Raw genomic sequence first — 288,358 nt, 5'->3', positions numbered from 1 at the left:
GGGACCTATCTATGAAGCAGGTTACCCCCTTAGTGCTGAAGAGAAAATTCCAGATTGACCAGTCACATCCTGGGAGAGGTTGAAACTGCAATTAAGTCTTGGTTTATGACATGGGGCTTAGAACAAGTGACTTCATTTTGGATCTGTTATTTCTTTTTCACACTTGATCTTAGCCAAAAGGCCGAGAAATGATCTGTTATTTCTTTAAAAAAAATATATTTATTGATTATGCTATTACAGTTGTCCCATTCCCCCCCGACTCACTTCACTCCATCCTGTCCACCCCCTCCCTCCCACATTCCCCCCCTATAGTTCATGTCCATGGGTCATACTTATAAGTTCTTTGGCTTCTACATTTCCTACTCTATTCTTATCCTCCCCCTGTCTATTTTCCACCTATCATCTATGCTACTTATTCTCTGTACCTTTCCCCCCCTCTCACCCTCCCCTATTGACAACCCTCCATGTGATCTCCATCTCTATGGTTCTGTTCCTGTTCTAGTTGTTTGCCTAGTTTGCTCTTGTTTTTGTTTTAGGTGTGGACGTTAATAACTGCGAGTTTGCTGTCATTTTTACTGTTCCTATTTTTTATCTTCTTTTTCTTAGGTAAGTCCCTTTAACATTTCATACAATAAGGGCTTGGTGATGATGAACTTCTTTAACTTGACCTTATCTGAGAAGCACTTTATCTTCCCTTCCATTCTAAATGATAGCTTTGCTGGATACAGTAATCTTCAATGTAGGTCCTTGCGTTTAATCTTGGGTAATGTAATTATGATGTGCCTTGGTGTGTTCCTCCTTGGGTCCAGCTTCTTTGGCACTCTCTGAGCTTCCTGGACTTCCTGGAAGTCTATTTCCTTTGCCAGACTGGGGAAGTTCTCTTTCATTATTTTTTTCAAATAAGTTTTCATTTTGTTGCTCTTCCTCTTCTCCTTCTGGTACCCCTATAATTCGGATGTTGGAACATTTCAAGATGTCCTGGAGGTTCCTAAGCCTCTCCTCATTTTTCCGAATTCTTGTTTCTTCGTTCTTTTCTGGTTGGATGTTTCTTTCTTCCTTCTGGTCCACCCCATTAATTTGAGTCCCAGTTTCCTTCACATCACTGTTGGTTTCCTGTACATTTTCCTTTGTCTCTCTTAGCATAGCCTTCATTTTTTCATCTAGTTTTCAACCAAATTCAACCAATTCTGTGAGCATCCTTATTACCAGCGTTTCGAACTGTGCATCTGATAGGTTGGCTATCTCTTCCTCGCTTAGTTGTATTTTTTCTGGAGCTTTGAAGTGTTCTGTTTTTGTTTTTTTTTTTTTTGGTCTCAGCAGGCCTGTTCTGTAAAGGGGTGGAGCTTTAGGTGTTCCCTGGTGCGGGTAATGCTGACCGCTGAGCTGTGGCGCTGTATGTGCGGGAGGGGACGAGAGGGAGCAATGGCGCCTGCTCCACTCTCTGCTGGGTTGCAGTCACTCCCTCTGCTACCCACAATCAAATTGGGCCCCTCTGGTGCTGGTTCCCGAGTGGGTGGGCTTGTGCACACTCTAGGCCCCTGTGGGTCTCTCCAACGACCTCTCCTGTGAGGCTGGGAGTTTCTCCTGCTGCCGCCCCAACCCCCATGATTGTTTTCAGTCAGAGGTTTGAGGCTTTATTTCCTGGCTCTCGAGCCCTGGGTTGCATGGTCTGCTTCCCTCCCCGCCGTTCGTCCTGGTTTATCTATGCGCGAATGTGGGGTCACGGGGTGCCACCTGCTGCACTGCCTGCCCCGTTCTCTGCCACTCTGAGTCCGGCCCTCTCAGTTTATCTATGTGCGAATGTAGGGCCACAGGGTCTGCTAGTAGTCAGACTGCCTGCCCTGTTTGTCCCACACTCCGCCAATCTTGGTCCGCTGGTCCTGCCACGGCAACGCAAGTCCTCTCTGCCCTTCCTACCGGTCTGGATGAATATTTTTTATCTCCTTGGTGTCGGACTTCCTTGCTGTTCGATTTTCTGTCAGTTCTGTTTGTGCGAGGAGGCGCAGTGTGTCTACCTACACCTCCATCTTGGTTCTCCTGTTATTTCTTTTTTAACAGTCCATTTTTCAGGACCACAGACCAATTGTTTTGGGAAATGTTCTTAAGCTTAGGTCTGTCCATTTCCTTATGTTTAAGTTGTCCCTTTTTTTCAAGAATATGATCCTGCCAATTACTCTTCATCTTCAGACCTAGTGCAAAGTTCACAGCATCTCTCATCCCGCAGGGAGGAACTACTGAACCCAGTTTTTATTCTTACATCAAGGCCCAAGAATTAAATAACCTACTCAAGGTCGCACACTTAATGACAGAGCCAAAATGATATCTGGGTACCCTTAGTGCAGCTCAGAATCTTTTTCATTGTACCTGGTAAAATAAGTGACAGTGACAAACACGTTTTTATTCAGTCTTTTCCCTGGGACTTCACAGGCCTTCCTAACCCAGCCCTTTGCTGTGTTAATTGGAGTGAAGGTAGAAAGTCAACCAGAAGATGCTAGAGGCTAGAGAGGCTAAATTGATTTTTAAAAGGGAACAGTTAGAGCTACTTTCAGAAGAAAAATCTCCTGGTGATGGTGTGTAGGAGAGAGAGAGAAAAGAAGGAAGACGGAGGTGAATGAGACAAAAAGCTACCAGGGGCTGAAGAGTTTGAGGTTGAGAGAAGAAATGTTGGGTGGGCACCTGCCTGTGGTGTAAGACTTGTGTAAAAGGATTTTTTAGATAGTTTGTAGTGGCCTGTGGGCTTAGAACAGATACCCCACTCTTTCCTCTCCTCCTACATTTGCATCTTTAAGAGGTTCAAAAACAGCAACAACCACAACAACAACAACTAAGATTTTAGAGAGGACCATATTTGATTTGAATCTAACTCTGTGTTCAGACTGGTACTGAGATGTTCCAGTTATATTCTGGTCACATGGAAATGGAGGTATAGTTCATTTGGATCACTATAAGGGCTATTTTTGTGCAAGAAACACAGGTGAAACAGGTTGTTCTGACAGGATTCCCTAAGGACTTCATCAGACCCAGGTCATCAGGGTTGTTGAGTTGGAGAAGACCACACTTTATTTACTTTATTTCCTTCCTATTATTTCACAAGTACAAGTTTTATGTCCCCCAACATGCTGGGCATTCTAAGGCAAATCCTTGGGCAAGAGCCAGCAGCTGCTCTACCACATACTGTCTGTTGAAGTGTCACTTTTTAGGCCTCAGCCTCTCTATTTATAAAATTGGACCATAGATACCAACTTAGACAGGATGGGTCTGTTAATGAATCGGGGTATTTCTTGTGAAAGCACTTGACAGGCTGCAGAGCATGGCATGTGGGTAACAAGCATCTTTGGTGAATTTTCATGTTCCACTCTCACTTAGAATGACATCAAGGTTGATTGAGCACTACAGGGCTGAGGGATGAACCACTAACCTCTCAGCCCAGGTATCTCAAGTTCAAAACATGCTCTCGGCTTTCCCTGTCCTGGTTTCCCTTTGTCACTGTGGAGACCAGTGCCCCCAACTTTCCTGAGACTTCAGAGAGTCCACACAAGGATGCTGGGTCCTGTGCAGGGAAGCTACTTACTGGAGCAAAAGGGAAGGCCTTGCAGAAGTCCCTTGTCCCCAAATTTACCCCTGCAAGCTGCCGCTAGATAGCTCCTCACTCTTTGTTGGAATATGGAACCACTTTCGAGAATTGACCATTAACCATTCTACTCTGGTAGAATACTTCCTCAGAGCAAACTAATCACTTCAGTCCCTAGCTTGTAGCCTTAGAGCAGAGTATAACATGGTCCTTTGCTGTCCCTCGTGTCAGAGCCTATCTGTGCAGCTAGGGCTGCATCCTCCTCTCTTCCTGCCATCCCATCTCCTGTCTCACTCTGCTTCTAGTACATCCTTTGCCCTGCTTCCTGTTTACTCTTTTTAGATCACATCAGTCCCTGCTCAAAATCTTTCCATGGCTCCCCATTGCCTGATGAATTAAATTCTCAGCTCTGCTTTCAAGTTCCTCCATCTTTGGGGTTAGCCATAACTTTTTCAATCAGATCCTTAACCATTCTTCTCCCTGTATCCTGCCTCTCACTATTCTCTGCTATACCTTGGACTTTCTCACTCCTGGTCCTTTTCCCAAGCTGTTTCTCCTACCCAGAATGTCTTCTTCACTCATCTCTACTCATCCTTCAAAACTCATCTTAAATATCACCTCATTCAGAAGATGCCACCCCCTCCTTCTACCCCCCAACCAGACAGTCTCTTCTGCAGCTTGTTCTTGGCATTGACCACAACTCATCTTTTCATTTTCTAGAAAATGTCAGTGGGTGCCACAGCGAGTGCACAACAGCTCGCAAGAGCTGATTTTGTGCATCTCTTCCCAACTCCAGATTCACTAAAATCATGTTGGCAGTTTGTAATCCACCATGGTGGGAGTATTTATGCCAGGAAGATCAGCAAACACAACAAATCTGGGCCCTCACCTCCTCAGAAAGGTGGCTTACCAGCACATTCCTTTCAGTAGACTGTGAACTGCATGAGGGAAGGGATAGATTTTCTGAAAGTTCATTTATGTTTCTGGGAACAGCTCCTGCCACACATTGCACTTATTAGGAACTTCAATTTTGTTGAGTGGATTGACTTATGTGATGCAAAGATCTACTCAATGGGACATGGGGTGGGTAAGGTAGCGGGGTCAGTAGAGGGAAGAGAGAATTAGAGTAGTACTGACTATTAAGGTTTCCAAAATAACCTTGTTAGAGTTCAAGACGAATTACCCAGCCTATCCCTGCCTGAACTTCTAACTCACAAAATCATAAGAGATAATATAATGGTGTTATTTGGGGTCACTGAACTTTGGAGTCACTTATTATGCAGCAGTACTTCATCACTATATTTTAGACACAGTGCTGGGTGTCTTACTTGTTTTATCACAGTGAATGTTCACATTGCCTCCATAAATTAAGCCCTGTTATCATCTCATTTTTACAGATGAGGCAACTGAGGCATAGAGGGGTTGAGAAAATGTCCCAAGGCCACACCAGTACTGCCCTAGCCTTGGACTCTATAGTTTAGAGGGCTCTACTCTGGTACTTCTCTGGCTGAGTTCCTCCCCACAGGGTGAGGAGTCTGGACTATGGGACATGCCTACTCAGAACCTGGGAGACCCTCCCTAACAAAGTTCCATGTACCTGGGACCCTGGGTTTCCTGCCCAAATGGCAGACAGCCTTCTCCTAGGACCTGTGTGGGTCTCCTCCCTGGGTACATCCCCCAAAGTTGACTTAACTAGAGCATGCAGATGCAGAAGTGGCCAAGGGACAGCTCTTTGTGGAAGTGGAAGTGTAACTTAGATTTTAGGCTGGATGACTGTTGTGTGTGCGCAAAAGGCCTTTGCAGTATCAGAGGGATTTGTTGGAGGCAGAAAGGGGCCCGGCCTTGGTCTGGTTCAGGTTTCCCTGCATTGCCACATTCTGGAGTGGAACACTGTAAAGCCCTAGAATTCAGAATTCAAACTTAGCTTTCCAGGTCTTATGAAAGTTTATAGTCAAGGTAAGAGCATGAAACATATTCTATTGAACAGCTCATTTGCTTGATTTACAACATTTAGATATTTAAACAAGTGGTATGTGGCCCTCCATTTGGCTCCATGACTCAAGCCTGCAAATGTGAGCCAGGGTCAAGTCCCAGGCTGGCTGAAGCAGGACCACCACATGGCATCCCTCAGAGCATCTTGCCCACAGAAGAGTGGAGGTGGGGGGTGAGATGTGCTAAAAGGAGAAGCAAACCATTTGTACTTTTAGGAATGTTGCAAACAGTGTTGGATCATCTCAAACTCATTCCCAGTTTGGACTAATGCAAGTGGCTGCAGAGCCAGGCAGATTTCTAAGAACCTGGATTTAGGGAATCCAGTTGCATGAGAGGCAGCTGATGGGACTTTCTAGGAGAGAAAGGAAGTGCCTTTAGGGCCTGACATGACTCCCTAACAATGATGGATCTGAGTCTAGTGGCTGGCTCAGTGCTGAAGACCGAGAGAGGAGCCTGCCCTGTCTGTGGGCTCATTCCTGACCTTTTCCAACCTGAGAACCATATCCCACTCCACCAGCTGAAGCTTCAATACCACACTTAGAGGGTCTGTTTGTGTCTTTGCTGACTGACCAGGGGCCTGAATGTCCAGGCTGGGGCACAGGCTAGTGTGGTGGGTATTGCTAGGTGTTTGTCAGGCCAAAGGAAAAATTCAAGATATTTGGTTATTATTTAAAGAAAGAATCGAAGACAGAAACTCTGGTGGTGGAAAATTCTTTTCAAAATCATTTTTGGGGGAGCGTGGTTTGAATTTGTAGCCCCCAGTTTTTCCATCCTTCTTGAGGAGTCACGTGGCAGTGAGTCTTGTCTTTGCAGAAGACTGTTGCCTGTTTCTGGCAGAGACAATGCTTCCTGAGATTGACTCAAGATCATTTTTTCCTCTCTTAATAGGAAATTCTGAGTGCATGAGGTAAACCTTATCTGGGAGAGAAGGAATGTGTGGAGTGGAGTTGCTAGGGTTTTGTCTCCTCAAGGGAGGTTTGGGGAGGAGACTACTGAGGACCTCCTCAAAGAGTGGAGAATGGGGCATCCCCAGGAGTTAATTCTTGATTTTCTGGTCATTGTGAGTGCCTAATCTAACATGGGGACTGGGGCCCCTCCTAATTCAGAGGGGGGTGCTTAGGCCTGAATGAGCATGTGGAAGACAAGTTCCATCCCAACTGAGCTGTAGAGACCCTAATTTGTCCTGGGAGGGCAGAGACTAGATTGGATGATGGGGAGACCTGGCTGTTGGCAGCATCAAAGAGCAGCTAGAGAGAATCTCCTGCTTTCTGTTTCTCAGCCTTGGAGAGAAGCTTCTTTTGGACTCAGACCAACAAAGGCAGGGCCAGGCATCTGGGGAAAAGCCGCCAGTGAGGAAGCCCTGTTTCTTGCAGGGGAGCTGGGGTATCTTTTGCAGACGGTGCTTGGCTTTCACTTGAGTTGGGTGGGACAACAGAGCAAGACCTTGATCCCACTGTGATTGTGCAGGAACTCTGTGGGATTTGCCACTCTTTTTCTTAGAGGATATTTGAGCCTACTCAGGGAATGTGGCCTGGGAATTCCAGCCTTGACGTATTAGGGGACTGGGCTGTGCATGTGTGTACACAGAGGCTGCTTAGGAGTAGGAGATATGTTCCCAGCTGACTTTCCATGAGCCAAGAGGAAGTCAAGTGTCTTGGAGGAGGCTAGGGATGAGGGTTTGTAATATAGAAGTGTCCGCCTCACCATAGTTGAGGAAGCTGGCTTAGGTTTGAGATGCCTAGATTTATGCTTTTCCTGTAGCATTTGTTACCTTCAAAAGCACCCTCCCTTTCTGCTCTCTTCGCTTTTCAACCAACATTTATGGAGAGTATATTTGTGTCCTGGGACTGGTGTAACAAATTGCCACAACATGGGTGGTTTACAACAATAGAAATGTATTGTCTCACAGTTCTAGAGGCCAGAAGTCCAAAATCAAGGTAAATAAGGCTATGCTCTCTCCAAAGGTTATAGGGGAGAGTTTTTCCTTGCCTCTGCCAGATTCTGGTGGCTCGAGTCCTTCCTTAGCTTTTGACTGTGTAGATAAATTTTCTGTCTCTGTCTTTGTATGAATTCTTCTCTTCTCATTCACAGTTCTCTCCTCTTTGTATCTCTTATAAGGACACTGTCACTGGATTAAGGGCCCACTTGGGAAATACATGTTCATCTCATCCTGACATCTGCAAGGACTTTTTTTCTAAATAAGATCACAGTCATATGTTCCAGGGATTAGGACATGAATATATCTTTTTGGAAACCACCATTCACCCAATACAGAGGGTCTCTGTAAACTAGGCCCTAGGCTAGGTCCTCAGATGGTAGAGTGAAGAGAACACTCAATTGTGAGTCAAGACTCCTGGGTCCCAGTCCTGACTGCAAAGGAGGCCTCCTTAGGCTCTAGTGTACCCATCTGCAGAATGGCTGGGCAAACTAGAGAGCTCTTCCTTCTAGCAATATATTCCCAATTCAGACTCTGTCAGTCCTTCAGTGTCTGTGTAGAAGGGTTTTGTGTTTTCACAAATATAAACACACATATATACATGTATATTTTTATTGTGGTAAATTATACATAACACAAAATTTATCATTTTACCCACTTTTAGGTGGCATTAAGTATGTTCACATGTTGTGAGACCATCAAAGATGAAACAGGAAGGTTCATTCCCTGGCCCCTGGGTGTCATTCATAAGTAAATTTTCTTATAGTAGATGCCTTCACCACACAGCCCATCCTTTGTACTTCTTTATGGAGCTGTGAGTAGCAGGATCCCAAAAGGGGAGGCAGACAGGGCTGCAAAGAGGTGTGAACCCAGAGAAATAACCCAGTGATGTCAAAGAGAGTGACCACCCCAGCTCACCCTACTGCAGGCTGTACCCTGTCTTGTTGCCATGTTATCCACTTTCTGCAGACCCAGCTTCTATTTTTCCCTCTAGAAGATCTTCCTCGAAGTCACTTGGGAACTTGCTAGACATGAAAAATTTCAGTCTCCATTCCATAGCCACTGGACCAAGAACTGGCAGTGGTGGTGGGGGTGGGGATGACAGAGCTCAGCATCTGTGTCTTAACAAGCTTTCCAGGCAATTTGGATCCACACTACAGTGTGAGAACCACTGCTTTGGATTTTCTGGGAAATCCTGCTTTGAAAGAACTTACTACCCCCTACAAAACTACAAATTTTATTACTAGAAGCTCCATGAATAAATAAAACAAGAAAGCTGACAGATTCAGTAAGATCCTGTTGGTTAAAAATTGCAAATGGGCTGCTCAAGGGCATATCTTATTTTTGAATTTGTTTGGCCTGCACATATTTTTAAAAATATAGCCAGCATTTTTATTGTCAGCATTAAAAAATAGAAAGTTTTACATACAAATCCATATTTCAATATTTCCTGGAAAAAACTGGTGTGTTTGGGATTCCTGATATACCATGTTCCCATGTGACAGTGAACTGGGCAAAGTATGGGTCACCCTGTTCCACTGAGGCCTGGGCTCCCCAGTTAGCCACAGTCTCTGCAACTCCTCAGGAAGAGGAGATGAGCTCCACCTGATGAGTCCCCTCACTTATGTCACTGCATCTGCCACTGCAGGGATTTTGAGTTTTCAAATCCTGTATGTGAACTGCAGTCCACTGTGATGGCTGATATTATATATTAACTCGAATAAGCCATGGTACCAAGGTATTTGGTCAAACATTAGTCTAGATGTTGTTATGAAGATCATTTTTAGATGAGATTAACATTTAAATCAGTAGACTTAAGTAAAGAGATTACTCTCCAGAAAGTGGGTGGGCTTCAACCAATCAGTTGAAGGCCTTAAAAGAGAAAAAGATGTATTCCCTTGAGGAAGAGGTAATTCTGCCTACAGTCTAGCTTTGAACTCAGCCTCTAATATCAACACCATCAACTCTTCCGTGGGTCTCCAAGACTACTCTCCTATCCTGTGGATTTTGGACTTGTTGGTCTTCACAATTGCACGAACCAATTATTTAATAGAGGTTTCTCTCTCTCTCCATTGTACATGTTCAGCTTTTCTAGAGTATCCTGAGTAGTACACACATCCTCTGAGTGCTGTTATTTGTTGATGACCCAGGACCACTCAGGGTCCAAGAGGCACAGAAATTCTTCTGCTTGCTGGCAGCCCTTGGGAATGCCTTCTTATTCAAACTATGCACTCAGAGATGGAGGCTGCAAAGCTAATGAGCAGTGTTATAATATTAATAATAATCAATAAATAATGGTAATCAATAAAAATTAGCAATGATATTATTAACAATAACAATATTTGTTCAGTGTTTATTATATATCAGACACTATGCTAAAGGCTTTCTTCTAATTAACTCTTATTTAATCTTTGGAACAGCCATATCGTACAGTTGCTATCACATTACATCCATTTTACTGATTTAACAGTCACAGCTGAGGAAGTAATTGCTCAAGGTTAGCTAACTCATGAGTGGTAAGAAAAAAATTTGACCTGGAGTCAGACTTCACTGCTCATGATTATACTCATTATACTGTACTGCCATGCCAGAGAATAGACTTCACCCTGAGTTTCCTAAATGACAGTGTGCAATAGAATCTCCTGGGGTAAAGAAATCTGAGACCAAAGAATCTGAAAAACTTGATATCCAGAAAAAAAATACCAGGTGCCACAGAGTATATGTTATATAATTCCGTTTACAATGGATAAACCTGGTAGACACTAAGTTAGCCAGGTGATCAAGGTAAGCATCATGATATCATTAACCCTTTGATATGATGAGGATGCAGCATCATTCTAATGCAATTCTTGCCAAAAATGCATACCCTCACTCCAGTTATGCAAAAACATTGAACAAAGCCAAACTGAGTGTCATTCTACAAAACAACTGACCATGTCCCCTTCAGAAGTGTTGAGGTCTTTAGAAACAAGGACAGACTGAGGAAATATCCCAAGCCAGAGAAGACTAAGAAGAAATAACCACTGAATACAATGTGGAATCATGAATAGAATTCTGCAAGAGCAAAAGGACATTACTACAAAAATTGGTGAAATTTGAATAAGCTCTGCAATTTAGTTAACAAATATTAACTTAGATTCACCAGTGCTAATTTTCTGTTCTTGATAATTGTGCTGTGGTTGTGTGAAATAGTACATAAGGGGCAGTGAGATGAAGAATGTAAGGGAACTCTCTGTATTATTACTTTTGCAACTTTTCCCTAAGTCTAAAATTGGTTCAAAAATTAAAAGTTAAAAACCCAAATAGCCAAATAAGTTGTTGATGCCATTGACCCAGCTGCCTCCCACAAGCCACACTGGAAGGAGTGATATAGGCCATCTGGAAAAGTCCACCAGGAATCAGACATAAGACTTCAGTTCTGCAAAAGAAGAAACCCCTGGCTCACTGATTCAAGAACAATTGGTTGTGAATGCTTTTCCAGAAGCACCTAAATGTAGCCAAGGAAGACATTGTTAATTTCTCACTTTCCTGTCAAATGATATCTGCTCCTTGAGCTTGCATGTGCCAGGCACTGTGGACTTTCTGTGAGTTGCCAGCCTGGTGTACCCTGGGGTGAACACATTGGGTGGTGGGTGCTCTGACTGAGCCCAGGGAGGATGTCAACCCTCTGGGCAGGGCCAGAAGTCATCAAGGGGGAATCTATTTGTGGAGAGGAGACAAGGCCACACAAACTGCTGACTCCTCCTGCACAGGGATGAAAGGCAAGATGTGGCCCTTCTCCCTTCCTACGACTCCATTCCCCCTGACCTGGGACCACATTGTCTTGTGTCCTGTACCTGACCCTTCCATTTTTCCTGTGAGCTATGTGCTAATCAAGGCTCTTGAGGTGTCTCTCCTGATGAGATCTGGGCTTTGGTTGGCAGAACCTCTGCAAGAAATCTTGGCCCCTGTGGGTGAGGGTGTTTATTTTATTTTTTAAAAATTTAATCTTCATTGTATTTTTTCCATTACCATTTAGTCCCCCTATAATTCCCTTCATCACCACACTGCTGTCCATGTCCATGAGTCCTTTTTCCTTTTTGCTCAATCCTTCCACCCCCTAACCACACCCCCCACACCTGAAGCTGTGATCCTGCTCTCTCCCTATGAGTCTGTCCCCATTTTCCTTGTTAGTTCAGTTTGTTCATTAGATTCCACATATGAGTGAAATCATATGGTATTTGTCTTTCTCTGACTGGCTTATTTCATATAGCATAATATTCTCCAGGTCCATCCATACTGTCGCTAAGGGTAAAATTTTCTTCTTTTTTATGGCTTAGTAGTATTCTGTTGTGTAAATGTCCAATAGTTGTTTTATCCACTCATCTATTGATGGACACTTGGGCTGCTTCCATGTCTTGGTGATTATAAATAGTGCTACAATGAACATAGGGGTGCTTATGTTCTTTCAAATTGGTGTTTTAGGTCCCTCCAGATATATTTCCAGAAGTGTGATAGCTGGGTCTAAAGGCAGATCTATTTTTAATTTTCTGAGGTAACTCCATACTGCTTTCCACAGTGGCTGCACCAATCTGCATTCCCACCAACAAAAGAAAAGGGTTTCCCTTTCTCCACATCCTTACCAGCACATGTTATTTTTTGATTTATTGATGAGAACTATTCTGAAAGGTGTGGGATGGTACCTCATTGTGGTTTTAATTTACATTTCTCTGATGATTAGTGATGTTGAGCATCTTTTCATATGTCTATTGGCCTTCTGTATATCCTCTTTGGAGAAATGTCTATTCATGTCCTTTGCCCATTTTTAAATTGGGTTGTTTGTTTGGTATTGAGTTTTGTAAGTTCTTTATAAATTTTGGATATTAATCCCTTATCAGATGTGTCGGTAAATATGTTCTCCCATTCTGTGAGTTGTCTTTTTATTTTGTTGATGATTTCCTTTACTGTGCTAAACTTTTTTAGTTTGATGTAGTCTTATCTATTTATTTTTTCTTTTGTTTTCCTTGTCTGGGGAAATATATCCAAAAAAATATTTATATGTGAAACATCTGAGACTTTGCTGCCTATGTTTACTCCTATGATTTCTATGGTTTGGAATCTAATATTTAAATCTTTGACCCATTTTGATATTCCTGTATGTGGTGTACAAAGGAGGTCTAGTTTCATTTTTCTGTGTCTATCTGTCCAGTTTCCCCAACACCATTTATTGAATGAAATATCTTTAGCCCATTATATATGCTTGCCTTGTCTGTCAAATATTAATTGACTATAAAGGTGTGGTTTTATTTCTGGCCTCTCTATTCTGTTCCATTGATATAAGTGTTGTTTTTTATGCAAGTACCATGCTGTTTTGATTACTATGACCTTATACTATAGTTTGATATTAGGTAGTGGGATTCCTCCAACTTTCTTCTTTTTAAAAAAATTTTTATTGTTACTCAATTACAGTTGTCTGCATTTTCTCCACTTCCCTCCACCCCCACCAGCCAAACCCACCTCCCTCCCCCACCTCCACCCTTCCCCTTGGATTTGTCCATGTGTCCTTTATAGTAGCTCCTGTAAACCCTCTCCCCACTATCTCCTCTCCACTCCCCTGGGGCTATTGATAGATTGTTCTTAATTTCAATGTTTCTGGTTATATTTTCTTTGCTTTTTTCTTTTGTTGATTATGTTCCAGTTAAAGGTGAGATCATATGGTATTTGTCCCTCACCACCTGGCTTATTTCACTTAGCATAATGCTCTCCAGTGCCACCCATGCTGTTGCAAAGGGTATAAGCTCCTTCATTCTCTCTGCTGGATAGAATTCCATTGTGGAAATGTACCCTAGTTTTTGGATCCACTCATTTGCTGATGGGCACTTAGATGGCTTCCAGTACTTGGTTATTGTAAATTGTGCTGCTATGAACATTGGGGTGCATAGGTTCTTTTGGATTGGTGTTTCAGGGTTCTTAGGGTATAATCCCAGCAGCGGAATTGCTGGTTCAAAAGGCAGTTCCATTTTTAGTGTTCTGAGGAAATTCCACACTGTTTTCCACAGTGGCCATACCACTCTGCATTCCCACCAACAATGTACTAGGGTTCCCTTTTCTCTGCATCCTCTCCAACATTTGTTTGTTGATTTGTTTATGTTGGCCACTCTGACTGGTGTGAGATGATACCTTATGTGGTTTTAATTTGCATCTCTCTGATGGGTAGTGAGGCTGAGCATCTTTTCATATGCCTCTAGGACATCTGTATGTCTTCCTTGAAAAAGTGTCTGTTCAAGTCCTTTGCCCATTTTTTTAATTGGGTTGTTTGTCTTCCTGGAGTGGAGTCATGTGAGTTCTTCATATTTTTTGGAGATCAGACCCTTGTCTGAGGTATCATTGGCAACTATGTTTTCCCATACTGTTGGTTCTCTTTTTATTTTAATGCTGTTTTCTTTAGCTATGCTTTTTATTTTGATGAGGTCCCATTTATTTATTCTTTTCTTTATGTCCCTTGCTTTAGGGGACGTGTCTGTGAGGATGCTGCTGCGTGGAATGTCTGAGATTTTCCTGCCAATGTTTTCCTCTAGGACTTTTACGGTGTTATGACTTATATTTAAGTCTTTTATCAACCTTGAGTTTATTTTTGTGTATGGTGTAAGTTGGTGATTGAGTTTCATTTTTTTTGCAATTAGCTGCCCAGATCTCCCAAAACCATTTGTTGAAGAGGCTATATTTGCTCCATTTTATGCTCCTGCCTCCTTTGTCAAATATTAATTGACCGTAAAGACTTGGATTTATTTTTGGGCTCTCTGTTCTGTTCCATTGGTCTATGTTCCTATTTTTATGCCAGTACCAGGCTGTTTTGATTGCAGTGGCCTTGTAATACAGTTTGATATTAGGTATTGTGATCCCTCCTGCTTTGTTCTTCTTTCTCAAAATTGCTGCAGCTATTCGGTGTCATTTATGGTTCCATATAAATTTCTGAAATATTTGTTCTCTATCTGTGAAATATGTCATGGGTACTTTAATAGGGATTGCATTGAATCTATAAATCACTTTGGGTAGTATGGCCATTTTGATGATGTGAATTTTTCCAATCCATGAACATGGTACATGCTTCCATTTGTTTGTGTCTTCCTTAATTTCTTTCTTCAGTGTTGTGTAGTGTTCTGAGTACAGGTCTTTTACCTCCTTGGTTAGGTTTATTCCTAGGTACTTTATTTTTTTGTTGCTATCTCAAATGGGATTTTTTTCCTGATTTCTGTTTCTGCAGTTTCGTTGTTGGTGTACAGAAATGCCTTTGATTTCCGAGTATTGACTTTGTATCCAGCTGTTTTGCCAAATTCATTTATTAGGTCGAGTAGTTTTTTGGTGGAGTCTATAGGAATTTCCATGTACACTATCATGTCATCTGCAAACAGTAACAGTTACATTTCCTCCTTTCCAATTTGGATGCCTTTTATTGCTTTTTCTTGTCTGATTGCTGTGGCTAGGACTTCCAATACTATGTTGAATAGGAGTGGTGAGAGAGGGCATCCTTGTCTTGTTCCAGATCTTACAGGGAAAGCTGTAAGTTTTTGTGCATTGAGTATGATGTTGGCTATAGGTCTCTCATATATGGCCTTTATTATGTTGAGGAATGCTCCCTCTATTCCCACTTTGCTGAGTGTTTTTATCATAAATGGGTGCTGTACCTTATCAAATGCTTTTTCCACATCTATTGATTTGATCATGTGGTTTTTATCTTTGTTTTTGTTTATGTTGTGTACTATGTCTATTGATTTGCGAATATTGTACCATCCTTGCATTCCAGGGATGAAACCCACTTGATCATGGTGTATGATCTTTTTACTGTATTGCTGGATGCAGTTTGCCAATATTTACTTCAGGATTTTAGCATCTATGTTCATCAGCGATATTGGCCTGAAATTTTCTTTCTTTGTTATGCCTTTATCTGTTTTGGGGATTAGGATGATGTTGGCTTCATAAAAAGAGTTTGGGAGTCTTCTATCTTTTTGAATTTTTTGAAATAATCTGTGGACGATGGGGGTTAGCTCTCCCTTAAATGCTCTGTAGAATTCTCTTGTGAAACTGTCTAGTCCAGGATTTTTGTGTGTCGGAAGCTTTTTGATTACTGTTTCAATTTCATCAGGTGTTATTGGTCTGTTCAGGCTTTCTGCTTCTTCTTCATTGAGTTTTGGAAGGTTATATTTTTCTAGAAATTTGTCCATTTCATCTAGGTTTTCATTTCTTCTTGGCATATCATTCTTTGTAGTAATTTCTTACAATCCTTTGTATTTTGGTGGCATCAATTGTAGTCTCTCTGCTTTCATTTCTGATTGTGTTTATTTGGGTCCTCTCTCTGTCTTTTTTTCTTGATGAGCCTGCTTAAGGACTTGTCGATTTTGTTTATCTTTTCAAAGAAGCAGCTCCTGGATTCATTGATCCTTAGAATTGTGCTTTTAGTCTCTATGTCATTTAATTCTGCTCTGATAATGGTTATGTCCTTCCTTGTCCTTGCTCTGGGTTGTCTTTGTTGTTGTTCCTTGAGTTCTTGTAGGTGTAGGATTAGGATGTTTATTTGAAATGTTTCTATTCTTTTAGGTAGGCCTGTGTCACTATGATCTTCCCTCTCAGGACTGACTTTGCTGTGTCCCATAAGTTTTGGGTTGTTGTGAGTTCATTTTCATTTGTTTCCAGAAACTTTTTGATTTCTCCCCTAATCCTGTTCTTCACCCATTCATTGTTTAATAACATGCTATTCAATCTCCATGAGTTTGAGTGTTTTTGAATTTTTTTCCTTGAGGTTTGTTTCTAGTTTCAGTCCCTTATGGTCAGAGAAAATGCTTGATATGATTTCAATTTTCTTGAACTTGTTGAGACTTGTTTTGTGTCCTATCATGTGGTCTATCTTTGAAAATGTTCCATGTGCCTTTGAAAAGAATGTGCATTTTGCTTCTTTGGGATGAAAGGCTTTATATATATATCAGTCCATTTCATCTAGGGCATCGTTCAATGCCACAGTATCTTTGTTGATATTTTGTTTGGAAGATCTGTCCATTATTGACAGTGGGGTGTTAAAGTCCCCTACTATAATTGTGTTGCTGTCAATATCTTTCTTGAAGTCCTCCAAGATTTTCCTTTTGTGTTGGGTGCTCGTATGTTGTGTACATTATGTTTCCAATGTTTATATCTTCTGGGTGGATACTTCCTTTGAGTATTATGAAGTGACCTCCTGGGTCTCTTGTTATGGCCCTTTTTTTGAAGTCTATTTTGTCTGATATGAGTATTGCTACCCCTGCTTTTTTTTCCTGTCTGTTTGCTTGAAATATTTTTTTCCAACCCTTCACTTTAAGTCTGTGTAGGTCTTTTGTCCTGATGTGGGTCTCTTATAGGCAGCATATGTGTGGGTCATCGCTTTCTTATCCATTCAGCTATTCTATGTCTTTTGATTGGAGCATTTAATCCATTTACACTTAAGGTTATTATTGATAGGTACTTACTTATTGCCAGTTTTTTGTACCTGTGTTCCTCTCTCTCTCTCTCTTTCTCCTTCCTTTCCTTAAAGCAGTCCATTTAGCATGTCTTGCAGAGCTGGTTTGGTGGTGGTATATTCTTTTAGACTTCTTTTGTCTGGGAAACTCCTTATTTGGCCTTCTATGTTGATTGAGAGCTGTGCTGGGTAAAGTAGTCTTGGTTGCAGGCCTTTTGTTCTCATTACTTGGAATATTTTTTGCCATTCTCTTCTGGCTTGGAGCATTTCCATTGAGAAGTCAGTTACTAACCTTATTGGGGCTCCTTTGTATGTTACTTCCTGTTTCTCCCTTGCTGCCTTTAAGATTCTTTCTTTGTCTTGGAATTTTGCCATTTAATTATGATGTTTCTTGCAGTGGGCCTCTTTGGGTTCCTCTTGATTGGGACTCTCTGTGTATCCTGGATTTGTGTGACTTTTTTCTCATCAAATTAGGGAAATTTTCCATCATTACTTTTCAAACAGGTTTTCTATCCCTTGGTCTTCCTCTTCTCCTTCTGGTATCCCTATTATACAGATATTATTTCATTTCATGTTGTCCTGCATTTCCCTTAATCCCTCTTCTCTTTCTGAGCCTCTTTTCCTTTTCTTGCTCATTCTGGGTGTTTTTATCTACCTTGTCCTCCAGCTTGCTGATCCGATCTTCTGCTTCATCGAGCCTGCTTTTGATTCCTTCTACTGTGTTCTTCAGTTCAGAAATTGTATTCTTCATTTCCTCTTGGCCCTTGTTGATAGTTTCTATTTCCTTTTTCATGTTGATATAGTTTGCAGTGAGTTCATTGTAGTTTCCCTGTAGTTTTTGGTAATTCTGTGTGAGCTCATTAAGCTTCCTCATAACCAATTCCTTGAAGTCAGTATCTGATAGTTGACTTGCCTCTTTTTCAGTTAGCATTCTTTCTGAGACTTCCTCATTTCCTTTCATTTGGGGATTGTTTTTGTGTCTTCCCATTGTTTGTGAGACTCTTCCTGTTAGCCACTGCTTCTTAAATTGCTCTGTTCTGACCCCCTGGGTTTATGGTGTAAACATCTGTGGGAGAATACCTGTTAGATTCAGTGCTACAGTCTCCTTGATCTCCCAATCTTACGGATCTTGGGCTGTGGTTTATGTTGGCTCTGTGTATGTCTTTGGTTTTTGGGTCTTTTCGTGTCTCTCTTTGGTGGGTCCTTCTCACCAGCTGGTTATCTGAGGGTCAATCTGTCCCCTACCTCTTGTTTTCTGTTGTGCAGGTGTGGGCAGGTTGTGTTGCAGCTGGTTCTTCCATGTGTACAAGGTTTTGAGGCCCTTCTCTTGCTCTTGTTCAGTTGTTTGTTCTGAGTAATTTCCTCACTATTTATGTGTATTGTCAGATAGGTCCTGGGTTGAGGTAGTGTGAATTTCACTCTCTCCTTCACCTTTTTCTCTTCTTATCTGTTGGTGTTTCCTTTGTTTGTGGGTTCACTCATTCAGGAGGTATCCTGGTGTTCCTGGCTTCTACCCACTCTTTTTTATGGTAAGCCTCTTCTGGGCTTGGGTGTGCGCATAGACGCTTCCTTGATTCGCACTCTCCCTGGTACCTGTGGTCTCAGTTCCCTCTGTGATGAGGTGCGGACACTCCCAGGTCGATATGCACAGTTCCCTGGATTGCACACACTCCCCAGTCACTGGGCAAACTCCCTGGTTGGTGCCTGTGGTTTCAGCTCCCTCTGAGATGAGGTGCGGACACTCCCCAGTAGATGTGCTCAGTCCCCAGTCTCTGGGCACACTCCCTGGTCGCTGGGCACACTCCCCTAGTTGGTGCCTGTGGTCTGAGCTCTCTCTGAGATGAGTTGCGGACACTCTCTGGTGGGTGCCCACAGACTCTGGTGGGTGCGCACACTCCCCAGTCCATACACACACTCTCGGGATGGGAGGGTGGCTGGTTGGAGAACAGACAGAAGCTGTTGCTGCAGGGGTATTCCTCAAAGTGCCCCCGAGGGTCTTTTTCTTTTTGAGAAAATCCTCCTGCTCAATCCTGCTGCTCCCTCCTTACAAGGAAGGGCCTGTCCTCTCACCCAGCCCACCTCTCCAGCTAGACTGGAGACTGTCTGGGTCAGGGCCCCACATGGCCCAACTCTCAACTTTCCCCAGCCAGAGCCCACAGTCTCCATGGGTTTAGCACTTCGTCCTTATTCCCCTCCCTGAGACTTCAAGCAACCAGGTCTCTTTTGGTGCTGCTCAAGGTTTGTTTGGCAGGGGAGGAAGCCATTAACTCGGCTCTCTCCCAGGAGTCCTGCGGCAGGCCCTGCGGGCACAGGGCTGGGGCCGTAGTTGCCCTGGTCCCCGCGCTGGTCCCAGGGACCTTTTTGTCCTGAAGCAATCCCTTCATCTTCTGTTTTTTCAGTGTCCTCTGTACTTTTTGGTCTCCTAAATTCATTAACGCTGGGGTGCTTTTGGCTCTTTGCTTTGTTCCTGAGTAGATTGGGTAGGTGTTTCCCCCATGTGCAGAGGGAAGTTGACTCTGCTCCCACCTATCTTGCCGCCATCTCTAACCTCCTTGTTCTTCTTTCTCAGGATCTCTGTTGCTATGTGGAGCCTTTTGTGGTTCCATATAAATTTGTGAAATTTGTTCTAGTTCTGTGAAATATGTCATTAGAATGTTGATAGGAATTACATTGAATCTATAGATTGTTTCGGGTTGTATGGACATTTTAATGTTGTTAATTCTTCCTATCCATGGATGTGGTATGTGCTTCCACTTATTTGTATCTTCTTCAATATCTTTCTTCAATGTGTGTTCTGAGTTCAGAATTTTCTGCATATAGGTCTTTCACATCCTTGGTTAGGTTTATTCTCAGGTATTTTATTCTTTTTGTAACAATTGTGAATGGAATTATTTTCTTAATTTCCCTTTGTTAGTTCATTATTAGCATGTAAAAATGAAACTGATTTCCAGATATTAATTTTGTATCCTGCTACTTTGCTGAACTCATGTATTGGTTCTGGTAGTTTCTTGGTGGAATCTTTGGTGTCTCTATGTATGGTATTATGTCATTTGCAAATAATGACAGTTTTACTCTTCCTTTTCATGTTGGATGCCGTTTATTTCTTCTTCTTTTCTGATTGCTTTGGCTAGGAGTTCCAGTACTACATGGAGTAAGAGAGGTGAAAGTGGACATCCCTGTCTTGTTCCTGTTCTTAAGGGGAACGCTTATAGTTTTTGCCCATTGATTATGATACTAGCAGTGGGTGGGTCATATATGGCCTTTATCATGTTTAGGTATGTTCTCTCTAATCCCACTTCGCTAAGAGTTTTTATCATAAATGGGTGCAGGATTTTATCAAATGCTTTTTCTGCATCCATTGATTCAATCATGTGGTTTTTATCCTTCATTTTGCTTATGTGTTGTGTCATGTTTTTTGACTTGCAGATATTGCAGCAACCTTGCATCCCGAGAAAAATCCCACTTAATCATGGTGTATAATCTTTTTGATGTATTGCTGTATTTGGTTTGCTAATGTTTTCTTTAGAATCTTCAGGGAGAAACATGTGTCCCTTTCTCACTTCTTTCAGTGCCTCCACCCCCAACTGTTATTTGAATGAAACATGGTCAGATTCCATGACATGATTATTATTCTTAATGTCTAGAACTATGTATTTGCATCTTAGGGATCCCCCTGAGCCACAGGGATCCTGAATGATCAACTCTAGATACCATAGACAATCAGAGAGGTGCCTTCACTGCAAAATCACTCAGATCTTTATGGGTTCTGAATGATAACCCCCTTCCCTATCTTAACTTGATTTCTCAGTTGATCTTAGAACTTTCTTGTGCTGCTCTGGAATCATTTGGGGATTTAGTCTCTTTCTTAGGTTGGATTCTTCCAGGAGCAGATTCTCAAACAATCATTCCTGAGGATAAATACTTAGGACACAATCTCAGAAAATGCTGGTAGGGATGTGGGAAAGGACACAGAGATGGGAATGTGGCAGCAGAGGAGATGAGGCTGATCAGGTGACCACTGAGGGCAGCTGTGACTCAGGCATGAGGAGGTCCCTGGGACAGAGGCTCAGAGTTATTACTTCTGTTGAACACTATTTTTACACTCTTGATGGTCATACTTTTGTGTGGGTGAAGTGGGCTCTGAAAACCAGAGCTGTTGTTCAGGCAAAGAGATGATGGCATCTAGGGTCAGCTGGATCTCCCAGAAGTGGCAAAGCGTGAGGATGCTAATAGCTGCTCATGTCCTGAGGGAGGAACAAACCATAGCTGACGTCAGACTTACAAATGAAGATTCCAAAAAGCCCTCAGATGAAGGCTGGGGAAACAGAGGTGGATCCATCCTGCAAAAATAGGTCTCCCAGCTATCCACATGAGCCAAGTGTATCTCTGGTACCACTGAAAACCTGGGGCTGGCCCCAAGAGAACATGGAGCCTTAGGCTGGATCTGTGGGGTCCTGAGTCCATCATGGCCACAATAAAGCTGTCCTGGGGTAACTCGAGTGATCTTTAGTTCTTAAAGGTGCCATTTCTCTTTCCATTTTGTGAATAGCACCAAGACATTTTATTTTAATTTTATTTTTTAATTTTTAATATATTTTATTGATTATGCTATTACAGTTGTCCCATTTTTCCTTCCCTTTATTCCCCTCCACCCTGTATCCCCTCTCTCACCATCAGGCAACAAGCCGTTTTAAGCCAGAATTCCCTAATATATTTGTTTTTAAAAAAAACCAAAACAAACAAGAGAATTTTGGCCAAAATGGAGGCATAAGTAGATACACTTTGCCTCCTTGCACAACCAAAAGAAGCACAACAAAAAATTTAAAAACAAAAAACAACCAGAATTGCCAGAAAATCAAACTGTATGGAAGTCCGACAACCACGGAGTTAAGGAAGAAATATTCATCCAGACCAGTAGGAGGTGTGGAGACAGGAAGCTGGGACAGAGAGTATGCATGGCAAGGGGGTGGCTGGTGGAGCAGGTGGTCCCATATTTGAGCAACTGGGGAGCAAGACAGACCACACAACCCAGGGTTCCAGTGCAGGAAAATAAAGCCTCAAGACCTCTGGCTGAAAAAACCTGTGGGGGTTGCAGCAGTGGGAGAAACTCCCAGACTCACAGGAGAGTTCATTGGAGGGACCCACAGGGTCCTAGAATGTACACAAGCCCACCCACCCAGGAATCAGTGCCAGAAGAGTCCAATTTGCCTGTGGGTAGTGGAGGAAGTGACTGAAAGCTGGCTGAAAGCTGAGCAAGAGGCATTGTTCCCTCTTGGACCCCTCCCCCATATACAGCATCACAACACAACAATGTGGGGTGCCCTGCCCTGGCAAATACCTAAGGCTCTGCCCCTTACCTTGAAACAGGTGTGCCGAGACAAAAAAAATATGGCCCAAATGAATGAGCAGATCAAAGCTCCAGAAAAAAATACAACTAAGTGATGAAGAGATAGCCAGCCTATCAGATGCGGAGTTCAAAACACTGGTAATCAGGATGCTCACAGAAATGGTTGAGTATGGTCACAAAATAGAGGAAGAAATAAAGGCTATGAAAAATGAAATAAAGGGAACCAACAGCGAAGGGAAGGAAACCGGGACTCAAATCAATGATGATGAGCAGAAGGAAGAAATAAACATTCAACCACATCAGAATAAAGAAACAAGAAGTTAAAAAACGAGGAGAGGCTTAGGAACCTCCGGGACAACTTTAAACGTTCCAACATCCAAATCATAGTGGTGCCAGAAGGAGAATAGGAAGAACAAGAAACTGATAACTTATTTGAACAAATAATAAAGGAGAACTTCCTGAAACTGGCAAAGGAAATACACCTCCAGGTAGCCCAGGAACCTCAGAGAGTCCCAAAGAACTTGGACCCAAGGAAGCACACACCAAGGCACATCATAATTACATTATCCAAGCTTAAAGATGAGGAGAGAATCTTCAAAGCAGCAAGAGAAAAGGAGACAGTTACCTGCAAAGGAGTTCCCATAAGACAATCAGCTGATTTCTCAAAAGAAACCTTGCAGATGAGAAGAGGCTGGAAAGAAGTATTGAAGTCACGAAAGGCAAGGACCTACAACCAAGATTACTGTATCCAGCAAAACTATCATTTAGAATGGAAGGGCAAATAAAGTGTTTCCCAGATAAGGTCAAGTTAAAGGAGTTCATCACCACCAAGCCCTTATCATAGGAAATGTTAAAGGGACTTATGTAAGAAGAAGAAGATAAAAAATATGAACAGTAAAATGACAACAAACTCAAAACTATCAACAACGAAATCTAAAAAAATAAAAACAAAAATGAACTAAGCAAACAGGAACAGATTCACAGAAATAGAGACCACATAGAAAGTTATGAGCAGGGAATGGGAGGGGGAGAATGGGGGAAAAGGTACAGGGAATAAAAAGCATAAATAGCAGGTACAAAATAGGTAGGGGGAGGTTAAGAATAGTGTGAGAAATGGAGAAGCCAAATAATTTATATGTGTGACCCATCAACATGAATGAAGTGGGGGTGTGGAATGCTGGTGAGAAGGGGAGGCGGGGTGGAGGGGAATAAAGGAGAGAGAAAAATGGGACAACTGTAATAACATAATCAGTAAAATATACTTTAAAAAAGCCCCAAGAGGTACCATTTCTTTATCAGCTATTTTTTGAGAGCAGTCAACCAGGGAACAGAAACCTCTTTCAAGTTTGGGTCTGATGCTTTCAGGGTCACCAGATCTCCCCATAGTTGTCTGCTTTCTCATAGGCACACATTCCAATATGTCAGACACTGGCTTTAAAAAGATCTTTTGTTTTTCAGTAGGGAAGGTGTTACTACAGAAATGAGAGGACACTTTTACAAATGGTCACTAGAATTTTTCACTGTCCATGACTGTCCTCTGGCATCCTGCTGAACAACTAGAACAATACTGCTTAATAGAAACTTCTGGAATGATGATAAGGTTGTGTCTGTTCTGTCACTATGGCAGCCACATGTTGCTACTGCACACTTGACATGTGGTTAGTGTGACTGGGAAACTAAACTTTTAATTTCATTTAAATCTAATTAAATTTAAGTAAGTACATGTAGGTACATGTGACTGCCAAATTGGACCGAGCAGATCTTGAGCAAAGGAAATCTGAACTTCGGCAGTCTTCCTGGTGCCTCTGGAATGGAGCTGAGTTTGAAGTATAGGTAGATGCAAAGGTATGGACTCACATGGGCTTCTCTTCAACTCATGTTCTCCAGGAATCTGACTGGCAAAGGTTAACATGTCATGTTCATGCCATGCACTTTGCCTGTTATCGCGATCTTGACCTCGATCCTCAGAGCAGGCCTGAAGAGCTAAAATCTCAGGGATGCCTCTGTCAAGAGCATTCACGCCTGCAGCCTTCCTTGCTCTCAGTGATACCTTGTCCGGGGGTAGAGGACGGGGTGGGGGTGCTATTTACAGCCATTTTCCTGAGGAGAAAACTGAGGCTTATAGAAATACAGTGCTCTATCTGAGCTGCACAGCAAAAAAGTGGCTAAGTCAGAATTCAAACTCAGGGCCATGATCCCTGGGCACTCGGGGTATTTTTTTCCCTAGGTGGTGTTGCCCTGAATTTTCTCCCACACTCTTTCTCGAAGTTCCTGAGTGACTGTGACATTCACTGGGGAGAGTCCAGCAGATGTACCAAAGTTGAGTCTATCCACATAGAAAGCTCTCTGCGCACTCAGGGCTCATGGTAATGGCCTCATGACTGAAGGCAGCACCTCCAGTCCTGGCCCACCCCACCTCCACCTATAAGGCTCATGTTAAAAATAACAAACAATTACAAGAACCAAGACTCTGCAGCCGAAGGGACAATATATTGGGTAAGCGTTTTATTTTCTTCTTTTTCTTTCCTGATTCTCTAGCAGTGGATTAAATATTAAAAACAAAACAAAACAAAAAACTTCCTGACTGAAGGCTTGGGAGACACTGGGAAGGGTTGTCCAAAGGAAAAATTATTCCCCTGAGAATGTTTTTAAAGTTGCTTCTTAGTGGGGAAAAAAATGTAAAAAATTCTCAGTTATAAAATTTACACATGTTCCTTATATAAAACTTAGAAAAAAGACAGATACAAAGGAAAAAAATGCATTGTCACTCTACTTAAAAAATCTTCACTAACCATTTGTATTCTTTTTCAGTTCTTTGTTCCCCATGCATGATTTGTTTTGTTTGTTTTAGTTATGACTACAAATTTTAGGGGGATTATAGACTACGGGGACTGGATTCAGGTTCTTCCTGCAGTCAAAAGAATAGTTTAAATCATTGTTTTCAAACCTGGGTCAAAAGATCAGTTTTTAAGCTTTCCAACCTGTCACTGGTCTTCCCACGAGACAAGGATGCAGCATGTCCTCACCTGCTACTTGATGAGCAGTTTGCCATCACCCCACCCAGACTTGGTCGAGGCCACTGTACACATGCTTGCATGCCACAGCAATGTCTAAGTGCTCTGTAAGTTTCTAAACATCTACTCTCAACATCTACTCTTATTTCTTCACAGTAGGTCTGGTCTGGAGCAGGGGTCTGAAAACTATGGCCCTTCGGCCAAGGCTAGCCACCACTTCATTTGAGATAAGGATGATTTTTGTTCTCTAAATGGTTAGGGGGAAAATTAAAAAAAAAAAGAATAGTATTTCGTGACATAAAAATTCTATGAAATTCAAACTCATGGTCTACAAGCACAGTAACCCCTCTTATCTGAGATTTTGCTTTTCGAGGTTTCAGTTACCTATGGTCAACCACAGTCCAAAACAACTGTAAAACTGTTAAGTTTTACTGAAATACAGCCACACTCATTCATTAACACATCATCTATGGTTGCTCTTGCCTTACAATGAAGCAGGATTGAGTAGTTAGGTAGAGACATGTTGGCTGTGAAGCCTAAAATATTTACAATCTGGCTTTTCACAGAAAAGTTTTGTAAACCCGTCTCTAGATCAATGTGTGGTTCCCAAGTTTGCTGCTTCTCAGAATCATGGGGAAACTTTAAAACATATAGCTTGCCAGGCTTTCCTCAGCCCTATGGAATCAGAGTCTCCAGGGTGGGGTCTCCCACCCTCACTCCTGCCCTCAGTGGTTCTTATGGTCAGTGGCCCTGGAAACACTGGCCTGGTGGGCCCCAGGAGATGTACTTCTCAGAGCCCACAGGCTGAGTCCCTAGGACAAGTCCTGCTGCTCTGCTCAGACTGCCTCTGGGACAAAACCTCTTGTGTCCTGAGCAGTTCCAGATGTGCTCTGCAGCTACATTCCTGGAGGTCTAGCCTTCCCTGGACATGCAGCTGAGGTTCACAAGCTGTGGCTGGGTCTTGGCCCAGAGCCACTCCTGCCACAGCTCAGGCCTCCTCCCACCCACAGGCTTCCCTGACGTCACCCTAGCTGGAGGCTCCTCTGCCTCTCTCCAGCCTGGGGTGTCTAGAATTCTTGAACTGCCTCTGGGTCAGCTGGAAAGGAGTATGGTGGCTCTTCATCCAATGCACTGGGTGGCCCAGCTCACTTCATCTGAGCCCTGCACAGCTCCTACCCTCTGGTTTATGTTTCTGGCACTGAGTCCTGAGCCAAGTGCATACACGGCCTGAGCCAGTTATATGGGAGAGTCGAGAGGAGTGAGCTGGAAGGGAGCAAGACCATGAAGCAGACCTTTCCCTGATTTCCTCATGACCCCACCTTTATATTTCCGACTCGTTTCCTGTTGCCCCTCAGCTCCCTGGCCTATTAGCATTAGCTTTGCTCTCTCACTCTTTGTTCTTGCCCTCACCTCCTCTTTCCTTCTTTTCCCCTTGTTACCCTGATTTTTTCTTACTCCTTGGTACCCCTCCCCTCTTGAGTTTTCTAATCAGACCTACTGCTTCTAGACACAGCCGAGCCACCTGCCTCAGAGAGCCAGCGCTTCCTCCAGAATGAGATGAGGCTGGATCAGCTGCTTTGCTGACAGTGGCTCAGGCCTTCAGTTTGACATGTACGCAGAGTTTATTCCAGGAAAATGTATTCAGGCTCTGCCCTCAGAGAACTCACCATTTATGGGAAAGTTGGACAAGCCACAGATAATTTTCAAACTGTCCTAAAGGATGACCTGGGATCAGGACAGGGGGCTGGGTAGGGCAGCGCCTAGCAAGACACTGAGCTGGTTGTGGGTAGTTGGAGAGTGTCTGAGGGGATGTTACTAGCTTCACACCGTGGGAGTGGAGCTGAATTAGTTTCATGGTGGATTATGTTCCCAGGGGAAAAAAAGGGCATGAGCATATGGAAGCCCCTGAACATACCCGTCACTAAAACTCATGGAAGTGTCATAAGTGAGGGAGGGTTGTGATCAGATTTATACTTCAGAAAATTCACCCTCATCTAGAGAAAGTGGACCTGAGGGGCCAGTTTAAGGGCTAGAAGGCCACTGGGAAGCCAACTCTAATACAGAAGGATGAGGCCTCAATGAGGGCAGAGGTGGAGGGGTTGGAGAGGATGGGAGGGCACTAAGGAAGATTTAGGCTTGGGGACTGGATGTGAGGCATGAGGGACAGGCAGGGGTGAGGTTTCTAGAATGGCTATGTGAATGGATGGCGTACTGGATCTGTGATGATGCTCATCAGAAACAACCACACAACCTCAGTGGTTTACATTAACAATTATTTTATTTTATTTGCACGAGACTCTAGGTTGGCTGCAGTTGGTTATCTTGAGTGAGCTTGGCTGAGCTTGGCTGAGCCAGGCTTCTAGTTGGGTTGAGGATGCTCCATTTGAGTTCAATCTGGAGCCTGAGCCAAAGGGCAGTAACTCTGTGGTACAGGCTCCTGTCACAGATGGTCACAGGAGTGCAACCACACAACATCTCTAGTAGTATCACATCAAATGCCAAGGTAAACTCAAAACCACTGGAGATAACAGGAGATAAGACTTCTGGGGACTGATGGCTGGGGATGATCTTCCCTGGAACAACTAGCTAGGTCTCCTATTCTCCCTGGGCCAACAAAGGTCACTCTTGTGATATATTTCTCAAGTTCTTAAAAGAATTTCAGAAAACAAATGTGGGGTAACCAGCAATGGATACAATTGATGTTTGCAAAAGTCTGTCCCCATCCAACAAATATCCACTATACATCTACTCTATGACAGAGTTGCCATTCCCTTCTGTGGGGTACACTCACCTGCTGAAATCGAGGCCTTACTTTAAAGCTGCTGTTCCCTAGAATGGGAAATAGGCTTTTGGTGTCTTAATGGCTAGCTGTACTACAAATTCAGAATAATCGATTACATAAATTTTATGAATTTGAAACTGCAGTTGTCTGTAATAGAGGCCTGAAAAATAGTGACTTAAATGTCCAAGTGTTTATTCTCTCAATAAGATGTGTAGAGGTAGGCGATCCAGGGTATAGAAACCGCTCTTGTTACATCTTTCTGTTCCACTATCTGCAGTAAGTAGCTTTTACTCTCATAGTGTTCTCCTGGTTCAATATGGCCACTGGAGCTCCAGCCTTCACATGATTTGCAAGCTGGAAGAAGGAGGAAAAGTAAAAGGAGTATTTTTCTGAGTTGGGACAGGTGCCTTTGAAGCAGGTTTTTGGAAGCCCCACCAACACTAAGATTTATATCTCACTTAGTCACATGTCCACATCTTGCTATAAGAGAGACTGGAAAATGTGAGTTTAGGCAGATACATTCCTTCCCTGAGTAAAATTGGGGTTCTGCTATCGAGCCAGAGAGGGAGGATAGAGACTGAGTGGCAAACAACATTTTCTACCACATCTTCCAATTTTTTCCCCCAAACAGTATTGTATAGGAGAAAAAAGTCCTGGTTTGGATTCACAGCCCCTAGGCTCAGTCCCTCTACTTACTAGCTATGCCATCTGGGCAAAGTCACATAAGCTCTCTGAGCCTTTGGGTCCCCTTTGTACAAAATAGACTGTTGATCATATTTGCTTTCCAGCATTATCAAAAGGGACCAAGTGGGACCAGGAACTCTATAAATTATAACACACTATACAAAAATTAATAATATTTGTAGTAAGTTGAAGATAGAGCAAATGCCTCTTTAACTAAAAGGGATCACCTAATGGCTAGCTTTTCCTTAGACAGAAGTGATTCCCATTTGTTTTCATTGATGTTCCTCCCTCCCTCCTAGACAGTCATGGTTTTCACAGGGTTTAGCTGTGGTGGGAGAAGGGCAGGACTCAGAGTGTGGGTGGAGCTGGGGCCCTGTTGATACAGATCCGTATTCTAATGATTTGGGGACCATGTACCTTAGGAGAGTGTCTGTCTGTGATGGCTCCCCTTGAGGGATTCTTGTCTATTCCAGCTGTGTTGTTGCCCTGACACCCACTTCATGTGCTCTCTCTTCATGGCTTGGGCTTCTAGCTGCATGGCAGCTGGGTTCTGAGTGGGAATGCCCCAAGAGCAAATGTTTCAAGAGGAAGAAAGCAGAAATTGCCACTTTTCTTACAACTAGGCTGGAAGTTGTATGCCTCATTTCTGCTCAGGGTTCCGGGAGTGGGAGAACAATCCCCTCCCCCACTCTCCATGGGGAAATTGCGTGCATTGAAAGAAGGGTGGGAATTGATAGCAGTATTTTAGAGACTAACTACTACAGCTATCTTGACTGTATGTTGACAGCATTCAGGTGACTTCACACTGATACTTATGTACATCCTGAGAGACTGCCTGATTGGTAGTCTGCTGTGTGGGTGCCAAGATATTTTAATGCTCCTGAGGTGATTCTAATGTGTAGCCAAGCTTGAGAACCATTGGCTTAACACAACGCTGATTAAAAAAAAAAAACTCCAAAAAATGCAGGAAGGGAAAGAACCTGAGACTTGGGTCATGAGGTCTGGGAGGTTCCTACTCAGATGTTTGTAAGGCTCTGTGCTCCTCACTGCTCCAGTTGGTTTGGTTCCCATGGGACTTCCTGCATGTAGTTAGCACAAATGGTGGGGGACTAGAAGAACAGCATGGAAACCAAGGTGCAAAGAGTTATTAGTAAGTGTGCGTGGGGCCAGTAGAGTTTATAAAACTACCTGGAAGTCTCCTTGATCTCAGACTTTTGATCTGAAATCAGTAGTTTGGTCAACTTCTTCTGTTACCTTCTCCAGGAATTATTGTGTCCAAACATGATGCAAATTCTAACAAAAGTATCAGAAATTCTACTTTTAGAGTATTTTTGGTCAACCAGACTACCAATAGTTAATATATCTTTTTCCCCAATGGGCAAAATATGGTTTTGAACAACTTTATTTGAGGATAGAGGGGCAGGAAGTATGCTCATGAATATTCATGTTTCTGCCTACTGGCCTCATACATTAAAAAATATTATTTGCTCCTAAGGCTAATGAACTCTTAAATTTCTTTGTTGACAAAGAGGTTTTATTTTTCTGGATAATTTATTTTGGTGTCTGTGTGTTTTCTGGAAGGGATCTTTCCTTTAAGACCCTGGGAACATTTCAAGAGCAGAGTGGAGTTTTAAATTAATACCCCACATAGAATGGTGCACCAATAGGATGAGAAGTTTGCTGTGAGCCCAGATCCCAGAAGACTGATATCTAATCGGAATCATATAATCAACATGCCCGTGAAATACATGAAAGTATGCAAGGAAAGACCAAGTGGAAACATGAATGTGGACAATACATAATTGGAATCTGAGACTTTCAGTCACTGAAGGGACCTTATGAGACATCTTGTCTAATGACCTGTGAGACATTAGCACCCCCATTATGCTACTGCTGAAGCAATGCAGAAGAAGGGATTGTTTTCTTTCTTTCTCTCCTTTGTTCAGTTCTGGCTTACATAGGCCTTCTTTATATCCATCCACACATTCTCTCCACAACTTCCACCCTCCTCTGTAAACCACTCATTTACTCTTGCTCCATTCCTGTCCTGTGTGCTCTGTTCCATTTCAAAGGGGCTGGAACCCTCCGAGTGGCATTTCCCAGGCTCTCTTGCCAGTAGGCTTCTGCTTAGAGTCAGCCAGCTGGAGGTACAGAAGAGATACTGGAAAGCAGCAGAAGAGGAATCTAATCTTGTCCTTTTTGTTTCAGACAGTCCCTCCAGTGGAGGCAGAATGAATGCAGGTCCCTGCTCAGGCAGCTCTGGGTGTTCAGCAACTGGTGGCTCTGGATTATTCTATGTTCCCTGTTGCTCTTCCAGCCCCAAAGGTGATCATGGCTTCCTGCAATTATTAATCTTTGGGTATCCTTACCTTTCCCTGTTTGTACCTCCATCCCTTCCAATATCTTTGTAACAAGTTCCCTATATTAAAGTCTTCCTCTTTAAAATGCCTAAGGATGTTTCTGTTTCCCTGGCTGGAATTGACTGAGACTGTAGTAGTGGGATTACTGGAGTTGTATGAAGGTTTATGTCTCTTCCAGGTGACAATAAATGTCTTAGCTTGGCTATATTGTTCTCTTTCAGTTTTGTCTTTATCATGCCCTCCAGCAAGTGCCCCTTCTCCCATCATGTGGATCCAGGCTGTCTCCATGCTGGCCCTTCTCCTCTGAGGACACTTTATTTGGCTAATACTTATTCAAGAGATGTCACAGCAGTGCCAATGCCCAGCTATAGTCATCCCAGGACAAGGAGAATAGGACATTTGCCCCCCTCCATTTCAACACCATTCTTCACGTGATCCTGCTGGAGAATGTCAGCCACTCTACATTACTGACACATGGATCTTCCCCTTATGTCTTTGTCACTGTGTTCTTGATAAACTTTGTTTGTTTACAAAAGTATTTATTGATTATGCTATTACAGTTGTCCCTTTTCCACCCCTTCACTCCACTCCATCCTGCCCACCCCCTCCCTCCCACATTCCCCCCCTATAGTTCATGTCCATGGGTCATACTTATAAGTTCTTTGGCTTCTACATTTCCTACACTATTCTTACCCTGCCCCTGTCTATCTTCTACCTACCATTTATGCTACTTATTCTCTGTACCTTTCCCCCTCTCTCCCCCTTCCACTCCCCTATTGATAACCCTCCATGTGATCTCCATTTCTGTGATTTTGTTCCTGTTCTAGTTGTTTGCTTAGTTTGCTTTTGCTTTTGTTTTAGGTGTGGTTGTTAATAACTGTGAGTTTGCTGTCATTTTTACTGTTCATATTTTTAATCTTCTTTTTCTTAGATAAATCCCTTTAACATTTCCTGTAATAAGGGCTTGGTGATGATGAACTCCTTTAACTTGACCTATCTGAGAAGCACTTTATCTGCCTTTCTAAATGATAGCTTTGCTGGATAGAGTAATCTTGGATGTAGGTCCTTGCCTTTCATGACTTGGAATACTTCTTGCCAGTCCCTTCTTGCCTGTAAGGTCTCTTTTGAGAAGTCAGCTGACAGTCTTATGGGAACTCCTTTGTAGGTAACTGTGTCCTTTTCTCTTGCTGCTTCTAAGATTCTCTCCTTCTATTTAATCTTGGGTAATATAATTATGATGTGCTTTGGTGTGTTCCTCCTTGTGTCCAGTTTCTTTGTACCTCAGCCTCTCTGAGCTTCCTGGACTTCCTGGAAGTCTATTTCCTTTGCCAGACTGGGGAAGTTCTCCTTCATTATGTTTTTCAAATAAGTTTTCATTTTGTTGCTCTTCCTCTTCTCCTTCTGGTACCCCTATAATTCAGATGTTGGAACATTTAAAGATGTCCTGAAGGTTCCTAAGCCTCTCCTCATTTTTTTGAATTCTTGTTTCTTCCTTCTTTTCTTCCTTCTTTTCTTCCTTGGATGTTTCTTTCTTCCTTCTGGTCCACACCATTGATGTGAGTCCCAGTTCCTTCCCATGACTATTGGTTCCCTATACATTTTCCTTTGTTTCTCTTAGCATAGCCTTCATTTATTCATCTAATTTGGGACCAAATTCAACCAAATCTGTGAGCTTCCTGATTACCAGCGTATTGAACTGTGCATCTGATAGGTTGGCTATCTCTTCATTGCTTAGTTGTATTTTTTCTGGAGCTTTGATCTGTTCTTTCATTGGGGCCATTTTTTTGTCTTGGGGCACCTGTTACATAAAGGGGGGAGCCTTAGGTGTTCACTGGGGCGGGGTAGCACTGGTGGCTGCGCTGTGATGCTGTACGTGGGGTGATGTGCTGAGAGGGAGCAATGGCGCTTGCTCCACTCTCTGCCGGGTTTCAGTCACTCCCTTCGCTACCCACAATCAAATTGGGCCCCTCTGGTGCTGACTCCCGTGGGTGTGCTTGTGCATGCTCTAGGCCCCTGTGGGTCTCTCCAATGAACTCTCCTGTGAGGCTGGGAGTTTCTTCTGCTGCCGCCTCAACCCCCACGGGTGTTTTCAATCAGAGGTTTGAGGCTTTATTTCCCTGTGCTGGAGCCCTGGTTTGCATGGTCTGCTTTGCTCCCCCACCGTTCCTCTCGGTTTATCTATGTGCGAATGTCGGGCCGAAGGGTCTGCCAGTCACCACCTTGTCGGGTCTGCTGGCTGCAGCCTGGCCTGCCCCGTTCCACAATCCACCACCTCACTGGGTCTGCCAGCCACCTCCTTGCCATGAGTCCTCTCCGCCACAGCTGCCCGTCTCTGACCCTTGTACCGGTCTGGATGAATGTTTCTTCCTTATCCTTGGTCATCGGACTTCCATATAGTTCGATTTTCTGTCAGTTCTGGTTGTTTTTTGTTTTTAAATTGTCGTTGTCCTTCTTTTGGTTGTGCGACGAGGCACAGTGTGTCTACCTACGCCTCCATCTTAGCCAGAAGTTCTAACCTTTGTTTTTCAATCTAATACTTGTGTGGGTGTTTTTGTTTTCATAGTTTTTGTTTTGTTTTGTTTTGTTTTGTTATAGCTAGAACCTATAGGGAACTCCAGCCAAATTTCAACTGTCTGAACTTGAAGACTTTTTCCACAAACCAAAGAAGGCTGCTCTGACTATGAGTAGCAGATCATAAGTGTCAGAAAATTCATATGCCCCAAGAGTCACCCTCAACCAATGATTGAGGGGGAGTTGGTATATAAGTACCTGGCCAATGGATTGTCACATTAACTCCCACTAAACCTCATCTTGATCTATTCAGTTCATTGTTCTGTAAAGTTCATTGAAACTTCTAATCTTGTTCTCCAGCACATTTTCTAGATATTTGTCCCAGTCTTCTGTCTTCTGCAAATTTGTCAAGCTTGACTTTTACCTTATTGTCTCAGACATTAGCTCAAAGTTATTGAATAGACCTTGGTGTTCCATAATTTTCCCACTCAACAATCATTGCTTATCTCATCAATCTTACTAATAAAACCCTGATTTGGGTAGGTAGGTAGGTGGCAGTGAACCCAACTTTAGGATGTATAACTGTTCTGCTTCCCTTTGTCAAATGCTGCTTCAACTTCCCCTGGGGCAGCTGGAGACAAGGAGTTGGGCACGTGACCCAGGTCTGAGCATGGGGAAGTCTACAGAGCAATTTATGGAGGTTTCCTCCCAATAAAGGGACAAGCTGTCTCACTTTGGGGTTCCCCTAGCGTTTCCTGAGACAAGAATTGGAGAGAAAGTAAGTTTGGGAGAATATACTCCCAGGAAACACTGGAAGGCAAGTGGGAAGCAAAATGGGAGGGAAGGTATCTAACGAAGAATGCATTATAGAGCAGGTACTACTGTGGGTGACTAGAGCTTAATCGAGCAGGGAAATTCTTGGAAAAGGTGTAAATTTTCTGCTTTGGAGTTATCCCTAGGAGGAACCAGGGACCTAGAGTATTTATATAAAACTCTCACTCAATCATTGGTCGGGGATTGCTCTTGGGGGATATAAATCTTTTTGGCACTTGTGATCTCATACTCATATCAAATCAGAACAACCTTCTGTGGTTTTTGAAAAAAGTCTTCGGGTAAACGCAGAGTTGGCTGGAGTTCACTAAAGTGGAGGGATACTGGAGGAGTTCCAATTACATCAGCTGTCATGTCCCTCTTTCACTGTGTTTCCTAACTATATATATTTTGTTGTGATGTTTGGAGCTGCAACAGCCATCTTGTGACCATAAAGTGATAAGTGGGTGACTAACAGACACACTGATGTTAGAGCTAAGAGATGATGGAAAAATCCATGGTCTTTCCTGATGTCAGTGGACTGCTATACCACAACTATTATATCCATAGCATTCTTATTTTATGAAATAATTAAGTGTCTTTATTTCTTAAGCCACTGTCACTTGAGTGTTCTGTTATTTGTGGTCAATTAAATTCTACTCAAAATAGCTTTATGGAATGAGTGAATGAGAAGTTCAATGGCAGAGTTGGCCTAATGACTCACCAGAAACCATGCTCTTGCAAATCCTTGAATCCTTGACTCAGGGTTGGCTTTGGAGGGGGCACAAAGTAAAACATACTTCAAACAAAACTTCTAAATAGATGTTTGTTAACAAATAGATGGATGGGTGACTGAATGGATACATGAATGGATATAAAGTTCAATCTTCCATTAAGTATTGATGAAATTCCTATCCTTTCTTTTGTGATCTGATTACACATTAGAAAGTCACTTAACAGTAATTGACTTCATAGGTCCTCTGTCTGCAGTTCTGCAACTGTTCATAAGTTGCTATGAACAGCTAATGAAAATATTGACCAATTTATTAAATAGTTGTAGCTATTTTTGTTTCTGCTAGCTGCTGCCATGCTAGAAATTAAGTGACATTGTTTTCCACTAGTGTCCATCAGTAGAGAGCTGGTGCAGGGGGCAAAAGGAGCAAGAACAGCTTTGCTTTTGTCAGGAAAAAAATGCCTTCCAGGTAGGCACAACTGAAAATGTCTCCCACTTGTCAGGACCTTTGGGTACAAGTGGCAGAAACTCAATCCAAATGAAGCAAAAAGGAAGTATGTTGGTTCTAGTAACCACAAGGTCCTAAGGCAACCTGGCTTCGGTTATAGCTAGATTCAATGGTTCTGATCATGTGGGTGTTCTCTCTCACCTCTCTCCTTCACACCCACAACTCAGCCTGCTTTTATTTTCTTTTATTCTGCACACAAGTTCTATTCACAGGGAAGATGAAGTCCCAGGCATCTACAACATTAGATGTGCCCTTCTCGTTCCAATCTTGGTTTATATGCCTCTTTTACCATCTCTCCCAGGATCCCATATCAACCTCAGGGAGGACTTTGCATGGACTTGTCTCAGCCAATCACAGTGTCCAGGAGAATAAAATATTCTGATTGGCTAACCTGGGTCACATGCCCACTGCAATGGCATGAGGGGGATGGGGATGGGTGTCATGATTTTTGGTCCCACCAGGACCATGCAGGAAAACATGCTGGAGAAAACAATTATGGCTTCTATGGGCCACTTCTGTGCTCCTCATTTATGGTGCTAGCTTGTATAGTGTACGATCAGATGCCTCCTGTGGCTCCTGGCAGGGGTCACAGATATTTTCATGCCACCCTAAGTAAGAATGTGTCTCAGTTTGGGCTGCTCCTGAGACAAACACGTGGTTATAGGGACTTTATTTGAGAAATGATCTCGGTATACTCACTGGGAAAAGTGAGTGAGACAAGGAAGAGAAGAAAACCAATAAAAGAAGAAAATAGGGGTCAAGCACCCTAGGGGAACTTCTGAAAGACTGCATAAAGTTTTATTACACCAAACAATTCCTCAGGATATATACAGAGGGGTGAGGACACTAGTGTCCTTTCCACTATTTTCCATCCTTCCTCATTGCTTAGGGGCTGCCCCTGGGAGTGGTCTCTCCTCAGCTCTTCTGGCCTGTGCACACTGGGGTGGGAACAGGGGGAAAGGGATAGAGAACACCCTCAGGCAGAGAGCCACAGTTTTTCAAGGGAGGAAGCCCTTGGCATGGCCTGGAACTGTCCATCAAAGCTAAGAGTGACGTCCAGAGTAGGCCCAGGGGATATGGGCTTCTGCTGCAACCTGTTACTTCTTGACCATTGCAATGCTCCATGAGGTTACTATTACTTCATTTACCAGCCAAGCACACCGAGGCCCAAACAATTTTGAAGCTCTAATTCAGGCGTGCTCTAACAGTGGGCATTCTGATTTTTTAAAAAATAAAATGATCTAGTTTACAAAGTTCAGGGTTTTAAAAGTTTCTTCAAAAAGTTTGACCTGCATTCTGTTTTCAGAGTTTGTTATTACAGTTGCTTTTAATTGGCATTAATAAAGACCCTGGCAGGTATTACCTGATAGTCACAATTGTTTCAAATCTTCAGAAATAGGCATATGGGTGAGAAATACCAGAGTCTGATGCTTCAGCATGTTTATGTGGGCTTGAGATCAGCTTTAGCCCTACAGGGCCCATGAGATAGTGGTCCATGGCCCTTGTGAAGCATTTCCTGCTGATTAGGGAAACTAGAGCTTATTGCTGGGGCCGCTCCACACCCCACCATGGTGAAGGGTCTGGCAGGCAGTACTCCCTAGGAGGGAGCCTCCTAATTTTTTAGACATGACCAATACGATATGGTTTCCTAGATGTAAAAATCCCCAAAGCACCAATTCTTACAAATCAAGGAGTAGCTGGGCCCTGGGCTCTGTCACTTTGCTCTTCAGGGGTTAGGTTAGGAAACATGGTACAAAGAGTCCTTGGGGAATTCTTTGGTTAGATGTGGTGATGAGGCAATAAGATATATGTAACTTTCCTTTTTGTCGCAGAGTAAAATGAAGGAGCATGTTAACAAGCAACTCCCTGGGCATATAGCTGTGTGACTCTGGGAAAATCAACCTCTCTGAGATCTAGCTATTCATATATAAAATAAGGGAGTTTGGCTAATCAAGTGGTTAGCATTAGATTCTGGTGCTGCCACTGCCCCTTCCTTGCCCAAGGCATAGCGTGCTATTCAATTATGGCATTTTCTCTCAGAGTAAAGGGTTGGCCTCAGAATCCTTCTCAACATAGAGAACCAGGGAGACACTACTGAGTAACCAGAGTTGGCAGGTGGGTTGAAACTTATTTGCCATCCCTGGACTGGATGATCGCTAAGGTTCCTGGTGATTTTAACTTGTTGGACTCTGAACATGTAAACCAGGTATTAGAAAACTATGCTCACAGTCCAAATCCTGCCCTATGTGTGCTGTGGGAAAAGTTTTACTAGAGCACAAGCAGGCCCACTTGTGTGTTTCTGTGGCTGCTTTTGTGCTACAACAGCAAAGATGAGTATTTGTGATAAAGACTGTATGTCTTACACAGCCTCCAATATTTTCTATCAGGTCCTGTGTAGAAAAGGCTGTCCACCTTCTGATTTAAACCTCTATCTTTCCCTTCAATCTTTCTTTTCAGGTCATGAGTGAAACTCCTTTTTCCCTCAAGGCTCCATGTAGCTAAGCCATTCCAAGTGCCTGTGGGCTTTTGGCATCCCCAAGTCAGAAGGACAGGAGGAGAGAAGCCAGTGGGAAGATTCAGTGAATAGAACCCTTTTGGTGGTGGGATGGAGAGAAGACAGGTGGGAACTGGGGTTAGCAAAAGAAGAGATAAAGGTGTGTCCAGACAAGAGAGGCAGAAACCTCCCCTTTGTGTTGTAACTGAAGGACCACCCTGGTTAGCTTGGCCTGGCATCCAGCTTGAGCCAATTTGTGAAGCTTGGTGTTCTGAGAACCTTGGTGTGGCTGGCTGCCCACTGGCTTCCAGGAGGAGTTTGGTATGAAAAGTGAAGGCTTGGGTCCTTGCATTGTTTCCTGAAGGAAACCACTGATTTTTCCTGGTCTGTGGACAATCACTGCTGCCCACCTGGACTTGGGCAGGAGTTTTAAATAGCACCCTTGATGGCTGTCCAAGGATGGGCACTGGGTGATGCTCCTAGAACCGTGTAGCATAGGCTACCGTATCTATGTTCAGTATGGGGGTGCCAAATCCTTTGCCCCACCAATGACTGCTGCAATGAGTCTTGTGTGATTCTGGTAGCCATAACAAACTCTAGTCTCTTCTCGTCTCTCTCCTGGGTCTCTTGGGATTCCTTCTCCAACCACTTTGTACTTTGTTGCAAGTAGTTCATACCTGTGGCCTTCGGGGACCTGCTCTTGGGCACTGAGCTGTCCACTCACACAGAGAACCTGAAGTGCCTGGGAGTCCCAGTCTCCCTGCAGGGCAGCCCACAGCCAGTGACTAGAGCAGAGGAAAAGGCCTAGCTCCTTTGCCTCCTCCAGGTGTAATTCTTGCTCCAGTGCTCTGTGGGGTTAGGCTGAGGCTGGGACTCTGTCAAGCTTGTGCACATATAGGACAGGCCAACACCAAGCCCTGACTAATTTGGCAAGAGAACACACAATGAACTGCTTTTAGATTCAGATAGTTTATTACTTACATAGACAGCGAAAAGAAGAGTAAGCCAACGGTGCCAATTCCTTGTTTCACACTACAGAGAGCACAGCACCAGCACCAGAGACCAGATGACCCAGTGCAGTGGGGGATCCCTGTTGCTTAGGAGACAGTTTTAGGCTGCAGCTCTAGGGGGATGGAGCAGGAAGTCCCATCCCTCATCAGACCTCTGGAGGTGACTGGAAACTGCCTCAGGACAACCCCCCCCCGGGGAGATACAGAGGTGAGTGAGGGACCTCCCAGACCTCCTCATGGGCCTCCCACCCTCTCCTGCTCTCAGAGGATCAAGACATTCTACCAGTGCTCAGTGTGTTAGATTCCTGTTGTTGCTGTAACAAATTATGAACTTGGCAGCCTGCACAATACAAATTTGCTATCTTACAGGCCTGGAGGCCAGAGGTCTGCAATAGGTTTCTCTGGGCTAAAATCAAGGTGCTGCCAGGCTGCACTCCTTCCCAAGACTCTAGGGGAGGATCACTCTCCTTGTCTTTTTCAGCTTCTAGAGGCTTCCTGTGTTCCTTGGCTCAAGGCCCTCGCCAGCAATCACATCATACTGAGAGACCTCTGCTTCCATCATCACATCTCTCTTCCTCTTCTGTTGATCCTGTGATTACGTTGGGCCCACCCAGATAATCCAGGATAATCTCCCCATTTCAAGATCCTTAACTTAATCCCATATGCAAAATCCTTCTTGCCATATAAGGTAGCATAATAACAGGTTCCATGGATTAGGACAAAGACATCTTTGGGGGACGTTGTTCTGTCCCCAAAGTTCAGATTAGCTGTGGTACAAATCTTTGCTTGCATGGCCTGCTTGGCTACCTGGGAGATCACTAGGTGGCACGATGGCTGTTCCCACTCAGACTTCAGCTGAAATCTACCCTCACCTGGTTGCCTCCCCTTCCAGATTCTGCTCCTCTCATGCCCTGACTAGTTCTCCTGGAGAATGTTCCTTAATAAGTCACTCGTTCTAAATCTTTGCCTTAGGGGACACTACCCTGAGACAGTGGGTCTCTCCATGGGTAGAAAAGAGTACTCAGGATGATAATGGAATTGCTTCCTTTTTGCTGCTTATATAAAGTTATAGAGTAGGGGATGCAGCTCCTTAGCTAATTATGAAGAAAGCTAGCTAAAATTCCTGAGGGTCTCTGTAAGTGTGACCCTAAGAGGGAGAAGTTTGGGTGGGAGCATCCTAGATGCCATGCAACCTCGGAAATGTTCAGCAAGGCCTTGGAGGAGCCATGGATCCAAAGCAGCCCCTGAGATAGCCTTGTGTCCCCAGGAACTGTCTGCCATAGCATCTCCATGTGCTCAGTCATGGGCTGGGGCAGCCTGTGGGAGACACAGGCTCTGTGCAACATATGGCGATGACTTCAAAACTCAGCAGCTGGGGCCCTCTGTCAGTTTTGTCCCCTTGTACTTGAGGTCTCATGTCCTCCACAGAAGGGAACATCCAACTGGATATGGAATTTGAACTTTATTCCAGGTACATTGGAGAAACTCTTTGAAGGATTTAAGCAAGGAGAGTGACATGGCCTGGTTGATGGTTTTTTTTTCTTTTAATTTTTATTGTTATTCAATTACAGTTGTATGCCTTTTCAGCTTTTTAAATATGTTTTATTGATTATGTTATTACAGTTGTCCCATTGTGTCCTCCCCTTTATTCTCCCCTGCCCTGCACCCCTTCTCCACCCCCTTAGTTCATGTCCTTGGGTCATACATATAAGTTCTTTGACTTCTCCATTTCCTGTACTATTCTTAACCTCCCCCTGCCTATTTTGTACCTACCATTTATGCTTCTTATTCCCTGTACCTTTCCTCCCATTTTCCTCCATCCCTCTCCCTGCGGATAACCCACCCTGTGATCTTCATTTTTGTGATTCTGTTCTTGTTCAGTTGTTTGCTTAGTATGTTTTTTCTTTAGGTTCAGTTGCTGGTTCAGTTGTTGTGAGTTTGTTGTCATTTTACTGTTCGTATTTTTCATCTTCTTTTTCTTAGATAAGTCCCTTTAACAATTCATATAATATAATAAGGGCTGGGTGATGATGCCATATAATAAGGGCTGGGTAATGATGAGTTCCTTTAACTCTATCTTGTCTGGAGCACCTTTCTGCCATTCCATTCTAAAGAAAATTTTCAAAAGATTTTATTTATTTATTTTTAGACAGAGAGGAAGGGAGGGAGAAAGAGAGGGGAGAAACATCAATGTGTGGAAGCACTTTATCTGCCCTTCCATTCTAAATGATAGCTTTGCTGGATAGAGTAATCTTGGATGTAGGTCCTTGCCTTTCATGACTTCAATACTTCTTTCTAGCCTCTTCTTGTCTACAAGCTTTCTTTTGAGAAATCAGCTGATTGTCTTATGGGAACTCCTTTGCAGGTAACTGTCTCCTTTTCTGTTGCTGCTTTTAAGATTCTCTCCTCATTTTAAATTTTGGATAATGTAATTATGATGTGCCTTGGTGTGTGCTTCCTTGGGTCCAAGTTCTTTGGGACTCTCTGGGCTTCCTGGAAGTCTATGTCCTTTGCCGGTTTCAGGAAGTTCTCCTTCATTATTTGTTCAAATAAGTTATCAGTTTCTTGTTCTTCCTCTTCTCCTTCTGGTACCCCTATGATTAGGATGTTGGAATGTTTAAAATTGTCCCAGAAGTTTCTAAGCCTCTCCTCATTTTTTTGAATTCTTGTTTCTTCATTCCATTCTAGCTGAATGTTTATTTCTTCCTTCTCCAAATTGTTGATTTGAGTCCTGGTTTCCTTCCCTTCACTGTTAGTTCCCTGTACATTTTCCTTTATTTCATTTTGCATAGCATGCACATCATCCTCTATTTTGCGACCACACTCAACCATTCCTTTTTAAAAAAAATTTTAAATTACTTTATTGTTGTTTAATTACAGTTGTCTGCATTTTCTCCCCACCACTCCCCCCTGCCCCAACCAACCCCACCTGCCTACCTAGCTTCCACCCTCCCCCGTGGTTTTGTCTCTGTGTCCTTTATAGCAGTCCCTGAAAATCCTTCTCTCCACTATCCCTTCCCGTCTCCCCTCTGGCTATTGTTAGATTGTTCTTAATTTCAATGTCTCTGGTTATATTTTCTTTGCTTTTTTTTTCTGTTGATTATGTTCCAATTAAAGGTGAGATCATATGGGATTTGTCCCTCACCACCTGGCTTATTTCACTTAGCAAAATGCTCTCCAGTGCCATCCATGGTGTCGCAAACAGTATAAGCTCCCTCTTTCTGTCTGCTGCATAGAATTCCATTGTGGAAATCTACCATAGTTTTTGGATCCACTCATTTGCTGATGAGCACTTAGGTTGCTTCCAGTACTTGGCTATTGTAAATTGTGCTGCTATGAACATTGGGGGTGCATAGGTTCTTTTGGATTGGTGTTTCAGTGCTCTTAGGGTATAATTCCAGCAGCGGAATTGCCGGGTCAAAAGGCAGTTCCATTTTTAGTGTTCTGAGGAAATTCCACACTGTTTTCCACAGTGGCCATACCACTCTGCATTCCCACCAACAATGTACTAGGGTTCCCTTTTCTCTGCATCCTTTCCAACATTTGTTTGTTGATTTGTTTATGTTGGCCACTCTGACTGGTGTGAGATGGTACCTCATTGTGGTTTCAATTTGCATTGCTCTGATGGCTAGTGATGCTGAGCATCTTTTCATATGTCTCTGGGGCATCTGTATGTCTTTTTTGGAGGATTGTCTGTTCAAGTCCTTTGCCCATTTTTTAATTGGGTTGTTTGTCTTCCTGGAGTGGAGTCTTGTGAGTTCTTTATATATTTTGGAGATCAGACCCTTGTCTGAGGTATCATTGGCAAGTATGTTTTCCCATACTGTTGGTTCTTTTTTTTATTTTAATGCTGTTTTCTTTAGCTATGCTTTTTATTTTGATAAGGTCCCATTTGTTTATTCTTTCCTTTATGTCCCTTGCTTTAGGGGACATGTCTGTGAGGATGTTGCTGTGTGGAATGTCTGAGATTTTCCTGCCAATGTTTTCCTCTAAAACTTTTATGGTGTTACGACTTATATTTAAGTCTTTTATCCACCTTGAATTTATTTTTGTGTATGGCGTAAGTTGGTGATCGAGTTTCATTGTTTTTGCATTTAGCTGCCCAGATCTCCCAACACCATTTGTTGAAGAGGCTGTTTTTGCTGCATTTTATGCTCCTGCCTCCTTTGTCAAATATTAATTGACTGTAGATACTTGGGTTTATTTCTGGGCTCTCTGTTCTGTTCCATTGGTCTATGTGACTGTTTTTATGCCAGTACCAGGCTGTTTTGATTACAGTGGCCTTGTAATACAGTTTGATATCAGGTATTGTGATCCCTCCTGCTTTGGTCTTCTTTCTCAAAATTGCTGCAGTTATTCAGGGTTGTTTATGGTTCCATATGAATTTTGAAATCTTTTTTCTATATCTGTGAAATATGTCATGGGCACTGTAATAAGGATTGCATTGAATCTATACATCGCTTTGGGTAGTATGGCCATTTTGATGATGTTAATTCTTCCAATCCATGAACACGGTACATGCTTCCATTTGTTTGTGTCTTCCTTAATTTCTTTCTTCAGTGTTGTGTAGTGTTCTGAGTACAGGTCTTTTACCTCCCTGGTTAGGTTTATTCCTAGGTACTTTATTTTTCTTGTTGCTATATTAAATGGGATTTTTTTTTCCCTGAATTCTGTTTCTGATATTTCATTATCGGTATACAAAAATGCTTTTGATATCTGAGTATTGACTTTGTATCCAGCTGTTTTGCCAAATTCATTTATTAGGTCGAGTAGTTTTTTGGTGGAGTCTATAGGATTTTCCATGTACACTATCATGTCATGTGCAAACAATGACAGTTTTACTTCCTCCTTCCCAATTTGGATGCCTTTTATTTCCTTTTCTTGTCTGGTTGCTGTGGCTAGGACTTCCAATACTATGTTGAATAGGAGTGGTGAGAGAGGGCATCCTTGTCTTGTTCCTGATCTTAGTGGGAAAGCTCTAAGTTTTTGTCTATTGAGTATGATGTTGGCTGTAGGTCTCTCATATATGGCCTTTTTATGTTGGAGAACGCTCCCTGCCTTCTCACTTTGTTGAGGGTTTTTATAATAAATGGGTGCTGTACCTTATCAAATGCTTTTTCTGCATCTACTGATATGATCATGTGGTTTTTTCCTGGCTTTTGTATGTGGTGTATTATATTTATTGATTTATGAATATTGTACCATTCTTGCATCCTTGGGATGAATCCCACTTGGTCATGGTGTGTGATCTTTTTACTGTATTGCTGGATGTGGTTTGCCAATATTTTGTTGAGAATTTTAGTGTCTATGTTCATCAGCGATATTCGTCTGAAGTTTTCTTTCTTTGTTGTGTCTTTATCTGGTTTTGGGATTAAGATGATGCTGGTTTCATAAAAAGAATTTGGGAGTCTTCCATCTTCTTGAATTTTTTCAAATAATCTGTGGAGGATTGGGGTTAGCTCTCTCTTAAATATGCTGTAGAATTCTCTTGTGAAACCATCTAGTCCAGGGCTTTTGTGTGTCAGAAGCTTTTTGATTACTGTTTCAATTTCATCAGGTGTTATTGGTCTGTTCAGGCTTTCTGCTTCTTCTTCATTGAGTTTTGGAAGGTTATATTTTTGTAGAAATTTGTCCATTTCACCTAACTTTTCACATTTCTTGGCATATAGTTCTTTGTAGTAATTTCTTACAATCCTTTTTCCCCTGTGGTATCAGTTGTAATGTCTCCTCTTTGATTTCTGATTGCGTTTATTTGGGTCCTCTCTCTTTTTTTCTTGATCAGCCTGCTTAAAGACTTGTCATTTTGTTTATCTTTTCAGAGAATCAGCTCCTGCATTCATTGATCCTTAGATTTGGCTTTTAGTCTCTATGTCATTTAGTTCTGCTCTGATCTTGGTTATTTCCTTCCTTCTACTTGCTGTGGGTTGTCTTTGTTGTTGTTTCTTGAGTTCTTATAGGCATAGGGTTAGGTTGTTTATTTGAAATATTTCCATGTTTTTTAGGTAGGCCTGGGAACTTCCCTCTCAGGGCTACCTTCACTGTGATCCGTAAGTTTTGGATTGTTGTGAGTTCATTTTCATTAGTTCCCAGAAACTTTTTGAATTCTTCCCTAATTTCTTTTTTGACCCATTCATTGTTTAATAGCATGCTATGCAATCTCCATGAGTTTGAGTGTTTTTGAATTTTTTTCCTTGAGGTTGGTTTCTAGTTTCAATCCCTTGTAGTTGGAGAAAATGCCTGATATGATTTCAATTTTCTTGAATTTGTTGAGACTTGTTTTGTGTCCTATCATGTGGTCTATCTTTGAAAATGTTCCATGTGCATTTGAAAAGAATATGTATTTAGCTTCTCAGGGATGAAAGGTTCTATATATATCAGTTAAGTCCATTTCATCTAGGGCATTGTCCAATGCCACAGTATTTTTGTTGATATTTTGTTTGGAAGATCTGTCCATTTTTGACAGTGGCATGTTAAAATCCCCTACTATAATTGTGTTGCTGTCAATACCTTCCTTGAAGTCCTCCAAGATTTTCTTTATGTATTTGGATGCTCCTATGTTGGGAGCATGTATATTTACAATGTTTATGTCTTCTTGATGGATTCTTCCCTTGAGTATTATGAAGTGACCTTCTGGTACTTTTTTATGGCTCTTTTTTTGAAGTCTATTTTTTCCGTTATGAGTATTTTTACCTTGGCTTTTTTTTTTCCTGTCTATTTGCTTGAGATATTTGTTTCCAGCACTTTACTTTCAGGTTGTGTAGGTCTTTTGTTCTGACGTGGGTCTCTTGTAGGCAGCATATGTGTGGGTCATGTTTTCTTATCCATTCAACTATTCTATGTCTTTTGATTGGGGCATTTAATCCATTTATGTTTAAGGTTATTATATATAAGTACTTATTCATTGCCATTTTTTCATACCTGTGTTCCTCTCTCTTTTGCTGTTTTTTTTTTTTTTTTCCCCTGTTCTTGAAGCAAACCCTTTAGCATCTATTGCAGAGCTAGTTTGGAAGAGTTATATTCTTTGAGGCTTCTTTTGTCTGGGAAGTTCCTTATTTGGCCTTCCATTTTAATTGAGAGCCTTGCTGGATAAATTAGTCTTGGTTGCAGGCCTCTGGTTCTCATTTGTCTGCAAATATTTTAAATATCAATTTCTTGTCAGTTTTAGACATTGCAAATATTTTTTCTTGTTTTTTTTTTTCTGCCTATGAACTTTGTTGAACAAAGTCCTTAGTTTTGATAAAACTAAATTAACCCATATTTTGCCGAATAGTTTGTATGTTTAAAAGTTATCTTGGGCTATAAAGGTGTTCCCCTACAGTGTCTTTTAACCTGAGAAGTTTCTCAGTTTAGTCCTTTAATCTACGTGGAGTTTACCTTTGTGTGAGGTGCTAGATGGGGATTCAATTTCAATTTTCTTCATCTACCGAGCCATTTTCCTAGCACCATTTACTGATCACCCTGTCCTTTTCCCAGTGATTGTGATGACATAATCATTTCCCAAGAATGGATTCTGTGCTATTAGTCTTACCTCCACCACCTAGATTATAAACTCTGTAAACTCAGAGGTGCCCTCTCCTTCCTCCTTTCTTCCTCCCTCTCTTCCTCCTCCTTCCTGTAGCCTAGTGCCCTGGAAGGAGTGGCTGCTCATCTACTGGTTAGTTGAAGGCTCTGAGCTTTACTTCTTTATCATAAGCCCTATCTTTCCTGGAAAACACAAAGAATTTCATGCTCACTGAGCTTTGTGAAACAGGGAGGGGAGGGAGGATGTGCGAGATTCTAGAGTGGGTGATTTTCAGAGGGCAGCATTCCACCTGCCAGGGTGGCATCTCTGGGAGAGAGGTGGCAGCTCCCACCATCTGAGGGTCCTGCTTTCTTGAGACAGGGTCCTAATTTCTTGAAACAGAAATTAGCAAACAACCTTCACATTGGGTTTTAACTGATTTCATGTGATCACCACTGGTAGGCTTTTTATGGGGAAGCAGAAAGGAGCTATACCTTCTTAAGGTCCTACTATGTGCTCAGTGCCAGAAAAACACTTGTCCCTGCCTTTAAGAAGTTTCTTGGAGGAGGAAGAAACATAACAGAAAGAGTTAATTCAAGTAATTAGTATAGTGATAGAGACAAGCTAAGGACATTGGATGGAAAAGGGATAGGCAAAAGGGTGGTGTCAGTGAGGAGCATGGTGGATTCAGAAGCCTGCAAGGGGTGGGGCAGAGTAAAAAGAAATCTGGAAACATGTGGAGATCTGTGGTTACTGATGGGAGGAGCACCTCAGCAGTGAGCTGTCATGGAGGCCAAGTCTTGGAGACATGGTGGTGACCCCTGAGTCAGCCCTTGGTCGACCACTGACCACTTCCTGTGCATGCCAGTGGCCCCTCACTTCAAGCTCCCACCATGGCTCTCTTTTTTTCTGCCTCAGGGAATTCATGCCCCTGAGAAGTGACCCTCCACCACTTGGGGCCAAGAGTTTAGCTAAATGCTCTTGCCTTTCATCCTTTGCCAAGGCAATTCCAAGGTGTATTCTGCAAGTTCCTCAGAGGACCTAGGAGGGATCAAGCCCCAGGTGCCCTCAGGTGTAGCTCAATAACACATATTATCCTTGTTTCTGTTCTCTGCATTTCACTCCTGCCTCTTGAGACCACCTTCCAAATAAATGACCTGCACCCCAATCTTTGTCTTGGGTTCTGCTTTGGGTGAGTACAAAGTAAAACAAGAGAGTAGCGAGTTATTTTTTAAATTTTTCAAATTGATTTTTCGAGAGAAAAGAAGGGAGAGTGAGAAACATCAATTTGTTTTTCCACTTATTTATGTATTCACTGGTTGATTCTTGTATGTATCCTGATCAGGAATCAAACCCACAACCTTAGTGTATCAGGTTGACCCTCTAACTGGCTAGGGCCGAGAGTAGCAAGTTTTACGTAAAAGTGGTCAAAGGATAGTTCCCAATGGGACTAAGTGGGTGGTGAGATAGGTTCTGAAGAGTGGCCATTGGATATCACGGGGAATAGGCCACTGACATCCTTGCTGGATGTGGTAGGGTCAGCAGTCCTGGAGAGCTGAGGAGTGAATGCAGAGCAGGAGGAAGAGACAGCAAGCACTACTTGAGAAGTTTAGCTGAGAGAACAGATGGTTCTTCAAAATTCAGCCGTACCTTTTCCTATTTCTCACTCCAATTCCCATTGCACTCTGCCTCTTCCCCTCCACAGAGTTAGTTCCCTCTTATCTCCTTTGGGGAATGGCATTGTTTTGTAAATTTAAAAAAAAAATTTTTTTCATGATGAATATCTAGCACCCAAGGGTCTGACATTCATGGAGACAAGGCGTCTGCCTCTTTCTCAGTGGTGTGGAACCACAGCCCATGTACCCAGCTCTGTGTTTGGAACTATTATTGTCTGCTTTTTGAGGCTGCCTTAGACATCCATCCAGCCATCCCCAACAGTGAGGTAAGTGGCAGCTGATGGTGGAAAAAGAGGCACAGACAAAACATTACCATTTGTCCAAGGTCAGCCAGGAAGTCTGAGGCAGCCTGAAGTTTGGGACACATAAAACAGATCCCCTAGACCCAGCCCCAGTGTGAGGAGCTAAGCCCACACACTTCCAGAAGAGGAAGGAAAGGAAATTCTTGTTCCTTTCTGTCTGCAGGGAAATAACCCACAGATGCTGACAGCATGTGTGGGGCCACCTGCAAGAACCAGGTGGCTGCTCTGTTATGAGAAGGTGGGGAAATGTCTGATGACCAAGCCTGGGCACCATTGTCAAGAGCATAACCTGACCTGCTTCTGTTCTGAGCCAAGGGCAGGCACGCACTTATGGGCTAAGGAGGATGGTTTATTCCTCTCCAATGCTCAAGTCCAAGTCCAAATCCAAGTCAGGGAAGGCCTTGGGTTTGGAGGGAAAAGAGGAAAGGGAGGGAGAGACAGATGGAGAGGGGGAGGCCTTCATACCTGGAGGGATGAATAATGCCAACCTTGACCACAGGGCTGCACTTAGCCAAGGAGAAGAGGGTTTCTCTGTCTGTGTATTTAAAGTTACAATATTAATAACATGGATTCTAATATTTTGAAAATAAAATATTATATTTTTGAGTGTGTGAGAAAATGAAGCACAGATACATTAAGATATAGAATATAAAATTGTGAATTTAAAAATGACAATAGAAGATTTTAAGGAAAATTTTCCTAAAATGATGAGATTCCAGGCCTGTGGTGTTATGTGTAAGCTCTCCTCTGCCACTAGGAGACTTTAGCAGAAGAGTTTGAGAAGTACCCATCTAGTCCAGTGGTGTGCTGGTAAATGTTTAACAACAAGCTTTCAAACCTCATCTCCCCCCACACCCTCAGAAACCAACGGTGCTGATTTGTAGTGTTTGTCACCTTCCTTGGTGTAAATACTCCCTTGATGGCCAATTTCAACCCACCAATGTGACATCATGCATGGGGTGGGGAAGAGATGAGCAGAATCTACCCTCACAAGCTGTTATGAGCTGGCTCTGCATACCCCTGAATCTAGTCCAATCTCCTCATTTTATAGCAAGAAGGACAGAGGCCCAGAAAGGGAAAATGACAGTCTCAAGGTCACATGGGGAATTAGTGGCACATTGGACTCCTCATCAAATGTCATATCCTATATTCCATGCTATCATTTATTATTTGTTTTATTTGCCCTGCTCTAGAATAAGCAAGGCTTTCTCTAACCTGAGTTTTCTTTTCTACTTTTAAAATTGTGTGTGTGTGCCTTTTTTAGAAGTTTCAGTTGGCCATTTCCTCTGTCAATAATACCCCTCCATACCAAATCCAGTCCCTGTCTATCACCCAGCCCAGTTCATTTTCTTGATGGCATTCAGTGCCTAAAATCATCTCATTGCTATCTCCTCCCTAAAGAGTATTCTCTGTGTGACCAGAAACTGCACCATTTTCACTGTTATGACAGCTCCTACAATGAGCCTAGAATCTATGCCAGATACCACTTTGGCACCTGGCTGTCAGAGAGGAGCTGGGTGCAGCTGCTCTAGAAAGTGGTTCATTTAGAGTTTCTTATGGTGGCTGTGTCTGGAGGCTTGGATCCACACTGTTTTATTTAGGAACAAGGGAGAACAGAAAGGTGGAAGATTTGCGATGCAGGGAGCACAGGTTGGCTTGTGGAGGTGCCTTGGGCTGGCTACCTGGTGTTCCAATGATCTATTACTGCATAGCAAATCACTCTCAAACCAATTAGTTTAAAACACAGCCTTTTATTATTTATTTTTTACATTATCTCTTACTGTTCTGGAAAACACAATTTGCCACAGTTAGCCTCTTGAGTTTCAGCTTCTCCAAAGAATTATTGTGAGTGTAATTAGATGAAAATTTGAATTCTAAAATATGAGCTAAAACAGCTAACTGATTGCCTAATGTGCCAAGGACCTCAGTGAGTGGTCATCCCCCTTTCTTACCCTCAGACTCAGAGACTGTTCTTTTACTTTATTTTTTAGTTGTTCATGAAGACCTTAGAATGAAAGATTTCTTGGGCAGTGACTGCCAAGCTGTATTATTGAGGTATAATTTATATACAGTAAAAGTCACACTTTAGTGTACAGGTCCATGAATTCTGACAAATGCATATAGTCATCTAACCACCACCGTGATCAGGATATGGAAGATTCCCATGAGCCCAAAACCCTCGGTACCCTTCACAGTCAATGCTTCCGTCCCCAGCTCCTGACAACTACTGACCTGTTTTCTGTTCCCTTCAGTTTATCTTTTCTAAGAATCAAATGTAACCTTTCTTTTCTAGGAATCAAATGTAACCTTTCAAGTCTGGCTCCTTTCATTCAGCATAATGTATTTGAGATCCATCAATGTTGCTACAAGTCTCAGTCACCACTTCATTCCTTTGTAATGCTGAATGGTTGTCTGGCAACTAGCTGTACGGCCTGTTGTTTATCTTAGCTTGTTTTTCAGATAAGAAATTCTTTAGATGAAATCCAATGTGGGAACTCATAATACAGAACAAATGAGATCTGAGATCTTCTGGTGTGATCATGCGTGGTGGGGCAAGGAATCCAGGGGGTTCCTTGGAACACAGTTCGAAGATTCCTGGTCTAGACTCTTGTGACTGAACTTCTCTGCCTTATGCCCTCTCTCAAGCTGTGAAATCTCTGTGGGGTTTATTTTCCTGGAAGTTGTTTTCCATCATTCCAATGAGATGGACCTCAGCGAGTGAGGGATTGTGTAGGAGGACAGAAACTTAGAGGCCAGTCTGTCTTGATCTAGGCACACGACCTTAGGCAGGTTCTGATCTGCTCCAGATCTCTATTTCTCCATCAGCAAAATGGGGATTAAATTAAAATAGACCCATGTGGGGAACTCTGGCAGGGAATGGAGAGAGGCTGAGGGTGCTCTAGACCCGAAGCCTCCCATGCTTCCATTCCCTTTCCTCTGTTCTCCGCCAACAAGAAGGCCCCTACAGAGCCACCATCCCATTAAGCAATGCTGAGCTGACAGGAAGACATAAGTGAACAGCAAGAAGCATGGAGAGTGTGGGTGTGGGATGGGACAAGAGTCTGTTTTTGCCTTCTCTGCCTAGAAAAGGAACTGCCCCTTGGCCCTGCCCTCTTCTGGCCAGGACAACTGGAGCCCCAGGAATCAAAATTCTTTCATGTGGCCAACACCCCATCATGCTAATGATGCCGTGGGGATGCCAGGGTAGTGTTGCCCTGCTCCCAGTACTCACTGCTGGGTTTCTGTCCCTTGCCTTGGCCAGAGAAGCATGGTTAAACACCATGTCAGTGTCCCAGAAAAGTGATGGTGTTCTTACTGGAATAAATAATTAATAGTGACACAGTAAAATTTAATATCTAGGAGTATAATTTTCTCAAAAGCCCAGGGACTATCAGATTCACACCCTGTTCTGAGAGAAGGGGCATTTAACTTGATTTCAGACTTTTCTTCTTGGGATATCTTCCAAAAATACTCCAAACACCATGCTGGACATATATGGGACTAGGGACACCTTAAACAAATAATGTTTACCTACTTTAACTCCACTGCTGCCAGGAACACACTTGTCATTGTACTTCCAGGTCATTCAGGTAAGTAAAATGGTCCCCCTCTCTCCCTGGCTCCCATCACTATGCTGGCTCTAGACTCAAGAATGGCAGCCTGGATAACTCCATTCAATGGTGGGTGAGTCTTTCACTTGTCTACCCTGGGCTCACAGAATCAGTTGGGACCATTGCTGCCTTGGACTGTCTTTGATGGGTGAACATCTTACTTCCTCATGTACCATGCTTGGTTCTCACCCAGGAAGCCTGGCTTGAGGTAGCCCCAGGGCCTCTGCAATAAGAGAGTTTTCCAGTGTGGCTGAGATGTCTACCTGTGTAAAAGAACCCCAGGTGTAACGGTGGGGCTCTTCTTCAGGAAGGGCCTTGCAGTCCAGGTTCATGAAAAAGCTTGAATGAAACATCCAAAATGAGCCACAGAAGCAGCAATTCCCATCATGTCAGGAACCCACCTGGAAAGCTGCTTCATTTCCCATTGTGTCTTAGGTCTTTATGCTACCATTTTGCAGTGGCTGTTCCCTCTGCCCTGGCCACTCTTCCCCCAGATATTAGCAGGGTTCATGCCCTCAGCTCCTTCACATCTTTGCTGAAACCTCACCTTCCCATGAGGCTGCCCTTGACCCTTGATTTATACCACAATCTGACCCCCCAACTCCTACACTCCTTACCCTGTTCTCCTTCCTTCCAGTTCACTTCCCTGTGAACTCTTTCTAATATTGCATAATTTACTTGTTCATATGTTTATTATTTAATGTCTGCTTTCCCTGAAATAATGTAAGCTCCACAAGGCAGGGATTTTCGTTTTGTTACTTAATTCTATCTCAAGTGCCTAGAATAGTATCCGGTAAATTGTAGATGCTCAGTAAATAGTGTTGGATGAACAAATAAAGGGAGCACTGAGGTCTGAAGACAGGTGTCTGAAGTCTTTGTCTGTTGCTAAGCAGCTCTGTCAATTTTGCCCATACTATTGACCTCTCTGAGCCTCAGTTTTCTCATTTGGAAAATGAAAATAATACTGTGCCAACTTCACAAGACTTTAGTAAAAACATTAAAATAAATAAAAAGAAAAAAAAGGATGTATTGGTTTCCTAGGGTTGCTGTTCCAAAGTACCACAAACTGGAAGGCTTGAAAAAACCAGAAGTTTATTGTCTCTTAGTTCTGGAGACCAAAAATCCAAAATCAAGGTGTCAGCAGCCATGCTCTCTTAGAGGGATTCTTCCTTACCTCTTCTCTCTTCTGAAGTTTGCCAGCAATTCTTGGCATTTCTTTGCTTGCAGACACATCATCCTATCTCCACCCCCATTGTCACAGGGCTGTCTTTTCACTGTGTATGTCCATCTCCTCTTCTTAGAAGGACATCAATCACATTGGATTAGGGGCCCACCCTACTCCATTATGACCTCATCTTCATTGTATCTACAACAACATTATTGCCAAATAAGGTTACCTTCTGAGGTACTGGGAGTTAGATTTCCAACTTATCTGTTTGGGAGACAAAATTTAACTCAAAACAAGGTGCAATTAATTTTAATAATGTGTTTTATTTAACCCAATATATAAATATATAATCAATATAAAACATTATTAATGAAATAAAATAAAAATACTTTATTTTTTCCATCTAAGTCTTGAAATTAATGTGTGCTGTATGCTGACAATGCATGTCAATTGGACTAGCTGCATTTCCAATGCTTGGTCATCACGGTTGTCTAGCGGCTACCATACTGGACCGTGCCAGTGTGGATGGAATTAACATAGACATGAAATAAGTACAAGCCCATGTCCATTTAACAGCAGCCCCAGGAGCAAACTCAGAATAGAGGTTTCATACCTTAGACTCTAGGCACCCTTATATTGCTCTCAACAGCAGTTTTTCTACACGCCACCCCCCTCACCAGGCATTCTTCTTGTGTCCAGAGCAGTGTAAATATCTTGCCAATTAGATGTGATCTGAAGTTAGTATTTAAAAAACATAATTGGAAGCACAATGAAGGAGGGGCAGACATATGACTCACTGAGCAGGGGTGAGCACAGACCCTTGGGCATCCTTGGGCCTAGTTCAGCCCAAATCCAGTTGGCCCATTGGTGGGGACAGCATGCTGAGCTCACATTAGAGTGGTTGCTGTCCAGACTCCCAGCTTCCCTTCCTGGCTCTCACCGATCCACACATAGTGCTCACATCTCATCTTCATCAACCTTACATACCCACCTCATTCTCCTCTTGAAACCAGGGAGCCATCTTTAATTTGGAATCCCAGATGATCAAGTTCAAGACTACCAAGAGACCTTTAGCACCACAGCAAATCAAGGCTGTAGCTCTCAGTCAGTGAGAGGCATGGATCCTCCTGCAGGAGCCCTCAGAGTGTGCATTCAGAGTCCACTTTATCCCTTAGATAGGTCTGCCAAGTAAAACAGAGTTTTGGGTTCTGTCCAGCCTCCACTGCATTGCTCTATGTTTGATTGTAGAACTCCTGGGCCTTCCTGGGCTGGGACAGGATATGGCAAATGAGCTTCTGCCACATTTCTTAAGCTTGAGCATTAAGCCCTCTTTGAAATCCAGAACACGGGGGAGAACCCAGCTGCCCTTGAGGCATCCAGCACAGTTCTGTAGAAGGCTTCTCATGTCCAACCTTAATTTCTGCTTTTACCACTCTTACTGCATCCCCATGGCCTCATATTTTCCTTTACCCCTGGAACCCTGGCTGCTTCTTTGTTTGACAGTCACAGCCCTCCTGCTTCTGAGTCCTCCCTGGCCCCCTATCCTCTCTGACACTCACTCCATGTATGTGGTCTGTGGACATCCAGGCAGGGGCCCAGGGCCCGAAGGCCCAAATTTAGCTTTGTGCAGTGTTGAATGCCATATGTATAAGAGAAGTCCTGTTATTGGAGCCAGAAACAAGGATTCAAAGGTAAGTCGTTGATTGTGATGTGACCCCAGGAGATGTTGGTAAGGGCTGGGGGAGTGGAACAGAGCAGGGAAGGAGCGAGTGCAAGTGTGTTACAGAGCAGGTTACTGCTATGGGAGGCCCTGTAGTGCTCACTCCTCAGGACGACAACCCTGGAGGGAGAAAGAGGGTGTTTGTGGACCAATTCGCATCGGCTAAGGTAAGCTGTGGTGGGGTTAACTCCCTTGGCCCTTCCAGCCCAGCCTACTCACTGGCAGAGCAACCTTCTGATGCTTCGGAAAAAGTGTTTGTGTAAAGAGAGGCAGACACTGGCAGGTGGAATTGGTAACACCCAAAGAATATGGCATCCATACCTGCTAAGACAGGTCTAAACATCCATCCACTCATCACATGTTGTTGGCCATCTACTGTGTTAGACTAAGGGATAGAGGCTGGGAATAAATGCCAAACAAGTGAAGGGAAAGAGGAATGATTCATGGGGGATCAGGGAAGGTAGGATGGGTGTTGGGGTCAAGGGGGAGGGTGTGGACCTTCCAGCTGCAGTTACCAGCTGGTCTGCAGGGCTGAGACCATGAGTGTGGAGATGGGCTGGATGGCCATGTAGGGTAGCTGTACCAGGGATCAGTCCCACATCCCACCTCCACCTCAGCGCCATCAGTTGATCTACACAGAGGGGCCTCCTCCATTTGGGGGACTTTAGCCTCTTTGAGGGACTCAAGAACTTTAAGTCTCAATCATGTTGGGAGTCTTTTTCACCTCCTTCAACATTTTTTTTTTTAAGTCAGGATTCTAAGATGGTTGACTTAGCTTTGTCCTTCCAGAAGAAAATCTAAGAACCAAAACTGGGAGAGGAGAGAATAAGAGAGGGGGAGAGTGGATACGACAGTTAGAGAAGGAAAGACACAGAGGGGTGGGGCAGTGCGTTTTCACAGTGTCCTTCCTCTCAAGACCCTCCCCAGCTGTTCTTTCCCTCACTTACTTCCTGTCTTATTTGGCCATAGGGGAACAGGAGGGGAGGGAGGCCAGGTGAGGGGGTGGGGAGTGATCATATCTGGAAGGGCCCTATAAACCATATTCAAGAGGACAAAGGCAAGGCTTTGAAGAAAGTCAACTACAGGAGTGACCTGCCCAGCTTTGTGGTTTTGAAAAATAACCCATTACCCCTGCATGTCATCTCCCTCTCCCCCACAGAATCCAGTTGAGGTCCCTAAGTAGGTCATGGGTAGTCTCTCTGATGGCTGTTTAAATAGTGATTTATACATGGGGTGGGTGTAAGAGGGACAGTGTGGGGAGCCCAATAGGGCCTGGAGGTGACAGTGGCATGAACTGAGATGGTGCTTAGGGTGGAGAGAAAAGGACCCCTTGCTTTTTGAAGGCTTTTAGGGAATCCTTAATATGACAGGAACCACAGGCAGGTCTGGGCTACCTCTTCTTTCTCAGACTTATTGTTATGTTTTTACTTTTCATTTTGTCATTAACTTCTTTATTGGCATATAACTTATGGACTGTAAAGTGAAGGAATTGTAAGCAGGAGCTTGCTGGATGTGCACACAGCTGTATGAGACTTGAGGAATTTCCAGCTCTCAGAGTCATCCTTCACACTCCCTTCAAGTCAGTCTCCCCTCCTAATTAGCCATCATTTTGACCTCCATCAGAAGTTAGTTTTGCTTCTTGGTTAGTTTTGCCTATCACAGAAATGGAATCATGTAGTATGTGCTTTCTCCACTCCACATTACATCTCTGAAGTTCATCCATGATGCTGTGTGTTACTGGTAGTTTATTTTCTTACTGTGTTGTGTTTCATTGTATGAAGACACATTATTCATATCACCTGCTGCTGATGGTAGCTGGGTAGGCTCCAGTTTGGGGCTGTTGTGAACAGTGCTGCTGTGAATGTTCTTGCACATGCCTTAGCTGCTCATATGCAGCATAAGCACGCCTTTCTGTTGGGCACACCCCCAGGAGGAGAGTTTCCAGGCTGCATTTTTAGAAGTCCTCTTTCACCTTTCCCCATCCTTCGGCAAAGAAAAGGTTTGAGTAGCAGTGAGAGGTGGGACTTGTTTAAACTGAATGTACTCCCACAGATGGACAGGAACCCTGATATCAGGGTACTTGTCTGTCCACTGAGTACAGGTGCTTCCCAGTTGAACAAAGTGAGGCAGAGGCTTTCTTACCTTGGTGAATACCCTGAAACCTACTACACCCATTTCCTCCCAGTGTGTCATTTTGCAGGATGAATGATATGATGACCCCACACTGAGAAAGTCTGTGTAGAGGAATATTTATGATAAAGCATTCTAGGAAATATTTATTTTCATTTTGGTCCTGAGCCTGCTTTCCTTCAAATCTGAGCCTGAGGCAGAGGTTGAGCAGCAAGGATCTCTCTTAGGACTGCTGGGGTGAGCATGGCAGTATTCATCCACTCTTGCTTTTGGCTCCATCCAACTCTCAGCATTGGGTTGACTTTCCAATTTTGTCTAAATCAGAGAAGGATGGAACCAGGCCTCTGGGGAGTTCCCAGGAGCTCCACGGCACACAAACTTCTTCACAAATGAGGGAGTGGTTTCTCTCTTCTGCAGCCCCTTGGGGCCTTTGCACCCGTGGGTCCCTCTGACTTTCCCCCCAGACATCTCAGAATCCACTTTCTTACCCTCTCAGGGCTTGACCTTCTCAGGGATAACTTTCCTGAACATTTTAAAATTGCCACCTCCTACCTCCTGTCCATATCCAGCTAATTTCCCTCTACTTACCACACTGCTCTGTAGCATACCTAATTTGCCCATTGTTTCTCCTTGTCCTCACTAGCTAGAATGCAAGCCCAATGAAAGCAGGGATTTTTATCTGTCTTGTTCTGCTGAATCCCCTGAGCCTAGGACACTGCCTGGCACAACGTAGGTACGTGGCAAATAGGTCCTGAATCAATGGAGGAGTGTCTGCTGTGCTCTTGTTAGAACTCTTTTTTCTAGTTTTGTTGTTTCTGCCTAGATGTTGCCAAGTTGGCAAGGCCTATCTAATTTAGAGAGCTGGGGGCTACACATTGGACCACACTGGCATTATTCAAGGAGACCTCTCAGTTCTTTGCTCTGAGCCAGGCACTGGAAGGGAGCTGACATAAGATTCTGAAACCCATCATGACTGCACACCATGGTTAGTGGATTCAGACTAGAAAACAGCTCCTTTTGGTTTTTATTTATGTTGCATTAAAAATATGTGTGCATGTGTGTGTATTATACAAAGTGAATTTTCTCACCTTGAACCCCTATGTTCCACTTTTCCCCATAGGCAACCCCTGATGGCCGTTTTTTGTTTGTACTTCCAGAGATGTTTCATGCATTTGTAGGCACACTATGCACACTCTTCAGCATGCTATTCTTTTACTTAACAATAAGCTTTGGAGGTTCTTCCAGCCCAGAGCATAAAGCTCTCCCTCTAGAAAGGCCACTGAGTGTTCCATTAGGTGAAGCTAGTATAATGGAGTTAACCCTCTCATACCCATGGGCACCAAGGTCAGGTCCAGTTTTTGCCCTATTACTAGCAATGTCATCATGTGTGTACTTTGTGCTGAGAGAGAGTCGTTAGGAGTTAGGAAGTGTAATCCACCCATGTGGCTTCAGAATTTATTTGACAAATATCTATTGGTACACATCTTAAGTGCCAGACATGTTGTTTAAGTCTGTGAAGCTCTTGCCCTTGGAGCCAGGCAAACAATAAATCTCAACAATCTGCCATTTTTTGTTTTCTTCCCAGTAGAAATTCCTCATGGCTTCTCAGGTAGGGTGTGGGATGGGTGGGAAAAGTCAGAAAGAGGTTTCTCTTTGAACCACACACTGCACACTGCGACTGGGATTTACATGGAGATACTCCACCACATGCCAAGAGACTCACAAATATGCATCTGGGCATCTTGAGGGTTGTGAGTTTGTTGCAATATATTTAGAATGAGCCCTTTAGTGGTGCTCCAGGCCAGAGAGTAAATAGCTGCTTGCAAGGGCATTTAAAGCCAGCATAGAAAGAGGCTGTAATTGTAGAGCTCAGGAAATGCTGTACTTGGGAGCTTTTCTGAAATGACATGCTATTTGACCCAATATTTTGCCCAAATGCAGAGACCTCTTTGATCTCTGTGGCTAGCCTCCCTTGCACAATGACTGGTTCACAGCGGGGCTCTGGAAGAACTTGCCCAGCTGGCAGAGAGGCTGATAACTGGGAAGACTGCATTGGGCTGAGTTGGTGGAACTTGTCCAGGGTTCAATTCTCCCAGGAGCAGATAAGGCTCGAATGCCACTAGATGATTTAGGAGCACATAGAGGGGAGTGGGGAAGAGAGATAGGGATGGGAAGGAAGCTCAGGCAGAGTGTAAACTGGCAGTTAATAGAGCCCTGGGAGCCTGAACCGAACATGCTGTAGAATCACCCACCTGAGGGCAAGGAAAGAGGAGTATTTATTCCACCATCATGGATCTGTTACAGATCACTGCCAATGCTGTTCAGGAACAGCTGTAGGGTTCAATTGCCCACCACCAGGAAGTGTGTCTCCCAGTGCAAGAGTTTGGTGTAAAAAGAAAGGGGTGGTTTATTTAAAGGCTATACAGATTCAAAATAATGGAGGATTTCTGCCGTTAAGTCCCACTCCCTTTAAAACACTTCAAAACACATATCCTACCCCTCTTTGCCAAACCAGACGGGTTTCAGAATATACCAGTCAAAAGTACCATATTTCAGAAAAGCAGAAGTCTGTGGCTCCGCATTCCTGGTCGCAGTTCAGCTCCAAGCATCTCCCACGAATCTGTGCTGGGTTAGGCAGGTCCTCTTCACGCAGCTCCATCAGCTATGCTGTCATCTTCTCCAGGCAAGTTTCCCAGCAGGTCTCCTCTTTCTTACTCCAGCTTTTACTCCAACCCATGTGGCATCTCCTTACATGCTAGACCTCATGGCAGACAAGGGCCCTTTCTCCACAGCCTTTCAAACTGTCTGACTGCTTCCTCCCTCTCTTTTAGTCTGCCCTTATTTTAAATGCTCGGCCCAGAACTTCCTATGTGACTTCATATCTGGCCCCTCCTATGATGTGCCACTTTTGCCAGTTACCCTGTATCTATTACCTTCTTTTGGCTCCAATCTTTAGTCAGGGCAAGCATTTTCAGTGACACAGGAGCATTCAGCTCCTGGCTCTCACGCAGGCTCTGTATAAGCTCCCCTGGCTCTGTCACCAGTCCTTGAATTCTCTTGAAGTCACATAAACCTTTGCCCTGGGTGGCAACACAGCTTTTAACTTGCCATTGTTGTACAAAGTATTTTAAAAGCCATATTGTCCACTTCCCTCTTCCTCCAATCCAGGTTTGTGGCGGGGGGTTCTTCCTATTTTCAGGGACCCCTTCTCTGTGCCCCATTACAGATCCACCACTGGTTGAAGGCTCCTTGGGAGGGAGGGAGTTGGTGTTGAGCTCCCTGCTTGCCATGAATGACTGCATGAAGCCCAGGAAAGAAGCTGCTGTGTTGGCCCCAAGGAATTTTTTATGCAAACCCCCCTGATTGAGAAGTGTTAGCAAATGATCCCCACATTTTCTAAATGTTATGAGGCAAACAACACAAGTTTAACTCTTGGGATGCAGTTTGTGGACCTCCAGGTGCTACCACTGCTGGAAGGAGGACAAGACCCCCCTGCCCCATCCCCCCTCCAAGAGGCAGCCTCCTACCTGTCCTGGCTGGGAGACCTCCCAATCCATGAGGCCTAGAGAGCCACAGAGCCCTGAGAAGCCATTGGCTTTCCCCATGGTTCTTAAGATGAATTGCAGTTATCCATCTGCTTGTCTCTGTCCCCACTTTAAAAATTTTAACGAGTTTATCTGAACTGGAACCAAGGTTTATATGCTTATAATTTATGGGACTTGGAACAAAATTGGAGCATTTTTTGAAGAGTTCAAATATCCTTTGTACAGGCCTCTGATTAAGAGTAATAACAAGAATGAGTTTGCTAGCAGCAGGGGCTGAAGTTGTTTACAGATTTTGATTTAGGTCCATCAACAGCCCCCTCCGCCACCCAAATGCCTCACTGCCCCAAGTCCACCCTGGCGGAACAATGCCCGAAGCTGACACCAATTAAAAATTCCTCTAAGTCAGAGAAGACTGACAATTTAGATCTCCTCAATTACTCGCACCTCATTGTAAATGAGTTTTTCAGATGAAAACGGTGTTTCTTTTTACTGAAATCTTTATAGGCAAAATGACATTATGTTTGGAATTTGTTTCCAAGTAACACAAGAAATGAAGAATGGATCCATGTAGCTGCAACAAGATTGGTCATGAATTGATAATAATTGAAGCTGGATCATGATGGTTACATACTACCTTTGTATATGTTTAATACTTCCTATAATCAAATTTTGGGATAAAACTTTAAAAATTACTATGTTTTCAGTGAGTAGATTAAATGTGAACATTCATAGAATAAGCAAAACCTGTACGATGTACTGAAGGTATACAAAGCCTCAGAAGAGATTTTGTAGATGGAATCAGCTAACAACTCTCCCTGAGCATTTCACTCTAAAGCCTAAAGTAACTTTAAGTTTGATTTTGGAAGTGTCTCTAAATTCTAGAAGAGAATTTAAATTTCTTTATTGAATTGTAAGCAAGTGTTGGTGAAACTTTGCCTCAAGAAAAATCTGATGTGGTTCTAGAATCACATGGGAAGTACAAGGCACTCTCAGGCGTGGGGTCCTGGAGCTAGCTCACATCAGCTTATAAGGGCAGTAGACCTGATCTTTATGTGCTTCATGTCTGGCTTCTTTTGTTCAAGATGATGTTGCTATGCATCCTTGTAGATTCTTTATTCCTATCACTGTAGAATGTTCCATTGGATGGCATTTATTCATTTATCCATTTATTTACTTATTATAATTATTGTTGATTAATCTTTATTCAATTTATTTATCCATTTTACCATTTATGGACATTTTGGGTAATTTTCAGCTTGGAGTGACTGTGACTGATGCTGAGTGTCTCTCGCTTTTCCCTTATGCAGACATCTGGGAGGGAGATGAAGATCTATGGGGTGAATGTGTGTGGCAGGTCAACTGCCATTAATTCATAGAACATGGTTTGTTTCTTGTAGAGGAGGGGCAGCATATGGTTTTCTAAGGATATTTTACAGGCTTCCTGACTTGTTTGGGAAACATTTTCATTTTCATTTTAAAAGAAGCTGCTGCATTCCTCCACATCATGACCTCCAAAGAAACTTCCAGAGCCTGAATCTTCTGGGACCATATTTTTTCTTTCTCCCAACCCAGCTCAGGGGCAGGACCTGTCCCAAGGCTGGAGGGATGGAGGTGTGATCATTTTGATGGGGAAGAAAAAGAGGAAGGGTGAGTTGGGAGAGGAGGGTAGGGGAAGGACAAAAAGAGACTGAAGACAGAGACACCATCAGTTGCAAAGCAAAAATGAATGAAACCTGGAGGCTGTGAAGTGAAATAAAATAGATCTGGGGAAAAATCTATAGCTTCAAATAGGTGACAATTCTGTTTTAACATCAAATTGTTGTGAGATGTAGCTTCAAGTTGAAAGGCTCATAAGACTCAACTCAAAATGCCTCCAGGAAAATAAGATAAGTGAGTCACTGGGCCAACTTCAGAAGCAGCAGAAGTCTTGCAGGAGGAAGAAGGCCTCCTGGGGACCACTGGGACCTTCTACCACCTGCCCACTGCCATGTGCTGAAGAAAGCATTGGAGGTCTTCCAGTACCTCTTCCCCATGGGGCCTAAGGGAAGAGACTGTAGAGTTGTTCTCCGTATGCAGCAGTGAGACCTTCCTCCTTTTCTCTTTGCACCAGTCTCACTCAGGTCTGAGGATATTTCTAGATGACAGGCTCTTCAGAAGGGTAAAGACCATGAGAGAAGGGCCAGGCAATAGCTGGGATGAGGGTAAAGCAATGGGGTTCTTGCCTTAGGTACAATATTTAAGGAGGCATTGAAAGACTCAGTAATTACTCAAGATAAATACTGTTTTACTGTGGTATTTAAAAAATCAAAAACAGTGCAAAATTTTCCCTGGCTGGTGTGGCTCAGTGGATTGTGTGCCAGGCTGCGAACCAAAAACTTGCCAGTTCAGTTCCCAGTCAGGGCACATGCCTGGGTTGTGGGCCAGGTCCCCAGTTGGAGGTGTGTGAGAGCCAACTACACACTGATGTTTCTTACTACTCTTTCTTGCTCCCTTCCCCTCCCTCTAAAAATAAATAAATAAATAAATAAATAAATAAAAATATTTAAAAAACAAAAATCTATGATGAACAAATATCAAAATTTTAAATGGAACCCTGACTAGGGTGGCTCAGTGGGTTGGACATCTTTCTGCAAAACAAAAGGTCGCCAGTTCAATTCCTGGTTAGGGTACATGCCTGGGTTGAGGGCCTGGTCCCTAGTGGGGGCCATGGAAGATGCAACTGATAATGTTTCTCCCTCTCTCTCCTTCCCTTCCCCTTTTTATAAAAATAAATAAATAAAATCTTTAATTTTTTTTTTATGCCAGGATCCAATCCTGTGCTTGTCTGACCTTGCTTTATTCACCTCCCAGTCCTAGTTCCAATAAAACCTAGTTTATAAAAGTAGGCAGTTTGCCTGCAGAACATAGCTTGCCAATTTGGTTTTTAAAGACTGAGTGAAGTTGCTCATCTTTTTTTCATGAGTCTATTAGCTTGCTGAGACTCTGGGAGTGACAAGAGACAGGCTTCAGGTGTTGTGGACACTGAGATCAGCAGACAGGAAACAGAGGATAATGAGATACTCATGTGTGGATGGCTGACTGCATCGCCAGGAGGAGGGGTGGCAAGGTGGCTAACATTCCACCAAAATGTATGTTTTTCCTTATATTAGTATAAACTTGTGGTTGGGAAGAAGTTGTCCAGCCAGGAACTATATTTCCCATCACTCCTTGCAACCCGCTAGAGTCAGGTGACCAGTTTCTACCAATGGGAATGTGTATTGAAGCAATATGCTTAAGAAATGGGTGTGTCTTCCCATTCTATCTTTGTCCATCTTCTGGGCAGAATGCAGAGGACTCTGAGACAGAGAAAGAAAGAGCCACAAATGGAATGAGAATTCAGATCCCTGAATTAACATGTGGAAGGTAAACTCAACTTTAAACAAACAGATTGGACTTTTAAGTGAGCCAGAAACAAACTTGTATTGTGCAACTTACTATGCTGTAATGGCTTATTTATTATAGCAACTAGCACTATCTTAACTCATAGGGGAAGTCATCAAGAGTTAGAGTGACTCTAGGAAGGAGGTCACAGAGGAGGCCAACCTGAATAGTCTCTCAAGCTTCAGTAGGATTTTGGCAAGAGTTGAGCAGAACTTCCAGGTTGGGAGAGTGAGAAGAACAAAAAAAGCATGAGCTTTGGGTACCTTCCACCTGTCTCATTAGACCCTTCAAAGTCAGCAGTAAATTTGGAGGGGACATCTGTGGTTGGATCTGCAAGGCTGCCCACTTTGAGGAACTCTTTCTCCCCTACTGCCAATTATGGTGGCCTACTCCTGATGACCACTGAGTTGATCGTTGCCCTCCCCCAGGACTTTAAAACCTACAACTAAAGATTAGGCTCTGTCTCTAGTTGCTATGGATGTGAGGCCCCAGGGCCGGGGGTAACCAGGTTCCCTGCATTGTGGAAATTTCAGTCTGTGGTTAGAGAGATTAAAGCTGCTAGACAGAGAGAGACAGGGATGAGAGGCAGAGAGAGAGAGAGTAGTGCAGAGTTGGATTATGGATTCAGCTGCATGAGATCCAGGCTTACTCCTACCTATACCATACTAATTTGTGATATCTCAGAAATGACTCCAACAAATGCCTGTTCTGGGTTGGTCTACCTGGGTTTTTGTCATGTACACACCAAGTATTCCAATGAAACACAATCCACTAAACCCATATATTTATGGAGCACTACTATGTATAATACAGCATGGTCAGCTTTTTGTGGCTTTGAGAGGGGCTGTAGGGAGGATGCCTGAAGAATATGGAATTAAATCCTGACAACTGTGTCAGAAGCCTTTACTCAGATCCAAAAAGGAGGAATGAGGTGGAAAGAGAGAGAAGGAATCCATCTACAGCTCTCTGTTCAAGGACACCACAAATTTGGTCTGTTCCCAACTCTCTTCCCAACATCCTCACTGATATGATTAAGACCCATGATCATCTCTTGAACCCCAGAGTAACAATGGCCTGACTTTGGGATCCTCAGCTGGTAGAATATGGAGTGCCTGAAAATGTGGAGCCTTGCAGGGAATGCAGACTTTAGAACTGCAATTGTTGCTTTGCTTTCCAAAAGTCAAAGCTCAGAAGTGAATAGAAATTTAACCAAAAAGGATATACAGATGGCAAATAAGTACATGAAAAGATACTCAAAATCTTTAGTCATTAGGGAAATGCAAATTAAAATGATGAGCTATCGTTATACACCTATCAGAATGGCAAAAATAAAAAGTAGTGATAAAACCAAATGTTGGTGAGGATTCAGAAAAACTGAATCATTCCCTCATGGCTAGTGAAATGTAAAATGGTACAACCACTCTGGGAAAGAGTTTGGCAGTTTCTTTAAAAAGCTAAACATGCAACTACCAGACAATCCAACAATTGCACTCCTAGAAAAATGCATTTGTCCCAGAGAAATGAAGACTTATGTCCATACAAAAACATGTATGCAAACATTTTTGTATAAAACTATGCAGTTTTATTGTAATAGTCAAAAGCTAGAATCAGCTCAGATGTCCTTCAACAGGTGAATGGTTAAAAAAGAAACTATGGCACACCCATGCCACAGAATAAAGGAATGAACTATTGATAGATGCAACTTGGATGACTCTTCAGGAAATTATGCTAATCAAAAACAAAACAAAAAAGTCCCCAAAAGACTATATGCTATATGATTCCATTTAGATAATCTTTTATAAAAATCCTTACCTGAGGTTATGTTTTTATTTATCTCAGAAAGAGAGAGAGAGAGAGATGAGAGAGAAATCAGTGTGAGAGAGAAACATTAATTGGTTGCCTCCTTTATGGACCCTGACTGGAGATCGATTCTTCAACCTAGGTCGGTGCTCTGACCAGAATCAAACCTGAAACCTTTTAGTGCATGGAACAACATTCCAACCAATGAGCAACCCAGGCAGGACTATATAATCTTTTTGAAATGACAAAGTTTTAGATGGACAACAGATCAGTGGTGACCAGGAATTAAGGAAGCGATGAAGGTGGGAGGGAAGTCGGTGTGACTATACAAGGACAGTGAGTGACCCTTATGGTGATGGAAATGTTCCATACCTTGACCATATCAATATCAATATCCTTATTGTAATATTGTACCATAATTTTGCAAGATGTTACCATTGGGAGAAGCTGAGAAAAGGGTCAAGTGTTATCTTGCTATTATTTCTTACAAATGAATATAATTCTATAATAATTTAAAAAATAAAAGTTTTTTTCTAATTTTATTGTTTTCAAGTACAGTTCTCTGCCTTTTCCCCCACCCCAGCCTAACCCCCAGCCCTCCCCACCTCCCTCCCTAAAAAATAAAAGTTTAATTAAAAAAAAAACTGACTAGACACTTAAGGTGGTGGTGAGATAGGTGGAAGCAGAGTCCACTTCCCCCTGCACACAGGTGAAACACCTAGCCGATCTACTGAGGAACAAAGCAAAGAGCCAATAGCACCCCAGCGTTTATGAAGCTAGGAGACCAAAAAGTATAGAGGACACTGAAAAAAGAGAAGGTAAGGGGATTGCTTCAGGACAAAAAGGTCCCTGGGACCAGCGCGGGGACCAGGGCAACTGCAGCCCCAGCCCCGTGCTGCAGGGCCTGCCGCAGGACTCCTGGGGGAGAGCCGAGTTAATGGCTCCCTCCCCTGCCAAACAAACCTTGAGCAGCGCCGAAAGAGACCTGGTTGCTTGAAGTCTCAGGGAGGGGAATAAGGACGAAGTGGTAAACCCACAGAGACTGTGGGCTCTGGCTGGGGAAAGTTGAGAGTTGGGCCATGTGGGGCCCTGACCCGGACAGTCTCCAGTCTAGCTGGAGAGGTGGGCTGGGTGAGAGGACAGGCCCTTCCTTGTAAGGAGGGAGCAGCAGGATTGAGCAGGAGGATTTTCTCAAAAAGAAAAAGACCCTCGGGGGCACTTTGGGGAATTCCCCTGCAGCTCCAGTCTTCTCTCCACCTGGCTGCCCAGCGCTCCCTTGGGGGTGTGGGGGGCATCAGCCCACATCCTAAGCAGCACTGGGAGAGTGCAACTCAGAGGGACCTGAGACCACAGGCACCAAGGAGAGTGCAAATCATGGAAGGCTCTGTGCACGCACCTATATCTGGGAGGAGGGTGAGTGCCTGAACCTGTGGATCCCAGGGCCTCTGGAGAGCTGGGCCAAGGCTGCCTGTGTGCTGGTCAGAACCGAGATGAGATGGGCTAGCCCACCTGAGTTGGCTGCAGCCAAAAAAACCAGTAAAACTGGCTTGGCCAGTTTGAAGCCAGCAGGCTTGTTTTTCTTTTTGTTTTTAAAGTAATTCTTTATTATTATTATTTTATTATTTTTTCTCTTTTAACGCCTTCTTCTCTTCTTTCCTGCTTTCTTGTTCTACTCCTTCTTTCTCTTCCTTTATATCTCTTCTTCTTCCGTCTCTTTTTTTTAAAATCCCTGCAAGTGAGACAATAAAACCTGGAACTGTGAAAAGACCAGAGTTGGACCCAAAGAGGGGGCATCCCAACAGCTGAGACAGTGAAACAAATTTCACTTTGCTACTCCAGAGAACTTGCAAGTTATTCTATACATTTGTATTATTATTTTTTCATCATTCTTACATCACTCATTTTATTATTAATTTTGTATCTCTTCTTTCTGTTTAGTCTTCTTGTCTTGATTGGTCAATTTTCACTGTTTGACTGGTTTCCCCTTGATCTCTCTTTCATAGTGTATTATTAATTAACTGTCTTTCACTTCACTTGTGTTCCATTAGCACACTACTCTAGGAACTATACTCCCTATTCTAGTTATCCAGATGACATAGATTCTGTCATACGATTGTTGCACCATTACAATGGTAAATAATACCTGTTCCATACATCTGTAAATACTACACAGAACCCCTCCCAGATCTCAGACCACTTCATTGTTTCCTGAACTTTATTACTGGTGTGGTTAACTCTATGCTCTCACACATTACACCTATTTTCTACCCTTACTCTCACTTTACCTCATAATCTGACCTCCCACAAGCTAACACCTCTCTAGATCCAACTCACAATCCCCCCTCTATACACACAACAAGAGTCTTATCTTCTTCCCACCCTTTCTCAAAAGTGGCTAGGTGGGTGAATTATCATGGTTAACACTATACATGTCCAAAGGATGTCCTATATCTTCTCTAAGGGCTGGTACTTTAAATATCATATAATACATTCCTGCTGTCTTAAACCATTTCACCTTCCCCCTTCAACATATCACAAAAAACAGTAAGTAGAGCTGTGAACACCACGATACCTCCTGGAGGAGGAAACCCACCAACAAAGGAACCACCAACAGATAAGAACAAAAGAAGGTGAAGGAGGGAGTGGAAGTCACACTAACTCAACCCAGGACCTATCTGGAAATACAAGTAAATAGTGAGGAAATTGCTCAGAACAAACAACTGAACAAGAGCAAGAGAAGGGCCTCAAAACCTTGTACACACGGAAGAACCAGCTCCAACACAACATGCCCACAACCGCACAACAGAAAACAAGAGGTGGGGGACAGACTGACCCTCAGATAACCAGCTGGTGGGAAGGACCCACCAAAGAAAGACCCAACAATAACCAAAAACCAAAGACATACACAGAGCCAACATAAACCACAGCCCAAGATCCGTAAGATCGGGAGATCAAGGAAACTGTAGCACTGAATCTAACAGGTATTCTCCCACAGATGTTTACACCATAAACCCAGGGGGTCAGAACAGAGCAATTTAAGAAGCAGTGGCTAACAGGAAGAGTCTCACAAACAATGGGAAGACACAGAAACAATCCCCAAATGAAAGGAAAAGAGGAAGTCTCAGAAAGAATGCTAACTGAAAAACAGGCAAGTCAACTATCAGATACTGAGTTCAAGGAATTGGTTATGAGGAAGCTTAAGGAGCTCACACAGAATTACCAAAAACTACAGGGAAACTACAATGAACTCACTGAAAACTACATCAACATGAAAAAGGAAATAGAAACTATCAAAAAGGGCCAAGAGGAAATGAAGAATACAATTTTTGAACTGAAGAACACAGGAGAAGGAATCAAAAGCAGGCTCGATGAAGCAGAGGATCGGATCAGCAAGCTGGAGGACAAGGTAGAAAAAAACACCCAGAATGAGCAAGAAAAGGAAAAGAGGCTCAGAAAGAGAAGAGGGATTAAGGGAAATGCAGGACAACATAATACGAAATAATATCTGTATAATAGGGATACCAGAAGGAGAAGAGGAAGACCAAGGGATAGAAAACCTGTTTGAAAAAGTAATGATGGAAAATTTCCCTAATTTGATGAGCAAAAAGTCACACAAATCCCAGATACACAGAGAGTCCCAATCAAGAGGAACCCAAAGAGGCCCACTGCAAGACACATCATAATTAAAATGGCAAATTTCCAAGACAAAGAAAGAATCTTAAAGGCAGCAAGGGAGAAACAGGAAGTAACATACAAGGGAGCCCTGATAAAGTTAGCAACTGACTTCTCAATGGAAACGCTCCAAGCCAGAAGAGAATGGCAAAAAATATTCTAAGTAATGAGAACCAGAGGCCTGCAACCAAGGCTACTTTATCCATCAGGGCTCTCAATCAAGACAGAAGGCCAAATAAAGAGCTTCCCAGACAAAAGAAGTCTAAAAGAATACACTTCCACCAAACCAGCTCTGCAAGAGATGCTAAAGGGACTGCTGTAAGGAAAGGAAGGAAAAGAGAAAGAGACAGGAACACAGATATGAAAAAATGTCAATGAATAAGTACCTATCAATAATAACCTTAAGTGTAAATGGATTAAATGCTCCAATCAAAAGACATAGAATAGCTGAATGGATAAGAAAACATGACCCACACATATGCTGCCTACAAGAGACCCACATCAGGACAAAAGACCTTCAGAGACTTAAAGTGAAGGGTTGGAAAAAAATATTTCAAGCAAACAGACAGGAAAAAAAAAGCAGGGGTAGCAATACTCATATCAGACAAAATAGACTTCAAGAAAAGGGCCATAACAAGAGACCCAGGAGGTCACTTCATAATACTCAAAGGAAGTATCCACCCAGAAGATATAAACATTGGAAACATAATGTACACAACATACGAGCACCCAACACAAAAGGAAAATCTTGGAGGACTTCAAGAAAGATATTGACAGCAACACAATTATAGTAGGGGACTTTAACACCCCACTGTCAATAATGGACAGATCTTCCAAACAAAATATCAACAAAGATACTGTGGCATTGAACGATGCCCTAGATGAAATGAACTTAACTGATATATATATAGAGCCTTTCATCCCAAAGAAGCAAAATGCACATTCTTTTCAAAGGCACATGGAACATTTTCAAAGATAGACCACATGATAGGACACAAAACAAGTCTCAACAAGTTCAAGAAAATTGAAATCATATCAAGCATTTTCTCTGACCATAAGGGACTGAAACTAGAAACAAACCTCAAGGAAAAAAATTCAAAAACACTCAAACTCATGGAGATTGAATAGCATGTTATTAAACAATGAATGGGTGAAGAACAGGATTAGGGGAGAAATCAAAAAGTTTCTGGAAACAAATGAAAATGAACTCACAACAACCCAAAACTTATGGGACACAGCAAAGTCAGTCCTGAGAGGGAAGATCATAGTGACACAGGCCTACCTAAAAGAATAGAAACATTTCGAATAAACATCCTAACCCTACACCTGCAAGAACTCAAGGAACAACAACAAAGACAACCCAGAGCAAGGACAAGGAAGGACATAACCATTATCAAAGCAGAATTAAATGACATAGAGACTAAAAGCACAATTCTAAGGATCAATGAATCCAGGAGCTGCTTCTTTGAAAAGATAAACAAAATCGACAAGTCCTTAAGCAGGCTCATCAAGAAAAAAAGACAGAGAGAGGACCCAAATAAACACAATCAGAAATGAAAGCAGAGAGACTACAATTGATGCCACCAAAATACAAAGGATTGTAAGAAATTACTACAAAGAACGATATGCCAAGAAGAAATGAAAACCTAGATGAAATGGACAAATTTCTAGAAAAATATAACCTTCCAAAACTCAATGAAGAAGAAGGAGAAAGCCTGAACAGACCAATAACACCTGATGAAATTGAAACAGTAATCAAAAAGCTTCCGACACACAAAAATCCTGGACTAGACAGTTTCACAAGAGAATTCTACAGAGCATTTAAGGGAGAGCTAACCCCCATCGTCCACAGATTATTTCAAAAAATTCAAAAAGATAGAAGACTCCCAAACTCTTTTTATGAAGCCAACATCATCCTAATCCCCAAAACAGATAAAGGCATAACAAAGAAAGAAAATTTCAGGCCAATATCGCTGATGAACATAGATGCTAAAATCCTGAAGTAAATATTGGCAAACTGCATCCAGCAATACAGTAAAAAGATCATACACCATGATCAAGTGGGTTTCATCCCTGGAATGCAAGGATCGTACAATATTCGCAAATCAATAAACATAATACATCACATAAACAACGGGAAAGACAAAAACCACATGATCATATCAGTAGATGCAGGAAAGGCATTTGATAAGGTACAGCACCCATTTATGATAAAAACACTCAGCAAGTGGGAATAGAGGGAGCACTCTTCAACATAAAAAGGCCATATATGAGAGACCATAGCCAACATCATACTCAATGGACAAAAACTTAGAGCTTTCCCACTAAGATCAGGAAAAAATCAAGGATGCCCTCTCTCACCACTTCTATTCAACATAGTATTGGAAGTCCTAGCCACAGCAACCAGACAAGAAAAGGAAATAAAAAGCATCCAAATTGGAAAAGAAGAAGTAAAACTGTCATTGTTTGCAGATGACATGATAGTGTACATGGAAAATCCTATAGACTCCACCAAAAAACTACTTGACTTAATAAATGAATTTGGCAAAACAGCTGGATACAAACTCAATACTCAGAAATCAAAGGCATTCCTGTATACCAACAACGTAACAGCAGAAACAGAAATCAGGAAAAAAGTCCCATTTGATATAGCAACAAGAAAAATAAAGTACCTAGGAATAAACCTAACCAAGGAGGTAAAAGACCTGTACTCAGAACACTACACAACATTGAAGAAAGAAATTAAGGAAGACACAAACAAATGGAAGCATGTACCATGCTCATGGATTGGAAGAATTAACATCACCAAAATGGCCATACTACCCAAAGCAATTTATAGATTCAATGCAATCCCTATTAGAATACCCATGACATATTTCACAGATATAGAACATTTCAGAAATTTACATGGAACCATAAATGACGCCAAATAGCTGCAGCAATTTTGAGAAAGAAGAACAAAGTAGGAGGGATCACAATACCTTATATCAAACTCTATTACAAGGCCAATGTAATCAAAACAGCCTGTTACTGGCATAAAAACAGGCACATAGGAACAGAACAGAAAGCCCAGAAATAATCTCAAGTCTTTACGGTCAATTAATATTTGACAAAGGAGGCAGGAGCATAAAATGGAGCAAAAATAGCCTCTTCAACAAATGGTGTTGGGAGATCTGGACAGGTACATGCAAAAAAAAAAAATGAAACTCGATCACCAACTTAGGCCATACATGAAAATAAATTCAAGGTGGATAAAAGACTTAAATCTAAGTCATAACACCGTAAAAGTCCTAGAGGAAAACATTGGCAGGAAAATCTCAGACATTCCACGCAGCAACATCCTCACAGACAGGTCCCCTAAAGCAAGGGACATAAAGGAAAGAATAAACAAATGGGACCTCATCAAAATAAAAAGCTTCTGCAGGGCTAAAGAAAACAGCATTAAAATACAAAAAGAACCAACAGTATGGGAAAATATATTGGCCAGTGATATCTCATACAAGGGCCCGATCTCCAAAATATATAAAGAACTCACACGACTGCACTCCAGGAAGACAAACAACCCAATTAAAAATGGGCAAAGGACTTGAACAGACACTTCTCCAAGGAAGACGTACATAGGGCCCAGAGACATATGAAAAGATGCTCAGCCTCACTAGCCATCAGAGAGATGCAAATTAAAACCACAATGAGGTACCATCTCACACTCGTTAGAGTGGCCAACATAAACAAATCCACAAACAAATGTTGGAGAGGATGCGGAGAAAAGGGAACCCTAGTGCACTGTTGGTGGGAATGCAGACTGGTGAGGCCACTGTGGAAAACAGTATGGAATTTCCTCAGAAAACTAAAAATGGAACTGCCCTTTGACCCAGCAATTCCGCTGCTGGGATTATACCCTAAGAACCCTGAAACACCAGTGCAAAAGAACATATGCACCCCAATGTTCATAGCAGCACAATTTACAATAGCCAAGTACTGGAAGCAACCTAAGTGCCCATCAGCAAATGAGTGGATCCAAAAACTATGGTAGATTTCCACAATGGAATTCTATGCAGCAGACAGAAAGAGGGAGCTTATACTGTTTGCGACACCATGGATGGCACTGGAGAGCATTTTGCTAAGTGAAATAAGCCAGGCAGTGAGGGACAAATACCATATGATCTCACCTTTAGTTTGAACATAATCAACAGAAGAAAAAAGCAAAGAAAATATAACCAGAGACATTGAAGTTAAAAACAATCTAACAATAGCCAGAGAGGAGGGGGGAAGTGATAGTAGGGAGAAGGGTTCAGGAACTACTGTAAAGGACATATGGACAAAACCAAGGGGGAGAGTGGCAGCAGGGGAGAGAAGTGGGATTTGCTGGGGTGGGGCAGAGGGGTGGGGAGAAAATGCCGACAACTGTAATTGAACAACAATAAAATAATTTAAATTTGGACCCCCCCCCAGAACATGTAATCATGTTTGCCAAATAATAGTATCAGGTTCCTCTTTCCTGGACTTTTAGGAGCCATTCTAGAAAAAGTGGGAGGAGATAAACAAATACAGTATCTGCCCAGGTACAATGAGGTCAGCAATGACCTTGTATGTACCCAGATTCGGTCCAAGTTCTCATCTTGCTTAGGTTCTCTGTGAAATATGCTAGTCTTGATAATTCTTCCTTGGAACTTGCTCCATCCTTGTTTCTTTTATCACTATTTCCTCCCTTCTTTTCTAGCCACTCCCTTTCTGCCCCCTTTGCTGATGACGAAGCTATTTAGCTAAGAAAATTTAAGCTTCAAGGCCCCTAGCAATGAGTTTCCGAAGTCAGACATTTTTGTAAAATTTATAAAGTGTTGGAATCCAAGAAACATTGAGTTGGCAACATATGTAGTTAAGGTTTAAGGGACATATTTATGTGGTTCACAATCACTTCATGTGTCACAGCTGACTACTCATCATCAGAGCAGGAACACCGCTACTGCCTACTGTGTCAGCATCGTGTCACTGAAGCGCAGGGCCAGAGGTCACTGTGTGACATGAACATGTCCCAGCCCCAGAAGTATGTGGGGATGGAGGAAAAATAAAGTTTGAAATGTGTGGAGTCAGAAGCAGCTTTGTGGTAAATATTTCTAATCACTAGTTGAGTAAATTATAAATGAAGGATTCTGTTCGCGAAAGACATCCTCTCCCATCAAAACTCTATTTAATAAGACACATGCATAATGATACCTCTATCTCCAAAAGAGAATGTATTAGAATTCCTGTCTTTGTAGGGCACAATCCATGGGTTACACACAGCAAATATGTCTGCAGCAGTAGTTCAAGCGTTGCGATATGGATTGCAGCGTGGTTTGTAGTGCAACTAGTGTGGTCTCTGGGGCTGTGTTTAGGGATTCAGCAGATTAGATAGCTAGCTTCATGGAGGCAAGTCTAGAAGCAGGGATCCAGCCAGCATGATCATAAAGGTCAGAGCAGGCTGTGTGACTGATGAGGTCCAGGAAGCCTGAGTGGTTTGGGGGTAGGGGCTGTGAAAGAGACCAATACAGCCACTGTGTTTAGCAGGGCTGGGATGGAGGATTCAGCCAATACAGTTGGCATGTTTAGTGGGTCAGGAGCAAGAATTCAACAGGGCTAGCATGTTCAGCAGGTGAAGGATTTGGCAAAAGCAAAGGGAAGCCTGCCCCATAATCGTGTTTTTCTTAAAATACCAAACTGCCAATCATAACATTTTTCATCTACCCAGCATTGCAATGTGAGCAAGAAATAAAATTGTATTACATTTGAGCCATTAAAAACAAACAAACAAAAAACTGTCTGAGTATACTGGAGAATGAAAAAAAGCAGACAAGAACAGAAGGATGGCTCTGAATTTGGACATAAAGGATTGATATAGGGAGAATATCCCATTTTTCATTTTTATGGCTTTTAGCCTGAAGGCAGTTCCCCACCTGATCTACATAAGGTAACTAAAACTCCAATAGAAAATCTGCAATCTTTCTGGCTTGAAGAACCAGAGGACAGAGTCTGGGCAAACACAGCTGTTGGAAAGTGCAAGAATACCTCCAGAAAGGTGAGGACCAGAGAAGGAGAGTCCCACACTCTGAGTATTAATTCTGTCCAAACCTCTTGGCTGACCACTGAATCATGCATGTGTGGGGTAACTTACAACAGCCCAGCAAGGCTAAGAGAACTGAACTGAGATTTGAACTGCTATCCAAAAGTCAGCTAGCAGTTTGAGCCTAGCAAGTACATTGCTTTATAAAAACAAGTAAACAAACACACACAAACATTAATAGTATTTAAAAGAATAGAACAGAATCCAGAGTTTTGACAAAATAGCATTTATAATGCCTACAATAAAATCCAAAATTATTTGACACAAGGAAACCTAAGAGTGATTCTTGCTTGTCCCTCACTTTCTATAGTGAATCCATTGCTGGGAACTGTCAGCCCTACCTCAAGAACACAGCCTCACTTCATCTGCTTCAGGACATCTCCACGATGACCTCCTTGTCACCATCATCTCTGGTCTGGATTACTACACAAAGTTCCTCACTAGTATCTCTGCTTTCTCCCTATTCCTCTGCAATTCATTCACTGCCCAGAAACCAGAGCCATCTTTTTTTAACATACAGACCACATCATTTGCCCTTGCCTGTAGAATACAATCCAGCCTCCTTGCCTTGTTTCACAAGGCCCTGCAAGACTTCACCTGCCTCTTTGTCCTTGCCTCCTCCATTCATGCCCTTCCTCACCACTTTCCACCTCACTGGCTGCTGTTGGTTTCTCCAGCATCCTTAGCACCTTTGCTGTTCCCCTGATCCTCCTATTATCATTCAGGTTTCAGCCCAAACATCACCTCCTCAGATAGATCTTCCCTGACCCTACCACCTCCCAAGGTAGCTGACAGTCACTATTACATTCCCTGACTCTATATTTCTAAATATTTGAGTGTTTATGTACATTATCTGTCATCCCCAGGAGGAACATTAACACCTACACAGGACTAGATTTTGCCTATCTTGCTTATTGATGATCTGTAGTGCCTGGAATAGCACCTAATCCACAGTAGGTTCTTGTACCAGCTATCTACTCTGCATGGTCTTCCCAAACCTAGAGACATAAAACAACCACCATTTAATTATACCCACATATTTGGAGAGGGCCCAACATGAATAGCTTGTTTCTGTTTCACAATGTCTGAGACTTCAGCAGGAAAGATTGGAGTGATTGGGGCAACTCAAAGTGCTGGGCTGGGGCTGGAGTATCCACTTCCAAGAGGTTTTCCTCTTTCCCATGTCTCATGCCTGTGCTGGAATGGTTGGGGGACTGGGCTCAGTTGAGAACATTGGCTAGAACCCAGCCTGGCAACCACAGCATTGTCAGATTCTTTACATGGTGGCTTAGCCTTTCAGTGAACTAGTCTAGAGACATATAGCCTAAGAAGTCATGCAGCAGAGTTTCCACGATACTCTGTTGGTCAAAAGGAATCTACACTCCAATTCTTCATGGGAGGAACATAAAATAATTTGTGGTTATTAAAAAAAACTGCAACAGTTCTCAATAAATATTTGTTGGATGAATGAATGAATGAATGAATGAGTGAATGACTGAATCTACATCAAGATGTCCTTAGGTCATTCGTTTCATTTATCTTTGTCATTGAGGTCAAAGCCCATACTGAGGAATCTCTCCAAAGGAGGACATTTAGATAAACACACGTTTTTCTCCATAGCAGCTCGATTAGAAAGTTCTTCAATTGTCTACTCTGCTTCTCTTTCTCCTGGCTTGCGTTAACATATCAATGAGTGAGGACATGAGTTGCTGCATTGAATTTTCTAACACCTTGACTTCTTCTCAAGCTATTGATGGCAGATACTGGATCAGTCCTGAGCAATGCAGCATATGGTGGCTCTCTCAGGTTAAATGTGGAGGTGTCCCTTGATTTTGATGTAACACAGCCTTTGACAGAGGACCAGATGGCTCCACTGACCCTAATAATTGGGTATTGATTATCAGTGACCACATGCTATTCTAGATTTCTTCATATGAAGCAAAAAGATGAAAGGTAAGTCTCCTGCCCACACCCTCTCTCAGGAGGGTTAAAACCATCATAAGAACTGGAGCTTGAAATAGAATATAGAGAGAGATGGTGTGTGTGAATGATTGCTTTGTAAGCAGTTGTAAACACTCTTCAAGAAGACAATAAAAGAATGGAAAGAAGGCCTTCTTCCAAAGGCTAGTCAAACACATTATTGATGCACAAACACATCATTGAAAAAACCCATTAAATATGGCATTAAACTGAAAGCTGAAAGGCCTCCTTCATCAAAGCCTGCCAAGGGGCCCTGGGTGAGGAGGGGTGCTGTATAGAAACACTGGCTCCTGGTCCCCATTCCTCTTCATCATTTCTGTGCTCACTGTCCTCATGCCTTGGCCTCTTGTTAACTCCTAACACATCCCACCCAGTCTGCCCCATTGAAGGGTATTCCTAAACTTACTGGCTGTATCCTTGTTGTCAAATTTCAGGGGCATTTTTGATAATTTTCTTGTTCAGCCTCTGAAGAACTGACAGTCTTTGGAAACTCTCTCCTCTCTTAATGATCCACAGAACCTTTCTTCTGGTTCCCTCCCTTTCCTCAGAGTCTTCATTTTGGTGTCCATTGTGGGTCAATCTACTCCTACTCCTGAAGACTTTGTTCTCCAGATTCTGTTCCAGCTCCTTTCCTCTTCCCACTGCCCTTGATCATCCAACTCTCCCCCACCCATGTCTTCAAGTTTCTTTCTGGTGACCCCCAAAGGGACTTCACCAGCCCCAGTATTCTTCCTGACTTCCAGATCCAAGGGTCATATGCTTACAAGACATTGCCCTTCAGATGTTTCAGACACGTCCAATTCAATAAGTCCAAAACAGAACGTTACCGGCTTCCCCTACAAACCTCTCTCTGGCCTCCAACTTATAATCAGTCCCCAAGTCCTAGGGAGCGATCTAGAAAGTGGGGTGGGGGCAGCTTACAGAATATTTTCTAAATCTCTCTCACTGGTTTCTTATCCAAGCATGGTCTCCACTGAGACCCCACCATTTCTCACTCAGATTCCTGCAACCACTTTCAGTCCTGGTTTTTCTCCTCCTGCCTTCCCCATGCTGTGGTCATAGTGATATGAACTGCTCTGCTTAAACCCTCCAGTGTCTCCCACCATGACCAGGAAAAAATGTAAAGATCTGGGAATAACACACAAGGTATCGATTGATCTGGCTCCACCCCACCTAGCTGTAACAAAGCTCTTCCACTTACTAGCTATGTGATTTTGGGCAAATAATTTAACTTCTCAGTGCCTCATTCACATACAAAGAAAATATTATTCCAACTTCTATTCTGAAGATGCAATGAAAAATGCATGCCGGTGGTTAATACTATGCCTGGCATAGAGTGGATTGCCATAGATCACTCTGGTCTTTACAGACAATCTGGGGTCTCCCTCTCCATCCCCAGTCACACCCTGCATCCAGACACATCAATCCTGAAAGCTCCAAGCCTGTCTTTTTATTCCCCATGGATGGCTCAACCTGGTACTTCTTCTGCCTGACATTCTCTTCATCTTATTTCTCATCTTCTTCCCCTAGCCATCTCCTTCTCAAAACACCATTCAAAGATCATACCTTTCAGAAAGCTTCCTCCCCTTCCTCCACCTTCCTGGCTGAGGTCCCAGGCTCCTTGGACACATTTTTTTTTTATGTGCAGCAAATTCCTGACTTCGAGGCAGATTGCAGTTATTCACGTGCTTTACTCTACACAATATTTTTCAAACTTTTGCATTTGTGACAACATAAAAAGTTGGGAGATATCATATGGAAATCTGGGTTTCTGGCAACTCCTAAAAAACTGAAAGAGATGACAAAATGGCCAGCACCAGCCTAAGTGGAGTGTCAACTGATCCTTATGGGGACATGGGTGCTCCAGTTTACCATACTTCCCACTGCTTCCTGTTGGTGACACCCAGCCATCTCAGTTCCTCCCACACCAGACACAGAGATGAGAACTTGGGTGCAGCTAGTTTATTGGGAGATGAATCTAAGCAGCACAGGGAAGGGTTGTAAAAGTGAGGTGAGGAGGAAAGGAAGCCAATACTGGGCATGTCATTGGGTGGAAGACCTTTAAATAAATGGGGCTCAGTTCTGCTGGGCACCTCTGGGAGACTCTGTAAAATATGCCTCAGAATGGCCCCAATTTGGATGGGAAAGTGGGGGTATTTACCCACCAGCTGTCATCCTCATTAGTTGTGGACCACCCCTGAGGCCATACCACCCTCCACTCTCAGCTTGCCAAGTGTGTGAGCGCTGCAAGCTCTTAGAGAAGCAGAGACCTGCAGTGTGCCTAAGGGCATCTGCTGCAGTCGCAGGTAAGCTCAGCAGAGGGCCAGGGGAGATGGGGCCTGGCCCACAGACACTCAAATATGTCTCGTCAACGCCCATGTGACTCACTTTTGTTGTTGTAAAACAAATCAGTTCCAGTTCCATGACAGACACAGGTGCACTCTGCATCAGTGGAGCAGCTACCCTAAATTTTGCATCATGCTGCACAAATCGTGAGCAGGCAGTACTTGCCTTCCCTGTGTGGCTGTAGCCGAGATGGAAAAAGCCCATGTATTCTCATGCATTCATGGACACCCGGTGAGAAAGGTGCCCCTCGAGCTGTGGTGAAGATACCCTGTGTGAGTTACTCAGCAAACACTTGTTGAATTCTTGTAGTATGATGGTCCCCTTTAAAGGTGCTAGGGACCTCACATGCTGTGCTGGGGAGACAGGCATTTCAGAATTAAATGAAGACCTTTTAGAAGGTGATAAGCACTATGAAGAACATATACAAGGTGATATGACAGGGGGAGGAGGTGACTTTAGATTGAATGATCAGAAAAGGCCTTTTTGAAGAGGTGATATTTGAACCCAATGCAAGTATCAGTGGGGAAAGCATTGCAGGTGGAGGGAAGAGAATGTGCAAAAAGCCTGTGGCAGGAACTAACTGGTCTTACAGAAGGAATTAAAAGAAGTTTTGATGAGGATTCAGGGAAAGAAATACAAACAAGCACCAAAAGGGGAACAGGAGCAGGTCTCATGGGACCTGGCAATCCCAGAGAGTTTGCATGTTTTCTGAGTGCAATGGAGGATACTGTAGCTTTAAGGATGTGCTGTCATTATCTCTGTTTTTAAAGAGTCCTTCCAAGTAGAAAATGGGTCATGGGGGCAGGTGTGGAAGCAGGTGGATTGGTGGGGGACAGTTGACATCTTCTAGACATGACCTATGGTGTGGTGTGGCGCAAAGAATTGGGAAGGTTGTGGATGCATTTTGGAATTAGAGTTGACAGGACTAATAATGAACTAGACATGAGGGTGAAGGAAGAAGAGACTACCTTTGGGGTCCAGAACATGTGATCAAGTCTATGCTAGGCCATTGGCAATGTTCCCAAAAGGGGTTGTCATTTGTCATCATTCCTGGTCTGCCTGGGATGTTAGGACAGTGGCTCACAACCCTTCTGAGGGAGGCAGCACCCACCCCATCAGACTTGGTGATTTATTTTTAATTAAATTTTGTTTTCAATTTTAGTTGACATTAGATATTATATTAGTTTCAGGTGTGCAACATAGTGATTAGATGTTTATATTACTTACAGGGTAATCCTCTGACAAGTCTAGTGCCCACCTGACACCATACATAGTTATTATAATATTGACATATTCCTCTGCTGTACTTTATATTCTTGTGACTATTTTGTAACTACCAATTTGTCAGACAACCGTTCTTAACCAAAGGCCACAGGCTTCCCTTGATGGGCTCTCAGGAATCTTGAGGGTGAGAGAGAGATGGGGTGTTTGAGGAATTATTTGTACAGATTCTGAAATGCCACTGAGAGAGGCACTCCATGCTCTTCCCCAGCCCCCAGCCCCTTGAGAATCACCTGAATCACTGTTACCCACTTGGAATGTATTTGGCAGTATCTGGAAAGTTAAATACAGCTACACCCTTATTAGCCAGCAATTCCCAAGATAAATGATAATACATCCACCAAAAGACACATATAATAATGGTCTCTGCAGCAATATTTGTAAGTTAATAAGCCAATTAGTGAATTAGTGCAATGGAATATATGCAGCCACGACAAGGGATGAATTGTTGACTACAGTATCACACATGAGTCTCAGAAACATAATGTGGAAAGAGCCAGGCACAGAAGTGTGCATGTTTGCAGGCTCCCATTGTATCAAGTTCAAGAACAGGCTGACTCTGTTGCTAGATGTCAGGATAGCAGATAACCTTGGAGAGGTGAGCCTGTCTGAAGGCATCTAAGGGGCCTCCTGGCTGCTGGAAATATTCTATTCTTGCTCTGGGTGATGATTACCTGGTGGTATTTCATTTCTGAAAACTCCCAAATTATTTATGATTGGTTCATGTTTCTGTGTGTACATTATATTTCAACACCAGAAAAAGTTTTTAAAAACCATGTTCCATCAAATTCATAAGACTTTGCTCTTCATTCTTCCCAAAATTCAAGTGGACTTTCAGAATACAGAGATTTGCAATATTGATAATATTTAAAAGAACATTTTTGGTGTTAGTGGCCATTCTGAAGGAGGAATTCCAGAAATGTTCTGAGCCAGGACTGGGTACTCCTCCATCCCTTCCACAGTGCCTGAGTTCCCCAGGGGCCCAGGTGTGCAATGAACTTATGGGGCAAATCAGGAGGTAAAGTCCTTGGACCCTTAAGGTGGGACCTCTTGCTGGTAGAGATGACTTAGGAGTAGCTCTGGTGTTGGTACCAGTTCTGAACTTTCTTCCTTTGCTGAGGACCCAACCCTATAATCATTAATTATGGGACATTATTTGTCCATTGACCCAGAGACTCTTTAAAAACATTGCTGTCTGGGTGTGGGAATGTTGATCCTCTGCCTGCACTGGAAACCCCAGGAGCCTGGCCGGAAATGTCCCACAATGGGAGGTTCCTGAGGGACTCGCTGCTGCTTTGCCAGCCTGGCCTGAGAAGGGATTTCCCAGCTTCTCATGGTTTCTTCCTCTCTTGCCCCTTGCCTGTGCTGCACGTAGCCTGTGCAGGAAACTGCCTGCTCTGCGGAGACCAGTGGGCTGCTGTCCATGTTTGGGTATGGGAGTCTGCTCCCTTGGAAGCAGACCTGGTAAGTTCACAGGAACCTGATGGACAGCTTAGGGGTTGGAGGCTGGGTGGGTTACTGGTGGGCTCTGCTCTGTGTGGGCCCTGGAAATATTTGCACTCCTATAAACCCAGTTTTTTCCACCCCAGTCAAAGCTAGCTGATCTGTCAGGGGCAACCTCTTCCAGGCTTCACTATAGGGCAGAACAAACAATACTTAGGGAAGCTACCTGTCCGGTTTGCTCCGGAGCCGAGTCAAGAAATAACAGCTGACTAGGACTTATTGGAAGACCAGAGCCTGCCGCTGATGACTAGGTTGAATGTTGAAATGGACTCCTGATTTTATAAGGAGAGTGCTGAGCACTATCAGTCAACTAAGCTCAACAGATATGTATTGAGTGCCTGCTTTCCTAGGCCAGGCACTGGGCCAGGCTCTAGTGGTTAATTTTAGTGAGTTGAAATAATAAACAAAATAAGCAAATTCTGTAGTATATTAGAAGATAGTAAGTGCTATGGAGAAAAAGTAAAAATAAAACTGAGAGAGAAGATAAGGGGTGATGTTTTTAAAGGGAAGGACTCACTGAGAAAGTGCAAAGGCTGCTGACCTCCCTGACAGTGAGTGGATGTGGCATGTGTAAGGACTAACTGAGGTGGAGAGTGTTGGTGTGTGAGAGGGAAGAAAAGTGATTAGAGATGGAACAGACCCAGACTGAGGAGGGCCTCCATGGGCCATTGTAAGAAATTTAGTTTTACTGAGAGATGGAGTGAGATGTGATAGGACTAACTCAAAGCCACGCTCAGCAGGTTGGGTCAACCTTTCTAGAAAGCAGTTGCAGTAAGAATCAAAAGCCTTAGAAATGTCCATTTTTTTTCACCCCATTAAATCCATTTCTAGGCAACTTCCTTAAAGGAAGAATGGGAAATATTGTGAAGGTTTATGCTTAGCAGGCTTCATTCATTCATTCCATAAAAAACGTATAGAGTTCCTCATAGAAACCTTGTTTATAATGATGAAAAAGAAACTAGCAATCACTTAAAAGTCCATAACTAGGGGTACAATTCAGCACATAAATTTGATGCATTATTACATAACTGTTAAATCTATTTTTCAACCATTTAATAATGAGGGAACATGTTTAAAACATACCTAAAGAAAACAGGATAACTGCTTGATAGGATCTCAATTTGCTTTTAAAAAATGTCCACATGTGCATGCTTTCATTTGAATGAGCCCTGAACACATTATGTTAAGTGAAAGGAGCCAGTCATAAAAGACCACATATTGTATGATTTCATTTATATACACTGTCCAGAACAGGCAAATCCATAGAGTCAGAAAGTAGATTATTGGTGGCCAGGGGGTGGGCTGAGGGTGGGGAGTGACTGCTAAAGGAATTGCTAATGGGTTTTTTTGGGGGGCGTGGCGATGAAAATATTCTGAAATTAAATAGCGGTGATGGTTGCACAGCTCTATGTATAGACTAAAAACCACTGAATTGTACACCTTAAAAGGGTTAATTTTATGATGTATGCAATTGAAGAAAGACTGGAAAGAAATGGAGGTTTGGGGGGGGTAGTTAATTTTCTCCTATATATATTCTATATTTCAGTGACGGTGATAAATTTGCAAAAAGACTGAGAAAAGGGACAAACATAGTAAGGAACAGTCTTCTCAGGGACTTTCTGTGAGCCTCACTCCCCTTCCCTTGGCTGCGGTTTGTGATGTTTAACCCAATTTTCCTTCTCCCTGCTTCCAACAGAAGGCACTGCTTAGTCTCCTTGGGATTTGCTGGGACTAAATGACTAGTTCTGGCCAATGGTTTGCTAGTGAAAGAGACATGTTTCTTCTGAGCCAGAGCATTTAATTGACAGTGTGAGACACCCCCAAGGGTCTCTATGCTAAAGCAACCTTCAAACACTCGAGGTCAGGGCTCCTCCCATCACCAGCAGACCTCAAATGGGGGGTGATGTGAGATATGAAGGTTTGTTCCTTTAAGCCACTGGGTACTTGGTGTTTGTTTGTTTTTTCTTGTAACAACCTAGCCAGTACTGACTAATGCCCTCAAACAATGAGATCTGAGGAGCTGCTGCTGCTGCCATTAGCCATCTGCAGATGCTGTCCAAAGTAAAATGATGCAGTAACTGTACATTATATTGCTGTAGGGCATGCCACCTCCTTTTGCATTTAAAATGATTTTCTATTTTTGGGTTATTTTCAAAACAAAGCTGGAGTATAGGAGAATCAGATATTTTCCTTATTTCACTGATAAGTCAAGTGATTCATCCATGGTCCCAGGCCAATTTAGTGACATTACACAGGTCTTCCCTCTGCTTGGTGTCCCGGCCACAGTGGCTGCTCCATCTGATCCAAAAAGATCCAATGACTGGACCAGGCCAAACAATTAAACAGTGTTTGTGCAATAAGGTTTCTCCTTAAAATAAACCAGAGATTTGACTATGGAGGGGAAACCAATGCACAGTTATGAAGAATCTTGCAAATGGGCAGGATTGGGTCTATAAAGGCAAGTACCCTCTTCTATTTCTCCAAGGTAACTTTGGCCTTCATAAAGTAAGAGGAGAAGGAAAGAATGGAGGTAGTTAGTAAGGAGGTCCAAAGTCTCTAAGCTGGAGAAACCTCAGAGAATCTTTCTCCACGTGCAGGGATAGAGTGATGATGTGAGACCTGCCATATGGGAGAACCCAGGGGAGGACAAGCTGTTGGCCGCACAGAACACTGTCTGAAAGGCCTCAGTGCAACTATCTCTGGAGCTCTAATGCTTTTTATTCCAGAATGTAAATGTCTTTTTTCCAGATAGACTACTGTCTAAAGTGGGAAGTGAAAGGGATCCCACCTTCCAAGGATAACCACTGTTGACAGTTTGATGTCTCTCTGTCTCTGTCCAGACTTTTTTCTATGCATATGCCTATTGAATAGCTAGGGTCTCTTCTAGGATAGATATCTGTATGATATCTATCTGTTATCTATCTACCTATCTATCATCTATATTGTTTATACAAATGAATCAATCTCTCTATAAAATCCATCTACTCTTCCGCTATCATAGACAAATAACTTCAATCGCCATTCTCACTCATAGCCTGCCATCTCGTTTCCTATTGCACTGAGAAAACAGAGGCCATCAGAAGAGAAACTCCATACTCTCCCACCACCATGACAGCCCACTCCCCTGGATAGGGTCCCTTGACCTTCCCTTCCCTTCCCTTCAATGGTCCACTACAGGAGAGCTGTGTGTGCTCTTAGCCAGTCCTTCCTCCTGTGCCCTAGATTTCACCTGTCCCCTACACAAGAACACAGTGCCAGGAATACTTCCCTCTCTCCCATATCACCAGAGTTCCCCTCTCTCTGGAATGGGCTGTACAGTATGCAAAAATACTGTCCAACATCCATTCCCAGTCCTCACCTCAGCTGCCCTATCAGAAGCATTTGACATGGTTGCTCCCCTCCCTACTCCTGTGTGCCCCAACCTAGTCTCGGTAGCTCTCTGTTATCCCTCTGCCATCTAAACATAGAGTGTCCAGGGCTCATCCTTTTCTACCTATGCTCACTCCCAGTGGTTCTACGTTCAAAACAGATCCTGGTCTGACCCACTATTATCTCTCACCTGGATTATTGTGTACATTCTTAACTGGTCTCCTGGTCTCTCTGTTCTTAACCTCACCCCTTGAGACTCCCCCTTTTTTAAAGTATATTTTATTGATTATGCTATTACAGTTTTCCCAATTTTTCCCCCTTTATCCCCCCTCCACCCTGCCCCCACAACCCTCCAGCATTCCCCCCTTCCCCTTAGTTCATGTCCATGGATTATACAGATAAATTCTTGGAGCCCTGTTTCCTATACCATTTTTTAATCCTCCCTGTCTATTTTATGCTTCTAATTATGCTTCTTATTCCCTGTACCTTTCCCCCCATTCCTCCCTTTCCCCTCCCCACTGAAATCCCTCCATGTGATGTCCATTTCTCTGATTCCATTCCTGTTCTAGTTGTTTGCTTAGTGTTTGTTTTGTTGTTTTTTTAGGTTCATTTGTTGATAGTTGTGAGTTTGTTGTCATTTTACTATTCATAATTTTGATCTTCAATTTCTTAGGTAAGTCCCTTTAACATTTCATATAATAAGGGTTTGGTGATGATCAACTCCTTTAACTTGACCTTATCTGGGAAGCACTTTATCTGCCCTTCCATTCTAAATGAGAGCTTTGCTGGATAGAGTAATCTTGGATGGAGGTCCTTACCTTTCATGAGTTGGAATACGTCTTTCCAGCCCCTTCTTGCCTGCAAGATTTCTTTTGAGAAATCAGCTGAGAGCCTTACGGGAACTCCTTTGTAGGTAACTGTCTCCTTTTCTCTTGCTGCTTTTAAGATTCTTTCCTTATCTTTAATCTTGGGTAACTTAATGATGATGTGCCTTTGTGTGTTCCTCTTTGGGTCCAGCTTCTTTGGGACTCTCTGGGCTTCCTGGACTTCCTGGAAGTCTATTTCCTTTGCAAGATTGGGGAAGTTTTCCTTCACTGTTTGTTCAAATAAGTTTTCAATTTCTTGCTGTTGTTCTTCTCCTTCTGGCTCCCCTATAATTTGGATATTGGAATGTTTCAAGTTGTCTCAGAGGTTCCTAAGCCTCTCATTTTTTTTGAATTCTTGTTTCTTCATTCTGTTCCAGTTGGATGTTTATTTCTTCCTTTTGTTCCAAATCATTGATTTGAGTCCTGGTTTCCTTCCTGTCACTGTTGGTTCCCTGAACATTTTGCTTTATTTCACTTTGGGTAGCCGTTATTTGTTCTTTCATTTTTCAACCAATGTCAATCAGTTCTGTGAGCATCTTCATATACCAGTGTTTTGAATTCCACATCAAATTGGTTGGCTATCTCCTTATTGCTTAGCTCTTTTTCTGTAGTTTTCTCTGTTCTTTCATTTGGGCCCTATTTCTTTGTCTCAGTGCATCTGTTAAGTTGTAGGGGATGGGGCCTTAGGTATTCTCCAGGGCAGGGCAACCCTCTTTGCTGGGCTGCGGTGCTGTCTGTGGGGGGTGGGGTCAGAGAGGGAACATTGCAGCTTGCCTGCTCGGCTCTAGCCCCTCTTTCCGACACACTCGTGTGAGACTGGGAGTATCTCCCACCATGACAACCCCTGCCGTAGTCCACAGTCAGCTCTGAGTCTCAGTTTCCCATTCAGCTAGCCCTGCCCATGCGGTCTGCCACCTCACCATGGGTCCTTTCAGCCTGTGCTGCCCACATGGTCCTCTGGCTCACCCTGGGTTCTCTCAGCCAGGGCCAGCCTTGCCTTGCAGTCTGGTCCACTGCCTCCCTGCAGGTCCTTTCAGCCAGCCCCTCCTGCATGGTCTGCTACCTTGCCACAGGTTCTTTCCACCCACCTGTGTTCCCATCTTCCTCCTACTGGTCTGGTCTGGTTGGTCTGGTTGACTGTTTCTTTAATTCCTTGGTTGTCGGAGTTCCACACAGTTTGATTTTCTGGCACTTCTGGTTGTTTGTTGTTTTTAGATTGGTTGTTATCCTCCCTTTGGTTGTGCAAGGAAGTGAAGGGTTTCTACTTATGCCTCCATCTTGGCCAGAACCCCCTTGAGACTCTTCTAAACAGTAGTGATCATTCTCAAATGTAGGTCTGATCATGTGATTCTCCAATGGTTTTCCATTTCTACCTGAGTAAGAGCCAAAGACCTGCTGATGACTCACAAGGCCCTACACCCTTTTCTCTCTGTCCTTATTTCCTGCTGTGCTCCACTGGGTTCATTTTACTCCTGAACTCATCAGCACCCTACCTCAGGGCCTTTGCACTGGCTGTTGCCTCTGCCTGGAATTGTCTTCTCCCAATCTTCCCATGGCTCTCAGCTTCATCTCTTTCAGAACTTCACTTCTGTTAATGAGGCCTCCTCTAGCTATAGTATTTAAAATTTCCCATCTCCCCAATTCTCTTGATACCTTTTTTTCTTGCTTTATTTTCTTCATAGCACTTATCCTGAAATTAATATATAAAGTTGAAACATATTAAATTGTCTATATTCAATAAATCTTGACTGCCCCCCAAAAGGCAATTTTGTATCATCCAAATTAATATATATTTTACTTATTAACCTTTGTTTTCTGCCTTTCTCCACTAAAATGCCAGCTATTGAGGGAAGATAGTTTTGTCTGTCCTGTTATTTTGCTACACCTAGAACTGTACCTGGCACATAGTAGGTGCTCAGTAAATATTTGTTGGATAATTTTTTAAATAACCTACTTTCTTAATGCATCACAGTCATCTCTCCATGACCATTTGAATGGGTCTCCCTTATTCCTTCTAAAGCCTGTCTGTCCCTGGTAGGCATAACCTTTGCATCCCTGAGAGCACTAACCAAATATACCCTCCACCACTACCACCAGGGTGGCTCTTCAGGCAGTGGGTACAGATTTAACATCAGGTAGCCCGGAGTGAAATGACTTACTGAATCTCTGTGGCTATGTTACTTAACCTCTTTGGTCTTAGGATTTCCAATCTGTAAGACAGAAAAAATACCCCTGGCCTCAACCCTAGAAGGATTTGGGGAATGCTATAGTACAAGGTGTAATGTGTGCTGAATCAACAGCTCATATTTGTTTGTAAAGATTTAGAGCAGCAAACATTTAAAAATTGTATATGTATTTACATACATTTCCAGAAACACTTGCTAAGAGGTTTATCTGCATGAGTCAGCTTTCTCTCAGAAGATTCCAGAAATAAATCACCCAGGCCACCCACAACTGGTCACACAATTGATAGCTCTTGTCTCACCTTCTGAGACTGTCATAGTTTCATCCTATCTTCTTCCTATCTTTTAAAGCATGACTCAGTCACGCTTTAAAAAAAATGCTTTGTTCAAACCTTAGCTTCCACTGTTCTCCCCACTCATTTCCCTATCACAGTTGCTTGGTTTTCATGTATGAGTCGTGGTGATCCCTCTCATTATTACCATATAGAAAAATATCACTCAGGATGCTTTCTGAAAAATAAGTAGGAGGTTCTCATTTAACAACTGGAGGTACTCCACACTCTGAGGCCTCACATGGGAAGTCTATCAGTTAGCTATAGCTGTATGACAAACCACCCTCAAGACATAGTAGCTTAGAATATAGTAGCTGATCTCAGCTGGACTCATGGATCTGAGGTCAGGTCTTGGGTTGGTTGATCAAGGAAGGTTTCACTAACATGTATGGAGGTTGGCTGGCTGTTGGCTGAGGCAGTGGGATAACTAAGCCATGTGCCTCTCATCTTCCTGTAAGCTAGCTCAGGTTTGTTCACATGGTGGCCATGGGTACAAGAGAGCAAGCAGAAGCATAGACTCACAGATGTCACAGTGTCACACCTGCCATATTATTTAGGCAAAAGCAAGTCACAAAATTAGTCCAGATTCAATAGGAAGGGAGATCAACTCCACCTCTTGGCAGGAGGAGCTGTAAAGTCAAATAAAGGGTGTGAATAGAAGGAGGAGTAAAGGGTTGTGGGTATTTTTAGAATCAATTACTACAGGGTCTTTCTCAGGTTCAGAGAACAGAGATAACCTATTCCAGATTATCAGGATAAATGGGTCCCGGTTCCTAGTGACTGCTTCAGAGTACCAACCTTCCTCAGGACGGAGACCCTGCAGTGACTGGCTTCTCAGAGTCAGCTACCAGCTTACACTCAGCTTCTCTCTGAGGAAATGGCAGGAAGCCTCTTACCCTAAAGACTCCAGTCCTACCACTTACTTATTCCTACATAGTCCCAGAACTCACTTTTTCTGAGCCAACTGTGTTTGTCTTCCCTTCATATCTCCTTCTCTCTCCCCTCCCTGTCCTCCTCCTTCTTCCCTTCCCCATTCTACATCCTTGGCTCACTCAACCCTAACCTCCCCCTTTAACATCAAGTTGAAATGTCACTTCTTCCTAGGAGCCTTCCCTCACCACTCTCACCCATTCCCACTTCTCCTCTCTTTAAATACTAATACACAATCAGTGTTGCACATTTTAGTACCTAAGTTTTTAGAGCTACCCATGCATGAAGCTCTCAGCAGGTGCCAGGAATTTTAATTTTCCTAACGCTTGAGTAGATACTATTATTATCATCATTTTACAAATGGGCAGCTGGGCCAAGCAGGTGACTTTCCAAAGGTCTTGGAACTGGTGGTAAGGGGTGGATTCTGTTTTCAAAGCCAAGCTTGTACTACTCCAAAACCCACCCTATGGCAGAGGCTGTGGGTGCCCTGCCCGCCCACGTGCCTTCACGCTTACCACTTCAGTGCATGCAGCTGGCCTGCCTTCCAGCTGCCAGTGCCTGCATTTCTTTGCCTGACTACTTTCTCAGTGAGATTTATTTTACCCACATGGCAGGCTCAAGAGCTGAAGGATTAACTTCCTGTGGGAGCAGCACTTAACAAACAACTGAAAAGAGTGGTGTTTAGCTACCTCAGGGTGGGGTAACTAAATTCCTGTCTACATTGGCTCCTGGAGTTCCCTGGTAGAACTGGGGTCCAGTTGCCCCTAGTGATAAATAGTGATGACAAACCTCTATTGGTTGCTTTGCCCTCTCTGCCACACTCCTTCCTTCCCTACTGGCATTTCCTGGCAGCACTCTGGAATATACCACCTTTCCTCAGATCATGTTTCAGGGTCTGTTTCTGGGTGGATGGCTCAAACTAAGATACACCTCCTAACACCTTCGCTATTTTGCCCTCCCTTTTCCCAATCGCCTTTTATTAAGTTGCAAGCTCCTTGAAGCTAGAGAAACTCATACTTCTCTTGCTTTTTCCATAGCACCTAACCATACTCAGAACCTTAGATACTCCATAAATACTAATCCAAACCACTTTTTGATTCATGGATATTTCCAGACTGCACATATCGAGCCAAAAGTCAACATCTGGCCCCTCTTCCTTGTAGACAGTTCAGCTCCTGTTTAAGATGCTGGTCAAATGTATGATAATTTTTAAATATTCCCAGGCACCTATCCTTTCCCAAGTCATTCAAACAACTGCACTGTTGAGTAGAAGATGGGCCTTTGACCAGGCTGAGGACACATATGCAAGGCTGTTCCTGATGATCTTTGAAATGCTTTTGGGGCTCCATGGACTAAGGTGACCCTAACAAGATCCCAATAAAAATCTGAAGTAATCTGATTTTTATTAATTATTCTTTTATACTCTTGCATTGGAGAGTATGTAGTCCCTACCAGTTGTACAGTGTCCAGTACTTATGTGTAGGACAGAATTGGACTGGACTGGACAAGCTAATAACTGGGCTCCCTTCCAGCTCACGGCTGTGAATTCTCTCCTGAGTGTTACACAATGTCCAAGCGCTCAAGAGGCTGGGATCAAGGATATTTCGAGAACAGGGACAGTGGTTCTGCTAGCTACCACATACCTAATGGATACTATTTCAGTTAACTCATCTTGTGAGGCAGGGTAGGTAACTTCTTTTCCCTACTTTACAGATGAGAAAACCAAGGTTCAGTGAGGTTAAGTATCTCACCCAAGGTAAGATGGCATTGGCCACAGCTCTTCTCTCAGTGTTGACAGAGGCACAGGAGAGCAAATGGAAATGTGTGGTGAGACTCAGAACTGGCACACTGTCATTCTGGACTCACAACACTGGCCAAATCTACATCCAGTGCCTGGGAGTTCTGCTTCTAGAGGGAGAAACTGAAAAATCCCATGACAAATGTGGAGCATACAGGGAGAAGGGAAGAATTGCAGCCAATAACTTTATCTATGAGCAAGACAAAAATCAACACAAGGGAATGAATGGCTAGTGGGAAATGTGAGGAAGACTTTGGGGAGCAGGGTATGTCCCTCATTGTATTTCCCTCTCTCCTTACCCTATAGCCAACCAGATCCTGTCTTAGAAAATGAGTGACTTCTTTTTTTTTTGGGGGGGGGGGGTCATGTCTAATTTTTATTCTGAAATGTAAAGCTCTTCTGAATTAAAGTACAGTTCATATACAATGTTATATTAGTTTCAGGTGCAGAACATAGTGAGATTTCACATTTATGCACCTTACAAAGTGATCGCCACAAAAAGTCCACTATCCATCTGTCACGATATGAAATTATTGTGATATTAACAGTCCTTATGTTGTCCTTTATCCCCACGACTATCTACATTGTACCTCCTAATCCCCTGTCTTTTTATCCATACCCCCACCACCCAACCCTCTGGCAATTATCAGTTTTTCTCTATCTATGGGTCAGTTTGTTCTGTTTGTTCATTTTAGTTTTTTAGATTCCACCCCTAAGTGAAATGATACAGTATTTGTCTTTCTCTGACTTAATTTCACTTAACATAATACCATCTGGGTCCATCCATGTTGTTGCAAATGGCAGGATCCATTTCTTCTATGGTTGAGTGACACCCCAGTGTGTTGTGCGCTCACACACACACACCTCTATCCATTTATCCAGTGAGGAATGCCTAGGCTGCTTCAATGACTTGGCTAGTGTAAATAATGCTATCCCAGCTTCTCTTTTTTTCATTTCCATTTACATATCTTTTCCATTTATTTATTTCCAGTCTCTGTGTGACTTTCAATCTGGAGTCTCATATAGGCAGTATATGTATATGTAGGGGTCTTGGTTTTTTTTTTTTTTTTTTTTAACCATTCAGACATCCTGTTTTTGCAATGGAGCACTTAGTCAACTTCAATCAAAGTAATTATTGATAGGTATGTGCTTATTGCCATTTTAATTGTTTTCATACTACATTTATAAGTGGTTGGTCTACTATCGTTACAATATGTTTGCCTTTACCAGTACATGTTTTTTCATCTTATTTCTAGTTTTGGTCTTTTCCACTTAAAGAATTCCCTTTAACATTTCTTGTAATTCTGGTTTTGTGGTAATGAACTCCTTTAACTGTTGCTTGTCTGAGAAAATCTTGATCTCTCCTTCTATTCTGAATGATAACCTTGCTGAGTAGAGTATTCTTGGTTTTAGGTTTTTTCCTTTCATCATGTTGAATATATCATGCCACTCCCTTCTGGCCTCCAAAGTTTCTGTTGAAAAGTCAGCTGACAGTCTTATGGGAATACCCTTGTATATAACTAGTTGTTTTTCTCTTGCTGCTTTTAAGATTCTCTCTTTATCTTTAACTTTCAACAATGTAATTGTAAAGTGTCTTGGTGTGGGTCTCTTTGGGTTCATCTTGTTTGGGACTCTCTGTGCTGCCTGGACTTGGATATCTGTTTCCTGTGCCAAATTAAGAAAGTTTTCAGCCATTATTTCTCCAAATAGGTTTTCTGTCTCTTTCTATCTCTATTCTCCTTCTGGGACCCCTATGATTCTAATGTTAGTATGCTTGATGTTGTCCCATAGGTTCCTTATGCTATCTTCATTCTTTTTAATTCTTTTTTCTTTTTGATCTTCCAGTTGGGCGACTTCCACTATCCTGTCTTCCTGATTGCTGGTCCATTCTTCTGTGTCATCAGATTTTCTGTTGATTCCCTGCTGTGATTTTTTCATTTCAACTGTTACCTTCTTCAGTTGTGTTATGTCCTTTCTTAGAATGTTTAGGTCTTTGTTCAAGTTGCTGAAGTTCTGACTGAGTTCCTTCGTTTCTCTGCACAGTTGAATGAGCATCTTCATGACTGTTACTTTGAACTCTTCATCTAGTAGACAGCTGACCTCAGTTTCATGTAGTTCTTTTTCTGGGGTTTTATCCTGATGTTTTTTTGTTTGGAACATATTCTTTTCTATCTTCATTTTGCCTGTCTGTTTCTATGTATTCTATTAGGTAGGTAAGCTAACTCTCTTGGTCTTGAAAAAGTGGCCTTATTTTCCTGTGGGGCCCTTATTTTGATGTCCCCCTTGTCACCAGAGCCAGGTGGTTTAGAGGGGGGACTAGTACAGCCTCCTGTCATGTCTGGGCCACAATTTCTGTGGACACACTATCAGGCAAGCCTGCTATCTGGCCTTCTGGCTGTGAGGCGTGGCCACAACTGTTGCAGGCTCACTGGAGTGCAGGGCGAGGCTTTGATGTGGCTGGCTGCAAAGCCCACCACCACTGTTGCAGACACACTGCTGTGTGCCAGTGCTGCGTGATGCTGCCCACTGTGTGTGGCAGGGCAGGAAGTGCTTTAGAGGGGTGCTACCCTGGGTAGGCCCTCAGGGAAATGCCAGGGTGGGGCAAACAGTGTTAGCAAGGTTAATGGACAGTGTCAGACCAGCCAGGTGCAAGGAAGAGGAAAAATGGTACCCACCAGCACCTGTGGCACTAGCAAGTTCCAACAGATCCCTGTCCCTCCAGGACACACCCTAAAATTAGTCAATGTATCATCTTCATGAATGGCCTAGCTGCTTTTCAAACTGCTCCCTCTGTGCCAGAACTCAGAAAGAGCGCAACCTGGGTTTCCTACAGCCCTTTGGCTCTCCCAGATGTAAGCCTTGCTGGTTTTCAAAGACAGATGTTATGAGGGCTCCACTTCCTGATTCAGGTCAACCAGGCTAGGGTTCAGACCCTTCACTCTCCAGGGATGACCTCCACAGGTGTGATAACCCTCCCACTTGTGAGTCACTGCATGAGGAGTAGGGTGGGTGCTGACTAGGGTTAGCCTCTACCCCTCCTACCCTTCTCAATGTGGCTTTTACCTTATATCTGTAGTTGTAGAGAATCTTTCTTCTAGTCTTCAGGTGGTCTCAGAGATAGCCGTTCTATATGTAGTTGCAGTTTTGGTGTCAATGACAGGAGGTGAGCACAGGATCTTCCTACTCCACCATCTTGAACTTGAAGTCAAGGGCCTTGCTCTTGAATGCCAATGTAGCTTGTCCAGGAAAACTCATTCTCTGTGGTTAGTGCACTGCCCCTGCCAGAAACATGCCTCCAGACCATGCTGCCTGAGTCACTGCCCCCACTCCTGAGAAAATGAGTGACTTCTAATATCAAGACTATTGCAGTGGAGAATTAATCCACTGAATTAATCTGAGCAGGAGAAAGCAGGTAAAAGGTTTTGGATGGTTGGAACCTGAGCTCTCAAGAGATGGAGCTGTTAAAATCTTTGGGCGAACCAGTTGACTCACCTGGAATTCTTTTCTTTGGTCACTTTTTGGGGAGAACTAAAGAAGCAAAGCTAGAAAGAGTTAAGCAGACTCCAATAGAGATAGCCCAGTCATATTATAAACTTAGGAAATATAACAATTGTGAGACATTCAGGGAAAAATAATGAACTTAATTGAGTATTGCTGTCACCATATATTTCCACTTTTTTCCTGAGTTCAAAAGGATCCTTGCTCCTTTGAAGTTAGGTATGACCATATGATATTCTCATGGTGAATGAAATGAGAATGTAAGTTGAGGGTATCATTGTGGACAGAGGCTTTGAGAGACAGTGTGTAATTCACCACTGTGTCGTACTCATGCAAGTGTGTATTGAGAGGGAATCTCCATGACCTTAAGTCTCAGAGTGAATACAACAGACGATGCTCACCTGATGACATGTATTGAACATGTAGCATAAGAAAGAGGTCAACCTGTCAGCTAATTCCTGACCTTCAGAAACTAAGTGATATATACTGTTTAAGCTGCTACAGTTAGAGTATATTTGTTATGCAGCAAGAGATAACTAATATACGGACAAAATTTAATTCCCATTTTAAGCAAATGTGTCAATTCTTATATATAAATACACACTGGGATATTTGGCATGGTGTTCGTATAAAGGGAATGACAGTCACTTCTGGGTGGTGAACTCTGGGTCATTCTTTCTTGTGTTCTTTTTTTATATTCTTGGATAACTTTTTATAACAAGCATGTATCATTCAAGTTAAAAACAAAAATAACGACTCTGAGCCTGGGTCTAGGTACAGAATGCATAATTTCCCAGGAGGCAGAGCAAGGAGGTGTGTTTACAGGAAGCAGGAACACCACTCCTTCAGGCAGTTAGAACTCTCCTGGGCCTCACACTCCGTGGCACCACAACAACAAATGAGCCACCTCTGAAACTCAGCTTCGTTCTTGTGCATCAGAAGGAACTGTCCCAGCAGGGTGTAGGCCTGTGGGGAGGGGATGAGGCAGGTAGGAAAATGGGAAAGGTTATAATAAACTTGTTCAGATATGCTGTTCCTTCCCCAACATGAGGACCCATGTGAAAATTGAAGAAAGGGCAGGTAAGATTTGAGGGAGACTGGCAGTCCTGAAAATCCTGAGTGGGAGACGGGGATTTGGGGACAGGCCCTTGGTGAGATGTTAGGCTGAGTTAAATGCCCATTGCTTGGGGCAGGTTTGGAGGCTGTCCAGTCTGGGATGAACCAGAGCCTGGCCTTCTCCACATTAATGAGCAGCACATGAGTCACCAGGAATCTTGTTAAAAGGCAGGCTTTGACTCAGTAAGTCTGGAGTGGGACATGAGAGCCTGCATTTCTAAAATGCTCCTGGATGAGGGTTGTCCAAGGACAACATTTTGAGTAGCAAGAGCCTAGCATACCTCTGATGCTCCCTTCAGGCCTCTGATCTTATATTTCTCTCTTACACACACACACAGTCACACACAAACACAAATGGAGTTAGCCATCTCCACTCTGCCACTTTCTCAATTATTCCAGCAAAGAGTTTCTAGCCCTTGGCACTATTGACATTTTGGATAATTGTGTATTGGGGTAGGGGGTAGTCATCCTGTGCATTATAGGAAGTTTATCAGCATCTCTGGCCTCTACTCACTAGATGTCAGTAGCACACCCCCACTCCCAAAACTGTGACACTCAACCATCTCCAGACATTGCCATGGGACTAGCAGATAAAGGCCATCTTAGCATTGATTTTCTTCAGTGTGAGAACCCACAGAACCTAGGCTTCAGTTTCTGCATCTTTCGAAGGCTAAACATAGTATGCTTTGCCCCATTCCACAAACTGAATTGAGTTCAATGTGAGAGCATCAGAATAGTGTAAATTCCTTTATCATCCTGGATACACAGCCCTGTGGGTGAAGCAGAAGGCATAAAACATACCCATCTTTCCCTTCTGAGCCTCTAAGGATAAAAACACATGTAAAATAAAGATTCCAGAGTTCCTAGTCTATGGCATTCTTAGTTTTCTAACTACTTGCCCCACAATATTTCATTTCTTTTTTACAATTTAATCACATTCTAATGAGGAGCAAGGACCACATGGAGAGAGGGACATTTAAGATCACATGACCACAGATGGGCCCAGCCACCAAACAGTGAAGCCTGGAGACTTGAGGTCAAATGTCCATCTCTCAGAGTGGTTTAGGCGCACTCCAGCCTGGAGTGAACAAGAACCAGTGTCCATACAAGTTCTGAGCCATCTGTAGGAAAACACACTGATGTCTGTTTATGTTCAGGTCTACAAAATAAAGCAAATGTCATCTTTTTTAAAAAAATATATTTATTGATTATGCTATTACAGTTGTCCCATTCCTGCCCCCCACTCCACTCCATCCTGCCCACCCCCTCCCTCCCACATTTCCCCCCTATAGTTCATGTCCATGGGTCATACTTATAAGTTCTTTGGCTTCTACATTTCCTATACTATTCTTACCCTCCCCCTGTCTATTTTCTACCTACAATTTATGCTACTTATTCTCTGTACCTTTCCCCCCTCTCTCCCCCTCCCACTCCCCTATTGACAACCCTCCATGTGATCTCCATCTCTATGGGTCTGTTCCTGTTCTAGTTGTTTGCCTAGTTTGCTCTTGTTTTTGTTTTAGGTGTGGTTGTTAATAACTGTGAGTTTGCTGTCATTTTTACTGTTCCTATTTTTGATCTTCTTTTTCTTAGGTAACTCCCTTTAACATTTCATATAATAAGGGCTTGGTGATGATGAACTTCTTTAACTTGACCTTATCTGAGAAATACTCTATCTTCCCTTCCACTCCAAATGATAGCTTTGCTGGATACAGCAATCTTGGATGTAGATCCTTGCGTTTAATCTTGGGTAATGTAATTATGATGTCCCTTGGTGTGTCCCTCCTTTTTTGTCTTGGCGCATCTGTTACTTTAAGGGGCGGGGCCTTAGGTGTTCCCGGGGTGGGCTAACGCTGGTCGCTGCGCTGTGATGCTGTATGTGGGGAGGGGCCGAGAGGGAGCAATGGCGCCCTCCTCACTCTCCTCCGGATTTTAATCCTTCACTCAGATACCCACAATCAAACTGGGCCCCTCTGGTGCTGATTCCTAAGTGGGTGGGCTTGTGCAAGCTCTAGGCCCCCGTGTGTCCCTCCAACAACCTCTCCTGTAAGGCTGGGAGTTTCTCCTGCTGCCGCCTCAACCCCCACGGGTGTTTTCAATCAGAGGTTTGAGGCTTTATTTCCCCGTGCTGGAGCCCTGGATTGCACGGTCTGCTTTGCTCCCCCACCATTTGTCCCAGTTTATCTATGCGCGAATGTGGGGCCGCAGGGTCTGCTACCTGCTTCAAGGCCTGTCCCGTTCTCCGCCACTCTGAGTCCGGCCCTCTCGGTTTGTCTGGGTGTGAATGTGGGGTCGCGAGGTCTGCTAGCGGTTGGACTGCCTTCCCAGTCCGTCACTCTGCCAGTCTCTGGGGCTGGCTGTGGCCACGTGAGTCCTCTCTGCCCTGGCTGTCTCCGCCCCTCCTACCGGTCTGGAAGAATGTTTCTTTTTTTATCTCCTTGGTTGTGGGACTTCCTTGCCATTCAATTTTCTGTCAGTTATGGTTGTGCAAGGAGGCACAGTGTGTCTACCTATGCCGCCATCTTGGTTCCCCTCGACCGAGTGTGCAGTTTCTTATTTTGAGTAATTGTCCAGTTGGTGAAAAAACAAAAACCCCAGGATTTCGTGGGCATTTAAAACTGCTATTTTAATCATCCTAAAAAGCAATATAGTTGCTTAGAATGATCTTTTTCTTTATAAGTATAGTTGAATTTTCAGTGATGGATTTTATTTACGGAGATGTTTTTAATTGAACATTTAGAAAATTAAAATTTGTGGAATGTTAATTGAGCTAATTGCTACAGTAGGTGTGGGAAGTACCCATGTGAATATAAAAGGATCAAGAGACACAGAGCTGTCCAGCCAAGATAGAGGCATAGGTAGACACATTGTGCCTCCTCACACAACCAAAAGAAGGACAACAAATTTAAAAACAAAAAACAAGAACTCCCAGAAAATCAAATTGTATGGAAGTCTGACAACCAAGGAGTTAAAGAAGAAACATTCATCCAGACCAGTAGGAGGCTCAGAGAGGACTTGCAGCAAGACAGCTGCTGGAGGACCGGGGCAGGCAAGGCAGCAGCTGGCAGACCCAGTGAGGCAGTGGCTTGCAGACTGGGTGGTCCCACATTCGAATGCAGATAAACCGGGGGGAACAACGGGGGAGTGAGACAGACTGCACAACCCAGGGCTCCAGTGTGGGGGCATAAAGCCTCAAAATCTCTGACTGAAAACACCTGTGGGGGTTGAGGTGGTGGGAGAAACTCCATATCACAGGAGAGTTTGTTGGAGAGACCCATGGGGTCCTAGAAAGTACACAAACCTACCCAGGAATCAGCCCCAGAAGTGCCCAATTTGATTGTGGGTAGTGGGGGAAGTGACTGAAAACCAGCAGAGTGGAGCAAGTGCCATTGTTCCCTCTCTGACCCCTCCCCTACATACAGCCTCACAATGCAGAGTTGTGGGTTGCCCTGCCCTGGTGAACACCTAAGGCTCCACCCCTTACTACAGAACAGGGGCTGAGACAAAAAAAAAAAACAAAAAAAAAAACCACAAATGGCCCAAGTGAAAGAACAGTTCAAAGCTCCAGGAAAAATACAACTAAACCACGAGGAGATAGTCAAAACTATCAGATGCACAGTTCAAAAAACTGGTTATCAGGATACTCCAAGAACTCACTGGGTACTTCAACAGCATAAAAGAGACCCAGGCAGCAATAAAGGTTGCATTATGTGAAATAAAGACAAATCTATAGGGAACCAACAGTGAAAGGAAGGAAACCAGGACTCAAATCAACAGTTACAAGCAGAAGGAAGAAATAAACATTCAATCACAACAGAATGAAGACACAAGAATTCACAAAAATGAGGAGAGGCTTAGAAACCTCCAGGACATCTTGAAACGTTCCAACATCGAATTATAGGGGTGCCAGAAGGAAAAGAGGAAGAACAAAAAATTGAAAACTTGTTTGAAAAAATAATGAAGGAGAGCTTCCCTAATCTGGCAAAGGAAATAGACTTCCAGGAAGTCCAGGAAGCTCAGAGAGTCCCAAAGAAGCTGGACCAAGGAGGAACACACCAAGGCACATCATAATTATATTACCCAAAATTAAAGATGAGGAGAGAATCTTAAAAGCAGCAAGAGAAAAGGAGACAGTTACCTACAAAGGAGTTCCCATTAGACTATCAGCTAATTTCTCAAAAGAAGCCTTACAGGCAAGAAGGGACTGGAAAGAAGTATTGAAGTCATGAAAGGCAAGGACCTCCATCCAAGATTACTCTATCCAGCAAAGCTTCCATTTAGAATGGAAGGGCAGATAAAGTGCTTCCCAGATAAGGTTAAGTTAAAGGAGTTCATCATCACCCAGCCCTTATTATTAAAGGGATTTATCTAAGAAATTAAAGAATATCAAAAATATGAATAGTAAAATGACAACAAACTCACAGGTATTAACAACTGAACCTAAAAACAAAAACAAAAACAAACTAAGCAAACAACTAGAATAGGAACAGAACCACAGAAATGGAGATCACATGGAGGGTTATCAGTGGGGGAGTGGGAGGGGGAGAGAGGGGGAAAAGGTACAGAGAATAAGTAGCATAAATGGTAGGTAGAAAATAGACAGGGGGAGGTTAAGAATAGTATAAGAAATGTAGAAGCCAAAGAACTTATATGTACGACCCATGGACATGACCTAAAGCGGGGAATGCTGGTGGGGGGGAGTGTGCAAGATGGAGGGGAATAAAGGGGGAAAATGGGACAACTGTAATAGCATAATCAATAACATATATTTTTTAAAAAAGGATATGGGTAAACTGAGGAACCATGAATAAATCATGGACTTTGGTTAATGAAACTATAACAATATTAGTTCATTAATTGCAACAAATATACTAATGTAAGGTGCTAGATAGGGGAAACTGGTATGGAAAAAAATAGAGTAGAAGAGATTGTCTGATAATTTAGTAACAATCCCAAATTTTATAGGAGAATGCCTTTTGTTTTGTCTGTCTTAAAGAAAAAAAAAGAAACACAGAGCTTTGTTCAAGGAGAGAGAACACTGATGATGATGATGATAGTTAAGTGGCAGTTCTGAATACCTTTGGTGGACTCCAGGCCCCTGGAACATTTTAATCCTTCTGATCCTCACGTGTGCCTGTCCCATTAGGTTAAGATTTGTTTTCCTCAGCCCCATTTTTTGCACATTTCAACTATCCACAGTCTGGCCAGGCATCTATGGAGCCCTCTGCCATTTTGGAGGCCTTGCTGCTGACATCCGCTGTTTGGGTATTGGAGCCCCCATGTCCCCACTGGGTTCAGCAGCCAGGAAGCCAGGGAATGCATGGTACACAGGGCCAGAGGCAAACTTTCCAGGAATGCTGCAGGAAGAAGGGCCTCATCTTGCAGCCTCCAGAGCCAAGTTGCAACCTGACTCCCCCTTCTTCATTTTCTCTTGGCTCACACTGCTCCCTGCTATCAGTGGGAAGGGAAAGTTAGCTTGTTTCACTCTACTCACAAGGGAAGCAGGCACTGCCAGAAGCCCACTTGGTTTCTCTACTGGCTTCAGAAAGCCAGCCCCTAACCCTGGAGAAGAGAAACTGTCCTTCACTGTCCTTGGGCCAAAGCTCAGAAAAATCTGACTGTGGGAATGGTGACTTAGAGAAACAGACCCTGAACAGACATTCCCACAGTCCCACCACCCTGGACAGTATCAACCTCTAAGCCAGGGGTGTTCATTCTTTCCTGTGGCAGCCACGCCCACATGGCTCAACTGTGGCACACTTCCCCTCAAGTCCAAGTCCAGTGAGCAGCAGGTCTGAACAACTCTCAAGTTTGCTGTGCCAATTTCTTGCTAAACTGGAGCAATATTTGTGTCTGCACCCTAGTTGGGTTCCCTTGTCTGTGACCCACACAGTCATACTGGGCCCTGCACTCAGAAGGCCCAACTTAGTTTAATGCTCTGCTGCTGCCCTCTTGAAATTCTCAATACATTTAAACAAGGGGCCTCACATCTTCATTCTGCATGGGGCCCCACAAATTAGATAGCTGGTCCTCAACCACGCTAATTAAAGTGTACATTATTCCCTATGATACCTGCCTTTTCAAACAGTGATATGGAGGCTCAGCCTCTCATTCTCAAGCTTCTGTATTCCCTATACCAAAGCCCTAAGCTCCTCAGCACCTGTAGTGAGTGCACTTTACTTTCCCACAAGACTTCACTGTATCATGAACAACCTTTTCCCTAACTCAGTGATTTTCAATGTTTTTCATCTCATGGCTAATCACTAAAATTCTGCAGCACACCAAGAAATATATTTTTTGCCAATCTCGACAAAATAGGTATAATTTTGATTCATTCATGCCACACTGCTATTGTTGTGTTGGCTGTTATCATTTCTTTACTTGACAATCTAAGGGGAAAGAGGTCAGTGTCCCTGACTAAATAGTCAGGTATTGCATGCTTTAAAAATTCTTGCAACACAGTGATTAAAAATCGTTGTTCTATGTTGGCTCTTAAGCCTTCATGGCTACAGATAGCCAATGACAACCTGGCAAATACAGTTTAAAACTCCTTGTCTTTAGTGTGAATGCTCAATCCAGTGAAGGACTTGTCCCTTCTTCTTTCTCTTCCCTGTCTCCCTGGGGCAAATTTATACTAAAAAATTATTCATCTGAAATTTAACTGGGCATCCTTATTTTATCTGGCAATCCTATGCAGGGTAACCCCAAACTTAGGTGATTGCCTTTCCCAGAGCCTGTCTGCCCAGATTCAAATTCTGTCTTTCTTGAGTGGCCTTGAGTGAATCATATGGCTGCTTGGTGCCTCAGTTTTCCCATTTGTAAAATGGAGATGAATATGCCTTATAGGATTTTAAAATTACTATTATTGTTCAAGTACAGTTGTCTGCATTTCCCCCTACCACCCCCCCCAGCCACAGCCATCCCCACCTCCCTTCCCTGATCCCACCCCTTCATGGCTTTGTCCATGTGTCCTTTACACATGTTCCTAAAAACCCTTCCCCCTTTCCTCCCCATTATCCTCTCCCACCTCCCCTATGGTTACTGTCAGTTTGTTCTTAATTTCAATGTCTCTGGTTATATTTTGCTTGCTTGTTTGTTTTGTTGATTAAGTTCCACTTACAGGTGAGATCAGATGGTATTTGGCTTTCACCGCCTGGCTTATTTCACATAGCATAATGCTCTCCAGTTCAACCCATGCTGTTGCAAAGGGTAGAAGATCCTTCTTTCTCTGCTGTGTAGTATTCCATTGTGTAAATGTACCATTGTTTTTTGATCCATTAATTTACTGATGGGCACTTAGGTTGCTTCCAGCACTTGGCTATTGTAAATTGTGCTGATATGAACATTGGGATACATAGGTTCTTTTGGATTGGTATTTCAGGGTTCTTAGGATACAATCCCAGCAGTGGAGTTGCCAGGTCAAAAGGCAGTTCCATTTTTAGATTTCTGAGGAGATTCCATGCTGTTTTCCACAGTGGCTGCATGAGTCTGCATTCCCACCAACAGTGCACGAGGGTTCCCTTTTCTCCACGTCCTCACCAACACTTGTTGTTTGTTGATTTGTTTAAGATGGCCATTCTGACCAGTGTGAAGTGGTATCTCATTGTGGTTTCAATTTGCATCTCTCTGATGGCTAGTGATGCTGAGCATCCTTTCATATGTCTGTGGGTCCTCTGTATGTCCTCCTTGAAGAAGTGCCTGTTCAGGTCTTTTGCCCATTTTTAATTTTTATTTAATTTTTATTTTTTAAAGATTTTATTTATTTATTGTTAGAGAGAGGGGAAGGAAAGGAGAAAGAGAGGGATAGAAACATCAATGTGTGGTTGCCTCTCATGTGCCCCCCTACTGGGGACCTGGCCTGCAACCCAGGCATGTGCCCTAGACTGTGAAACAAACTAGCAACCCTCTGATTCACAGGCCCGCGCTTAATCCACTGAGGTACACCAGCCAGGACTCATTTTTTAATTGGGTTGTTTGTCTTCCTGGAGTTGAGTCATGTGAGTTCTTTATATATTTTGTAGATCAAACCCTTGTCTGAGGTATCACTGGCAAATATGTTTTCCCACACAGTTGGTTCTCTTTTCATTTGAATGCTGTTTTCTATAGCTGTACAGAAGCCTTTTATTCTGATGAGACCCCATTTGTTTATTTTTTCCTTTATGTCCCTTGCTCTAGGGAATATATCAGTGAAAATATTGCTGCATGTAATATCTGAGATTTTCCTGCCTATGTTTTCCTCTAGGACTTTGATGGCAATTTATATTTATGTACAATTTGTATTTAAGTCTTTTATCTATCTTTTATCCACCTATTTTTGTCTATGGTGTAAGTTGGTGTTCAAGTTTCATTTTTTTGCATATACCTGTCCAGATCTCCCAACACCATTTGTTGAAGAGGCTATTTATGCTTCTGCCCCCTTTGTCAAATATTAATTGGCCATAGAGACTTAGGTTTATTCCTGGGCCCTCTATTCTGTTCCATTGGTTTACGTGTCTGTCCTTATGCCACAACCAGGCTGTTTTGATTACATTGGCCTTGTAATAGAGTTTGATATCAGGTATTGTGATCCCTCCTGCTCTGTTCTTCTTTCTCAAAATTGCTGCAGCTATTTGGTGTCATTTATGGTTCCATATAAATTTCTGAAATGTTTGTTCTATATCTGTGAAATATGTCATGGGTACTTTAATAGGGATTGCATTGAATCTATAAATCGCTTTAGTAATATGGCCATTTTGGTGATGTTAATTCTTCCAATCCATGAACACAATACATGCTTCCATTTGTTTGTGTCTTCCTTAATTTCTTTCTTCAGTGTTGTGTAGTTTTCTGAGTACAACTCTTCTACCTCCTTGGTTAGGTTTATTCCAAGGTATTTTATTTTTCTTGTTGCTATATCAAATGGGATTTTTCCCCTGATTTCTGTTTCTGATGTTTCATTGTTGGTATACAAAAATGCCTTTGATTTCTGAGTATTGACTTTGTATCTGGCTGTTTTGCCAAATTCATTTATTAGGTCGAGCAGTTTTTCGGTGGAGTCTATAGTATTTTCCATATACACTATCATGTCATCTGCAAACAGTGATAGTTTCATTTCCTCCTTTCCAATTTCCCCCTTTCCACTTTCCTCCTTTTATTGCTTTTTCTTGTCTGATTGCTGTGGCTAGGACTTCCAATACTATGTTGAATAGAAGTGGTGAAAGTGGGCATCCTTGTCTTGTTCCTGATCTTAGTGGGAAAGCTCTAAGTCTTTGTCCATTGAATATGATGTTGGCTGTAGGTCTCTCATATATGGCCTTTATTATGTTGAGGAATGCTCCCTCTCTTCCCACTTTGCTGAGTGTTTTTATCATAAATGGGTGCTGTACCTTATCAAATGCCTTTTCTGCATCTATTGATATGATCATGCGATTTTTATCTTTCATTTTGTTTATGTGGTGAATTATGTTTATTGATTTGTGAATATTGTACTGTCCTTGCATTCCTGGGATGAATCCCACTTGATCATGGTGTATGATCTTTTTAATGTATTGATGGATGCGGTTTGCCAATGTTTTCTTGAGGATTTTAGTGTCTATGTTCATCAGCGATATTAGCCTGAAGTTTTCTTTCTTTGTTGTCTCTTTACCTGTTTTTGGAATTATGATGATGCTGGCTTCATAAAAAGAGTTTGGGAGTTTTCCATCTTGGATTTTTTAGAATAGTCTGTGAAGAATAGGGGTTAGCTCATCCTTAAATGTTCTGTAAAATTCTCCTGTGAAACTGTCCAGTCCAGGGCTTTTTTGTGGTGGGAGTTTTTTGATTACTGCTTCAATTTCATCAGCTATTATTGGTCTGTTCAGGCTTTCTACTTCTTCATTGAGTTTTGGAAGATTATATTTTTCTTGAAAGTTGTCCATTTCATCTAGGTTTTCAAATTTCTTGGCATACAGTTCTTCGTAATACTTTCTTACAATCCTTATTTTTCTGTGGTATCAGTTGTAATCTCTCCTCTTTCATTTCTGATTGTGTTTATTTGGGCCCTCTCTCTCTTTTTCTTGATGAATCTGCTTAAAGCCTTGTTGATTTTGCTTATCTTTTCAAGAATTAGTTCCTGGATTTATTGATCCTTTGGATCATGCTTTTAGTCTCTGTGTCATTTAACTCTGCTCTGATCTTGGTTATTTCCTTCCTTCTACTTGCTCTGGGCTGTCTTTGTTGTTGTTTCTCGAGTTCTTGTAGGCATAGGGTTAGGTTGCTTGTTTGAAATGTTTCTGTCTTTTTTAGGTAGGCCTGTGTCACTATGAACTCCCCTCTCAGGACTGACTTTGCTGTGTCCCATAAGTTTTGGGTTGTTGTAAATTCATTTTCATTAGTTTCTAGAAACTTTCTGATTTCTTCCTTGATGTGATTCTTTACCCTTTCGTTGTTTAATACCATGCTATTGAATCTCCATGAGTTTGAATTTTTTTCCTTGAGGTTGGTTTCTAGTTTCAGTCCCTTGTCATTGGAGAAAATGCTTGATATGATTTCAATTTTCTTGAATTTGTTTGGGCTTGTTTTGTGTCCTATAATGTGGTCTATCTTTGAAAATGTTCCATGTGTCTTTGAAAAGAATTTGAAAAATTCTTTGAAAAATATTTTGCTTCTTTGGAATGAAAGTTTCGGTATATATCAGTTAAATTCATTTGATCTAGGACATTGTTCACTGCTGCAATATCTTTGTTGATATCTTGTTTGGAAGATATATCCATTTTTGACTGTGGGGTGTTAAAGTCCCCTACTATAATTGTGTTGCTGTCAATATCTTTCTTGAAGTCCTCCAAGATTTTCCTTTTGCATTTGGGTGCTCCTATGTTGGGTGCATATATATTTACAATATTTATGTCTTCTTGATGGATTCTTCCCTTGAGTATTATCAAGTGACCTTCTGGGTCTCTTTTTATGGCCCTTGTTTTGAAGTCTGTTTTTTTTTTAATATGAGTATTGCCACTCTGACTTTTTTCCTGTCCATTTGCTTGATATATTTTTTTCCAACGTTTCACTTTCAGTCTGTGTAGTTCTTTTGTTCTGATGTGGGTCTCTTGTAGGCAGCATATGTGTGGGTCATGATTTCTTATCCATTCAGCTATTCTATATCTTTTGACTGGAGCATTTAATATAGGATTTTTTTGATGGTTAAATGAAATAAAAATATGTGATGCACTTAGAACAGTGCCTGACATGTGGCAAGCATTCTGTGCTGGTTTTGTTATTAGAAGGGATTCAGGGAGCAGGTAGAACCCAGAACATTTATTCTGCTCTGACCTTCCAAGCATCTTTCAGGAAGAAAATTTAGGCTCAAGAATATGACTTTACAGTGTCTTCAAAGAGCCAAACCTGAGTCTCTGGGATGTTGGAATAACTCCAGATTATCCCCAGAGTAATGCATCTTCTCTCATGGGGCACTGCCCACTAACTATGAATTTAGCAAGTGCCTAGAAAGTCACTCACTTCTGGGAGGCAGTGGGAGAGGACAAAGAACACAGAACCATACTCTGCCTCAGAAGAGGTGTGAAAGTACACCAAAGGCAAGTTGTGCCTCTAACTTATTGCATATGTTTCTCAGTCCACACATGGGGAAAATAGTCAATGGTACGGATGTCACAGCAAGGGGTCCCACTGAATACTCAAAGTCTTCAGAAACAGATGCCTGTTAGACTGGGATAGGTGAGCAGAAGGAAGACTTACTTCCCAGAGGAGGCAGGCTATGAAGTGGGCCTTGAAGTAGTTGGGAACCCATTTTGAAAAGGGCTTCCAATCTTCAGGAGGGAGGTCACATATATGTTTGTGCATCATGGACCGTCTGGCTAGAGTATGGGGATGGGTACATGGAGGGACAGAAGAAAATGAGATGGAGCTAGAGCTAGGCTGTGGAAAGCCTTAAGCATTTCGTGCACAATGTATTTTCCTTTCTCAGTAATTCCTCTCTCCTTTGCAGCCCTTCTGCCATTAAATCTAAACTAATGCTGTCCGGGAGAAACCTAATGTGAGCTAGCCACATATATAATTTTTGATTTTGTAGTAGCCACATAAAAGTCAGAAAGAAACAGGTGATATTCGTTCTAATAATTTTTATTTTCTCTCATATTTCTAAAATATTATCATTTCAACATATAACCAATAGTATTATAATGAAAAATATTGATGAGATAGTTTGATTTTTTTTAAGTCCTTAAAATTGCTGGGTGAATTTTATGTTTTGAGCACATCTCAATTCAGACAGATGCTCACCAGTACAAGTGGCCAATGGCCACAACGTAGGTCCTCAGGCCAAAGCTGACTGCCCCTGGGAAGGGCAGGCATGATATCACCCAGAGAGAATGCAGCCAAGTGCTTGATTTTGGGGGTCCTGAGGAGACTGGGGTGAATCCATAGCAGGAGGTCTGGGCTCCAGTGTTCTTGGGAGAGTGCTGATGGCCAGACAAGTAGTGCTGAGGACAGCCTCTTGGTCTGTATTTCAGCAGGTCCTCAGGGTGCAGGAAGAGCCAGTGCCCATGAGACAAGGCCAAGAAAGCTGTTGTGACTACAGCCCTAATTCTGGATAGCAATTTTATGGATACCTGAAACTTTCTCAGTCATGTATTCTTTTATCTTAAATGTGCTTATCATCCCACCTACAATCCTCATTAAAAATACTGTTAAGCTCGAAAAGGCAAAACTACAGGGACGGAAAACAAATCAGTGGTGACCAGGGACTGAGGGAGAGAAATATGAAGATCATGGGAGGACATTTTGGAGTGATGGAATTGTTTTATGTCTTGATTGTGGTAGTGGCTACATGAGTGCACGTACCTGTCAAAACCTGATGTGTGCACTAAAAAGTTGAAATTTACTGTATGTAAATAAAATTATTTTTAAAATGATGAATATGGCTGACCAATAATAAAATCTCACAGTCATGGAAACACTAAATCAATAGCAGTAGAAACCAGAATACTGGTTACCTCTGGGAGTAGGGGATGGCATTGAACTGGAAGAAGGCACAAGAGAACCATCTGGAATTCTGGAGGTATCTGGCCATTGGATCCAGGTAGTGGGTCCATGGATATATAAATAACTGTCAAAATTCATTGAGCCAAACCCTTCATATCAATGTAAGTATACTACACCACAATGAAAAGTAAAAGCAACAATCTTTTTTTTAAAGAATTTTTAATTTAAATAAATTCAAGATGGATAAAAGACTTAAATATAAGTTATAAAACCATAAAAGTCCTAGAGGAAAACATTGGCAGGAAGATCTCAGACATTCCACGCAGCAACATCCTCACAGACAGGTCCCCTAAAGCAAGGGACATAAAGGAAAGAATAAACAAATGGGACCTCATCAAAATAAAAAGCTTCTGCAGGGCTAAAGAAAACAGCGTTAAAATACAAAGAGAACCAACAGTATGGGAAAACATATTTGCCAATGATACCTCAGACAAGGGCCTGATCTCCAAAATATATAAAGAACTCACATGACTCTACTCCAGGAAGACAAACAACCCAATTAAAAAATGGGCAAAGGACTTGAACAGACACTTCTCCAAGGAAGACATACAGAGGGCCCAGAGACATATGAAAAGATGCTCAGCATCACTAGTCTCAGCTCTGTTGGAGAGGTGCAAGTTGAAACCACAATGAGGTACCATCTCACACCAGTTACAGTGGCCAACATAAACAAATCAACAAATGTTGGAGAGGATGCAGAGAAAAGGGAACCCTAGTACACTGTTGGTGGGCATGCAGACTGGTGAGGCCACTGTGGAAAACAGTATGGAATTTCCTCAGAAAACTAAAAATGGAACTGCCCTTTGACCCAGCAATTCCGCTGCTGGGATTATACCCTAAGAACCCTGAAACACCAATCCAAAAGAACCTATGCACCCCAATGTTCATAGCAGCACAATTTACAATAGCCAAGTACTGGAAGCAACCTAAGTGCCCATCAGCAAATGAGTGGATCCAAAAACTAGGGTACATTTCCACAATGGAATTCTACACAGCAGAGCGAAAGAAGGAGCTTATACCCTTTGCAACAGCATGGATGGAACTGGAGAGCATTATGTTAAGTGAAATAAGCCAGGCAGTGAGGGACAAATACCATATGATCTCACCTTTAACTGGAACATAATCAACAAAAGAAAAAAGCAAACAAAATATAACCAGAGACATTGACATTAAGAACATTGTAACAATAGCCACAGGGGAGTGGGGAGGGGATAGTGGGGAGAGGGGTCTATAGGAGCTACTATAAAGGACACAAGGACAAAATCAAGGGGGAGAGTAGAGGTGGGGGAGGGAGGTGGGACTGGCTGGAGTGGGGTGGAGGGAAGGGGAGAAAATGCAAACAATTTAACTGAATAAAAATAAATAAATTAATTTAAAAAGAAAAAGAATTTTTAATTTAAAGTGTCTCCCTTGGCCAGACTTGCCTACTTTATTACATGCTTGGGAGTGGTCCTATCTCTTTTATCTGAGAGGAAAGAATCAAATATACCTCAACGGTGCAACTCCAACTTCCTAGCAATACCACCTATTAGATACTAAATTGGCTGCTAGATCGGGGTGATATTCAGAATATTTAACATCTGGTGCCAAGCAGTGTGTCAATCAGAAAGTCACAGGCCCAGTAGTTTAGATGCCTTCTGGAAACAGCTGCACACTGTGCCAGTGCAAACCAAACTGGTTATCAGCCATGCACGCAGTGGTTCACAGCCTTGTTGGATATTTCTGCACTATCTTCCTGCCTGGTAGTGTACACTGGTGTTGAAAAGTGAAGGGAGTAAGCAATAGTTCTGTTGTGGGTCCCTTCTTGATGGAGTATTCAAGGCTCTGTATAAATTCCCATCCACTTCTGTATGTGCTTACTTTCTTTGGGTGCTCATTGGGATCATCTCCCATTTAGTAGAGAATCTCCCATTTTCTCCTAAAGTTCTAAGCAGCCTTATAATAGCACCATAGAAATGAATATTGAGATTCCACTAGATAACCTTGAGGCCATTCTTGGGCTGTGAGTAACATCTTTGAACTCACATCCTATTACTCTGGTGTAGACCCCAGACTGCTATTACTCCGCCTGCCACCACCAGGTTGGTGTCCTGAAGAGGCAAGTGAGACCCCACAGGTCTTTTCATGGGGACAGGGAGTGCACCCAAATCATTGATCCCAACAGTTCAGCCCCAGACTCAGGTGCTGGCTCACCTCTGTCGACTCATGGGTATTTGAACACCAAGTAAATCATGCTTGACTCAGCTGCTCTGAGCCAAAGAGATTCAATTTTTCCATCACCCACTGGCCCTTGAGGCTGCCCAAGCATGTGGGTCATGAGCACAGAAGCATGTGACACCCTGCCAAATGGCAGCTTTGCTTTCTCATGGGCACTTACAGGGACATGTGGCAGTGGCTGCCATCTCACAGGACTAGGAGAAGGGAATTAGGGAAGAGAAGCTGGGGAAATGAGATAAATGAAATTACCTTGTTGAAACCTTTGGTGACCAAATTGATTGCAAGTTCATGGCTGATCCCATCTACCCAGACAACATCCTTTTCTCCGATGGGTTCAGAGAGGAAAGCTCTCAACCTGGGAGACATGTGATCCATTTTCTGCAATAGCAGTGGAAGAAAAGGGTTAAGAAGTATCTGGCTGCTTACAGTGTGAATGGGCATTAGGGAACTCCCTCAACATACCAGGGGAATGGGTGGAACAAATGATAGGTTTCATTTCACCTTCCAAAGTTATTGGGGACTTTTAGATGCCAGGTGCCATGCCCAGTCTTGAAGGCCTTTACACATCCATTTCCACATCCATTTCTTAGTCTGAATGGACTAAGAGATATCTAGTGATGGCCACAAATGAGTCCAATAAAACCCCACAGATAGGGTTTGTTTAATATTAAGAACTGCAATAATCTTTTCAACTCCTTCCATCTTAAATGTTTAAAGAAATATCACTTCTCTTAGCTAATTACCCTACTTTCTCTATCACCCACACTGTATAATAGTTGTTTGATTACAAATAACAGAAAACTCTTAAACTGGATCAAATATTAAAGAAGACAATATAACAAAAGCCCAAGGGTAAAGGTAGGTATGGTACAATCAGGTCACAGCTTCATTTCTCTGATTCTTTCAATTTTTCCACTTTATGTTTGCTTTAGTCTTGGTTATTTCCCCTCTTGGTGGTGAAATGGCTACTCCAGCACTTATATTCCCCAGCAATGGCACCCCCCAAAAAGAAGAGAGAGAACATGTCTCTGAAGAGTTCCAAGCAGAGCCTCATTCAGTCTCAAAGGTCTTCATGGAGTCACTGTGTTAGCTTAGTGTTAGCTGTACGGCCCAGTCCTAGACCTGGGAGTGCAGTTGGCTTTCTCTAAGCCACATGTAAGCTGTGAGTTCCAGCATAGTTACCTAAACAAAATCAGGATTATTATTCAGAGTTGGGGAGATGTAACCATAACATCCCACTAAGATCCACCCTTTAGTTGAACCAATATTCATACATTCTCCTTCCCTTGCATAGTCATCAGAAATATCCACACTTAGCTAAAAAAGATTCATCCCCTTCCCCAAAGGGTGAAGTCCTATGATTCAGCCAGTTACTGGATTCGAGTTCATATTTTCTGGAAGATGAATCATACTCTCAATCACGTCTGAAAGTAGCTACTCATGGAATGGTAACCTATGAACTAAATTCTGAAGTTCACCACCATCAGCATAGTCAGCAATACCAAGAAAAACCCAAGATACTTACAATAAGCATTTCCAGAATGGGAATTCTTCATTTGGAGAAGGGAAGAATGGGAAACACATTCAGTTTTTGTTGGTTGATAGTACATGCAATATGGAGGAAATAATGAAGATTCCTTGTCTTGCTGGTAAAGCAAGTTCCTCAGTCAAACAAGAGAGTAGTCCCCAGTTCTAGGTTTCAGTGTGTCTCCTCTCCAAGGCAGTGTGTCTACGGCCTTGTTAAAATCTGAGTGGGCATGGGCTTGATGCTTTCCGGGAGAGTCACTATTTTAACACCTCACTTCTTTCAGGTACAAGTTTAGAGATTGTCCTGAGCCATGGGCAATCTCAGACCATAGTTGGCCACTTTCTTTGACAATTCAGCTCCCTTAAGAATTTAATGAGTTTCTTCTATTCAAGTTCATGGGCTGGTAGTTTGAGCTGAGAGACTAACCTCAGTATCTTTGAGCTAGCAACTGGCCTCTGTGCCTTGCCCATATCCCTGCTTCTCAGATTAGTGGCATCTTCCTTCATCTCTGAAGTGGGGAAGTACCCCAAATGTGTTCCTTGCCCCCGAGCTGTATCCCAACTGCATCTTCACAATAGGTCAATTATCCCCTTTATCAAGTTTGACATCTTTAAGTCAAGATACTTGGAAGAGATGTGGGAACTGGGGCATGTTTTTCTGGGGCTCCAGTCATTTTCTTTCACTAAGTCACCCAACTTGTTTCCTATGTTCTAACTTTAGCCAGAAAAATCAGCTTTCCAACCCAGCAGGAGTTGCTCATCAATGTCTAGTCACTTTAGATTGCAGGCCATAAGCAGAAAGGCCCTTTCTTAGCAAAGCTGCATTTTCATCCCTGTCCACTCTCAAATGGGCCACCTTCCCCCTAAATGTTAATCTTCTAGATTCTAAAACCTTGATGACTACCAGAAGTAGTCAACATCCTGAATATTTACCATCAGTTCTCCAAATGTTATGCCCCCATTTTTAGAAGGTCTGTATCCCAGGATACAACAGTCCCACCATACCAGACATTTTGCTAAATCTCTGTCTTCCTAGTTTGAGTAAAGACACCTTGCTGTACTCTGTGTGAACATCTTTTCTCAGCTAACCCACATTTAAAGTTTGCTCATTGTCATATTCTCTTAGTTTATGATACAAGAAACTGAAAATCCAGTTCAAACTAGCTTTCACAGTAGGAGGCTTTATTAGTATAACCTTCTCAAAAGTCCAAGGGTGAATCACATGAGGTTTCATCAAGACTCCAGCTTGATTTCTCTGCAACACTGTTGACTCAACTTTTCTTTACATATTGGCTCAATCCTCAGCTTGACTCTTCATGGAAATAATAGAGGTGCAGCAGAGCCTGTCCTGGTTTTTGCAAGCTACAACACCCCTAAAGAAAAGCACTTTTTTCCTAGAAGCCACCAACAAATGCCTTCTTCAGTCCAAATCACCATATGCCAGGCTCTAAAATGTTATCTATGGCCTAATATGAGTGTCCTACCTCTGGTTCAGAAAGTGAGCATGTCACTTGCAAAGTACATAAGCTGTAGGGTGGGAATGGAGCACAAAATCGGAGTAGTTGCTGTGTTACTGGGAGTACTTACCCTACGCCACAATAGAGGACAGAGTTAGGAGAGCAACCCAGTGCCCACCATATAATCCCCAGTAGATCGTGAGGCCCTGAGGGCCACAGCTGCCTCTAATGGCTTTTGGTCCCTAGCAGATCTCCTGCTCCAGTGCCTGATACTGAGCCTCACACATGGTAAGCACTCAATGACATAAATTAGCTATGCATCCATGCTTTCAAATGCCTCCCTTTCACAGCACTAGTCCCCTTGCCTGTCTCCACACTTCCAATTCTCCAGACCTTTCTGTAAAGTCCAACTCCCTCTGTAAGCCTTCCTGGCCCCAGATGTTTTGAGACACTTCAGATGAAACTAAACTGTCAAGAAGTACTGGGTCTGAAGGCACTGATTTTAGGAGCCAGGGGCACCTAAGGAAAGTGGTCTCAACGTGTTGGCTGATTCTAGGAAAGAAAACATAAGGCAAGAGAAGTTGTCCAGGGTACCCTCTGTGTGTCTCAAATACACGAATGTGTGAACTGCAAATATATTATTATACAGAGGGCACTGACTTCTCTCTAGCAGCTAAATGTAAAGATCCCTCTTAATCTGTGAAAATATGTTAACGGGTGAACTCTGCAGCACCTATCACTGTGTGGACAACCAGGATTGGTGGTCCAGCTCAGGACAGGTGGGTAAGGAATCAGGATTTCTGAGTAGCATGAAGAGCTGGAGCATGCTGGCAAGGCTTCTCAACTCTGCTGAGGGAAAATTCCGTTCACTATCCACATTGGTCATCTGTTAAGTTAAACACCTTTGCCTATTATAAGAATAAATGGAAACTACAACATTGTTATCAGTGTACCAGCAGTATTAAAGACAGGTGATTAGCAATACCTTGTGTATGTTTGCTTTTCTCACACACCTGATCTCACTTTGTTCCTTGAAACACTTTGGAGCTTGGGCAGTGAATTTACCCTCCTAAGGACCCACTGAATAAAGGGTCTTTGCATTTGTTAGGATGTCTTTGTCTGAGATAGTTGTTCTCAACTAGGGATGAATTGCCCCCCCCCCCACCATACCATTTGGCAATGTGTCTGGGGACACTTTTGGTTGTCACAACTGAGGGAGGGGAAAGTGTGATTGGCACCTAATGTGCAGAGGTCAGGGTTGTTACTGAACATCCTATAATGCACCCAACAGACCCCCTACCCCACTAAGTCTGATAAACCCTTGGCCACAAGTAAACAGAAACCCTTGTTCAAACAGTTATAAATACATTTCTAATCTCACATAAGCAGAAACCTGCCAGTGAGGTGGACCCAGGATTTTGTCAGTCAGTGGCTCTGTGTTATCAAGGACCAGCCTATCTGCCCCCATGACCCCAAGATGCCTACATGGACACTTTCAAAGGAAGGAGAAGCCATTTCTTCTCAGTGTCCCCAGAACACCTTCAGCAGAACTTCCCTTAGCTTTATTGGCGAGAACCAGGCAACACACTCACCCATAAACCAGTTACTGGCCAAGGGAGAGGGACTGCATAGGATGTGGATGAAGTCAGTTCCTGTCACTCAGAGAATGTAAGATTCTCTAAAAATTAGGAGAGGAGGTTGTTGCTGGGTAGACAAATGACCTAATGACCATGTCCACTGTCTTCTAACCCTGCTCTATTATTCTCAAAGTTTAATGTGTACACAGACCACCTAGGAGTTCTGTTAAAAAATGCAGGTTTTGATACAGCAGGTCTGGGGTGGGGCCTGAGATGCTGCGTTTCCAACAAGCTCCCAAGAAGATGCCAATGCTGCCAGCCCACAGATCACACTTTGACTAGCAAGGTGTTATATGATGCCACACTTTTTAAAAATCTTGAGAGAGAAACATTGATCGTTGTCTCCTGTACATACCTTGACTGGGGAAGGAACCCACGACCTAGGTATGTGCTCCAATGCTCCAACCAACCAAGCACCCACCCAAGGCTTATGCCACTTATTCTTTTTATGTTACTTTATATTTAATTGTGTTATTTTATATTAAAAATAAATAGTCTCGCCTTATTTGTAAGGAACATATTCCAAGACCCCAGTGGATGCCCAAAACTACGGTTAGTACCGAACCCTATAATAATTATAGTGATTTTCAACCAGTGGGCTGCAAAAAAATTTAAAACATGCAATATCTGACTACTTAGTCAGGGATACTGACCTCTTTTCCCTTAGGTTTTCAAATTAAAAAATGACAACAGACAGATCATTTGAAACCTATACGATCTCATTGACCAATGTCACCCTAATAAATTTAATAAAAAGAAAAAAAAATTATAACAGCCCATACCATAATAGCTGTCAGGTGTGAATGAATAAAAATTATGCCTATTTTTGGTCAGATTGGCAAAAAATATATTTTTTGGTGTGCCACAGAATTTTAGTAATTAGTTTATGTGTTCCATGAGATTAAAAAGGTTGAAAATCACTGATATGATATGTTTTTTCTACACATACATACCTTTTTACTTTAAGGAAGCACTTTACCACTTCTTTTTGGCATATCTGAGTTGCCAGCATCACTTGCATTTGGGGGCCATTATTAAATAAAATAAGGGTTATTTGAACACAACTACTGCAATACCTACCAACAGTTCATCTGATAACCAAGAGGATTATTAAATGACTAACAGGCAAGAGTATAATACGAGGTCTGTCCAGAAACTATACAGCCATGCAATATGAAAAATAGAGACATTTATTGAAGAAGATACAAAATACAAAAAACATTGTACATAGGACAATCACATCTCAGTCCCCTTCAAAGCAGGCACCTTGGGACCTCACCCAGTTCTCCCAATCGTCATCAGCTGCCCTATCATATTTTTCTGAATCTTATGGACAATCTGAAATCTCTTCCCTTTCAAAGGTGATTTTAGTTTTGGGAAAAGCCAGAGTTGCAGGGCACCAAATCTGGGCTGTAGGGGGGCTAAGTTACCTGGGTGATTTGATGTTTCACTAAAAACTCTGCACGAGATGTGATGTGTGAATGAGTGCATTGTCATAATGAAGTTGCTAATCACCAGTTGCCCAAAGCTGTGTCCTTCTGAATTATCTGCATAGTTTCCATGGAGGAATGTTCAAGCTTAACGCAACATTTGATGCAGATTCATACTTTTAAATGTGACGGCCACACAGTACACATGCTCACTCAATGCTGTCTACCACCCCTACTGACTAGTACAGTGAAGTTGTCATTGTTTACACATGTGCATTCCAGTCCATTCTCCTTGGCTGCCAGGTTACATTGATGTCATGCAAACCCTTCTCATTATATTAACAATGGCTGGACTTTTTTCAGATAGATTTCGTACAGTGTGGAGACAATGGACAAAGGGATAGTTCATGTCCCATGTGGGATAGAGCAGGATATCCTGAGATTTCATCGTGCTACTCAGAAGTTATCAATTGTGTCCTTCTGGAATTTTACATTTAATATTTTTGGACCTAGGTTGTCTACAGGTAACAAATAGTAAAGTAAAACTGCAGATAAGAGCAGACTACTGTACACATGGCATAAAATTTACCATCTTAACCATTTTTAAGCATGTAATTCAGAAGTACTAAGCATATTTACATTGTTGTGCAACCAATCTCTAGAACTCTTTTCATTGTGCAAAACCAAACCTCTGTCCCCGTTAAACAACAACTTTCCATCCCCACCTTCCCCCAGCTCATGGCAACCACCACTCTACTTTCTGTCTCTATAAATTTGATGAAGTACCTCATATTGGTCCTTTTGTGACTGACTTATTTCACTCAGCATAATGTCCTCAAGGTCAAGCATGGTGTATCATGTGTTAGAATTTTCTTTCTTTATAAGGAAGCTCACCTTGTATGTATACACCACATCTTGTTTATCCATTCATCAATCAGTGGATACTTGGGTTGTTTCCACCTTTGGCTATTGTGGATAAGGCTATGAGCACAGGTGTACAAATATCTGTTCAAGGTCTTGCATTCAATTCTTTGGGGTATATACTCAGAAGGGGGATTGTTGGATCGTAAGGTAATTAATTCTATGTTTAATCTTTTCAGGAACCTCCACACTGTTTTCCATAATGGCTGTACCAATGCTACCTATTCTTAAATTTGACAGCACATTAGACTCACATTAGATTTAGAAATTACTGATGCTTGGGTCCCTCCTCCAAGGTTTAATTTAATTAGCATAGCATGTGGTCCTGACTTTGAGAATCACTTCTTCCTTGTCATTTGCTTCTTTCTCATAAACCTATGAGCAGGTTTTCTAGGATGATGGGACTCCAGCTAGGAAATGGGATTTTATGGTGGACATATGCTTACCAACTCACAGGCAGTGTCTACCCCTCACCCTGAACCACCAGGGACATCTTATCTTCATTAACCATCAGCAGGAAGGTTTAACTGTGATCCCTGATGGCTTTGAAGTCAGAGAACTTCAGATCCAGCAGACCTCAATACCAGCCTATCCACCCCTTTTCTTTTTAATGTAAAGAAAATGGATCTTTACTTCAAAGGAAATTTTACCTGGCATCTTTTTATATAAAATAGATCAAAGCAGAATTACTCTGTTGACTTGGGAATGAGGTGAGGGCACCAGGGGGGCTCCTTGCTCCCCAAAACATGGAGCCATCCCCACAGTTCCCCTTGTACTTTGCCAAAACCCTCTTTGATCTAGCCTAAATCTCTCATTTTGCCCATAAGAAAATAGACACCCAAGAATTTAGGTGACCCAGCAAAGCCCACTCAGAATTTCCTGGGTGGGCTTCTGGGTGGGCTGTGATATGGGTAGGTGAAGCACTTGGCCACCATGTGACAAAACTACTGAAAATACCTTAAATAGTCCCATAACAGATTCTTGTGTTACAGGGTGTTCTCCCAATTACTTTATTTTGAACCACAAAATACTGTTGGAGGAGGACACACTGGCAGGAAATGACCTCAATCAAGTCTGGTTTTAGATGCTTAGAGAAGTCACCTATTTAAATAAGGAATAAAAGAGTCAATGGAATTTACCCATGGTTTCCAAAGGAATGACCACTTAATTGCAAATGTTTGATTTTGTTGAAAGATCATTTAAAAAGTCTATACAGTAGGTCTTTATGTGGAGGCATCACAAATATGCCCTATTAGATAAATGGAGTGGAAGTGAGGGGACTGCTCTAATGCCATGTAAATGGGTATTTGGGGCTTGGGACATAATTTCCAGTGGGGATATTATACACAAATTCAAAAAACAACATCTCTCAACAGCAACCATTAGCTGAAATTGAAGTTATTATTCTCTGAAAGCCTTACAAGATGACTCAAAAATTGACTACAATGATGAAGACACTGTTGTGGATGATACATTAATATAATGAGAATATTACTGTTTTCTTGAAATATAAATGGGAAAAGTATAGCATTTCTAAAATATATTGCTTTATATATGTGGTTTTAAATGTGTGTAATTAAATTATGAAATCAAATGGTATAAATTGACTATTTAAAACCCTAAAAGTTTATATATTCAAACAGCCAAACATTTGTAGGAGGGTCTTCTTGTTGAGAAAATGGAGGGTTATCATATTTTCATGTTCGCTTTATATTTTGACTGATGTGGGATTGCCTCAGGGAACTGAGGTGTTAATAATCAAACTTTATGTTTTGCCCTCAACCTTTACTGAGGGTGGGTAACAAGGACTAGGTGGGGAGGGCTGCATGTGTGTTAACATTATTGAGAACACTGCTGCCCATATTTTGCTCTATAAAATGTGCCACATGATAAATCTTTTGGAATTTAATGAAAAAAGTATAACTTTAAAATTGGTATATTTCTACCTTTACAATAAAAAGAATTTGTAAACATATTTCTTTTTTTACTCAGCCTGCTAGAAAGATTTGAGCTAAATATGATGACCATGTAGAGAAACTAGCATGGATTAAAACCTACCTCCCTTCTTAGTTCTCATATTTGCTTCTTCTGTTCAATACCTCCATTTTCTCTTTCTATCTTTACTTTAAAACTTAAATTCATGTGCTCAAAGTACTCAACCCTTTATTAAACACTGCTTTATTATATGCTCAAAGCTTCAAACATATGGAGAATATTAAAAGTTCCTAAAGTAAGCATATTTATGGGAAAAATTCAGGATCCAATTCTATGCCCTCAAAAAACTGCGTCTTTATAGAACCAAATAAAGGCAAGAGAAGGAGGGTGAGAATGACCTCAGGATTGTCCTTACAGAAGCCCTTGGCCTTCAATGAGAGGATGGTGGGATGATGGACTTGGACCAGGAAGGAGTGAAGAAACTACATACTTCTCACCCATTAGGATCCAGCGGAATGCTGTCTGTCAAACACCACTCCTGACTCTGAGTACCTCTTTGCCACTCCTCAAAGCTGCATCTTCTCCCTTCAAATAACCAGGTCTTGTCCCTCTCCAGTTGTTCATAGAGAAAGGATAAAAAGAAGGATGATAATGTTTCTATGACATTGAGGTCTGACTCTGAGGAACTCTTTTTTCCTTTAAGCTATGTAAGTGACTGAGGAGACCCTGTAAAGTTGGAAGCTCATGGCCTCAAGACATAGAGCTCTAGTATGCATAGTCAACTAGAGGATTACTTTCAGGGCACACAATGCTTACCACAATGTCCTGGGGCTGGCATGTCACTACTCCTCACCTTCTCAGGCCACATCCTGGCATACCTATGAATGACTTTCCCATAAGGATTGATCACCTGCTGGGATCTAAGCCTGCTGTCATCCATCTTTCCCACCACCAATGGTTAGCCTGCCTGAAGACCAAGCAACACAGAGAAAAACAGATCTGAGAGAAGGAAGCCTCCAGCAATGCAGATGGGCAGGAGAAATGCCCAAGCAATGGAGTCAGCAATAAGTAGGTGGAAATATCTGTTCCTTCAATTACTGACTGTGAGACCTTGAGGGGATTCCTGAACCAAAGACTCAATTTCCTCATCTGTTAGGTGAGAATCATGTCACCCACTGACAGGATGGCTGTGCAGATTAAATGAGTTAACTGAATGGCAAATGTATAGTACACTGTCTGGAATAGAGTCAGCACCCAACAGGTGAGCTGATTCATTGGGGTTATAGTTAATCATTATTTCTCAAGCCTGTTATTGAACAATTATCTATGGGTATATGCTCAAGTTGATTTCTGCTTCTTCTAAGCACTGTTATCTTCTAAAACATGAGCTTAATGTGCCCTTCACACACCATGGAGAGACGCTTTGGCATCCACCCCCATAAGGGACGTCTATCATCTACCATGCTTAGCACCTATGCTCTCTAGTTCTGGGACCATCACCTCTACTTCCCTGTAGGGACCAGTTTCCCCCAGAACTCATTTTCTGTCTTCCTAACACCCTGGCTCCAGGGGACAACCATGTTCAGGCCTGGCCAATGAAAATAGAGTACCATTTGGCCATAGTGATTGGTTCAGAAATGGGCATACCACCCAGGCTAAATCTCAGAGTTCTGTTAGAATTACTGGTAAAAAGCCTATCTTACTCTGGAAGGCTTGTTGAGCTGGTAGGATGTGAGTGCAGAACTGCTGGTGACCATCTTTGCTATTACCTGTGCCTGAGAGACTGTCTGTAAAGGAAGCAACATGTAGGAAAGCAAATGTGGCAGAAGGAAAGAAACAGATTCCCCAATAGTCATTTGCAGACCTGGTTTTACCCCCAGACTTTTCAATTATGTTAGGCAATATTTTTCACTCTTATTTAATCCTGTTTAAGTTGGGATTGTGCTATTTGAAACAAAGAGTTCTAACTAAAACATTCCCAATATTCATTCACTTACTCATTCAACATTGTAGTGCACCTACTATGCACCAAGTACTATGCGAGGCACAAAAGCATCTTGATTCTGCCCAGAGACTCAGGGCAGGATTCATCCCAGGCTTAGACATCAGAGATGGAAAAATCATTTTTCAATGACCATTAATGTTCATTGTTCCAAAATAAGAGTAATATTTGCCTTCCTTGCCATTAGCTCCAAGTTTACAATGGCAAATAATCTTTGGTGGCTGTCTTACACATGACCCTTTAAGGCCAAATGATATTCCACTGTATGCATGTACCACATTCATCCATCAATAAATGGAAAAGTCTACAAGTGATTAATACTCAAATAAAGTCAATGATTCCTCAGACCTTTACTGAGAATCACCTGCATATAAGGCCTTGAGTTAAATCTACGAACCTGGAGGACAAGGTCTTCTGTAGGTATCTCTTCCAGAGAAAACTTAATTGGTTCATTGTGAAGTATAACAAGCAGAAGTCAGAGATAAGGAGGGCTTTCCCAGAGGCAAGAGATTACTTGGAGGAAACTAGAAAGACAGAGGGTTGACTCCATGGATTCTAGACTCCATTCAAAGGGAAATCTTGGTCTGAAAGCCACTGCTAGACTGCTGCTGGGTGTGCTGGGTTGGGGGTAGGGGACCTGAGCCTGATCTTTGCTCTGCCCATGGCCAGCAGTGTGACCTTGGGCAAGTCACTTTTGTTTCATATTTATAAAATAAGAATGCTAGATGTGCTGGTCCCATTGTTCTGGTCCCTTCCAACATTTTGTGTCTTTGTTAATTCATAGTCTTTAAATGGTACAAAATTCAGACAGGTCCACAATCCTTATTCTGCCATTTTTTAATCCAACAGCTTCTGGAAACCAGAAGATTTTTTAAAATAAAACTATTTGTCAGCAAAACCTGGCCTGAACTAACATGACGCTATTTATAGTCTTTATTATACCACTTAGTGTGAATATTTATACATTTGCCACAGGAATATTAATGGGTTTGTTTACAGGGTGCTGAGCCAGACTCCACTGGGAATATTCTGTAATATACAGAACATTCTGTATATTACATATATTCTGTATGTATTCTGTAATATAATGTGCCTTCCTAAAATTCAAAGGAAAATTTTAATTCCCCCAAACATCTGCCTCCAGTGATTTTAAGGTTTTATAGATCTGTGCTTAGACCACTGTGCCTGCAGTCAAGACAACTGCAACAATACCCCAAAGATGCCACTTGTCTCCCCAGCTTGTCTACACCCCACCTTTCTCATCCATGACTCTAAGTCTCCAGTCTTCCTCCCTTGCATGTAATTGTCCCCCTTCTCTAAAATCCTACCTATGGGAGGATGGCGGTGAGATAGGTGGGAGCGGAGTCCACTTCCCTTCAGCACCAGTGAAACACCTAGCTGATATGAGGAACAGAGCGAACAGCCAACGGTATTCCAGCATATATGAAGATCGGAGACCAAAGATAGAGGACATTGAAAGATCTGAAGACAGGAAGACCAGCAGAACTAACCTGACCGGTATAAAGCCAGCAGAAGACATTTTTTCCCCCTCCTTTCCCCCTGAATTCCTTCTTTCTTTCTCTCCTTCTTTCTTTTTTTTATTCCTTCTTTCTTCCATCCTTTACCTTTTTTATTCCTTATTCCTGCCTTCTTTTATTTATTCTTTTGTTTTAATTTTTGTTAAAATTCCTTCTTATCTTGCTTCCAATCTTTCTTTATTCCTTCTTCCTTCCTTCCTTTCCTTTTCTATTCCCTTTTTCCCTCCTTCCCTTCTCCTTTTATTTTCTCCCCCTTTCTATTTTTCCCACAGGTGAGACAATAAAACCTGCAGTGCTGAAAAGACCAGAGTTAGACCCTGTTAGACCCATAAACATCAGCTCAAGACCAGTGAACACAGGAGATTAAGGAGACGGCACCACTGAATCCCATTGGCATTCTACCATACAAGTTCATACCATAAACCCAGGGAATCAGAATAGATCAATTTAAGAAGCAGAGGCTAACAAGAAGAGTCTCACAAACAATGGGAAGACAAAGAAACAATCCCCAAATGAAAGGAAAGGAGGAAGCCTCAGAAAGAATGCTAACTGAAAAAGAGGCAAGTCAACTATCAGATACTGAGTTCAAAGCAATGGTTATCAGGAAGCTCACTGACCTCACAGAGAACTACCAGAAACTACAGGGAAACTTGTACAAAGAACTCACTGCAAACTATATCAACATGAAAAAGGAAATAGAAACTATCAACAAGGGCCAAGAGGAAATGAAGAATACAATTTCTGAATTGAAGAAGACAGTAGAGGGTATAAGCTCCTTCTTTCTCTCTGCTGCATAGAATTCCATTGTATAAATATACCATAGTTTTTGGATCCACTCGTTTGCTGATGGGCACTTAGGTTGCTTCCAGTACTTGGCTATTGTAAATTGAGCTGCTATGAACATTGGGGTGTACAGGTTCTTTTGGATTGGTGTTTCAGGGTTGTTAGGGTATAATCCCAGCAGCGGAATTGACCCTTTGCAACAGCATGGATGGAACTGGAGAGCATTATGTTAAGTGAAATAAGCCAGACGGTGAGGGCCAAATACCATCACCTTTAACTGGAACATAATAAATAGAAGAAAAAAGGAAACAAAATATAACCAGAGACATTGAAGTTAAGAACAATCTAACAATGGGCAGGGGGGAGTGGGGAGGGGACAGTGAGGAGAGGGGATTACAGGAACTACTATAAAGGACACATGGACAAAATCAAGGGGGAGGGTGGAGGTGGGGGAGGGAGGGGGGTTCAGCTGCAGTGGGGTGGTGGGATGGGGAGAAAAGGCACACAACTGTAATTGAATAACAATAAAAAATTAAAAAATTTAAAATCCTACCTATGCTTGGATATCCTTTGTCTAGATAGTGGTTGTAGCTAAGACTGTTCCTGGTTACACCTTTCCTTCATGAAAATATTTCCTCTCCTTTGGGGTCCTATTCTCTGCAAAGAATCAGGGGCTGATTAAAAAATTAAGTCTCCAATCCAAGATATGGATGCATGTATTAATTTACTCTCCATGGGCAAGGTATTTTCATTTGTAATATATATATACTTTCACTTTTTACTTTTCATTGTGGTAAAATACATATAACATAAAATTTGCCATCTTAACCAGTTTTTTAAAAATTTATTTATCTTTAGACAGAGGGGAAGGGAAGGAGAAAGAGAGGGAGGGAAACATCAATACGTGGTTGCTTCTTGTGTACCCCAGGCATGCGTCCTGTGCCCTGACTGGGGACCTGGCCCACAACCCAGGCATGTGCCCTGACTGGAAATCAAACCGGCGACCCTTTCATTCCCAGCTGGTGCTAAATCCACTGAGCCACACCAGCCAGGGCTTAACCAGTTTTAAGTGTGCAGTGCAGTAGTGTTAAAGATATTCACATTGTTATGTAATCAACCTCCAGAACTTTTTCATATCCACTGAACAATGGCTTCCCCAGTCCCTGACAACCACCATTCTACTTTCTGTCTCTATGAATTTGACTACTTTAGATACTTCATATAAGTGGAATCATACAATATTTGTCGTGTTATGAATGATTTATTTCACTCAGCATAACATCCTCAAGTTTCACCCATGTTATATCCTGTGTCAGAATTTTCTTTTTAAGGCTGAATAATATTCCATTATGTGTATATAACACATTTTATCATCATTCATCCATTGATGGACATTTGAGTTGCTTCCACCTTTCTGCTGTGAACTTGGGTGTACTATAACATATATTTTTAAACCTCTTTATTTACACCTCCTTATTGGTCGGGCTTTTCAATTCCTCCTCTTTCTGCCATCATAGCCCCAGAGAGGAGGTAAAAGCAACATCATCTTGGGGAGCAGTAGGAATTACCCCAAAATGAAAAAAGAGGAAGGGAGTATCTGTCTCTCCTGCCCACAGATTCTAGAAAGAAGAAGGAAAAATCTTGCCCCCATTGTCCACAAGGGAGAAGATGATATTTGGGAAGTAGGTAATAGGGGCAAAGGGCTTGACTTTCCCTCTCTGGGACAAAACATCCCAAAGTGGGCAGACACACTAGATACCAGAAGGCAAGGTCTGGAACATTGGCTGTGCCATGGAAATGCTCCCCTGTGCTTACCACGAACAGACCACTTTCGATGTACAATGGCTGGATAGATGAACCTGTGCACTGGGCAGAAGATTCTCTGAGGACTGAGCAGAAACCTGGAGTCAGAATAAAGAAGTTGCATGAATGAGAGACCAAGCCATAGACTCTAGCTGTGGGTGCCAAAATATCGTTACAAGACCAGAAGAACTGGATATCCCTGCAGACCAGAGCAGCCACACTGCCATGAGGATCAGGTCATCATCCTATAGACATCACAAGTGTTCAAAGCCCCATCCCCCCGCTGCCATAAAAATGCATAGGCACTGCTCCCCACATACACAGCTACATAATACCTTAGGGAGGGGGCAGGGACAGAGTGGTCACTGACGAGACATAGCTCCCAACAGAAACTCTTTAAAGTGGCCTGAATAGCTGACTACTCGCCTGAAGGGACATGGTGTGAAACTGAATAAAGAGCATAGTAGGTGTTATTGGTCCCATGCCCAGATTCTCTGGACTAGCTGGCACACCCACTTTAGCAGCTAAAAGTACTCACCTGGATGGCTCTCCTGGGAGTACTGGCTTACACTGGCAATGGCAACAGCCACACCTAGGTACACCTGGGAGTAAGGAGGCATAGGCCCTGACTAAGGATAGCTGGTGACCCCTGACACTGAAGTACAAAAACCTGGTCACCTCTCTGGCACTATCCTACTTCAGAGCTCCTGTCGGATCAGGCAGAAGCTGGTTTCAGTGAGCACCAGCCTTGCTCAGCTTCTTTCCCTGTCCTCCTCCTGCTCTCCTCCCTCTCTCCCTTACTGGGCTACATGCACCTGAATCCTGGTTTCAGGGGAACCAGATGGAGACAACACCACTTTGCTGACTTATCGGTGTTTCCCTGTACCTCATGGATGGTGATGTCTAAGGATAAACAAGTGCATTTTCTTTGCACATCTAAGTGTAATGCAAGTGCATTTGTGACTGACTCCACCGTATAGTTAGCAATGTCTTAAGGGGAAAAAATGACCCTAATGAGGGAGTAAGGCCCCCAGGGATGCAATCTAGGGGCAGGCAGCCCTTCATTGCACCTCTTTGCCTGCAGGGCTGAGTGAGTATTTGCTGGACTGGTCTCTAGCCCAAACTTCCCATGAGGGTTTGTTCACCCAGACTAGCATGGGAAGATTTAGGAAATAAAAATGGAAGATGCCCAGTTAAACTTGAATTTCAGATAAAAAAACTTTTTAGTATATCCAAGTATTTCACAAGACATTCTTTCACTAAAAAAGTTTTGCATTTATCTGAAATTCAGTGTAACTGGGCATTTTGCATTTTTTCTGGCAGGCCTCTTCTATACCACCTGACTTGGTAGAAACCCCGATGTTCCCACATTCCCAACCCTTGGCTACTGGGTTTGGATTTTTTTCCTGGCTTGGCAAGCTACTTAGGCCTCCCACTCTGATTCTGATGAAAGCCATAGACTCATGAAGTTCAAAGCTAAAGAGGAAACAATATTAAAGTACACAACTGAGGAAATCACAACTGAGTAGGACAACATGTCACTCAGAAGTCACCTCAGGGACAAATACTAGTTTGGATGTCTGCATGTCCCTGCTCATGTGGAAAGAATGTCTAGTGCTAGCTGAGGCTTACCCTGAGACTAGGAAGAGAATAAGGATTGCAGGCCAGTGGGAGAAACGTAAGCAAAGGGGGTTCACATTTGTTGAGCACCAACTCCGTGCCTTCCTCTTTATGGCCATCAGCACACTTAATCCTCAAAATTAACTTGGCAGCACCAGTGAATTGTTCCTATTTTGAGAGATGGCAAAATTGAAGCCCAGAGGGGCAAATGAAGTCACACATCTTGTAAAATACAGTATTGCCATGTAAGATGAGGTCTGGGTGGCTCCAAAGCCCATGCTCTTTGCTCTGCAGGATGACAATCAGAAGAAAAACAACGGCAGTTTTAGCAAAGTCCATGCCTGCCTGCTAACATATCCTCAGGGCTCACAGTCCCCACTGCAAGCACCTGTGGAGAAAGTACCAGTAGGTGAATAAATACAAAGTCCCAGCATCCCTCAGGTGGAACAACTCTGAGGCTTCCTGAACACCTCCCAGACATCCTGAGGGATCCAGCCTTGATTGCCAATTCCAGGTAGGATGGTGGTAACCTGATAGTGATCACAGTTATCGATGGCCCTCCCTTCCCTGTCTTGCTTCCTCACTTCCTTACTCATGTGACCTGTATTCCCTCCCAAATTAACTACAAATGACCCAAGTTAAGATGGTTCAACTTATGATTTTTTACTTTAAGATGGTGCAAAATTGATACAAATTCAGTAGAAACCATACTTGAATCTTAAATTTTGATCTTTTCCCAGCCTAGCAATATGTGGCAAGATAATTCTGGTGATGCTGGGCAGCAGCAGTGAGATGCAGCCACACAACCACGAGGGTAAACAACTGATGCTCTACAGTGTATTCATTGTGTTTGATGACTTTGCCCAGCTGTGGGATAATGTAAGTGTTCTGAGCACGTTTAAGGTAGGCTAGGCTAACCTGTGATGTTTAGTAGGTTAGGTGTATTAAGTGCATTTTTTACTTAGATATTTTCAATATACTTTGTGTTACTATGTGACATAACCCCATCAAGGATTTAGGAGCATCTGTACTTGTACTTAAATTAGATTCCCTAAGTTGGTGAGTGGGAAATCCAACCTAAGAGAGCAGTTAGTGCATCTCCAGGCTTCCTAAGGTGCTGGGTAAAGCACTTTTCATGCGTTGTCTCATTTAATCTGTCCATTGCATGAGGAGGTAAGGTTCTATGATTATCCCTATTTTACAGATAAGATACATTAACTGACTCGGGGCATTGCTGCACCTCAAATACCTCAGTGTACCTCAGACTACATCTGTGTTCTCAAGCACTGTGTCATCAAGAAAGGCTTCCTCTGCATTTCTGAGCTCTGAGCAATCATTTTCTCTCCTTCCAGCTCTGTATGGAATTCCTCTACTCAGGTGCAAATATAAACTGGGCGACAGCATTGGCTGTCAGCTAGGAGGGGTACATCTTATTATATAGGTGGAAATGTGTAACTGGGTGGCATTTTAAGCATTGCATTGATTCCATTCTAAGATATGTAAGGCCTACATTCTATATGTTGTCTGCTTGTTCTTCAGCAGACAGAGCGCCTAGTTCAATGTTCAACTTTTCTTTATCCCTTAGGCCCTCACATTTTGTACACTTGCCTTTCTCTGCTGGTTCTCAGCACAGCAGTTCCAGTACCTTCTAAGGACTCCTCCAGTTCATGTCTCTGGGTGTGAAGGTATGAATTCCATGCATCTGTAAGTCTTTATTCAGAAATGGGCTCCAAATGGCTTGTCCAATCTTTCCAAATGCAAAGATCTACTTAAGACTAAAAAAAGAAATCGTAGCTGTGTTGGCTCTGGCTTCAGAAAGGTGTTCTCTGTCTGATTTGTCTCCACTTAAAAACCAGGTTCTCAAGGCCATAGAGAAATGACTTCCCAAAGACTGTCATTGATTTCATTGATGGCATTCTCTTCTGATCAGATAATGAAGTATTTATATCATAAGAGGATACTTGCAAAGACTATATGAAGGAGTTTCAGTAATTTCTGCAGACCTTTTGGAGTTTTGTAGCTGTCAAACAATAAGCCTGCTTATTTGTAAGCACACTCATGGACACAGAGCATAACCACATTCCTTAGGGGGAAGACAATCTGGGCTTCTTGGCCTGGGCAGGGCAGTGTTCTGTTCCTGCTAAAGGTCTGTCTCAATGCTTGATTGTTAGGGAAGAGTTTAAGATGGAAGGGATCTTAGTCTCAGTCACCTTTTTGAAATCAGACACCCTTTTGAGTGTCTGTTAAAAGTTCAGATTAGGAGTTACAAGCACAAAAACCAGAGACAGCAGGCAAGTGAAAAAAATAAATCAGTGAGGAAATGCAATGCAAGGGCAATGATAAACCAGAACTGACATTTGGCATTCATCAGAGAGGTCACACAATGATGTGGACAGTGGCTGCCTGGGATCTCACTCTCACCTAAAACAGATAGCCCCCTCTTAGGAATGTGGGTCCCAGGTGACCAGATCTTATGAGTTATTTTAAGAGAAGCCCCAAATTTTGATCTTATGTGCAAGTTCCCAATTTTAAAATATTGCGCAATGATTCAGATATGTTACACAACGTAGACCCAACAGAAAAAACCACACTACCAGTTAGCCTCTCTTGCTGTACACTTTTCTTCCAGAAAAAATGCCTAACTTGCACATATAAAGTTTGACTTCAAGTTTCAGGGGGCTGTGGACCAAGGTCCTACGTTAGGAATCTCATTGTCAAGTTTCAACTCTTATAAAACCCTCGTCCTCATCTTTAACCTTGGACATGGTTTCCTGGGGATATGTTCTGATCTTCTTAAGGATATCTTCAAATAGGTAGCCACCATTCTTGATTCCACTTCCATCTTCCACTCAGTGGCAGACACTATTCCTAGCACCTTCACTTAAATCCTCACTAGGATTTTTACCTCAAAAGTGTCCTCTGATGCTCAACATCACTAATCATCAGGAAATACAAATCAAAACTATAATGAGATATCAACTCACACCTGTTAGGATGGCTATTATCAAAAAGACAAGATATAACAAGTTTTGGCAAGGATGTGAAGAAAAGGGAACCCTTGTACACTGTTGGTGGGAATGTAGATTGGTGCAGTCATTATGGAAAATAATATGGAGGTTACTCACAAATTAAAAATAGAACTAGCATATGATCCAGCAATTCCACTTCTGGATATTTACCCAAAGGAAATGAAAACACTAACATGAAAAGATATACCCACTCCCATGTTCACTGCAGCATTATTCATAATAGCTAAGACATGAATTAATGGGTAGAGAAAATGTGGCATATATCTATACAGGAAGTATCAATTCATAAAAAGAAGGAAATCTTGCTGTTTGTGACAACATGGATGGACCTTGAAGACATTATGCTAAATGAAATGTCAGAAAGGGAAAAACAAACAACATATAATCTCACTTATATGTGGAATCTAAAAAATTAGTGAAGGTGATCAAAAGGTGCAAACTTCCAGTTGTAAAATAACTATGTCATGGGAATGTATATACAACATGGTGACTATTGTTAATAATACTGTATTGTATATTTGAAAGTTGCTAAGAGAGTAGATCTTAAAATTTCTCATAATGAAAAAAAATATTTGTAACTACATATGGTGATAGATGTTAACTAGCTTTATTGTGGTGATCATTTCACAATATATGAAAATACCAAATAATTGTATACCTGAAACTAATGTAATGTTATATGTCAATTATAACTCGATTTTTTTTAAAGTAAGCATCCACTGGTGAACATTTCATTTGCAGTGCATGCCAGCATGTGGTCCCCAGGTCCTTCCTTCTGCATGGTCTTGAGTGATGATTATCAATGCCCACCTAAGCCATGATTGGTACTGGCTTTGCTCTGAGGGGTCAGGTATGCACACTCCACCCCATTCACAATGTCTAGTTTTCTGTCTGGCCTTTTTATAGAGTCACCTGAAAGTGACCAGAGATATATGCCACCCCTCCTTTTATACAGAGGAAGACTTAGAAAAGCCCTTTGCACCTCTCTGCACCACCATCTGTTCATGAATTCTGCTTCTCTGAGTGGCAGTGGAGGGGCAGAAAGGAGCCAAGCCAGGGTGTTGGCTGGACCTATGTTTGACCTTGGCTTTGTCCCTTACTAGCTGGGAACCTGAACCTGATCTGACCTCTTCATTCTTGCCACCACCTAAGGAGTCCTTACTATGGATGGGTTAGACATGTTGCTATTTCACAAACATTATATTATTTAATCCTCATAAGAAAACTGTGAGGCAGGAACTCATTTTAGCCTCATTTAACAGGTGAAGAAACTGAGGCTTAGAGAGTTTGATAACACATACAAGATTGTGCACTTAGCAAGGAGAAGAACTTGAATCCTTTGTGTTTAGCTAATACTCGTGAGTTCTGCCAAGTAACTAATCTCCACTTTCTCTTCTTTATACATGTTGGCCATTAAGTGGCTCAAAGGGAGCATATATGAACTGCCCAGTCTAGAGAGGTCCTCAAAAATAATTTCAACAATCACTTGGCATCAGCATGCCACAGCCCTGACATACAATATCTACCTTGATTTAAGAGGCATGTGTGTCTGCAGGAACAAGGTTTTCCCTCTGGCCCATCCTTCCTGGCATTCTCAGAGCCCTGGTTGCTGCTTACTCTTCCACATTTGACCCAGCTTCAAGCCTCTTCAACCTTATCAATGGTGTCATGTTGCAGGTCAGGTGGCTTTTAGGTGGGTCAGGTGGTGTATTCCTAAGTCCAGACCTTCATGACTTTCTGCACTTTGAATAGTTCCCTTCAGGTCTGCAGCAGTGAGGGGCACATCCCAGGAAGAGGCCAGGACTTTGGGCAGCTGTAGCCCCTCACAGAGGCCATGCCATGGAAGTCTAAGAGTGATTGTTCAATGATGTCTGTGAGAAAGAAGAATAAACACCCTCCAGAGGGAAGGAAAACAACCAGCACTGAGGACAAGGTGATATTTCTATGCAGCATCAGATGTGTCACCATTATAGTAGTTGGGGGTAAGCCCCATATTAACTAGTTGTCCAAGTCACTTTTCCTTTCTTGGCCTCAGTTGCTTCATCTATCAAATGGGTGGAGTGGAGGTTAATAATTTCCCCAAGTACAGTCAACAGAACAATAGCTTCTAATCTTCCCTTCTCTTGGCGATTCACAATGTATGCCAGCTTATCCAAGGCTCTGACAGAGCCTGCACAGAGAGGGAACTATTGACTTGGCCTAATCCATTGTTTTCTGAGCTTCCTGGACCACATAGCCTTTTAATTAACAACAATTAACATCCCTCAGGTCACACTCAGGACCTACTGAATCAGAAACTACACTGTAACAAGATTCCAGGTTGTACGTGTGCACATCCCAGTTTAGGAAGCACCACTATAGTGTTATTGGTAGCATGCAAAGGTGGCCACCACCACTTCCTCCTGTATGTACCACTGCCCCAGCCATCAGGAAGTAAACAATTTCCATTCCCATTTTTTCTGGGCTAACCCCATGACTTGCGTGCACCAATAGAAGCCAGCTGTCATATAAAAAGTCTGACTATCCTGAGACCACATGGAGATGCCACCAGAGGACATGTGAGTTCCAGATGGCTGAGGGAGGCCTGCTCAGACTGCCTAGTCCAGCCCAGTCCCCAGCTGAATGCAACTGAAAAGTGACCCTCATTGACATTACACAGAGCTGAGCTCTGCCCAAATTTCTGGTCCATAGAATCAGGAGAAATACTTAATCACTGATATTTTAAATACTAAGTTTTGGGACTATTTTGTTACACAGCAAAAGATTACAGAAGCAGTGACTGTATTTCCTACAGTTGAAAGGAGAAGGCTGAGGAATGGCCCCCACTCCATCCTCAGAATGTTCATTCACTTTGGACAATAGGCTGAGAACTTTCTACCTGCCAGGTACTGTTCCAAGCACTGTTCAGGTCTGGGGTGGAGTGGTGATGAGGATAAACATCACTCCTGCTTCTGCAGAACTGAAGTTCTTGTCCAGGGAGACAACAATAAACAGGAAGACACAATGCAATGGGCTGAATGTTTGTGTCCCCCTGAAATTCATGTCCTAAAATGCTAATACTCAGTATGATTGTGGTGGCTTTGAAAGGTGATTAGGTCATTAGGTAATTAGGGTGCAGCCCTCATGAATGGGATCAGCACCCTTATAAAATTCTCTCTCTCTTTCCCTTTCTCTTTCTCTTTCCCTCTTTCTCTCTCCATCCCTCTCTCTACCATGTGAAGCATGACTGTCTGCATGACTGTCTGCAACTTGGAAGTGGGTCCTCATCAGAACCTAACTATGCTGGCATTCTTATCTCAGACTTCCAGCCTCTGTAACTGTGAGAAATAAATTTCTATTGTTTATAAGCCTCCCAGTTGGTGGTACTTTGTTATAGAAGCCTGAACTAAAGCACACAATAGTTTCAGGGAGATAAGAAACAATTTTGAGTGGGAATGGGGACAATATTAGACAACATAACGAAGGATTCTCCAAGGAGACACACTCGATCTGAGGCCCTGATGTTGAAGAGCGGCAAAATGTAAAAAGATCAGAGAAAAGCTATGGTGGCAGAGGGAATAGCAAGTGCCAAAGCCCTGAGTAGGGACATGCCAGGGCACCAGTCTGATGGTGAATGCATAGGGAAGGCGGAAAGCTGGGGGTAGGGGATAAGGTTGAGAGAAGTCACAAAAGTTGTCAGGGCTATAGCCGTACTATCCAGTTTATTGGCCACTAGCCACTCAAAGCTATTTTACATTAAACTCAACCTTAACATTACAATTAAGTAAACTTACATTAAAATTAAGTATCATTGAAAATTCAGTTCCTCAGTCCCATAGCCTCAAGTGCTCCATATCCACATGTGGCTCATGGCTACTGTATGAGACAGCATAGATAAGAACATTACTGTCAATGCGGAAAGTTCTATTGGCCAACACTTACTATGGAACAAATAAGAAGCCAGCCAGTGTTCAAGGTCAAACCATATGTTCTGGTCTTTGTACTTCTTTAAATCTCTTGAGGTTCCAATTTTCCACAGCATTAAATGAGGCTCTTCCAGCCCAATAGTGGGTCCAAATTATCCTCAGTGAGATGCCAAGTCCACAAGAAGCTAAACTGGAGTCTTACACAGTGGGCATGTTCAAGGCCTCACCCATGGTAACTGGCAGCAAAGAGGCCTGTTTAACTGACTTCTTTGCAACCTCATTTACGCTGCCAATTTGGGGCTCCCTGATGTGAAAAAAGAACAGATCGTGGCTACTATTTCAGGGCAACACGCAGAAGGAAAATTGCTACAATTAGCCAAAGCTGATTTCGATTAGCATATTTTCTTCCTTGGCGCATAACATCTGTTGGTGTAGAAACAGTCGTTCCATCTTTCCTGTCAGGATGAGAGGCATGGGCAGTGAACCAGGCGGACCTACAGGGAGCCCAACATCAGCCAGGGCAAAATCAAGGAGAGGCTAAATAATAATCCCTGAGGAATGAGCAAGTCACTGGCAGTTTGTCTTTAGGAAGGATAGATAGAAAATGCTTCCTTGCACACCCTGGGAGCCAGCAGGTGGAGGACATTCCTTCCTTGGAGTCAGACAGATTCACATTGTTCAGTGTTTGTGAGATCTTCACAAGTTCCCTAACATCTGGGGTGGTTACCTAATCATCCTCATCTAAGAAATGCAGACAATGACATCCATCTGGTGGGTTGGGACTGATTTCATTAAATAATCTGTTAACACAGCTGGCATACAGTTGGTGCTCAGTAAATGCTTGCTGAAACATGATCTTGATAGGAAAGTCTTGGGAAATGAAGAGAGGTGAGCTAAGGGATGTTTGATTAGCATTCAGGTTCCAATTAGTTCTAATCCTGGGCCATCACTCCTTCCTTTATTCATTCAACAAATATTCATTCTGTGAGTTTGTTCTGTGGCCTTGGACACACCCTTTACCAGCCTGACCTCCTTCTTCCTATCTGGGGCCCAGAATGTCCATGGATTTGATCTCTACAGTTCCTTCCAGCTCTCCTCTCCTAACAAAGTTCATAGCCACCCTGGAAGGCCTGGCCCATTTGAGTTTGAATTCAGAGGATTAGCAAGATATCAAGACCCAGAGTCTGCAATCTGAGATTTGGAACAGCCTTTAATGATCTTTTTGTTCACCTCCCAACTGATCAGAAGGATGCTGTCCCAGCCTTACTGATGGAAAGCACCTGATTTGCCTGGACCCTTTCACAGGGACACTCTTGCTGCCTTGAGAAGTGGTCCCTTCTATTTTCAAAATGCTCTAATGTTGGGGATACTTGTCTCTATGTGGAGTGTATATAAATTCCACGTTAATGATCCTCTTAAAATATGGCATCCATCACAGAACACAGTTCTCAGTTTCTATATCTATCAAGGAACACAAGAATACCTGCTTCCTCTTCCTGGAGGTAGGAATTAAGAGAAGTATCATAGGTAGTGGGTCTGACACATAGCAGGCGTTTAGTGTTTGTTCCCTCCCTCCTCTCCAGAGGAGGACTGGCACAAGTAGAGAACCAGGGGCTTTTCTAGCTCTGTCCCCTAGACTGTGCTTTTGTTTCAGTGGGGCCTGGGATGGAGCTGGCATGTTCTTGCCACGCCTGGCAGACTCTGTGTGAAGTAAAGGTTTTCATCTGCTGTCACAATAAAATCAAGGGAGATGGTACAGCCTCCGGGTAGATTTCTCACACCATTCACCTTGGTTACTGCCTTAGACACTCAGGTAAAGCCAGGAGCTGCTCAAAATCTTGGGCCCTCCACAAAACCACTCTTGTGTATGAGGTGTGCTGCGGCTGCATTTGTTGGTTCTCACAAATGGTGAATGGCCCATCTGAATGCATGAAGCCAATGGTCAGATAGGCTGTGGGGGCATGTGACACTGGGGGAGGCTGGCTCTGGCTTCTGGTGACCCCTGCCCTGGTACCACAGTTGGCTTCAGAGGCCTGTAGTCCTCAGACCACCCTCAACCAACTGCTGGTGGCCCAGTGGGGAAGAGCCAGCATTTTCTCAGAGAGATGGCTTTCAGCCTTGCTGCCACCCCACCACCTGCTTCCATTTTGTCTACTCTTCTGGTGTTCTAACCCATCTGCCCACTTCCCATCATGGTCTGAAATATCTTTCACATCCCTAAAGGGAAGGAAGAGATTTGATACACTGAGGGGTCATGGGGAATTGGATTTAAAACAGAGAGAAGGCAAAGTGTATCGAGAGGAGGAGCCGTCATGCACATTTTTGGAGGGAGGTGGTTACAGCCTGCTTTGCACCACCACAAAGCTATGTCTGCTCACACTGCTTTGAGGAGCTTCATTGGACCAATAGCTGCCTGTGACCTCAGCTGGCACTTGGAGTGATGCTCCTTTGGATAGCGATGCTCCATTGGGGGTGATTTTCCATGGAGAGCCTGACTTCCCTGCCCTGAGCCTCTATCAAGCACACAGTTGACCTTTATCCAGGGAGCTGGAACCAGTGGCAAACCGGGTCTTAGAGGTGATTAGGATAACACTTTCTGTGGCCAGAAAATCCACAGGAAAATGTCAGGAAAGGGGTGCTAGCATCAGCTGAGTCCGCTTTCCCAGGAATGGCTCTGGGCTTGTCCTGGCACATTCCTGGCCCCAGATTGGATAATGCTATTATGAGTATAAGACTCCAAAGCACTGGGCCAACCTGCCATTGGCCATATTCCTTTCCATGGTTCCTGGGAAATCTAAATACTCACCAAGAGTGCCTAGTAGGTTGGTGCCACAGGTTGGCTTGTCTTGGTTGCTGTGGCCCTGTAAGTGCAGGCCAGTCCTAGGAGAGTAATCCCAGGGGCAAGTCAGTCCCAAGATCCTGAATAGACTACATTGTGATGTCACACCATTGGGATGGTCCCCACAAGGCCTGCTGTTACTGCTGGTGTCAGGGGACAGAGAGCTCCTTCTGAACAAATTAACTCATCTGGGTAATGTTATGGGTTGGTACAGTGGAGAAACAATGAGAGGTTCCTGCCCTGGTAGAGACCATCAATCAACGTGGGGGAAATCACCCCAATGCAATATGTTCCTACCCTTGCCTGGCCTGGGTCAATGTGGTTACACTAAGACCAGTTTTCCCACACAAACTGACTGAAGGGGGTACCCCCAATCCTTAACTATTCTCTTTGAGTATTTTCTATGATTGATTTAAAAGTTTAGGGCAGACCCCAGACTTTCCCCCTGTTGTTCAGCTGGTATTTTCAGAGGAAAATCAAAAGAATTTAATTATTAGCTCAGGAAAACAAGCAGGAACATAAATCTCACCCACACTCTGTTTGTTTCTTTAGTCAAATCTAACACAGATTTCTTTCAAGTTATCTTCTATAGTATAAATGCCTGTGCTTTCCTTTGGAGATCATTGGTAATTAGGTACAACTTATATTTAATAAGCCCCCAAAATAAAACTCACAAAAGAGGCCAAAATCTAAAAGGTTTCTAGAGGCTATATTCCCTTTCTCCTCTGGTGTTTCAGATTGGGAGTGCGAAGCAAATGGGCTTGCCTTGGAGACTGTCCTAAATTTTAGAGTCTAAAATAGTGGTTTTCAAATTTTAGGGTTTGTTCAAATCACCTGAAAGTCTTGTTAAAATACAGATTCCTAAGCCTTACCCCCCAGGGTTTCTTGTTCAGTAGGTCTGGTGTAGGTCCCAAGAGTTTGCATTTCTAACAAACTCTTCACAAGTGCTGCTTCTGCTGCAACTGCAGAGAGCACACTTGGAGAACCATTGCTTGAAAATGTAAGGGGTGCTGGGCTCCTGGGTTTGATCCTAAAATAGCACCACCACCTCATAGCAGTATTCTGGGGTTGCTGGAGAACAAACAGGAGCTATAGCTTTGTAGCCAAAGCCAGCTGAGCCCTCTGAGTTCAACCAACTCAACCAGTGCCGAGCCATGTTGGGAAGGCACAGCTGACGTTGACCTTGTCCATGCCTCTTGGTTTTATCACTTCAGTGCACAAAGATAGCCTAACTTCCTGCTGCCATTACCTGTGTCTCTTTGCTTGGGGACTGTCTCCAGCTGCTGGAAACCACCCTACTGCAGGTGGCGCAGATGCAAGGTCAGGAATTAAAGTCTCCCCAGGAATATCCTCAACTGATGACTGTTAGCAGTTGGTGGATAAATACTCCAGCTCCCTCCTGCTCAGTAAGGTAACATAGAGGCGTTCCCTGTACCTTCTCCCAGAGGTCCCCACAGGACCAAGTGGTAACTGGATTGATAACACATCCTAACTTGCTGCCCTCCCCGTCCTGGGTCATGTCCTCACTGCCCTACTTGAGTTTGCTAGGATCATCCCCTAAATAAATGATTTGCACTTGTTTGGGAACCCAAACTGAGACATCATGCAAAAGGAATGATTTCTGTCCTTGATAAACTCACGTTTAGAGGGGATAAGATCAACAACATACCTTCGTATGATTAGGAATTTCTGGGAACTGCTGAAGAGTGTCAGGTCTGTAAGCAGATGAAGGTGTTCTGCTGATTGCCTTTTGGAGTGTCATCAGGGTGCTTTGAGGAAATGAAGGAACTCGATTGATAGTCTCAGGGGGAAGCAGGCAGGGAGAAGGGGCCTGGCAACCTGGCCCAAAGACCGTTTCTTCCACACATGGAGTCCTGTCTGTGGTACTGTCAGGGCACTGATTTGCTAACCAAATTTCTTCTGCTTTCCATCTCTCTGGACAACTCCTCTTGAGATAAGAGCATGCAGGTGGACCAGGCACCATATAAAATGTGACTCTTGTTAGGTTCTGGGGGTGCTCAGATGCTTGGAGAGGGGTTGATGAGGGATTGATAATAGAATTAATATAATTTTCTGGGTGCCCTGTCCCCAGTCATGGCTGTGCCCAGCCTCACACCTGCAATATGACAGAGTTAATCCAACTCCTCCATTACCTTTAAATGGGCCATAGTCCCCCCAGCTTCTCCCACATATGCCTTTCCATCATTATCATCTTTCCTCCGAGAGTCCCTCCACACAAACGTACAATCCAAATAACAACAGTGCACATGGCATCAATATACTCTTCAAATGAAGTTTCCACTCCTGTTCAATTGGACCCTTTCTTACAGAAATTCTGGAATGGCCATTGAATGAACCCAATTGCTGCTTGGCTGGGCACTTTCACAAATCATTCTAAGGGAGCAAAGCACTCCAAAATTCTTCTTTCCTCACATTTCAACTTGATTAGAAGGAGAGTGAAGCATATTGTACAAGAACATTGTGTCACTAACAGTATTAACCTTTTCAGTATTAACCAGGACTCAAAAAATAATTGGCTACAAAACAGCCATTAGCTCTGTCTCTGAACAAAAGGATTACATACACGAATGGACCCTATTCTTACAGAGCTCAGGACAGAGCTAAAAGATGTAAAAGGCTTGTGCCATTGAAGATAGCAGTCTCAATGCTCACTTCATATTTGACATTCCCAAAGCCACAAAAATGCCTTTGAACCAATCTTTTTACATTTGTGATTAATTTAAAGGAAATAATCTAAAATATTATTTAAAAATGATATTTTGAAATAAATATTTAGAAATTTGTGCACTCATGTGTTAATTTCAGTGTTATTTAGTTATGGGAAGTTGGAATTAACTTAAATGTATAATAGAGGAATGATTAAATACATTGTAGAGAATTCTCTTGTTGGAATATTGGGGGCCATTAATGTAATGGTCATGAAGACTACAGGGTAACATAGAAGAATGGTGAGATTAAGGGTAAATTTAAAAAGCAAAGAATACAACTAACTACACCTACAAAAACACTTGCCTGTGAAAAATGCTCAACATCATTAATGATCAGGGAAATACAAATTAAACCCACCACACACTGACAAGAATGAATATAATCAAAAAGAGAAGCAATACTGTTTGTTGATGAGAATGTGGAGTAAACTGAGTTTCCATATATTGTGAAATAATGCAACTTTGGAAAATGATTTAGTACTTTTTTATAAAGTTAAACATACAGATCTACTCTATGACTCACCAATTCCACTACCAGGTAAAACATATCCACAATTATACAAGAATGTTAATAGCTTCTTTATTCATAACATCTCCAAACCAGAAACAACCCAAATGTTCATTAACAGGTGAATGAATAAATGAATTCTTGTATCTTCTAGTAGTGGAATATTAATCAGCAGTGAAAAGGAACAAATGACTGATTCATACATGATAAAATTCAAAAATAGACTGAGCAAGAGGGTCCAGAGACAAAAGAGTACACATTTGATTGCATTTATATGAAGTTCTGGAATAGGCAAAACTACTCTAAGTCTAAGGTCACAGAAATAAATTTAGTGATTGCCTGTAGAAGAGGACTGGGGAGACAAGGGGATTTTGTGGGGTAAAGAAAATGTCCTAGATCTTTAGCATAGTGGTCGTTATTCTGGTGCACACATTTGTAAAAACTCACCTACCTACACTCCTAAAATGTGTGAATTTTAAAGCATGTAAATTGTACTTCAATAAGGGTGAGTATATATGGAGGTGTGTGTACATATGACATGTAATATTGTATATATGAGGTCTGTCTGGAAAAAGCCCACCCATTGTTAATATAATGAGAACAGTTTGCACAACATTGATGCAAACTGGCAGCCAAGGAGAGTGGACTGGAATGTGCATGTGTGAACAATGATGACATCACTGTACTGGTCAGCGGAGATGGTAAACGCCATAGAGTGAGCATGTGTACTGTGTGGCTGTTGCATTCAAAATGACAGAGTGAGTAGAAGCACGAATCTGCATCAAATGTTGCATTAAGCTTAAACATTCCTTTGCAGAAACTATTCAGATGATTCAGAAGGCTTCAGCTATGGGCAGCTGGTGATTGGCAGCTTCATCACAACAATGCGCCTGCTCATGCATCATGTCTTGTGCAGAGTTTTTTGGCAAAACATCAAATCACCCAGGTGACTCAGCCACACTAAGGCCCAGATTTGGTGCCCTATGACTTTTGGCTTTTCCCAAAACTAAAATCACCTTTGGAAGGGAAGAGATTTCATACTGTCAACGACATTCAGGAAAATATGATGGGGCAGCTGATGGAGATTGGGAGAACTGTGTGAGGTCCAAGGTACCTACTTTAAAGGGATTGAGGTGGCATTGTCCTGTGTACAGTGTATCTTGTATCTTGCATGTTCTTCAATAAATATCTCTATATATCATATTACATGGCTGGATACCTTCTGGACAGTCCCTGCATATACATTCACATACATAGACATATAAATACACACACATATTTAAATCCAGAAGGAAATACTAAAATGAGAAAAGTGGTTGTTTTTCATGAGATTACAGATTACTTTTTTCTCTTCTTAGACTTGCCAAAATTTTACCCGTATGGTTCTATTTTTTATGTGATAGAATAATAAATGTTTATTTAAAAAAATCTCAAGCTGCTGGAGGTAAGCACCTATAGTGATCTATAACACACCAGATTTTATTACATGTTTGTGAGGAACGAAGTCCTGTGGATTTTTTTCCAGTACATCCACCAATCTAAATCTTCAAGCCAGGCTTAACTCTCATGTCACCTAAGTCATCCATAATGTCTTTTTCTGGAAACCAATACTGTCTAATATCATCCACCATCTTTTCATAGATTATTTCTCTTTAACCACATCATGTGCTCACCAAGGGCTGGAATAATACCTCTATTCTTTGTATTCCCAACATCCCTTAGCACAGAAAAAGCACAGAAATGTGGAGGAAATAGACCAGAGCTGGCATAAAGTCACTATGTACAGTGACACAGACTGTGCATTGCACGAACTCCAGACAAGGACACAAATGGACCCCCAGCTGCCTGGATAGTGTCCTCTGGAGTTGTACAAACATAATTCTCAGTCAGAGTCCCTGTCCCATCATCTCCTAGTTTTGTGACCTCGAGGAAGTTACCTCTTGAGCCTGTTTCCTTATTTACATAATAGGGTTGTTTGGAATGACTGAATTGAGATAGTGTGTGTTCAAAGCCTTCTGCAAGTTATAGTACTTTACAATGTTAGTTGTGATGTTTCTTGTAATAAATCCGGTCCCTGCCTTTCTTTATCCCTTACTTACTCACCAGCTTTCATTCAGTTTCCTAAAAATTGTCAAACATGTTCCTGCCTCAGGGCCCTTGCACATGTTATTACCTCTGCTTAGAAGATTATTGTGCCCACATCTTTCCTCAGCCAGGTTCCTTCAGGTGATTCAGATTTCTATTTCAGTGTCACTTGAGGCTTTACCTAAGCATCCTAAAATAGCTTCCTCCCCACTATCACTTTCTATCTCATCATCCCATGTTATTAGTACCTGAAATTATTTCATTTGTTTAATGCTGATTGTGATCTCCCATCCCAAACCTCCTTGTGTAGAAAGTATATGTCTATTTTGTTCACTGCCGTGTCTCCAGCCCCTGTAGCATAATAGGTGCTCAAAATCATTTACTGAATGAATGAACAAATACTTATTGATAAATAGATGACAAACTAGTTATTTAGTTTAGTCTGCCAACTGTTTTCCAAAAACAAGAGACCGTGGGTCAAACACTGCTTTTTCCCACCTCTGCTGAGAGTGAGAATCCACCCCAGTAGCCAAAGGAATCTGCCCAAGACATGCCTGGCAGCCATGGGTCTAATCGTTTGCCACTGACACTGTGCTGGGTAAGGCTCCAAGTCAGCCACAGTGTGGTGAGGACACAGGGAATAAGGAGAGCATTGTGCTGCCCACAGAGATGGAGGGTTCTGAGAAGGGCTTGGGGAAAGTACCTCCCTCCAACTGGACACAACACCTCTCCTAGCCAGGTGCTTTGTTCCTGTCTCTTTTCCTCCTTTCTTTTCTGGACTGTTAGCAATGAAATCAGGCCAATCAGCCTTACCTTTGTTCCTCATAGCTCTCAATGTGGGGTTTCTTTAAAGTTCTGGTGCCTCCAAAGAAGCCCTGCCAGCATCACAGTGGAATTCTCTAATCCATGCCAAAGATGGAGCTCATTAATTTTCCTGCCTGAGAGAAAGAAAATGCTTCTTTAGGACCTGGCATGTTTAGTGTTCTGTTGAAGGAGAGTGAGGCCTCCCTGCAAGGAAGATTAATCTAGGTTTGTAGGTGGGTCATTCCGGGAAAACCCAGCACACTGCAAAGTCCTCGAAGGCCTGCAAGGCCCCTGGGCGTTATCCATACCCATGGCTGTGTGCTGCCCCTGAGCTGAGGGCTGGGGGTGGGGTTGCTTTGAGACTTGAGCAGGCAGGAATGCACCCCATTTCCCCCTAAAGTGTACACCCAGTACATTTCCAGAAAGTTCCTTTGACCTCTTTTTTCCTTCCTTTTTTGAAATGTGCAGGGCTCCTAGAGAAGGGGTGGAGCTCACACCTGAGGTCTTACTTTAAAAAATTTTTTTATTGTTATTCAATTACAGTTCTATGCCTTTTCTCCCCATCCCTCCACCCCACCCCAGCTGAACCCACCTCCCTCCCCCACCTCCACCCTCCCTCTTGATTTTGTCCTACTTTTCAACTGGAAAACAGGTGGGCCACCCCCAGTGCCTGGACCCGACACCACCAGGTAAATAGCCAGAATCTTTTTACATGGTGGTAATAATTTAACACTTTGTATATTAAAATGAACAATGTGGCCCTGGCTGGTGTGGATCAGTGGACTGAGTGCTGGCCTATGAACTGAAGGGTCGCCGGTTCTATTCCTGGTCTAGGGCACATGCCTGGGTTGTGGGCTGGGTCCCCAGTGAGGGGCGCCTGAAAGGCAACCACACATTGACGTTTCTCTTCCTCTCTTTCTCTCTCCTTTCCTCTCTCTGATAAAGATAAAATAAAATCTTTAAAAGAACCAACAAACAATGTGCATTTATTAATAACAAATAGTATAAAAAAGAAAAAGTGAAAAATGTCACATGCGGGGATTGGGACTTCAGGCGATTTTCTACACTGTTCTTGGTACGTTTTCTTGTACTAGCTGTATTATGCATTCATATATGTTACTGTTATGTCATAAAAATAACAGTGAAATGGTTTCCAGTTTTTTAAAATCTGCCTTTGTGGATATATTTTGGAGAAAAATGCAAAAAACCACATGGATCTTTAATTTAATACTAATGCCTTCCTGATACAGATGGAGAGACCTCCATCCTCAGTATCCACCTTCACTTTCCCCTGCCATTAGAGGCATTTTGGTGAAAGTGTTTAGGAAGCATTTCATGGTAAGTTATTAAAACTTATAATGTGAATTAGTCTAGTTCACCTTCTCTCTCTCTCTGTCTCTCTCTTACACATGAACACACAAGCATGTACACCCATACATCCCTGAGCTAACACCTAAAACTCTGTACATCTGTAAACTCACAATGAAATGACACTGTAAGAAAGAATGGAAGTTGCCTAAACTGGCTAAATAAATTATGCACAGGCCTGGATTTTTCTGACCGCAGTGACCAATAGCAATCTGGAGAAGAGTATCAATGGGGCTACCAGCTAAGTTCTCATTTCTCAAAATTGAAATTTTCCACAGCACACATTCAAATTGGAGGTTGGAGGGTTTTGTGAGCTGGACAGTCTGCTTGATCTATTAGCTGGTTGTAGGGCCTGCCAGGCCAAAATCAGAAAGCTGAATTCAATCACCCTACCATCCCTTTATGGATTTTATTATACTTTGTTATTTGGTTCTGGTTTAAAGATCCTCTTCAAAATTCTCACTAACAATTTTTTAAAGCTGATTAACAGAGTTTGAGAAGAACTACACGATGATTAAGTGGTTGAGGAAAAGATGTGGAAGAAAGATTTAAGGAGATGCAGTTTTTAAGTCTCCTCCGGGAAGAACCCAGAGGAGGGGATAAAATAATGATTTTTAAGCGCCAAGCACTTACTAATCAACTAACACATACTCTGTGAACACCTAGCACAGTACACAGTGAGGTAGGAGTGATTTAAGATGGACTTAAAAAGGACTTCCCAAAGCTAAAAGCAGCTTGTTGCAGAACTGGAAATCACAGGGAATACAGAAGGAAAAACACAAGACTTGGCCTTTTATAGGTTTTTATCATTATTGAAGAGTGATCATTCCTGTACACAGAATCTACTAGCAAACTCTGGTGCCCAGTTGTGTCAAAGCAGCCTCTAAATGAATAAGGTGATAGGGAGAAAATGTACTCAGGGACTCTGTGGATGAAGCAGTTCTTCTGTGGTTCTTCAAGGGAAGAGCAAAATCAAGTTCAATCCAGCTTTGTGCCCCCACCAACAAGAGGTGTCTGGCCAACTTAGTGCTCAATTCCAGAATGAATGACCAAAGGAAGCCCTTGAAAGATGGAGTGGGAGTAGACTCACAGTTGGGGAGAGTGTGCTTTGGGCAGAGGCATGGAGTGGGCACACATGGGAATAGGTGGAAATTGTAGGGGCACCAGGCTATGGGACTCCACAAAAGTCAGGCAGACAAATGAGGATTTGATGGGAATAATTTTAGACTCCTGAAGAGGAAGCAAGACACGATGGAAATAGGTGGTATTAAATGTTAGGTTTGCTAAAAGTGAGGGGAATAGATTGGGAGAGAAAGAGAAAAAAATAGGTAGGTCTTTCATAGTACCTGTATACCATTTCACTCTACTTACTTTGGAGCATTTACCATAAGCTGAATGTTAGTCTAATGAATTATCGATTGCTTGCCTCCATCTCTACTTGGCTACAAGCTCACTGAATATAGGGTCCAATTTTTATTGTTTTCTATTGAATTCTTAGCACCTAGCATAGACCGTAGGATGCATCTGTGTTCCATAAATATTTACTGAATGAATAAAGTAAAACCAGAAATGGGAGGAAAGTTCTAGTCCTCAATTCTTCATCACTGGTGATCTAGGTAAGAGCCAAGATGTCTGACTAGCTAGGCTAGTTAAGGATACTTTGTTCAGGGACAAAAGATGAAGCCCCAGGCACCTCCTAACTTAATGGCCCTTGAATTTTGTCTCAAGATGTCCAGTGTGAGGCATCTAGCCATGTCAGTCTGACCTCAGGGCCATGGAATGTTTCTCATGACTGATGTTTCTCATCTGAGAAAGAGGGATATGATTCCAGGATTTCTTGGACAACATAGCTGGGCAGCACAACTAGACAGTATCTACAGTTCAATTAAAACACTTTTGATAGCTTACCAAATGCTCACTGTTATCTGAGGGGTAGGCTAAAGGGGAGACCCATGGAGTCTTGGAAGGCCAGTAGAAAGAAGAAAGAAATATTTCATTAACTCCTAGGGGTCTGTTATACTTGCTCATTTTCCCATTGGCTTTTCCATGGGGAAGCCAAGAGGTGAATCATGGAAAGATGGCATTTTTGGAGTCTCTGAGGCTTATATAACTTTGTCATTTGTAAGTGTGAAGTCTTGAACTAGCTACTGCATTTCTCTGCATGTGGCTGCCTCACCTGTAAACTGAGGGTAATGATAATACTTCCCTGTTACGATTCTAGTAAGGATCATTGCAAAGCACTTTACAAACAGGTAAGTGCCAGACAAACCTCATTCTTCTAGTCTTTCCACTTGTTTTCTTGGAATACTCACATCCAGCCACTGGATCAGTCCTCACCTTTGCAAAAGCTCCTACATCTAAGCTCACTTTCCAATATCACCCACACAACAATCCAAATATTCTTACCCTGGTTATATTTTTACTGCTACTAGCAACCATGAAAATTGGTAATTTGGGTTCATGCTTACCATGTTTTTTTGTGTTAACTTTTATTTTTCTTTTGCCAGTTACTATAACCTACCTATAGAGATTTTTCTTCAAGTATATAACAACATTACTCTGATTTTGAGTAACAGTACTGCAGAATTTAAATAGTCTAGGATATCATAGGTCCTCCGCTATAGATTTTGCAAAAGTATACAAGAAATGTGCTGACTGTACAGTAGAAGAATCTGCATTCTGTTTTAAAAACTTTAAAAGCTACATTTGTTTAAAGGAGCTCAAAGGGCCCTACATTCATGCATTCATTTGTTCATTCATTCATTCAAGAAATATTTATGAGTTTTGGACCAATACAGAGTTGCCCTGTTCACATCTCCTCTGCCATTTCTATGCATATCAACAGCCTCTGATTTCAAACACTAGCAATCTTTTCACCAGGACTTTCTCTGGGGTGTGGGCTGGAAATGCCAGGAGCAGCCTTCAAACAGTGATGGATAGGAGTTGGTGAATAAGCATTCTGGCATCCTTGCTTCTCATTTTGGGTAATTCTGATGCATAATCCCAGAGTTCCTCAATGGATTAGGCTTCAGCTGTCCACAGCGGAACTTGCTAATGATGCACTGTTCATTGGCTGTCTTCCCTTCCTTGTCTCATGTCTTCACTTCCTTCCCAGTGATTTCTGGGATCACCTTCCAAATAACCTGGTTTCACTCAAATCTTTTTCTCAAGGTCTTCATCTGGGGATATCCAACCTAAGGTGAATTTTTACTAGAATCAAGGCACTGGCTAAGTATTCAGGGAACATAATGGTGTATCAGATAGAGCCACTGACCTTGAGTCCACAGTCAGAAAGGGAATGAGATGTGTGCAGAAATGTCAACAAGAATGTGCACAATATTTCATTTTTCTAATCCTTTTGTGTTCCTTTCCCTCTCCCTCTCCCCCCTCCCCATTTCCTTCCTCACCTCTCTCTCTCTCACACACACACATCCTCTACTCTGGTCCAGGAGACTATTAAATTCAGTGGAGGAGCCAGCCATCTCATAAGAGTTAATTGCTGTACTTTAAAGAAATTTTTCAAGCAGTTCATGGAACACGGTCATTATTAAAAATTTAATGATATAGTCCTGGGCAGGTAGTTCAGTTGATTAGAGTGTCGTCTCAATACATCAAAGTTGTAGGTTTGATTCCCAGTCAGGGCACATCCAAGAATCAACCAGTGAATGTATAAATAAGAGGAAAAACAAATTGATGTTTCTCTCTCTCAAAAAATAGGTAAATAAAAAAATAAAATTTAATGATATAAAGTTATAGTGAATTAGATCATATTAAAAACAAAAGTAATAAATACTCAAGCTATCACTCCCAAGTTATTTGACTACATTTTACTATTATACAGTCCCTGAGAATATTTATGAGATTATCTACATGGTGTATAATGTTATATTCCTGCAGAGCTCTCTCTGCCTTAGTGTTTAGTGACTTTGTAGTTTGAAATCAGCTATGATAGCAGTATTTACAACACGTAAATTGGCAAATGCTACAAAGTAGGAACACCCGCAACCTCCAACCTCTGAGAGCCAATAGTTAAATATTTACCAGCACATCAAACATATCTTGCCTAGAATTTTGCAAAAGCCTACCAGCTAATCCTGAGAACCTCCATTACATCATCCTAACTGTTCTGCACATAACCACTAACATAATCTTTTAAAGTGCAGAATATATGGTATGCGGTATGTGTCCTCTGACATTTCTCTTAGCATAATACTCTCTAGGTCCATCCATGTTGTTGCAAATGGCAAGATTGGGGGTTTTTTATGGCTGAGTAATATTCCATTGCATATGCATCCCACATCTTCTTCATGTATTCATTCATCTATTGATGGACACCTAGGTTGCTTCCTTATCTTGGCTATTGTTGCAATGAACATAAGGGTGCATATATCTTTTGAATTAGTGTTTTCATATGGTGTCACTTATATGTGGAATCTAAAAAACAAACTGAAACAGACCCATAGACACCTAGAACAAAATGATGGCTGCCAGAGAGAAAGGGAGTGGGGAAGGGTAAAAGGTGAAGGGAGATAAGAGACACAAATTTCTAGTTATAAAATCAATAAATCAAGGGAATATAATATACAGAATAGGGAATATAGTCAATAATATTGTAATAACCTTGTATGGTGTTAAATGATTGCTAGACTTACTGTGGTCATTACTTTGTTAAGCATAAAAATGATGAATAGCTATGTCGTACACCTGAAACTAATGTAATATTGTTTATTAACTATATTTTAATAAAAAATAAATTAGAATTCAGATTAGATTTCATTACTCTCCTTAAAGCTGCCCCCATTGGCTTTGCAATATATCCAAAGGCCCTCGCTCATACTAGTACCTTCCTGCATCACAACCCCCTTTGCCTTTTGTTCCTATCCTCCTTCAGCTCTAGCCACACAAACTTCTTTCTGTTCCTTGAATCAGCTACTAAGCTCCTCCCCACTCCAGGATTTTTTCATGTATTTATCCTTCTGAGACAAGATCAATTTCTTCTCATCATTTGTCAATTCAACTATCACCTTCTCTGAGAGACTTTCTCTAAATAACTGTACATCCACTGTACTCCTCATTCCCAAATCTCCATTCTTCATCATGTGAACCTGTACTTTTTTCCTTGTAGCTCTTTGCATCATCTTAACTTAATTTTCTCATTTACTGGTTGTCTTGTCTACTATCTCTCCACTTGAGTGTGAGCTCTATGAAGGAAACCCTTTTCCTTGTTCATGACTGTCTCCCATCACCTAGAACAGTGTGGTAGGTACTAAACTGGAGTCATTTGTTGAATGAATAAAAGCATATTGCTTCTACCTTCTCCCCTCCCATTAATTTCTCAGCTTCCCACAGTTTGGTGACTACCTTGTCACCCACCACCTTGTCTAAAACTGGTGACTCCTGAATTGCCATGTTCCACACATATTCCAGTTTTTATCTTGCTGGATTTCCAAGGTGCATTTAACAGTGCTTACCATTCTCCACTTCTTCAAACTCTCCCCTCCATAAACCCACCCTCCCCTGATTTACCTTTTCCATCTCTCTTGGATTCAGTGTAGAGTGAATCAATGGTGTCATTTCTTCAGCCTGGATTGTATTTCCCCTCCCCTCAAATCTGGGCTTGTCCATGTGACATGCTTTGCACAGCAGAATGAGGTAGAAGTGACACAGTTCAAAGCCTCCAAGTGAACTTGTGTATTTCTACTTGTTTTCTTTTGCTTCAGCCATCACCAGAAGAAGTGCTTGTTCCAGGAGAAGGGCATGAGCCAATTGGAGCAGTGCTCCTAGGTTGCCCCACTCAAGCCCAGAGTAGAGGTGAACCCCTAGCCTATCCAAAGACCAATGTAAGAGCCAGCCAGGATCCACCAGGCCTCAGTTGCCCCACAGATGTGTAAGCTCTAATAAGAAACTGTAATTGTTTTAAGCCACTGAGTTTTGGAGTGGTTTGTTACTAGCAAAAGCTGACTGCTACAGACTCTTTCATGGGTTTTCCTTTCTCTCTCCAGGACTTAAGCATTGGCATTCTCCTGTCCCCATCCACACACAGCTCCCAGCTCCATAGGCTGTGTATGATCACCTTCATTTCTGAGGTTTGAACTTCCACTTATGTGCTTAGGTTTCCAAACTGTATCACCCACACTGGCCTCAACCCCTGAGCTTCAGATCCACAGAGACAATATCTCTGTATGGACTTCTGTCAAGTTTCTTGAATTCAACATGTCAAAACAACATGCAACATCCTCCCCAATTCCTGTCCCCTACCTGTTCATCCATCTGTGTGTTCTGCCCCTACAGTGATTCCACTATGCTCTTTGTCACTCAGGCCAGGAACAGAGGCTCACAGGAGACTCCTCCCTGTTCCTTACAGTTTGTAGTTGTCAAGCCTTACCTACCTTACTTCCTAAATATCCCTAATGAAGGACCCTTGTACTTCCCACTCTACCACTGGCACGTTCAACCCTTTGTCACCTCAGCTATTGCAATGACTACCAATCCAGTGGATCTGCAACCTGAGCATCACCATGATCCATGAGAGGGCCAAGAGAGTGATCTTGGCTGTCATTGATCACAAACCCCTCCTCAAGTCACTACCACCAAAGGTTCACCCCTCCCCCCACCCCACACACCCACATAGCACACCTTCTAAATCTGGCACCAAATGCAGTAGTTATATGTATGAACCCTAGGGCCAAACCCTCCTTCTCTGACTAGCACTCCTCTGACATTGGGCAGATTACTCAACCTCTCTGTGCCTAGTTTCCTCATCTCTAAAATGAAGATAATAACTATATCTCTTTCGTTGGGTTGATCTGAGGGTTAAATAATTTTACTTATTTGTAGGACATTTTGAATAGTGCCTGGAACCTAAGACCTAAAAAGGTTATATATTGTTGTCATGACTTTTTTTCCCACATGACATTTTATTCTGCTTGCCATTTATCATCCTTTCAGAGTTGTTGATAAAGCAAAACCTCCTTTTACACTGTAAGATATAACATATTTTCATCTTTCTGCTTAGTCTTTTAAAATAATACTTGCAGTTTAGTAATAGAAAGCAAAGCACTGTCATGAGTTAATGACCCATACTAGGTAATTATTCTTGTATGTTTAGTTTTTCCTAATAAAAATGCTTTATTTGCTTTAAAACACTGTATGTTCTTTGAGTCAGGCTGATTGCAGTATAATTTTCTTACAAACCAAATTCATCCTTTTCAAGAGTGTATACTTTGATCATGTAACCATCACTGTGACCACGATATGGGATATCTACATCACTCCAAAAGACTTCCCTTCTGCCATTATGATCACCATTTGAGACTCATCTCTTCTTAACCTCTTCTTTATCCTTCAGGCTTTGGCAAAACCCAATTTGTAGTTGCCCCTTGAGCATCATGCTGAGATCACCAGGCCTTTGCCTAGGCTGTTCTGTTACCAGGTGGGCCCTTCACCCACTTCTTGACCTGGCTAACTCCACCTGTCTTTCAAGCTTCTGCTGTCACCCCCTCTACTGTCCTCAATCTGGGTTAACACCCCTGTTGGCTCCTGCCCATCCCTCTCAAAGGGCTCCTCTCTCTCTCTGACCTGTTCAAACATGACAATACCTCACTGGACTGTCATCCAGTGGGATGGCAGGGACCTGTTTCCCAAGCTCTAGCCTGGTACCTGGCATGGAACAGGCAGATATGGAGGACAGACTTTGTGATGGGCATTCTCTTGTGCCATGGAAGGCTGTGTGATTTGGCAGATACAGGCCTGCAGTAGAAGATACAGCAGGGCCAGGGACTCTGAGCCTGGGGATCCCCTTACTCCCCATACAGGTATCCCCGCCGATCTAGTCCTGGGTAGTTCTGGTTTCCCCCGATACAACTTGGGAGAGAGCAAGGCTAAAACAAGGCTGATGAAGTTGAGCAGGGCCAAGGATGGCAGTCCATGGGGGCACAGCAGTGGCCAGCCTTGGCCAGAGAGTAGGTGGTTGAGGTGGGAGATGAATTGGCCCTGATGGAGTCTGGTGGAGGGAGGACAAGGGGCAGGGAAGAAAGAAAGGTGAAGGCTCGGGCCAGGCCACCTTTACAAATTTGAACATATGTTCTATTGAGGCCAAACCAATGTTAAATTATAGGAGGGAACAAAGAGCCCCTATTTAGTAAACACCCCTTACTCCTAGTGTAATCCCATAATTGATTTAACAATATTTATGGAACATGTATTTACTGAGCCTTGACTTTGTACAGTGCTGGGTCAGAGAAGCCATTATTGTGACTACTCCTCCCCTACCTCCTCACCCCGCTCCAAGTCCTCTAGGCACTCACCTTCCACCAAGGCCACTTGCTGCTTTGCTCTGGCTGACAGGGCATGGGAATGAGTTTAAGTACCCCAGAAGTAGTCCTCAACCAATGGATGGATAGGAGTGGGTAGGTAAATACATAACCCACTTCCTCACCCCACAGATAGGATATCTTTGGGGTGTGTACTCACAGGTCTCTGAATGTTCAGAGACACTGAGCCCTGGTTGCCCATAGCAGTCACTTGCTTGATATTGTGCTCTTTATCAGCTCCTTCCTATCCCATTTCTCTACCATTGTTTTGTGATCATCCCCAAAATGAGTCACTTGAACCCAGATCCTCCTGTCAGAATCTCTTTCTGAGAAACCTAAATAGTAAATAAGATAAAGGCAGTCTCTGTCCACAGAAAGGCCCTTGTGTGCAGTTGGTTCTTTACTGGGTCAGTGTCATCACTCTAGGCTACTTGCCTACAGGCAGTCAATAAACACAAATGAACGAATGAATTTCCTCTCTGAAACCGAGGGGGCAATGATTGTCTTAGAGGAGAACACCTATTTTCAGAGAGTTAAGTGGTTTACCCATGCTCAATTAGAACTAGATGATAGCATATGCTAGCCAAAAGCTGGATTTCTTGACTTTTATTTCAAGCTGGAGATCATCACTGGAAAAAGACCGAGTATTCAAAGCTAATCCAGGTTAATTCCCGTTGATTAGTCATCAATATGTAAGGAACTGCTGAGATTAAGAATAGGAACAAACAGTTTTATTTCAACTCACCTCCTCTTTATTCCCTCAGGACAGCTTATATTTTCCACATATTCCTTACACCAATTAGTACAGCACAAGTGACAAAAAGTAGGGGCAGGAATATGTGAAATTGTCCAAGAGATTAATATTAGAAACAGAACTCTGCAGCCACAGGGGCCAGGGAAGTCACGTGAAGTAGATCAGGATGCCACAGCCCTTCTGACCTCCAGAAACGTTAATTTCAAAGACGTTAGTTTTGGCTCAAGTTCAAGGGCTTAGTTTTAAAAGACACTGATATAATGGTTAAAAAAAAAACAGGCTTAGAATTATCTCATTTGAAACACCCATTTGGTTATGAAGAGAGAGTGCTGGCTTACATTGGGGGATAACGTCATGTAATGAGGAAGTACCATTTGCTCAGTTTTCTGGTAAATGGGTGTTTTCTTGAATCAGGCCCTCTTGACCACCCCAAAGCAAGGAGTAAAAGCCGTAAGGCTGCCTGTCATTATTGCTCTACTAGCTGTGGTTTGGATAAGTAACTCCAAACAGACTCTGCTTCAGTTGTACCCTAAACATTAGTGCAATAACGTCCTTCCATTCCTTGTGCCCCTTCTGGCCTTTTCATCCAATTCCTCCCTTTACTCAAGAAAATTTCTGGGGCTGATTGCAGTCTCTGAAGAAACGGACTTGCCCTTCCTAGTTTACCCCCAACAGAGCCTGTCCTCACACCTGGGGCCTACAGGGGGCGCTGTTGTGGAGGTAGTTGGAGTTCAATAAAGCATTTCTCCCGGCCGTTGGCGGGTTGCGCAGCCCTGCTCATTATAACACCCACTGCCACGTAAGCCCGGCGAGGTACGGAGACTCAGGCCCTGCACCGCCGGGATTCGAACCTTCGTCGCCCGCCAATGATGAGCCTACTTCAAGTCAGAGTCTGAAAGCAGCGCGGCGATCCGGGAGTTAGCGTGACCAAGTCGGCGCCCCCTCCCCCGCCTGGCCGGGCGTCCAGCCCCGTCCCGCCCCCACGCAGGAACTTGCGCCGCGCCGCGCGGCCCCGCCCTCCCCGGCTCAGCCCTCTCGGTTCTCCGCAGCTCCTCCCCTCTCTCATTGGTCGAGGAGGAGACCCTCCTCTCTGCCCAATGGTTGCCGCCGCTGCTTGGCCGTCCGCACTCTAATTGGTCAGGAGCCGGCGGAGTGGCGGGGTGCGTACCAATTGGGAGAGGCGGCCCGATGAATGGCTGGCCCGGGTGGGGAAGGCAGGAGGCGGCGATCCCGGCGGAGGGGGCCGTTCGCCAGCTCCTAAGCAGAAAGTGCCACGACTCCACACGCGCGCACGCAGCCAGCTAACGGCCGGAGCGGACGGCAGACGGGGCGGGTGGCGTCGGGGTCGCGGTGTCTGCAGGTACTCGAGGGCGTCTTCTCGGCGGAGGCTCGGCCGGCTCCTCTCTACCGGTTCCGCAGCGGCGACGGCGGCTCCTACCCTCGCGCTTTCCCTCCCGCTTCTCCGGCTGCAGGTAAGAAACTTGGCGGGGCCCTGTATTGGCGGCTACGGTGTGCGGCCCGGGCCGTCGGGGCGCCGGAGCCGGCCGCGCCGCGAATGACACGTCTCCTTGGCGGCCCCTCCCCCGGAGGCGCTGCCAGCCGTCGCCGCGGCAGCCGACCCTCGGGGTTGGGTCGGGCCCCTGGGGCGTGTGCTCTGCCGAACCTCGTGCACGGGCGTGGGCCGAACGTGCCCCGCGGTGTGGACCCCACTCCCCTTGCCGTCGGGGAAACTTTCGGCGGCCCAGCGGTGGGACGTGAAGACCCCTCCCTCCCCGCCCGGCCGTCGAACCGGCCCGAGCGCTCCGAAGTTGGGCAAAGAAAGTTGTTGGCGGGGCAGGGCAGCGCACAGCTGGCGGAGGAAAGGGTTAAGTTTCGGGAAGCGGCCGGATGACGTTGTCGGGCTGGAGTCCGGGCTTGGAGGGGGTGGGGGGGGACGGGCGGAAGGCAGCGGAGGCCAGCCGGGGGGAAGGAGGGCGGGATAGAATGAGGGGCCCGTGGGCCGAGCGCGCCCGCCTGCCGGCTGCGTCCTGGAGGCGCTTCGGGGGGCAGAGCGGCCCCCGACGGGACGGGCCTGGGACGCGGGGCTGCGTGTGGGGCCTTGCCGGGACCTGGGGGCTGTCCGGGGTCCCGACGCCCTGGCGGCCGCCGTGGCAACTTCCCGGAGTGCGGGAGGCGGCTCTCTGCTCCCCCTGGTGGTGGGGCTGGGGGCACCGTTTTCCCAGGCCCAGCCGAGCGGAGCTCAGCACCAGGGCGCCCGGCTGGGGGACAGGGGCACCTCGGGTCCTGCCTGCTGGGCCTGTCCGTGCCAACATGAATGGGCCGGCGGTGCCAGGTCCGGGAGGAAGCGGGCATCTCCGGCCCGATCGGCCAAGCGCGCTGGCACCCGGCCTGGCGCCCGCCCCGGCCTGCTAGTTTCCTGGAGCAGGGGAGGGCAGGCTGGGGTCCGCACTTCCACTGGGGCGTCCGGGAAGCTTCAGGGACCCTTCCCCAGGTTACAGATCATAGATGGTGGATCAGTATGTTGTAATGGGTAAGGGAGGGGGTTCTGAAATCTCAGCACGGTTGAGGATGACCTCGACCCAGCTGTTTCACCCCGGGTGTCCACTTAACCTGTGTGAAAAATACGGCTACCGATGTTTCTCCTTAAGAGAAAAATCAGTGAATACCCAGCACACGTAGGGAGTAGGTAACAAGCGTTGGCCGTTATTGTTGGGATGAGTTTTTAGGGGCATGTGGTGCATGCGAGGGAAGTGGAGTCTGGGTCTGGCGCCATCCTGCCTGCTCCAATTGCGGGGCTGGGTTCCACCCCTGTGCTACCATACTTCCCGACCCTCTGAGCCTGTCCCTTAATCTCTCTGAACCTGAGTTTCCTTGTCTGTAGCCTGGATATAGTAAAACACACTGACAATTAGAAGCTGGGCAGCTTCCCAGGCAGGTGCTGGATTAAACAGGGACCTTGTGCAAACAGAAGGCAGTTTGGTAATAACTCCTGGAGGTCGGAGGTGAGCAGAGACTAGGAAGCATCAAGGAAATGAAACTTTGAAGGTTTTTAGGAGCCTGGCACATCACTGTTTGCCTAGTATCCTGGAGCCTTCAGGGTGAGGGGACCTGGCTGGCACTTTCTGGAATTTAGGACTCACATCCAGGCCAGAGATTTCTTCAAGAACCCTGCTCCTCAGGTCTTTTTGTCCAGCACTCCCAGGAAGGACAGCTGCATGCTTTACACTATCCCTATGCATCTGTGGACTTTGTATTCTCTACTGACACTACCTCCTGCTTTACACTTTATCTCTGTGCTTGGTCATCTTAACTTCCTGTTAATCTGACACCAGAGAAGTCTTGGTGATCCTGCTGCATGCAGCATACTGTGGTGAAGTCTCAGTTCTTTATGAACTTTTCTGAAGGTCAGCTGCACTGTGGGCTGCCAACCTTTTTCCCTTCCAGAGAGTAGCTTCTGGTTCTGAGGTCCTGGAGATGCCACTTCCTTCTCTATTTAAGAAAAGGGTGAGAGCATTATGCTAAGTAAAATAAGCCAGGTGGTGAGGGACAAATACCACATGATCTCACCTTTAACTGGAACATAATCAACAGAAGAAAGAAGCAAACAAAATATAACCAGAGACATTGAAGTTAAGAACAATTTAACAGTAGCCAGAGGGGAGGGGGGAAGGGATAGTGGGGAGAAGGGTTTTCAGGAACTGCTATAAAGGACACATGGACAAAACCAAGGGGGAGGGTGGGTGCAGGGAAGGGAGGTGGGTTTGGCTGGGGTGGGGTAGAGGGGTGGGGAGAAAATGCAGACAACTGCAATTGAACAATAAAAAAATAATTTAAAAATTGAAGGAAAAAAAAGAAAAGAAAACGGTGGAAGGTGGGGACAGACCTAGTAGATTGTTTTCCCCTTACCGGACCAATTCAAATTTGGCCTGCAGGGCTTCTGGTCCCTGTAGAGGGCGGAAGGGGGACACAAAAGGTATCTTAGGATTTGGAGATAGAGAGTCCAGTGGATAGAGATAAAGGCAGTATGTCGTAACAGAATTACAGAATTCTTTCATGGTAAGTAATAGGTCTCTGAACATCTGTGAAGAGATTAAGAAGTTAGTGGTATCTTGGTGTATGAATATTTTTTGGTGTTGGGAGAGGTTTAAATAAATCCTAAATTGTTGAGTCACATTTAAGCAATTTTGCTCTTTGCTGAAATGACACCTAAGTCAACAGGCTGCAGTAATTATTTAGCACCAAATTCCATTTAAGTAGTTGAATACAAGTGATTTAATTGGAATATTAGTTTGTTATGTATCAGGAACACTTTTAAAAGTCTCAGGACCCCAGACTTTTCTTACGTTTCTTTTATGCCTGGAAGCTTAAACTAATAGGTGAATGACACATAGGCAGGGAATCAAGAGTTGTTTTTGCAACACCAGATTTTTCTTTGCCAAAATTTTGTTTTGGGAAAAAAATGATCTGTCAGAATTATGACGGTAGGACCATGCTATTCATCTGTATGTCCTGGACCTCCAATGGTCAAGGCCTAGTGCCAGCCCTTAACAATAATTGACTAAATGAGAGAGACCACAGTACCTATTAACATAGTCTCATTAATTGTTCTGTATCTTACTGGACAAATGGAGCTGAGCCCAACTTTATTTTAAAGGTTTACTCTTTAGAATCAGATTCCATACTTTGATGTACACCTAGGTCTTGCAACAACCCCATTCTGTAAATAGGTATGGTTGTCTCCATTCTGTAGATGACAACATGGAGGCCCAGGTGGTCAGGTGGTTGACAGACCAGTTCCCATTGCCCACTGGTTGGGTGATGTGGGTATGGCCTTCATGTTCAACTCCCGGAACATATAATTCCATACGTGCTGGGACAGTAACTACCCAAGGGAGGACATGGAATTAGAAGATCTAAATTAAGAACTTCAGTGGAAGGAAGGTGGGGAGTCAATTGAAAACGCGTTAGTGCAAGAAGGTACTTTAAATTTCATTTTTTTTGTCAAGCATCTCATGTGTGCTGTGCCTTCAAACACCATAAATTATAAAGGAGTGAGACTTAGTTCTTGTCTGAAGAAGCTACCGTCTAGAAAACTGTTGACTAACATGGTAGCCACATAGAGCTATTTCAACTTAAAACAAAGTTAAATAAAATTTAAAATTCAGTTTCTTAGTCACACTAGCCACATTTCAAGTGCTCACTAGCTACGTGTTGGTCAGTGGAGATTTAGATTGTTTCCATCATCACTGGAAGTTCTCTTAGACAGTGGTAGTCTAGAGATGGTTTGTATTCTGTAAATATTTAAGTTTCGCCCTGGTTGGTGTGGCTCAGTGGATTGAGTGCTGGCCTCTGAATCAAGCAGGTTCGGTTCCCAGTCTGGGTTGCAGGCCAGGTGCCCAATAGGAATGTGCAAGAGGCAACCACACATTGATGTTTTCCTCCCTCTCTTTCTCCCTCCCTTCCCCTCTAAAAATAAATAAATAAAATCTTAAAAAAATTTAAGTCTTTGTTCCTCTGGGTCATTTAGAAGTATTAATATATAAACCATATGAAATTGCCTGTTCTGTGGTCAAAAACAGTTGACTAGTGGCAGTTCATGTGTTTCATACTAACAAGATATCTTACAATGTACCCTACTATTTGGGTGCATTGTAAATTGCATACCAAGAATAAGGAGGGTGGGTGGGCAACACAGATATAGTGGCCCTGCCCTGGAGAGATTCTTATTTTATTCCAACAGTGTAAAAATGGTCAAACCAAATACACACATACAAATAGTTATTGTACAAAAAGCATATGGCTTGTAGGGGAAGTAAATATTTATTCAAAGTGAGAGATCCTGGGCAAGAGGGCCACATAGGATTACAGAAAGTTAACTTGGGTACTCTCTAGGAGGCCGTTTTCTTAGCCTGATAAATTCTGATGAGTCTCTGGAAATAGGCAACCTGACTCTCAGTTTTGAAAACCAGACATATCTAGTGTGCTTCCATTAAGTGCTATAAGTGATATGTATCTCCCACCTGTATTACAATGGGAAGGAACTTTATAAAGAAAGTTTAGTAATGTCTACATTTAAATGTTTTGAAAAGACGGGAACAGCTGCCAGTTCCCAAACCTTACTTGTTCCAATACACTGGCATTTTTATACTTGGCTGACATAAGTTGTTTCCTGTGTCAGTGACTATTTGCGAGGCTCTGTTATACTAGTGAGCTGATCTTAGTACTCTGAGTAGAATAATATAAAACCAAAGTTACCAACCCAGAATGATTGGCCGCTACTTACTCTCTTCTTGGTCAGAGAGGAAGTCCACTAAGATTGTGCCTGCCCACTCTATTTATAGTGATAACAAACATCATTTGCTGGTTCAAAAGCTGGAATAAAGTACCACTGTAAGCCCAAATGTTTAATTCCATACCCTAACTCTGGTCAAGGTGTGAGTGAATGAGGTCTGTTTTAGGCTGTCTTGAGATTGGTTCCAGGCTGGTGCCCTGTATGGACACCATATGGAACTTGTGCACATGAGATTTGCCTGGCCAACCTCATGTTACTAAACAATTAAACCACCTTTTAAAAATGGAGAACTTTTTTCATAAAATCTAGATTTGGGGTTCTCTTGTTAAAAAATTGGAATTTCTGGTCACACAGGTCTGTCTTCTTGAATGGTGATGGTGGGCCCCTCTCTGATCAGGGCCTGTGCTTTCTTTCACCAGCATCCTATTCTGATTTACATGACGTGTGTGTGAGGATTGGCCATCTCTGAGGGGCCACTGTCTTCTCCAGCATCAGAGGGCAGAGAGGGGCTGGAGGGCACCTGAGTGCTTACCGTTGTCTCCTGCTGAGCTGCAGTGTCGTACAGTGGGAGAAGCACTTTTTGGGAGCTCCAGTCCCAGAACTAGGTAGTGCGACCTTGGACGTGACTTGTCTCCTTCCTCGGCTTCAGTTTCCTCCTGGTGTAAAATGAAACTAGGCCAGATGGCTCCATCTTTCAGGCCACAAACCTTGGTTTATCTTCAACTCCTTGTTTTCTCATACTTGTATCCTGTACAATAGAATCTCGTCAACTCTGCCTTCAAATCAGAGCCAGAATTCAGCCATTCTCACCACTTTCACTGGTACCACTCTGGTCCAAATCCCTCTCATGTTGCCTGGGTTATTTTTTAAAATTTGATAAATATTGTTTTGCCTGGGTTATTTCATTAACCCTGAAATGGTCTCCTTGCTCCTGCCCTCACCCCCTGCCTTCTAGTTTATTCCAAGAGCAAATCATGTCACTTTTCTGTTCAAGATTCTACTTGGCCAGAGTCTCCACAGTAGCCTCCAAGGGCCATACTTTCACTCTGTCCTTACTCCTACCATCTCCTTGTCCCCTGTTCTGTTCACACTGACCTTCTCTTTGTTTCTCAGGCATGCTTGTGCTTCACACTGCCTCAGACCTCTGCACACACACTGTTGCTTTCAATGGGGAGCATTTCCCCAGATGGCCACATGGTTTGCTTTCCCAACCTTCTTCAGGTCTGTGAAGTGACAGTCCCTGACAGTCTCCCACTCCTACTCTGGCTCCCTACCCCACCTCTCTGCATAGTTTTCTCTTCATTATCACCACCTAACATGCTACATATGTGACTTATTTTGTCATCTCTCCCTCTAGAGCATAAACTTTACCAGTACAGGGATGTATCTGTTTTTTTTTTTTTTTTCCTAGGTATCCCTAATGCCTGGCATGCAGTAGGTGCCCATCTTTACTGAGCTAATAATGTAGAGATGACTTTCTAGTGCTTGTGTTCTATGAGTATATTACTATTTAGCTTTGACTGTATGGAATCCTAGAGCATCAAATATAAATATACCCCAAATTCAGGTGTTATTTGGATTCCCTCCAGCCTGGCTACAGTTGGGAAATTGACAGTTATACCTGTGGAGCGGTGCTGTCAAATGTGGATGGTCTTGCTCTGCCAGCAGAGGCCAGGGGATTTGAAATGACCCTTAGGAGGAGTCTGGGTCATTTGCTTTATCTATGGCACCCCAGACCTCCATGCTGGTTGTGTTGACCTCCCGAGCCCATCATTTATGCTAGGATCCCTCAACCAGACCAAGCCCTTCCCGGGTGGGGCCCTTCACACCAATTTCCCAAGAATTGGCAGCTTGCATCTTTATTTCCTGTGTAGCTGATGAGCATTAGGTGGGGTTTGCAGAGTAACAGCATACCAGTGATGACAAACTCACCAGTAAATGAAAGGTTATTTTTGATTTGAACAATGAGAGGGCTTGCTCTGAAAAGAGGTGGGTTTTATGCTTAGTGTCATGAGTGTTTCTTAGCAGTAGGAGGGAAAATTCTTTTCTCGTAGCTGGAATTTCATTCTTTCTTCTTTTAGTCAGACTGAAGAGTAAGAGTTATTGATAAGATTAACCTGCCTCCCCGTGTGGTGGTTTTCTTTCTTCTGGGAGGCCTTGCCAGAGGAGGCCAGAGAGGTAGAAGAAAATTGCTGGGGCAGATGGTCTGGTTGGTAAGAGGCTTTTCCAGACCTAGTCCCCATCCTTCCTTTCTCCTCCTCTCTCTCTACTTTTGCTTTCAGGCAAAGAAATAAAAAGTATATTCTAGATTCTTAGCTGTTTCTGACCAGAGGATCAGGCCTACTCATTTTATGTGGAACACCCTTGTTCTGGCCCTAAGCCCAACGGGTATGTTTTTCTGGAACTTCTCATTCAGTCATTAAAATGCACAACTAAACTACATCAAAAACTATTTTCTTTTCAAGTAAGACTCATCCTGAATAGGAATTAGATATAGCTAGCAGTATTTCTGTTGAATGCACTTTCATTTCTATGTGAGGTCTAGATACTTGTGGTAATTAGGAAGAATCTTAATTTTCAGAATTTGGTAGTGATCACAGTGATGGAGGGAAGGAAGAAGTCACTGCTCAAGAACAGATGAATGATTGACACCCAGAATGAAAAGTCTTTATTAATGATGTGTCAAGGAACATTTAAAAGGTCAACTTCAGCCATAGCTGTGAAGCCCAGCCACTTTTTTCTAATGTTATGTTGTTTCCCTCTTAAGTTGGAAGGTCCTGAGCCTTACTCTGAACAGTTTGATTTTTAAAAGTGAGGAGGATGGCACAGTAGGGCTTGGCCGCGGACAGTGAAGTTCTTGGGATGGTTAAAGCAGAAGGTGGCTGTCCACCTTGACCTTTGCTCCAGCTAACATCATGTGTGCTTCTGTGCACAGGCGAGGTCTGGGAGGTGGCAGGAGTAAAAGTGCTTCAACAGACTCTCCAGTCACTAAAAATCCTCCTCCTTCAGATCCACATGATCATTTTCCTACCGAAGTTGGCATATATATACTTTTTTCTCTTTACTAAAGTAAAATACATATACAGAGGAATGCAGTCATGAGTGTGTAGATCAATACAAACTTTCACAAGCTTAACACCCTTGTTTAAACAGTAGATTAAGAAACAGATTATCACACCCCGTGCTGGCCCTTGCCACAGCTCCTCTTGTGCCCCCTCTAATTGCTGTCCACCCCCCAGGATACCTGCTCTCTTGATTTCTCTCTAGCACACAGATTCATTCAGCCTGTGTTTAAACTGGATGTAAATGAAATGAAATCCTATGGCGTATGCTCTTTTGGGTCTTTCATTGGTTATGTGTGAGGTTCATCTATGCTGTCAGGTGAATTCACTTTTATTGTGTAATATTCCATCATGTGAACAAATCACAATTTATCCATTTCATTATGGATGAATACTTGCATTGTTTCTATTTTGGGGCTTATATTATATATAAACTTCATTATATTATAAATACAGAGTTTTGCCCCTGACTTTGGTGACTGCTTGTCTGCGTTTCCATTGGGTCTCTTCCTAGGAGTGGGATCTTGGGACCAAAAAGGAGACATATGCTCAGCTTTAGAAGACAGTGCCAAACTTTTTCCCTAAGTGCTGGTACTAATTTATGTTCTCACCAACAGTATATGAGAGGTTGGAATATATTATACAATGGCTGACTTTAAAAAGGAGCCAGAATGAAGTAGAGTTACCATTGTTGTCAATAAGAAATAACTCATTCATCAGTTCTTGTCAGAGAGATGGGAAGATTTGGCTGCAGGATTCTTTAATCAAAGATGGGCCTTTGCAGAGGGGTTGTCAAAGAGGGTCAGATTTTATTGCCTAGGAAAAAATGCTGTGTCTTAATCACAATTCTGAGCAGAAAGGCAGCTCCTTGCTTTAGTTAAGTGAATGGAGGAGTAACTCAGCAGTGCTCTGATCCAGAGATTTGAGTTCTTCCTCAGATGCCCTCCCCACCCAGGTTAATGTAATGAGTGTTGGAATATTAAGTGGATTTCTTAAAAATATAGGAGCCAGCAGTTGAGTACCAGAGGTCATTCAACCCTGACCCACACATTTCTAACCTGAAAATCCACCCACCTCCTAGAATTCTTGTGCAAAGTCCAGGGTTGGTGGTTTAAGGACAATGAAGGCTCCCTTCCTCTTGGATTGTTGTATAGCCAGGTCTGGCTTTGGAAGGCTCCCTAACACAGTCAGTCCTCCTTTCAAGTAGCAGGGATGGTCTCCTTTTTCTTCTAAGAGCTTGGTTGGCTAGGATTTGCTTTGGCTAGGACAACTAGTGACACCCATGCCAAATGTCAATGGCTTAAAGAAGGAAGGGGCACTGTGTTGCTGGTGATAGTGGTCTGACTGGAGTGGGTTGGGGCAAGTGCTGCATGACAGTTCAAACATCTTCTGAAAGCATTGACTGGCTTGGAAAATATTGAGGAAGATAGTGAGGAGGCTGAAATCTCAGTGAAAGTAGTCCTGGACAGTAAGCACAACCCTGAAGGCATTTGGCAGACTGGGCAAACTCTGAGTTTTGATGGGATCTCTGGGCACAATATGATGGAAGACCCTCACTTAGAGCTGGAACTCCCACACTGTCAGGGTGAAGGCGAGTCAGAAGAAGGCTTATTTGCCTGCTGCAAAGTTGAACTCACAGGTTGCCCCTCATGAAGATCCCATGAGTGGTAAGTGGTAAGAAATTCTCAAGCTGCTTTTTGAATTCTTTATTTTAGAATTGACCTGGACAGATAGCATTCCTGAGCCAGTCCACAAGCAAACAGATCTTTGAAGGACTGCACCTTTATTCTAGGCTCAGTGAATCCCCAGGTATAATTTATAAGGGAAACGAGCAGTCCCTAGTTAAGAATAACTAAACACAAAAAAGGTAGAGCTCTGTGAATGAGGACTAGTAGAAATAGATCTGTGAGAACACAAGAGTTGAGTGGTTGACACTAATTTTAAACAACACTTTTTACTATTCTTAAAGTAATAGACAAGCTTGAAAATACCTGCAAGGGAAAGAAACTACCAAATGACCTAGCAAGTTTGAAAAAGGGATCGGGTACAACTAACTTATAGACGTGAGCATCTTACTAATTGTACTTACAAACCCAATAGATTGAAGGGAATAAATGAAATGGAAGATAGAGCAGGAAAAAAAATACAGAAGTCATTTTAGAGAATCAAATAGGTGAATGATTTATAAGACTTATTAAGAATCAACCCTGGCTGGTGTGGCTCAGTGGATTGAGTGCCGGCCTGCGAACCAAAGGGTTGCTGGTTCAATTAGAGTCAGGGCACATGCCTGGGTTGCTGGCCAGGTCCCCTCGGGGTGCTCAAGAGGCAACCACACATTGATGTTTCTCTTCCTCCCTCCCCCTCTTAAACATAAAATAATAAAATTAAAAAAAAAAGATCTATTAAGAATCAGGGAGAGTAGACTGAGAAGTGTGTCTAATTGGAGTTCTTGGAAAGGAGAGAGATTATGGGACTGAGTCAGTATATGATGAGATAATGACTGAAAACTTTATACAACAGATGTTTATACAACATGTAAACAGTGTGGTGATTGATACAGCAACCAAAGGAGAAAAATCAAGAGTGAGGGTAAAACGAAGGTAACATTTAAGACCAAAAAAGAAGAAGAAGAAGAAGAAGAAGACAGTTTTTCATTAAAGGAAATTCTCAAGGATGTTCCTGGAAGGAAAGTAATGCCAAATGGGAAGAGTACAAATAAGAGGAATAAAAAAGGTGGTAAATACTTTTATTTGGGCCACTCCAAACAAATGTAAAAGACTAATAATAATGTTGGCAGTGTGGAGGGGGCTTGAGAAAAGAATAAGATTAAATACATGACAACAATAACAATGAATTAAAGGGGTAATGGAATTAGTACAGAGGGGTAAAGTTTTGTTTAACTTGATCAACCCACATGTTATTTTTTAAAGGTTATTACTAAGGAATAGAAATGGTGTATTCTGTAATAGTACAAAGGAAAAATGGAGTAATTTTAAAATCAAAAAGAGATAAGAAAGAGAAAAAGATCCCAAGGCAGTAGGAAAATGGCACAATATAAGATTATAGACTTAAACTCAGATATATCAGCATTCATATTATGTGTAAATTTACTGCCCTGGCCAGTGGGCTCAGTGGGTTGGAGCAGTGACCAGAGGGTTGCAGGTTTGATTCCTGGCTAGGGCACATGCTTAGCTTGCGGGTATGATTTCTGGGTCAGGCTCCTACAGTCCCTGGTCTGGGTGGTACAGGAGGCAACCAGTCAATGTTTCTCTCTCACATTGATGTTTCTCTCTCTCCCTTCCTCTCGCTTTTAAAGCAATGAAAAAATATGTTCAGGTGAGGGTAAAAAAATTTTTTTAATGGAGGTTTACTAAATCCTCTACTTAAAACATAAAGCTATCACATTTTAAAAGTTTATTTAAAAGTGGTATATTGTTATAATAGACTATAACAAAATAATAAGAGAATAGTACACTTCATAGTGATAAAAGTTCAGTTCTGCTTAAAGATATGGCATTTTAAACTTTGCATCTTATTAACATAACCACAAAAGGCGTAAAACAAAAATTGACAGGACTAAAAGAAATAGCCAAATGTATAACCATAGTAGAGAATTTTAGCACATCCTCTCAGTAATTGACAGCTAAGTAGGTAAAAATCTATGAGGATTAGAACTTTGAACAAAATTAGGAATGTTGTCTGTGTATGACTATGTATAAATAAGACACTATAGCTAGCTAACACATACTTGATTTCAAAAATTTTCAAAGATTGGTCATATCCAGGACCTTAAAGTAAGTCTCAACAAATGTCAAAGGATTGAAATTGTCTGCAGCAGGTAGTCTGATCCCAATTCAGTTAAACTAGAAACATGAATGAAAATATAATTAGAACATCTGAGTAGTTGGACATTTTTAATATATCTGCTTCTAGTATTATTTGTAGGTCAAAAATGTGAAGTGAATGGTAATGAAAATACTACATATCAAAACTTGTAGGATGTAGCTAAAATGTTATTTACAGGGATATTTATAACTTTAAAAACATATATTAAAAAAGAAGAAAAGAGAAAAATAAATGAGCTAAGTAAGCATCTGTCTCCAGAAGTTAAGAAGGTAAAAATAAAGCTAAAATAATCAGAAGGAAGTAATAATGAGAAGGAATTAATGAAACAGGAAACAATTATACAGTACAGTTCAACAAAGCCAAAACTTATTCTTACAAAAGATGAATAATGTTGACAAATATAAAGCAAAATTGACCAAGAAAAAGGCACAAATAATTAATATCAAGAATGTGAAATAAGACTTCGCTACAGATATGGTTGATAGTAGAAAAATGAGTGATTATTATGAACAACTTGTGCTAAGTAAAAATGAATCAAATCAGTGTCATAGGTTCATTAAAAACATTTGAAGGATCCAGAAGAGGGGATGCTATACCACACACCATACATAGAAGCCTTCTTCCTTACCTCAGCCTGGTGATAATTTTGCAAGTTCTGACAACATAGCTTTCTAGGAAAATATAACTTATCAACACTGAACCAAAAGAGAACCAAGAACCTAATAAAAGGATATCTACAAAAAGCCTACACCAAACATCACACTAAATAGGAAGACACCTAAACTTCCCTTTGAGATTAGAAAAAAACAGGATGCCTGCTGTCATTCCTTTTCTCTAGCACTGTGTGGGATCAAGAAAAGTGAAGTAGAAGACTTGAGGATTGGGAAGAAAGAAACAAAAGCTATGATTCATAGGCAATATGCTTATATACATAGAAAAAAATTTTTTTTTGATCTACAGATATGTTACTAGAATTTGGCAAGGTTGCTGGGGGGGAAATCAATTACATTTCTGTATACCAGCGATAAAAGAAAATGAAACTTAAAAGAGACACTTGGTAATAGTGTAAAAACTGAAGAGCCAAGAAATAACTCTTCCCAAAAGCATGCTAAGCCCCCATAGTACATTAGTTTCCTCTACCAGAATACCTGTGTTTTCCTGTTTAGATCTGGTTTTTATAACCATATAAAGGAGCAACTCCTATCCTGATGTCGTATTTAGTAGAGCCCTTTAATCACTTGATGTGCTGAGGTTTGCTTGGTGGATATAGTGCGGAAGAGACTGATCCCTGCTATCTGGGAGCCTAATATCTACTGCAGTAAGAATTCTGTCCTGGGCTAGCAGATCTTAACTATTCTTATCCATTTTAATATGTCAGGGCCCTTGATTCTCACCTTGTAGGCATGTTATCTTCATAGATGAGGTAAAGCCAGTAGGCTTCTTGTAAGCTCTCAGAAGATTTAGGTTCATTTAAGTACCTACTTTTCCAAGGACAGTTGTTGTGGAGAAATACAAAAATATGTCAATTCTTTTTTTTTTCCTTAGGCATAGAAATTGAATCTAAAATGGCTGATGAATAAGCGGAGGCTTATAATAGAATACCTTTCTATTTTTAGTGTTTCAATCTTTCTTTAAAATGAGTAGCATTGTTTCTTTATGAAGTCAGTTATTTCCATTCTATTAAAGCATGAAATAAATTATTTCAGACTACACCTTTTAGTTACTGTGTTTCTCTGGGTAAAAAAAAAAAAATCACAGGTTATACTTAAAATTTTAATCAGATGATCTTAAAATTATCTTCTCCATTTAGAAATGTTAGATGAAGTGAATAAACATGCTTTAAAATGCCCTGGCTGGTATGGCTCAGTGATTGAGTGCTGGCCTGCGAACAGAAGGATCGCCAGTTTGATTCCCAGTCAGGGCACATTGACTGCGTTGCAGGCCTGTCTCCAGTTGGGCATGCAAGAGGCAACCAGTGGATGTATCTCTTACACATTGCTGTTTCTCTCCCTCTCTTTCTCCCTCCCTTCCCCTCTCTCTAAAAGTAAATAAATAAAATCTTTAAAAAAAAAAGAAAGAAAATGTTCCTATTTATTTTTTAAAAAGCATAGCTGAGCTTACTAGGTAGTAAAAGAGATTACCAAAGGCCATAAACCAAGGGTGAGAGGGTGAGAGGAGTGGCAGGGACCCAGGAGTAAACTAACTCTGGGGTGTGGGTGGGGTGTTTTCAGCCAGAGTCATCTTGGGTTTTTGGCCTTTGGCTTTGATGTCCAGGTGGGGACTGGGGTTTGTCCAAGGTGGGGAGTGGGACCCCAGCCTCCTCTCATATACCCAAGTAAAAGCTGCACACTTGAAGGTTCACCCCCTCAATGAAAGGACAGACTAGTGGCAAGGGGTGGTAATCTGGAATTTATCTGGTTTGTCCTGAGGCAGGGGAGGAGGCAAAGTCTATTGAGGATTTGTAACAGGATGTCCATACTGATTGTAAAAAAGTAAGTCAAGGACCTGGTTGAAGCAAAGATAAAACAGCTCTGTAAAGACTACTCCACAACTCAGCCCAGACAGGATTGCCACTGGTACAGTCCTAACAAAGATATGACAGAGGATCATTATTGAAGGCATAAAAGTAGGTAGTAAAAAAAAAAAAATCAATGGGAAAAAATACTAGGATAAAAACCAAGATGACTTGAAAAAAACAGAGTAAGTTAAAGGATTGATTATAAAGCTGGTTAGATTCAGCTGAAGAGGTAATTGGTGAAGTGGAACATGTCTGAGGAATTTTCCTAGATGGTAGCACAGAGAGGTTGAGCTCTAATTAATTCTATCACAAAGAAACAGGTAAAAGAAATTTTATAAATAACTTAAGTGGTCAGGGGTTTTCCAGATTTAATGAAAAACATGACTCTTCAAACTCAGAAAGCACAATGAGCCTGAATAAGATAAATAAAAATAATTACACACCAAGAACTATTTTTGTTGAATCCTTAGAACCCCATACATGGATCTTAATAGTAATGACAGATTTTTTAAAAGGTATAAAAAAATGACAAATTGACAGCATGTTTCTCAGCAGTAACTACCCCACCCCTCACACTCCCCTTCCCCAAAAGCCAGAAGACAAAATAGGATTTCAAGCAGTGAGAAAGAAAAATTTTCAGTGTGGAATTCTATACTCAGTTAATCCATTCAGTTTCTTCAGGGCTGTAAGGACTCAGAAAGTTTTTAAGGAAGTCCTTGCTGAAAGAATTGGTCAAGGATATACTTTGGGAGGACCCCGAAAGAAGGGAATGAGATGCATGAAACAGTGATGAACAAATAAACTGGTAAACATTTGGATAATTTAAACATGAGCTGTTTGGAACAAAACAACGTAAGTCGTGGTATGTGTGATGGAGCGAGGTGGAAGGGGTGCACCATGGCGGAATGGAAGTCCAGTCAGATGGAAGGGCACCAGACTTCAAGCCTTCTACAGTTCTTCTGGGGAAGCGACTAGAGGCATCAGTGAAATGAGGTCAAATATGTTTGTTAGGAAAATGTATGGGGAAAAATCATTTTACTTATAATTTTAGTACTCACTAAAAAATAGAAATGGAATGTATAACTTCTAAACACTATAGAGGAAAAGGGCATATATAGCTTAAGTAGTCCAATTGCATGAAAAAAAGGAGGGGTGGGGAGAATAAGCAAAGAAGTAGTATCGTGAGTAGGAATCACAAAATAAAGGTATAAGCTAGTCCAGTTATACAAGATATCACAATAGATATTGATGAATTAAATATACCAGTTAAAAAGACAAATTGACACACTGGTCTTAAAATTTAACTATGTGCTATTTTTAAGAGCTCTACTTAAAATGAAAGTAAAGAATAGGAAATGATTGTAGGCTAATATTAACCCCCCAAAAGTTGGTGTAACTTTTAAAGTAATCAGACATATTATATTTTAATGAAAAAAAATCATTGTAGAGATAAAGATGGTCACTATGTAATAGGTGGAAAATAGCAGCTACTTAATTAGGAAGATGTAACAATTCTGATCTCATTTCACCTAATAAGTTGGCCTCCAAGTAAAGCACAAATTGACAGATTACCAGAAGAAATTGGTAAGTTCATGTTCATGGTAGGAGATTTTTATTTTTTGTTTTATTTTTTTAATGTAATTGTTGTTCCAGTACAGTTGTCTCCATTTTACTCTGTCCCACCTCCCTCCTCCCCCCGCCCCCCACCCCCGCCACCCCCGGACATCCCCACTCCCCTCATGGTGAGAGATTTTTAAAGCTCTCAATAGCTATTAGATTAAACAGGCAAAACATTAGTATGGTTCTATAACAGATTTTTTTTTTTTTTTACTTTTTTTAATCCTCTCCTGAGGACATTTTTTTATTTGCTTTTGGGGAGAAAGGAAGGGAGGGAGAGAAATATCGATTGGTTGCCTTGGTTGCCTCTAGCACATGAGCATGGACGGGGATCGGACCTGCAACCTAGGCCAGTGCCCTGACAGGGAGTCAGACGTTCAACTCTTCTGTTAAGACAACGCTCCAACTGAGCCACATTGGTCAGGGCTATAAAAGATTATTAAGCTCAAACCGGGGATACATGTGAAATCCTTCATTCCATAGAGTACATATGTATTTATAAAAATTGACCACAGTCACCCTGGCTGGTGTGGCTGGGTTGGAGGATTGGTGGTACAACGAGAGGTTGTGGGTTCGATCCCTAGTTAAGGTTTGTAGGATCTCCACTATGGGAGACAACCAATCGATATTTCTCTCTCACATCAATGTTTTTCTCTCTGTCTCTCTCTCTCCCTTCCTCTCTCTAAAAGCAGTGAAAAAATATCCTTGGATGAGGATAAAAAAAAGAATTGACCACAATGTGTAAAGATAAACATGGGACCCTTCACTCCATAGAGTACACATGTATTTATAAAGATTAACCACAATCTAGCAAAACTCATCAAATATTGTAGTCTAAATCAGTATTGTGATCCTCAAACTCAATTTAGTTCATTGTGAAAAACTTTCTAAAATTTTTTGATGGCATAGCAAATACCAATGTATCCCATGTATTAATACTGAGTTATTGTTTATTGAAGTTTTATTTATGTGTGTATATGCATACGTATGTATATATGTGTGTATGTGTCCATGCTAGGTCATGTAAAAAAATTATTTTTATGGCTCATACAGAACAGATACTCTTATGGCAGTGCAGTTAAATGAGGGATTATCAATGATAATTCAACCCTGCTGCGTGCTTGGAAGGTTAAGGACACTGACACCTCACAAGTCTTAAGATTATATGGGAATTAGAAGATACTTACAATTGAACAATAATGAAAATAACTTACAGTTGAACAATAAGAGATCATATGGGAATTAGAAAATACTTACAATTGAACCTTGTAAGGAGAAGCTACAGCAGTACCTAGAGGGAAATTTATTGCCTTAAAGATTTGCTACAAGAAAAAAGAAAGGCCTGAAAATTAACAAATGTTCTGTCAAGAAGTAAGAACAAAATAAACCAGTAGAGGCTGGATGAAGGAATAATGAGAATCATATACCATATTTTGCCGTGCTTAATATACTCCCGTGTATAATGCGCACTTATGTTTTTTGGCCAAACTTTCAGGAAAAAAACCTTTTGTTTTAATTTTTAAATTCAATTATTTATTTATTTCTATTTAGATACTTGTTTTTTTGTATTATAAAGGAATTTTAGCATTTATTTTTGGACACATTATGGTACAAGAAATTTTATATAACATAGTTACAAAAGACAAGAACAGATACAAGTTATTTCAGGTACTACCCATGTATAATGCTCATTCTCATTGTTCCTTCAAAAATTTGGGCAAAAAAGTGCATTATACATGACAAAATATAGTAGGTTGTATCACAAATCCAAAAGCTGACTCAGGAGTCCTCATTGAAATTGAATCAGCTATTTATAATAACCAAGACATGCAACCACCTAACTGTCCATCAACATATGAGTAGGTAAAAAGAAGTTGTGGGACGTGTACACACACACACAGTGGGAGATTATTTAGCCATAAAAAGGAGGAGCTGCTTTTTGTGGCAACATGGATGGACCTTGAGGGCATTGTGTTAAGTGAAATAAATCAGGAAAAGACAAATATTGTGTGATTTCACTTATGTATAAAATCTTAACCCCCAAAAAAGCTTATCTCGTAGAAAAATGATCAGATTATGGTGACCATTGGCAGAGGGGCGGGGAGGGGGGAATTGGAAGAAAGTGGACAAAAGGTACAAACTTCCAGTTGTAAGATAAAAAAAGTGCTAGGGATGTAATATACAACATGATGATGACTGTAGTTAACACAGCTGTATGATACATACGAAAGTAAAGAGTAAATCCTAAGAGTTCTCGTCACAAGAAAAAAAATTCCTTCGTTTTTGTATTTACATGCTATGATGAATATTAACTAAACTTACTGTGGTAATCATTTCATGATATATCTAAGTCAAATCATTATGCTGTACACCTTAAAGTTACGCAATGCTGTATGTCAATTATATCTTGAGACTGGAAAAAAATTGAGTCAGCAGTTAAAAATCAGCTCTTTACTCCCCACTCCCCTCCAAAAACAGATCTTGAAACATCAGATCCTGACAGTTTTACAGGCAAGTTCTTCCAAACCTATCAAGAACAGAGTGAAAGGGATGATCCTTAGCTCATTTTATGAGACTCAAATGACCCTGCTACCAAGACTATATAAGAACAGTCTGAGAATGACCTCTAACGCTTTTCACTTAAGAGCATACATGGAAATCCTATTTAAAAATGTGAGCAAAGCAAATAAAGTGATACATTAAAAAAGAAAAGGCTTACCATCAAGAAGGCTTTGTAGCATAAGAACCATCTTTGAGTTAATATAATATATATTATTGTAATTCAACCCACTTCAGATAAGAGAAAATGCCAAATGATAAAGAAAAAGAATTTGCTAAAATTCAGTATCCAATTGTTAAGAAAAGAAAAGGTAATTAGGAATGTAAGATAGTTTAACCTGAGAAAGCGCTTCAATCAAAAAGCTATGATCAACACATCATCTAATAGTTAAACATTAGAAGTAGCAACAAACTCAGGGATGAGACCAGAAAGCCCCCTCTCCCACCCTGTTCAACACTGCTGCAGAGCTCTGTAAGACAAGAAAAAGGCACAAGAAAGAATATGGCTTAAAAAGCAAGAAACAACATTGTCTTTTTCATAGGTGATTTTCTTTTAAACAAAGAAAATTCAAGAGAATCTATGAACTCCTAGATTTGATAATAGTTTAGCATAACATCTGGGTAAATGACAGGTGCAAAAATGAAGAATTTTGCTGGTTGTCTATAGCTAGAAATAGAAAAAGTAATTTACTCAAGATATCTTTTCTAGTATTTAAAAAATAATAATAATCTTAACAAAAAAGATGGGTAAGACTTTTATGGGGCTATTTGTAAGTTTAAAAGAATGTAGAACCATACCATTACTATATTCATTGATGAGAAACTTCCATAGTGACCCTGGCCAAGTGGCTCAATGGTGGGAGTGTCTTCTTGTTCACCAAAAAGTTGCGGGTTTGTTTCCAGGTCAGGGCCCATACCTAGGTTGTGGGTTCGATATCTGGTTGGGGTACTATGTATGGGGAGACAACCAGTTGATGTTTCTTTCTCACATTGATGTTTTTTTCTCTTTCTCTCTCTCCCTTTCCCCCTCCTTCCCTCCCCCTTTCCCTTCTCTCCATCTCTATCTCTCTCCATTCCCCTCTCTCTCTCCTGTTCCCCCTCTCTTTCAAATCAATAAATATATCCTCAGGTGAGGATTAAAAAGAGAAAACCTCCCATAATGTACAATGTCAGTTTTCCCTATCTTCATCTGTAAATTCAGTGTGATTCGAATTAAAGTCTCAGTAGAATTTTTGGAGGGAATGCATAGGCCAAAATGGGGTGATGGTGCAGGGCGTGGATAAATACATTGGTAGAACAAAGTGTGGAGTCCAGTAACAGATCCAGGCATATTTCAGACTTGATAGGACAGAGGTAACCTATAAGTTACGGGGAGCAATGTGGAGGGAGAGATAGAATAGTCAGGAAATGGTGTTGGATAATTAAACTGACAGGGAAAAGTTATATCACTATTTCCTGTCATATGCCATAGCAAATCCTAGGTGATTAAAAAAACAACCTACGAAAAGCATTACTGAGGTTTTTAGAAGAAAATAACTTTTAAACAGTGAAAGGACTGTGTCATAATGGTTGTCTGCCATCTCAATGGCTGGAACCTGGGTGTGTGGGGGTCGGATGTAAGGGAGATTTTCTCTCTGTATGAGTTTTGACCTATAGGAATGTATTGCCTTTATGTAACATAAATGAGTGACTTAATTTGAAGGATATTGACACCTTTTTCCTTTAAAAAAAAAATGAACATGCTCCTTATGAGTCAGAGATAGTGGCTATGAACAAGAACAACAAACCATAAGGCAAATATTAATAAATTGGACAACATTAATAGTATAGTAGTTGATATCAAAAAACATTATACCTTGGCTGAAGGAGGAACCACAGACTTTGACATGTCTAAAAAATGATTAATATCCAAATATGTAAGTCACCTACAGACAGGAAAAAAAAACTGATAGAAAAATGAGCAAAGGATATGAACAGTAGGTGACACAGTGAAGTAATCTGAAGGGCAAGTAACAAGGTGCAGTGTCTCATTTGATTGGCACCATGTCTCAAGTTTGACCACATGTTGGTAGGGCTGTGGAGGAAGGTGGGCCCTTTTCAGCACTGCCCCTCTGGGGAGCGGTTTGGCAGCATCTGGCATAGCCGTGCCTACCCTGTTTACCTAGCAGGTCCAATTCTATGTGTATCATAGAGAGATCTGTACATGAGCACAGGGAACTTGGGGGATATGTCACACTCTAGTTTTGTGTGAATAGCGTAAGTTTTTAAAGCCTAAATGCCTGTTATAGTAGTGTGGACCCATTTCCATTTGTGGTCTAGTTACTGCAAATAATATAGGAATTAAAATGAACTAAAGATTTGTGTATTTATACATATCTCAAAAAGTAAGTTTAGTTTTTAAAAAATGTTGCCCGATAATACCTGCAGTATTTTATATATATAAGTATATATAATCCTCACCCGAGGACATTTTTTATTGCCTTTTGGAGAGAAAGGAAGGGAAACACTGATGCGAGCTCTGGCTGGTGTGCTCAGCTCTGGCTGGGAGTTGTCCTACAAAGCAAAAGGTCACCTGTTCGGTTCTTGGTCAGTGCACATGCCTGGGTGCAGGCCAGGTACCCCATTAGGGGTGTGTGAGAGGCGACCCATTGATGTTTCTCTTGCACATCGATGTTTCTCTCCCTCTCTGTCTCCCTCCCTTCCCCTCTTTCAAAAAATAAATAAAATCTTTAAAAAAGAAAAAAACATCAATGCAAGAGAGAAACATTGATCAATTGCCTGCAGTATGTGCCTGGACTAGGGATCAAACCTACAACTCAGTCACGTCCCCTGACTGGGAATCACACCCACACCTTTTGGCTAAGGGATGATGCTCCAACCAACAGAACCACACTGACCCAGGGCAGTATGTCACTTATCCAGCACTCATCAGCACTCAGAGTTACACTGTACTTTATTAGTGGAGACATATGTTTGTAATCTAAGTGTAAATGTGTGGAGGTGCTAAGTGACACATCCCAGGTGCTGACAGAGAGCAGGAGAGAAATTTTTAAGAGTATCGGAAGTCAATGGTGAAATGTTTGGATATGATAAACCTTTATCAAAGGTAGTAGGGTGGTAGGTAAATGGATGCTCACAATATTTTTCTTAATCTTTTGTGTATTAGATAGTGATACTGATACAATCATATCTGTTAGGACCTCTATTTCATTGTCATTCTGTTTTAGTTTTGCACCTTACTGGTAGGTCACCTTGTGCCCAGGAAATATATCTGGGGACTTGTTCTCTATGACATCCCCATCCTTCAGCACACTCCCGCTCTGTGGTTTCTCCAAGAGCCCACATGTGGCCCACAGCAGGAGAGCTGGTTAGTGATGATGCCCAGGCCTGGGTGTACTGTTAAGGGTTCTTTTGCAAAACCTACCTCACCCCAATTGCCAGATTGTACTGAACTGGCCAAATGACTAGACTGGTCTGGCCATATAAGTTAGCAGATGTATCCCATGTCTGAAGAATTTGGGGTTTCTAATTTTTTTTTTTAATCCTCACCCAAGGACATTTTTTTATTGCTTTTTAGAGAGAGAAGAAGGAAGAGAGAAACATTGATGTGAGAGAGGCACATTGATTAGTTGTATCCTGTATGTGCCCGGACTGGGGATCAAACTGCAACCTAGGTATGTGCCCTGACTAGGAGTTGAACTTGTAGCCCTTCGGTTACGGGATGATGCTCCAACCAACTGAGCTACACTGGCCAGGGTCTCCACTTACTTTTGTTCCTTGAATCTTTACCCTCTAGGAACAGAAGAAACACCATTCTCTCAGGAACTTCAAGGTGGGTCAGTGAGTTTGAGCCAGCTGAGCCTGGGAGTGAGTGGTCCCTGAGCCTCTGGGTGGCCTCTTGCTTCCTTCCATTACAGGCCTTTGCCTTTCTACTTTACACTTTAAGAGTACTAGCAATAGTAAGTAAAAGTAAATTTTCATAGAGGTGTCCAAAATTGACAGAATGTAGGTGCTTTATGGTCAGCCCACATATAGAATATGGACCAGCATATACCTTGTTTGCCAACCTGGGCATGGCCTATGGGAAGCCCAGTGGGGATTTCAGAAACAAAGCATCCTGAATGCTGATCATGAGAGCACTTTGTGAGGTGTCACTGGCTTTACATTCCTGTGAAACAGGCATCTCCCATGGTGTTCCTACCGAAGCTCACCCTGCAGAGCAGCAGGAAGGCTGGCTATAACTTACATTTCTTTGCTGTTTGTGGTGATACGGCCTTAGCCTAAGTGTTTCAGTGTATTACTCCTTAAGGCTAGGGCTTTTTATTTTCTGTGAAAGATTTCTTTTAAAAAAATTCTCACCTAGGAATTAGTGGTAGGGATGTAATTTCTTTTTAGAGCAACCCATTCTGCATAAGTTGGGAAGACACATTTACACTGCTGTCAAACATACTCTAGTGTGTGCTACTGAGGGAAGTATTCTCCCAAGCTAACCTTTCTCGATTCTGTGCTCCCAACAGAGAATATATTTTTGTATTCCATGTTTGCCTAACTCCAGGAAGATATTCAAGGCTAATTTTTCAACTTTGGTTTTTCTGCCTAAACCACGAGGCTGCACAGGCCCCACAGTGGTCGACAGGGACAGACCCTACTTTGTAGCAGCCTGGTGACCTGCAGCTCCACGAGAGAACACCCCTCAAGTGCAGAGTTGTTGGGAAGCCACTTGGAGCTTATGGAGACTTGGCCAGGGTCACTCAGGACCTTGGTATTTTGCTGCCTCTGGAGAAGTGGTGTTTTAGAGGAATTTTGTCATCTGAATAGACTGAATATAGTGATTATAATATAGTTTTTGTACCTGAATGTGTCCATTGGTGAAGTTCTGAGAGGTCCTTCTGAGGACTGGAGTTTCATTTGGTGGATGCCCACCAAGAAAGGGAGGTTGACCATAGACCATTCCAAGGCTTCTTGTCCCTGCCTTCCCACCCCCCGTGGATCCCTCCAGTTTCCTTTTCAACACTTAGCTTGTGAGTGTGTTCCTGAAAGGACTAATTTGGGACATACTCTGTCGACTCTCATAAATGAGGGCGCCCTGACTGTGGATCACACTGTTGGAACCTATGGCCAGAGGTCGTGGTCCACTTGCCCCAAGCTTGAAGGTTCCATGAGCCAATCTCAGAGGTTCTGACTGGAATGAAGAGTTTGACTTGGTTTGGCAGACCCAGAGTGATAGGCTAGGAGCAGTATCACAGCTGTAGCTGATGGAGTTACCACCGTAGAAAGCACATGTGTGAAGTTTTTGTCAGGAGCACATTAAACCATCTTCCTGCAAGGGTTTTATTAAAAAAGCACTATGAAATAGTGTGCTTGTGCCCTGGCTGATGTGGCTCTGTTGGTTGGAGTGTTGTCCCATAGTTTGAAGGGTTGTGGGTTCAATTCCTGGTTGGGGCAGGTACCTAAGTTGTGAGTTCCATCCCTGGTCCAGGCACATAACGATCCCAGGTTCAGGTGCATTCGGGAGACAGCCAGTCAATGCTTCGCTCTCACATCGATGTTTCTTTCTCTTCCTCTCTTTCTAAAAAGTAATGAAAAAACGTCCTTACGTAAGGACAAAAAAAAAAGAAAGAAAGAAAGAAAGAAAGAAAGAAAGAAAGAAAGAAAAGAAATAGTATGCTTGTTCTGAGAGGACAGTGATTTTTCTTAGAACCTAATGCTGAGACATTTAAAACAATCCCTCTCCTCTGTTCCTTCTTTAAAATGCCTAAGGTCAAAATTTAGATGTCAAGATTGTATAGAAATTCCTACTCTTGCTTCCCTCTCCCACTCCCTCTGGAAGAGGAATCTCAACTTCTAAGCCACTGACAAGCCTGGACCTGACCTGGATGCTGTGTCTAGAGACTTCAGGGAGTTATGGTAGGGAGGGGTATCCACCTCCCCTGCTCCTCTTCTGCCCCTTTCCACTTTCCCTTACCCACCTGTCACATTCTGTTCACTAATTCCATTGCTGATCCTCTGTAGGGGGCTAGGCTCTATTTCTCACTCCAGTTCACAGGGCTGGGAATGTGATAATAACATCAAAATTAGTTGATATAAGTTGATTGTATCCAAATAAATAAAACCCAGGAGTTCCTCACAGAAGTCAAACCTAGCCTGGCCTCTCAGCCAGGAAAGTGTGGACCAGGCTGCCTCTGACCCTTGGACTTTGGTCCATGGGCAATGAAAAAGGATGGTTTTTCCTCTTGGTTTGGAATGTGTTACCAGGCAAAGGGCCCTCTCTCTGGGGTGAGGATTGGGCCTGATGACACTGTCCTCCCTCCCTCTTTGTAGCCCCCAGATGTGAAATTCCAAACCTGGAGTCTTGTGGGCCTCCCAAGACTGATATCTCCTGCTTCCTAATGTGTGAATTGTGTGTTCCATAACTCTTAAACAGCTATCACTGGCAAAAGACCATTTTCTTTCCTCACCAAATTCTTGGTCAGCTTTCAGACTAGTAATGAAAAGTTTTTCATTCCTGACCCTGGGCAGTTGTATTTAACAGCACTGGGGAATAGGGAGGTGGCAGAGTTGAGATAGCACATCAGACTCTGATAGCACGTCAGGGGCCTTCTGGCCAGAATGCATGTTGCCGAAAGCCTGCAGAAGTGTTTGTTAATGGCAAATGGCACTAGATGTTAGAACTCTGTCCATGAGTTTGGCTAGTAAAAATTCAGAACCAAGACTCAAATACAAGTCAAAGTTTATTTAGAAAGTCACAGAGGTAGAGGAAGTGAGCTGTGGAAGAAATGAGCCAGCTAGGCTACGTGGACTCAGGAAACAAATTCCAGAGCAAAAGAGGGGCCCTTGGACTTAGAAGAAAGAAAGCAAGGGTACATGCCTTCAGGGAAGAAAGGGGGGAGAAAAGGCCTGGCCAGGAGTATGCCTGAGGAAAGAAGAGGGTAGGGAAAAGAGTAGACATGCTTAAGAGAGAGAGCACACGCTGAGTTTTAAGGACTTTTATGGAAGGTCTCTGGAGGATCTCAGTAGAATATTCATCAGCTTTCCAGGTGTGTCTTTTCAGGATCGTGGTCTCTACTGATTGGTCGGCTCCTGGGTGGGGAACATTAGTCATGGCAGCTGGCCCTGGTATCACCGTGCCTGGCCTTGCTGTTTTTCTGGGCCTGGAGCTGAAACACAACTGAGGCCTAGATGTTATCTCTAGTTTGACGAAAACTCTGTCTCTGTGGTCAACAGACCCTAGGCTTTGTTCCTAAGATTATTTGATGCAGGGTCAGAACCTCATTGTCTTGGGGACTTAATGCTTAAGGGAGTGGTCATGCAAGGGCTTGCATGGGAGTCCTGTGAGGCTTTTCTCTGGTCCTCTTGGTTCTCTAAAGGGAGTCTACTGCTTGAGTAGTGATGTGCCAGGGGAGGAAAGGTCAGGGGAGGGTCTGAACCACATGACCAGCTATATGAAATGGGTCACCCTGGGGGCAAGGTCCTACCTTAGGATAGTCTGGTACTAGGCACCTAGGGCTTTCAGTCCTGGTGACCTTTCATACCTGGCTTATCATTCCTACTCTGCTCATGTTTAACTGCCTACTATATTGGGCTCACATGGTATTTTTTAAAGTTTGTCAATTTTACATTAACTAAAAAAGGTTTATGGCCAATCAGGTATAGCTGGTTGACACTAGCTCCCTCTTAGTGGGGCATTTTTACCACAGTCCTCACCACTCCCTATTATTTCGCACCTGGCCTGTGCTTGTGCTCATGTGTGTCTTTAACTCCTGCTATGGGGAATATTTGAATTGTGATCAAGGCTTCTGAGTCTCCAGGGCATCATCATAAGTACAGACCTGCACTCTGACATCTCTCCAGTGTTTTGTATCTGCTGGCACTGAAAAGGACTGCTCATATCTTGCTTAAAAATTGCTCAGTTCTAAGGAGGAGCAGCTAAGAATGTATGACATCAGAGATTGCCTGGATTTGTTTCTTCTTTGACTTTACCAATTTTCAGAATCAATGAAACCTTAAGTTTGGTGGTGGGGGTGGGGATGGGAACTAAATGTCTGTCTTCGTTTCTGCAAAAGGTAATCTATGTGTATGTGTTTGGCAGGTGAACGGAAAGCAAGCCAGAATGGACATTTACGACACTCAAACCTTGGGGGTTGTAGTCTTTGGTGGATTCATGGTTGTTTCCGCCATTGGCATCTTCCTGGTGTCAACCTTCTCCATGAAAGAGACATCATATGAAGAAGCTCTGGCCAATCAGCGCAAGGAAATGGCAAAAACTCATCACCAGAAAGTAGAGAAGAAAAAGAAGGAGAAAACAGTAGAGAAAAAAGGAAAGACCAAGAAAAAGGAAGAGAAACCCAATGGGAAAATACCTGAGCACGAGCCAGCCCCCAACATGACCATCCTCCTCAAAGACCCAGTGAGGGCACCTTCAGTGGCTGTGGCTCCAACCCCAGTCCATCCCCCTGTGGTCATGACCCCTATAGCCACGGTATCAGCCATGCCCCAAGAGAAGCTGGCTTCCTCCCCTAAGGACAAAAAGAAGAAGGAGAAAAAAGTAGCAAAGGTGGAACCAGCAGTCAGTTCTGTAGTGAACTCTATCCAGGTTCTTGCCTCAAAGGCTGCCATCTTGGAAACTGCTCCTAAGGAGGTGCCTATGGTGGTTGTGCCCCCAGTGGGGGCCAAGTCCAGTACCCCAGCCACAAGTACTGTGCAGGGCAAAAAGTCAGAGGGGTCCCAGAACCAGGGAAAAAAGGCAGAAGGGACCCTGAACCAGAGCAAAAAGGTAGAGGGAACTTCCAACCAGGGCAGAAAGGCGGAGGGAACCCCCAACCAGAGTAAAAAGGCAGAAGGGGCCCAAAATCAGGGCAAAAAGGTAGAAGGGGTGTTAAACCAGGGCAGAAAGGCAGAGGGGACCCAGAACCAGGGCAAAAAGGCAGACGGGGCCCAGAACCAGGGCAAAAAGGTCGAGGGGGCCCAGAACCAGGCCAAAAAGACTGAAGGGATCCCCAATCAGAGCAAAAAAGTGGAAGGGATCCAAAATCAAGGTAAAAAAGCAGAGGGGGCTCCCAACCAGGGCAAAAAGGTAGAGGGGAGCCCCAGTCAGGGCAAAAAGGTAGAAATTGTTCATAATCAGAGCAAAAAGGTGGAGGGAATCCCCAACCAGGGTAGAAAGGTAGAGGAAGCTCAGAACCAGGGCAAAAAGGCAGAAGGGGCCCCCAACCAGGGCAAAAAGGCAGAGGGTACCTCCAACCAGGGCAAAAAAGCAGAGGGGCCCCTCAACCAGGGCAAAAAGGCAGAGGGGGCTCCCAACCAGGGCAAAAAGGCAGAGGGGGCTCAGAACCAGGGCAAAAAGGCGGAGGGGGCTCAGAACCAGGGCAAAAAGGCGGAGGGGGCTCAGAACCAGGGCAAAAAGGCGGAGGGGGCTCAGAACCAGGGCAAAAAGGCGGAGGGGGCTCAGAACCAGGGCAAAAAGGCGGAGGGGGCTCAGAACCAGGGCAAAAAGGCGGAGGGGGCTCAGAACCAGGGCAAAAAGGCGGAGGGGGCTCAGAACCAGGGCAAAAAGGCGGAAGGGGCTCAGAACCAGGGCAAAAAGGCGGAGGGGGCTCAGAATCAGGGCAAAAAGGCGGAGGGGGCCCAGAACCAGGGCAAAAAGGCGGAGGGGGCCCAGAATCAGGGCAAAAAGACTGAGGGGGCTCCCAACCAGGGCAAAAAGGTAGAGGGGGCCCAGAATCAGGGCAAAAAAGTTGAGGGGGCTCAGAATCAGGGCAAAAAGGCAGATTCAGTTGCTAATCAGGGCACAAAGGCAGAGGGTATTGCAAACCAGGGGAAAAAAGCAGAGGGAGCCCCTAATCAGGGGAAGAAGGCAGAGGGAACTCCAAATCAGGGCAAAAAGTCAGAAGGGTCCCCCAACCAGGGAAAAAAGGTGGATGCATCTGCCAATCAGAGTAAAAAGTCAGAATCAACTCCTAACCAGAGCAAAAATGCAGATATGGTTCAGAGCCAGGAGGCACCAAAGCAGGAGGCTCCAGTAAAGAAAAAGTCTGGTTCAAAGAAGAAAGGTGAACCTGGTAAGTAGCTTTTATTTCTTTATGACCTTGCAGAGAAAGGCAATCTTTAAATGGCTTATAGAGTCCCTTTGGGGAAGCCATCTGTGTCAGTTAGTTATTGCCTCAAGGCTGCATAACAAACATTTCAGATTTCAGTGGCTTACACCAGCATTTATTCTTGCTCATGCTTCTGTTGAATTGATTAGAAGTTGACTGATGTGTGTTGTCTCAGCTGAGTGGCTCTGTTCACACTGCAGTGCAATTGGGTTTGGCTCCTTGCTGTAGGCTGAGCATAGGTCTCTTCCACATATGTTCATTCTGGGGCTCAGCCTGAGACTTCAGTGACTCTCAGGGCAAAGGCCATTCTCATGGATGATAGAGCTATGAAAGGGCACATTTCCAAATAGCATTCTTGACTAGAGTAAGTCTGTGAGTGAGCTTGAGTCAGGGGACAGCAAATCTTTCTTAAATGTCTGTGTTCTGTGAGTCTGTTCTGTTGCGTACCTCGCCTGGTGTTTTAGCAGCATAGCTTTATTCATTTCTATGTGTTTGTTTAGTCAATAATGGTAGGATGTTTTCAAGGAGCAATGGTTTTCACCCCTGCAAAACCCCTAGTGTCCTGTCTTCCCTAATACCTATCCCAGTTATTTTAATGGGATATATACTATGGAACAGTAATCTCCTATTATTTTTTTAGTTCATATTATATAGAAATTAGACCAGTCGGTTCATATTTCATGTTCACATGTTCGTCACTCATTTGATAGAATAGTCTTATGTTTTCTTTCAAGTCTTTGACTAGTTGACTTGGAAAATGAATTGCATTTGTCTTGATGAGACACCTTAGGGGTTTTGAAATGTTTGGACCTATGCTGGGTACACAGGGTCCTATCTCTTTGGCTGGATTTCCCTTTCTTGCTTCTTTGTGAAGCTATATTACCTTTCTCAGTCATTCTCCCAACATTGTGGGGAGCATTTGCTCAGGCAGCACCCTGCTCCATGTGAAGGGACCCACACTCTATGAGTGGCTTTGGGCTCCTGCTGAGGATCAGGGACCAGCCACCTGTACCCACAGTTCAGGTCATCCTCTTAGCCAATTGAAAGCCCAACCACTCAGCCTCGGCCCTGCCTTCACAGGCTGGAGGGAGGGCACACTGCCCTTGTTTAAGGTGATATTCCACTTGACCTAGGGACAAAGGCATTTTTTTTGTGAAGACAGGGAGGGATGGGATTGAGAACCAACCTGATTTCTGGTTCTCCGACATCAGGTGTGTTCAGAATAGAGCCTTCTCTGTCCTGTGGCCACTATGACCACGTATGGCTTTAGACAGCTGAGATAAGGCATGAAACAGAAAAGTGATGATAATATAGGAAGGAAGGCAAAATAGTATTAATTAGTAGGAGGTAGAGAACCTTGTCAGGAGGAATGTAACCGAACAAAATGGAGGTTTGGCTGTATACCACAACAAAAACTAAACTGGTGAGGCAGGTTCTGGTACAAAAGGAAAGAGGTTTTATTTAGGTGTTGTGCCACCTAAGAGAATGGTGGACTCCCCTCTCAAAGACCATCTCAGTCTTCTTGCTCAAGCCTGAGGTTCTTATAGGGATAGGAAGGGGAGGGCTTTTTTTCCTATCCAATTATCTTTCTAGCTATTGGTGTGCCTGGGGCCCTATCTATTCATCTCTCTAGCTATTGGTGCGCTTGGGCTGAATCCATTCATTTTTCTAGCTTTTGGTGCACTCAGTGTAAGAACCTCCCTCTGCTGCCATCTTGGCTAATGGGGGAGCCTTCCTGGCACTCTGACTGTCTATGGTAACAACCCTCCCCTTCAAAACTCTGGACCTTTGTAATTTTACAAGGGCAAATGGATGAAGGTATCTTCAGTAATTACTTCCTGCTGTTGGAAGGACATAGTCTTACCTATCCCTGGATCCATTTCATGATTTAGCTTTGTTACAGAGTGCAAGAGGCCCACATGAGTGTTTCTAGTGCCCTCTGTCTGACTTGACTGTTCGTGTGGTACTGTGGAAATGGTGATAGTTTCAGGGGAGCATCATAAACGCAGATGTGGAACAAGGAGAACATACTTGCTTATGAAACGAGGCACGGATTCTTGTCTCATGTTTGGAGAAGAGGGAATTTACAGAACCATAGAGAAGTGGAAATTTTCCAGAACTAAAGCTTCTAAGCGTTTGTAGTGCTGGGCAGGCCTCTTCTGGTTCATTCTCTGATAGTTACCTCCGCACTTGTGCATGGTGCTTATTAGGAAAGCAGTGTTTCTTTCACAGGAAGTGTGTGGACGTGGTAGTGGTGGGTTTTTGTTTTTTTTTTTAATTCTATTTTTGTCCTGAGACTTAGTCTTTGCCTGCATTATTATGCTGGCCTGCCTCCCTGCGCCTAGTGTGTGCTAATGGGCCTGTTAGCTTTACACTTTCAGGAGAGCTGTCTGTTTCAGTGCCTGAAAGTAAGTCCAGATTAGCACAGTGTGGGTCTGGGCCCTGGCTTTACAAACCAAAGACGTAGCCTTGGGAAGTACAGGATGCTTGTTCTGGAAACTCTACATTTAAATGGGCTCTAGAACACTGGAGCTTGGTTTGTGTGGTATAGCAGCTGACAAGGCTGAAGCCAGGTGGATTCCTTGGGCATGACCCTCCTTTCTTGGATGGTGGGCTGGCTTTATGCCTGATACCCTCCCTATCTGCAGACACAGGCTGTTTATCTGGGGCTAAAATGCCACAATGACAGGGCCCAGGGGAGCCCAATCACTCCCCAAGAGACACAACTTCTACAACCCCATGATGACCACATTAAACAGACACACACCCATATGGGAGAAAGAGGCCATCTTTGGGGGACAGGACTATGGATAAATCTTAATATCTTCTTTTTACCCTTCTTCATTTCCCAGTTTCCCGTAACATGTTCTGAAACAAAAACTCTGTTATTTGTCTTAGTCAAATAAACAGGCCCTCATTGTACCAAACAGAACTTCTGTCCTTCCAAGCGCTGTGAGGCAGTCCAGCCCTGATCAGAGGCCCCCTGATCATCCTCCAAGCAACGGAAAGAAATCCTCACTCATTTGGGGGGACCACGTGGAAGAAAGAAAGTGGCCAATTTTTCTCAGGCTTATCCCTGTCCTGGGCACCCAGTAGATGATCACAAACTGAACTAAGAAGGGAATTTTCAGGTGGGCCCTGCATTTGCAAAGCTGAATTTGCAAAGTGTCCCAGGGGCCTGGGTGCTCCATGTTGGGCAAGGAAGTTTCAGCAGGCTGCTTCTACCTCTGCCACAGTAGGTGGAAATGCAAATAGGATCATATTGTATAACCTAATCAATGGGGCAGGGTTACTAGAAGTCAAGGGAGATGGAGAAAAATTTTCAGACTTACCAGGAAAACTTTACTCAAGGTGTTTGTAGCTTAGCAGTGGCTTCGTGTGAAAACCGTGTAACTTGATAAAAATGCTACCTGTTCCTTCCTCCTGTTCTACCTCCCCTTCCCCCATGCTGTCCTTTGTGCTCTGGGCTTGCTGTGTCTGAGGCCTGGTGCTGGGTCACCACTGGGAAGGTGACACCCTTGTTCTCAACCAGATGCTTGGTTAGGTGCATGGTTTATGAAGCTCTTCTCCATGGATTTATCCCCTTAACATCTGAAAGGTGGATTGACATTTTTACCTGTTTCACAAAAAGCAGAAACCAAAGCCCAGAAATCAAGTGGCCAGCAAATGGCAAGGCAGGGACCAGAGCTAGAGCCTGGGCCTCTATCTGTAGCACCCCCTTTAGGGCTGAGGAACAGACAGGTGTGTGTTGAGAATAAGTCTGGTAGTCTTTCTTTTGAACTTAACTCAGTTTTTCAGGACCTGAAGCTCTGAAGAAATCTCCGTGGGGCTTTTGAGCCTTTATTCACTTTCTCTTAAGTTCTTCAAATCTAGCTCTTTTTTTCTTTTTAAAAAGAACAAAAGCATCCCCTGGAGAAGCAAGCCAAGTAACAGTGTGGTACTGCCATGTCTTAAAAGAAGCTGTAGATTGTGTTCATGTTTCAGATATAAATTGTGTTTTTTTTTTTTAATTTGTAGAAAAAACAAAAGTGTAATGAGAAAAATAAAGTCATGCAACTTACAGAATTTTTAAAAATTCCATTAGACATCATGAAGAGCACAGTTTCTCAGTTAACAGATTACTTTTTTCTCCAACCAAAGGAAAAGGCCTGATTCAAAGGCCCCATATGGCGTTGCTCTTGACATTATTTACACATCATTCTAGTGCAACTAAAATGCCAGATGTTAGTGTCTATGGCAGTCAAGGGCTGAGTGCACCCAGTCATGCAGGCAGACCAGCCCCTGCACAGTGAGTGCTGGTCTCCGTGGCTGAGCTGGGCTTGGAGTCAGCCGCATACATGCTGCCCAGGGCCTATCTCCACTATGGAGGATGGATGAGGATGGCAGGGACTGCAGCCCCTGCCACTGATGCATTTGAAAGATGTTTCATCAAGGGCCTCATTAGTGTTGCTTTCACACAAGCCCAGGAAGACCCTTCCCTGTCAGTGAACATGTACCTAGTGAGAAGGCCAGTGGCAGTGCTGGCCCAAGTTTTGCTTTTCTAGAGATGGGTGCACCTGCCTACCTGTTTCTGTGATTCGGGAAGACACCCTCTGAACTTGGGGTCTGTAGGAGTCAGGGCCTGTCTTCCATCTCTAAATGGTATGATTGCTTGTGTGGTGCTAGGCTTCAAGAAGGAGCAGGGGAGCCCTTCTTGGGGCCCTGGGGTCTTTGACTGGAGTTTGGCTCAAGTGACTGGGGATGTCAGCCTAGAAGGCACCCTGAGATTGGTGTCTGGCTTTCTTTTGGGGGGGACATGCAAGGCCCCTTGACCTACACTGTTGGGGTTGCCCTGTGCACAGTCCAGAGGCAGCAGCCGTTCCACCTGCATCTGTGTGTCTGAGGCCTTCAGACTGGTCGAGACATTCTCTGACAAAATGAGTGTCTTTGCCATTGGTATTCTCCTCCAATCCCCAAGAGAACAGCCCTGTGGCAGGTCCTGCTGTCAGAGTCACTGCATTGGTACCTGGTCCTCTATCTCCACAGCTTGGTTTCCTAAATACTCTCAGGCCTAGTCCATGGTCCTGGGCTCTTCCCTGATCTACCTGTTGCCAACCTTGTTTCCTTAGGGGTGCTGGAATAATTTTCCCAAAATGCAAACGTTGCTCACTTCTAGGCTTTGCTCCTTGCCTGTGGAATAAATCCCAGACTCCTGGGGCCTGTGAAGGCTTGGATGTACTCTGGCCTCACTTCCCTCGCTCTGACTAGCAAGGCCCCTTGCAAGCCTCAGTGCCTGTCCTGTGCTGCTCCCCTTGCTGAAACCCCAGCCCTTGCCTTCTCCATATCCAGTAGTATTTTGCTTAAGTATCCCGTTTAAATGTTATTGTGGTGTTGCTGCCATAGTTGCTTCTGCAGTGATGCCCACAGTCCCCCGGTTCCCTCTGTGTGGCTCTGTTATGTATTTGTCTCCTCCATTTCCTCCATCACCTCCGCCTAGGTTAGCTGGCACTTCACCCCTAACTTATCTTTCCAGGCCTAGCCTTTTGTAGACTGCCAGGTATACAGTAGGTCCATACTATGTGTGTGGAGACCACCTGGACCTACCTGCCTTAGGCACAACTGCCAGTCACCTGAAACAACAGCTGGAGTTGAGCTGGAGCCAACAAAGCTGTGGCAATAATTTCTTTCCGTTGGTCATCAGCTGTCTGGAGCTCCAGAGGCACTTCCTGGAGCAGAGCAGTACTGATGTCCTCCCTGTTGGTTGAGTAAGCTGGGCTGAATGGTGCCACAGTGTTCAGGAACTGGAACCGGGGCATGGAGGCGTGATGCTGAAACAGTGCTGAGCTGTGGAACCCCATGGATCCCCTTTGGCTGGAACCTGGCCACTGAGGATCCTGGTAATGATGTAGGCAGAGAGAACTCTCCCCGAAGGACCCCAGTTGACAGTAAGAAAGAGATTCCTGAGTGCCTTTTTTTTTTCTTTTTTCTTTTTTTGCAAGACAAGTTTAATTTTAGGTGATTAAGACTCCCAATGTGGTTGTGAAAGGCAGCATAGTTTTGGAATTTGAAGCGTTATGCACATTATCTGAGTTCTGTGTGTTTCTTGGCTGAGAGCCCAGGGAGGCAGAGGGCTCTTCACCTACCTATGTGTTCTGCCCCTTCAACCTCCTGAGTGAGGACAGTGGCAAAGCGGGAGCCAGCTTGTGGTGCTCTGTCCACAGAGGGCTGGCCCCTGCACACCACTTTTGTATAACTTCTATTCCATTGGTAGGAGTAGGAGAAAAGGCAGAATTGCTTCAGCTACCCTGAGCCCCTGCCTAGGGGCACTGTCTGTTTGGGGAAGGGTCAGGGTCTGGGATTCTCCTGTGATTAGGGCTTGAAGGTGGCCCTGTGGGTAGATTCTGTGGTACTTTTCCCTGTGCTAAGCATTGTTCAAGCACATTGCAGTGAGGCTGTGAGAGAGGAACAATTAACTACCCCCATTTCACATATGAGGAAACAAGCAAAGAGAGATGAAGCCACTTGTCTAGGATGGGCCTGCAGGAAGAAGTGAGCTGGAATTCGAGCCCAGGCCACCAAGGGCCTTGTTCTGACCATGATGTCTGTACCAAAGGGCAGAGGTAACCTAAAGGCTGGACCTGACCCATAAATGTGTTTGTTCAGCCTCACAGTGGTTTTCTCTATCTATTTTTAATTGAGTTGACTGTCAGCACAAAGGTCAGGAGATAGCATATAAAAATTTCTTGTCCCGCTCTCCTAAAACAAGTCCACAACACTGAGGCTTCTGGTTCAGACCATAGGAACATGCCTGTGGCCACCTCACTCCAAAGAGGCTTCCCCCTGAGCCCAGGTCTGTCCAGTCCCTGCCAGACAGGAGTCTGGATTACTCCAGAGCCATGGGACACTGGCCCTTCCTCTTTACTCTGCTCTCCTGCTGCCTCATTTCTTCCTCAGGCCTCCCTGTCCTGTTCCTGGTATTTTAAGGTAGGCAAAATTAGCCACAAGAGCAGGCCCTCGGTGAGCTGATTGCACTAGATTTCACTGCCTCACGATTTTTATGAAGTCTGTGGTTTAACAGATTAGATGTTGAATCTTTGACAAATTTATTTTGGTGCCTTAAGATTTCACAATACCAAGGATTATTTCTAGTCTTCCAAGTATTTGCTAGAGACTTGGGGGATGTGCCAACACATAGCGTGCCCGTTTCCCAGTCATGGGTCCCTCATCAATGTGGGCTTAGTGCCGCTGATGTGGCGAGAGGATCTCGAAATGTGACCCCACAGAGGTACAGAGTTCTGGTTCCTACTTCTAAGTCCTTTTTTCTTTCAGTTATACATCCCTTATTTGGGAAGCGTAGAGACAGCACCATTCTTACCTAAAAGACTTAATGAAAAAATGTAAAGTTATGGCTCTGTTAAAATCATGTAAAAGATAGTGTTTGTGTGAGGTTGGAGAAGGCCATGACAGTTTCTGGGAGGGGAGCAGGCAGGTGGAATTAAGTTTTGCTGTACATAGCTTTGGATTGTTTCACTTGTTACAAATTTTTATTACTTAATTCATTAATATATAATAAAATTTAATATAATTACATTATAACATTTTGTTAAAGGTGTATTAGAATGACACTGTCACAGAACACTCTCAGAAATGGTTTATGGTCAGGGTGTCGAGACCTCCAGGAGGGAATGAACATTTGTTGAGACTACTGGGTGATGGCTGTGACGGAAATGACATTTCACAGGGAAGTGCTGTTGCATTACCTTGATGTCCCCTTCATCCCAGCATGGCAGTAGGGGCCTTAGGGACCTACAAGGATGGTCTTCAAGGAGAGCCTTCAGGAGAGGCCTCAGCCTCTGGTCACTCTGAAGCCCCTGCGGGGATAGGGGCTGCCAGAGGACTTCAGCAGGGAGCGCCTTGGGGGTCCCCAGGGCTGGAAAGGAGCAGACTGTCCTGTCCAATGGAAACATAGTGTATGCCACAGATGGAATTTAAACCTTCCTAGTAGCCACATTTAAAAAGGCAAACAAATGGAATTCATTTGCTTTTAACCGAGTTTACCCCAAATATTATAATTTCAACATACAATCAAAAGAAAAAATTATGAAAGATTTTACATTTTTTATACATTTTTGAAATCCAGAGTGTACCCCCACTTGTAACACACCTCAGTTCATACTACCACGTTTCAGGTGCCCAGTAGCCCCATATGGCTGGTGGTCAGTGTACCAGGCAGTACAGGAGTAGACCTTCCTGAGTGAGAACAGGAAATTGTCTGTGTAGTGATTAGCTTCAGGGAGGCTGTCTCGCCCAGTCTTACTCCAGGGGTATCTTTGAAACAAGTGGTCCTCCTCCTTCTGGAAAACCCTGGCAGCAGATGTCTGTGTACAGGCTGAGGGAGGAAAGCAGGAAGTCTATAACCCAAAATGCTAACAGTGGGTTTTTTTCCAGATAGTGAACTAGAGAGTGTTTTGTTTTTTTTTTTTCTTTTGGCTTAGCTGTACTCAGAACTTTTTCTAGTGTTCATAGGTTTACCATTAACATTTTTTGCTATTTTATATATATATTTCAATGAAAAGACAAGGCTGAAGGGGACATGCTTCCTTCCCTCATGCACTCACCCATATTCATGACACTCTTCAGCTCTTAGGCCTTTAATGTCACTGTGGTTATTTCTAATCTCAAGGTTCACCTAGGTAAGAAGCTCTAAAATAAAGGTGCTCGTAGCAACCATCTCACTCCTGACCCACAGTCCCCTTATTAAGGTATCGTGCTAACTGCGTGACTTGTGATGAAAATATTGTGACTAGTTAGTGAAAATATTGTGACAAGCCAGTGAATTGAGAGTTGCTATGGAAGCCTTCCCCATTCATTGTCCTCAGTGAGATGGGCTTAGCTGAAGGGGCCACTGTAGGTCAGCCTGTTTCCTTGGTTTCAGCTCATTTTTGGCCTGTCATTCAACCATGGGGCAGATTTGAGCCTCAGCATAAGTATTGCCCAGGCATTTTAGGCAGGGATCCTGCCAGACGGACATCTCAGTTTCTCCTTTCTTGCTTTGAGAGCCTACAACGAGAGCTAAGTTTTTTTGGGGGGTGACATCAGGAGTGTTTCAGAGGTGACAGTGGGTTTTTGGCAAATGGCTCTGCCTCCTCCAGAGGTCATTAATGGCCTAAGGAATGGGCAGGCCTGTTCCTGAAGAACCCAGTCTGGCCTTCCTTTTCCTACAATGTGCCTAAGCTTCCTCCAGGGAGAGCTGGACATTGTGTTTAAACCTGGATGTGTGGGAGGCAGCTTCCTTTTCCCTAGAGCATCAGAGAAGCAGCAATCTTGGGGACATGGGCCTTTTGCTTTCCATGCTTCTCCTGTGACTGCAGGGGTGTGGCTGTAGGTGTCTGTGTTTGTGGGAAATGACAGGCTCATTGCTCAGTCAGGACCCACAGGCCATAGGGCTTGGTCATGTAGGGACCTACTGGGCTGTTTGAGAAAAGAAGGAAAAAAGAAGGATCCTGCCTGAGAAAAAAGGGAAAAGCCCCCATCGTCTTGATTAGTTCTGCTCATTTTGATGACAAGAGTAGGGAGGATCACCCCCAACTCAGGAACCCCCCACCTTTCTTTACCTGGGTACCCCCTTTGGCTGTCTTTGGGCAGTCAGGAGGGTGGTTCAGGGACCTCAGTTATTCCATTTCTGAGCACAGACTGTCCCCAACTGATGATGGTTCCACCTGTTGTCTTTCAACTTTACGATGATTCAGAGCAATATGCATAATGAATTGCATGAGATATTCAACACTTTATTATAAAACAACTATGTGTTCAATGACTTTGCCCTACTGTAGGCTAATGTAAGTGTTCTGAGCACGTTTAAGGTAGGCTACGCTAAGCTGTGATGTTCATTAGGTTAGGTGTATTGAGTGCATTTTTGACTTAGACATTTTCAACTTATGATGAGTTTGTTGGGATGTAAACCCATTGTAAGTCAAGGAGCCATACCCCAGGCAACTGGACAGAGTGCTCGGCTCTGACTGGTGCCTGCTGCTTTGGGGTGGGATGGGCTTGGTTGCTCATGTCTGTGTGTAAGTCCCTGATCCTTCCGTCTGCACAGGGCCCCCGGACACTGACAGTCCTCTCTACCTCCCCTACAAGACACTGGTCTCCACGGTTGGAAGCATGGTGTTCAGTGAGGGTGAGGCCCAGCGGCTCATTGAGATCCTGTCTGAGAAGGCTGGTGTCATTCAAGATACTTGGCATAAGGTGAGCTCATCCTCCCCCACCCACATTCAGTGGTCTCTGCAGCTGGCCTGAGTGGTTGTCCCTTCCCCCTCCCTCTCAGGGACTGTGAGTTGTGGTGGTTACCTGGTCCTGGGGCCGGCCACACCTGGCTTGCCAAGCTGCACAGGGAACAGCCTCCACATAATTTTCTTGGCAGAACCCTGCCACCCTTTCTTAAGCAGAGGCTGCATAAATGACCCTGCAGATCCTTTGACTTCTGCCACAGCCCAGCCATGGCCAAGCCACTGAAACACAAAGAGCCAGAACAGCTCTGAGTTACAGGGAGCCTAGGATTAGAACACGGGAGCTGGGGCCTGGCTGGTTTGTGGCCAGGGCTCCGGTGTGTAGGGATACACTGAGTAAGGGAACCCTGTGATGGGCCCAAAAGCACCTTCCCTCCTGCTTTTGGCTAGTTCAGAGGCTGGCACCCACCCTCTGGTACTTTAGCTAATGAGCTGCTGCCAGGAAGTGCTGTTTATTTGACCCACAATCAGAAGTAGAAGTGTAGGTAATTTTGATAAAGAATTTTGTGGCAACTTAGTAGTTAGAGATGTTGAGGAGTATACTGAGAGGCTAATGGGGGTTCCTTCCCTCTTGGCCCTTGCTGAGCTGTGACGTGTCATGTAGTCTCAGGGAACTGCTTACTCAGCATGGGGGTGGGGAGGTGGCGGTGGCAGGAGGTGTCCTGGATGTGAGTGGCTAGAGAAGGTCAGGATGACCACTCTGCTCAAAGGAGAGGCCTGGACTCAACTTAGGCTTCTGTCCCCAGAATATACTTTCCCTCCCATGGCTTTTGTGATTCTGCCAGTGGCTATGGGCTACACACAGCATCTAAGGGGTGGGCACTGAACCAGAAACAATGGCCAGTGCCCCTCAGTGGGGCAGGAAGTGGCCCTGACTAACATTGACTCGAGTTAATGGGAAACACCACGCTCCTAAAAACTACCTCAAAGATCTAGCACTTTTGCCAGACAGCTTCTGTACACAGGGGTTCTGGAGGCCCTGCAGACTGGGTTGCTAAGGCAGGGGTGCTTTCCCCCAGAAGTGTTTGGAGTCAGCACGGCACCTGCTCATCTTGAAGTTTCTGTTCCCACTTCATGAGGACACTGCTCTTTTCCTGGGTCAAAGTCTGATTGCTGGGTTGGGGGGAACAAGCCAAGTGTCTGTTTGTGCCCTCTGTTAACATGGCTCTGTGGACATTTCTAGGCCACTCAGAAGGGTGACCCTGTGGCGATTCTGAAACGCCAGCTGGAAGAGAAGGAAAAGCTGCTGGCCACAGAGCAGGAAGATGCAGCTGTTGCCAAGAGCAAACTAAGGGAACTCAATAAGGTATGGCTGAGCGCATGCCCCGTCCCCAGAGCCCCTGGATTGTGGGGTCAACCTCCCTACTGCAGCTCCTCGATCGGGCCTGTCTATTCTAACTGCCTATCAAACCAGGGCTCATGGCAACTGTGTGAAGCCTGAGGCCTGCCTAGCAGCCCCTGTGGAGCTCTGTGGGGTGGCGGCTCCCTTCTCAGAACTAAGAATGCAGGAATGTTAAGTAGGGTTAGGGCCCTCAGTGTGTGGTGGGGTGGACCATAATGTCACTGGCCTGTCCCACAGTGATGGGCCATTGTTTTAGAGACTACACCCTGAAAGGAGGATGGGTACAGTTGATCCACAATTGTTTTCTTGGGAATTAGAGGAAAAATTCGTGGGAAGGTGGGTGAAGGGGCTTCTTTTCTCTGTTTCCTGATGTCTGAGAAGCTATCCTGCAGGGAAAGCCTGGCTTCTCGTGTCAGCTGATGGCTTGGTGTGTAACATCTGTACTCAGTGAACAACAGTTGGAGAAGCCAGGACACGTACACAAAGGGCTGTTCTCCCCCTGCCAGAACTCACTGGGGCTTCTCCTCCCTGCTCCTTCTGAGGAGAAAGCTGTGGTGCCCCAACCCAGGGGCTAGCCAAGAGCAATGCTGAGCATTGTTCTTGCCCTCTCCCTGTTTACCTGCCTCTCTGCTGGTGCAGTGGGTACAGGGGGCAGCTTGAGCCTTAGAATGCCCCACAGTGTCTGGTCTGCAGCCTGTCCTCTGGGCATCTCCATCTGCTCATTTGAGAAGAATCGGAAATGAGAGCCTGAGCTTCTGTCTTACATCAGAGGGATGCAGCTGCAAGCCAAATGGGAACGTTTGTTTGGTAGGGGATAGCAGTAGAAGATGAGCCTTTGACTTCTTACACTTGGTTAATGATCTGCCCAGGAGAAGGAAAGAAAAAGGCAGTTCTCTGTAGCCTTTAGTAGAATTTGGTAGCTCTGCCCAGGGAGAGGAGGGCTCTCTCTCAAGACTTTCCACATGTGGCCTTCACTTGAGTCCATCTTGGGTTGTTAAATGCAAGGTGGCTCTAGCCATTTGCCCTGCTTCCATTTGCCAGTTGAGCATGTCTCTTCCTGGTTGATGTGCCATGTTGTGCCCTAGGCCAGGAGCAATTATACCATGGAAGTGGACCTGCACTAGCAATCAGAACCCTCCTTCCTAAAAACCAGCTGACCAGCACACTGCTGGTTAAGAGTCTGTGGTTTCAGGACCATTCTTTCATATCCTCTTTCTGGACAAACTGAGAACTTGTTGGTACCCCCAAAATAAAGTGAGAAGAAACAGGAGTGAGTGTTCTCATAGCTGGCTGGCCATGTGGTTGCCTGGCTAGTTGCTTGTGCTCGCCACCTTGAATTTGGATGGGCTGCAGGTAAGATGAGTGAATAAAAGCATCGATGACAGTGATGCTGGCTTCTCTCTTCCCCATTGCTGGTGTCTTCCAGCCACTGTGGGCAAGTGCTCCCTGCAGGAGGAGGTCCCTTAGACACTGCCCCTTGTGTGGGACACTTTAACTGTTCTCCCTCTGTGGTGGCTGCTTTACGGGATTTCCAAAATCACAGTGGCAGCTAATCTACAGACACTCTCCTCAGGTCTAGCCCTCCTCTTGTAGATCTCCCTGGCTGCCCGTGAGGGCACCAGCTGTAGGAGTTAATCACAGGCCTAGGCACCCCGAGACCCCTGAGCCTTCTGAGAGTCTTCTGGGCCCTCTGCATGGGTTTGAGGAACGATGCATGGTTCTGGGACAGCCCTTCTGGAAAACCATCTTTCTGGCTGTTGTCTTCTTAGGCACCAGGTGCCCTGTCACGGTGTGTCTATCCTGAGGCAAAGCTCTGGACTAGATCCCATCCTGTGTTTGTTCGACCTGGGAGATTGGGGTTTAACTTCATGCAGTCAAGGAGTCCCTTAGGGTGGAGTGTGCTCCCAAGGGTGGGGTGGAAGACATTCTTGGTGGTAGACCTTTTTAATTGGAGCCGCCTACTGTCCATGCCTCAGCAGGCCTTGAAAGCCCACACTAAGCAGGGCCTATTCTTGGACTGGAGAGCAGAGTGCCACTGGCATGCCTTTCAAGAAAATGAATGTGACCCTTGCAACTGAATTAAGAATTTGACAAGCAAGAAGAATCCTGGGATTCTGAGCTCTTAAAAGAAAAAGAAGCCAAGGAGAGCTAAGCAAATGCCCTGAGGAAAAGCTGGTCTTCCTCTGCCCTTTAAAAAAGCCCAGAGTTGAAAGGAAGGGAAATCCCATTGAATTCTGGTGGCCTTGGGATCCTGTTCCCAATTGGTTGCCAGCTTTATGCCCTGAGCCCAGCTGGATACCCAGAACTGCGTGAGTCCTTTCCAGGGTGGGGAAGGCTGTCCCTAGACAGACACTCAGTGCCAGTCTCTGGGTGTCTATTAGCCAGCAGAGGTGGGCAGAGGGTGACCCACATGTAGCTGCACTACTTGCTGCTGGTGTGGCTCTGGGCACTCCAGGGTCTCTCTAAGCTTTGGTTTCTTCTTTCAAGCCTGGATCCTGTTCTAAAAGGAGGGTCTCCCTGCGTTGCTAGTATGTGTTTTGCTGGTGGGGCTGACAGGGCATGTGTTTAGAAGAAGCTTGGTGAAACTTGGAATTCCTGCTAAATTGCCCCATCCTGCTTCTTTGGAGGTACCAGGACAGCCAGAGGAGTGAGGCATCTTGTCATTTCTCCCACTTTCTGAGACCCTTTTGGACTCACACAGCCCTGGGTTCTAGACCACCTCTGCCACATACAGTTGCTCCCCTGCCTGAGACAGATCTCTTTCCCAAGGCTCAGTGACCTCAGCTTTAAACTGGGGATCAATCCTCATCGTACTGAGAGAGTCAAGGGAGACACCTGCTTGTCCCAGAGGGGGCATACGGCATCAGCCACCCGTCCCATTTCTGTGGATAATCAGTGAAGTGTTTCTGAGCTGGGACATCATGCTCCTGTGTGCTTTCACCCTGGGTGAAGCCAGGAGAAGGATTGTCTTTGAAAAGCAGGACCAATGGGTCCCAGGTGGTCCAAAGCAGGGGTCCCCAACCCTTGGGCCATGGACTGGTACCAGTCTGTGGCCTGTTAGGAACTGGGCCACGCAGCAGGAGGTGAGCAATGGGTGAGCATTTGAAGCTTCGCTTGAATTACCGCCTGAGCTCGGCCCACCGCCCACACCAACCCTTCTGTGGAAAGATTGTCTTCCATGAAACCAGTCTCTGGTGCCAGAAAGGTTGGGGACCACTGGTTCAAAGGAATGCCAGGCACACAGAGCAGCTCTGGCACCCAGTGGCAACCGTGATGCTCCCAGCTCCTCTCTTGGCCTCCAGTTCTCTCCCATCTTGGTCAGGAGGGACACTTTGGTCCTTTGGGGTGGGTCTCCCTGTAGCCCTAGCCTGGAGAGGGAGAGGATTTCTCACTCTGATTCATTGCCCAGGATGGAAAAGGGGCAAAGCCTTGAGTCTCCTGGGACACTTGCATCCCAGTCACCCAGGCCAACTAGGCCACACCAAGTAGTTGCCGTCCTAGATGGAGAACATCTGCTCGCACTGTGATTCCCTGCTTCCATAAGGCTTACATCCACTGCCATTCCTTCTGGGATGACACAGATCCCAGCCAGCTTTTCTCCCTCCGCCTGTGCTTCCCACCCTGTGTTCTGCCTCCACCAAAGCCTTGGAGTTCCCAGGCCCAGCATCCTGTGTTCATCATGGCATCCAACACTGCTGAGAGTAGTCACTCCCTGGCCTAGGGTAGAGGACTATGGGGCTGACCCCCTAGTCATGTCCCTACCTCAGCCATAAAAACCTACAGCTTTGTCAGTCCTGACAAAGGTACTCAAGTAGAGGTAGGGGTTCTGGGGCGTGGGTGTCAGAGACAGAGCCAAGTGCAGTATTATAATCCTAGCAGGACTGAGCCTGTGTCTGGGGAGCCCAGGGACAGCATGCTGTGTTTACTTAGCTGCTTTCTGTGTCTACCACTTCCATTGTAGCCAAGGCCTGACATCCAGCCCTTAACTGGTCAGGCCAGCAGGGCTTTCTGGGGACCTTTTGTCTGCTGCTTGCTGTTTGCTGTGGCTGGTGTGGATCTGTCTGAGTACTCAGGAAGAGGGGTCTTGTGGCTCTTCTCTGAAGCTCTTCCCAGCCCCAGCTGATGCTCTGGGTTCTGATGATCTTGGTCCCATCTGGTAAGCTGCTGCCCCTGCCTAACTAGCTCTCTGCCCTTTGTTTTCTCCAGGAGCTGGCAGCAGAAAAGGCCAAGGCAGCAGCTGGGGAGGCCAAAGTGAAAAAGCAGCTGGTGGCCAGGGAGCAGGAGATTGTGGCCGTGCAGGCCCGAATGCAGGCCAGCTACCGGGAGCATGTGAAGGAAGTTCAACAGCTGCAGGGCAAGGTGGGCAGGGGCAGTGGGGGCACAGTCGGGCCCAGGGAGGGCGGGAGTGGTTCCCAAAGGGCAGTTCCAGATGCCCTCAGGGATGACGGTGGGGTGGGGTATGCAGAATCTGGTTCGTTTTTGGAGGAAACAGCTGTTGTATCTAGCCAGATACTGGCAGACAGCCTACCATGTGCGTTCAATGTTACTAACCAGGAAGATGTAACATACATTGTAAAGAGCACTTTTTGACAATAGTGTGGTCCCAAGTGGCTAGTCCTGTGTCCCATATCCTGGGTGCCTGTGGGTCAAGTTCTCAGCCTTCATGTGACCCTAGAGTAATGCTGGCTCTGCCTTTTCCACTTGAGGTTGAGAAGATCACCTAAAGCAAAAGGCCTAAAAACTGGATGGCTCTGGAATGGGGTCAGGGGAAGGCCTGTACAGCTTGGCCTGCGTAGTAAGAACCTTAGGCCTCATCTGCTCTGCTTAGGGTGGACCACAGGAGGCCAGAGGGCAGGAACTGAGGCTCCCATGGGTTAGTTATAGGCTGTGGTCGTGGCTATCTCAGACCTAGGAGGCGGAGTGTGTGGAGCATGTCTGGAACTCTGAGCTAAGAACTTTGCCACCTGGATGGAGGCCATAAGCTGGAAGGCAGAGGAGTGAGGAGGTGTGTGGCTAGGGTTCACTGTTGGCCCCAAGCTCCTGTTGCTGGAGCTGTTCAGTTTTCAGACTTCTTGTTCTTAGAGGTCCTCCCCACCTTGTGTGGAGAAACAGAGCCCTTGGGGGTTTGGTCTGCAGGCTGTGATCTCACTAACTTTTCTCCAGAAGTCAGCTCTCTCTGTAAGGCCAAGCGGTACTCTGATACCCCATCAATGATTTTCAGATCCGGACTCTTCAGGAGCAGCTGGAGAATGGCCCTAACACACAGCTGGCCCGTCTGCAGCAGGAGAACTCCATCCTGAGGGACGCCTTGAACCAAGCCACAAGCCAGGTGGAGAGCAAGTAAGCTCAGTGCTCCCAGTCAGACTCTGTGACAGCACAGTCTAGGGGACTCCGGAGCTGGGGAGGGTCCCCAACGCTCTTGCAAGGCTGCAGTGGGTGCACTCTAGTTTCTTACTGGATCTGGGGCTGGCTGTGCACTTCTGCACCTCCACATTTGGTGCTCCATTTTGATCCTCCATCTCTTGTCTGGTTCTGAGCAGTTGAGCCTTCCAGTGCATGGCTGGCATCCTCTCACGTGGTCAGGCTGCAGGGAAAGGTGAGCTCATGCCCATGCCCATATGATCAAGTGCCCCTCAGGTCCTGGCTATGGCCAGCATATGCTTTTCCTGGGTGAGCAGATACTTTTTCCATGTCTGTTTTTCACAATGTCCTGGTTTGAGGCTTTCAAAAACCCCTAATTGTGGCCCAGAGTATCAAGGCCAAGTGGATTGTCTAAGATCAGAGTGTGATGGGGTGTAGGGCCTGAGTGTCTTGATTCTCCACTGGGGATGAGGTCTCCTGTGCTGGTGGGACTGTGCTTTAATGCATTGGTGATAAGTACTGTTTCACAGCACACCAGCCCAGACTGCTAAGCAGAGTTCTTGATCTCAGTGTTGCCTCTTTGGACCTGAAGTTCTAGGAAGTGCACAGCAAGTGGGCTGATCCCAGAGGGCAGCATGGAGCTTCACCATGTTCAGGACGCCTTGGCATTCTTTTGATTCTCTAGTTTGAGCTTTATGGTCTCAACAGGCTGGGCTGGAGGAAACCCCCCTGCATTTTCTTTTCATTCACATTTCTTTGCCTTCTCTTGGCCTGAAGCATCCTGAAGGGACTTTCTGGGGATCTGCATTATCTCCAGAACATCTCCCTATGCCAAGAGAACTGACTTAGGCAGAGAATATAGGCACCCGAGTGTGCTTTAGCTGGAAGTCAAGGGGATAATGTTGGTCCAGGATCTAGGCCAGGGAGGGAAATCAGTGCCCACACCTCTGTTTTGCTGGTGGCCCTTTTGGCATGGAGTGAGACCTGAAGGCCACCTTTCCCAGGCTGGTCTGTTCTCTCTAGAGGTTCTCTCTGGCTGTATGTGGGCATACATCTTCATCTCCATCCTGGCCTGTTGTTTGGGTTGGAGGTCTGTGGCGATGTCTTCTCAGTAGCCATTAGCAGAAGGTGAACGTGGGGATGGAGAAACGCTCTGGCTTTCCCTGTCACATATTTGCTGTGGTTTCCCTCCTGGGGAACGCTTCAAAGCATGGAGACCTGGCAGCCGCTGACCCTGTCAGTCTGTGGAAACTCTGTCCATGTGGAATGGGTATTCCCAGGCCCCTCCCAGAGCTTCAAATCAGTCCCGGTGGGCCTCCCACCCAGACTCTCATCTCCCTCCCAGGGTGCTGAGCCTGGCCTGTCCTCTGAGCTCTGCAGTCTTGAATCTTGGTACTGTAAAGCAGAAACTGACAGCCCTGCAGAGGGCTCTGGATGGCCTCCTTGGTGCAGATGAGGAAATCCAAGTTCAGAGGTGGGACTCCCCCTTAGCTCCCAGCACCAGACAGAGCTGGTCTTGGCCAGGCTTCCTGCCTCCCAGAGTTGTGGGCAGTCTTGTCTGTCCCTTTCATCTTGTCTGGTGCTGTTCCTTGGCTGGGCCATCAGTCCTGTCCTGGAGAGAGGTGTTTAGTGAAGGAGGCATGCTGAGTACACTAGAAAAGGCAGTTGAGCTGCCCCTCTTTTCCTGTCAAGCAAGTCTTCTTCCCTCCCTCCTGAACTTCTCCCTGGTCCTGAGATCCACCTTCTCTGCAGTGGTGAGGGCTATGTTTTGTAAAGTGCCTCAGCCTTCTGCTTTGTGTGGCCTCGAGTGAAACAAGGCACGTGGACATCTCCAACGGACTACTGCCCCCGGCCCTGCAGGGGTGTTGAAGCAAGGCAATCTGCATCCCAGGGTTTGTTTGGACCCTGGTTGGCAATGAGGAAAAGAGTGTCTTGCCTTCTTTCTATCTGAATTTCCAGATGCCTGGGAGGGGCACCCATGGGATATTTTAGTGCACATTTTGCTCTTTGCTGTCTCTGGCCCAGGCACCTGGCTGATAATGCAAGAGGGGCTTTGATAGTAGTTCCAAGACTTGTATAACTACTTAGGAAAGAGCAGGTGCCCCAGTGGGACAGCTCATATCATGGTCCCAGTCAGCCAGGGACAGTGCTAGGGCTGGCAACAGCTGACTTGAGCCCTCTTCTGTCTGTCAGTTGGGGGCTGGTGACTGTCTTGCAGGCAGAACGCAGAGTTGGCCAAGCTCCGGCAAGAGCTCAGCAAGGTCAGCAAGGAGCTGGTGGAGAAGTCAGAGGCAGCACGGCAGGAGGAGCAGCAGCGGAAGGCTCTGGAGGCCAAAGCAACTGCCTTCGAGAAGCAGGTTCTACAGCTACAGGTGAGTTGTAGTGGCGGTCACCTCAGTGCCCTGTTCATTCCACCCACCAAGCCTGTTTGCGTAGCAGGGATGGGTTGGGCTTGCTGGCCACATAGAGACATGCCTTCTTAGCCATGACTGACAGCTGGAGACTCAGGCAGAGCTGGAACTGGAACCCCCAACCCTGGCCTCCTGAATAATAGTTACAGCTTGCTAGCTTCGGATGGGTGCTTTCTGTGTGCTAAGCGTTGTTCTAAGTACTTTACAAGCATTAACTCAGTTAATTCTTATTGTAACCATATGAGGTAGGTTCTATTACTATCTGGAATTTACCCATAAGGAAATTTGAGGCACAGAGCAATTGAGCAACTACCCCACGTTTACACAGAGGCAGGATTTCAAACCCAGTCTAGCCCCAATGCTGTTTGTTCTTCCACACTCACTACCACCACAGTTCCAGCCACAGCTATCCCAACTAACATTAGCAGCTCCTGGCTTCAAGGCTAGGTGAGAATTCTTCCTTCTCAGCATCTAGATGTGGCCAAGAAGCTCTTGTTTTCCCAGGAAGATGCCCTTTCTCCAGAGGAAGAAAGATTGTCTTCCTGTCCCCAAAAGTGCATTGGGCAGTATCTAATGTGGCTGTGCAGCTGCCTGTTGGCCTGATTGCTTCTGGATTCCCCAGCTGGCCGGTTTTGGGGCAGGGTGACGGGGTGTGGAGAACCTTGATATCATGCCTGATTTTCATTTAACTTTTCTGGATAATGAAGAAATCCTTCCGTCCTGAATGGGGTTTGGGTTCTTCTTTTGCTCAGTCATTGAAACTAGTCTGTAGCACATAGGGCAATGGGGCTGTCTTGTGGAAGGGACGAGAATGACAGACAAAAATGAAAGACTGATGCTTGTGTGTATACAAGACACTAAAAAGGAATATGGACAAATAAACATGGTTTGATTGTTTAGGTGGAATTGAGGTAGATAATTTGGTGTTTACTGATTTTCATGTAAAGCAGGTCCACCCAGACCAATGAAATCAGAGCCGCTGAGGTGGGCATGGCCGTGATTATGTTTTAAAGGTTCCCAGGTGGTTCTGGTGGTTCTGGTGCCCAGGGTGTTGTCATTACCTGTGTCATTTCTAAGGACCCAGCCTGGGGCCAAGGCCTGGGCCTGGTTCTCATCAGTAAGCCCCAGACTCTGAGTGTCTTATGCCCTCTCAGGCCTCAGGTTATGTGTCCTCACCCTGGGGCCACACCAAGGAGTCCATTCGGGGAGTGCTGGCCGTGGGTGATGAGGGAGGCCAGAGCATGATGTCGACAGTGAGGGCCCCTGGTATCTGCTGCAGAATTTCAGAGCCTCTGCTTTCCCATCTGTAACATAGGCATGACAGTAATACCTGTCTCACGGGGTGGCTGGGAATTACCAGGTGACATATGCACGGGGCCTAGAATGGTGCCTCACACAGAAGAAGAGCTCAATAAATGTGAACCGTACAAGGGCCCACTCAGGAAATCTCCAAGTTAGACTGGGGATTTAAGTTACAGGAAGCATCTCTGTGTGCCATGCTGGAATGAACTTTTCTTTTTTCCTTTTTGTTGACTATTCTTAACCTGAGGCCCCTGAGCCAGGTCTTCAGGGCTGGGGTGGGCCTGGTCTCCTGGCTTTTTCCAGTGGATGTACTGACCTTAGAAATCCAGGCAGGTTTTATAAAAGTCATTGGGATGGATAGCAGGATGTCTTGTACGTCCTCAGAGCCAGTGGAGGGTCTGGCCTCCCTTCTGTATCCTCATGGCCCTTTCCTTCTGCCTGCTCTCCAGGTATCTCACAAGGAGAGTGAAGAGGCCCTGCAGAAGCGCCTGGATGAGGTCAGCCGGGAGCTCTGCCGCTCGCAGACCAGCCACGCCAGCCTTCGGGCAGACGCCGAGAAGGCCCAGGAACAGCAGCAGCAGCTGGCCGGTGAGGGTGGAGGCTTGTCTTGGCGTCCCCAGGAGGGGTAGGAGGGGCAGGAGGGTCTGTGCCGGGGCCAGAACCCATAAAGTGGGCCAGTCCTGTTAGTCTGTGAAGTAGGGATTGCGCCCTGTCAGGGAACAGACTAGAGCTGCAGGGGTGAGGCTCACCTCAATGAGAGAGCTGAATCAGGGTGGAATAGGTGAGGGAGTGGAGCTTCTGAGGGCAGGATGTGGGGAGTATGGGGGGACATAGCCTGTAAGGATAGATGGTAGCTGAAGGTGCTGCTCTTTCTAGCCTTGTTTGCTGTGGAACCCAGCTGGAGTCACGGCTGTGGGTGAGCTGAGGTGCTCCTGAGATCATTGCTTGCTTTCTCACTTACTTCTTCTGGACCTTTCTGGCTCTCCTGGCTCAGCTCATGAGGCCAGGTTTGGAAAGTGGGCCTGAGTCCCCCTGTGCTCACAGGTCTGGTCTACTTCACAGTCAGGGAAGGATGGCAAAGTTGGGGACACCAAGGGCCTCTAGAGAAATAAGACGTACACTGTCAGTGACAGCCTGATGGTCAGTTGCTCACCATGAGCGATGGCCATGGACTGAGCACTGCTGCTGGCACCAGGGCATGGCCAGGAATAAAGCAGTGGGCGTCAGGGCAATGTTCTAGCAGGAGAGACAGACATAGGTAGATAGACATACGCTGACTGGGTCAGACAGCCTTGTGTTTTATAGACTTCAAATAGACAACATGACACAGAGTAGGGTTTGTGAGCTGTTCCTGTGAAGAGCCAGGTAGTAAATGATTTTGGCTCAATGGGCCAAATGGCGTCTGCAACAACTGCTCAGCTTTGCTGCCATAGTGCAAACGCAGTCCCAGACAATATATAAACAGACAGGCCTGGTTGTGTTTCAGCAAAGCTTTATTTACCAAAACAGGGATGGCCCATGGGCTTGGGTTGCTGACCCCTACTCTAATGGGCCAGGTGTGGCTCTAGATTGAGCAGTTGGTTTGGAGGGGATGTTTAAGCTGAGGTCTGGATGATGGGAAGGAGGGGGCAGAATGGTCAGCACAAGACTTCTGCAAATGGGAATGAACTTGAACTTGGACTGTATAAGAAATAGGTCGGTGAGTGACTGAAGCATGAAGGCACGTGGCCAGTGTGGGGCCAGATGGGTGACCCTCCCTGTGAAGAGTTTGGGTGCTGTGTTCAGTGATGAGAGTGCTCATAGCGTTGGGGCAGGGGGTGGCACGATCCCCTTTGCATTCCTGGATGCTCTGATGCTGGGTGGAGAGTGGACTGGAGGGACAGCAGTGGCCCAGGGGACCAGGGATGAGGTTCTTGCAGTCATTCTGGCCAAAAGGCAATAGGGCTGAACTCAGACAGCAACAGAGGTGCTGGTGAGGGAGGGATGGACTCTGTAGACAGTGGATGTAGAATCCATAGTCCTTGAAGGTGGGTGAGAGGTGGGGCACAGGAAAGCAGGCAGCCATGATGGGGAGGTCAGAGGGCTGGATTCGAGTTGCCTAAGCAGAGCTGCATTGGGAAGTGTCAAGCAGCTGAGCCTGGGTTTGGGGATGAGACCAGAACTTTGGGACTTTGCAGAGTCCTACACATGTGAATGACATTTAGAGCCATGGAACTTATCTGAGGTCATTGAGGGAGGACACACCCGGAAGACTCCTGCCCTTGGTCTCAGCTAATAGGAGCCAGTTCCCTAGAGACCAAATTTTTAGAAATTGCAATTGAAATCCATTTTAGATTTCTGTCATTTTTCCCATGAGTGATCTGAGGCATTTGATTTTACCGTAATGAATCCTCCAGAACAAAGCTAATAAGATACCCCAGTGGTCAGAAGTAAGTCTTAAACCCCCAGGCACATAGAGAAGGCAGGGGAGGGAGTCCTTGGTGCCCATGTGCTAAGCGGCAGGTGTGGTATCCATCCCAGGTATTTGCTGCCCCTGACCCACTCTTGCTCCCCTTCTGGCACAGAGCTACACAACAAGTTACAGTCCTCTGAGGCGGAGGTGAAGAGCAAGTGCGAGGAGCTGAGTGGTCTACATGGACAGCTCAAGGAGTCCAGGGCAGAGAACTCACAGCTCACAGAGAGAATCCGGTCCATTGAGGCCCTGCTGGAGGCAGGCCAGGCCCGGGAAGTCCAGGATGCCCAGGTCAGCTGGCATCTCCTCCCTGGAGTTAATAAGAGGGGAGGGAGAACACCATGGAGTCCCTACCCCTTGTGTAGGGGGATGACAGCAAATTCTCCCTCCCCCAACTAGTTGCTAAATGAGTTGAGTCTCATGGTAACTAAGGAACTTTCTGTCTCTTGTTTCAGGCCAGCCAAGTGGAGGCCGACCAGCAGCAGGCACGGTATGTGGAGGTGGAGGGCTGTAGCCTCAGCACCAGGTGGCAAGACCCCGGGAGCCAGGGCTTTCAGGAGGGCACATGACTTCCCTGGCAAGAGCCCCTTTCAGAGGCCTCTGCCTTTTCTTCACTCCTGCAGTGACTTTGAGGACAGGGGATAGGCCTGTTCAGAAAAGAAGACAGCCTTGCAAATAGCTCCTTACCTTCTCTCGAGGAGCAAGACTAATCTGTGTGGAGAGTGGCCAGTGCCTCAGCAGGGCCACCTCCTGCCATCTCTCCATCTCTTGATAGGGAGGCACTAGCTGGTAGGGAGGGACTTCAGAGACTGAAGTCATAAAACAAATAGAAAAATGGTTTCACACCCCGAATGGAGAACCTGAGAGGTGGCCCAGGCTTTTTGCACAGATATGGGACATAAGTACAGTTCAGAGCTGACCAGGTGGAAGAGTTATCTGCAAGGTAAAGTCGCTGCTGACAGACCTTGTTTTCCCTCTGTGTTGGGGGCCCGGTACTAGGCAGTGCTCAGGGACTGTTTGCAAGTTGTTCAGGCCAGAGCCGACATCTGGGTTGGTGGTGCAAGTCCGGGCCAGTCTTTGGAACTGTCACATCTGCAGTATGAGTCCCTTAGCAGATGCCCATGGGCTCAGGAGGTGGCTGCTTTGGCCAGGAGTCCACACAGACCAGCCATGTGGGGGTGAATCATGGATGGTGTCCCTTGTTCTGGCTGCTGCTGTCAGTGAGTCATTTCCCGTGTGTCTCCGCAGTCCATGGCCCATGTTCCCTAGCCACAGGCTCCAGGGTTTGGGGGCTGAGGATGGAAGCCAGCTGCCTAGAGGGCCCAAAATGCCTTGCAGAATCCTCTCCATCTTCCTTTCCCAATGTATTTTTTTCCAAAAAGGTTGGGGGAGTTTTGTTTCTTAGGGTATTTGTTGGGGTAGAGAGGTTCATTTGTGTAGGCTTTTGCTCTCTTGTATTTTAAGGTCAGATTCCAGCCACACAGCGAATTCCTAGGGCACTTAGTCATGGTACAAATAGGGTTCATTCCAATTTTTTGTATCATGCAGATGTGTTTGGCAGAAATTGGGGTGTATTTATTTCCTTCTCAGACAATTTTTCTGGAAGTTGTGTATAGGCCCAGCCATTCTGTTCGGGGTGGAAATGAGTTATCTTGCCCTAGACACTCTAGAACTCAGAGGTCACCAAGGGGGTGGTTGTCAATGTGTCTTTGCCATTGCCTTGCTGAGTCTTCTTCCTCAGGGCTTGTGTTCTTTTGGGGACCCTTCTGGAGTAGTTTGCTGGAGGCGAGCTGTTGCATAATGCAGGGACTGGAGGGAAGAGCTGTGAAGGGTCCCATAGGAATTTCGAGGGTGGGGTCAGTGTTCTGTGGGCCTGAAACCAACATCTAAGAAATCAACAACTGTCTTCAAGGCCAGATGCAAACTGTATTTAGAATAAAAATGTGAGTTGGTGTATGGTGGGTATCCATTCCCAGGTAGGGGGTGGTCAGGATAACCAGTGTGCTCAGCCCATGCTGAAATTGTTTACTCCTAACATGCATTAGAATGGTGGTTATCAACAAGTTTTCGATCATGGCCCATTATAAGAAATACAAATGTATATGTCCCCATGTCCCCATGTGGTGGCAGTGGCAGCCTTTCTCTGGCAGGAATGTCCTTGGTGGAGCTTCCTTCCCACTTTCCAAGTGTCTCTGGTTGTGCTGATTCAGGTCAGCATGATCACTCTGGACTTTAGATTTCATATGTCCCTGGGGCCTTCCTGGTTCTAAATCTTACTGCAGAAGGTGACACATCCAAGTGTCCATCTGAAGAAGCCTGTTCCTCAGAACAGCTAGTATGGGTGTAGTGTCAGCCTTTCGCTTTTTGGATGATGAGATTGAACGAAGCCCATTAGGCCATTGAATCTGGAGAAAAGCCTGAAAAAATGGGACCAATGTCTTGGGGGATCAGCTTGGGGCTGCTTTCTTGGAGCCAGGCACAGACTGAGGGAGGAGCTTTTGAGTTTCAGCAGAGTTAGGATTTGGATAAGGGATGGTCCTGCTGTACCCAGTGAGCTGCTGAGAATAGTGGTGCTCAGAGTCTGTGGGTGTGCGGGTGAAAATGTGCATGAGTCTGTAGCTCAGGTGTCCTTTGAGAAGGGCCAGCCGGCAAGTTTTGTGGGGACAGAGCGGGATCATTTGGCAAAGAGCTGTGTTACCAGGAGTGGGCTTGATTCACTAGAGGAAAAAGCTTCCCCAAAACTCAACTGTCTGGGTCCATCCCTGCTCTGGCCTCTGACCTCTGACCTTTCCAGTCTCAGTGGCCATTGTCACCAAATGGGACTCTGGTGGCCTCTGGGATCTGCACCCTGGTCCCAGGACATTCGGGATGAGTTAGGGGAGTGGGTAGCTGCTTGGTCTTCCCAAAAGTTTGTGCCCCGCGAGGCAGTCAGGGGAGAGGGAGGTGCTCCTGGCTAGTCCTGAGACAAGACTGGTGGCTGTGTGCCCTCAGAGCCCAACAGTGACCCGACTATCTCCCTCCAGCTTCAAGGAGCTGGAGTCCCAGCTGTGGTGTCTGGAAAAAGAGGCCACTGAGCTCAAGGAGGCGGTTGAGCATCAGAAAGTAAAGAACAACGTGAGTATTGGGGACATATGTACACAGAGGTGAAGGGGCTAAGAACAGCATGCATGTCTAAGGGCATGTGTGTGCGTGGGGGGTGGTGGCAGGGGTGAAGCTGGCCTCAGGCTAGTATGGAAGGGGCCTAGCTGCCTCTTTATGTCCAATTGTTCCACTCACTGCTGAAAGCCTGTCTTTGGGGATTTGGGGAGCCTCTCTGCCCCTGAGGTACATCCAGAGACCCAAGGCAGACTCCCATTAGATCAGCTTGGGTCATGTGTCCCAGCATGGAGCCCCCATTATGGGGACAGAATGTATTTATTGGCCTTGCCAGGGTCATGTGGTCAGTCACCTTGTAGTGGGGAGGCTAGTGTCAGGAAAAGGGGATGTGGAAGTCTCTCTCCTCTGTGGGGGGGAACGGGGAGATGCAAAGGTGCCTTGGCTGTATCTTCCCCACCAGGCTGCCTCCTACCGCCCCTCAGAGAGCCTGAGCTTTCAGGTAGCCCTGTCTGCTGTCCCCAGAAGATGCTCCACCTATTCCCACCTGTGCCTGGCTTGGCCAGAGCCAGCCAAGGAGTCAGTGTTTACTGTTTGGTAACAGGAACCTCTTTCTTAGGAGTCAGGCTGACCCTCCCTCCTCCAGAGTAGTCTCCCTGAAAAGATGCTCAGACTACTTACACCCTGATGACACAGCCACCTCACCATAGTGGGCTGCAGCACCTTGGCCTTGTGTTAGTGCTGCCTGAGAGAGGCCCAGTGGGTGTGGCCCAAGAGAAAGGGCACTTTGTCCCTTTGCAGGCCCGTGGGATCCAGAGTGGGGTCAGGGAGGCTCTGCCCTGCTGAGACCTGCTAAGGCAGCTCATGGGGGGATACGTCAGCCGCTGCCCGGTCTAGCTGCTGACTCTTTCCATGTCCTCTCCTTAGGACCTCCGAGAGAAGAACTGGAAGGCGATGGAGGCACTGGCCTCAGCTGAGAGAGCCTTCGAGGAAAAGCTGCGTTCCCTGACCCAGGCCAAGGTCAGAGTCCCATCCTTGTCTTGCCTGCTAGTGAAGACTTGATCAGCAGCACCTTGTGTAGTTTAGCAAAGCGCAAAATTCACACACTGCGTGCAGCGCAGCCTTGGCCCTGGAGCGTCTCAGAAATCCCCACCAGGGTCCCTCTGAGGGGCCAGTACATGGAGTGCCCCAGCTCTTCCATCTTCCTTGGTCCCCCCTCCCTAATCTCTTCATAAGATGGCAGGGGGGAATGTACCCTTGATTGCTGTTTCTCACCTGGGCCCTTTGCCATCAGGGGGCAGAGACAGAGGCCACTGGGGCTGTGAGCCCACCTGGCTACACTGCCTGTGATTGAGCTCAACATTGAGCTGTCTTCAAAACCCTGATATTTTGTCTGATTCTGCTGCTTTCTCAGGCCCTCTGAAATCATGGTCCAGTAGGTTCTGTGATTGCTCTTTACAATAAGTCACAGAGGGGAAGGACATCTTTAGCAGCACTCAAGCCCTGACATCCACATTGGTCCTGTGCTCCAGGTTGGAGAGAGTGCAGGCATCTCAGTCTCTGGGGCCCGCACATCACTTCTGGAGGCCTGGGCTGGGAGCCAGTGCCAAGGCTCTGGTTGGGGACATGGCCTGCAGCAGCAGCAGCAAGCAGAGAGGCCTTGCCCACCGCCACACATTTCGATCCCCAACGTGGGGCCCCAGGTGGCCAGCTTTCCCCTCCCGTCCTTGCTAATGCAGAACAAATGTCTGTCCTGTTATCAGGAGCTTTGTATTGACTTCATGAGCCTCCCAGGAAGCCCAAAGGTTATATAAAATGGGACCCTGGGATGAGGTGGGAGGTGGAGGGCTGGCCTCGGGTCCCATTGTGGCAGAGACTCCCCAGAGGTGACCTGGGAGCCTGTCTGTACAGAATCTGTGACTAGAGATGTCACCTGACTTGCTCAGGATCCACTGGCTGTGGCCTCAAACTCCCACAACTGGGGACCTGAACAGTGGTCAGGGGGCCATGGCAGGCCATGGGCATTGTCTGTGATCACTAGGTGAGTCAAGAAAGGTCTGCTTCTAAGACTTGAGTCCTGACCATGTGGTGCTGTGGTCAGGCTGGGTGTCCGTTTGTCAGACGTGCTCCCTACACACAGTCCAGAATACCAATCAACAGCTCTAAACCAGTTGGAGTTCCTAATGTTGCCCCTGGGGCTCAAGCTGGGTCTCAGGCCATGCTGAGATTATCGAACAGCTGGCAGTAGGTTCAACCTGCTGGGGACAGGTTATTAGAGAAGACTTTCTGTTTGCCAGAAATCTCCTGTGGTCACTCCCCACCCCCTGCAGGGTATGGAGAGAGGGGGTGTTATTTGTCCTCAGGGGATGCTGTTGTCTTAGGCTTTGCTTTACAGCTCCTTTGGTCCTTAGGCTGTGAGTGAGAACTTCAAGGAAGACCAGTGTGGGCATTGGCCCAGTATGGCACGGCCACAGAGTGAGTCACGCTTTGGGAGAGATGTGACCCTGACCAAGGCCTTATCCTCACCGAGTTGATTCCTGCTCTGCAAAGTGGGAGTACTGATTCTTCCTTCCTCCAGGGCTGCTAGGGGGTCCTACCACCCCTGGCCAGCAGTAGTTCATAAATCTAGTGGCTAGTGGGAGATACACATCTTCTTTGCCTCTTGCTTGGCTTCCACAGTAGCTTGGATGCCCTCCCCCATCCCCTAGTGTGTGCACGCACACACACACACACAGGTGACTTGGGAATTGAGAACTGTTTTAGCGTGAGGGTCTGCCGGGAAGTGTTGGATTAACCCATACCTGCCACATTGGCCAGCCTGCTGTCTCCCTTTGTTAGAACTGAGTCTGTTTAAAATTGACCCGGCATTAGCTGTGGGATGGTCATGAAACTGTCCACCTTCTCCTTTGACCCTTGTCCCTTCCTGGGGTGGAGACCCCAGCATGTCTGAAACACTCCCCAGGGGTTGCTTCTAAAGCTCTGCATCTGAACAGTGCCCTCTCCCCCACTCCCCTTACAGGAGGTATCAGAAAAGCAGCTCAGCCTGACGGAGGCACAGACCAAGGAGGCCCTGCTGGCCATGTTCCCAGCCCTCTCTGATTCAGCCCACCAGGTAGTGGAGAGGGGCACTCCTTGGGACCCCACTTCTTGTCAAGAATGTCACTCAGCCCCCTTCATACATTTTTCTTGCAGAATTACACTGACTGGCTCCAGGAACTCAGAAAGAAAGGCGCAGAACTGGTGAAGCAGCCACCAGTGAACACCGAAGCCCCCTTGGTAAGAGGTCATAAACATACCCTTGAGGGGCTGCCACTTGCTCTCCTGTCCCCTGGGAGGGATGTGTTTCGGTTTCATCAGGCCACCAGAGAAACCTTTGTGCTTGGCTAAGTAGGCCCTTTTCTGCCATTTGCCCTTAGGACCTGGCCTCCAAGCTGAGAGAGTCTGAGGAGATCCAGAGCACCCTACAGGCCGAGTGTGACCAATACCGCACCATTCTGGCTGAGACAGTAAGGCAGGAGGGCTGGGGCCTCTATCCTGTGAGGGGGCTTCCAGGCCTGGAGGGCAGGAAGCAGGTGGTGGTTTGGAAAATCCCACTGGCCCTTCAGAAACCCCTGACCTCAGAGGCTCTGTAGGACTTTGGGCAAGTCACTGACCCAGTCCATGCCCCATTTTGTTGGCTGAAGGGTAAAAGGGATAAGGAAGGCACCCAGTCTTCATTGATTCTAAGCTATGGAGAGCGCTGAGATGAAGGTGTGAGTCTGCTCTCAGGGAACTGGAGAGACTTTTTTTTAAGTATATTTTATTGATTATGCTATTACAGTTTTCCCAATTTTTCTCCCTTTCTCCTCCTCTGCCCTGCACCCCCCAGCCCTCCAGCATTCCCCCGCCCTTAGTTCATGTCTATTGGTTGTACTTACAAGTTCTTTGAGTTCTCTGTTTCCTATACCATTTTTGACCTCTCCCCATCTATTTAATGCCTACTAATTATGCTTCTTCTTCCCTGTACCTTTTCCCCCCATTCCTCCCCTCCCCCTCCCCACTGAAAACCCTCCATGTGATGTCCTTTTCTCTGATCTGTTCCTGTTCTAGTTGTTTGCTTAGTTTTTGTTTCCATTGTTTTTTCTCTTTTATTTTTTTAGGTTCACTTGTTGATAGTTGTGAGTTTGTTGTCATTTTACTGTTCATATTTTTGATCTTCTTTTTCTTAGATAAGTCCCTTTAACATTTTATATAGTAATGGCTTGGTGATCATGAACTCCTTTAACTTGACCTTACCTGGGAAGCACTTTATCTGCCCTTCCATTCTAAATGATAGTTTTGTCAGATGGAGTAATCTTGGATGTAGATTCTTGCCTTTCATGAATTAGAATACTTCTTTCCAGTCCCTTCCTTACTGCAAGGTTTCTTTTGAGAAATCAGCTGATAGTCTAATGGGAACTCTTTTGTAGGCAACTGTCACCTTTCCTCTTGCTGCTTTTAAGATTCTTCATCTTTAATCTTGGGTAACTTATGATCATGTTCCTTGGTGTGTTCCTCCTTGGGTCCAACTTCTTTGGGACTCTCTGGGCTTCCTGGACTTCCTGGAAGTCCATTTCCTTCGCCAGATTGGGGAAGTTTTCCTTCAATATTTGTTCAAATTTTCAATTTCTTGCTCTTGTTCTCCTTTTGGCACCCCCTATAATTTGGATATTAGAATGTTTCAAGTAGTCTCAGAGGTTCCTCAGCCTCTCTTCATTTTTTTGAAATCTTGTTTCTTCATTTTGTTCCTGTTGGATGTTTTATTTCTTCCTTTTGTTCTAAATTATTGATTTGAGTCCTGGTTTCCTTCCTGTCACTGTTGGTTCCCTGAATATTTTGCTTTATTTCATTTTGGGTATCATTTATTCTTTCATTTTTTGACCAAGCTCAATTAGTTCTGTGAGCATTTTGATTACCAGGGCTTTGAACTCTCCATCAGATAGGTAGGCTATCTCCTCATCACTTAGCTCTCTTTCTGAAGTATGGCTCTGTTCTTTCATTTGAGCCACATTTCTTTGTCTTGGGGCACCTGTTAAGTTGTAAGGAGCCGGGGCCTTAGGTATTCACCAGGGTAAGGCAACCCTCCTTGCTGCGCTGGGGCACTGCCTGTGGGGGAGGGGCCAGAGAAGGAACAGTGCAGCTCACCTGCTTGTCTCTAGCCCACTTTCCAACCAACCCTCATGTGAGACTGGGAGTTTTTCCCACCACTGCAACCCTGCCGTAGTCCACAGTCAGCTCTGAGTCTGTTTCCTGTTCAGCCAGCATCACCCAGGCATTCCGCCGCCTCGCTGTAGCTACCTGCCCCCCCGCCCCGCCCCAGTCTGCTGCTTTGCCCAGGGTTCTCTTAGCCAGCTCCACCCACGTGGTCCACCGGCATCTTACCAGTCTGGTTGTTCTGGTTGACTGTTTCTTTAATTCCTTGGTTGTTGGAGTTCCATGCAGTTTGATTTTCTGGCACTTCTGGTTGTTTATTGATTTTAGATTGGTTGTTATCCTCCTTTTGGTTGTACGAGGAAGCGAAGAGTTTCTACCTACGTCTCCATTCTGGCCAGAGGCCTATCTCAATCAAATTGGAGAGACTTGATCATATAACACAACAGAATGGGAAAGGAAGGGAAGGGAAGATACGAGCATTTGGCTGACAGCTGGCTTGAAGTTGTGGTCTCTGTGACATCAGGAGCAGTGCTAGATCTAGCTCTCCTACCCTGACTGACCCCATCCTGTGTTCCTTGTCCTGCAGTTGGCACTGGGGGCAAACTTGACAGAGATGAGAATTCTGTGGTCTCATTTCAGTCACAAGTCTCATTCCCTTGTGTGGCCCACAGCCTTCATTCACACACTGGCCAGAGGGCCCCACTCTGGGACTATGGCCCACCTTGCCCCCCATGTGCTACTGACTGACAAACATCAGAGCATGGTCACACTGGCACTGAGGCAGTCATCACAGAGAGACTGAAGGGACAAGACGACTCAGTTGCATGTTTATATGGGCTGGGGCCTCCACGGAAAAGGCCCTGCCTCAGTGCCTGTCCCCACAGGAGGGCATGCTCAGAAACCTTCAGAAGAGTGTGGAGCAGGAGGAGCAGGTGTGGAAGTCCAAAGTCAGCACCACAGAGGAGGAGCTTCAGAAGGTACAGCACAGGCCCTCTGATCCTCAAGGGTCCAGCAACAAGAATATCGCTCCAGGAGGTCCACCTTCTCTAGGAATTCAAACATAATTTACTCCAGAAAGACAGCTGGGTTAGAATCCTGTAAAAATCCCAGGGGAAAGCTGATGGGATCATTTGGGAGATAAGAGTCACTTTTGCTGGTTTTGGATGATGCCATATTTGTATGGTGATTGCAGAATGACAGCTAAGTCCTCAATCTCAAGGAGACCCCCCCCACCCCCACTCACGTCTAGGAAGAGGCTGCTGGGTCACATTCAGAGTGGGTGGGCACCACTGGGCTTCTGGAGAGATGGGGCTTGAATTTGACACAGAGCCTTCCCCTTGCTTTTTAGTCCCGGGCCACAGTGAAACATCTCGAAGAGATTGTAGAGAAACTAAAAGGAGAACTTGAAAGTTCAGATCAGGTTCGTATGGGGGGTCTGCTCAGAGGGCTGCTTTCCATATTACAGAGCAGTGTTGTTCCTGAGGCCATGTCAGTTGTTCTCCCCTGTGGACCACATGTCTTAAGAGTGACTGGGGATCTTGTCAATCCTGCTTTTCCTAAATGAGAGCCATTTACAAACTGAGTGGTCAGAGACAGTGTAGACCACATGCAGAACACCCAGTCACGGTAAACAGTGGCTTCTACAGTGGTCTTCTGAGTTGGAGGTATACGAGGTGGCCCCACTACCCTCTGCAGACACATTATCAGCCCTGGCCTTGAAGAAGGTGCCCTGGTATCCACCTAGCAAGTAAATCTGAAAGCTGTCCTTTCCTTGACTGCTGAGGTCTGAGAACATGGACCCAGGAGTGCTGGGGTTTGCGTATCATTTTCAGAAAGGGGTTCTGTTGCCATGGACTCATTTCTTCCTGGCCTTGGTTGGTTCCATAGCCAGTGGGCTGTGAAGGCCTGTGTGGAGGGCCAGTGGCCCTCTTATCACAGGGCCAGCCACACTTGTCACCCCATCACCCTGTTTTCTGCTGGCCAACTTGAGGCCTCTGACATGCGTATGTGTGTGTGCATTTCCAGGTAAAGGAGCACACCTTGCATCTGGAGGCAGAGCTGGAGAAGCACATGGCAGCTGCTAGTGCTGAGTGTCAGAGCTATGCCAAGGAGGTGGCAGGGGTGAGTCTCTCCATGGGGTCTCAGCCTGTCCAGAGTTGCCCCTCCTCAGCAGTTCTCAATAAGATGAGCCTGAAGTTCCAGTTCTCAGGCTTTGCTCTAGGGCTTGCGCCAGCCGACAGGGCAGGGGAGAAGCCAGGTCAGCTGTGCAGCAAGAGAATTCTCCACCTGATTTGTTGACGCCATTTCTGGGGAAAGTGGACTTAAACCTGATACCGTTTTCTGACTGGAGAAACAGAAAGCACCCCAATTCCGGTTTGATCTGAAACTGCTGGCCTTATTTTGTGGGATAATCCATAAACATTTGCAAAGACCCCAGATAAGGCATACAGTGAATGCCAGCCTTCCTGAGTCTTCAAAAAAGAACAGGAGATGCCAGAGGCCTGGAAGCCAGCTGCTTTCACTCTGCTCTTCAGTGTGCTTAAGGGTTTGAGTTACGTGGATATAGTATTAGATTATATGTTTAGGTGCTAACTCACAGGAGCTGGTTTTCTCTTCTTTATCCTTTCCCTGTATCGCCTGGGTCTGTTTTCTCCTCAAGTTGAGGCAGCTTTTATTAGAATCTCAATCTCAGCTGGATGCAGCCAAAAGTGAAGCCCAGAAGCAGAGCAATGAGCTTGCCCTGGTGAGTGAATATGGGGTGGGACAGTGTGTGGCATGGAGGGGCGTGTGTGTGAGATGCATTCTAGGCGTGTTTTTACATCCTGTCAGAGGGAACGCAGTGTGATGCGGCCATATGCACCAGTTTGGTGTTTGGGTCAGGCTTTAATTGGGCTGTGCTGAAGGGGCTCCTTGCACATTTGCTCAAAACTCCAAGCTGGGCCTGTAGCTGTAGGGACCAATGTACTCAGGTCCCACCTCCAATCCCTCTTGGTACAAATTGGTCCCAGGCCACAGTGCAGGAAGCTTGGTGTGGTCTGATCCCTGTGAGCCCAGTGTCACGTTGTGTCTGTCTGGGCTAGACTGCTTTTTGCCCTATGGCTGTTAGCACGGGCCTTGCCCTCTGTGGGGCTTGGGCCTCTTCTCACCATAGCAGTGGCTGAGACTGATTCCTTCCAACCCATGGGTTGCGACGGAGGCCTCCCTCACGCCTGGCAGTAGAAGCAGGCATGCAGAACTCTCAGCTGTGAGGTTGGCCTCTGGATCCCTCCAGTTTTCAGTGTTGGTGTCTAGTCGCAGTCCTTGCTCCTTGGCAGGGTTAGCCCAGCCTTACAGAGGTAGAGCCCCACTGTCCCAATACCAGCTCCTGGGATGGGGCTGCAGGCAGCAGCGAGAAAGGCCACAAATGTGTTCTGTGTAATCTGCATGGTCTTTTAAAAATTTTTGAACTAGTTAATACTTAGAAATTGGGAGATTTTCGATACAAGTGGATGTGTCTGGTTTTCTGTAAGGGGACCAAAGGTCTCATGCATAGGCTACCATTCCCATAGCAGCATCCACTGAGCCTTGAGCAGCCTCTGCATGGTGCACTCACTCCTAACTCCCCTGGAGCCTTACTTGGGACTATCACACTGGAGAGTGGGTGCCATCCAACCTTGTGCTCCTGAGCACAAGGGCCACTCCTTAAAGCAAGGTCTGGGTGACAGGTTCCTGCCCAGGCTGGGGGCACGTGTGGAGAAGACTCCCCTGAATCCTCATCATTGGCCTGGGCAAGTTCAGTTTTCACCTTTAGGTATTGGTGGCAGGGAGGGAAGGAAGCAAGGGAGCAGGCCCCACACACTTGGGGTGCCTTAGATCACCTGTGTCCCCTGGGAAGTTTGTGCCAAGGGCCACCCAGATCCCCCCCAGACTGGAACCTTTACCTGAGCTTCATGGGTGATGCTGCTGCCTCTTCAAATCTGAGGCTTAATGGTCTGGGGTCTTGGGGACCACCAGATGTGTCACCTGCCCCCAGCAGTGGAGCTCAGGGGTGGGGGGATATTATTAGGCACAAGTGTCATCTCATAATCTTTTCTAGACCCCAAAATGGGCTCTGAACAGCGGACAACATCTGACAGGAATCCAGGACCTAGGCAGTGCTATCCGTGCTAAGCCAGGTGGCTGCCTCTCACTCCATTTTGGGTTTCTTAGCTCTGTGTACATTGTATCCATCAGGGTCACCTTGCTCCTGGGGAGGGTTTTGTGCTGGCTGGTTGGGGCAGAACACATGGATCAGGCCAGCCCAGGCCCCTAGTGGCCCTCAGGCCTAGTTTTGGCACAGGTGATGGGTCGAGGCATTGGTCCCCTGCCCCAGTGAACCTGCCTGAGGACTCCGACATAGGTCACAGTTACCAAACCAGGTCCGCTGCAGGGACTTTGGCTGTTGAGAGCATCTGCAGTGCTCCTGAAGGGGGGCGTCTGTGTGTGTGTAGAGGGTGGGCGTGCATCTGGCTGAGTATTTGCACAAACCCACCCCTCCCTGTTTCAGGTCAGGCAGCAGTTGAGTGAGATGAAGAGCCACGTAGAGGATGGTGACGTAGCTGGGTCTCCGGCTTCCCCCCCAGATCCCCCCCAAGCAGAGCAGGACCCTGTCGAGGTTAGGGCGGTGAGCTGGTCCTCAGATGTGTGTCACTAACTGTCCCTGGGCCCCCTCTACTCAGGGATGGTGGGCCTCTGTTGCGTGTGGCTAAACACTCACTACTTGCAGCCTCCACTGCCCCCCCTCCCCACCCCACTCTGCCCAGATGCCTAGGCCAGGTCACTTGGCTCTGAGGAAGCCACAGAGCAGATGAAAGGGCAGGGAAGGTGTCCAGGCAGGGAGGCATTGGAAGCTTGAGCCTACTAACAAGGTGTGTGGGAGGGACTGGGAGAGGGAGGTGGGGTAGCCAGGCCTGCCGTTGGGGTCTGATATCCCACTGTGGCCCTTGCTGGGACATCACTAGCAGGGTGCTAGCTCTCCAGACTTTTGACCCAAGTAATTGCCGCCAGAAGCCCTCCTCAGAAGGCAGAGGCCTGTGACCAGAATAGAGGTGGGATGGTTGCTGGGTGGGGATACCGCTGTTGGGCAGGGCTTGCCCCAGTGACTCTGAGGCTTCCTTGTCCTGTGGGCCTCATTAAAGGTCAGCAGAGGTCCCATCAGCATCTCCCTGCAGCCACATCAGCTCTTGTACCCAGGGGCCGAGTCACCATCTCCCCAAAAGGGGGAGCTTTGGAAATGACTTGGTTGGCTGGCTGGTGGGTAGAGGCCATTCCAGCTGGCCAGAGGTAGGGAAAAGCAGTCACACTAGAAGCAGCTAGCAGGTGGAGTCCCCAGATCTCAGCCTGCCCGGGAGCCCTAAGCCCCCAAGAGGGTCCTTCACCAAGGTTCCCAAAGTATGTTTGTGGTGTTGCCATACAGCTGAAAATGCAGTTGGAGCAGACAGAAGCCATCCTGGAGGATGAGCAGACGCAGCGGCAGAAGCTAACGGCCGAGTTTGAGGAGGTCAGGCCCTACCTGGGTGACCCTGAGTGGGTTGTGTAGGGAATGGTGGAGGTGTGACCCAGGCAGGTGGTTATGGGTCTGGAGGGTCCCTCCCTTGGGGATGTTGCTATGCATTCAGTCACCTGTGTCCTGTCCACAGACTGGAACTGTTATCATGCTGAGTGCCCTTCTGTCCCCAAGTGGTCTAGTTGGGTTTGTGAGGTGTCTCACCCAGACCCCATGCCCTAACCGCACTGCACCTTCTCTACCAAGGCTCAGAATGCAGCATGTCGGCTACAGGAGGAGCTGGAGAAACTCCGCACTGGCTCCCTTGAGTCTGCAGAAGCAGACATGGTCACACAGCTGAAGGTAGAAAAGGGTGGGCTCTGCTCCAAGACTCAAGTAGGTTAAGCTCTCAGTGCCGGCTTCCCATTGTCACCACCTGGAACGGGAGAGGAGCCATCTTGCAGCCCCTTAGGCAGGGTGCAGCCTAATTTGATGGTGGGGAGGGCAGGAGGTGCAGTCCCTAAACCTTCAGGGTCATATGGCAGCCACTAGTCAACGTGGCTATTTAAATTTAAATAAAACAAAACTTGAAGTTCAGTTCCTCAGTTGCCGTGGCCATATCGAAGTGTTTGGCAGCCACCTGGTGTGTCCAGTGGCTGGACACATGGCGCAATGCACATCAGAACATCTCCAGTGTCACAGGAAGCTGTACTGGCAGTGACGGTAGACAGGGCACTGACCCAACTGTAGCCTGGGCTGTTTGCTCCTGGTCATTGCTGTGTATCTCTGGGTAACAAGGAGACAGCCTCCTCCTACCTTCATGGGGCTCCCAGTTCCCAGGGCATTGGGCCCAACAGGCATAACCAGGCAGCCTTCCTGATATGTGGCACATGAAGGCTGATTCCCTTCTACCCTCTGATCCACAGGCGAGACTAGAAAAAGAGAAGAAGTTAACGAGTGACCTGGGACGTGCTGCCACCAAATTACAGGAGCTTTTGAAGATGACCCAGGAACAGCTGGCAAAGGAGAAAGATACAGTGAAGAAGTTGCAGGAGCAGGTGGACAAAACAGTGAGTGTCCCGGCCATGTAGAGCCACTGGTTCTCCAGGGCTGCTGGGAAGGGGTGGGCATGGTACCGGGAGCCCTAGGATTCCTGGGAAGCAGGACAAATAAATACAGACCTAGGGCAGAAGGTGGTGGGGACAGACTTCTGAAGGCAGCATTATGATGTGCAGTACCTACCCTTTCATGGCTCTCTCTGGTGAGAAGCATGTCTCTGTCCCCCTACTACCAGCCCAAAGCTTGTGGGATCAAGGTCCTCACCCAGACTTGGCACCCTCAGCTCCTGCCAACCCTCCAGCCCTAGGAGTCAGCTCTGGTTCTCCAGATGTCCTGTGTATTCTCTGAAGGGCTTGGAGCAGTATGGGGTGTAAATCCAGGGGGAACTGGAGGTCCCTCAGAGTTGGGATAAGTGCTCCCCTTGGCTCCTTGGCCCACACTCTCTTCCCCTGTGCCCTGTTTGCAGGAGGACGGTAGCAGCTCAAAGGAGGGCACCTCTGTCTGAGTCTCCTCTGCAGAAAAAGAAGTTACTGTTCAACTTACCAAAATGCCTTATACATTCCTCACAAATAAACCGACACAGCGTTGTCCAGGCCCAACTCTGGTGGCTCTGAGAGAAGACATTAGAGACTTGAGTCTCTTAGAACCACAGTAGATCTTCCAGACCCCCAGTTTGTAAAAGAACCTTTGTCACATTCAGTAAACACTATTCCCCATGACCAGCCGTGGACCACCACAGAGCAGACGCCAAAGCCCTTACCAGCTGTGACAGACCCCAGGCTGTGTGCTGGGGAGGCCGGGACCTCTGGCTCTCTGTATGTCGATCAGTGCAATTGTTTTGTCTTTCAGTGGGTCGGGAGGCGGGTGGATCAGGTGGTGAGTCTCAAAGGCTGTGGCACAGACTAGAGGGGCCCAGACCAGACCAGCCCAGCCGCAGCCCCTCACCCCTGCCAACCAGAACTGGTGTGTGACCTCCTGGATGTTAATGCCATTAAAACCAACATTGTCGCCTGGCACTGCTGTCTTGTCTGCTCTTCTGATGGGGCTTCCCCACTGGCTGCTGAGCCTAGGATGAGGAATGAGAGTGGCTGGATCCCTCAGGAGAGAGCAAGTGTGGCTCTGGTTTCTCTGAAGTCAGGGGATTGGCAGCTCTGCCTAAAGTAGGGGTGGTGAAATGTGTTGCTTCCTGGTCCCCAGCACTTTCCCCATTGTGCCACTGAGGCCCCAGTGCCCGCCAGGTGGGATGAACACAGCCTTGGGATGCCTGGTGGCCTAGGCTACTGTGTGAAATGAGCTCCATGAGTGAATAAGGGGGTCTTTGCTTTTCTGGTTGGGGCTTGGGCAGACATCCTCACTTCAGGAGGGGCAGACTAAGGGCTGGAACAGCCAGCTGAGACACTCTGTGATCCTCAAGACCCACTTTGTCCTTGGTGGCCGAAGACAGTGTGATCCAGAAGAATCTTGGGCCAAGAAGTGTATTGGGGACTTTGTAAGAAATAGGATCCTGGAGCTTAAGCAAAAAAATGGATTAAGAGGCTGAGTCACAGGAGAGGTTAAAACACCCCAGCAATGAAAGGTGAATCTGAGCAGTCTGGGTTCTTGGGGACAACCAACCAGTTTTGTCAAGGGGATGCCTGGACCAAGCACTGTCCCACTTCCATCTTCCAAGCCTCAGAACCCTGGGAACCTCAGAACCCTGGGAAGTGAGGAGAGGGGGGAGGGTGGAGCACTTCAGTATCAGGTCCAGCCAGAGGGGATGGTGGGCTCCCAGGGAAAGGCAGCTCAAGAGCTATAGTGTCCACCACCTGCTTTGGGACCTCTCTGCATCTCATGCAGCCTTTTAGGTTGACTGCTCTGCATGGTTGTGATGAGAACCTCAAGTCTTTGGGAAGCACTGCGTATGTGTATCCTTTACATGCCTTCAGCCCCGCCCCCACTTTGAGCAGCTGCCAGAAGCTAGGCAATGCTGACAACCTGCATGACCAAGTCCTGGTCCCAGCTTTCATGGAGTGCCTCATCTGTGGACCACCTCACCACACTGTGTGGCACTTAATGTGTTGCTATCATATTGGGATCAGTGTGCTGGAAATTCTGGGAAGGCTCCTCAGAGAAGTAAGTTTAAGCTAGAGCTGGAGTTCATCAGAACAGGAGGCATTTGTCAGGAAGGGGAGAAGGGTTAAGGCCCAGGGGACAAGTGTGGTTGATTAAAGGGTCTGGAGACGTAAGGCAGACATTAGAAGACAGTCATACCTGCTCTAGAACTCTGGAGAGGCTGAAGTGGAGAGGGAGCCCATGGGACTTGGGACATGGATGTCATGGTTCCTGGCCAGGAGACAGCAGGAGGAAGTGACCATTAAAACCTGCTGCCAGCCACGTGTCCCACCCTCTGCCTGGTTCTCACCCGAATCTTTTAATTCCCACAGGAGTTGAACCATCCCCCTACCTTGCAAACAATCCCCATGAACAGGTAGCTCCCTGGTAAAACAAGGTAGCTCAACAGGTAAAAGGCAGGCAGGTTACAAACCCATTTCTCATCTAATGCCTGGCTGTGCATCTGGCAGCCTATAGGGTTATTTGAAGAGAGAATGTCATCTGGAGTGTTCAGATCCCATGAAGAGGAGTGCCCCTCACACTGCACCTCCTGTGTGCCCTGTGCCTCAGGAGCAGGAGCTTAATGCTGGAGAGTTGGCCCTGTGGGGCACAACTTGTCCTCCCATACTCAGTAGCCTTATGTAAGGTTAATGGTTGGGCCTTAGCGAGTTCTTCCTTGAGCCTGGGAGCCTCCCCTGACTGACTGCAGAATTAAGAACTGGGCAGAAGCATTTTGAAGGCACAGGGATGGGAGGACCTCAAGGAAAGAAAGGCACAAGAGATGCTGGGGGTACCAAATTGCTGCCTTTGGGTTCTACAGGGCAAGACTGGTATCTGGGTTCTGGTTACAGCCCTATTCCCTCAGACCACCTGGTGGGGACCCAGTGTCTAGCTGTGGAGAGGAGGTGAGAGTGCAGGGTGTAGGGCCCTGTGGGGCTCTGGAAGTGTTAACTCAGCGCCTGCCTGGAGCCAAGCTCTGAGGGAAGGACTGAGCAGCCTTGAGGCCCAGCAGGGGCACCTCCCAGGCCAGCAGAGGGAGCCCCAGCCTGGCCTTGTCACTAGGGCTGTTCCTGGGTAAGATTTGATCATCAGGCTAGCGAAGAAGGAAAGAGCCCTTCAGGAAGGTATGGGAGGCAACTGCTGTCTGCAGATTGCTGCACAAGAGGCTGACAGGCCACTCTGGTGTCCCACAATATGGAACAGACACCCAAGCCTGGCTCACTGGCCTGGCCACTAGAGTGCTGGCTTTTGTGTCACTTGCAATTAAGTTGTGTGGAGGCAGGAATCACCCAGGCTGGGTTGCAGCATTTGTCAACTCAAAGGCACTGGCTGGTCTGCTAACAGGAAGCACTGTTCTCCCAAGGCCTGGCTCCAGTATGCCACAGCCTCAGCGTGGTGCTACTGCTCATCTTAGACAAGCGATTTTCAACCTTTTTCATCTCATGGCACATATTAATTACAAAAATTTTGTGGCACACCAAAAATATTTTTTGCCAATCTGACAAAAAAAGGTATAATTCTGATTCATTCACATGGGACAGCTATGTTTTGGCTTTTATTTGACAGTTTAATGTAAATAGGTCAGTGCCCCTGACTAAATATGCACTTTATGTTTTAAAAATTCTTGCAGCACACTGGTTGAAAATCAGTCTTAGACCACCAACTTTAGCGCTGGTAGAGTTCTGAAGATTTTAGAAACCACTAGACACCCTCCAAAAATACAACCTTCAGGTTTGGGTCTAACAGGATTCAAAGCCCACTTAATAAGATCTAACCTTAGAATTCCAGGTGTTAGAAAGGAAGAACTCTCCAGAGGTATAAGGGCAAGAGCTTAGGACCAGAAAGCATGAGACCCAAGTTGTCTTGGTTCTGCTGCTCATGAGTTGGGTGACCTTAGGCAAGTTACTTGACCTCCCAAAGCTGGCTACTAAGGGCACTCACTGGCTACAGGGTGGGCAAGCCCCCTTTCTACCCTTCTGGGATTGGGCCTAGCCAGCGAAACACAGCTCAAGTTACAACCTTCCACGGAGAACCTGGCTTCTGGGACTTCCCCGTTCCTATCAATTCAATTATTGACCATACTTGCTGGAGTTCGGTCTGGAGTCTGTTACATTTCAGAAATGCCACAAGTCTTGAGAAAGCGATGTGTCCTTGGGCATATCCAGTCTTGAGCAACACACCAGGCAAACAGAAGCTGCACTTCCTGTGTGTTGACCAGGCAGCACTTTGGGAAATTCTGCAAAAAGGAAATCACTCAACTAAACCTAATTCTACAGTATTCAAGTCATTGTGTACACTGTTTTCTCAGATTAATGCTTCTGAAGTAACAAGCTTCATAGTCAAGTTCTGAATTTCTATTAGCAGTAGCTTTATCTGCTGCTGTCTTAGGGTAAAAGAATACTCACTAGATGAATCGTAAGTCAGCTTTCCACAAACAGAATTCTGTAAGCATTAACACTTGTACATACGTAATCTGTTCACTGAAAGTGGAGTATACCTGCAGTTTTGTTTCTCACCAATGTCAGCTGAGGTCCCAAACTCAGGAATTTTGCAGGATTCTTGGGCCCCACCCTCAGGAATCCAATAGGATTCTTTCTCAAAAGTCGGCCTACGTAGAGATATAAGTAACTAACAACTCCCAATTACTGGAGTAAGACTGAAATGTCAGTAGATGTTTGCATATTACATTATCTGCACACTGCTTGAAATCCTTCCCGTAGAATGCATTCCATTCCCCCACCCCCACTTGGATGTGCACCTGTACGGAATGGTGGTTAAACTAAGTTGTACCACCTGTCACAAGCTCAAGCCACAGAAAAGACTTTCTTCTTCTAAAACTTGACCAACTACCTGGCTCTATCTACATGGCTGATTCTTGAGCAGGGTAGCCTTGGGCCTACAATGCTTCTCAGAGACCTGTTAATATGCAGTCACTAAAAGCACTGCACATAGCAAAACAAGAAATTTGGGATGAAAGAATGACAAGCAGCTTATCAGTAAACCAATAACCAGCACTATTTTCTAGACAATTTTGAAAGAAGTATTTTGACTAAAGCCTTTTTTTTTTTTTTGGTCTCCCAAATAGAGGAGATAAAAGACTGGTATTTGGGATACGAAAAGATTCCCAACTTTCAACCCAACTTTCTCATTCAATAAGAGGAGGGAGCTGTGACTTGACTTGTCTGAAATACCCAAACCTCCAACAACCTGCCCCATATATGGAAGACAAACTTCTTTATCCTCAAATCACAAGTGAATAATTACACAAGAGATAAGTTAAAAATGCTTCCTTTATTACATAAAGCCAATACAGCTACTTCTAAGTTCAACTGTTTGTGCATCTCTATATTGTTCAAAGTGTTGTGCCTGTGATGTTAAAGACAATCACTTCCAAGTGTCATCAGGTAGTGGCTTTCTGTGGGTGTCATCATTTGTCTTACCTGCTTCCATTTCACATACAACTGACAAATTGCTCTAGGATATTAAGAAGCTTTCCCAGGCCCCACAGTGAACACATACCTAATGTTATTCCACACCTTAAATGTGCCAGAAGCAATGAAGTTCTGAAGACGACACAAAGCTATCACAAGTGTCCCAGCTTATCAATATACTGTTTTTCATTAACAAAGTGTAGTACAATGGAGCCCAAATTTGCATTATAATTGGTTGTTACAAGATACTGCACATTCTCCTGAGGACACATCATGATTATAAAGATGCAACGTCACTCTCAGAAGAGTCTCCCTACTAGTGAGGGGAGAGCTTTTCACAGATGCGAGGAGTTGCTTCCTGTACTCCAACTACATGCTTGAAACAGTGCTTTGCAAGACCAGCGCTGATTAAGTGTACACAATTCCAAGACAGTCTTTATTACACATGTGGTAGAATTAAAAAGACTGCCTAATTTAATCTTACTGTAGTTAGTGTTATTACATACATGTTGTGAGAATTATCTTCCATTATTCAGTTTAGCTTGAGAGAATAGAAAATTTGAGCAAAAATTAAAACCAGATTATGACCAATTCTCTAAAGAAACAGTGATTGCTGAGGTTAACAAAGATGCAATAATTCTCTTCATATGACCTTATACTGTTTTGTGAACAGCATTACTAAAAACTCATGAGCTCCGCAAACATCTTTACAAGCCAGCTCATTAAAAACAGGCATTTGGCCAATAAGGATTTAATGTCACACCAATAAAACTTTAGATTTTAAATTTATTTAGGGCTGTTTGCACATGTTTAGAGAATATTTAATTTACTCTAACAGATGACAAGATAGCTCCTCCTCAGTGAGATTCTGGCCTAAATATATTTGCTTTACTTATATAGCAAGAGGATAACATTAAACACGGAAGCTTTTGATTTGTGGCACTGAACGATGATCTACACAGGGCATCCTTCAAAAGCTACAATTAAGGATCCACCTAGCTTTTCAGCAATACAAGCCCGATTAAGGTCTTCTGGCCCATTTGCTTGACATTCGTGTTTTATGCCTAGGGGGGAAAAATAACAATTCTGTTTAGAATCATGGCAGTGGTTTACCTGTTTTTTTCTTTCTAATACTCACCCGAGGATATGTTTATTGAATTTTAGAGAGAGACAGAAAGAAACTGATGTGATAAGAAACATTGATCAGTTGCATGTGCCTTGACCAGGGATTGAACCTGCAGCCTTTTGGTGTATGGGACAACACTCCAACCAACATCGGCCAGGGCAGATGTCAAGCTGTTTTAAAAGACCAGTTCTAGTATGCATAGAAAAGCTGTGGTATACACAAACAACAAAATACTACATAGTAATGAGAATAAATAATCTGTAACTACATACATAAAATGAATGTCTAACAAACATAATGTTGACTAAAAGCAGCCAGACATCAAAGCATACATTCTGTATGATTACATTTGTATAACACAAAAATCAGCCAAAGCTATTTTATGCTGTTAGAAGCCAGGGTACCGGCTACCCTATGGAGGAAGGAGTTAAAGGAAATGTGACTAGAAGGGGCCCAAGTGAGACTTCTGGGATACTGGTCATTAAATCAAGAAATAACCATTATAACGTTAATTTGTGAAAATTCACTGAGTTCTACAAAAATTTATGATATATGGTTCTTTTTAATAGACATAATGTATGTACTTCAGTAAAAATTTAAAAAACAAGTCTAGCAATATTTTTCCTGGTTTTTAAAATATAAGTAAAAATATGAATTTGATGTTTTGATTACAGTTGACTTAGTCAACTGTGTTGAAGAGTAAGAATATTTACAAATGGCATTCTCTTGTCCTATAAAACAGTTCCTCAGTGGTATTATACATTTAAGAAATCTATCAAGGAAAACTATATAAAATGTATTACTAATTGCTTTCTAAGAAAATTATATCACCACACTGCAGAATGAGCTCAATTGCGTGATTATATACACTAGCTTCTCTGTAAATAACTATCTTTTAAATAGCTACATTGTTTCTGATTTTCCATGATTTTAAGACCTTTTCTTAAGCTGTTGAAATCATTATCAGGACAGCTAGCTTTTGGACTTAGGACTGACTACAGAAAGCCAGTAATGGTTTCACTAGGAAAAGGTGACATAATGGCCATCTTTAATATGATCAGATCAAATGTTATGTAGTAACTCCCTTTACTGGAAGGCAATGCAGAATAAGGATGATAAGTGGATGAGGAATCCACTCTAAATCCTTTTCAATTGCATTTGTGGAAGTGTTGAAGCTAAGGAGTCATGTAAAAACATCAGTTAACCAACTGGTGAACATGCTTCCAGGGAATGGCCCAACATCAACCCAAAGACATGGAGAACCTGACAAGGCTTGACACACACAACAGCAGGTTCCAGGAAAGAAAGTGAGAATTTTGTCTTCTTAAGTACAATAAAACAAAACAGGGCAAACCTGTTCAACTACAAGAATGTAAAAATCAGTTACACTAAAAGAAACAAAAAAACTACACTGGGCTGAGCCCTTGTGGCCATGGCTCACCCAGCTGTTTGGAGATAGCTATTTGGAGACTGAGCTCACACAACCTAGAAGACCTCTCGTTCTACAGCTGAGAGAATCAAGGCCCAAGGAGATTAAGCAGCATTGGTCAAGGTCATACGGCAGTTAGATGACAAGCTGAGCACTCAGTGCAGGCCTTTGGGCACTTGCCCCATGCTCCTCCCATCATACCAACATTTCCTCCTGGCTGGAAACAGTCAGTATGGTCAGGCCCTCTCATCAGGATCTCAGTCACCCAGTGGGCAAGGCAAACAAACTGGGCAGCTCAAGAAGTGAACTTTCCTTTGGATACAAACGAGTCAATTACCTAAAAATCATACCAATTCAAAGTAAAGCTAGAGATAAAACTATCATTTCCCATTTACATGCATTTCCCTTTTCAACTTTGTTATATCAACTACATTCAAAGGCAAGAGCAAATTTATCATTTAGTATGACCAGTGTAAACCAGTAAGTCTCCATCTGTTATGTGAGAAACTTGGCAGCATCTCACACTAGTTTAAAACCAGCCCGAAGAAGTGATGTGCAACAATGTAGAGAGAACAGGGTTACTAAACATGGGCTATATAGACCCAAAGTGACCAGCACAAGGCAGAGGACACATGAAAAACCAGGTTAAACCTTCTGGTTTTTCCCTCAAAACAGGCAGTGCTTCCCTTCTTTGTGGCCAAGGTCCTCCAAAGAAAATAAGGTGCTTCCTAGAAAAGATACAGCCCCCATTCCAGGGGCTCACCACACCTTTAAGTATTTGGAAGTAAATCTAGACTTTACCTTGAAATTTCTTTTTGATTGCATCCTTGGAGCTTGCATAGATCATTTTACTTTTCAGAGGTGCTAGCTCTGGAGCCCTGGATAAAGAGATACCAAAAACGAAAAAAACTGGTTTAGAGAAAGTAAAATTTATATCACGTTAAACATTTACATCACTGATAAGGGAGAGTCCTCAGAATAGCCTGGGAGAGTTCTTTCAGCTACATAATTTTACAGTGTCCCTACCTCTTTAGAAAAAATTGTTATGGGTGGGCATATACAGAATGGCTCAGGCTGACCAAGAGGGGAAAAAGTAGAGAACCACTGATTAAAAGTAAGATTAGTGGGACTAGAATAAAAGAACCAACACTGACTGCATAATTCACTGTTATTACCCAATTTGTTTTCTTTACACAAATTAAAATTTTTTTTTTTATCAATAAAGGCTTGAGTTTAGGCTAATAACAGTCATCTTCATATAAGGTTCTTAACCCCTTTGGATTGGAAAAAGTTTTAATACAGAGAAGTACCTACAGATTTCTTAATCTGTAAATCAAGTACCACCTCTAATTAAGAAATGCTAGCAATTTTAGCATTTGTACTTCACCTTGTTTTCTTAAAAAGAATGTATTACAAATAGTTTCCTTCTTACCTTTCCCCAGTCCCTTCACTTCTATTCTATGAGCAAATTCTGACCTCATGAGTACTTGTGTCTTCCATCTTAGTCTAACATGATAAAACATGTCAGAAAGATTTCTTTTTTAAAGCTTAATGACAAATCTGCAATAGCTGTTTTAATTGTCAATATTACTACTATCTTGCATTTACAAATATTTTTGGGCTGGCCTCATTTTTAATGAATACTAGAAGGAAAGCATTCACTTCACCAGTAATATTGAAAAATAACAGAAGCATTAACAATTGACAGAAAAATCCCATCCTATTGAAACTTCTATCTATGAATGCATCATTTCCCCCTACACCACCCAATCTCATGTCCACCACCACTCCACACTACCAAGATACCAAAGGGTAAATGGAGTGTAGTTACATACTTTTAAGCACTTAATGATTCCATTTCACTGCCATATTTTCAGGATGTTCCACCCTCATTAACACCATGGGCTGGCATGGACCTCACTTAGTCTACTCCTCCAACTGTGGGTAGAGAGATTCTAGTCTCAGGAATCAGGAAAAGGGCAGTCTGTCTCTCAGATGCTTCTTCCCAACTCTAACATCCAAAGAAGGGGGTAAAGCCTCAGGTCTGGCAGATGCAAAGTACTTTTCTTATGGAAAATAGTTCATGGACCTATTTGCTGCTCTGATTTTACTCTGACCAGATTTTTGAAACACTTTAAGAGGTGTTCTATGGGCCCTTTAAACAGAGACTGTAATGGAACACTCCTAAACGTTTCACCTTTTCTTTAAAAAAGCAATAGTGCAAAGTGAAACACTGCACTAACATGGAATTTCCTTTCCTTCTTTCCATTTTTATTTCTCAAATGTTCTTCCTTATGGAAGATCATTTTCATAGCATAAAAAGGTATAAAAACCAGGGGGTAATAGTACAAATGAAGGAAATACAGGGTGGGACAGAAGTAGGTTTACAGTTTTTCCTATGAAAATACAATAATTAATAATACAAAAATAAACTTTTGCGTACTCCCAACTGCAAACCTAAATTTCCCCCTATCCTAAGTTCACCAATTTAAAAGCCAAACCTTACCAAATAAGTTTCTTTTAATAAATACAAAAATTTTTTAAAAGCCAAAATCTTTATTTAGCTGCCATATCTACCACTCAGCTGTAAATCCCAGAAGGGCAGGGACTTGAACCTGTTTTATTCATAGCTATTTTCCCAGGCTGTAATACAATGCCTGGCATGTAACTGAAATTAAGTTTAATAAATGCACCATCACTCAAATCAGGAATGTGCTCCTTTTGTCTCACTACTTTATGTATGTATGAATGTATGTATTTTTGTATGCATGCAGCTGCCTTGTTTGCAGAAGTGTAAGCTGCCCTAATACATGCACCTAGACCTCATATTTAAATTCCTCACAGCATTCTGGTTAGTCAAGTGCAATAGGCTTGCTGAAATGAAACTGAGGTGTGATCTAGAGTTACATTCCTTTAAATCAGAGTTCTTTTGACTTCCTAGCCTCATACCCCAAGCTATTGGTGGCACACAGCTAAGAGCTAAACACCCCCTTGCTTTGCCCTGGCTCGGGCCCAAGTATTAAAGAGGACTCTTACTCCCCCCAAATCAGAGGCTGTTACCACTCCCCTTTCCCCTTGGGAGCTAGAAATAGTCTATGTATGAATTCCATATCAAGAAATATTTAAAATAAATTAAACAAGGGATACAGGTATGACTTTTAAATCACACTTAATCTCAAGTATTAACTTACTTGAAAAGACCAGGATAACTCATTTAAACAACCTTTCAGGAAAAAGGTCATGTAAATCACTTTATAACATTCTTTCACTATTTAGAACAATGCTGTCCAGTACAGCTTTCTGTAATGATGAAAAAATTCTCTATCTGTGCTTCCCAATAAGGGGGCCACTAGTCACATGTGACTACTGAGCATTTGAAATATAGCAATTCAACTAAGAAAATAAATTTAAAATTGTATTTAACTTTAATTCCTTTACATCTAAATAGCCACAGTGTCTAGTGGCTACCCTTATGGAAAATGTGAACTTGAGCAAATAGCTTGGAGGCAATGACAGTACCAACTTCGAAAGTGGCAAACCAGAGGCACAAGTAAAGAATGGATGTTTTAAAAAGTGGGAGACTGATTCCTGAAATTGCAAGTTAGAGAAGGATTTTGTTGAGATAAATTTCTTCTCAGTATTCTAGGAAGAATTTTTGCTTATGGGGAAGACACAAAAAAACCCAGAATTTATAAAAAAATGTGTACTGATTCTTACATGTTTAAACTCCAGTCACCTTTAAAGTACTCTCCATTTGATGCAATACACATATCAGAATATTTTTTCCCCTGCTCCAACAGTTTTTGAATTTGTTGATTTTGATGCCTTTTAGGGCTTCTACCATTTTTTGTTTCTCCTCTTCCACATCAGCAAAACATTTTCCTTTGAGGACTTTTTAAAAAAAATTATATTTTATTGATTATGCTATTACAGTTTTCCCAATTTTCTCTCCTTTATCCCCCCTCTGCCCTGCATTCCCCAACCCTCCAGCATCCCTCCCCTTAGTTCATGTCCATGGGTAGTACATATAAGTTCTTTGAGTTCTGTGTTTCCTATACCATTTTTGACCTCTCCCCGTCTATTTAATGCCTACCAATTATGCTGCTTCTTCCCTGTACCTTTTCCCCCCACCCCTCCCCTTCCCCTCCCCACTGAAAACCCTCCATGTGATGTCTATTGCTCTAATTCTGTTCCTGTTCTAGTTGTTGGCTTAGTTTTTGTTTTCGTTGTTTTTCTTTCTTTTATTTTTTTAGGTTCATTTGTTGATAGTTGTGAGTCTGTTGTCATTTTACTGTTCATATTTTTGATCTTTCTCTTAGATGAGTCCCCTTTAACATTTCATATAATAATGTCTTGGTGATGATAAACTCCTTTAACTTGACCTTATCTGGGAAGCACTTTATCTGCCCTTCCATTCTAAATGATAGCTTTGCTGGATAGAGTAATCTTGGATGTAGGTCCTTGCCTTTCATGACTTGGAATACTTCTTTCCAGCCCCTTCTTGCCTGTAAGGTTTCTTTTGAGAAATCAGCTGATAACTTTATGGGCACTCCTTTGTAGGTAACTCTTTCCTTCCCTCTTGCTGCTTTTAAGATTCTTTTTCTTTAATCTTTGGAGGCTGAGAAATCTCTGGGACAACCTGAAACATTCCAATATCTGAATTATAGGGGTGCCAGAAGGAGAAGTGTAACAGCAAGAAATTGAAAACTTATTTGAACAAATAATGAAGGAAAACTTCCCCAATCTGGCAAAGGAAATAGACTTCCAGGAAGCCCAGAGAGTCCCAAAGAAGCTGGACCCAAAGAGGAACACACCAAGGCACATCATCATTAAGTTACCTTTGAGGACTTTTTTCATCTGGGGAAATACAACAAAGTCAGCTGTGGGGAGATAGGGTGAACAGGCAGGGCGGGACACTGGGGTCATGCTGTTTTGGGTCAAAAACTGCTGAACCCTAAGCACGGTGTGGGCAGGTGTGCTTGTGAGTCACCCACTATGAAAAGGGCAAAGGCACTAGAAGTGTCTTCAAAAAAAAATTCACTGGAGCCGAATACACCCTCTCACATCATCGCCAGCTGGTACATTGATACAGGTGGGTTATTAGAACACTCACCTAACGGGGGGAAGTCTGTACTACTAGAGCCCACCCTTTAGAAAATGATTTCAGTTTTTTTTCAGTCCCCCCTCATATAAGAACTTAAGAGGATGAAAAGAAATCTACTCCCTGCCCCTTATACCACCAAAATAATCAATTATTCAAAGTCATCTTTCAAGTAAACAAAGAGAAGTTAAAATTTAGTTTTGGTCTCACAAACATCAATCCAGCTAAAACCTTATCTTATGACATCTTGTAAATAAAAATTAAATAACAATGACTGTAGACAGCTGGACTGAAAATCACTTTGGCCCAAGTACTGGTTTCCCAAATGCTAAGCTAACAATGAAATTAACTCTGAGTTTTACAGAGGCTATTTTTTATCACTGCTTACCATAAAAAAAACATCAACTCCTCTTTTCTGGATTCCTTGGTTTCAAAGCTTGCATCATACAAAGCATAGCGACAATCTTTCTCAGGAAGCATTGAGACAAAATGCTTGAAAGGATCAGTTATAGTTACACCAACATCTCCAACCAAGATCTCTTTGCCTTCTTCTACAATGATGCACTTTTTGTCTGCACTGAGACAAAAAATGACAGCTTTCTTTCTTTTCTTGATTTCTTCTGGTGTGGAGCACTTCCTAACTTTCATGTCATAAAAAATGCGACATACTTCATCAGCAACTTGCACTCCTGAGGCCTATATAATGAGAAAAGGAAGTCAAAATGAGGCTTATAACTTATAGACTGACATACACTTACAATTTTTAAGGTATACTTATCATCCAGTACAGAAACTGGAATACCTGAGCTGCAACCACTAAGTTCAGCCACTGAACTTTTACAAGATTACATATATAAACCATTCATCACTATTATGTGAGAGTAAGGGAAGAATCATTTATGCAGCCCTTCCTACCCTAAAACCTATACTTCCGAGGTATTGGATTATTTTCTTCTTATAAAGGTTGCTCAGAGCCATTACTGGGGTAGTCATCTCCCCAGTTTGGTTATGAGTACTACCCCAAATTATTTTCATAATGCATAACAGACGATCAGAGCAGTTGGGTTGGAAAAATTCCATTCCTATGGCATGGCTTTTGCTAATAAAAGAAGAATTAAAAGGTCTTTGGTCTACTCACATTTCCAAATTATATGATTACTATTCAGTAACATTATGTCCTTAAAATTTCACTTAAACTCCAAGTTGTAATCTAAGATCAGAATAAATAAGATTGTTAAGAGACCAGATCTTAATTGTTCCCCATCACAAAAAGGAATGATAATTAGGTTATGTGATAGAGGTGTTCACCAATGCTACGATGATAATCATATTGCAATATATAAATGTATCAAATCAACACCTTGTATACCTTAAACTTATATAATGTTGAATGTCAATTATATCTCAATTTAAAAAAAAGAATAAATAAAGTGTTTACTGCCGTAACAAAGAATATAGCTTTATCTGGGATTATACTGACAAGAAAAATAAACCTTTAGGTTTGAGATGAGGAAGCAGTTACACAAGATCTTCATAGCAAAAGCTCTAAAACTAATTTTTAATCTTTTCATCTTTAAGGAATGTGCTATTTACATTAACTTTACTGTGTCCATAATTTCTGTATGCTTCATTAACTACTTTGGTTTGCATGTTATCTTTTCTAAAGCAATATCTGAAACTTAATAGAATATAAATACTAAACAATGCAAAAACTTTAATGATAACCCCAAATTAATGTCAAGTAATTTGATTAAGAAATAAAAATACCTGTGACATGAAAAGATAACCCATACACTGGGAGAAAACATTTGCAAATCATATATCCAATAAGGAAGCTGTATCCAGAATATATAATGAACCCTTATAATTCAACAATAAAAAAGACAAATAACCCAATTTAAGGGCTCTGAGTAGACATTTCTTCAAAGAAGATAGAAAAATGGTCAATATGCCCTTGGGGAAAATGTTCAACACCATTAGTCATTAGGGCAGTGTGTATATATATATATATAGCAAAACCAAAATGAGCTACTACTTCACAGCCACTAGGATGGCTGTAACAAAAAAGACAACAGCAACAAACATTGGTGAGGCTGTTGAAAAACTGGAACCCTTATACATTGCTGACAGAGCTGTTAAGCAGTACTGCTGCTTGGGGAAACACTATGGCAATCCCTCAAAAAGTTAAACATGCAGTTAACACCTAGCAATGCCACTCTCCTCGGTATATACACAACAGAAATGCAGTATAATTCACAGTAGCCAAAAATTAGAAAAAACTCAAATGTCTATCAACTGATAAATAAATAACATGTGGCATATCCACACAATGGAATATTATTCAGCCCTAAAAAATGAGGTTTTGACATATGCTACAAGAGGGATGAACCTTGAAAAACACTATGCTAAATGAAAGAAGCCAGACAGAAAAAGCCACATAGTGTGATTCTATTTCTATGAAATGTTCAAAGTGGGCAAATGCACAGACAAGAAGATTAGGTAGTTTCTAGGAGCTAAGAGGAGAGAGGAATGGGGAGTGAGGAATATGGGTTTTGTTTTGTTTTTTCAGTGATAAGTGTGTTGGAATTTGATAGCAGTGGTGGATGCACAACTATGTAAATATATTGAAAATCCAGTGAACTGTACTTTATAGTGTATGAATTATATCTCAATAAAGCTGCCACTTAAAAATTCACATAGGAATTCTGAGGGTTAAAATACACTTAAGATCCCAGAATTTATTTAACATTAAGGTAATTGGACCATTTAATCATATTCATTAAGAGCTGATATATTTCAATCCCATCTAATTCACTTTAATCCTATGTAGTCTAATCCACATTTTGTTTATAAATGGAAATTTCACTCTAAAATAACAAAGTGGTAAATACAGAAAATTAAGACTAGAAAATTACTCCCGAATCTATATAATTTTATCATTTCCCTACTTTTATATTTTTATCCTGACCTGAGGACATGCTTATTGATTTTAGAGAGAGGAGAAGGAAGGCATGGGTGAGAAACACTAATTGGTTGCCTCTCATACAGAACTAAGCGCACAACCTAGGCACATGCCCTAATCGGGAATTGAACCTGAGACCTTCCAGTTTACAGGATGACACTCCAACCAACTTAGCCATACCATCCACAGCCTCTTTCCTACTTTTAAAAAGTACTTTTCTTAAACCTTTTACTGAATTAGAAGTAGTACTGTTTTGATCTTCACAGTTCATCTGCGTTAAGCAAGTTAATCTTTATTTTGCTTTTTTTGAACAGAGATGAATAAAATGTTCAAAGTAACAAAATAGTGAATAACTAAAAGCAGACCCCAATTCCTTGTATCTAACCAATCACTATTTAAACTTATTTAAAGCCTTGTATCTAACCAATCACTATTTAAACTTATCTGTCAATAGCTAAGTGAAGTATTTCAAACACTTCAAATTCTGAATTGGAAATTAATCAAATTAATCAGGTACCAGTAACTGAAAACAGAAAGGAAAGTGTATTCTGCAATTATAATGCAACTAATTTCAGCCAAATCAAGCTGTAATATACAGGCACTTCAAAAGCCTCAGTAAGAAGGGGTTTGGGCTTTTTCTATCAACGATAGGTTCTGTGAAGGTCTCTGATGAAAAGACACTTCTGCTTGAGGAAATTGACACTGAAGACTGTGAATGAAAAAATGGTAAAGACACTGGAAACAGGAAGACCACTTCTGAGACAGCTACAAATATCCAGAGGAGAAAGCTCTGAACTACAGCAGTGGAGCTGAAAACAAAAAAATAAGTACAAGTACATTTCAAAGTAGAAGTAATATATTATAACTGAGTGAAACATAAAGAAGTAGCATCAAAGAAGACCTAGTATTCTCCAGACTGGTGACTAGAAAAATTGTGGTGTTTAAACAGAAGGGGAAGATGGGTACAATTTGACATGTTAATTTTGAAGAATGTGCAAGTCATTTAAGGTGAATTTCAACCGGAAATATAAGCATGGATATATTAGATACTTTAGGCTATAGTCAATACCATGGAGGCACCAACATTACATAGCAAAGGGGAAACAAATCAAGGAGACTAAGAATAAATAATATGAAAGCTAAGAAGAAAAAGAAAGAAGGGAGAAAACAGCACCCTAGAAGCCAAGGGTGAGTATTTTAAAGGAGATCATCAATACCATAAAATGTAAAGCTTGAGAATGTCTGAAAACAGCCAACTGGGTTTTGCAACTGGGCCTCTGAGCATTTCAGGAGACTGAAGGAAAGGGGCAGAAGTCCAGGGAAATGGGCTAAAGATTCAAGAGAACTGAGGAGGTGAAAAACACAGGAGGGTTAATGGTAAAGGGAAAAGGGAAGACTGAGTGCTAACTATGGAAGTTGTCTTCTTAAGGGAGAAATTCTGATCATACTTAAAAATTTAAAAGCTCTTGAGGGAACAAGAGAAGGGAAGCCAAAACACTAAAGAGGAAAAGAAAACAAAACCTAATAGTGAGTACTTATTATTGTCAGACATTTCTAAATCACAACAAATACTATGAGAAAGCTACTGTTATTTGTTTCTCACAGATGGAAAAATTGAGGTCAGGGTCACACAGAAACTGGTAGTGAAGTGAGATTTGAACTCATGCACTTTGGCTCCAGAGAATATTCATAACCACTCATAATTAAGAGGCAGAACTCTAAAAAGACTGAGGAGATAGAGCATAGATAGAGATCTTAGTCTTAGTTTCCTCTAAAATAGGAAAAGGGAGGGTAACAGTTGGAGGAAGAAAGATGCACTGCTAAAAATTGTGTTTGACAGGCTCTATTTTCTCTGTGAAGTATAAGCCAGGAGAAGAAGCACAGCGTATGAGGGCATACTAGGTAAAGATTTAGAATGGCTGTAACGTAGAGTACCAAAGGGAATTAATCATCCAAGGACAAGCAAATAGGCTCCAAGGACATCAAAAGTTCCAGCTGAGGTCAGAGAGGGTGATGGCAGAGCAATTTGGCAGAAAGCAGATGCTGATGGCAGGATGGCAGTGCAGGTGTAAATAAGGGACTCTGTATAATCTCTAGATTTTATCCAAGTTTGAGGTTTCAATCATCTAATCCCAATGACTCACACATTGTTCAGACTTCTGCTTTTCTGAGTTTGCAGCCTTTATACCCAATTTTCTACCTAACATCTCCAGCTGGATGTCTCAAAGGGATCTGATGCTCAGCATGTCCAAAGTCCCCTTCTTATCATTCTTCCTGTCTCAGGAAGATATTTTCGTTATCTTTTTCTAAGACATCACCATCCTAGTTACATAAGCCCCCAAACCTGAGACATCCTCTAATTCCTTCTCTCTCACCTCACTTAGCTCTTTGGATTCTCATATATTTTTCCAAGACATTCATATCTCTCCCGCTGCTGCCACTCTTCCAGCCCAAGATACCACTGCCTGTTCTGAACCCTTGCAATAACCTCCCAAGTGATTGCAGGGGAGGGGAATGAGACCAGGATGTGTGTGTACCATACTGTTTCCCTCTTCCTGGGCACAAAGAAAGACTACATTCCCCAGCCTTCCTTGAAAGTTCACCTGGGGCCATATGACTGAGTTCTGTTCTACAACAACAGGTAGACACAGTGATATAAACCACTTCCAGGCCTGGCTCTTTAAGTGATCTAGCTCCACCTTCTCTTGACAAGATAACCTTGGTGGATACTCTTCACAACAGAAGATGGCTGCCAAGCTCTGCTGAACTCTACATGATAGAGATGATTTTTTTCTGTGTTAAGCCAATGAGATTTGGGATTTAATTTGTTACCATAGTTGTTCAAATACAACAGATTGTCCATACCCACTGCTGAGCCCCCTCCACTCTCTAACTCATTTTCTACATTGCAGCCAGAGATGAGAAACACAGATCCTATCTCCATGTTTGAAACACTTCGAGGGGTTTCCACTGATCTGAGGGTAAAAAGAGTAATAATTCTGTAGCATGCATGATCTGACACTACCCACCTCTCCAGCCTTATCTTACACCACACATGCTCTGCAACCTCATTACCTGGGCCTTCTTTTAGTCCCACTTGCCATGTTTCTTCTCACCTCAGGGCCTTTGCTCATAATATACACCCTGCTTGGATAGCGCTTTTCTACCCTTCTTTGCCTGATTCACTTTTTAGATCTGAGATCAATTCTCACTTTGCAAATAAGTCTTCTAGATCAAAACCACTATTGCATGCTTCCACGAAATCATGTATCTTCACCCCATAGCACTTAACCACAGTTTCAATGTTCTCTCTTTAAGATTATTTAATGATTTTCTCCCTAAATAGACTGCAAGTTCCTTAAGACTAAGTTCCTTATGATAGACTGCATCTGTCTTGTTCACTATTGTGTTCCTCTGAAGAGATCAAAGATGAATCAGACTCCCAATATAGTTTATTTGATTAATAGCAAAGATAAAGACAGCAGATACAAATCTTCAATACTTGGTATAACTATTATTCCCTAATAAACTTCAATGGAAGGGAGTTTAAAGAAGGCAGAGATTAAGTTGGGGAAAGGGGGACACAGGTAGTCATAGAGGGTTTCACATGTAAACTGACTTAAAGGACTCCAAGACAAGGGCACTGAAAAAATGAAAAAGTCCCTGACAAAGAGAACCTGGCATATATATGAGAAGAGGAAGCTGAGACGTGGTTCAGGAGGAAGAGACCACAAATAGCAGGTTCAATAGTTTGGAGACACTGGACAGTTTTAAAAAGTAAAGTAAGATGCCCAGCTAAAAGGCTAATTCAGTATGCAAGACAAGAAGTGATCAAGGTCTTCACTGGGGTAGTGGGAGCTGTACTAGGGAAGAGGGCTGAGTGCCAGTAATACGTAGGTACAAACATGTGTGCCTGAGAACCACTGACTGGGAGAGGGATGGAGGAAAAGAAGGAGTCAGAATGAAATGATATATTTGGTGATCAGGAGGCTGATTAATATTGCCAAATGCTCATTTTTCTCTCATCTTTCCATTGTGGTAGGGCTTTAGAGTCATTGATGACTACTACCATTATAATGATAAATTTGTCCATGAAAATGAAGAAATAATCCACCAGGTAAAGTATATATTAGATTCAACTATAATGAGTAAGATTAAATTTGTTAATTTTGATTTACTTAGTGTATCCTTGAAATAGGACTGATAGAGAAGATTAAACAACTTGTCCCTAGATTCTTGACAATGATTTTTATAAAGTAAAACTAAGCCCATAAGGACAGACTGAGAAAGAAGGGAATACTGCCTACATCCTGGCCCAAAACTGTTGCCGGGTTCCTCCCTTCTAATCTCTAAACTAGTACCAGCATTGATCCTCTCAGTAAATTGGTAGTTCTTTTTGCCTTTGATTCTAAGGGGGGTGGGGGGATGGGATTAAAAACTGGGATAAAGATTAGTGGGATGGAAAGAAGATAAAATAATCCTTAACTATAGTTTATAAACATCTTGGAGCCAAAAGAAGATAGTGTGAAAATAAAGCACAGAATTATAAGAGCAACCAATCCATCCATGCTTTTCCACTAACTAGTTGTGTCACTTTGGGCACATCATTTAACATCTTCAAAGTAAATCAGTTCCTTCAGCTAATTTATTTAGGGTAGAGCACTAGACCAGTTACCAAATTTTAAAATGCTTAGGAATCACCTAAAGAGCTTGTTAAAAGGTAGATTTCAGATTCTGATTCAGGATATCTGGGGGAGTCTCTAAGATTTTGCATTTTCAATACATTCCAGGTAAAAATCAGTAAAATGTAGTTCTAAAATTTCATGAAATACAATAAAATCTTAGCTCAATGCTAATTTACTGCTTTGCCTATACAGGTTTAATTAATATCATGAAGCAGTAGTAATAAGAGTATCAAAGTCAAAGTATTTTTTGTGCCACAGACAACTGATCAAGCCTTCTGAAAATAATGTTTCAAATAAAATAACATAAAATATATAACATTACTAGACAATTATACTGAAATATAGTTCATCTATGATGCTGATGATGAATTCCTGTGAGAGTATTAATTTTGGTGGATTTGTTATCACAAAGAGACATATGGTGAATCTTAAAACAAAAGGGCATTTGTTTTTTCACTTTACATTGTCCATTTACCTAATAGAAAAGGTCCTCTCCCATCAGTCTCATTTTTTAAGTATTTCTCTAAAATGTTAGATGACTAAGATATTAACTACTCAGCTGTTGAGAAGGCTAAAGTTTATTTTAAAAAGCAAAATCAAATTCAGTGTTTATTTTAAATTTCTTTATTTTAATTATTTATATTCAATTACAAAGTTTAACAACGAAGACTATTAAAGAATACTCTAAACATAGCACCAAAATTTGCTGCACAGCTCAGAAGGAAAATCTTGACAGTAAAAATAGATTGCTATTGCAACAAGAGCTTTGTGATTACCTTAAAAAGATATGTTATCCACAACTTCAGTTTCACTGTGTTCTGTACCAGTACCAATGGAGAATAACAGTGGCTCTCAGAACTCCACCCCCATGTCAAAACAGTTGCTGTTAAATTACTTCACTGTGTTTTATCTCATTTGACTACCAGTTTTTAACTTGTTCATGAAGCATAATGGATCTCAAACCCGTCTGAGTCTCCTCTGGAAGAGCTTTTGTAAAACACTGATTCAGAGATTAGGCAAGGTGCTGCCTTAATACTCAAGATTCACTCGGTGTACTCACTCTTCTTTAAATAAAGTTACTACTCACAAATAGAAGGCAAGTAAATGCTACAGAAAATTTGTAACACTGGACATTTTAAAGTTGTGAATGAGAAAACACTTAAAACATTAATTCTCTCAATTCTAGCATAAGGGTAAGTGCCATCTCAAAGGAGTATCAAGTTTTTCTGATTCAATTTTTGTAAAAATCTGAACCAGTCCAAACCTTAAATGTATTAACAGCCATCCATCCTAAACCAACCTATCAGAAACAGTGGTCTGTATCTATACCAGTAATTTAAGTAGGATACTAACATTGGTTCCATAATTAACGCCAAACACACTTTACCCACCCCTCATTGGAGAAAAAGGAATGAAAGCTATTTTCCTCCCTCAAAATATTAATTAAAAAAATTATTTTTCTAAGCTAAGAGAGTCTAAAATATTTGATAGTAGAATACTGCATACAGAAAAATACAATCGCAAATTTTCACCTGGCAGAAAAACAATTCCTTTCTCAACTTACCAACCATTAAAAACCCAGCATAACTGCTAATCAAAGAAGTTGGGGAGTTTAAAAATGGGTTCATGCTTCTCCTTTATTTACAACATGCCTTGCACAAGGACCAGAAAAACCAGAAAATCCACTGAGTACAAAATATCTGGGCTTTTGGTTCAGTAATAATGTTGAGACAACAAATAGAATGAGTGACAGTGCTTAAGAAATGAGCAACATTTCCACGAAGAAGTGTTAGAGCCCTATAGATCCTATATTAAAATGGGAGATCTAATCTTATCTCCCTCCCAAAATTCCACTGAAAATACAACATGGGAATTTAAAAAAAGAAAAGAACAAGAACATAAACCCACAAAGACAAGGAGAGCAGAAGAAAAACAGAAGTTCAAATAAGGAAAAATAAGTGAAATTAGTTTGAGAAGCACTGAGATCCCTAGACCCCCTTCTCCTGAACTCCACCCTGCCACCACCTCCACATCCTTGGAATTTTGGAATTCATTCTCTGCAGGGTATATGCAGTAGGTCTTCCTGGCTTTCATCATACTGAAAACAGGAAAATAGGTGAACATATGTAAATGAATGCTAAGACACTCTTTCTACCACCATTACTACCTTGAGGCCTGTCGAACAGAACTTTCTGAGATGATACAAATGTTCTATATCTATAGCGTCCAACATGGGAGACAGTACCACACATGAATATGAAATGTGCCTAATACACTAGAGGAACTGAATTTTTAATTTTATCTTATTTTAAATAATTTAACATAAAATTAACTCTCAAAACTAAAATAGTATGTTTTGAGCAAACAAACATAAAATATATCACAGTTTTCTGCCTTGAAAAAAGCAGTATACTTTTTAAATTTATGGAACCTCAGCTATTATACCATGCAATGACAGAATGTCCCTAAGGGCAAGAATTTCAATTCTAGTTTACTATAATAATATGGTCAACTATTTCTGGGGGCAAGTAAGCAATGTTAAGGAGAGATTCAGATAGACATTTTTGTTTGTTTGGAAATATCCTGTTAATTTGGAAGTTAAAATGACCAAAATCAAGAATACTTTATAAAAACTTCAGACAAGAAGGCTTAACTTTAAACAAAGATTTTAATCCTTTTTTAATTTTACTTTTCAATTACAGTTGACATTCACATTACTTTGACACTAACTTTAGTTGAGTTCTGATAATCCACTACCATCAGACTAGCCCGTATTATTTTGTATTCTTTTCAGGTACTCAGCATAATGGTTAGACAATCATACACTTTACAAAGTGGTCCCCCCAATATTTCCAGTATCCACCTGGCACCATACACAGTTATTACAATAGTATTGACTATATTCCCAAGGCTGTAATTTACATCCCCCTGCCTATTCTGTAACTACCAATTTGTACTTCTTATACCTTCCACTTTTTCACCCAGCCTTACAACCCTGTTCCCCTCTGGCAACCATCAGTCCGTTCTCTGCAACTATGAGTCTACTTCTATTTTGTTTGTTCATTTATTTTGTTGTTTAAATTTCACACATAAGTAAAATCATATGGAGACACTTTCCAAAGAGGACATACAGATAGCCAATACATATATGAAAAGATGCTCAACATCACTAATATTCAAAGAAATACAAATTAAAAACCACAATGATTACGACCTCACACCTGTCAGAATGGCTATTATCAGTAAGTCAGCAAGTGTTGGTGAGGATGTGGAGGAAAGGGAACCCTTCTGGCACTGTTGGTGGGAATGCAGATCGGTGCAGTGACAATAAAAACAGTATGGAGAATCCTCAAAAAATTAAAAACGGAACTTCCTCATGACCCAGTGATTCCACTTCTGGGTACATATCTAAGAAATCCAAAACACTAATTTGAAAAGATAATATGCACCCCATGTTCACTACAGCATTATTTACAATAACCAAGATAAGGAAGCAACACAAGTGCCCATTGATAGAGAAATGGATTAAAAAGTTGCACATACATACAATAAAATATTACTCAGCCATAAAAAAAGAATTATATTTTACCATTTGCAACAGCCTGAATGGACTGAGGGGGTATTATGCTAAGTGAAATAAGTCAGAGAAAGATTTTAATACTTACAGATGGTGTAACAAAAAGTTCTTTTGCTCCTTGTGGGGGAAGAAAAACTGGATTTAAGGAAGAACTGAAATAATTAATTTAAAGTACAAGGTTTATTTAATAGCAATACAGATAATGCCACTTTATGTAATATTAAACACAGTTATTCCAGATGAATTTTATAGTTAATTGGGTTATATGTTTTTAAAATACATAAAGTCAGATATTGAATTTTTTAATTTGCTGTGTTCTTATAAACAGAATTTGGAAAACTCTTTTAACCTTAGAAGACTTTTTTAACCAGAGAAGAAGGCGCACCCCTAAGTCTGAGTCAGACTTATTCAAATCAGACTTACTCAAATAACTTGAGCAGGTATGCTAACTTCTCTAACCTCAGTTTCATTACTGTAAAATGTGAATCATGATAATTCCAAATTGAGAGGATTGATATAGCAACACAATACATGTAAATCACCTAAGTAAAGACTCAATATTAACCAGAAAGCCTGTTAGAACTTCTTCAACTCCTTCTAGTTACCTATATGGCCTTTAGGTAATGGAAGGTTATGGATTAAAGAAATCCATACAACTTAAAACTTCTATGTGAAACAGTAATTTCTATCTGTTCTCTGATGACCAGAACTACGGATTAAAAAACCATATTGACATTCCCATGACTATTTAAATGGTTGACTAGCAATGACAAGCAGGAATACAAAGAATAAAGGTCCTCTTTAGCACAATTAAGATTCAGTTACACTACTACCTCTTGCCATTCTGCTAGGCACAACCCACAGTGCTGAAAACTGGGGCCTATGGGGTGAACTAACAGGCTTTGTCCTAAAATTTGTCCCTCTCCTACACAGCAATCTTTGATAAGTTCAAAATGTCTAGAGCTGCTGGGTATAGTTTTATAGATGGTGCCTTGCTTAAAGGGTGCTTGGACCAAGACAGTTTTAATTTCAAGGAATGTGCCTGCAGAACTTCTACAGTTTGAAGGAGTGCCATCTGCTTGTGTCCTGAGGCCACATCACCCAGAGGAAGCACCATTATGTAATTTGCACAAAGTCACTCACTATACAGGCTATCAGTGACCTGGAAAATGTTCCAATTTAATTCACTGCCTTAATACACTGGTCCATTCCCCCAAAACGAGAGTGACTGTTAAATTTACAACCAATTTCCAGTTATAGAAGTGCTTCATACAGACAATGGCTTTGAGATAGCCTGTGCAGACCAAATAGCAATTTTACTAGCTGTGAATTAATTTTAAAGAGTTCCACTAAAACAATTTTATGGTTATACCTTACTTTGTGGGATAAAAATTCACTCAATAACAAACTCTATGAAATATTACCTACACACCCACCAAAATAAGAAAAATCAAACCTTACAGAAAAAACATCTTAATGGCCAAAGTGGATTAGATATAATAAAATCCAGCTACTAAAAATAATCAATCTCATTCAGATCTTATTTTATAGATAATCCTAACTGCGTTTGTTAATACCCAGTTTGCCCCAACAACGAGGCAGGAACTCAGAAAGGGAGGACAGGGACACTGGGAACAATAAAAGTTTTATAATCCTGATAGAGAAAAGTAATACTCCCCCCTCCTTCTTTCCTCAAAAACACTAGCAACGTAGGGATAGTAGGCACAATGGGCAAATAACCCTATACCTTTACTGTTTTCTTTCAAGAGTTTTCAATTTCCTTCAGGATAAAATCCATGCCACATCGTCAAGCCCTTTATGCTCTATTTCTCTAGATTCCTTTCCCACTTCTCCTGATACATACCCCTTAATTCTAGTCATGTACAATTCCTTGTGATTCCCTGAATACACTATGTTCTCTTGTTATGCTTTACCTTCCTCCTCTTCACTTGGTTAAGTACTCTAGGGTTCAGCTCACACATCACCTCCTCTTGGAAGACAGCTCTTACTTGGCCCCTCAACACCACCTCTAATCCTCCAGTGTTATCTAACACCATGATTGTCTACTGGTTGTCTGAGATGTATTCCTTAAGTGAAACAACTAACTCTCAGTATCTTTTTTTTAAAAAACCTATTCTACCTAAGAATTATCATCTACTTTTCCAAGTTTAAAAAAAAAGAAACTGATTACCCCTTAAAATTGTTATGAAATGTACTATTATTTTCAAGATATTTAAGCCATTCTTTGTTACAATTCTTGAACTTATATCAAGCAAAAATTTTTTCACTTTAAAACTTTAGTGTTTTGACTTCCAAATGGGGTCATGGCAGAAGAGGGGTAATAGCATGTATCCCCCACTGCCAACCACAGGGAGTGCTATTCCAACTGGAGTTGTGGAGTGCCTTCTATAGACTTGAATCAAAAATTGGCAGTCATTTGGTAATAAGCAGGTTGGATGCCTAAAGCTGCTTACGCTGTGGAGGAAAAAAAACAGGAGAACTTTCACATCAGCACAGCACCCGGCAGGCCATGCTCAGGGTTGAGCCTCACAGTCAGCTGGCCTAAGGGCCAAACTCCCATATAAACAGGACAATAGCAATCAAGACCAAACTATAAAGGAGGGCCCACATCATCCACAACAGACTTCCCTAGAGCATCCAGCTCAAGAGCTCAAGGAGACCACATCACTGGGTCCCACAGAACACTTATTACAAAAGGTCACCCCACAAAAACTGGGAGTCATATCAGATCTATCTAGTACATAGAAACAAATACAAAGAGACAGCCAAAATGGGGAGACAGAGAACAGGCCCCAAATGAAACACAGGAGAAATGTCTAGAAAAAGAGCTAAATGAAATAGAGGCAAGCAATCTATTAGATAAAGAGTTCAATGCAATGGTTATAAGAATATTCAAGCAACTTAGTGAGAACTACAAAAGCATGTAAAAAGACATAGGAGACATGGAAAAGAACCAGTTGGAAATGAAGAATACCATATTTGACATCAAAAATACACTAGAAGAAATAAAAACACACTGGAAAAGTAAAAAGTAGACTGGATGAAGCAGAGGATTAGATCAGTGATTTGAAAGACAAGGTATTAAATAAAACCACCCAATCAGAGCAGCAAAATGAAAAAAGAAATTAAAAATGAGGATAGTTTAAGGGAACTTTGAGACAACATGAAATGTAACAACATCCACATATAGGGGTGCCAGAAGGAGAGAGTGAGCACGGGATCGAGAACCTGTTTGAAGAACTAATGACTGAAAACTTCCCTAACTTGGTGAAGGAAAAAGATAGACTAAAAGTAAAGGGATAGAAAAAGATATTTCATGCAAATAGAAATAAAAAAAAAAAAAGCTGGGGTAGCAATACTTATATATCACAAAATAGACTTTAAAACCAAGGTTACTGTAAGAGACAGAGGAAGACACTACATAATGATAAAAAGAGCAATCCAACAAAAAGATGTAATTCTGGCAAACATTTATGCACCCAACAAAGGAGCACTCAAATATTTAAAGCAAATCTTGAAGGACCTAAAGAGAAACATTGGCAGTAATGCAGTTATTGCAGATTTTAACACTTTATTGACATCAATGGCTCGATCTTCCAGACAGAAAATCAACAAGGAAACAGTGGCCTTAAATGACACACAAAGATTTAATTGATATCTTCAGAGCGTTTCATCCCAAGACAGCAGAATATACATTCTTTTCTCTTTTCAAGTGCACATAGAAAATCTTCTAGGATAGACCACATGTTAAGACACAAAATAAGTCTCAATATATTTAAGATGATTGAAATCGTATCAAGCATCTTCTCTGCCCATAATAGTATGAAACTAAAAATTAACCACAAGAAAAAAACACATACAGTCTGGAGGCTAAATAACATGTAATTAAACAATGAATAGGTTAACAATAAGATCAATGAAGAAATCAAAAGTTACCTCTAAACAAATGAAAATGTGAACACAACAACCCAAAATCTATGGGACACAGCAAAAGCAGTCATCAGAAGGAAATTCATAGCATTACAAGTCTACCTCAGGAAATGAGAAAAAAACCCTCAAACAATCTAACTTTAAACTTAAGAGGGAAAAAAAAAAGCCCAAAGTACAAAGAAGGAAAAAATAAAGATCAGAGCATAAATAAACAGAACAGAGTCTATGTAAACAATACAAAAGATTAATGAATCAAGAGCATGTTCTCTGACAACATAAACGAGACTGACAAACCTTTAAGTGGACTCATCAAAAAAGAAGGAAAAAAAGAGGACCCAAATAAACAGAATGAGAAATAAAAGAGGAAAAGTAAAAACTGACAGCAAAGAAATACAAAGGATTGTAAAAAAATACTGCAAACTATATGCCAACAAATTGGATGATCTGGAAGAATTTATCTAGGAAGATAAATTCCTAGAAACACAATCTTGCAAAACAATCAGGAATAATCACAGAGTCTGAATAGACAGATTATAAGTAGTGAAATTGAAGCAGTAATCAAAAAACTCCCAACAAATCAAAGTCCTGGACCAGCCCTTGCTGGTGTGGCTCAGTGGATTGAGTGATGGCCTGAGAACCAAAGGGTCGCCAATTTGATTCCAAATCAGGGCACATGCCTGGGTTGTGGGCCAGGTTCCCAGTGTGGGGTGTGTGAGAGGCAACCACACACTGATGTTCTCTCCCTCTCGTCCTCCCTCCTTTCTCCTCTGTAAAAATAAGTAAATTATTATTTTTTTTAATGTTAAAAAAAAGTGCTTGGGGAAAAAAAAAGTCCTGGGCCACATGGCTTCATCAGTGACTTTTACCAAACATTCAAAGAACTAACATCTGTCCTTCTCAAACTAATCCAAAAAATTCAAGAAAAGGGTAGACTCCCAAGCTCATTTTACAAGGCCAGCATTATCCTAACTTCAAAAACCAGATAAAGACACTACAAAGAAATGAAATTATAAGCCAATATCCCTGATAAATACATAATAAAATGCTCAAGAAAATATTAACAAACCAGATATTGCAATACGTCGTAAAGATCATACACCATGATCAAGTGGGATTTATTCTGGTGATGCAAGATTGCTATAATATCCGCAAATCAACAGACATGATACACCACATAAACAAAATGAAGGATAAAAAGCTACATGATCAATAAACAGATGCAGAAACACATTTGATAAAATCCAGCAAATATATGATAAAAACCCTCAGCAAAGTGGAAGTAGAGGGAAAAAACCTCAACATAATAAAGTCCACATGTAACAAACCCACAGCCAACATCATATTCAATGAGCAATAACTAAGTGTTTCCCACAAGATCAGGAAAAAGATAGGGATTTCTACTTTCACCACTCTTAGTCAACACAGAACTGGAAGTCCTAGCCGCTCATAGCAATTAGACAAGAAATAAAAGGCATCCAAATTGGAAAGGAGGAAGTAAAACTGTCATTATTTACAGATGACAGGATATTGTACATAGAAAACCCTAATGACTCCACCAAAAAGCTACTACAGTTAACAAATGAATTTAGCAAAGTAGCAGGATACAAAATTAATATTCAGAAATCAGTGGTACTTTTCTATACACTAATAACAAATTTTCAGAAAGAGAAACTAAGAAAACAATCCTATTTGCCACTGCAACAAGAAAAATGAAGTACTAGGAATAAATTTAACCAAAGAGGTAAAAGACCTATACTCGGAAAACTATAGGACATTGATGAAAAAAACCGAGGAAGATACAAACAAGTGGAAACATATACCATGTTCATGGATTAGAAGAATTAACATCACTCAAGTGTCCATATTGCCCAAAGCAGTCTATAGATTCAGTGAAATTCTTATAAAAATACCAATGGTATACTTCACAGATCCAGAACAAACATTCCAAAAATTTATATGGAACCAAAAAAGACCACAAATAGCCTCAGCAATCTTGAGAAATAATAAAGTTGGAGAGATACCTGGTATCAAACTATACTACAAGGCCACTGTAATCAAAATGACCTGGTACTACCATAAGAACAGACATACAGATCAATTGAACAGAACAGAGAGCCCAGAAATCAACACACGCCCACACGGTCAATATTTGACAAAGGAGACAAGAGCGTACAATGGAGTAAAGACAGTCTCTCCAATAAATGATGTTGAGAAAACTGGATAGATACATGCAAAAAAAATGAAACTAGACTACCAACTTACACCATACACAAGAATAAACTAATATGGATTAAAGACTTAAATGTTAAGACTTGAAATCATAAAAATTCTAGAAGAAAAACATAGGCAGTAAAATCTCGGGTATCTCTTGGAGCAGTATTTTTGCTGATATGTCTCCTAGGACAAGGGAAATATAGGAAAAAAATAAATGAGACTGCATCAAACTATAAGGCTTCTGCACAGCAAAGAAACCATCAACAAACTGAAAAGGGAACCCACTGAAAGGGAGGACATATTCACCAATTATACATATGTCAAGGGGTTAATTTCCAAAATATATAAATAACTTATACAACTCAACTCCAAGAAGACAAACAATCCAACTAAAAAATGGGCAAAAAACCCAAATAGGACATACAGATGGCCAACAGTAATATGAAAAGATGCTCAACATCACTAGCCATCAGAGATATGCAAATTAAAACCATAATGAGATATCACCTCCCAGAGAGGCAGGCAGAGGCTGGGTGGAGGCAGGCAAAGGGGGGGAAATGGGGACACTTGTAATAGTGTTAACAATAAAAAAAGGAAAGGAAACGTTAGGGTTTTCAGGGGGAAAAAAGCAAAAAACTTCTAAGCAAATTTTATTGATCTCTCTTGGAATATTTTGGTCCTGATGAAATCTGCTATTACTGTCCTGAAGATAGAGAACTTCACTCCTCTGAAATATTGTTTGCATATATTTATTATGATTCTGTTTTTAGACTCCTCTTAACTGACAAGAAAAAAACCTGTAAAGATGGAAAAATTTCACACTACTTGATTTTTAAGTGACAACTCACTGTTATCAACCTCATCATGGAAACATGAATGTCCTCTTGATAATGATAAAGTTAAAAAATTTTTTTCTTTTAGCTATAATTGATGACATTCATTTTATGTGTATAACATAATGATTCCTTAATTATATAGATTGCTAAATGACCACCATGATAAGTCTACATACATCACCATACATAGCTACAATTTTTTACTTGTATTAAGAACTTTTCAGATTTACTCTTACCAACTTCCAAATATTCAATACAGTACCATTAACTACAGTCACCAGGCTGTACATTACATCTCCACGACTTATTTATTTTATAACTGGAAGTTTGTACTTTTGACCATCTTCACCCATTTTGCATATCCTCTGCCCACTGCCTTTGGCAACCACCAATCTATTTTCAGTATGTATAGGTTCAGGGTGATTGTTGTTTTGGAATGTGTTTTGTTTTTAGATTGCTCATATTAGGTAAGATAATTTGTTGTCAAGTTTTCATTTCCTTTTGATAAACAACCAGAAGTGGGGTTACTAGAGCATACTGTAGTTCTATTTTTAATTTTTTTGAGGAAAGTCCATACTGTTTTCCGTAATTGCTGCACCAATTTACATTCCCACCAACAGTGCACAAGGGTTCCCTTTTCTCCACATCCTCACCAATACTTGTTATTTCTTGTCTTTTTGATGACAGCCATTCTAAAACATGTAGTTAATATATGACAAAGAAGTCAAGAATATACAGTAAGGAAAGGACAGTCTCTTCAATAAATGGTGTTGGGAAAACTGGACAACCGCACGCAAAAGAATGAAACTGGACACCAATTTTACACCATACACAGAAACTGATTGAAAATGGATTAAAAACTAGAATGTAAGACCTGAAATCATAAAATTCCTAAAAGAAAACACAGGCTGTAAACCCTGACATAGGTCTTAGTGACAATTTTTTGGGTCTGACACCAAAAGCAAAGGCAACAAAAGCAAAAAATAAATGAGTTGGGACTACAACAAACTAAGACACTTATGCAAAGCAAAAGAAACTATCAAGGAAATGAAAAGTCAACCTAAAGAATGGAAGAAAATACTTGCAAATTGTGTATCTGGTAAGGGGCTAAGATCCAAAATATACAGAGAACTCATACAACTCAATAGCAAAAAAAGACATTCCAATTTTAAAATGGGTATAGAATTTGAATAGACATTTTTCTAAAGATGACACACAGATGGTCAATAGGTACATGAAAAGGTGCTCAGCATCAATAATCACAGGGAAATGCAAATCAAAACCACAATTAGATATCACCTTAACGCAGTATCCTTATCAATTCTTTCTGCCCAACATATTCACACAATACCCCATCTACCCAGAATTGTGAAGCTGCATAATGAATGGTTACTTAATCAATACAAGCTCTACTTCATGTTCTATTCTAAAAGTAACAAACACATACTTTTTATTGTTAAATGTGTCTGATAGGTGAGCAGCACTTAATTTCAGGGCAACTGCTATTTCTGCTTTCAAAATTAGCAGAAAGACACAGAAACCACCTAAGTGTCCTTGACTGATAACTGGATAAAGAAAATGTGGTACATATATATTGGGTTGGCCAAAAAGTTCGTTTGGTTTTGTCTGTAAAATGGCTCTAATAGTGCCTAGTTGTCTTTAACTTCATTCGACACAATTTTGCTAGACCATATTGTGACAGTTGTCTTATCAGTGAACATTAAAAAAAAACCCCAAAAACTACTTCCAGTCAAGATGGAGGCGTAGGTAAACATGCCTCACCTCCATGCACAATAGGGAAATACACAACTGGACTACAAATTAAATAAGGCCCACAACTGTCAGAAAATCGAGCTATGTGGAAGTCTGACAACCTAGGACTTAAAGCCACATTCATCTACATCTGTAGGAGGGGCAGAGACACCGAGAGGCGTGGAGAGGTGGAAAGGCACTGAGATGTGTGGAATGCTGAAAGGCGAGGAGAGATGCAGAGATGGGAACAGGCGGTCCCACATCCACAAGAGGTGGATAAAAAATGGGAGGATCCTTCAAGAAGCAAGGGATCCCAGCCCCAGTCCAGACCACACAGCCCAGGGTTCCAGCACCAGAAAGATAATTTCCCATAATTTCTGGCTGTAAAAACCAGTGGGGTTTGGAGCAGTGGAAGAAAGTGCCAGATTCTCAAGAGCCAATTCTCAAAAGACTCCTCTTAAAAGGCTCACAACAGACTTAGGACTCACACAGACCCACCCCCTCTGGGATTCAACACCAGGGCAACAGCTGGAAAGACATCAGTGACATACAGGGCCGGGGGTCAGGGGGGGAGAGTGAAGAGTGCTGGTAGACTGCTTCCTCCTGGGCAAAACTCCAGAGGCCAGGCTGTGGTATTGTTCCCTCTCAAAGCCTTCCCCAACACAGAACAGAGTGGTAACATAGCTTGCCGCACTCTGATGATTACCTAAGCCTCTGCCTCATACAATTTAACAGGTGCACTTTTCTACCAGAAGCCACACTACTAAGACAGAGAGTCAAAGCAGCTCTACCTAATACACAGAAACAAAGACAGGGAGGCTGCCAAAATGAAGAGACAAAAGAAATATGACCCAAATGAAAGAACAGAACAAAATTCCAGAAAAAGAACTAAATGAAATGGAGATAAGCAACCTATCAGATGCACAGTTCAAAACACTGGTTATCAGGATGTGCCAGGAACTCATTGGGTACTTCAACATCATAAAGAAGACCCAGGAATGAATGAAGGTTGCATTAGGTGAAATAAAGAAAAATCTACATGGAATCAATGGTGGAGAGGATAAATCTGAGAATTAAATCTACGATTTGGAACATAAGGAAGGAAAAAGCACTCAATCAGAAGAGCAGGAAGAAAAAAGAATTAAAAAAAAAAACAAGGATAGAATAAGGAGCCTCTGGGGCATCTCCAAATGTACCATGCCCGAAGGAGGACAGGAAGAGCAAGAAGTTGAAAATTTATTTGAAAAAATAATGAAAGAAAACTTCCTTAATTTGGTGAAGGAAATAAACATATAAGTCCAGGAAGCACAGAGAGTCCCAAACAAGATGGACCCTAAGAGGACCATACCAATACACATCATAATTAAAATGCCAAAGGTTAAAGATATAGGAAGAATCTTAAAAGCAGCAAGAAAAAAGCAGAGTTATCTACAAAGGAGTTCCCATAAGACTGTCAGCTGATTACTAAAAAGAATCTTTGCAGGCTAGAAGGGACTACTGGCAAGTATATAAAGTGATGAAAACCAAGTGATGAAAACCTACAACCTAGATTACTCTGTCTAGTAAAGCTATCACTTAGAATGGAAGGGCAAATAAAATTCTTCCCAGACAAGGCAAAACTAAAGGAGTTCATCATCACCAAGCCATTATTATATGAAATGCTAATGGGAACTATATAAGAAAAAGATCAAAACAATTAACATTAAAATGGCAATAAATTCACAACTATCAATAATTGAATCCAAATAACAAACTAAGCAAACAAGCAGAACAGGAATAGAATCATAGGTATGGATATCATTTGGAGGGATATCAGCTGGAAAGGGGATGGGGAAGAATGGGAGGAAAGGTGCAGGGATTAAGAAGCACAAATTTGTAGGCACAAGATAGACTGGGGATGTTAAGAACAACATAGGTGATGGAGAAGCCAAAGAACTTATGTGCATGCCCCATGGACATGAACTAAGGGGTGATTGCTGGAGGTAATGGGGTAACAGGTAGATGGGGGCAAAGTGGGAAAATTGTGACAACTGTAATAGCATAATCAATAAATATATTTTTAAAAAATCAATATTGGTGAATTTTTGTGTAGCCATTTTAATATTGAAGATGAAAGAAAATACGCAACATTTTCGGTATATTATGCCTTATTATTTCAAGACATGTGAAAACCCTACTAAAACACACACAAAAAGATTTGAGCAGTGTATGGAGAAGGTGTGTGACTGACTGAACATGTCAAAAGTGGTTTGTGAAGTTTTGTGCTGGACATTTATCACTGGATGATGCTCCATGGTTGGGTAGACCCACTGAAGTTGACAGTGATCAAATCAAGACATTAATTAGAAACAATCAATGTCCTACCACATGGGAGATGGCCGACATCCTCAAAATACCCAGCTCAATAAAATTATTGGTGAAAATAAAAAATTAGTATTTTATTTTACGGAAAAATATTTTTGGCCAACCCAATTTATGGAATACTACTCGGCTTTCAAAAAGTATTACCATTTGTGACAACATGGATGGATCCTGAGAGTATCATGCTAAGTGAAGTCAGAAAAAAAAGACAAGAATCATGATTTATCCCTTATGGGAGATATAAAATAGAAAGCAACACTGAACAAACTCACTCATATACACAGACAACAGCATAGTGGTTACCAGAGAGCAAGGGAGGTGGGAGAATATAAAGAGGGTACTGGGGGTTGAATATATGGTAATGGAAGGAGACTAGACTCTGGATGGTGAACAAACAATGCAATATACCGATGATGTACTATAGGATTGTACACCTGAAACTTAATTTAACCCTAATAAATTTAAGTTAAAAAATGGTGAATTTTACTTTATGTAAATTATTCTGTATGGAAAAATTATACATCTTCATTACTTCTAGTCTTTATTTCAAGAGGAGCAATATAAAAATATTCTATCCTCCTTTGAGAAAGATCATTTTGAAACACAATAAACTAAAGCCACAATTTTCAAATCTTTCATCTCATGGCACATACTAAAATTCTGTGGCACACCAAAAATATATTTTTTGCCAGTCTGACAAAAAATAGGTATAATTTTGATTCATTCATGCCAGACAGCTATTGTTATGTTGGCTGTTGTCATTTTTTAATTTGACAATCTAAAGAAAAAAGGTCAGTGCCCTGACTAAATAGTCAGGAATTGCATGTTTTAAAAATTCTGTGGCATACTGGTTGAAAACCGCTGAGCTAAAGGTAAAATATTTCTCCGTGGTTTAACGATTTGGCTTCTCTCTGCATGATTAACTGAAGTATCAGTGAACCTAAGATAGGAAACAGATTTGATGTTGCTGGTTAACTGACCTAACTCTGTTCTATGGTCACATGCAGTTTCTAAGCCCTACCAATTCCTCCTTAAATGTGTATTTCAAATCTATTTCTTCTCATTTCCTCTTAAAGTCTCATTACACTCCCAAGACTAAAAGTCTTCACCAATTCTCAAGCACCTACAAGTCCATATTCATTAACAGAGCATAAAAAACCCTTTATCACCCAAACTAACCTACTTTTCCAAATACATCTTCCACCACAGGCAACTGTATTATTCACTCATACCTTTCAGAATGCAATTTGGCCATTTTTATCAAGAGCCTCAAAATAATCCAAACCCTCTGACCCTTTAACTCAGCAATTCCACTTCAAGAAATTTATTCTGGGGAAATAGCCTTCATAATACTAAAGGTCAGACAACCCAAATAAATAAAAACAGCAGAACTGGAAAGGAAATTATAGTGTATCTGAAGCAGAGTGCAGCCAAGAGGAGGGCCCCAAGAAGGGATTTATGATGGGGTCCAGGACTCGGGGTGTCCAGGAAATATTAGAAAAATATATATAGGATGTCCTCACCCCCACAAGCTTGAGGGGGGGGGAGGGACACATGGAACAGGGCCATTCAGAGCTGTTTTGGGTAGCAACAGCTTTGCAGCTAACACCTGGCACGGTTATTTAACATATCTATAACCTTTAACTGGTTTCATAGATATGTTAAATAGCTGTGGCCCTGCTTTGAGCCAGGGGGATGGGCGTGACTTCCACCCAAGATGGGACTGGGAAGCAACTCCTCCTGGTTACAGGGCCTGCGTGAGAGCTTGGAGATGATTGGCTCCATGCCATGGGGCCACACCTGCCCAGACTTACTATGGCAGCTCAGTAAAGCTGGAAGAATACGGGGATGCTGGCAGGTGTAGCCGACTGTAGGAGGAGTCGGAAATGGGGCTGCAAAGGAAGATGGGTGCTGGGATTTAAACCTAGGCGCGGCAGCCATAGAAGGGGGAGGACCACAAGGTTTTGGGGGAGAAGAGAGTAGACCACGCGGCTCCGAAGTAAAATAGGGGGAAGACCATGCGGCTCTGAAGTAAATAGGGGGCCACATGGTTCTGGAGTGAATAGGGGAACCACGAGGTTCTGAGGGAAAAGGAAGAGGGCCATGTGGTTCTGAAGTAAAAAGAGAGAGAACCACAAGGTTCTGAGGGGAAAGGAAGAGGACCACGCGGTTCTGAAATGGGGAAAAGGACCACGCGGTTCTGAAGGAGAGTAGAGAGGACCATGTGGTTTTGGAGTGCTTCTTTTTGCCACGCGGCTTAGGCAGCAGAAGAGACTTTGCCAGGAAGAAAAGGGGAGAAAGGACTCTTGCTGGTGGGCCATGAGAAGGTGCCACATGGCTTTGGATTAACTGGAGATCGCAGCAGCCACACAGCTGATGATGCCGGGAGCCTGAATCACGGACTTCTACTTCTTTTCCTGAGACACGGTACCCCGGACTGGGCACAGGGAGAGGGAAGGACTGTGCATCTGTGGGTGTTCTAGAGGACTTTAGTATCTTATTGAAGACATTAAGTCATTACTCTTAAGTTTGTGTAACTTTTAAATAAACAATTCCTTTCCTTTTCACCAGTCTCTGGCATTGAAAGACGTCTTTCCTCTAGCGGCGGGCATTTCGAACCTAGCAGGTGGGTGTGGGGGAAGGAACCTCCAGAGACAGAAAGGGGGAATCCTTTCTATAATAATTTATCGTGAACCCCCCCCCCCCCTGCTCTGTAGCATATCCACAAGATTGTTTCTGATCCATCCATTAAAATCCTGTTTACAGAAAAGTTTTTAATGACATGGGGATATATTTATGATGGTAAGTGAAAAAAAGCTAGATATAAAGTTTTACATACAGTGTAATCTCAACTATGTAAAATAGTATAGGGAAAAGAAATGTTATGTCTAACAGTGGGGATATAAGTGATTTTTATCTTTTCTCTAGTTTTCTGTATTTTCAAAGTTTTCTGTGATGAGCCTATTTTCAAAATTAGACATTTGAACAATAAAAAATGGCAAAAAATGAGATATATAAACTTTGCTATTTTGAAGAATTATGCAAATGCAGGCAAAGATTTATGCACAAAGATGACAGCATTACTTAATACACTATTTAAATTTAAGAAGAGAATAAATTAATATCATCACTGTATGTGCAGGATATCATTAAACATTTTAAGTATTCTTAGTTAATTAATTATACACACATTATTGTACATACATGATGCGGATCCCAGCTCGAGGGATCCATGTGTTGTGGCAGCAATGGACAAATTCACACACACTACTAAAATCCTGTGGAGAAAAGGGACGGCATGGCCACTCTCTAAGTGAGAGAGAGGGTGAGAGGGCTGGAGAGGGCCGGAGAGGGCCCGAGAGAGTCCAACCCCTGCCTGGACAGGTTTTTATTGCTTTTCTGGGCACATTACATCCAGAATGGTCCTCATTTACTATGCACAGGTTCACCACAGGTGATTACCTTTTAAGGACGACAAAGGACAGAACACTGCTAATTACTTCAAAGAGAAGGGTGTTAAAACTCAAGGGGGAAAGTGGTTGAACTGGTTACAGTCCATACTTGGGAGGTTTAGACTTTAGGAAGTTAAAGATACTCAGTAAACATTTGCTGCCTCAATCTAGGGTGAGGGAGTTTTAGCAAAAGCAAGCCTCATAGCAGCCTAAGTACAATGCAGGCCTGATTCCCCATGGGAGAACCTGTCCATGGGCGTGGGTCCTGTGTGCTGGAGCTCGAACCCACTGGATTTTCCGAGTGGGAGCTGGGCTACATTTCCCATGTGTGGAACAGTTCCCTATATATACATTAACTATATCAATAGTTAATATAAAATTCATCAATTTAAAAGTGTAAACTCAGTGGGTTTTAGAATACTCACCAAGTTGTAATGTACATCTATCACCAGAATTTAATTTTACAACATTCTGAACACTCCCAAAAGAAACTCTACTCGTGAGCAATCACTCCTTTTTCCCACTCTTAACCCACCCAAGACCTAGCCAACCACTAATTTACTTCCTATTTCCATGGATCTGCTTACCCTGGATATTTTATGTAAGTGAATCATATAATAAATAGTCAGGGTTTTTTTGGACTGGCTTTTCTCACTACAGTTCATCCATGTTATATAGCATGACTCAGTACTTCATTTCTTTTTATTGCCAAATAATATTCTATTGAATGAATATACAACATTTCACCAATCTAATCATCAGTGGGTGGACATTCGGGCTATTTCCACTTTTGGTGTATTATGAAAAATGCTACTGTCAACATTCATGTGTAAGTTTTTATGCAGACAGATGTTTTCATTTTGCTTGGGTATATATATAATTAGGTATTAAATTGCTAGGTCACATGGTAACCCCCAAGTTCAACTTCTTAAGGAACTGCCAAATCGTTTTCCAAAGTGGCTGCACCATTTTACATTCCCCCCAGCAATGTATGAGGGTTCCACCTTCCCCACAGTCTTGCCAACATTTTGTTACTTGTGTCTTTTTTAATTACTGCCATCTTAGTGGGTGTGATGTAGTCTTTAGTACTGACATCTTAGTAAGTGTGAAGTATCCCATTGTGGTTTTGATTGCATTTCCTAATAGCTGATTCTGAGCATCTTTTGGTGTGCTTATCAACCAAGTGCATTTCTGTAAGAAATGTCTACTCAAAGCCTTTTGTCCATATGATTAGGTTGTCTTTTCACTGTTTAGTTATAAGAGTCCTTCGTGTATTCTGAATAGAAGTTCCTTGTCAGGCATATGATTTGCTAATGTTTCATCCTCCCATTCAGTGGGTTGTCTTTTCACTTTCTTTGATGTAAAAAAAAGTTAATTCTAATTAAGTCCAATTTACCTATCTTTCTTTTGCCACTGAAGGTTCTGCTGTATTGCCTAGAAAGGCCAAGAAAATTGACCAAAAACACTGCCTAAATCATGTTCACAAATATTTGTGCCTATGTTTTCTTCTATAAGTTATATATTTTTAGCTCTTACATTTAGGTCTGTAACATATTTTGAGTTAAATTTTCCATATACTATGAATCAGGGATCCAAATTAATTCTTTTGCCTGTAAATATCCAATTGTCCCAGTACCATTTGTTGAAGGCACTATTCTTTCCCCCATTGAATTAGCTTGGCACCCTTGTCACTTTGGGATATGGAAAATACATAATATAAAACTGTTACAGATAAACTCAACTGTGTAAGAAAAATCTGTAGTGGTAGTCGCCAGATAATCACTTTCTCCCTTATCTTCATTATAGTACTTATTATCTGCAATTTTCTTATTCAGTTTGTTTTTTTTACTTATTTGTTACCTGTCTCCCCCATTATAGCGTATACATCACAGGGACAGGGACTTTGTCATGTGTAAGCAGAGCCTTAACATCATGGGTAGGTTATGCAACATAAAATGAAATGACATATAGCCCTTGCTGGTGTAGCTCAGTAGACTGAGCATGGGCTGCGAACCAAAGGGTCTCAGGTTTGATTCCCAGTCAGGGAACATGCCTGGGTTGTGGATCAGGTCCCCAGCATGGGGTGCGTGAGAGGCAACCACACATTCATGTTTCTCTCCCTCTCTTTCTCCTTCCCTTCCCCTCTCTCTAAAAATAAATAAATAAAATCATTATAAAAAAACCCATACTCTAATCAATAGCAATAAGCATATAATAAAGACAAAAATAAAATTAAAAAATAAATGAAATGATATATAATGAAACCAATTTTAACACAAGCTAATTGATATAAACAAGAGTTAATTAAGTTCCTCAATCAGCATTAGAATGAAATGACATTAAATGGGGACCTGTTGTACCCGGTTCCTAGAAGACACCTAACAATCATTTATTGAAAGAATGAACATATATTTAAAATGCCATGGAAGAAAATATACCAAATATTAATACTTTGGTTGGAACTGCCATTACAACTAAATTTTTTCTTAATGTTTTATAATAAAACATATATTATTAATCAGATATGAAGTTAAAGTTATTTCAAAGATTTGTAATATTTCTGGATCAATGTGTTACTCCTCGAAGTTCTAAGAACCTCAATTTTTGCCACTAATTTTATTTTAGCTTCTTTTATAGGTCCCCAACACAATGGCACCACCAACTCCTCAGTAGTCAGGACTAAATCTTGGGAGTTATCCTTGATGTCTTTCTTTCAGTACGCCACACATCTAAATTATCAATAAGTACTGTCAGCTTTAACCCCCCAAATATACAGTTGATCCTTGAACAACATGGATTTTAACTACAAGGGTCCATTTACAGAAGTATTTTTTCAATAAATACCTTTACTGTCTTCGATCCACAGTTGGGAGTCCACAAATGCAGTGGGTTGACTGTATACACTGTTCTACATCATTTTATATATAAGAGACTTGAACATCCATGGATTACGGTATCTGAGGTGGATCCTGGAACCAATTCCCCATAGATGCAAGGAGTAGTTAAGTTTGGGGGGAGTCAAAAATTATATGTGGATTTTCAATTGTGCAAGGGTCAGTGTTCTTAATCCCCGTGTTGTTCAAGGGTCAACCATATATTTAATTACTTCCCCATTAACAATCTGAATCGAAGCTACTACACCATCAGTTGCCTGAGTATCAGCAACAGTCTCTCAATCAGTCTTTGTACCTGTTTGTACTTCTCCATACATGAACCACAGGGATAAATCCCATCCCATCCCACTACTTAACACCTTAACACCTCCCTACCACCACAAACCCAGTGGTTTCCTGGGGTAGTCAGAATAAATTAAAATTAAAATTCCTAGCTTTGGCCTAAAGGTTCTTCCTGTTCTAGCTCTTGCCTACAATCCATTTCCTACTCCTTTCACCTCTTTTCAGTGAATTCTAGCTACACAAATCTTTTTTGTCCCTGCCGTATTAAGCTCATTCTCTTCTCAAGGACTTTCTACTTAGGGAGTTCCTTCTGCCTGAAATGTTTTTCACATGGACTGCTCTCTCTTACCACGAGAGTCTTAGCTCAGATGTCACCTCCTAAGAGGCTTTCCTTAACAATTTAGCTAAAAGCAGCCAATTCTTCTAATACTCCTTATTTATTACCCTATTTCCTTTATACCACTTACGATTATCTGACATGTTATCATTTTTTCTTTTCCCCTACATTAGAATATAATTTCTACAAGGAAAGGACTTTGTTTTAAGTACTGTATCCCTAGTACCTGGATCAGGTACCTTGGCATATCAAATTTCTCAACTATTTACTGAATAAATGATTGTTATTTTAAAACCTGAAGGAAGTGAAAAACTGTATTTGATTCTTCATTAATTACTTCAGGAAAAATGTTTATTCTTTAAAAACTAAGAGGTATTTTTTATCAAGAATCAAGTCAACTGACAAATCAAATAAAAAAGTTGGTCATAAACACATAATGATTCCAAGTAAAATAACATTAAAGAAGTAATAAAACTATTGGAAACATGTTCTAATGCACTCCTCCCACCCATTTCATTTTACCTAAATCACTAAAGCCTGCACTGGTGTAATCAGAATATAAAGAAAAAAAAGACTGATAATCTAATTAGGACCCAAGGTTGTTTAATGTTATTATGTATCAGGCACTGCCTTAAATTAGTTATAGGCATCACCCAAATTGCTGTGATGCTAGGTCCTACGATCATTCCACATTTGGAGGAATGATGAAATTAAGGCAAAGAACAATGAATGCCTTATCTAAGGTGATACAGTTAGTAAGTGGCAGAACCAAGATTCAAAAAACCTAGGTAGCCCAACTCTGAGCCTATCCTCTTAACCATTCTTAGTATAATTTAACAGGAATGATAACAATATCTACCTCACTGGGTTGCTATAAGGACCAAATGAGATAAGGCAACACAATGCCTGACAAATAGTAAATACTTATAAGTTATCTAAGACAGCACTCTTTCTTTCCAACGCTTTTCTATGGTTCAGGATGCCTTAATGAGCACCCAATACCATTCAATTTCATTTTTTTTAAAGATCTATTTTTTAAAAAGATTTTATTTATTTATTTTTAGAGAGAGGGGAAGGAATGGAGAAAGAGAGAGCAAAACATCAATATGTGGTTGCCTCTCACATGGCTCGTCTGGGGACCTGGCCTGCAACCCAGGCATGTGCCCTGACTGGGAATCGAACTTCAATTTAATTTTTAAAAGAAGAAAAACTCTTATTTTTTAGTAGTTTCTGTATTCCAGAGTTATTTTAAAGGTACTTATCTCAATGGATTTTCACATGACTCAAATTAAAATGCAATGCAGTACACAAAGGGGAGCTATTATTCAATTTACTAGTTAAAACTCCATTTCCATTGCATTAAAAAAGCATGTAGGAATAGAAAGTATAAAAATTAATCCATCTTCATGGGAACCTGTCCCTGTCATAGTTAGAAATGTCCTCTTATTCTTTTATTCATGTTCATTCAGTAACCTATGTTGTGGGCCTACTATGAGAGAGGCATCTTGGTACTTAAATATATAAACCCTCTCTTAGGTGCTAATAGCCTAGTTCCACAAAACATCTTAGTGCCATAAAAGGAATTCAGGCTTGCTGCTGGGAGTTGTTGAGGTTGGCGGCATAGGGCTGCTGGTCCTCAGGCAGAGCAGTCATGACACAGAAACAAATTTACTATCTGGACAAATACGACGACGAGTTCGAGTACCGGCTTGTCGTGTTGCCAAAGGACATAGCCAGGCTGGTTCCTAAAACCCATCTGATGTCTGAATCTGAATGGAGGAATCTTGGTGTTCAGCAGAGCCAGGGATGGGTCCATTACGGTCCATGAACCAGAGCCTCACATCTTGCTGTTCTGGTGGGGCGGCCAACTGCCCCAGAAGCCAAAGAAATGAAGCTGAGGAACCACCTTTCAGCCTCAAGCTTTACAGAGTTGTCCCACTTGCTAACATCTTTCTGATAAAATTATTGTGTTGCCTTCTTGTTTCTCACTTTGATACTTAAAGGGTGTTTAAAATATACTTGTTTGATGTGCTGGTGACTGCTTTGCTTCTTGAGCAGAGCCAACAGCACCACAACCCAGCCAGAGGAGTGCTTTTTGGGCTGCAGCCTCTGCTGAGTATGACCCCAGAAACATGGTGAGCTCTGTATTCAGCAAAACACACTTGGCAGATGGAGGAAGCATCTGAGAATAAGACCATGGCTGTTACAGGGATTGTGTAAACTTGCTGTTTTGTTTTTTTCCTGCCAGGTGTTGTATGTGTAGTGATTTGTGATTTATGTTTCAATGTATTGGAAACTTTCCATTTTGTTCAAGAAATCTGTTTTATGTTAAAAAGCCTTGAATAAAGAGGAAGTTTTTTATAATCTAAAATAAAAAGGAATTCATATGCTCTCTTAGCACTGTTTCTTAAACATGTGCGGAAATGCAGAGAATTAACGCCTGTGTTGGTTGATATCCATACTAACTTTCCCTTACAAATAGGCCAATCCACAAACTCTGAGGCTAGTCCATTAAGGTGGCCCCTAACCACACATGGTTTAGTGAGTTCATTAAATGTGGCTAATGTTGCTGAAGAACTGCATGACTAATTGTATTTCATTTTAATTAACTTAAATTTTAAAACTGATTATCAATTCCATTACTGGAAAACTTGTAAGTATGCCCAGAACAACTTAGGTATGTGAATCTACTTTTTCAACAGTAAAATTTAAATCTAAATACATATGAAATATTTCTAATGAAAATTGAGTGTTTCAATTGACATGCTGTAGGTGTAAAATAGACTGATTTCAAACAACTTGTATAAAAAATAGAATGTAAGATGTCTTGTTAAATTTTATATAAATTAAATGTTGATATACTTCAGATATAGTGAGTTAAATAAATTTTATCTTTCTCTTACTTTTTTAATAGGGCTACTAGAAAATTTAAAAGTACATGTGTACCAGGGTGGTGAACAAACAATGCAATATACAGATGATGTATTATAGAGTTGTACACTTGAAATTGATAATACTTTTATTAACCAATGTCACCTCAATAAATTTAATAAAATTTTTTAAAAGTACATATGTAACTCATATTTTATTTCTATTCAATAACACTGGTCAAAAGACTCCTTCAGCTTGCTAGGGAGCAATCTTTTAAGTAAATGGTTGAAGCTCTGGAGCCCTATGGAGTTCTCAAATCACTGAAGCTCTAGCAAGTTGAAGCAGTCTTACTGGTATTTGCCTGTGCTTTAGTTTTAGCTCTAATACTACATGAAAATACCACCACCAACAAAAATGTGCCATGTGAAACCACTTTAAAGTAAACACAAATTACATTCAAATTTGGCGATTTTCTGAAAGCAAGCCAAGTAGGAATATGGGTAGGAAATTATTGTTTATTTTCTGTAATAAGACAAATGGGAGTAATACCCTATAAGGTAATGCAGAAATGCTAAAAGGAGTAAACAATACTCCTTCGATATGATCCAAAAGCACAAACACCAAAAAAAAAAAAAAAAAAAAGATGAGCACAAACACAATGACGAATTCGTTGTTTGTTTTTTTAATTCTTACCCAAGGATATGTTGATTTTAAGAGAGAGAGGAAGGGGATAGGAGAGAGATTTTATACATATATAAATATGGAGAGAGATATCAATTGGTTGCTTCCCTTAAGCGTCCCAACCAGGGAAGGAAACTATAACCTAGGCATGTGCCCTAACCAGGAGGAATGCAACCTTTTGGCATACGAAAAGACGCTCTAACCAACTGACCCACGTGGCCAGGGCTAACAAATTAGTTCTAAATGTAGGTTTCCTGCTACAGTATGCACTTAAGTGTCTACCTTTCAAATGCTCATCCTGTGCCCTGTTGCAACAGAACAGAGCTGTTTGATGCTAGCTTCCCAGGTTAAAAAAGGCCAAAATCTCAGCTTTTTCACACCTTCAACTACAGATGAAAATGTGAATTTTAAGAATTTTAAATGCATTTTTACTTAATTGCTTTTTAAAGATCTACATAAATATTGATTCCTAAATTTTAACACACCAAAGCAAATCACATAAACATTACCACGTCAACTACTGTGAGACTTCATCTTCAAGAATTAAAAATCACTCCAGACTAAAAACTATTCAACTCTATGGGGGTCCTTGCACAGAAGATTCCATGATGACTGTAAGTAACAGGATTGTCAAAGCATTACTAACATGAACCAATTTGATGTTTCTTTTTCCATACTTCTCCCAATGTAAAATTTCAAGAAAAATAAATAGGAGATAGTTTTCAGAAGCACAATTTCAAGTGAAATCACTTCTAACATTAAGGCAAAAAGGCAGGGACAGAAGAAAAGCTGGCATTAAAATATTTCTGCAAGTGTTAGGTGTAAATCTTCATGGACAATCTAGAGAAGAATGTTATGCTACAAGAGAAAGAAGCTCAAGATACTTCAGTAACAATCTTCTTCTATTTATTTATTATGTTCTATGGTTTACATACGCAAACAGCAAATGCTACCCTCAGAGAGATTGCCAGTTGGGTTCCAGACCACTGAATAAAACTCCAGCCATAGTCTTTTTGCTGGTGGAGGGTCTTGCCTTTAATTTGTAAACAGTTCAACATATATGAGGTGCGATAATGCAAAGCACAATAAAACAAGGTATGCCTGTATAGTAAAAAGACTAGGCCTAGTTTCTCAGAGACTAGAGAAATGCTCTATAGATAAAAGTAACGCATATACATAATTATGTTAAATCCATTTTTTTTTTGCCCTGGCTGGTGTGGGTGGCCTGAGAACCAAAGGGTTACCAGTTAGATTCCCAGTCAGGGCACATGCCTGGGTTGCAGGGCAGGTCCCCAGTTGGGGGCATGCAAGGCAACTGATCCACATATGTCTCACGCATTGATGATTCTCTCCCTCTCTTTCTCCCTTCCCTCCCTCTAAAAATAACTAAAATCTTTTTTAAAAGTCATTTTTCAAAAGTTTCAAGATTTTTTTTTCAAATTTCAAATATGGTATTCATCTCACAGTATCTTAATTAATGAAAGAAAATATAGTTACTTATAAAAACACAAATGTTTACAGTTTTCCTGTATATTAAGTTAAACACTATTTTGATTTAAACCAATTCTATTTATAAAAAATAGTCATGGTTATTTGTTTTGTTTTGCTTGGGTTTTTTTGTTGTTGTTGTTAATCGACTATTTTTCAGAGACCTTTTAAGTTCACAGTAAAACTGAGCATAGAGTTCCTACATAGCTTCTGTGTGTGTGTGTGTGTGTGTATTTTAACATTTAGGCTAGACGAATTGCCTAGGAAAAAGAAAGGTATAAGGTAAAGAATGTTAATGTTCATGGTCCTTGACAAAAATGGAACTCTATCCTAGATTACTCAGCATTCTACCACTACCTGGTATCTAGAAATAAGAGAGAGTAATGAAATTTCCTACTTAGCAGCTTGAGAGGCTTAAAAAGAAACTAGGTGCCGAAAAAGAATAGAATTAAGTCTTCTGTATGCAATTGTGGGCTTGACAATCACATTCTTGTTGATTTTATTTTAACTCTGGATTTACTTGATGGCTCCACAAATTATTTTAGATGAAGATATGATAAACAATATATTTACACAATGTTAAGTTCACTGAATGCACATGTATGTAAAAATAAACTTCAATAAACATATGAAGATACTCAACTGGTACTAATCAGAGAAATGCAAATTAAAGAATAAGAAAACATTTCACCCCCATCAGATTGGCCAAGGGTTTAAGTCTCATAATAGCAAATGGTGAAGAGAAATGGAGAAACAGGCTCCTAAACATAGATGATGGGATGGATGGATGCAAACTAGAACCACTGCTGGTACTGGGTTGGCCAAAAAGTCCATATTTTTTTTCCCATAAAATAAAAGACACATTTTTCATTTCACCAATCACTTTATTGATTTGGATATTTTGAGCATGTCAGTTATCTCCCCCGTGGTAGGACATTGATTGTTCTCAATTAATGTCTTGATTTGATTGCTATCAGCTTCAAATGGTCTACCCAACCATGGAGCATTGTCCAGTGAGAAATGTCCAGCACGAAACTTCACAAACTGGTTTTGACTCGTTCAGTCACAGCACCTTCTCCATACACTGCACACATCTTAATTTGCATTTTAGTTGCATTTTTACCTTTCTTGAAATAATACAAGCACAATATGCTGAAATTGTGTATTTTCTTTCATGTTCAAAATTAAAATGGCTAAACAAAAATTCACCAATTTTGATAAAATTTTTTAAACACATGCTGATATGACAGCTGTCACAATACAATCTAACAAAATTGTTTCGAATGAAGTTAAAGACAACTAAGCACTACTAGAGCCATCTTATTGAAAAAAACAAATGAACGTTGTGGCCAACCCAATAAAATAAAAAATACATATGCATGGTCTCCAAAACCAGGACTTCTGTTTGTAGATATACACCAAGATGACACTCACTGGGGCTGGGGAAGCAATATATAGTGATATATAGAAATGGAAACATCTACTGCAAAACAGTTTAAGTAGACAAAAAAAAAAGATAAAAAGGCAAAAAGTTGGTAAAACTTTTTTTAGGGGAATGAATAAACTTAACGCAGTCATTAAATGGAAAGTATTCAGCAATTAACCCAAGCAACAACTAAATCACCCCCCAAACCTGACCAAGTTTAATTTTTTTAAGTTGCAAAAAGACACACAAAGGCTAACCTTTATATAAAATTTAAAAACATATCAAGGCAATACAGTATATACTATTGTAGATGCATATATACATAGATAAAAGTAGGGAAATATCCATGAGAATGAAATATACTAATTTCAGGTGACTATGCTGAATTTTATCTGAGCCCTGTGCTCCTGGAAAGCAGTGTCAGTTAAGAAATCCACCCCCATAATTTTATGTTCTGCAGAACAGGTAAGAAAAGGATTCTGCCCTGGCTCAATGGGAGATAAAACCCCATTCCTGTATATTCTTAAGACTCCCTGGCTTACCTGCCCCAGGTCCCCATGCTTGTTTTGTTTTGGGGGTTTTTTTTTTGAGACATTCCTCATTAATTGATGCCTTCCCAATTGCAATAGCCTAAAGAAAATCATTTCCTCAGTTGGCTGGTACATTATGCTTTGACGCTGGAATGGTTGACTATCTCTGGGGAGGGAAGGGACTGGAGTAAGGAAGATGCATACTTAGATGTAATGGTAACATAACCTGAAATACTGCAAAGGAATATGTTACTCTGCATAGTTCTCTGTTTAAAATGCTTCTAAATTAATTTTTAAGTTATTTAAAAACTTGATGTGGTGTCAGAAATGGTCACCAGTCAATCCTTTTTGTCTATTTTCTGATATGTTAAATAGGCACATGAACATATGTCCAACCTATCCCACTAGATTGTTATAAGTAAAAGTGTTTTTGCTAATCATCAAGTGGTAGAATACATTTTTAATTCAGTCTGAGGAAATTAGCTCAGTTTGTTAGAATTGCATTCTGATTAGGGTAAAGTTAAGGGTTAGATTATCATGTAGACCTTTACACTGTTTCAAGGGCAACACTACACTCCTACTTCCCAGAATGCAACATAGCTATACTGCAAATGCACATACTATCAATTACAAGAGGAGCTAGGCAAGTGTATGTTATGTCTAAAACCATACCCAACACAAGAACTACTGAGCAGACAACCCAAAGAACTTGGTGGGTGGGCTGGTAAACAATCTTTTCGAGAAAACTGGCACATCCAGCACACAGACACCAAAGTTTTGTTTGGAGTGTGTAGATGTGGAGGGTAGGGCTTTTTTTAACTTTTATTGGCCAAGTGAGACTTTGAAAACATGAAATCTCATCTTAAAGTGCCATGGGTGATCTTTTGAGTTGGTTTCAAATTGTTTTATTCCAAAGTGTTTCTAGAAGACTTGCTGAGTAGTGGGAAGTGATTTTGTTAATGTAGAACAAAACCATCAGTAGTTAAAATTTAACCTAAAATTTTTTTTAAAAAATGAACCAAGCATCTAACCAGCAGATCTAAACAGTTTCAAATACAGAAGTAAAATTCTTAAATCTGGGATAATAAAGGAACTTGCCATCTTCACAATATTCTCTAATAGCTGGCCTGAATAAAATGCTCTGTTCTCATGAGGCTAAATACAAGAGTAACCTTAGAAAAATAGTCTATATTCCGAACTTTCTTTGCAAACATCCAAACAAGACTAGCTTATAAGGTCTTCTTGACCTCTACACCAAGTCTGAAATGCATTTGGAATCCCCCATCATGGTTTTTATTTCTCCTCCTCCCCCAAGAACCAGTAAATAAGATTCTTCATTTTGTTTGAATTATAGGAATATGGAAGTAAAAGCTTTAGCTAAAGTTTAAGCATTTAACTGAAATTAAAATTCTTGGTCCTATTTTCAAACAGAAGATAAAGTTTGCAGTCTATCAACAACCCCCCCCCCAAAAAGAAAAAGAATGTCAAATCAGGCGACCCTAAAGCAGGTTCCAAAGTACTTTCATCAGAGCTGATAGCCTTACATTTATTAGAACTCAAAACTTAGATCAAAAGTCTTTTAGTATAAAGTACTATATATATTTATAATCTTAAAAAGGTTAAAAAGTCTTAAAATGCTGATCCTCTTTGTAGCTTACAAAATTAAACCAAATAAGAACCAGAAACTGAGTATCAAATTTCAATTACATATCCCCAATCATTTAGAAATTACTGATTAATGTCATTTCTTCCACTAATGAGACAGTCTGCACCACCATAAGAAAAACCAAAATTGTTATTCAGTGAAGACATTTTTGTATGCAGATAAGCTGGTACCAACTGCTTCCAGGCAGACAGATGTAAAAACAGTGTAATATTTATAGCAAAGTCTGGTAAGCTTTTGCCTGCAAACCATTGACCAAAAATGGTAATAGCGTGTGCAAATGTTCTACTTGACAAAATGTTCTACTTGATTGTCCAGTTAAGAATGCTGGAATTACAACTGGAATTACAGCGTAGAGGAAAAAATATGTAAATTAAGCCAAGTATCCATCACCTAGCATATACTGAGCTTCTGTTTACTTTTCAGAGACTTGGATAATTTAACGGACTTTTCAAAAGTCTTTTCATTTGTTTTTATTAGCATCCAGGATCGTGCCACACCTTGCATGTTAAGTTCTGGCACAGCCAAACTGTTTACAGGTAAAAGAAAATTTACAACCATACATGGAGAGATTGGGGAGGCGAGGGTTAAGAGACACTGCCAAGCTTGACAAGCACGACAAGAGTGCTGGTGGAAGCTGATTGCCAGATACGACAAACAAAGCGTCTGCAAGGCCACCCGTTCTTAATCATGCCAGGGTCAGGCTCGTAGTGATCATTTCGCCCTCTAAGGTTGTTCAATAAAGGCCTTATTTTCCTCATCGAGATGGACAGACCTGTCAGGCGAAATTCGCCACGAGTCACTGGCCGCCTCTGCGCGGGGCCTTGGGGAAACAAGCCCCGACAAGGCCCGCACAGGATTCTGACACCCCCCACCCCACTGATTTCACCGAAGGCGGAGGGGCTCAAACCGGGCTGGTGGTACCAAGGCTCGGGCGAGAGGAACCACTGAGGCGACGCGGCAGTCGGACAGCAGCTGCGACCAACGTAGCGGCTGGGGGAGCCGCCCCAAAACGAGGGCCCCAGCGGGCGGCAGACGCCCTAAACCCTCTCCTGTCGGGAGACAGCAACAGGGACTGGGTCCCCCCTGGGCGAGCAGACGACGCTCGCCCCTCAGACCGACCCCCGCGGCGCCGGCTCCAGCCTCGCTCTTCCCCCAACTCACCATCTTCACCGCGGCGGTAGCACGGACGCGGGGGAAGAAGTCGGCGGAGGCTGAGTCTGCTTAACGCTCTCCTCACGGAAGCCGGACAGAGCGACACAACGAGAAAGCTACGCGGCGCGCGAGCCTACTAGGGTACGGGCGCGCGGACACGCGCCTCCAGCCCAAACACGACAATACACACGTCACGCGCCAGCCGCCGTTGCTCCGCAACCGGTTGGGCTGGAAACGCCCCGCTCAGGCGGCCCTCTGAACAACTCGCGGGCGGGACAACTTCCTAACCTTCTGGAAACTGGGATCCTCTCTCACTAGTTCGGGTCCAGGGGGAGGGAGGGACGGGTCTTTCTCTATCTTCTACTAGGGTACAGGAGGCGGAGTTTGGACTGGCACCTGCCGGTGAGGGGCGGGTAAAGGATGACGCGAGGCGGGTGACGCAACTCCCACCAGTTGGGCGGGGCCAAGTGGCGCCACGCCCACTGCAAAACCGTTGGCCTTACAAGGAAGTAGCTACCTGGCCAGGTGTGCGCCGCCGCTAAGGGGCGGGACCTGGAGTCGGGAGAGAAGAAGAGGGAGGGGGCAGGTGGTGGGCGGGGCCGCGGGGGAGGGAGTTGAAAATAAGACCTGCGGAAGCCCAGTCGCAGGCGGTGGGGGGGGGGGGGGGTACGCAATCCCACATTTTTTTCCTACTTTGGTGCGATTCCCGCCATCCTCCCTTGATTGGTCCGGCCAGCAAGTCGGGCCTTTGCCTGAGGGGAGAAATCTGCACATTTTTCCTTCTCCCTGAGGCGACTGAGTCCATACCGAGTGCTCTGAGTCACCGCTAATTTCAGGTCTGGAAAAAACGCGGAGAGCTTTATTTATCTTTGGGAACAGCCTGAGGAAAGAGGCCCGGCTGTCCGCCCAGGGGTGTGGCTGGGAAACGGCCCACTTCTCTTGAGAAGAAGGTGCCAGCCCCGCTGCTCCGTTTTTTGAGTTTTAAATTTGGGATTGTGTTTTTTTAATGGGCGGTTGCAATAGAAACACAGATTTCAAAGGACCAAAAAGAATCCCAAAGGTTTTCCTGAGGATGTTTTTGCGGCGTTAGAGGGAATAGAAAGAATTTACAACTGGGATGATTACTTAATTTTATTTATTATCTAATTGTGTGGTTTTTTTAAATTGTATGTTTCCATTACTATTTATCACCCCTATACCTTCTCCACCTTCAACCCTGGCCCTGCAATTACCACACCTTGAGTTCTTGTCTTTCTTCTTTGCTGGATCCCTCCATCCCCAACCCCAGATCCCACCCCCAAAGCTATCAGCCTGCTCTTTATCTATGAGTTTGTCTACATTTTGCTTGTTAGTTCAGTTTGTTCATTAGATTCCACATATGGGTGAAATCATATGGTATTTGTCTTTCTCTGGCTGGCTTATTTCACTTAGCATAATGTTCTCCAGGTCCATCCATGAGGATTTTCTTCCTTTTTACTGCCAGTAGTATTCCATTCTGTAAGTGTATGGTAGGGTTCCCCCCCCCCACCCGCAGCGCATCTATTGGTGGCCACTTGGGCTGCTTTCAAATCTTGGCTATTGTAAATTTTGCTGCCATGAACATAGGGGTGCATATATTCTTTCGAATCAGTGTTTCAGGTTTGTTGGGCTTAATTCCGAGAAGTGGAATCACTGGGTCATAAGGCAGATCCTTTTTTAATTTTCTGAGGTAAATCCATACAACATTCCAGGTGGCTACACCAATCTGCATTCCCACCAACAGTGTGTGAGGGTTCCCCTTTCTCCACATCTTTGCTAACACTTGTTGATTTGTTTTGATAGCTGTTCTGACTAGTGTGAGGTGATATCTGTGATTTTAATTTGCATTTCCTTGATGATTAGTGAGTGACATTGAGCATCCTTTCAAGTGTCTATTAGCCATCAGTACGTCCTCTTTGGAGAAGTGTCTGTTAAGGTCTTTAGCCCATTTTTTAATTGGGTTGTTTGTTTTTTTTTTAGTGTTGGCTTTAAAGTTCCCTATAAATTTTAGATATTAACCCCTTATCAGATGTATTGGTGAATATATTCTCCCATTCAGTGTGTTGCTCATTCATTTTTTTGATGATTTCCTTTGCTGTGGAAAAATTTTTTAATTTGATGTAGTCCAATTTGTTTGTTTATGACTTTGTGTCCCTTGCCTGAGGAGACATGTCAAAAAATACTGCTATGAGAAATGTCTGAGATTTTACTGCATATGTTTTCTTAGGATTTTCATGGTTTCAAGTCTAATATTTAAGTCTTTAATCCATTTTAGCGTATTCTTGTGTGCAGTGTAAGAAGATACTCTAGTTTCTTTTTTTGCATGATCTGTCCCATTTTTCCAACATCATTTATTGAATAAACTATATTTAACTTATTGTATTTTTTCTTCCTTTGTGAAATATTAATTGACTATAAAGACATGGGTTTATTTATGGCTCTCTATTGTGTTTCATTGACCTATATGTCTGTTTTTATGCCAGTACCATGCTGTTTTGATTACCATGGCCTTGCAGTATAGTTTGATATTAGGTAGTGTGTTCTACACACTCCAACTTTGTTCTACACTCTCAAGATCACTCCCTGGTCTTTTGTGGTTCCATGTAAATGTTTGGAATATTTGTTCTAGTTCTGTGAGATACATCATTGGTACCTTAATAGTAATTGCGTTGAATCTGTAGATTGCTTTCGGTAGTATGGACATTTTAAAAATGTTAATTCTTCCTATCCATATGCTTCCAATTATTTGTATGTTCAATTTCTTTGTTCAGCATCTTATCATTTTCCAAGTACAGATCTTAACATTCTTGGTTAAATTTATTCCTACGTATTTTATTTTTTTGAAGCAATCGTGAATGGGATTGTTTTCTTAATTTCACTTTCTGATAGTTCATTATTGACATATAAAAATGCAACTGATTTCTGGATATTAATTTCATATCTTGCTACTTTAATGAATTCATTTATCAGTTCTAATAGTTCTTTGATAGAATCTTTAGGGTCCTCTATATACAGGATCATGTCATCTGCATATAAAATGAGTTTTACTTCCTCCTTTCCTTTTTAATGTCTTTTATTACTTTTTGTCTAATTGCAATGGCTAGAACTTCCAGTACTTTGTTGAATAAGACGGGCAAATGTGGAATCCCTGTCTTGTTCCTGATCTTAAGGGGAACACTTGTAGTTTTTGCTCATTGAATATGATGTTGCCTGTGGGTTTGTCATACATGGCCTTTATTACATGATATGTTTTCCCTCTATTACCACTTTGCTGAGCATTTTTATCAGTGCTGGATTTTATGAAATGCTTTATTCTGCATCTATTGATATGATCATGTGGTTTTTATCTGTTATGTTGTTCATGTGGTATATCATGTTTATTGATTTGTGGATATTGTACCAACCCTGCATCCCCCAAATAAATCCCATTTAATCATAGTGTATGATCTTTTTGATGTATTGATATATTTGGTTTGCTAATATTTTGTTGAAGATTTTAGCATCTACGTTCATTAGGGATATTGGCCTATAATTTTTTTTCTTTGTAGTGTCTTTATCTAGTTTTGGAATTAGGATAATGCTGGCCTCATAAAATGAGATTAGGAGTCTTCCCTCTTCTTGAATTTTTTGGAATACTGTGAGAAGGAGAGATGTTAGATCTTGTGTAAATGTTTGATAAAACTCACCTGTAAAGCCATCCAGTCCAGGGCTTTTGTTTGTTGGGTGTTTTTTTTTTATTACTCCGTCAGTTTCACTAGGTGTAATCTGTCTATTCAGGTTCTGTAATTCTTCCTGGTTCAGTTTTGCAAGATTCTTTGTTTCTAGGAATTTAACCATTTCTTACAGATCATTGAATTTGTTGTCATATAGTTGTTCGTAATATTTTATTACAATCCTTTGTCTTTCTTTGGTGTCAGTTGTTACCGCTTCTTTTTTATTTCTGATTGTATTTATTTGGATCCTTTTTTTTTTTTTTTCCCATTGATGAGTCTGGTTAAATATTTTTCAGTCTTGTTTTTCTCTGCAAAGAACCAGCTTTTGGTTTCATTGATCTTTTGTATTGTTTTTTGAGACTCTCATTTACTTCTGCTCTGATCTTTATTATTTCCTTCATTCTACTCACTCTGAGTTTTGTTTATTGGTTTTTTTTTGTTCCTTTAAATATAAAGTTAGATTGTTTATTTGAGTTTCTCCCTCATTTCCTGAAGTAGGCTTGTAATGCTATGAATTTCTCTCTTATGAGTGCTTGTGCTGTGTCCCATAAAATTTAGGTTTCTGTGTTCACATTTTCACATTGTTCAAGGTAACTTTTGATTTCTTCCTCGATCTCATTGTTAGCCCATTGATTGTTTTGAAAATGTTATTTAGTTTCCATGTCTGTGTATATTTTCAGTTTTCTTCTTTGATTGATTTCTAGTTTCGTAGCATTGTGGTCAGAGAAGATGGTTGATATGATTTCAATCTTTTTAAATTTATTGAGACTTGTTTTGTATACTAAGATGTGGTCTATCCTAGAAAACATTCCTTGGGTACTTGAAAAGTATGTATATTCTACTGCTTTGGGATGAAATGCTCTGTAGATATCAATTAAATCCTTTTGATCTAGTGTGTCATTTAAGGTTGCTGTCTCCTTGTTTATTTTCTGTCTGGAAGATCTATCCATTGATATCAATAGGGTTTACAATCCCCTACTATGACGGTATTTCTGTCAATATCTCCTTTTTTGCTCATCAAGATGTGCTTTACATATTAGGTTCTCCTATATTGGGTGCATAAATGTTTACTAGGATTATATTCTCTTTTGGATTGTTACCTTTAGCATTACCTAGTATCCTTCTTTGTCTCTTACTATAGCCTTGGTTTTAAAGTCTATTTTGCCAGATATAAGTATTGCTACCCCAGCCTTTTTTTTCCTTTATATTTGCATGAAATTTTTTTCCATCCTGTTACTTTTAGTCTCTGTGTATTTTTAGTTCTCATGTGAGTCTCTTGGGGACAGCATATATATGTCTTGTTTTCTTATCCATTCAGCTACCCTATGTCCTATGTCCTTTGATTGGATCATTTAACCAGGGGTGTCCAACCTGCAGCCAATGGGCCTCATGCAGCCCAGGATGGCTATGAATGCAGCCCAACACAGAATCATAACTTTACTTAAAACATTATGAGTTTTTTTGTGATTACATGTCACAATGTCTCTAATGTGTGGCCCAAAACAGCTCTCCTTCCAATGTGGTGCAGAGACTCCAAAAGTTTGGACACCCCTGATTAAGCCATTTACTTTTAAATGGTTATTGATAGATACATATTTATTGCCATTTTATTTTTTAACTATGTTCTTATGTTTTCTTCTTGTTCAAGCAAGCCATTTACCATTTGTTATAGTACTGGTTTGATGTTAACAAACTCCTTTAGCTTTTTCTTGCCTGGGAAGCTCTTTATTTCTCCTTCAATTTTAAATGATAGCCTTCCTGGGTAAAGTAGCATTAGTTATAGGTCCTTACTTTTCATCATTTTTAGTATTTTTGCCAATCTGTTCTGGCCTGAAATGTTTCTGTGAGAAAGCAGGTGACAGTCTTATGGGAACTCCCTTGTAGGTAACTAACTGTCTTTCTCTTTGTGGTTTTAAGTTCTCTTCTTGTTTTTAAGCTTTGCCATTTTTATTATGATGTGTATTGTTGTAGGCCTCTTTGAGTCCATCTTGTTTGGGACTCTCTGCTCTTCCTGGACTTGTGTGTCTTTTTCCTTTACCAGGCTAGGGAAATTTTTGGTCATCATTTTTTCAAATAGGTTCTCAATACCTTGTGCTCTAGCTTCCCCTTCTGATACCCCTATGATATGGATGGTGTTACACTTCATGTTGTCCCAATGGTCCCTATACTCTCCTCATTTTTTAATAATCTTTGCTCTTTTTGCTGCTCTCCTGGGTGTTGTTTTCTACCTTGTCTGCCAAATTGCAGATTCAGTCCTCTGCTTCATCTAACTTACTTTCCAGGGTATTACTTATTTCAGGTATCGCATTTTTAATTTCTGTCCGGTCCTTTTTTATCATCTATATGTCCTTTTTAATGCTGTTGAACATTTTTGTAATCATTACTTTTAACTATATCTGAGAAATTACGTGGCTCCATTTTATTAGCTCTTCTGGAGCATCCTCTTTTTCTTTCATTTGGGCCTATTTCTTTGTCTTCCCATTTTGGCTGTCTCTTTGTGTTTGTTTCTTTGTATTAGGTAGACTTGCAAAGACTCTGGTACAGGCCTATGTCAGTCATTGCCTATGACTGTCCGTGGGCAACGTGTTTGGAGCTATCAATGATCCACAGGTTCTCTGTGCTGGGCTGGGTGCTAGGGGAAAGGACCAAGCTATGCACCAAGGCCAGCTTTTACCTGCAGTGGTCCCAGAGTGTGTCAGAAAAAGTCTCAAAGCACCCAGAGTCAGCCTCTGCCTGCAGGCTGCCTGTTAGTCCTTGTCACCGAAAGAGCCTCCAGCTGTCCATCTCAGCAGGGCTGAAGTTCCACACAGTGGGGCAAGAAGGATTCCTGAGGCTGAGGCTATTGTTTCCCCTAAGCTGATGCCATCTGGAGAGGAGTGCTCTGCCCCAGAAAGACAGCTTCTGCAGTGTAGGGGGATGACTGAGCACAGTGATTCAGCAGCTGACCCTTCAGCTCTCTCTCCAGTCCACCAACCCCAGATTCTCCTCATGCTGCTTTACTTTGCTCTGCCCTCTCTTCACTGGAGCTCACAGTAAGTGGCTGCAAATGAAATTTTGTGGGTTGGCCCTTTAAGAGGGTGACTGTGTTTCTAGCTGTCCTTCCCTGGGGTTTCTGTCTAGAAATCCCACTGCTTTTCACAGCTGGATGTTATGTAGGTACTTTTTCCCCGTTGTGAAGCTATAGGCTGGGGAGTCTGTCTTAGGGTTTAGACCCTACGGTTCTCAGAGGGAACCCACCACAGCTGAGATATGCCTCCAGAACTTCAACTGCCACCAACTGGAGCCCAGCCAGCCCTCTCACAGTTCTGCACTTTCTACCAGTTTTAACGTGGCTTCTTCTGTAAGTCCTTGGTTATAAGGCTTCTCTCCAGCTAGTGTTCATTTGGTTACTCAGGATGATTTTTCTATAATTTAGTTGTAATTCCAGTATGTACCTGGAGGAGGTTAGTGTAGCTCCCACCTAATCCATCTTGGATCCCTTTTTAATTTTATTTTAGGTTTTATTTAATTAAGCTACTGAGAACATTATGACTGCTACCAAAACTATTTTAATTCTCCAAATGTAAGGTTTTTTGGACAGGATTGTCAGTGTGTGTGTGTGTGTATGTTTTTCTCTTAACTTCATTTGTCCCAGAAAGCTATTCGAGAAGCAATTAGTTTGAAAACCAAATCATTTTTCACATTAAAAATAATGTAAATTGAATTAATTTGTTGTAGACCTCCAAATAATTGCCTGTTTTAACCTTTCCTATATACAGTACATGGCTAACGCACTGCTGAATCTATAAATTAACACTTTAAAACAAAAAGGACATCAAGTGTAAATGAAAATTTAACAAAAATGAAATGAAATGTACAGTAAAAAAATGAAAATTTTTTTACACACTAGAACTTACCTTTAATGTTGAGAGCTATTGATGACTGAATATGGAGAGGAGAGATGGAGGGATGTTATTGTTTGGAAGGGGAATCCCCTTCCATAAAAATGTCAGATAGCTGTTCTTCTGGGAGTTTTTCTCTCTTTTGTCTCTTTGTTCTACTACTAGATCTTGCTTTAGGCTCACTTGGCCTCTGTTTCACTAAAAACCTACCCAATGATTTTTGGTTTTGCTTGTGTTTTACACTTGCCTGAAGTGAAACACTGCTTTGTCATTGTACAAGTTTATTGCAGGGTTTGCTACTTTGTCAGGGTGATATTTCTCAATAAAACTTTGCATTTCTTCCCATTTCCCAAGCATTTCCTTGACTAGTGAAGTAGGAATATCCTCCCTTCCCTCTTTTTCTGTCTCTTCAATTGCAAATTTAACGAATTAAGTTTGAGAACAGAGGTTTGACTGTACTCATCACATTCTTTTTGTTTCTTTTTAAGGAAACAAGTTGTGATGATTCTAAACGTACACAATGTGCTACAGTATTTTTGACAGACTGAGCAGTGGTTCTCACTTTAAAAAGAATTTACTGAAAATTGGATTTGTGTGCCCCACTCACCAGATTTTCTGACACAGTGTATCTGGGGTAGGACGGAAGAATTTGCAATTCTAACAATTCCCAAATGATGCTAATCCACTGGTTGGGTAGTAACTTTGAGAAGAAAGAAAATTCCTGTATCTACCTGCAGCTGGAACACTGTTGTTTCTCTCTCTGGTTGGGACTCAATACCCACTTCTACTTCTAAGAGCACTCAAGACCTCCTTTGCAGTCCCAAACTGAATTGTCCTCATTTAAATATACAGTCTGCTGGTTCCAGCCTGTCTTCATTTTGTCCTCCACTCTGCCTCCAGAGTGATGTTCAAACATAAAAATCTGATCCTATTGCATTGCTGTTTAAATTTTTCTATGGCTTCCACCAGAATTCTCAGCAGGTCAGCCTGGCCTTTTTGCCTCTCACCTCAACCTACCTTAACTGCCTTGTTTCCCACAACTTCTAAAGTGCCCAGTTTTCTTCCAGAACCCTTCTTACTCTAACTGCCGTAATCATGAATCTGCTCCTTCTCGGCCTGAAATGTTCCTATAACCCTATAGTCTGTAGACCTCTGACCACTTCCCAATGGACCAGTAGTGCTCCTTCTATAATCCCACAGTTCATTACTTCTCAAATCTTGATGAGCATCCTGGTCACCTGAAGATCATGTTAAAATGCAGCTTCAGAGGGTTAGGGCTGGGATCTCAGTTGACCCTAGGTAATTCAAATGCTGCCAGTCTGCAGCTTTGAGTAGCAAACCCTTGTAGTTTTTCCCCATTGTTAGTATAGCTCTGTAATTGTTTGTACAGGTCTGTCCAGAAGGTATCCAGCCATGTAATATGAAAAGTAGAGGCATTTATTGAAGAAGATATGAGATACAAGAAACATTGTACATAGGACAATGATGACTCAGTCCCCTTCAAAGTAGGCACCTTGAGACCTCACACAGTCCTCCCAGTCTCCCATCATATTTTCCTCAATCTCATTGACAGGTTGAAATCTCTTCCCTTTCAAAGGTGATTTTAGTTTTCGGAAAAGCCAGAAGTCACTGCATGCCAAATCTGGGCTGTAGCAGGGCTGAGGCACCTGGGTAATTTAATGCTTTGCCAAAAAACTGCATAAGATCTGATGCATGAATGGTAGCATTTTCATGATGAAGATGCCAATCACCAGTTGCCCATAGCTGTGGCTTTCTAAATCATGTGAATAGTTTCTGCGGAAGAATGTTCAAGCCTAATGCAAAATTTGATGCAGATCCATTGCTCTACTCACTCAGAAATTTTGAATGTGACAGCCAGACAGTACACAGGCTCAATAGCATTTACTGCCCCCAGTGACTAGTACAGTGAAGTTGTCATTGTTCATGCATGAGCATTCTAGTCCACTTGCTTTGGCTGCCAGGTTACATCAGTGTCGTGCAAACTGTTCTTGTTATATTAATAATGGCTCTACTTTTTCTAGACATACCTTATATATTACCACCACCACCAGATTACACTGAGTTCTTTGAGGACAAGGGGTGTTTAGGATACATTTTGTATATAATCTAGCATAGCCCCTGATAATATAGTAGGTGTTTAATACATATTCAAAGTAAGCCAATATCTGAAGATGTTTTACAATTCATCAGACAAACTTCTATATCAGTTCACTATAACCTAAGATGAAACTGCATTTTTCTTAAGGTCCCATTGAACTTTAACTTCTGCATTTACACATAAGTTTGCTGCATATTTTCATTCCTCCTTATCCCAAAGAAGGAAAAAGTTTTCAAAAGAGGTCTCTCCTTAAATATAAGATGGGCACATTCCATTTCTCATTTAGAAAACATACTTAATATGCTGTTGCATACTTAATCTGTGAACATATAGGTACTTTCACTTATAACATTTATGAGTGGCAGGGAAGAATATTATATAATTGGGAGCTTGAAGAGAGTGATATTTGAGTGTTAATTAATAGACTGGAAAAAGTTTTTTAGCAAGACAGTATATTTTGTAGAAAAAAAATTTTTAGTTTCTCTTCTGCCTCCCCACAAGTTCACCTATTCCCTTGCTTCCCTTTTTAAAAAAATAAATTGAGCATATAAGTAAGATGTGAATATATTCTCATTATAAAACATTCAACAATACAGTAAAGGAAAGCTACTTGAGCACCTCTGCTCTCCTTTCCCATAGTCTCAGTTACCTCCTCACAGGTAACCACTGTGATCACTTTGGTCTATAGCCTTACAGAGAAATAAACCTTGTGCAAGTGTTTTGTGTTGTATTTTGCTTTTGTTGGTATTTTGTGTAATGGTTTTATGCTGGGTGTGTGGTATCATATAGATTGCTTTCTGATTTTCTTGATTTTCTGCCTGCTGGACCTAACCATTTCTGATAGAGGGATGTTAAGCCTCCAACCATCTGTTTCTTCTTGCAGTTCTATCAGTTTTTCTTCATGTAGTTTAACACTGTTATTAGGTGCATACACATTAAGAATTGTATGTTCTTGGAGAATTGACCCCTTTATCATTATATAACCCCCTTCTTTATCTCTAATAACTTTTAAGTCTGCTCTGTCTGAAGTTAACATAGTTCTTCCTGCTTTCTTTTGATTAGTGTTCGCATAGTATTTTGATCACATCCATTTACTTTATATGTGTCTTTATATTTAAAATGGATTTCATGTAAACATATACCTGGGTCATGTTTTTGATTCACTCTGAAACTCTCTTTTAATTGATACATTTAAACCATTGACATTCAAAATTGTTATGTAGTTGTATTAATATCTATAATATTAGTTACTGTTTTCTATTTGTTACCCTTGAACTTTCTTCCTATTTTTGTTATCCACTCTTTTTCTGCCTTCTGAAGTTTTAATTGAGCATTTTATGTAATTCCATTTTTCTCCTTTCTTAGCTTATAAATTTTACTTCTTTTTTTTTACTTTCTTTAGTAGTTTCCCTAGAGTTTGCAATGTATCTTTACAATGAATTCAAGTTCACTTTCAAGTAACACTCTACCACTTCTTATAATAACAAAATAATACTAATTCATTCCTATCATTACTGTCATTTATTTCACCTGAAGCATTCATAAGCATGTGTACATGCACACAGATATACATAAACATATGTAATCAAATAATTGTTGCCATTATTTGAATAAACTTATTTGTTAGATCAATTAAGAATAATATCAAGGGCTGGGAAATGGGGATATTGTTTAATGAGTACACAGTTCTGGTTGGAATGATGAAAAAGTTCTGGAAACAGATAGTAGGGATAGTTACACAACACCGTGGTTGTACTGAATGCCACTGAAATGTACACTTAAAATGGTTACAAGGGCAAATTTTATATCATATACATTTTACTACAATTCTAAAAAATGAATAATGTCAAATACCAAAACCATCAAATTGTACACTTCAAAAGGTTTAATTGTACAGTGTTATTTTGTCTCAATAAAGCTGTTTTTTTTAAAAAAAAAGAATAAAAATAAAAATTTTCATTTTACTTTCACTTATTTCTTCAATGTTCTTTCTTTCTTTATGTAGATCCGTGTTCTCACCTATATATTTTTCTCCTAGCTAAAGAACTTATTAAAACGTTTGTTGTGCCCTGGCTGGGTAGCTCAGTTGGTTGGAACATTGTCCCATACTTCATAAGTTTGCCAGTTTGATTCCCAGTCAGGGCACATACCTAGGTTGCAGGTTCAGTCCCTGGTTGGGGTGCATATGAGAGGCAGCTGATCGATGTTTCTTCCTCTCTCTTTCTCTCTCTCTCTCTGTTTCTCTTCCCCACACCCTTCATGTCTCTAAGCATGTCCTTTGGTGAGGATAAAAAAATAAAAATAGATAAACCATTTCTTGCAAGGTAGGTCTCTTGGCAACAAATTCAATTTGTCTGTCTGAAAAAGTCCTTATTTCTCCTTCACTTTTGAAGGATAATTTTGCTGGGTACAGAACTTGAAGTTGGTGGGGTTTTTCTCTGAACATTTTTAGTATTTTATGCCACTCTCTTTTTGAATGCATGATTTCTGAGGAGAAGTCAGATATAATTCTTATCTTTGGTCCTCTATACGTAAGGTGTTTTTTTCCTCTAGCTTCTTTCAGAATTTTTTTCTTTATCTTTGATTTTCTGTAATTTGACACTGATATGCCTAGATGTAGTTTTGTTTTGTTTTTGTTTTCTGGGTTTTATTTGTTTGTTTTTTGAATTCATACTGCTTAGTGTTCTCTGAGCTTTCTAGGCCTGTTGTTTGGTGTCTGACAATAATTTAGGGAAATTCTCAGTCACTGTTGTTTCAAATATTTCTTCTATTCCTTTCTCTTTTTCTTCTTCTGGTCTTCCTCTTACAGATATATTACACTTTTTGTAGCTGTCCTACAGTTCTTGTATTTTCTCTTCTGTTTTTTTTTTCAGTATTGTCTTTGCTTTTTGATTTTGAAGATTTTCTTGATATATCCTTTAACTTAAAGATTCTTTCCTCAGCTGTGTCCAGTCTATTAGTAAGCCCATTAAATGCATTCTTCATTGTGATTTTTGCCTTCTAGTATTTCTTGTCATTTTTTCTTGCTAGGTTACCATGATATACTAGGGAAAAGGAACTGCAGTGAATAGGCCTTTAGTAATGTGATGATGAGGTGTGGTGGGG

The 288,358-nt window shown here is 42.7% G+C and overlaps 3 protein-coding genes and 1 pseudogene across 6 annotated transcripts; 2 read left to right on the top strand and 2 right to left on the bottom strand.

Moving 5' to 3' along the window:
- Positions 1-96,742: 96,742 nt before the first annotated feature.
- On the bottom strand, positions 96,743-112,667 carry BANF2 (BANF family member 2). Its single transcript, XM_024559168.2, has 2 exons — positions 112,540-112,667; positions 96,743-96,912 (listed from the first exon to the last, which is right to left on the bottom strand). The coding sequence occupies exons 1-2, from the start codon at positions 112,663-112,665 to the stop codon at positions 96,766-96,768; spliced, it is 273 nt and encodes a 90-aa protein (XP_024414936.1). The 5' UTR covers positions 112,666-112,667; the 3' UTR covers positions 96,743-96,765.
- Positions 112,668-156,461: 43,794 nt separating this feature from the next.
- RRBP1 (ribosome binding protein 1) lies at positions 156,462-224,243 on the top strand. Of its 4 annotated transcripts, XM_024559736.4 has the most exons (25): positions 156,462-156,748; positions 178,748-178,844; positions 183,260-185,228; positions 195,343-195,491; positions 196,716-196,838; positions 201,081-201,233; positions 202,096-202,214; positions 204,454-204,607; positions 206,398-206,536; positions 208,513-208,691; positions 208,856-208,890; positions 211,424-211,514; positions 212,421-212,513; positions 214,513-214,605; positions 214,686-214,769; positions 214,910-214,999; positions 217,550-217,642; positions 218,014-218,085; positions 218,691-218,786; positions 219,325-219,408; positions 221,191-221,298; positions 222,100-222,183; positions 222,436-222,531; positions 223,095-223,238; positions 223,694-224,243. In XM_024559736.4, the coding sequence occupies exons 3-25, from the start codon at positions 183,281-183,283 to the stop codon at positions 223,730-223,732; spliced, it is 4,266 nt and encodes a 1,421-aa protein (XP_024415504.2). In that variant the 5' UTR covers positions 156,462-156,748; positions 178,748-178,844; positions 183,260-183,280; the 3' UTR covers positions 223,733-224,243. The 4 variants fall into 4 exon arrangements, with proteins under 4 accessions (XP_024415504.2, XP_024415505.2, XP_024415506.2 ...); XM_024559735.3 differs by lacking the exon at positions 178,748-178,844 and having other exon boundaries at positions 156,463-156,748; XM_024559737.4 differs by lacking the exons at positions 178,748-178,844; positions 221,191-221,298.
- Positions 224,244-228,590: 4,347 nt separating this feature from the next.
- DSTN (destrin, actin depolymerizing factor) lies at positions 228,591-275,881 on the bottom strand. The gene is made up of 4 exons (XM_024559197.3): positions 275,532-275,881; positions 236,794-237,101; positions 232,106-232,182; positions 228,591-229,813 (listed from the first exon to the last, which is right to left on the bottom strand). Exons 1-4 carry the CDS (start codon positions 275,532-275,534, stop codon positions 229,704-229,706), a joined length of 498 nt encoding a protein of 165 aa, XP_024414965.1. The 5' UTR covers positions 275,535-275,881; the 3' UTR covers positions 228,591-229,703.
- Positions 267,319-269,197, top strand: LOC112303603 (cyclin-dependent kinases regulatory subunit 1 pseudogene; annotated as a pseudogene).
- Positions 275,882-288,358: the final 12,477 nt, after the last annotated feature.

Source organism: Desmodus rotundus, chromosome 6 (genome assembly GCF_022682495.2).
Source record: "Desmodus rotundus isolate HL8 chromosome 6, HLdesRot8A.1, whole genome shotgun sequence".
In the NCBI taxonomy this organism is placed as follows: domain Eukaryota; kingdom Metazoa; phylum Chordata; class Mammalia; order Chiroptera; family Phyllostomidae; genus Desmodus; species Desmodus rotundus.
Note: the sequence above shows the minus strand (reverse complement) of the source record. Positions and strands in the feature narration are given on the sequence as shown.

Bases quoted from the DNA above. Each gene is read 5' to 3' on its own strand.
- BANF2 (XM_024559168.2), bottom strand. From the start codon at position 112,665: ATGGATCACATGTCTCCCAGGTTGAGAGCTTTCCTCTCTGAACCCATC. The intron at 96,913-112,539 runs GTAATTTCATTT...CCCTCCCCACAG, and splicing joins TCACCAAAGGTTTCAACAAG to GCCTACACCCTGCTGGGACA.
- RRBP1 (XM_024559736.4), top strand. From the start codon at position 183,281: ATGGACATTTACGACACTCAAACCTTGGGGGTTGTAGTCTTTGGTGGA. The intron at 204,608-206,397 runs GTGAGTTGTAGT...CCTGCTCTCCAG, and splicing joins AGCAGGTTCTACAGCTACAG to GTATCTCACAAGGAGAGTGA. The intron at 212,514-214,512 runs GTCAGAGTCCCA...CTCCCCTTACAG, and splicing joins GTTCCCTGACCCAGGCCAAG to GAGGTATCAGAAAAGCAGCT.
- DSTN (XM_024559197.3), bottom strand. The intron at 232,183-236,793 runs GTAAGCAGTGAT...CTCTTTATCCAG, and splicing joins GAGTTGATGTTTTTTTTATG to GGCTCCAGAGCTAGCACCTC. The intron at 229,814-232,105 runs GTAAAGTCTAGA...TTTCCCCCCTAG, and splicing joins AATCAAAAAGAAATTTCAAG to GCATAAAACACGAATGTCAA.